Source organism: Hippoglossus stenolepis, chromosome 8, assembly GCF_022539355.2.
Source record: "Hippoglossus stenolepis isolate QCI-W04-F060 chromosome 8, HSTE1.2, whole genome shotgun sequence".
Lineage (NCBI taxonomy): Eukaryota > Metazoa > Chordata > Actinopteri > Pleuronectiformes > Pleuronectidae > Hippoglossus > Hippoglossus stenolepis.
The window spans coordinates 19506224-19794581 of record NC_061490.1 but is presented as its reverse complement, the minus strand read 5'-3'; the positions used below and the strand labels follow the sequence as shown (position 1 = coordinate 19794581).

Here is a 288358-nt window from a genome sequence, read left to right as displayed (position 1 = left end):
GTCTCTGTCTCACTGTCTGACTCACTGTTTCTCACTTTCTGTCCTGTCTGTCTGTCTCACTGTTTCTCAATGTTTCTCACTATCTGGCCTTCTGTACTTCTGTCTGTGCTACTGTCCTGTCTGTCTGTCTCACTGTTTCTCACTGTCCGTCTGCCTGTCCTACAGTCCCGTCTGTCTTACTGTTTGTATTACAGTCTGTCTTACTCTCTGTCCTTCTGTCTGTGTATCTGTCCTTTTGTCTGTCTCACTGCCATGTCTGTCTGTTTCACCGTTCTTCTGTCTGTTTGTCTGTGCAGCAGGATAATGCATGAAGTGGGGAGATGGGGCTTTTTCCCCAGGGAATAATTTGTTTATCTTGATGAAAATGAAAACAGCCAGACATAAATCAGGGACTGTTCTGTATATTTGTCTCAAATCCAAATAAAGAATGTGATCTCCATCCAGATGTGATCTCATGGGACAGAAGACTTTTAGAGTTGCCGTGCGGTAACACATTTAAGAGTGGATCCGGACAAAATGGCAGATTCAGAAATCTTTATCACTTTCGTTAACATTGTGAGTCTGGGCCCCTGGCGGAGTGCCTTTCTAGTTTCTTGTGTATTGTATTGTGAGTTCTCAGGACTAAATCTTCTATACCTTTATGGTTAATAAGTATCTTTATTAGCCAACTTAAAAAGAGTAATTAAAAGTTTTCTCTAATTTATGATGTCTCCGTGTATCATGTCCTGTCTGTGGTTCCCTTCTGTCTGTCACCGTCTGTCTTTTTATTGTTCCACTCCTCCTTGAATCATAATCCCTAATTCAACCTCTGAGTATCTCTCTTGTGGTCGTTGTGAACCCATCATCCCACACATACACACTCAAGTACACACAACATCCATTCATAGAGCACGCCCTCTTCTCCTAGAGACACCAACATTTTATGTATGACGCTTCTGCGCTAATAGGTACTATCTAAAGATTTGTCCATTTAAATGCAATAACAATTAACAAAGATTTTAAAATAGGATTTAAACTCTCATTCAGATTAGAACAGGATAATTAAATATATGCCTGACTAAAGAATGACTGGATAACAGAGATGCACGTGCCCCATATTAAGTCTAGGGTGTCTTTATGTCATGTAATCCAATAAAAACGCTGAACACATTTAATGACTGCTCAGGGATTCTCATAGAAAATCAATAAAATATTGATTAACTTTATGTGTATCAATCTGTAATCAAATGTTTTACACTGTGCTGCATCTCCTAAAAGAAAATGTTTAGCTGAGGTGGTATAAGTACGAATTAACCTTATCTCCTAATCAATACAGTTAATATTAAATATGTTTCCTATATGAAGTGATGCACCTGCGATTTTTTTCAGAATATCGATGTCTTCCCATTTTATAAATGTCTTTTTTTATTTAGTACTGGCCAAAACCTGAATGGCATAATTGTATCAAAATGTATTAAAAAAATGATTTATAATTAAAAAACTATTCTGGTGTGTGTGTGTGTGTGTGTGTGTCTGTGTGTGTGTGTCAGTGCCCTTTATGAGTGTACTGGTCAAAGAGGGAGCATCACAAGTGGCAGCTGGCTACTAAGAGGGAGTCTCTGTCACACACACACACACACACACACACACACACACACACACACACACACACACACACACACACTTTGTTATGGGTGATTTCCAAAGTTTTCTTCATCCTCTCTGCTCTGCTCTGGTTTCTCCTCAGTTGTCCCTCTGTCTCTTCTCTTCCTTTTGTTGTTTTGATGCCACTGATGTTTTTATATTCCCTCTTTTTTCCCTCCTCCATCTTTCTTATTGTCAAATCCCTTATGCGCTCTCTTTGAACGTGTGGACACACACTCGCATTCACAAGCACACATCACAAACACTCACAGAAACACTCCTGTGTCCCCTCCTTTTCCTCTTTGCTCTTTCTCTCGTCCATCAGGTCTTCTTCTTCTCTTCTCTCTGCCCTCCCTCACGACTTGTGTCTCCATTGCTGATCAAATAAAGAACCCTCAGATGCCCCCTATTCCTCCCTGCACCAGCTTTTGCCTCGTTTCCTCTCCGTGAGTCCTTCTCTTCTTTATCCTCCCTCATGTCTTTGCCCCCTTTCTCGTCTGCAGACTGCTGCAGGCTTTTTGACCAGGGTCACAGTGGAGGAATCCCCACTCAGCGCCCCCTCAGTGCAACATGCACACATTTAGAACATGGCCTCAGTCACACTTTAACACTGATATACAGGCCTGACTCCCGCTCGCTCTGCAGTCTGTGACCTTCTGATGTGTCTGTTTGTACTGCATACATATACGTATATACAGTTTCTTTTGTGTACTCTGTGTGTATGTATGTTGCACTGTGAGTAGACATGTACTTTAAGGGCTTGTGGACTTAATACTGTGGTTACCAACATTCATATTCAGACTCAGACTCAGTTCAGAGTAAACCTTCAACCAGATGAATTCACTTCCTTTTATTTGGTCTAATAAAACTCTCCAGATTAAGGACAATGTTATTGCATTATCCTCAAGAGGAGTGAGGCCTCCCTGATTTATTTTATCACAAAGCATTTCATATGTATTGACCATTGATCATACAAATGAAGAACTATGGGACCAAAGATACAGTTCTATTCTCCAGGCAAAAAATACCTCAAACAATACATCTCGTATTGAATATTAAAAAATCGAAAGAAGAGGCCAAGAAATGGAAATTTTACTAAAAACCTGGATAACAGAAAACGCTGTCCTTCAACTGTGAATTCCCCAAAAAAAGATGGGAAATACAATTTATACAATATTCTCAACAAGACTATGGGAGAGAGTATAAAGCAAAAATATTGGAAAGGCAGAATGAATGTTTACCACTCGCATATAACCACTGATGACAACCTATGTTTGGCGTTACAATGGTGCAGCTGGGATCGGCTCCAGTAGTCCTCACATTTGCGTTCACACATGCACCTTTTCCAGAGATCTCCGGAGGTCAGTGCATGTCTGAACGCAGCTATTGATAGTTGATTACAACTTCATGCCAATTGTTTTCTGCTGCAGCTCCACCACTTCCTCTTAGACATAAGATTTTGAGTATTGTTGACTTCACCAAGATCTAATGTTTGCTTTAACTGTTGCTGTTCTCCCTGCAGATTCCTTGTAGACTCTTTGAAAGCTCCCACAAGAACGAAGCCTTTTTTCCGCCACATCAACTACCGTTTACTATAAAAGTTCTCTGATTCAGCCGTTTACCACTTTTTCCCTCTGTTTTGTCTCGCTGCGATGTCCAATCACAACACATGCTGCACGAACGCGGCTCGCTTTTTTCAAATTTAAGTCAAATTCTTTGTTCTGTGTGTTTCAGCCGCTGATGTGTGGTCAGGTGGACGGTGGAGATAATAAACCGTCTGAGACGAACAGACAGGAAGAGGTGGAAATGAGGAAAAGACAAAAGAGGGAGCAGATGTTAACTGCCCAATGACATAGCAGGAGGGTAATTGTACAGTGACTGGATTCCTCTGTAGTGAGTGGTCTATATGTGCACACGTAACACACAGTATGTGTACAGTATACGTGTGCGGGTGTGCGTGTGTGCATGTGTGTACAATGCAGCCACAGGCAGACACATGGGAGCCTGAGGAGCAGTGAATATTACAGAGGAGTGGACCACAGAGGGACCAGGCCCATCGCCAACAGACAGGCCCCACTCATAAATCCTCTCCACGCTGACGCCTTTCCCCTCTGTCTCCCTCTTTCTCTGTCAATTTCTCTCTTTTCTTCTTATTCCACTTAACGTTTTTGTCTCGCTCACTCACTCTGCGTGTCTGTTTCTCCTTAGCTGGGAACAGGGAGATTTCACATGTAAAAATATTCAGTAATCATGAGTCTGTCATATGAACAAATTGTGAGTCTCTGACCAGGGTCTCTGGGGACGACGTCAGGGAGGCAGGGGTAAAGAAACCTGCAGAACCACACTGTGATGCATGGAAATTATTATTATGTTTTAACCTCTCTGTGCAGCTTTTGCCACAAAATGCCTGAATGTACTTTATATTTACTTTGTGACGTTACTTAAGGACAAATCTGTTCTTTCCTGTAGATTTATGATGCAATAGACGGTTGCATTAGGGAATAGGATACACTCGGTAAGTACTGTAATGCAAATCCTCAAACTACATTAAAATACATTGTGCTGTTTCAAACTACAACTTTGGGAAAACCAATCGGAAAAATCCAAACAAGGTTCTGCTCCATTAAATCTTCATGGGTTTTATTTCAAATCATGAAATCCTCTGAACAACATTAATTCCTTGCCCCGAAAAAGATTTTAGTTTTTTGGCACAATCCCGAGAATGTCTGCCAAAATGATCCCATTAATATTTCTCTTAAATGTTACGTCCCAATCAGTCTTGGACTAATGTTTTCAGACTGCACCAGGCTTTGTTTAATTTCTAGTAGAGATTTAACTCCATTTGCAGAACACATGCAACAAAAGTACTGCTGTGGTGAAACGATGATAGTGCTGACTGGGCTAACCTCACCAAACTGGTCAACTCAATGTACAGAAGGACATTGATACCGTGGCTCCACATCACCATCACTACTGTGCGGACTCTGACTCCAAATAACGCCCAAACGGCAAGATGGCGGCACCTGAGGCCGACCACGCAGGCCATCCACTACCCCCCCATCCCAAATGTCAGGCACGTCATTACCACATTAGCCTGAATACTACAATGCTGTGGCATTTGATAAATAATATAAATAAGGAAGAAGAAGCCGACCATCATGAGCAGCCAATGTCACCAATTACCTCAGCTCACAATTTCTTAAACAGAGTAAAGTGAACACAATAGAAATAGAGTTCTAAGAAATTATTTGTTTTTAGAAGAAACGCCACAACGATACAGCCTCTCCATCGATGGTTCATCTTAATTCCTGCCCATCTGTCCACCTCGACTTCCTCCCTCTCTCTCTCTCTCACCAGCCGAGGTGTCGGAGCGGCAGAGATCTTTTCAGCAGGCAAAATGTGTCGTGAGTGGCTGAAATGAGATTGATTTTAATCAGAGAGCCTATAATTACATTGCTGCTGTTGTTGTGATGCTGACAACAGCCAGCCCTCCTATCTGCCTGTCCTTCACTATGACTATATCTCTTTGTCTCGCTGCCCAGAGCCTGTCTCACTGTCAGTCTGGCCGTGTCTCACCCTGCCTCCCCGTGCTCCTCTCTGTGAACCTGCTTCCTGTCTGTCTGTCTGTACGTCTGACTGCGTTTCCTGTCTTTTAATTTCGTTCTTTTGTCTGTTTCTTTAATATATACTTGTTTATTTACATATCCCTCTAACAGACTCGTACAAGAAGGGGGCTTTTTTCTCCAGAAGGGACAAATAGCACATATCCTTGGGATGGGAGCTCAGAACAACTGACCTTGGTGCGACTGACAACCTTCTGTTGGAGTCTGTTTGTCCTGTTTGCCTTCGCTCTTTCTGTTTGTGTCCCCGTTTTACCTCGTGTGCATGACTGCGCTGTCTGCTGCACGCGTGGCCTTGTGCACCGCACGTCTTAATTCTTTTCCAACACCTGCCTGTGAGTCGGATTTTGGGCTGAGGCATTCACATCACAGTCACGGTTAAGAGAAGGCGCCCGCTTCCATTTGGACGTGTTCGTCTAAAGTGTGTAGTTACATGCATTTTGATGGGATGCAATCTTCATGAAAAAGAAATAAAGACGTCTTTACAGAAAAAGAAGCAAAAACAAAGGCACATGGGTTTTTACAAATGTTAGCAGGAGACGTCTAATGTGACCCCAATCGTGGAAAAAATTTAATATTGAGAGAGATGAAATGACACATCACCTGTTCTTTGCAAAAGTAAAATTCACAATATATTTTCCTGTTGATTAGATCATGATGAAAAGCAAGAGCAAGAAGCTTTTCGAATTTTTTTAAAAATCAAAGATAAAAGAAACACAAACACACAAAATTAACTCACACTAATGTTGAACATGATGATTTAAGTTTGCATCACACACGTCGTCTTATTTTGTAGTCATTCATAGAGCTGATGGGTTTACATGTGCAGTAGAGTCTCCTGTGCTTGATAAGGCAACAAGTGTTAGTATTGCGTGACACAATTTGGATGATAGAAGGTAAAAATATACCATTAATGTAGATAATGATAAATTATATGAATGAATACAAACAAAATATTTGATTTAAAATTAATGGATAGTTTGGTAGGATTTTTGTCACATTTTGAACTGATAATAATATATTCACGATACGATTTATTTTCTTTTTTTTTATTTCTGTTGTTATTCAACAGTTAAAGACAGAATTAAGAAACTGAACAGATTAATTACTAAATCAATTTTTTTTACTTTGGGTTTTTTATGCATAAATCAAACAGAAAGTTAGTTAACTGATTTATAATTGCTTTTCTAAGTTTCTCCACTACAGACTATCACTAATTATATTTAGTAAAGGTTAACGTTCTGGCTCTGGATGTATATAAAATTAGAATTCCCTCAGATTTTTATGAATATTTCTTAAACTTCTCTTGTGCTTAGTAGTTGTACTTGTTATTATTGTGCAGCAGATGCAAAGACATTGATTTAGTCCGATTAAAAATAGTCAGTAAAACTTTAAATTAAACAGTAAAATTGGAGCACATCTTGTTCCAGGAGTAAAGTCCCGTGTCCCTTCTTGATCAGGACACGTCTCTCCTCCTCTTGGTCCACTCTCATGTCCGACATGGCAGAGAGCAGCGCGGTGAACTCTGCTGCCCGCCGCCGCACAGGCCTCGTGACACGGCTTATCCCCCTCACAGTGAGACACTGTCGCTGCCAGCATGACAGAATGACATAGGTCAACTCCTCTCTTCTCCCCCCGTCACCCTGAGCGCCAGCGGACTGAGCGGACTCCCAATTAAACGACTGTGATTCCCTCATACACAAGGTCAAAGAGAGCGCTATAAGGTGGGAGGGTCTGAGCGTGGGTTTGCACCAAAGGAGCAGAGGGAGAGAGGACAAGCCGAGGAGATGTACCAGCAGGGGAAAGAGAGAGATGGAGGTCGGGTGAGTCTGGGTGGAGGGAGGGAGGAACTGGGAGGAAAAAGGAGAAAAAGAAAGGAGGGAAAAGAGAGGGAGATTTGAGAGACAGAAGGAAAAGGCAGTATTAATATTCACAGACTCCCAGCGCTTCCTAAATATTTTATTACTTCCAGCTGTTTGATGTTAAGGAGACTCACCAGAGAGCCCCCCACACACACACACACGCGCGCACACACACACACTCACACTAATAAAAATGGATACATGCACACACACCATCACAAAGCCACATTCACGAACCCGCATGCAAGTAAATACAAACACACACACACACACACACACACACAAAAACTCACAACCACAAACTCGCAGTCACATGAACAAACACACAAACACACACATGCACACACGCACCAGAAAAAAACTTCCTTCCAACACACACTCATGGACTTCTGCAGACTACTATAGACTTCATGCGCAGCAGGAAACACACAATAAAAACATGCATGTTTACAGCCCTAAACTAGCACACAATGAATCACATGCAGCGGGGTTACATGCTCGTTCATAACCATAACACACTGAAGTATAAGTGCATTCAGAAAAACGTCCACACTCGCAGATGCACGCACATCGATCATTATCTGTTTTTCAGGAGTTCCATCACATGTATTCACTTATTTATTTATTGGCTTATTTATTTAGTTGCGTATTCATTATTCCTTGGACTGACTCCCTTTTTATTTGCGAGCGTGGTTCTGAGGGGAGAGCGGGAGAACATTCATCTTCTGATGAGAGCGGTCATTAATTCAGAACAGGCCCATCCCTCGCTCTCTTCTTCTGTCAGTCCGTCTCTTTCTCTCTGTCCATCAGACGGGCTCCCTCGCTCTCTGTCTCTGCCCATCAGCCCGACTTTCTGCCACTGCCTCTCCCTCTGTGTCAGCCTGTCTCTCCGTCTTGGTGTTTTCCAGTCTCTCCCAGTCTCAGTGAGTGTCTCTCTCCTTCTCTCTCTCTCTCTCTCTCCCTGCTTTTTCCAGTTACACCTTCTCCTTCTGAGTCGAAGTCCGGAGCAGACTATGAAAATACTGTTTATGTCTGAGAATGATGTCTGTGTCCAATGCCTCACATCTCCACATTAAAACACAGACACAACAGGCAAATGGCTGCTGTTCCTCTTCTCAGCTGGTGTCTGGTGCAGACACGGTGTGGTTGTTCTGCACCTGGGTTTATCCTCTCCTGCTGATCACCTCCATCAGGTGTTTATACAGCCAAACTCGTCTTCTTCAGCAAACTGCCACACGGACCCCAACCACACTTACATCACTATCCTTTTTTTCTGTCCAAATCGAAATGTGAGGCCAGAACTTGCACAATGTTTTGTCCACTTAAAAGTCACTGATCTACTCCAAACAAATGTTTATAAATGTTTCTTAGACCTAGAACCTAAAAGTTGTGCAGAACTTTTAGGTTCTAGGTCTAAGAAACATTTATTTTACTGTGGACGTGGTTTAAACCAGAACCATCATCATGTTAAAGGTAGTTTGTTTGGAGTAGATCAGTGACTTTTAAGTGGACAAAACATTGTCCAGGATTTTGTTTGTGAGGCTATATTTTATTTCCTCTAACAGAATGATTGACTTGTTTCCACATAATAAGCTCACAAAATTAGTTTCTTTAACAAATTAATTTGCATCTAATGAAAATATAACTGGATCTAATCGCTCAAACATGTACATAATAGAACAGTTAGAATCTGCACGTATGTTTTAGCCTTTTCCCCCTCATTCAGTTACTTTTGAGACTTATTCATTTCGGGCAGAATAATCGTTCTTGCATTTGGGAAACTCTAAAAGCTTAGAGTAGTATGAGGAACGATTGTACATCTCGGGAAAAGTATTACATTCTTTTATCCTCAATCCCATAAATGCTTAACACTAGAATTACATTTTCACATTGCAAGGTAATCTAGCAGGAGTTAGGGCTGGGCAGTCAAACAATGTAAATAACTAGAATGGCCCTCAAGAGTGGACACCTCCATTAATGCCCCATATGAAACCACTAAATTCAGATTTTTATTTGGTTCTGCTCCAAATTGAATATCAGTCCCCTAAATATGCCTGTTTTTTCCATCAAGATCCATGAATTATTCTCTGGGAATATTTAAGAAAGTGGAAAAAAACATATCCTGGATCCGCCCCTTGATCCAGATCCACAAACTTATTTGGTTCTTCCCCTACACATCATTCAACCAAGTTTCATGGTAATTCATCCTGTCGTTTTTGCATAATCCTGCCAACTATCAGACAAACAAACAAACGCAGACAACCTTGGCAGAGGTAATTATTGCAATATAATGTTCATCAATACAAATATAACAAAAGTCCAGTATATAACAATAGAATCATTATGCTTGTGCAAAGTGAGGAGGTATACTGCATAATTGATCTTCCTCAGAAACTGCAAATGTTTTGCAGTTTATAAAGTGTTAAAGAAGATTTGTTTTTAAATTAAAAAGAAATAATAATGTCACATTTATCCTGATAATTATTGATATGGAATGATTTGAAGTGTTTTAACCTTCATATAATTTTTGGCCTTATCATGTACTGATTGTTATTATTGGTTTGCTGGGTGACATGACGCCCACAACCCTCTCTTCACTGTAGCATCATTGCAGTGCCAGCCCCCCCACTGGTCCCACTGAAATGAATGAGGGAGCTACATTTTGTCACTCGTCGGTATGTTGGTCCGGACATAGTGTTACTGACTCTAACTTGCATCCCCTTCTCATTCTTTCTCTCTGTCTCTCTCCTCCCTCTATCTCTCCGCCTCTGATCCGTCTACCCCCTGTGTTCCCGAGCCTGTTAATCAGCAGATTGTTAATGAAGGCCTGAGTTCAAAGAGAGACACAGAGAGGGGGGAGATTGAGGGAGAGGAAGCACAGAGCAGTGAGATACAAGGAGGAGTTTTTGGACCAACTGTCTGTTTGTCAAAACATGTCCATCCGTCTGTCTCTTTGCCTGTTTTCTCCTCTGATGTGAGTCCCTCATTGAGCTCCCCGCGAGGACCACAACACAGGATTTGCTCTTTGGGTTTCCCTTTCATGTTCCATTAAATGTGAGCGAGACGGAGACGGAGAGACAGCCAGAGAGGGTGAGAGAGAGATTAATTACATGTCTCAATAATGGAGATTAATTAGTATTATTTAAACATTGACAGTATCAACTAGTTGTCAAGCGTTTTGCGAGGCACACACTGCAGTTGCAACTTTAATGGGTGAATTCATGTCTCTTCGTGGCAGCCTAAAAGTCATCTCCTCTCATCTTCTCCCTCCTTCTACCGCTACTTCAATACTGTACATCAACACGCTGGCATCTGAAATTGTTGTTTTCGTGCATATCATTTCATGTTTATACCTACCTATATTAAGCTTCCCAAGCTTGAAACAATCCTCCTGACATTTATCTTTTTTTTTTTCTCTACTTAGACAACCCACAGCTTTTATGGGAAAGAGCGGCACAGAGAGAGCTCTCAAAGTGGAAAATGGTCATGTTAGAAGCACTGACGAATCAAAACGCCTCCCTCGTGTCGTGGTGGATGTCTGCACAAAAGTGAAAGTATAGAAAGGGGATAATCAGATATGGTGGCTGTGAAGAATAACCCTGAAAGTCACGTCACCGGCCACGGGCCCCGATTTGAGCGGGTGACGGGAAACATTGAGGGGGAGAGGGAGAGAATGCGGAGCCGAGCGTGAGCACTCAAACCACATCCCAACACCACAGGCCGACTTCACCCTTTTTAACAGCGCCATATTCCCCCCAAAATGTATCAGACGTGGCATGTGATGCCCAAGTGGCGCTGAAATCTCTGATAAATCCAGGGACTGGTTTCACTCAGGCGGAAAGTGCTGTCTGCTAAAATCATTTATACGAGGGAGTGATGGGAAGATCTATAACCGTGCAAATAACTATAATAAGTATAAATAACTCAAGCGCCCATGGCCTTCGTATGTACTCAACCACATTCACGAGCATACACATATGCATATGGGAATAAAATGGACAAGAAAAAGGTGAAATCAGCTGCGATTCCCAACCTTCCGACCCCAGAGAAAGGCTGTGAGATAAATGTCCATCCATCAATGATCTACACAGATTATCCTTTGAGGGTCACAGGGGGAGCTGGAGCCAATCGCAGCTGACATTGGACGAGAGGCGCCAGTGCATCACAGGCCAACATACAGTAGAGTCTCTATTTGACCTAACGCCAATCTGCATGTCCTTGGACCGTGGGAGGAAGCAGGAGAAAACCCACGCAGACACAGGAAGAACACACAGGAAGCCCTTCTTGCTGTGAGGTCACAGTGCAAACCACTGCACCACCATGCCACCCTGAGATAAATGGGATGGGTTAAATGATTATTAACTGAACAAGAAAGAAGGATACTGCTTGATTTCCAAAGGCCCCAAGAGTCAAAAAAGCTGGGAACCAATCAGTCTGTATCAAGTACGAGATGATTGGGCCCCCGAGAACAGACATGTAAGGAGCAGCGCCACACTCAAGATCATTTTGTGTCTTTGTCAGTCATATTTTTTGCTGGTCTAACAAACTTAAGCTGAGTTTTTTGACCGTCCAGCAAGAAATCCAGGCCATGAACCCTTGTACCTCTGGTCCTATGCCTTCTAGAACCATATAGGTTTCCATCCAGGAGCAACAATTCACTGTCTTCACTTTAAAATAATAGGAATACTGAATTGAACACATACACAATTCTCAGTGCAGTGTTATACTTCTGCTAATGTGTGTGGCCTGTGATTGAGAGACTTACAGGTCTGGAATCTATCCGTTGACTTGTTTATCCATCTGCTGGTCCATGGAGGGTACTGTATGTTATTTTGAATTAACCCTCTTCCTATTTATGGTTTTACATGCCCTCACAAATGGGAGCTATCTGTTCTTACACTATTGAACAGCTCTGACACTGAGGAGCGAGAAGAGGCTTCGCTCCGTCTATGGCGATGTACGCTGTGGTTGGTGTGAGGGTATGAGATGTATACCGAGGTAACAAGATCTCTAGTTGAACTCTCACAAGAAGAAGAAGATGAGGGAAGTGAAGAAAAACCAAACAGCGGGCATCCGCCTCGTACACGCTCTACAGGGTGCATTTGTGTGTGTGCGCGTGCATGGGCTTATGTTTGCGTGTGTGCGTGTGGGTGTTTGTGTATCTTTTCTCCAGCAGGACCCCCAGATCAAAACCGCAACCCACTCTCCCTCCCCATGTCTCCCTCTTTCTCTCTCTCTCCCTCTCTCTCTTTCTCCATCTCTCCACCCCCTCTCTCATTAAAAACTGCAGGCCCTGGCTTCTAATTAAATCCCACTTGAAAAGTCTTAAAGTCAGCCTCAGATTGATTCAATTTGCATTTCTGAACAGAGAACATTGCCTAAAAGGATTAATAAATTGGACGAAAAAATGCCTTCTTTCTGCGCCACGCCGTCAGAGCTTGTAAGACAACATCCAAAGAGAAATATCCCCCCCTCACCAAACGTCTATCCAACATATGCTCATGCTTTCTCTCTTGCAAGTCCCTCCCAGGATGCCAGCAGAGATGGGAAGTGTGTATCGGGGCTCGGTGAGTGTGTGAGCGCACGCATGTCCTCGTCTGTGGAACAAGCGCAGAGTCCTCTGAGGCTCTGTCGGGAAGGAACACACGCAACCTGACTCTCGCTGCGTGTACATGTGCAAGTGTGTGTGTGTGTGTGTGTGTATTTACGACTCTGTGTGTGTGTGTGTGTGGAGGGGGGGCGGTATTTGTGTATGTGTGAGAAGGGCGACTTTGTTGGAGCGTGCCAGAGTGCTGAAAGTGACAAGGAGGCACAGTGGGAAAAGATCCTTGCTGTACTGTCAGGAACAGTCCAAGGCGGTGGAGTCATGCCATTGGCTAGTGGACACCTACAGCAACATGTTTGGAAAATCCAAAAAACACATTGCCAGCGACGAGAGCCAGATTCAATTAGTGTGATAAAATGAAAAGAGCAAAGCAAGACATTCCAAAACAGACCCCAAAAAAACTGACGCTGCCGCCAAAAGAAAAGAGCTAATACGAGAATTTATATTTGCATTGACACAATAGGTCTGTCTCAGAAAATATGTTTGTACTATATGTGTTATATTTAACTGTGGGAATTACCTCTATAATTTCTCCTGAATACAGCTAGCGTCAAATGGTGCAGGTTGTATAAATTTGAGTATGTAGAATAAGTGTCTTTCAACCCGCTAAGTATTATAGAAATGAGGCCCAATTATCTTCCTTTTGTGGTCTGCATCGAATGCTGGTCTTTATCTTGAGGCTAAAACTGTATACGTCTCCCATATTTCTTTAATCTTTGCCATTTAGAAGAGCCTTTCTATATGATCGTCTTGCAGCACTCACAGAATAGACTAATGAAACTTATGTGTATGTGCAATTGGTTGAACCTTGGGAAAAGTGTGATTTATACCAGAACAGACTGTTGAATGGGCCACATTGTGCCCATTATTATTATTTTTTTGCCAGTCAAATTGGCTTGTATAATGGCTGACGGACTTTCACAAGACTACTGGTAGCTCGGTTGTTGAATCCGTATTAATAAAAAATCAGAACCACATGGAGTCCGTCACACAATACGCAGTCGTCATGGCTTCGCTAAACGCCACTTGGGTTTCATGAAATTACAGCAGCTGACGTCAAACATGATCAGTTCTTCAACGCCTCTGATACAGAACTTTAGGATATAGAAACAAAACAACAAAAGACAAAAGTATAATCTTTGAAAATTGAAAAAGCAATAATCATAACGATAATACAAGTTTGAGGGTTTTAAAAGGACAGCGATGGTAAGTGAAGCCGTGCTCAGAGGAAAGCAGCTCACATACATAATGATGCGGGGACTTTAGGAGGCAGCTTTTAATGGCCCTGCTTTGTATAAAGCAACACTGACCCCTAGTGATATTAGCCAGAATCGTCCGGGAAGCTATTTGCATAATGCTTGTATGCGTAGAGTGTGAACACATGATTGCATGAGGACAATGAATAATTGAGTGTGGTACAAATCTTCTTATGATTGTGGTTGTGTAGGTCTATGGAAGTGTATTTCTTTTGTCTGGGTTTTTGAGTGTGTGCGGTCAGAGGTGAAGTGCATGTGTGTTTACTCCTCCACATACATGCTGCCATGAGAGCATTACATTTAAGTCGAGCCTGTGTACAGTGCATGTCCATGAGGTGTGTGTGTGTGTGTGTGTGTGTGTGTGTGTGTGTGTGTGTGTGTGTGTGTGTGTGTGTGTGTGTGTGTGTGTGTGTGTGTGTGTGTGTGTGTGTGTGTGTGTGTGCGCGCTAATAATGGTCCCTGGTGGACTGGGGCTTCCTTTGATGCGATGAAGGCCGACAGGCGTGAAACAGGTCCAATCAGGCGCGTGGGCGCTGCCAATTAACCCTTTTCACCGTGTGAAACCAAACATAATTGCCTGGGGTGCAGGGGGCCACTGGGCCATGGCCTGCCCAGCGTAGGCTGAAATGGGCATTAGCAGTGCTGCCAGGTGACCATTACACACAATTGAACTGCTGGGTGTTTCTTCAAATCACATAGTTACAGTTGCTACACAGACCTAATTGGCATGGCATTACCAAATGGCATCTATTTCTAATTTTCACACCTACACATCTTATCTGGAATATGGTTTGATATATGTGTAGACCTGTGCCAGGTTTATCACTCTACTTCAGGCAGGGACTGTATTACAGTGACATTCTGCTCTGATTTCACTCTGGGAGCACGAATAACTTTTGGTTCTGTGTGAAGTATATTTCTGTATTTATTGTGATGCTCAGAATGTTACAGAACCGTAACAGGAACAAATAGTGGTTAATAAGTTAAGCTTTGTGTGCACTGATAATCACATTTTATTCATGTTATGCTCAAGGCAAATACCCCACATTTTTAGTCAAACACCCAAAACTAGAGCGCAGTTTAGATGAAACCAGAGCTGTGCTCTGTGCAGCAGTAATGCTGCAATATTATTTCTAAAATTTCATTCGTATTTGTATTCTTGTGATACATTATTGATCATGCTTATTAACACTGGTTGATAAAAAAGACTGTCTATTATTAATAGGAAGCTTTATTTCAAATATAAAAGTTACATAAGAACAGCAAATCTGTTTCTGCAACAATTGGCAATTCAGTAATCCCAGCAGTGTGTGTTCAACTGGAAACACAGAGAAACAGAAGAGGAAAAAAAAACTTCAGTATGTCATTAGCTTTTTTTTATTAATCTGAGCAGTGGTGATTTATTTTATTTTATGTGATCTGTTAGGTTATATAGCATAAACAAATATCATTCATCCATATATTTATTCAAATTTAGTCAGTAATGTCTTCCTCTAGATGGGCTTTTCAAACACTTCAAAGTGAACAGTTGAATAGGCCACATATGCAACAACACAGAACGTAAAACTCAACAAGTAGATTGTTCATGACAACGTGACTGAGCTATTTCAGAATCAGATTAGATCGTATTTGTTATTTTTATAGCAGTGTAAAATATGATATATAGGAAGAGAAGACTACAGGGATGTAGGATGGATACTTGAGGGGGAGAGTGGAGATATATTTCTATTTTATGGATGATTTAGGAGAATAAGAGTTGTACAAGACAAGCATGTTGCTTCATCCTGCTCCTTTGTGGACAGAAAATGAAATGTTAATCTATGTTGATTTATGTTTCTTAATATTAGTTTTTTTCTACGATTTATGTTGTAAGATTAAATATCTATTTAGTGGTGTTTTTTTTGTCAACAATTATTTATTTTACCTATTTCACCAAATCCAAAATAGACAGCCCACATTCGTAAATCTGTACACTGGCTGCCAGTGAGCCTCAGGATTGATTTTAAAGTTTTACTGCTCATTTTAAATGTCTTGATGGAGCTGCTCCCAAATAACTTCGAGTTAGTCCAATACAACCCTGCAAGACCTCTGAGATCACTGGGGACTGGTCTGCTAGTGGTGGTAAACATGGAGAAGCAGCTTTTCGGCACTATGCAGCACAGCACTGGAACCAGCTGCCTGCCGATCCTGAAAACTGCAATTTTAAAAACCAGGTTGAAATCTTTTTAATTCACAAGTTCCTTTAACAAAGCTATTTTATAAGGGAAAAGGCTGTTTTATTTATAAGTAGCTATCATAGACAGAGGTAGATTCAAGGTGCTGTACAGGAACATTAAATGAAAAGCAACACAGAGACAAAATTTAAAGAAAACAATTTAAAATCTGAAAGCACAGTTAAAATCAATTGTCAAGCAAAATAAAAGATTAAAGAGTAGAATAAAAGAGGTAGAAGAAATAAAATGTTCCACTGTACTGCATGGGGACAGAAAGCTGCTTCACCATGTTTAGATTGTTGTTAAGGTCATACCATCATTGGATTTTATTTTATTCTTTTACCTCTTATAATACTTTCATCCTCCTCTTCATTTTGCTTGAAAATTGTTGTAAACTGCTCTCAGATTTCATGTTTCTTTTAATTTTGTCTCTGTGTTTATGAATGTAAATTGTGCAGCACCCTGAATCTACCTCTGTGTATGCAAGGTGCTTTACTAATAAAATTGCCTTTCTTATATAAAAAATATATATGTGATAAATAAAAGATCAAATCAAATCAAATATACTTTATTGTGCCCATGAGGACATTTTTCTTAGAGTGCTCCAGCAGCTGCAGAACAGTGCATTGTGCAACAAACAACAACAAACAGTACACAAGGACATATTGTGTAAGACCCAGAAAGAATGCACCTGCCCTAAAAGTTCCCAATATAAGTAGGCAAAAACAGAAGATGAATTATTTACGATGTGGTACTGTGTACTATGTTTTGAGTACTTAATATATACTACAACTGATCTTAAACTGCAGTATGATCATCAACATGATACCCGGATTATTCGATAGATTTCTGTTTTTATCTCCAATAAAAAATCATATTGATTTTTAATTGTATTTATTTCGATCTATCTCTTCTCCGTTATCTGAAGTACCGTGGTTTGTCCTGCAGGGGTCGTCGCCACCCGGGTCTCCCTGTCTGACTGCCCAACAAAAACAATGTTGGCCAAACACCCCCTCCTCATCGTGTTGGGGGGAAAAATGGCGGACAAGCGCTAAATCCACACCAGAAACAAACACACACGTTGCAAAGCGAGGTAAACAGACACCGGAGCGGCGTCGCCTCTCTGCCCGGGGGGGCTTCAGCGCGGAGCCCGGGTTAGCCCACCGGCTAGCCTCGGTGCGTTGGTACGCTCCCGTCTTGCTAATGTGCATATTTACAATGGGGGTCGGCGGGCTAGCTTAGCCGCCTAGCATGCTAAGCTAGCAGCATCCCGGGCAGTGGGCATGTCTGTGTGTAGCCTAGCATGCTGGCTGAGCTGTCCGAGGTCTGATCGGCTGTTTTTATTCATTTGTCTCGTGTTGTTTACGTCCCCGCTGCTCATGCTAACGTAGCTTTAACCCCTGGGTTACACGCGCATGGCTGCTGTCATGTGTGCGTGTGTGTGTGTAGCCCCAGGAGCTGGAGGGGGGGCTCCCATGTGTCGGCTTTGTGTTTTGAATGGAGCTCAGCGGGTTTAGGGGGGAAATGTGGGGGTTTTGGGGCCACTGGCATGGAGTTGTTTTTTTTTATTGAGACCCCCTGATCTCTGCTAATGCTTCCCCCCCACCCTACTGTCACCACCTCCTCCACAGACCGAGCAGGAGGAAGGAGAACAGGGAGCGGGTCGCTTTAATTCGGACGCCATCCCTCCCCCCCCACCCCAACCCCACACCCCCTCGGCGGAGGAAAAAAGGCGCACTTCTATAGAAAACAGAGGAATCACCCGGAGAGGAAGAAGAGCCGCTGCGAAACGGTGATGAAGGTTTAAGGTAAGACGCGTTGTGATGGTTTACATGAGGAGCGTCATGTGTGTGTTGTTTTTCTAACTTGTTCTCGCACTTTTTTTTAAAAACACACACTCACAATCTGCTGCACCATCACTTCACAGGCTGCGTTAGTCTAATGCACAACTTTGTACAGCTTCAGTTCTCTATCTTTTAAATCTGTATTTATATTTGGTTACTTGTGTCTTTCAATCAACTTATACTTCAAATATCTGTATTGTCAGTATCTCCATTAGCACAATACTTCTTTACAGTGACAGCTTTGTTGTAATTCTGCTGCCGAGACTTTCATCTCACTACTTCTTGACTCATTTTGACCTTTTGTTATTCTTATGCTCTTGTGTTTGACATACTGGATGTCTAAACCTCCCTCGGGATCATTAAAGTATCTATCTGTCTTTCTTTCTATCTATCTATCTTTCTTTGGTGATGGTTAACAAGTGTGTGTGTCATGTTATTCCTCCCATCGTTGTTTTTCTGTGTGTAGATAAAAGCTTGTGTGTGTTTTATGTCAGTATTTCACATCATCTACATTGAGGGTTAGTGAGCCCACATGGGACCGGGGCCACGTTGGGACACACACTTTGTTTACATCACTCTGACCTGTTGACCCGTGTGTTGTGTCTGAGTCTGTGATGTTGGTGAGCCAAACGTCTGGGTGACAGGGGTCATGCAAAACATGTCACCCTCCTCTTAACCCTTCTGTCACCAATTGATGATGAGAAAGAAAACAGATGTAGTCAGCACGTTTATTTCTTAATCAATGACCATACTATATATATCTAGTTTTCTATTGTGCTGGCGTAAAATATCAGTCCATATTGGTAATTGTTGCGATATATCTCACATTATTTTTACCTTTAATTTGAAAAGCTGATTTCTGCTCCTGAGTGAAGGTTGTGTTTTTACACTCTGCTTTATGGGCAGAGAATAACCAAACACTTTTTAAAAAATGGCAAAATATTTCACAATCAAAGCTAGATTAATGATATTATATCACTGTGCTTCAGCAATATATCGAAAAATACTGTCTTTGACTTTTGTTGTATTGCTATCAATGAAACTTATACTGCGATAATTGATATTGATTTATTGCTGATTAATGCAGACTATTTCAAAAAACGGTTAAATTAAGGTTTAGGCTTTTGTTTGAGACGCAGTTGAATTGTATCGGTTTTACATTAAGAGGTGTTGTTAATACTGTGTTAATATCGATAACTGTCAGCTTGTACAGTCAGTAGAGAAAGTATTTTAATCTTGAAATTAATCTTTAAAGCGTGAAAAAGCCCCTTAAATTCATATGAAGTGCTTTGCTGGCATGATCTCGGGCCTCTTTGTTGAATTTGCTCTTGCGTGACGACCCCCTGCCTGTCGTGAGGAAAGAAATCCAGTGATCTACAATAGATAACAGGGGAAGCTCCCTGGTTTCTCTTTAAAGACACATGTACAGTTTACATGTGAGTTTTATCATCAGTTACTTGAGACACGCATGAGTCCACTTAACCTTTTTATGTTAAGGTTTTCTCCTTTCATCCCATGAATTGTTTTAAGATCTTTTTCCGTTTGCTCCAGTTCTATATTTCAAATACGTGATGTTCATACTGTGTGAAATAATTCATACCTTAAAAGTTTGAATGGCTGCTTTATTCCATCAGAAGGAAATATCCCTCATGCTTTATATCATTTTAAAATCATTTCTCTAAAATTGAATCTGATATATTTGGTATCTTTGCAAACTTTGTCACTCCACTGTACGGTTCATGCATCTATAACATATATTTTTTTCTGTATATTTCTTTATAGAGCGGAGGCCACTGTTGCATCGTGAGCTTGGTCAGTATTGTTGGAGCATGAGGAAACCCGTACCACAGAAAGGTAAGAATATATTCTACATCCATAAGCTATAATGATAACAGAGTGATTTTCTCCGACAAACAAGAATTCACAGTAGCTTCCGGGAGAAAGTTTGACGTACGATACAAGTATGACTCAGTTTAAATTCACCCATCCAACCCCCTTTGTTGTTCCTGTGTTGGCAGATTCATACATTTGCTTGTGATAGTCCTGGAATTCCCGACTGTGGCAGGTATTGCGAGGTATTGACTGACGAGAAAATCACCCATAGTTGAGAGCTTATTCTGTCTGTGTTGGCTCCTCCAGCTATAGAGTGGAAAGATGCCAGAAGGATCAAGCATGCCCGGAGTGGACGGCCCTCCCGGGTGCCTTCACAGTACCAAGGTAAATAACCCACAGCAGCCATTGATTGATGAAGTAACTGAGGGCAACACCATGGATTTGATCAGTGTTTTATTTAACATCGAGCCACATTTGCTATAAATATTAATGATAGATTTAAAGCCTGGTGTCTCTTTTTTGTTGTTATTCGTAGTTCAACCAACTATTAATCAAACAAATGTGTGATATGAAGTGTTTCAGCCTGTTATTGTTCTTCTACAGGACATTTCAGCTGGGAGAAATACTTGAAAGAGACCGGCGCTGCTGCTGCACCTGCTTCATGCTTCAAACAGGTGAGCAGACTGACAACGTCCTCACCAGAATGTTCTCCGCTCAACTGTTTGACCTATTTGTACAAATGTTTTCTCCCCCTTGCCATTCAATTTGCTAACCAACAGTTATCTGTCATCGCCGTCTAGAGTCCCACGCCTCCGGTTAACGAGTTCAAGGCCGGGATGAAGCTGGAGGCCCAGGACCCGCGGAACACCACGTCCACCTGCATCGCCACAGTGGTGGGCCTGACGGGCTCGCGGCTGCGGCTGCGTTTGGACGGCTCCGACAACAAGAACGACTTCTGGCGCTTGGTGGACTCCTCAGAGATCCAGCCTATTGGCAGCTGTGAGAAGAGTGGAGGCATGCTGCAGCCCCCACTTGGTAAGGACATGTACACAAAATATAGTTTCTCGTACAGTCATGGAAAAATAGCTCTACTGATTTGACTTCTTTTTTTTAAATGATCTTGTCCACTAGATGTCAGTGAGCGACAGCAGAGTTTATGAGTGTGTGATGTTACGGCCTATAAATAACTTCCTCCTGACACAGATTATCAAGCCACCTAGCCAGGATGTCTCTGTACTGAAGAGACAGAAGTGCACTCAGTCTGTAGTCAGACTATTATGGTGTTGATCATCTTTAGGACCGTAAACCTACCATGCTTTTCATTATTAAATTATCTGATGATTATCTTCTTAAATAACTGCTTAGTCTATGAAATGTTAAATATTTTGGTTTCTTTAAAAATGACTGAAACAATTAATCAGCTCGTCACTTATACATTTTCTGCCAGTTGACTTATTGATTAAATCATTGCACTTGTATTACTTTTTCCATGATTTATCAATGCCAGCAGCATCATCATGGTGATTACACAACCCTTGGATGGAAAGCTTGTTCACTTATGACAACTTCTATCGTCTTGTGCAGGTTTCCGTCTCAACGCTTCCTCCTGGCCCATGTTCCTACTGAAAACACTAAATGGAGCTGAGATGGCACCGTCTCGCATTTTTCACAAGGTACCTCAACACGCACTGAAAAACTAGTTGTTGTCATTTTTCCCAAAGAAGACATGCATGTTTATTTTGTGGTCATCGCGACTCATTTATGGGTCTTAACCAGGAACTTTTGTGGCTTAAAAGAGGAACTTAGAAGATGAACATTGCCTCATAATGTCTGTTAGATGAAGAAAGCATATCACCTATAGCGAATGCTCATATGCTAACTTCCATACCTGACTCCTTTCTCTCTCCGTGTTCCCCAGCAGGAGCCTCCCGCACCGGAGCAAAACTCCTTTCAGATGGGCATGAAGCTGGAGGCGGTGGACCGGAAAAACCCCCACTTTATCTGTCCAGCCACAGTGGGTGCGCTGCGTGGTGTTGAGGTGCTGGTCACCTTTGATGGCTGGCGGGGGGCCTTTGACTACTACTGCCGCTACGACTCACGCGACATCTTCCCTGTTGGCTGGTGCTCACTCACCGGAGACAACCTCCAGCCGCCTGGTACCAAAGGTATGAACCTAAACAGTGGGCGAGAGGTTTTATGAATCAGGGTGTCATTGTGTCTGTTCAATTAAATTACAGTGGCCAGTAGGATGCTTCAGAAGTGTTTTCTTTGCAATATTAATTTTCATATGATCAATGACGTGAACATGATCTGGAGAAAGTGTGTTTCCTCCGTATTTCAATATTCCATCTCTCCTGCTCTATGTCTGGCTTTTCACCACGTCTTGGATTGTGGCCCCTCAGAACAGCTATGAACACTTTTAGTTCCCAACGTGGTTAAACAGCACATCATACAAATTAGTTCTGTTTGAATATAACACGACTCTTAGTTGTATCTTGTAAAACCTGTGGCTTCATTTGCCCATGTGTTGTGCTCTGGGTCTCTGAGGTCTCTGCCTCCACTGTGATACATGGAGGTATTTTTTGTGGTGGTCACAGCCATGAGAAATGGCTGTTTACAAGAAATCAACAACTACTAATGTTATGTGGGTTCACAGAATGGTTTGCTGGGTATGAAAATGATGGGACCACAGTTCCCATATCCCAACCTAACATGTGATTTGTAACTGGTGCTATTGTGTTGTTTTAATTCCTTTTATCTTACTTTTATAGCAACTACATTTTATGTCGTTTTTTAAATGGGATGGTCAGATCTACCTTTAGTCTCAGCGTAGTCTGTGGTTCGGCTTTTTTGCGATTAAAAGGCCAAAACAACCGATGACAAGATTATTATTTTCACATACAACAACTAGTCTGACAGAGCTTAAATAAGATGTTACAGTTACAGTTCCTGATCTCTCTCTGTGAGACACATGTGGGATAATTTGACTTGTGTGTTATACTGCACTCCCCATCACCTTCACTGAAACACCGAATGAGGGAATATCGTTTGAAGAATGTTGTTTGATTCCTCCAGCAGAGCTGTACAGACTTGTAGAATCAATGTCAAGGCCCATTGAAGCTGTTCTGGTGTCACCTTACTAAGATGGTACACGTTAGCTTCTCCTTTCATTTGTCACCCATCTGCACATGACTTTGTCGCAGAAGACACTTAATTACCAGCCAACCTTGATAATTTAATTATCTAATTTTTATAATACACTGAAAAATTGAAATAGTTGTCCACGCTTTATTTTCCCACATGTGCAGAATCCAGGAATTTGTTGTGCAGCAAATCCAGTGTTCAACAGGTAGATAAATGTTTTCTGCTTGGGCACACAGCACTTCAGTGATAAACAGAGCAAACATAGAGATGTAGTATTCTCTGTGAGCACGTTGATTCAACTTATTCTGCTGGAATTAACTACAACTTTTGATGGTATTTGTGGGGTTGGTTTGTGCATCATGGTTTGATACGAGCACACGGCAGCCTGAAGGCATCATGTGGAACAGTTGATCAAGACATGAGTTAACTATTTGTGTGTGTTTGTCATGTGTTGAATCTCTTTCCATGTTCTTTTGATTTGTTTGAAGAAAAGAAATCAAGTATAAAGTAATCTACTTTGTCACATGTTGCTGTCAGCAGGCCTGTGGTTTAGTCTGCCTTTGTGCTGTAATCTGACAGAAAACCATACATACGCCACACACTGCTTCTTTGTTTTCACATTCAGCAAAGAATGTGGTTTTCCTGTCAGTGAGTTTTGGTGCAGGACCAACGTCTTGAACCAGAGCTGGGGACCAGAGGAAGCAATTTGTTTAAAAAAGGACACAAAAGGGAGAAGTGGATACAAGGGTTATCAGCCGCAAGGTCAACCCTACTCATCTGTTACAGTCCACAGTGTGTGAGGGAGTGGAAAAAGAAGGAGAGAACCAGGGAGGCAGGACTCGTTCTATGAAGGCCTGGCACTCGCCCAGTTGGCAGAGTCGGGCCATGACGTGGTTGAAATGAGCCTCGGTGCCCCCTCAGCAGGCCTCCCACTGGCACCCTGGCTAACAAGGTCTGATTAAACACCTCAGGAGAGAATGGAGCTGTGAGAGAGGATAGAAACAAAGAGAAAAGACAGACATATTGTAGACCGTGAAAGGTGGAGTGTTTACATTGTCAACAGATGGTGGGAGGAGAGAGAGAGGGAATAGGCAGAAAGGCGGAGCGAACGCAGAGGAAGAGTGGGAGAGGAGGAGAGGGAGAAGAGGAGAGGGTGAATCTGAGGACAGCCGCGCAGGCAAACCACACACTTTAAACTTTTCTTTGAACGCAGAGAGGTGAGTAAAGATGAATGAAATAACAGGAACGCCGTCTCAGTGATCGGATATAAGCTCTTGAGAGGATATCTCGCAACGCAAAGCTGGCGGCGGCGGCTTTGTGAACTCAGTGAACTTGGTTGCGCTCAGAGGAGAGGGAGGAATACAAGGGTTGGCTTGTTAAGTGTTTGTTTGGCTGTATTTACAAGTGCTGCCTCTGATCAATGAACATGTAACCTCGAGCTCTGCGAACCTTTCAAACATATTATCCAGGATCCGTCCAATCTGTGGAAGATCAATCAGACGTCTCGTTTTTTTTTTCTTTTCCTGAGCTTCATAGTTGCTCCCTGATGAAAAGTAGCAGCAGCCGGCAGTCTAGGCTTTGCATTGATTGCTTTGCCTGTGTAAAAGTGTTTAATAAATACACCCCCACGGGCCTGGACCTGTGTTAATGAATGTTGCCGCTCCTCTCGTCAGTTGTGGGTTGATTCGGGATGAATCGGTGCACTTAAATTCATACAATGCTTGTGTGTGTGTGTGTGTGTGTGTGTGTGTGTGTGTGTGTGTGTGTGTGTGTGTGTGCGTGTGTGTGTGCGCGTGTGCGTGTGTGCGTGCTTGCAGGTGTATGTGAATCCAGCTCTCCTGACTTTCCCTTTTCCTGTGCCGTTGTTATTGCATGCACACATTCTTGAATATTTGCCAGCTGCCATGGCTTAAATCAAGCACACAGCTCGTTGGCTTGTTTTTATGTATCAACTGGCGTCTTAATGTTTGTATGTGGTTTATGTGATTTTTCAAACGCTTCCCATCAAAATAAAAGAGAGTGTGTGTTGATGGGTTCGACTTTGAGAGATAAATTTTAATTTCTTCTCACAGCTGTCAGCAGCATGCTTCTTTATTGGGGTTTAGTCCTCAAGCTTTTAAGTTTCCTCCTTTTTATTCCAGCCATAAGGGACTTGGGAGCAGGCCAAAAGAGAATCATCTTTGATTGCCTCTGTACCTTCCTCTGAAACAGCTCATTTCTATCCTTCACATCTTGTCTAATATCGTCCCGTCCTTCCTCCGCTTCATCCTCCTTTGTTGGTTGCTATGGATTTCAACCCATTCAATGCCTGTCACAGCACTTGGTTTGTTGGTTTGTGTTTTTGTTGGTTTAGCAAGATTACGTGTTACATTTTGGTGAAGATAGAGCGTTTGGTTGATACTCTCTCAGTTTTCCCAGGGAAGAATTCATGGATCTTGATGAAATAAATCGGACCCATTTAGAGAACTGATCTCTATCAGTGTGTGACATTTGGTGCAGGACTTGTGGCCCTGGTGGAGGAATGTGCTCGACTGACAGCCATTCTAGTACTTTGTCGGTTTGTCCTTACAAAGAAAAAGTATTGGGATGAACATCAGCAGTGTATTGTGCAATACAGGGGATCATGATTAATTACTTTTTGTGTTTTTTGTACTTAATCCATGAAGAAGCCTCCTATTTTCTTTTATGTGAAGAAAAAATAGAACTGTTCCCTGAAACTACTGATAGGTTCGAATTTAAAAACATTTTATTTTACCTGGTGTAATTTAATGGGGAACGTGGTCCTAAAATTCTTAATTTATTTTTCCCTTTTTGCCACAGCTTTTATAATCATCTCCCTTTTTCTTGTGCCTCTCTCTCTCTTTTCCGTGCAGTAGTGTTGCCTAAGAGTCTTGGGGCGTTAACAGATGGGAGTGTAGAGACTCCAGCCATGCACCCCACCCCAACAGTGGGCAGACCTCCGGGTCAGAGAGGGCGGAAGCCAGGCCGGAGGAAAACCAAGGTCACAGTGCCCTGGGGTCAGAAGGCTTCAGCCTTGGGACCACAGAGCATCCAGCCGAGCAAAGACCTTGAGCCCATCAAGATCCCCAAAAAACGAGGGCCCAAGCCTGGCAATAAGGTAAGAGTGAAGTGGTTTGAAGACCCCATCCGAGACAGATGGTGTGCTTAAATTGTGGGGTCAGCTTACCCAAATTATAAAAAACACATTTTCTCATCTGATGCTGTTGATCATTGGAGTTTGGTTCAGTCATGAGATATCTGATATTTCTGCCTCTTCACACATAGATAAAACATTAGGCTCTGTGGAGGCAATTTCTTTTCACAGTGAGGTTTTTATTATCCAGAGTGACTGGGACGTTGTTTCTGTAAAGGATGGCGGACATGTCAGAGGCGAATATCTGAAAATGATCACAGAATTAGGAGCTGCCCCTCTTGACTCTTGTCTCTTTCGCCCTTTTGTCCGTAGCTGAGCTGGGCAAAGAGAGCTGGCTGGCTGGAAGATGCCATGGCTGGCCCGGGACGGCCGGCGACAGGCCCCGGGCGAACCAGGGGCAGACTGCCGGCCAACTGGACACAGACGATAGCTCTGCAGCAGGCCCAGACTCAGGCACAACCCATCAAGATCCCAAAGAAACGAGGGCCCAAGCCTGGCAGCAAGGTAGCTGTGCAGTGTTTAGAAACACAGACATCACTGGGCCACTGAATATTACATCACAGCAGTAGGCTGCTATTGTGTTTACTTTTTAGACACAGATAATCACCTATTAGCATTTCAAGAGACATGTTGGACTGTTGTCCAGGTGGTTTATGAGCTCAAATATGAAGATTATAGAGTCAGGGTTAGATGCTTTATTCCTCTATGAAATGTCCTTCACATTAATGAACAAGTAATAATACATAAATCTGTGAAATGTCTGAATGTGTGTGTCTGTGTCCAGAGAAAACCACGCGTGGTACCTAATCCAGTCCCCACGTCTCCCACCAGCAGCACCCCAGAGCCCGACACCAGCACTGTGCCTCTGGACAATGCCACCATCCCCAACTCTGCACTACAGGCTCCCACAGGTATATGATTGTCCACAGACTGGGACATGATTATTGATTATTGATGGGTTTTCCTGTCTGGGACGTACGATACATGTTTGAGACTATGACGCATGCTGTCATGCTCACACACACACTGCCACTGGCTTTGTGCTGTTTTGGCAGCAGAACAGAAAGATCACAGAGATGTACGGCAGCTTGATTTCACCTGACACTGGTGGGAAAGTAGAGCAAAATGCAATACCTGTCTGTTGTAGCTGCCAGGGTCTCTGTGAAGTTGAGAAACCTGGCAAGTACTGTGAGTGATAAATAATTGGATATTGTAAATCAACACAGTGGTGAATTAATAGATTTTATAAGTCATACAACCTCCTCCCCTTATTGTTCTGTCCTGTAGTTTGTGTCTACCTAAACAAGTACGGCAAAGTGGGACCCCATTTGGACCAGCGGCGGATCCAGCAGCTCCCGGACCATTTTGGGCCAGGCCGAGCGTCCTCGGTGCTTCAGCAGTGTGTCCAGGCTTGTGTGGACTCCGCTCACAACCAGAGCACCGTCTTCTCTTGCCTTAAATCCGGCCAGGGTGGTGAAGTCATTTCTGGTGAGGATCACATGCTCATGTTGTGCTTTCTCGCCCTCGCTCCATCTCCTCTTCTTGCTCCCTGCAGGTATTTCTACATTAGGAGATTTTGAGTCTGGATCTTCAGGATGGACGACGGAGGAATTTAAAATAAATGTATTTTACAAAACTGAAGAGGAAATGAGAGTATAGATAAACAAAGTACAACACTGTGGAATCCAGGGGAGAGAAGCAGAGAGCGTCTGAATCTCCCAGACCGAGTCCTCCCATCAGGCTCCTTCAGAGAAACGCCTGCTCAGAGAGAGTCATCATGTTTATAATTACCACGGCCATCACTTACCATTACATCTCTCTATTCATTTTTTATTGCGGTGACATCTTTGTTTAATTATCTTCCATGAGAGCAGAATGTGTTGTTGTCAAAGAACTAAAAAATCCTTTTATTTCTGGTATCCCCAAAAAAAACTCAAAAATGATCTTGTTGAGAGTAAATCCAGATTTTATTGCTACATAAAATCTGAGATCCAGAAAGATTATAAATAAATCCCGCTCTCACAAATCACCTAACATGTCCTTTCATTCATTTCTTTGTCTGTATATGTCAAATGAACAGCCTGTGGTTCTCTCTCTTTGTCCGATGTAGCGTACTTTGACGAGCAGCAGCACACCCTGACCCTGCCCACAGTCAGCAGCGTCACCTACGTCCTCCGCTTCCTGGAAAAGCTTTGCCACAACCTTCACTGCGATGCGCTGTTTGGCAGCCAGCCTGTTGCCAGAGGAGCTCTGCACTACAACAGTCACACGTACACGACAGGTCAGCGCTCACACTGTGTTCGGTGAATACAAATGCCGACAGCCACGTTTAATGTTATTCTCATTATAAAATATGATGGCTGGGGTGTGCCTGTTTTGAAGCACGTTTATGAAAACCAGCAGGTGATCATGCATCATACAGCCTCCAGATTCGGATGCACATTTGAAAAGGATAAATAAATCAGGCTCACATCACACAGTATATATTTCCCTCTTCATGTCATGATGAACGTTTGCAGCAGTGTTTCTGATTACAACCCTGCACCTCACATTTTTTATCAATCATTAACAATTATAAGGGAAGCAGTTAAAAGGGATGTAATTTTAATAAATGAATAGTCAGCATAAGCAAACTCTTATTTCTTTTCCCAATCATAATTCAACTGGGTGTCGTCATCCCATATTTCCCCTCTGGTTGTGCAGTTGCTCCATCTGTATTCTATTCTCCTCAAAGGACACAAATATCTTTATTCCTTTTGTAGAGCATGATACTGCATCAGCAGAAGTCTAGATAAGTTCAATCGATTACAGTCTGGTTCCCTTTTCTGTGCCTTCACGGCCTCTTATCTGTAACAGTGTTTGTTGCTTCCTCCATATATGCTGGTTTCAGAGAGGAGAAGTTTTGGTGACAGCCTGACGACGGGCCCGGGCAACAAGAGGTTCCTCCAGAACTACAACAGTCCGTTACCACAGAAACTGGCCAAAATCTCCCGACACTCCACCGATGGTAGGGTGCACCTCAGTCATTTAAAAAAAACAAAAAACTCAATGCGTCATCAGTCAAGTCATCAAAGAACGACTTCAGGACCATGTTTGGATTCTCTTAACTACTTTGCTTACCCATAATAACATAATAATACTGTATCATCTGTTTTAATGGTTTACTTTGATTCCACTGTGAGAATAGTAATTCTTAATTTTCTATTTATATGTTAGCTGCTGTACGCTCCTACAATTTACACAGATAGGTCCTTAATTAGGCCGTACCCACTGTGCTGGTTCATTATACATATGAGGCTCCTGGCTGGTACATTTCTAATTTGTAAAATGGCTTTAAAACCTTTTTTTTAAAATGTTTTTTATTAGTGAGTAAATATGAATTAGAAAAACACATAAAACAGAAGCTTTCCCTGACTAAACAGACCTCCCACGTCGGGGTATAGTGTTTGTTTATATAATCAGAGGCTCTTAACTCTATAGCTGCATCAAATTTAATGCAGGACATTCTACTCTAATTATCAAGTGCTCCGAGTTGTCCAGTAAAGCTTTATATAATCATATGAAATGTGCTGGTGGAACAGAAGCAGCTCTTGGCTCAGGAGCGACTGTTATTAAGTTGTGGGCCAGGAGGTTAATAATTTAATCATCTTTCAATTTCCTTAGATTTTAATTAAGTTAATGGGATATTTGAAGAGATTTATGTTAAAGGGTAATATCCCCTCCACTCTTTACAGAAGGCCAGCAGACTTAAATCACTGCAGCTTTCTGTGAGAGTTTCAGACTGTGAAATATGTCTTGGGATGAAGTCAGTTCTCTGTCAGTATTTTAATCATTCTGTATTTACTGTTTGATTTATTGGCTGCTGTTCTCTGTTGTTCTGTGGAATTGTTTAAGTGTCAGTGTGTGGATTTATCTCACTGAAGTGTTTTCTGCCTGCATTGTTCCCAGGTGAGTCCTTCATGGAGAACAGCGTCGCCACATCCGAGCACTTAAAGAAAAGCCCCCTCTCTCCAAACTCTACGGCTTTGTCACCGGGTCTCAGGTCTCCCACCAAACTGCTGCATCACAATAACTTCACAGGTCGGAAGAGACACTGACACAAGAAACACGGTCACATTTCACTGCTTCTGTGTAAGAACTGTAATGATCCTCAGAGGGAAATCAGACCACAACTGACATACATATGAAAACATGGATGCAGACGTGTTGCGAGCGGTTTTATCTGAATATTTAAGATAACTCTGCTCATGGCATTGTCCTCACAACCAAAGAATCACAAGATTAACATCAGAAATATGATCTACGGAGAATGTTTGCTTGTGTATATTTGATTGGATGATGAGTGCATGTTTTTGATGGATCCTTTTGTAGTGATGATGAAGAGCAACATTCCAATGAATGACGCTTTTTTTCTCCACTCAATCCTGCAGAATGTCTGAATGACCCTGATAACTTAGAAGTGACATATTGACAGAGTGATGATGCATTTGAGCTTTAGTTGTTGCATAAGTTAAATATTTGCAAAACGGATTAAGTTTGCAGATGCGATAGTTAAGATTACTTTTGATGGGTATAGACAAAGATACTGGTTCTGTTTTATTACATTCGGTGTCTGAACATGTGGATGTGTTCCAGTTTTTCATGTATGTTTGCATGAATGGTCCGTGCAGTTGTAAGCTGCACTCTTCACCCAGGCCCTTACAGCGTGGGCAGATAAGAAAATGTACGTTACGCTTGTTTTGTCAGAAAGGATTAAGCAGATTTTATTAGCACAGGATGTATTGACTTTATTTAACAGGCTAATGATTAGCCCATGCACGAGGATAATAGGACGATCAATGTGTATTGTTTTTCTGATATATTGATATTGCATGCTCAAGTGTGTCCGTGCTTGCTCAGTTTGTGGATCCTAATGTAACACTGGATAGAACCAGATGACATAACCAACGATTATGAATTGGACTTTGTGCTTCCTCGTGTTCAGGCAGTTTACGGGAGAGCCCGAGACCCAGTGGTCAGGACCCCAACCTGTGGACGGTGGAGGACGTCATGAAGTACATCAGAGAAATCGACCCCGTGCTGGCACCACACGCTGACCTTTTTAGAAAACATGTAACTTTTCTTCTGAAACTTAAAATCACCACACAAGAAATATGTTTTTGATTTATAACTTTTGCTCAATTTAATGTCTGTTAACATTTCTTTGATCCCTCCCTCTGCTGCAGGAGATTGACGGCAAGGCACTCCTGTTGCTGCGTAGCGACATGATGATGAAATATATGGGCTTGAAGCTCGGCCCCGCCCTCAAACTCACCTTCCACATCGACAAGCTCAAGCGGCAGTGAGGGAGTCGGCGGACCCGCAGCAGCCTTCCAAAGGACTACGCTCCAACCCCACCTCCCCGATCTAGGATCAGTATATTATGCACTACACATTGGACATATACTGACCACTTACATGTAGCAACGTCCATCAGACCACCACATCTGGTATTACACACCCCTGTCCTGACCTAATCCAATGAGGAATGTTTTATTTTGTGTAGCACAATCCAGCCCTAAGGCAGCATGGGATACGTAGGATCACCCACTTGTCCGTCATCTGTTTTGCATTTCAGTATAACTTGAAGAGTCAAAGTGGCCATTTTAACTGTAAAAGGCTTTTTTTCCGGGCCTGCTTTTATTTTGTTACATGTATTCTGTACATAGGTCATATTTTGTATTTCATGAATATATGGATGTATTTTTGCCTCGTCGTGTTGGATATGCTCAAAGAAAGAAAACCCTAAAGGAAGAAAAGAATTAACTTCATTCATCCCAATGGTTGGGAACGCTTCTGATTAATGTCTCAGTTTGAGGCACAACTTTGCAACCACATCAATATTAATTATAGGGAGAAAAAAATGGTTTTATGAAAAGAAACTTTTATTCTTAAAAATACTGCCATGAGGAAATCTGTTTCTTTTGTCTAATTCTGGATGTTGTTTACAATGCCTCGTCTTGTCTTTGTTATTTGTACTTTTTTAATTTTTTATACTATATTATTAGAGTTCCTACGTGGAGAACCCTATCATAATTAACATTGTTCAATAAATATATAATAATTCAACTGTTGGCTTCCTCTGGTGTGTGTGTTCAAAGCCACAACTTGTGGTTACATCCTGTTGACTCGTCTTCTGCTTTTCTCCATTTAATATCCGTGACCTTTTTAAATACAATTAATCTACAAGACCATAAATGTCACATGCAAATTCCATTTTGTTTTATTTTTTAAGTTAAAATCAGCAAGTCGGTTGAATATTGCACATTCTCATCCATTCATGTTTTTATTTTGGAGCCCTAGTGAGTCTTCAATTTACAGAAGTAGACCAACAGAGGGCAGCACAGGCCTGTTCACCTCCTTGCAGAGCTGTCTCCTTGCTGTTTCTCCTTGGGACAGTGTCATGTTCTGCCATAGGTGTCCACAGCTCCATCTGTTAAGCCCAGCATGATAATATCTGTGATATTTTTACACCATGTAAAGGTGATTTCTCATGGTTGTTATTCAGGCGTTTCATCGTCGGTATTTCTCCCACATATTGTGTTTTTTTCTTTCTTATTCTTCTCCAATATTTAAAGACCCTTTTTTATTATTATGTGTCTCTATTGTTTGTGTTGTTTTTGTGAACATTTTGCTGTCATTCTTTCTGCTGGTACGTGTGTGGGCTATTGGGCTTGTGGGCGAAGAAATAACTTGTGTCTCACAGAAGCACAAGGCAGAAAAAAAACCCACATCCTCTAAGTCAAAACAGGAAATCACAACATATACAGGCTTGAAAACAAGTGACTGAACCCCCCCTGATTGTAACTGACGAGGATGTGTGTGTGTGAGCGTGTGTGTGTGAGCGTGTGACACGTACACACACAATGGTTGCTGTGCTTTGTGTGTTCTGCTCAGACACATGTGACAAGGCTCAGGGCTCATGGCTGATGCCTGTGCTCCTTGATGTGTAATAGTAGCCAAAGTGTTGTGCATGAAGCCCGAGCTATTTATAGAAGTAACGGCTCCTTGTGCCGCATATTGTGTTTGCGAAGGTTGTGAAGCCAGTTTTCACTTGGGCTCCCGACATTGCGGTGGGATTCTGATCAGGTGTCGCCCTTGTTTTGCTGATGGTGCAGCAGGCACAAAAAGCATCAAGGTGAATTTCCAACATAACAGTTTTGGCCCCTTTGAAAAAAAATCCAGATAGATAATCATCACTGGTTATGTCACACTGTGCAATGGTATTTGGTACTTTGGGGAAATCCGAGCCTTTATATTTTTCAACATTTCTCAATGCACAGTCATCTGCTGTGTGTGCCCCAACTGTCACACACGCACACACACACACTATTTAGAGCGGTGAGACAGTTTCAGTGTGTGTGAGAGGAAGCTCTGCGGATCAGTCAGAGCTGTGAGAATAAAACACAGCTTTCTCAAGTCCTTGCTTCAGGTGTCGTGCTGTAGCATAAACATGCCATTACCGTCTGCAGAAACACCACGTGGACAGAGAGAAGGTGCTCGGTCCGCCACCTTCTCTCCAGCGGAATTCCCAGCATGCCCTTTGGCGGTCATTTGAGGTGGAGTTGATTCTGAGAACTCTGGTTACAGATTAATTCAGCTGGATTTCTTAGTCAGGTTGATGTTTAGATTGTTTTTCCAGATTGTGCAAAGTCCTGGTTTGCAACACATGAGCAGATGATTTTTCTTGGTTATGTATCTAATGCCTGAAGGAACTGTTCAGCCATGGAGGTTATGTTTGAGTTTGTCTGTTAGTTAGCAGTATCACGCTAAAACTACTAGACTGATTACCCCAAACTTGGAAAGATGCAATATGTGTCAGGGAAGAAACAATTAAATTATGGTGCAGATCCAGATCAGTGTGGATCCAGGAATTCCCAAAAAACTGTATTTAACATTAAAACATTTTGTACCATATTTTCAAAAATCCGACACGTTCAGGGGACTTATATTTATGACAGAGTCTATCCAGATCAAGTGAATTTAAATGTGGTTTCATAGGGGACTGTTGGGCCGTCGCGGAGGAATGCACCCTTCTATTTCAGAATATGTTAATCCTCAAGGTTTCAGAGTTAATTATTTTGAGGATATGAAGAGAAGAAAGAAAATGGAGTCGCATCCAAGAAGAACTGTGACATCTCTGGGAACAACTGGGCCCCGAAGTGTCCGTTTGTTTCTTTACTTGGAAACTATGTTTGTAACACATGACACCGACGGCTACGGATTTGTCTCAAATCAAATTAGATTTCATCACTTTCCGTAAACGAGGCCGCAGACCTGCTTCGCTCGCTGGTCTCCTGTGACTCTCAGTTGGGAGATCATATCAGCTGAGAACTCCGTCTCGACCCCCTCACCTCAACACACTCCGACCCCACGAGCTACAGACGGTTGCGAGCCAACTCGTGTCAGGATTGTCTTGCAAGAAATATTGGTCACATGGCAGCGTGGCAGGCTTTAATCTATCAGTGAAGAGGAAAGGAGGCAGAAATCTCACATCAACGCAAAAACAATTTAGAAAAGCGTGCACATGACTTTTCTTGGCATAAACACGCTGCTTCTTCGGTATATTTAGATTCCACCAACAGGATAACGCTTGTAAAGCCCGACAAGAACTGCTCTCTTGTATGAATTCCACCCGCCTGTTACTCTGTCTTTGGTAGCATGTGCTTGCCACTGTCACCAGATTAGCACGCAGGCTTAAAGCCCTGCACACAAAGACACTGTGTACAGAACATAGCTTGTACTAATTCGGTTTCCCTCTTTTCTGACCTGCGAACCTGTAATTCTCCTGCGCTGAGACAAACCGCTTCACTGCTCATGGTAGCTGTGACTTATCATGTTTGTTGACACCGCGGCATTCAAGTCTGCATTATGTTGAACAGTGAGGTGCAATAACAGGAACACTGTGGTTGATTTAACACCCTTGTTGACACAGTTTCAACAGAAAAAAAAAATCACATTTAAAGCTTTAAAAGTGCAATATTAGTTTCACAGTTCCTTATTAGATTATTTGACATTGCACCGCAGTGTTGCTGTTCCCGTGTCAGCTCCTTGATAAATGTTAGCATTTCTTTATAATCTGCTTGGCAGGGTTTTGACACATTGGAAGGCCAAACGCTAAAGCAGGCCCGAGATTATATCTGGTGTGAATTACACGATAAAAACCAATTAAATTCTAAAAAAAACATATCGAGTAACATTTTTATCAATATGACTGGAGGTCTCTCGAGGCTTTGAGATAACACCAGGGTTTAGTTTCTGCCACTGCTGTGAAAAAGCCGCATCCCCGCTCAGTTTGGCTCGAGCGTGTAAATCACACAACCCTTAAATATTTACCACCTTTAGACATTGTTGGAACACCTCGATGTGCTTGAGCCGCCTCGACGGAGACGTGTCAGCTGTGTGCAGCTAAATAAATTATTTACAAACCCCCCCCTGTTTTTACTTCAAAGAGCTGGCAAACCATTCAACCCCAGATTTGGGGGGGTGGGGGGGTGGCGGTCAGAGGAGGAGTTGCTAGTCACTAGGCAACCTCTGTGTCACCTGCACCGACATGCCAGGACCAGCCACTTTCCTCTGGAGGCCGCAGGTACATAACTGCATTTAAAAGCCTCTTCAGCTGGATTCATATGGAAAACAAAACAATTACAGCTAAACTATGCGGCTCCAGGAAAGAAAGTGTGATGTGATTATATTACTTTTTCCCTCGTGCGGGGAAGAGGAGGGGTTTTTCCCTTTTTTTGTTGTCACTTACAAGCTAAGTCGCCGAGCTTTACTTCCACTAAAACGAGCCCAGAAGCAGAATCCAACAGTGCAACGACTGATGTTTTCCAGAGGAGGCCTGTTGTGTGAGCAGGGGGGGAACTTAGAGGAAGGGGAGGGAGAGAGCAGCGTCCAATAACATCACAAGTCAAGTGGAGAAGGCCGACTGTTCAGCTAGAAAATCAGGAAGTTCGGCTTGAGCAACATGTCCACTGGATGAACCCTGCACCCGAGGGATCTGCTGTTTATTTACCCCCTGCCAGCGCATGCACGTACATGCACGCCGCCACACACACACTCACACACAGACACAACATCACCACAAAAACGTGACAAAAACCTCCAAACGCTCTTGTTAAAGCAGACGAGTTCAAACACGCTCGCTCTCTCTTCACACAATATTCACACATACAGACAGAAACGTGCCCCTTGTTGTCGATAACAACTCATCCTCTCAACTTGGAAACTCAAGTGCAATTCTCACTTTCACAGTGTTTGTCACTCTTTTGTTTTACAGTCATTGACACATGGGAGATTCTTGAAGTGACACATACTGGTTTTTTTTACATCTCAAAACTAGCACACAAATTGAGAGGTAACACTCCCAATTCAGTCTTTTTGACAAAATCTCCAGGATATAAGTTGCATTTGCTTCCTGATCTTTCACTCAAGTCTGCCAGCGCACTGTAGGAGCTGGTGTAAGGATCACAACGACCACAGTTGAGACATAAACCCTTTATCTTCGCCTGGCTCCACACTGATACTGAGGCATCCCTGTCTGCCTGTTTGATCAGCTTGTGTGCTGATGCTATGCGTGTGCATGTGAAGACCTGACCATGCGTGACTACAGCAAATGACCACCTATCTGTCGCCGGCACTAGCTGCCGAGATTACCTCGAGCTCAGGCTTGGCACCAGCTGTACCAGAGCCTGGAAAGAGTGAACTTGACAGTATTAAATGCACAGAGGTGTACGGCTCATTTACAGATATTGAGCAGAAGAGAGGAATGTGCATAATGTTTATTGAAGGGTTTTCGATGGAGTCATAAAAGAATTGTGGGAAAACCCAGCTGAGAAATCCCCGAAGAGCAGAACAAAATAAAAAAAATCCCTTCACCTAATTTCTAATTGCAACTTGGAGAAATCCTTACATTTCTTATCTTTTTTCTCTTTCACTTTGCCTCTCGATCAGAATGTGGCTTTCGGTCTGTGACTTATATCGAGAAAAGCTGCCACAGGAAGCTTGTGTTTCGAGCAGTTGCTGTGGGTGGGCTGGGAAACGAGAGAGCAAGAAAAACAGAAGTAACTGTAAATGTCTCGGAGTGTCCCACCCTGCTTAGCCTGCGTCTAGACCGGCCTTTGAGAGCGGCAGTCATAACAAGGGATTGGGAGAGCAAACACGGGCTGTTTGACGTGTTTAGCCATTCGCCCTATGGAGTCACCATCAGGCAACCAAACCTCTGCATTTAATTGGGGCTAAACAAGGAGCTCGCGGTGTAGCATGCAATTATGAGATATACGAGGAGACAGAGTTCCGACCGTGTGCCAGCGTGCCCCATGTGCCGCGCACCAGAAGACCATCTCACCAGATTGGCACCGGGCAAGGGACCCGCAACCGTTACTGAGCGCCGCGCCAAGGCTGTTGGCCTACTTATGAGCCATTCTCTAGATAGTGTCAAGCCAAGAAAATACACACAGGCATTCTTTCTATAGTTGTGAGGACACTCTGCGGCATAACGCATCGCTAAACCCTTACCCTAAATTTAACCACCACAACTACATACCAAACCCCAACCCTTTTCCTGCCGCCTAAACCTCATTCTAACCCAAAAACCAAGCCTTAAACCTTTAAAATGACTTTTAGAGGACTCTGAAAAATTTTCTCACAATGGTTTTGAAGGAAAATAGGTCCTCACAACCATAGAAAGACATACACGCACACACCCTTTTGTTATTTGAAACAAGCCCATATTCAGGTCGACCTATTTCTGATCGGATCCTCCCTGTTACCTTTTTTAAATGGCCTTTAACACAATTGGACGAGTGAAGAATAGTTTCAGCCGATATAAGAGCGGAACTGATTCGGATATTGTGCAAACTCCATTTCTGGTTCGGGACGACACACTCTCACCCCCCACCCCACCCCCTTGTTGCTCGTGACGCTGCTGAAGATGCCTTTGTTGACGATGTGAAAAGCTAAATGTGGCGGTGACATTCCCAACATGACCTTAATCAGGCGTTTTCATGGCCCGCAGGCACAAAACAATCCAACAAACTCACCCACCGCAGAGAATCTCTTTACCCTCAATTCATAATGAATGCAATTAGACAGGGAAAATAGTTTGGTTCCTGCGACTGTTGTGGTGTGAGGGGGGGTTTGTTGTGGATTGGTCATTTGTTAAATGATGTTATTGTTTAATGGCAAAAAGTCTTGTTTTTTCTGGCCATCTGCTGTGTGACCTGGGAAAAAAGCAGCACAAAACCTCGTTTCTACAGATTCCGCTACACCCCAGTAGGAAAGACAACACCTTAATCTGCCTGTTTGTTTACACTGACACAAACAAGACGCCATATTGCCTCCCCAGTGTGATTTTACATAGCATGCTGGCGTGACGAGCAAAACAACAGCGTCTGTCCCACTTACACAGACATTGATTCGTCTCTGACTACCTCGGCTGTCGGCATTAAGGTGGAACAACAATACCCGTCCACAGTCCATGTTCCTACTTTTGTATCATACAGAACGGCGAGATGGAATAAAGGCCGAACATTCCCGCCTTGAGCTGGCCGCGTAAAAGAGGCTACTGGCTCTGAGCCAGGGCTTACAAGCTTTAAGTCACTTAAACCCCCATCAAGGTAAGCATTGTTTGGCCATCCCCCCCCCCCACTCACATTACTCTTTACACACAGCGAAGAAACAAATGTTTTGGGCGCCACCGAGAAACCAGTGTCATTCAAATCAAATGCTGCTTCCCTGACAACCTTTATAGGAATGTTTACCACCTTTAATGTCAGGGCACGGCGTCTGCAGCCGAACTAAATGTTACACGGTGAAGCCCCATTTGAATATCGCTTCCTGGGACGTCATATCAGATGTATACTGACTTAATACACTGCTCTTTTTGTATGTAATTATCACCATGTGTCAATCACGCTCCTGTAAGCGACACTGTGCCTTTTTAGCGAGGGAGATGGTAAATTGAGCACACAGCGCCCGTCAAGCTGAGCATGACCTTTTTCTGATATCATCAAAAGGTTGGTTACCAAAGAGACGCCACGTGTAGCTAAATAACTGACATGGGAGGAATGTTTGTCGTTTTTTTGGCCAAACACTTGCATAAGCTCCTCGTCCTTGGGTCCTACAGCGACCAAGCCTGATTGGACGAGCGGTTGTGGAGAAAATCGAAAGACAGACAGAGATTCCTCCATTAAAAGTCAGGAGCTGGGCTAATGAAAACCCGGGAGATTTAGAGCAGAGTAGATATCCCTCCTCAAAAAGCATAAATATTACATCTGCTTTAACATTTCCAACCCAGACTTGAAAGAAACTGAGGTTTCCCTTCACCCACAGGTTGACCTAAGCACTTAGCTGGCCCTCCACTGCCCAGGGGGAAGAGCTGTGCAATGAATGGAAAAGCAGGCCACACTTCTAACCAGGCCATCTTTATTGATCCTCAAAACCCCTTTCACAAAGACCATCCCCCCATCTTGACCACAAAAAAAGGGGACAATATAAACAACCAATAAATAAGAATCTGCGTGATTAAGGCGGTTCTACAGCTCCAATAGAACACAACAGTGTGGACATGTTGGAGTTTTACAGCTTCATACAGTACAAGCAGTAGATTTTCAAGAACATCACATCTAAAAAGGCAGCACTTTACCAAAAGTGAACCATTTTTTAAATCTGGATGAGACTTCCATTCAAATGACATAACATGTACTTGTGTTGTGTCTGACTTTACTGAGAGAAAATTCTGGCTCCTTTAAGATTACCTTGTCGTTTTAATATCAGGCCAAATAGAATGGGAAATAAAATCATGAGCAGGGAACTTAAATTTAATTTCCTCCCCATTTACTCTCAGGAAATAAAAATAAAAATCATTAAAGCCACTTGGTTCCCATAATGGAGACGGTGGTTGTTCTTTATATCAGTTTTCTCAGTCAGGAATAAATAAATACGCCTTTTTACTGGTAAACTGTGGTGGAGTCTTGGAAGCTACACAGTGTCAAAGCATTGTTCAAAGTGGCTTTTTCAGAGAATTTCAGCATTAAGTACATTCATGTCCAGGAAATGGGCGAAGTGGAACAACAGGCCTTAAAGCCAGCCACCCTCTGGCCACAAGCACACGCGAGACTGTGCATTTACCACGGATATCCAAAGTTCTCTTCTGTGCACCTGCGCCTCAACTCACTTTAGTTGTAAAGGGAGGAGCCTCCAAAATAAAAAGAGGAGAGACGAGCACCCGTTATCCATCCTGGACGATTCTCACTCTCCTGTGTCCGTTTGTGCCTCTTGGCAAATCAGGTCCTCTCAGCAACTAACGGTGCTGGGCTGCTGTTTGCTGACAAAGTCTGAAATGAAGTCAAACTCATTCTGGCCCAGGAAGAGTTCTGGCAGCTCCTGGACCCGGTCCAGGCCCAGCTCCATGACCAGCGAGGTCAGGACCTCCTCGTCGATCATATCCGCATCCATGCCGTTCAGTGCCAGGGCCGGCCCGGCCATGTGCTGCATGCTAGCCAGCTGAGCAGGGTTCACACGATACTGTGTTGTGGGCCCCATGTGGTTACCACCCATAGGCCCCAGTGGGTGTCCGTGGTACTGGGTGTTGAGTTTCTGCAGCTGCATGCTGGCCATGAGCTGTTGGGACGTTAACCCTCCATTCAGGAACTGTTGCTGCTGCTGTGGGTGCTGTTGTTGTTGCTGCTGCTGCTGCGGCTGCTGTTGCGGCTGCTGTTGTTGTTGCGGGTGCTGCTGCTGTGGGTGCTGCTGCTGCGGGTGCTGCTGCGGGTGCTGGGCTTGTTGCTGGTGCTGCTGCTGTGGGTGCATGTGATGCTGCTGCTGCTGGGGATGCTGCTGCTGCTGCTGCTGGGGATGATGCTGCTGCTGCTGTTGTTGTTGTTGTTGTTGTTGTTGTTGTTGTTGGGGCTGGCCATTGTACATCATGTTACCGGAGGTCATCTGGTGGTGACCCATCTGGGCCCCGTTCAGCTGTCCGCTCATGGGTCCGCCCACCATGCCCTGTCGCTGCCTCATGGCGGTCTCCATGTTGGCCTGGGTGCCGCCATAGTGCATCATCTGGCCGTTGGGCAGCGCCCGCATGCCCTGCTGGTTGGCATGCTGCTGGTGACCCGCCTGCAGGCCGCCGTTCATGCCCATCCTGTAACCGTGGAGACTGGCGCCCGCTGAGCTGTGATTCATGGGCATCATCAGATGGTCTGCCATGCCTCCTGTCTGAGAGCAGAGGAGACACAGTTATGAGATCAGTAAAAAAAAAAAAAACATTGGTTACGGCTGACATGACGTGCACATATTTACACGTCCATGTGATTCACTATCAAACTGGTTACAGATACACAACAATGAGGTTAATGTTGTCACGTGTGTTTTATATTTCTGTGCTTCAAACCAGTTCCTTATCCAGACTAGTGACCTTTTCTATGGTGACCACAAGCTTCACCTGTAACAAAGGCACATTTTTCCCTTGTAATGTCACAATCCCACCTCAAGTTAAACCAGTGGAAATGCTTCCGGAAAATAAAATATCTGCAACACTGAAGCCCTTCCTAAACCAGCCTCCCCTCTTTGTGCCTGTGGGTTATGGACGCCCCCGGTTTGACATCACGGGTCCACATACATTGTTTGGGTGCATGTTTAACAGCTGGGATCATTCGTGCACGAACGGGATCGACAAAACGGGAGACAAAAAAAAACGCGTGCATGTCGTAATGCGTTGCTTTAAATCCCATCTTCTATGTTGCACGCCAGGCTATGGGGGAAACCATCTACAGTTACATTTTACGCACGTAAGGTTGCAACAAAGAACACTGACATCATGCAACATCTCCCCACAACAGCTGAATCACCACATTTTCTAACAAGGCAGAAAATCCAACAAAGGGCTTCTGGTCTCCTGCGATCACGCACCAACCCCCCGACTGCTCAAACCGTTTCCCCCCCTGAAAAGCTGCGGACTAACATGATCCGTTTGTCGAGTTTGAAACAGGGGGAATGCAAACAATGGAGCAGCAGCAGCAGCAGCCCCGGAGACCACCGCGGACCAGAAAGGAAGAGAAAAAAAAAGCCTAAACGTCTCGCGTACAAATACAGAATCCAACCACTCACCCTTTTCCTCTACGTTTCCACAAAGTTGCGCGACTTGGCGTCAGCTCCTGTGCGTAAAAAGGGCAGTGTTCCTCTGCAGGGCGACGCTCCTCTCTGGATTACACTGGGTTATTCCACTGGGTTACGCTTCATGCTCAGGCGGGGACGGTGTGCACAAAGACTGCCGCATCAGATCTTGAAACGACTGCCTATTTTCTGGGTCAACTCAGGGATTATGTACATGTAAAAAGCTCAGAGGAAGGCAGCCGGGGAGAGGTGGAGCCTCGGTCCTGCCTCTCCTTTGTTCCTATTGGCCCTACTTAATATAATTGTGCATGGGCGTAGAAAGAAAAAGAGAGAGAGGGAGAGAGAGAGAGAGGGAGAGGGAGAGAAGGGGGCTGTTGGAGAGCTTGTGACACAGTAGCTAATTTAAATATCCTCCTCCCCTCCGTTTCTTTTTGAAAGAATATTTGGACATCTTGTTTGTCTTCATGAGTAACTGCCGCTGTCTTCACTTTGTGCAATACAGGATTTGTCAATCATTTTAAGACATAGATAGATAGATAGATAGATAGATAGATAGATAGATAGATAGATAGATAGATAGATAGATAGATAGATAGATAGATAGGTAGATAGATAGATAGATAGATAGATAGATAGATAGATAGATAGATAGATAGATAGATAGATAGATAGATAGATAGGTAGATAGATTTGTGTTTGTTTTTATGTCTATCTATGTTTTATGCATGTATATAAGAGTCACTATACATGTTTGTTTGTATGATAGATAGATAGTGTTTTCTATTATCTCTGTATTATGCATGACTGTAGGAGTCCGCCTACATTTGTATCTGATAGTAAGTGCCAAACATACGTGCCATAACATTAGGCTAGAAATTCATGTTCCCAATTTGACTGCACCAACTTGTTTATTTGGCCTGTGTGTGCGTGTGTGTGTGTGTGTGTGTGTGTGTGTGTGTGTGTGTGTGTGTGTGTGTGTGTGTGTGTGTGTGTGTGTGTGTGTGTGTGCGTGCGTGCGTGTGCGTGTATGTTACTCAGTGTGTGCCTGTACACTTCATCTCCAGGATGACTGAGATCACTGTTGGTCCATGTGACCCACCAGTCTGCTGTGTTCGCCTCAGCTAGGCAGCAGAGGGAGGGCAGAGGAATGTAGCCTGTGTGCTATTCTAGGCCACACTGGCTGCAGCAGCAGCAGCAGCAGCAGTGTAACTACGGCTGTGCATGTGTGTGTTTGTACCTCCACTCTGCAGATGCACATGTCTCTTGATTGCCCACTTCAGGACAATGACCTCTTGCCTGCAATTGCAAATGAATGGAACCTCTTTGAGAGAGAGAGCCAATCCATTGTCGGGGGAATTTGTCTATAAATGGGCAACCACTGGCAGGCGCTTGTCATTGTTTGACATTGTCCGGCCACTTTAAGCCAGTGTTAATAAGCCACTCCCAGGTGTTGGGTGCTCTCTGAGAAACTCACCCAGCTAGTCAGTCCAAACAAAACAGAATCAACATCAGGTTTTGTTGTGCTGTGATGAACTCAACTCACTTGTTATAGCATTTGTGTTCTGCAGTCTGTGACCATTTGACAAACTGTAGCATTTTAAAATCCATCAACAACATCTTTGTTGTATAACCCAGGGCCAAAAGCTTCTAATGGTGTCATTTTGCATTACAGAACAAGTAATGTGCCCAAATCCTCTGGAGCTCACCACTCACATGACTGTGTCTCTTTAAAACCTGAGACATTCAAATGGAATTCCAGACAGCCGTGACTGTGGTGAAAGTTATGTGGTTTGTAATTATATATCCATTGTGTTGTTGTGATTAGATAATTGATGCACTGCAGTCGTGCCACCTGAAGGCTTTTTTTTCTAAATACTGTGTATTTTTCATAGATTTATCCACACCGCTGACTGTAATCTATGGTTTAAAGGATGAGCATCCACAAAACGCGTCTTAAGCCGTGTATTGATTTCTATACGTATGCGAGAGTGTGCCTGTGTGCTTGCATTTCAAGGAGAAAGGGCCAGAAACAGAGATCCGGCTACGTTGTCGTTGAGTCATTATGCTGGTTTTGCTTGTTTACACTACACCAAACAAAGTTGTCATGTTGCTGCCACAGTGATTTTAAATAGCATGATGGTATTTTGGAATCAGAGGTGTGACGTGTAACACAACAGCATTGGCATCCTGTCCCACCAGACTGGCTCTCTCCTTAACATACACATGAACTGTGACAACCTCGAGGTGGAGCTACAATAACGCCCATGCCGTATCCACGCCTTTTATGCAGAACAACAATGCATGTTGTACATTCCCACATTAATAGGCTTCGGCTACAACCAAACTACTTTAGAGGTTTGAAATTTATCTCTGTTTTTTACATTTTCAATTGTCGTCAGAGATTTTGAGCGACAAACGGAGAACGCTGGTGGCTTCGTTTTAGTTTCGACATCTCCAGGGCTGCATTGTTGATTGGCGGAAATGCAGACATTTTGAAATGATAATGTAGTCACACCTTGTTAAAGCCCTATGAGACAAATAAATACAATTTGATTGATTGATTGATTGAGTCTCCCTAATTCGCTTCCTGATTGGTCCCTATTAGTCAAAACTTGACGAGCAGCAGTGAATACATGGAATTGCTGTCACTGTAGGTCCACTGAAAGAAATCTCTTCTCTTACTATTCACCATCGCTGTTCGTAGTATTATCTGTAACCAGCTGCATACAATCTGCTTCCTGTTTACATTCGGCATGCACATACCTGCTGCGCATCACATATTTGTGTCCACACATCCTCAGCAAATCACTGTGAGCTTTTTCAAACTGTGGTGGGTAAAAAGCAGGCGTTGACCAACTTACTGGGTACATCATCTGCACACTGTCTGTCTTGGGTGACTTCAATACTTCCAGATATCTTTCAGCTTCCTACCCAGGTCGTTCATGTGAGATTTCAAGAAGGCCGATGTTCACTGCCCTTCAACAGGGTCTGGGAACGTGTGGAGAACGTTGTGTAGTTGAACTCTGTTGATACACACTGAGGAAACACCTGCAAGATGACACATGTGACAACAGACCACATCCCTGGGTCTGCAAGTAAGTAGAGAAGAGGTTTAAAGAAATGTAACACCAACACCCAAAGAACAAGGAAGTGGAACCAGATATTCCCTTTGACTGCCAAACAACAAGCCAACTCTGTTTGGTTTTTCCTACTTGTGCATACCAAACACATGTAATGACAGACGAGAGATCAGCTGTGGATGTGCATTGTCATAGTTGCACACAAGATGAGGCGTTGCTTCTGCATCTGGGTCATATCATCTCACCAGTCATTACCTCTGTCCTGAATCTTTGATTAGGGTTAAGTAACACTCAAATTATGTTGGTTGTCGGTTTGTATTTGTTTATTTTTGTAAGCAAGCTGACACAAAAACTACTGGATGGGTTACAATGGAATTTAGTGGAAGGATGTAGTGTGGATCAGGGGAGGAACCCACTTCATTTTGGTTCAGATCTGTGTCAGGGGGTGGATCCATTTTCTCTCACTCCCTCTAACATTGCAAGATTGGACATTTTCCTTGATTTCTTAGATAATAATTCATGGAAATTTTGTACGGGTCCAAATAAAAACCGGTCTATGTGGAGGTATGCACTCTACTGGGTGCCATTCTAGAAATTTTCCTCATAATATAATTTATTTACTTGAACTATAATAGTGGCACTTCCTGTAATACTTTATACTAAACCCTGTTCAAGCATCATAGTATTTACTCTGTGTTCTCTGAGATGAGTGACTTATCATGTGAGATCAGATGGACAAAGTGACAGGAAGCTCTTCACACTATGAGCTACAGTAATCATCAACCATAAGATACTGGCCTAATTGCTTGCAAGTCATCCTCAATCTGTGTCACCAACAACTAATAGCCACTGATCTCAGACCAGCTGACTCAATCCTACCCACCTGACTAATCCTGCCAGCACTGCCTCTGCCAGCGATGACTGGCAGTGTCAGCACTGCATCGAACCTCATGGCTGCTGCTGCAGACGAGTGGCTTGATAGAGGTGGAGCCATATGAGTGAGAGCTGTGAGAAAATGTTGCCACATCCTTCAAACGAATTGGTTTCGCTTGCATCAGATGAATGCATCATATCTATAACCCTTCCTGGAATACAATGTGTTAGCTCATTTAGGATAAAACAAAACGGCATGTGGTTTAATAACAGGAAATTATTTGGACTCCAGCAGGAAATTGTCAAATTTCCGCTGCTTCTAATTATGCTGATCTGTGAATTCAATACTTTTTTACTTGTTGCGTTCACTGGACTCAATTAGCTCGACATAAAATTCTTAGAACAATACTTGAATATAAATAGCCAACTTCAAACAATCCTATAAGTTTCCCTTGAAGATCTTAATTCAACACATGAATGGGCAGAATTACTTTAAGCCTGTATTCTTTTATTATTGCTACACAGCATCAACATGAATGGAAAAGCCACATTCCCCCCCTAAGATGTGAAACCAAAAGTCAGTTTGCCTCCCTCTCTCTCTCTTGGTGTGGGGGAGGGTTGTTATTGTTCTGGTAAATGAGAGAGTCTCTATAAATACTCCCAAGGCTTCCTTCTCCATCTCAACCACCAATCAACAGACACCGTTCGGCCGAGCAGCTGAGAGAGGGCAACAAGCCTGAGTCAAGGCTAACGGGGGAGGGAGGGAAGGAAGGGAGTGGGGGGAGGGTCTGACTCAAACATACCATGGGGGAGAGAGGGGGTGAGGGACGTTGGAAGAAACTGCCACTCATCACAGACCTGAGGCCACAAAGTTTTGGGGGTGAGGCCTGAGAGAAAGTAGTGATTTGGTTGGGCGGGGGTGGTCACAACATATCACATGAGAGGAGGTTTCCAACAACTTTTCTGAGTGATGAGCACTTTTGCTCCATAAGAGCAGCCATGACTTCCTTCCTATCAACTTTGCTATTTGACAGCGGTGCACTTGACTGGTTTGTTTTTACATTCTGACTTTGTGCCGCTTGAAAAGCTTCTGTCGGACTTAACTATATACGACTTGTAACTGGATACAAATAAAGACGAATGTAGTAAATAGAAATGTGCTTATAGATTGTCTATAAGGAGAAAACTAGGTCAATTGTAGTTGGCCGGACAATCTAATTAACCAATGTAAGCAATTTATTACATAAAATAAAATCTGCTATTGCATTTTTTTTGGTTTACTTTCAGCTTGCTCAGATGTATTGATTTAATATCCATGAAATATTAACATGGCATCATCATAGCACAGCACCCCAATGATGCACTGTATGAATGTGTGTGTGAGTGGTCATCAAGACTAGAAAAGCTCTTTATTAATACAAACCATTAACAAAATAGAATTTGTGCTGGGTTGGAGAAATAGTTGTGAGGCAGAAGTGTTTATTTCTAATTCTGAAATGCCACATTCGACAGATGATGTGAAAATCCTTAGAGGTGAGACATGGTTTAGGTTAACTGCGAACACACTCCTTATACTGACACCTAAAGAGTCTCAGTGAGCTTCCAGAAACACACTTGTCAAATCGTCATATATTCGGCATCTGACAGTGTAATAATAGAAATCTTACCCCGGGGCTGAGACCCAGCCGCCTGGTTATTCAAGAAAAGAACTAGTTTATCGGGTCTGTATGGGTGAGCAGTTTAATTGTGTACTATAAATTGTAATAATAAACTATTTTAACAACTTCAAAATAAAGTTTATCTAAACTGGGAAATAGAGTTGACAGTCCTAAGAAAATAAGTCTAAAACAAACAGTGTAAACGTCACAAAACTCACTGATTACTGTCAAACTTTCACTTCTTCAGTTTAACCCGAGTTAAGATATTAATATTTGCATATACAACCCACAAAGCCACTTTCCCACAGGTCACAAAAACCAACACTCAATAAGTTCTGGCTTTTGTCTGCAATGGGAGTGATAACAATGAGAATTCACTCCCGGGTCAAATGACTCTGCAGTAGACACAAGTTATTATTGGCTCGGGCTCCGTTTGGCAGTGATTGAAACATGGCAGCCTGGTGTACGTGCTAATGTCTTCTTCAGCTCCTTTACTTTGACAGTCTAGACAATGACGGACCTTTTTTTATCATGATGTTATGATGTACTTTGAACTTCTGGAAGTTGAAGTGGAAATAACCATGAACGTTTGTGTAGTTAATGTTTATTACATCTTAGGAACAACGTGCAACAGCATTACATTATTACATGTCATTTGGCAGATGCTTTTATCCAACTTACAACTTACATTTAGTGCTTTGAACATCTATGAAGGGCCATTTAGGGGTTCAGTATCTTGCCCAAGGACACTTTGGCATGCAGATGGGAAAGACTGAGGATTGAACTGCCAACCTTCTGGTGGACAACCACTCAGCCTCAGCCTGCAACACTGGCATGACAGCGAGGTTTCCAAAGCATTGGTGTCCGACATTTTTCAAGAAACAGAAAGTCAAACTCCTCAACTGGCAACAGGAAAGGAGTCAGTTGCCATTTTTAGCAGGTTTATCCTCTACACACCCGAGAGCAAAACCCAGATAGCCTCATAGAAGTCTGTCAGCAATTGTGAGCCGTTATCACCATTTGTCTGATTTATCCTCCCAGCTCTGTGACTACTGATTTCTTTGCCCACAGCTGTGAGTGTGGCCCCTCAGAACAGGTAGACACACTTTTACCATCGGATGTGGCCGGATCACACATCATATGACATTGATAATGATGAAGTTGAGTGGTGGAAGGAAACGCGTTGTCATAGTGTCCAAAAGAATGCTAAGTTCCCGTTAGCAGAGAAACCTGAGAGCGTGCAGGGACGTCTGAGGCAGCAGATAACCACTGAAACAACTTTATCATGATGGCAAAGACATGATAAGGAGTATTGTGCCTGCAGGGGTTCACTGTCTCTAGTGATGACTTAATGCAAACTGTATAAACATGACTGGATCCCTCCTTGGTTTCATGTATCCAGGCTTGGCTCATTACCAAGCAATGTCAGTCATTTACAGTCAGCACCACAAGCCCACTGCCTGCATTTCCAAGCAATACCGTTCTTCAGCGTTTACTAGCCTGAGGGATCATTGTCGACACAAACACTAATCATGTCCCCTTCACTGCACTTCCTGCCTCACAGCCACTCACCATGTTTTCAGTTACCTCTAGGAACGTGCGCGCTCCGAGCAAGAGGAGTGTGGGGGATGCACGCGGCTAAATGGACAACAGGAGCTCGCACAACCTGTCAAACAAGTCGCTTTTATGGGAGGAGGGAGCAGGAGAACACAGCGACGACGGGAAGCATGACCTATTAATCATTCATTATCTCCCAGCACTGTTAATGAGGTGACGACTCTTAAATAATTAGCAATGTGACTGAAGCATATTTCCATAGCGATAGCCTCAGGACATGGAGGGCATTGGGGAAGAATGGGGAAGGGAATATGGGATGCACCAAGCACCAAAAAAAAAAAAAAAGAACAGTCCCCTACACCAGCTTAGCAAACAGTAACTGTCCTGATGTGGGGCTCTGGGAGGCATGGACAAGGAGATAGAGATGGACATCAGAGAAGAGAGATAATGAGGCTGTACGCAATATCGAGTCAAGAATGAGCCAAGGAGGAAATAACACATTGAAATAGTTATGTCTACAGTATATGTAGTGGGCGTTTAAGTTGTTCACCCAGCAGCATTCATTATCCGTCTGTCTCATTTCAAGAGGGGCCGGCCGAGGCCTTCAGGCTTTTCTGACACACAAATCAATGGGGAGCTGCGGCCGACTAGCACCCCAGCCTACCATGGGCCTATTCATCTTGCACAAAATACACAAAAGAGCAGACCATGAGCCACATTCTTGACATCCAACCTCATCACCCCCACTACCCTCCCACCCCCCCGGACCTGACTCGCGCCCCTCCCCCAACGCCTCACACCAGCCAGCCAGCCAGGGCAGACAGGAGCTGCTATGCTACACCACCTCACTGGCTGCCTGGCTGGCTGGGGTTGTTTGGTGGAGGAAGGGATGCATGGAGGGAAGGGAGGGTGTGGGAAAGAGGGGGCAGGGATGTTTTCTCTTCAGTCAGCTAATTGACTCACAGATGTCAGGAGGAGTCGGGTTTGTGGCGGGGCTAAAGCACCCTGTGACACGCTTCCCCTCCACAAACAAACACACCCATGCGCACGTATGCAGTCCAAGACTGCGCACACGCCCGCACACATGCATGCACTTGTACCTATGGCCTTCCCCCGTCTGCTTCTCCTGCACTCACCTCTTCAGTAAACAGATACGCCTCCGTGTCGAGAAGGTGGACTTCTATTTCTCTCAACGCGTAAATATGACAGTGAGCTGTAAGGCAACTCTACCTCTGTGTAACAAAAACACCAGGAACTGACAGGCTTTTGTGCAACAGTAAGAATCTGGATTGTCCTGGGCATAATTTCATTTTTCTGTTCCCCATCCGCGGAGCCGCTCTGGCTGTCAAGCTAAAGCAGGTCTCCTCTACTGATACATTGGTGCAATAACACTTGAGGCAGTTCAAACGCTGCACAACCTATGAAATGACCTATTTTCAAGCCATGGTTTTGTGTCTCGCCATGTTTGCACACTGTAGTTTCATCACCTACATGTGTGCAGTGCAGAATCCAAATGTCTTCTCTGAAACCACTGACAGCTGTGTGTGTGTGTGTGTGTGTGTGTGTGTGTGTGTGTGTGTGTGTGTGTGTGTGTGTGTGTGTGTGTGTGTGTGTGTGTGTGTCTGTCAGCGCGTTCACATGTTTGTGTGTTCCAGCTAGACTGTTAAACAGCTGAGTCCAAATTGAAAGTCAGCGCTGTCACTCTCTATATTTACCAAATGACTCACTCGCAGCAGAAATCTGTTTGGACACACAGTTAGTATTCAAGCAGTTGGTTACGGCATCTTTGACAGCGGCAAAAACAATTAAGGGGGTGAAAGTGTGGGAGAACGATGAGGAATTACAGTGGTGCTTTGCTCATATTCTGAACAACAGGGTAGAATGGTCAACTTTTGGTCCCGGGGGGGGTGATAAAAGTACAACCAGGCTCTAAAAGGCACTATATGTTTTCGACAACAGTTGAGGGATCTGTACATTTTCAGAAATATCCATCCTCCAGAGGGACATTGTGGAAAGCAATCATGCTGTACGAGCAAGAAAACACAAATAATGCATTATTGAGTTTCTCCCAAAAGCTATGTGTCTGGATGAAGTTCCCCTTATGGTCTTTGTCCTTTGGACCTCCCATCATGAGCTCTGTTATTGGTTCATACTGTGATGTTGGAGTTTTTGTCCCCCTCAACACGTACTGGGTGCAGACTTCTAAATATATCAAGTATTTCCGTATTTGCACAGCTCTCTGACCCTAGAAAGGCAGGAGACACTAATGTGACTAATGTGATATTCCAGTAGTGAATGGAAGTAGCAATGTGTTTGGTGGTAGCCTATAGTCATCTCTTTTAAGTCAGTAAACTTGTATATACAGTATGTTGTATCAGTTGTAAAAATAAAAATAAATAACCAGGAGATGAGCAGCACAGATTAATTTTGTCAAGAGGATTGATGCGCTTGTGATATGGGCTTTTTGAAATGATCAGATTTGGTGGCCTTGTGTTTTCATTGGCGTCCCCCCCCCCCCGTAGTTGTTTAGCAGGATTACACAAAAACTACTCAACTTTCTTTAACATTGCGAGATAGGGCAGAAAATAATTAATGGATCTTGATGGGAATTTATCTGGGGGACTGATATTGCTGTATTTCAGTTCCCATTCGGTGCAGATCCAAATCAAATTCTGATCTTGTGAATATAAATGTGGTTTTATAAGGGGACTGAGGTATGCGCTCTGCTGAGGGCCATTCTAATTTGAGTAGGTGGTCCTTCAGTGTGGCCCAGGAGGCATTTACGTACATACTGCGGAAAGAATGTGGCCATGTGCAACCCAGACCACCTCAGAATGTGGTCTGAGTGATCTCGGTGCATGCACACCTGCACGTAGAGGGGGCTACTTCTGATCAGATCACTAAAGACCGGTATGAACAGGGCCTGGGTCCAATGCCTGGCAACCAAACTCCCAAGCAGTCTCTCTCTGGCATTCTTTGGCATGTGCAGGAAGTGACAAGGGCAGCGATTGGTTAAGCAGGAGTAGGCGGGAGGCGACAAAACCTTTTGTCAGTGTTGAACTTCGAGTACAAGTACACAGCTACTTCATAGGAAGCAGTGTGTGCACGTGAAACACGCAGAGTAGAAAAGCTTAGTTTGTAGTTTCAGTCCAGTTTTACTAATGATATGAAGCAATATCCTACTCCCACACATGTCCCCACCTCTAAACTGCTATTTATATCTGTCATTACCATCCCATCTAAATGTCCTGGTGAGCACATGTCACGGGCAGGATCGCACATATGGCGTATTGTATATACACATGCACAGGCTGCAGCACACAAACACACACTGCCCACTAGAGCTGCCTATGGTCCGCCTGTCCTCCTCCTGTTTTTCCACTCACCCACACTGTTGTCACTATGGCCAGGAAGCTGTGGGAGAGATACGCATGACAAAGTCTTTCTTTATTAAATTGGCAAAGAGTGTGTGTGTAGTGCTTTTAGAGTCTCTGTATGTGTGTGTGTGTGTGTGTGTGTGTGTGTGTGTGTGTGTGTGTGTGTGTGTGTGTGTGTGTGTGTGTGTGTGTGTGTGTGTGTGTGTGTGTGTGTGTGTGTGTCAGTGTCTCTTTGAGAGAGAGAAAAAGAAACATAGAGACTCAGAGAAAGAGAAGAACAAGGAGTGGAGGGGTGGGGGTGGGGACCTAAGCTTAAAGGCTAGAGGCTTATCCAAGATCCACTCTAGGCTCATCCCTGGATATTGCTGTTAGAAACCATGAATCAAGAACAGAGTTTACAGAATAAAAAGCAAAAGGCGGCTGTCATATATCCATAACAACATCCACCCATTGCCAGAATTTCAATAACTCGTTTAATAAATACCTGCGCTACATGTTTGCAATGTTAATCTGAATATTATCCGGTCGGTGTACTGTAGGATACAGTGAAGTTATTATTCATACAGACTCTGGCAGAGAGAAGCACAACAACAAACTGCACAGTTTATTGCAGTGGAGTTTCTGTGAGGAGTCGCTCTGCAGAAGTAAAAGTAGATCGATGCTGAGCTCTTGCAAGTTCAACTTAGTGAATATGCACCAATGGCGGCCGGCACGGTGGTGTGGTGGTTATCACTGTCGCCTCACAGCAACAATTTCTTTCTTCCCGTGCTGACAGGTTTTCTCTGTGTACTCCAACTTCCTCTGGCTTCCTCCCACAGTCCAGAGACATGCAGACTGGGTTTGGGTTATTGGGCCGAAGGCGTGAATGAGGGTGTCAATGGTTGTTGGCGATACGCTGGCGACCTGTCTACGGTGTATTTGCTGAATCTCACCCTGGATGTCCAGGCATATCGGCTACATCGCACTAGCACGTTCTATTCTTAAAGCACATCACTGTTGCTATGTTTACACACCTGCCATCCACAGATAAGTTAGGAAACGCTGCTGGCTCCGCTTTAGTTTGAAAGCTCCAGGGCTGCTTTGTAAAACGGAGACGTTTGGAATGATTAATTGACCCACATTCGCTTCCTGATTTAGTCTCGACTTTACTACAGCAGCACTTTGTAGTAACAGTGACACTGCATCATTGATCCAAGAAAATAAATCCCTCATCTACTTTCTCTATTGTGGTTTCTTGTTAATAGTGTTTTATGCAACTAAGCAACCGGCTGCCGAGCAGACAATCTCCTTCCTGTTTGCACCAGCACGCACATCCTCAGTGATGTGATATACATTTTTCAAGTGAGTTAAAACCCTCATGTAGTTTTAGTTCGCTATTTTAAGATAAAAAAATTGAAACGTAGTAGTAACTATTACAAGGCACAGTAGACCTGTCCAGGTTTGGATTTCTTCACATGCCCAGTGTGCACATGGGTTTTAACACGTGCGATTCTCCATATCTTAAAAAGTTTGAACGTTTAATTCTTTAAAATATTTTTCAATAAAAAGAACACAATAACAGAAATGCTATAGACTAATTAAACTGTTTTCTATTTGCTAACATCAGCTACAAACTGATTGGCTTGTTTCTTAGCACAGCATCATTTCCACTGTGGTAAAGGGAAGGTCATCAACTAATTATAATATCACGTGGGTTGACAGTGCCTGGTGAATGCTCATTTTCTCTCTGCATAGTTTTACCTTCATGCGACGATGCAAAATGTGATGCTCCTCTTTCATTTGTATAAAACAGTGAAGTCTTATTTCAGACAACAGCTGTGTGCAGTCCCTGCGTCCACGTGCAGGAGATAACAACAGGGAGGACAAGATAAGACATTGTGCTCTGCGGTCAGGGAGTACGCCCTCCTCTCCCTCTTCTCCTCTGTCCCTCTTATCTGCTGCCTCTGTCTTGACCTCCACCCTGCTGCATGGTGTTTAGTCAGGGGACAAAATAGCCCGGGACTGGAACCAGTACAAGGGAACATTGGTAAATACATTCCTCAGAACACGGCTCCTCTCATAGAAAAATGAAGATGGTAAATCGTTTGTTTTGCATTTGTTGAAAGAGAGATGTCAAACCGCTGCATGACAACCATCGCTCACTGAGGCGTGCAATGCATTTGGTGGTAGAGCGAAGGTTGTTGTTGTTTGAGCTGCGCTCTGCATCGTTTTTTATTGAAGACGTAAAAACCTAAAACACACAGAGAGACTTTTTGTGTCCACGTGCATTGCAAAACCCTCAAAGTATGATGCGTGTTAGCAAAGGTTTGGCCGTTAATCTTTCATTGTGGCAGTGTTACTGCTGCAATACCCTCCTGAATAAATTTGAGCTGACATGTTTGTACAGGAAGAATAGCTGGTTTATAACCAAAATAACATCTTACTGCACATTTGGGGATTGGGCTCATTCTTTTATTACAGCATTTCTACACTCACTATATCGCACTGCATAATTCTCTAATTCTACACCAGACTGGTAATCAGTGGATTGTAGGAGCCTAATTAACATGTTGAGTCACTGCTTTGAAAGAACAATTAATGTATCATCACAACGATGAAGGCTGACAGGCTGAAAACATACTGTGTGCTTTGGTAAAGATAATGTGTCGGATGAGTCGTTCTGTGTTTTATATCCACAATGTGACACCACCTGTTAATTTATCTGTATATAAGTGACGGCTTTTTTTCTTTTCTCCCCAGCTCCTTCACAAAGTCAATGAAAATACAAGCTCCTTTATAATTGTGTTGGATAGTGAAACAAATCATTGAATACTTTAAATTCTTAAACATGAAAAACCTGATAGTGACATCAACTTTATTCCCTTACAAGCTGCTTTCAGAAGTGAAGATTTTTGTCCTGACGTTTTTCTGGAGGAGCTGAGAAAGCAAACGTCAAAGTCAGTCATTTTCTGGAACTTTTTCTTGCCAGACCCCAAGTAAAATGTCCTCGTGAACCCATATGAGCAGGAAAATCCCCAGAAAACCCCCAACGAGCGGGTGGGCACGATGTTTGCAACACGTGATGGATGTGAAACAAGAACATAGAATACAACTATCGAAGATGTGAACTTGGAAAGAAGAGATTTGGGAGCTTTTGGCGATCAGGCTGTGGTGTGGCTGGAAAGGAAAACACTGTGCTTTAAGCTGCAGGATTTCGACGTTGTGTCCTGCCTCCTGCTTCTCTACCACCCCTCACCGGAATGTTGTTATGAACACATCTGACCCGACCAATCCCATTCAGAGGGTCACGTCTGGAAACCGCTCTATGCAAAGATCCCACCATGTTGCTGCTAAGAAGACCCCTGTGGAAACCGTTGCTTGTTTACACTGAATGGAACACACCGACGTATTGCCGCCCCAGTGTGTTTTTTTACAACCGATGCCAACGTTCTAGAATCAGAAGCGGGACATAGAACACAACCCCGCGGGCAGCCGGTCCCACCACGCCGCCTCTCTCTTTTACACAGTCAACAATTCGACTCCATAACAATCTCCCTTAGCCGACATAAAGACAGAAGAAGAATGACCTCCCACACTGTGTTTTCATACAGAACAGCGAGGCAGAATCAAGATGTGTCCTCCAGTGGGTTTTGTCCAAATGTGACCTTGTGATGCAGAAGGACAAAACTGATTTCCAACTATTTTCTAAAACTAAAATATGTTGATTATCTCAGCTAAGCCTGCAGTGAAAGTTGGATGGAAATGGTTATCATAATTAAATTACATTCATCAACATCCTAAATCAAATTTTTTGGGGGATTGTAAAAAAAAATCCTCTCACAGCTGAAAAACTAACGTTTCTCTCAGTCACTGACGAGTAAAGACCTGACAACTATCTGGTTTTAGTCTTGGTTCCAGGCTCATTAAGGACTTTTAGTCGGAGCTGAAATGACTTCACACCTCCCGCAGCATTTTGGGAGGTGTGAAGTTTATTCAAACACGGTGACACAAGGTCAGTTTGTCATTTCTGCCGAAGGGGAAGAAAACAAGCAGAAGAAACTCCCAAGTCAGCTTTAGTAACTCCACTTCTCGGCGATAAAACTGTGATCATCCTGTTGCGATGTGGCGTTTTGCCATGAGGAACTGAAACACCTACACACACCACACAGCACTGCTGATGGGTTGGAGCGATTTCAAACACTTTTGAAAGGTTTTGCAGTTGAGAGAGAAAAAACACACATCTACAATGCTGCTGTTCTCTTCTGATGTTTCATAAACACGCTGCCACGACAGATGAGAGAAGATGAAAATCAACAATATCTTGGGTGATCCGCGGACAAAGACATCCTTATTTGACTATGACAGCAAGTCACCCATAAGACCAGAGCATAGCTCATTTCCATCCCTTACCGAGGGGACAATGATGGCATTATCACTGAAATGGGATGAGGTTCCACAAGCTGCCTCCTGTGGGGATTTCCTGGCAATGTGGCGATCAGGACACACACTTCCTGATACACACACACACACAAGCACAACCACTGCTCTGCCTACTCGACGGGCTTTGATGGGCTTATATTCTCGTCAAGCCAGGCTGACAAACACGTCTCCCCTGCCACCGGTTATCGAGGCGCGAGCACATGACTGTTTGACTTGTGATGCATGTGAGTCATGAACGTCACAGGACGACAAAGGCAACACGGAGTCAGTCATAATTGTCTCGATTTACTGGGTTCCCGCAAGTTATTCTCTTGTTCAGACATCAGGCTTTATGTGACTGATAAAAGTGACAGTTTCTATACTCGGGTGGAGGAGGGCAGGAACGCGCCGTTTGACAGTGACACAAAATGAAGTGTGCAACTGCAAAACACTTCTCTTTTATCTAGTCGCCACAATTCTACTATATGACAAAGAGGAGTGTCTTTCACAGTAAGTTTGTCTCTGTCAGACTCGTGTGTTATGAGACATTTTAGTAACGAGGCAGTGGAGGAGCTGCAGTTTAGAGCAGTTTCAGTTCAGCCGAGTTCAGTGAGGGAGAAAAACAACTCATCAAGGCGTGAGGTGTCTTTGTCAGTTTCTCCTCCTGACTCACCTCTTTTGTCCGCCGGCCTAATACGGTCATACCTGGAGCCATCACGGCGTTTCATAACACCCCCCCCCCAGCATGTATGGGAAGCTGCATGAAATCAATAAGCATCAGGCGCTAAATTGTTTGTTAGCCGATCGATCGTGCAAAAATCTACATCTCTGTAATTCAATCCGACTAACAACAACCGATTACAGTTTCCCCTGCTTCAAATCCCAGAGTTCAAGTCCCCCCCCTTCCGCCTTGATTTGATTCCAAAGAGACAAATCTATACATCGATGCCGCTTGTTTTCCTTGGTTGACCTTTACCGGTGTGAGGTTGAATGCATAACTCGCTGTGGATCTGTATGAGTGTCTGTTGTCGGAGACACCCACATGTGAACCACCATCGCTGGCCCGTCACAGTCCCGTCTCCGGCTGCTGGCAGTTATTACCGACGGCAGATTTACACCAAGTCAAGTTGAATCAGCGTGCTGGACCACTGGATACGCTTCCTTCTGCCTGGCATGACATGACCTTTAGATACTGTTAATGCATTTAAACATTATAAAAACCACTGGGCCATGACTGCTGAACTGCAGCTGGTCATTGAGGACAGATTTGTTAGAGCTGTTGTTTCCTTCAACCGGGAGAGACTAATTGAGAAAGGCTTTGACAGTTATTGATGAGATTTATGAATTCTACAATACGCAATATAGTAAAAGAAGAGAAGATATATTGGCCTTTAGTGATGAGAGCCCCTCACCTCCCCTCGTGCAGTGATATAACCCAATTATACCAAGTAAGAATATTCCCAGAAGGGAGAGTGAACAATACTAGTGCAGCACCTAAAAAGGACAATGTTAGGAAATGTTCTTATTCACTCTGTGGCTGATTGTTAGATGACAAAGATCAAGCTTTCATGTCTGTGAACTAAAAGTGATGATTTAATTTCCCCCAGCATAGAGACAGAAGACAGCCCCCAACCTGTTAGTTTAATCCACACAAAAATAAAAACAAATGTGCTGAACCATAGACCACGTTTCTTCCTAATAACAAAGACAAAATGTCCCAGATAATGGAGGGGGGGGGCAGCCATCTTGTGCTTTTGTTGTCATTAAGAGCCAGAGACTGAGCAGTGGTGGTCGTGGTGTGATGCTGCAGTATCGTGGTCCCGCAAGAATACCTGCACTCAGCCAATTACAGTCTCCACTGTCAATAATGACATTTCCTCCCGTTTTTGTGGGATCAAATAATTAATTAAAACAAAAACAATTTACTCTGCAAAAACAATTTACTAGTTAAACGAACGCACATCATTGGTATAAGAACTACCTAAAATGATCTCATGTCACATTTGCAGTCATATGGTCCATCTTTACTTCCAGTCTATGGATGGAACTAGTTAGAGAAATTGTTTGGGCTGCAACTTTTTTAGTTTTCTATTTCTGCTTTTTTTTACACAATATAAAGAAGCAAAAAACATCATGTGAACTATAGCTGGTGGGCAGAATTTTGAGAGCTAGGTTCGCTATATTACCCTGATTTCAGTCCTTATGCTTTACCAAGCTAATCAGCCACTGTCTCTTTAATTATTTAGCCTACGTACGTACATGAGACCGAGACTGATTTTCTCATCTTAACTCGTCACAAACACAACCTAAAAAAAACTATTTCCAAAAACTGTTTATCTACGCCCTTTAGCCTTTGCCTGGGGTGAGACTCCTGAGAAGCTGGTTGGACTGGACGTGGCCTCAACTCTATAAAACAGCAGCGTAAATGGGAAAATGGGAAAAACTAAGATGGGACAGCATCATGAAAACTTGTTTCCCCGTCGCAGCCTTCACTCATCCTCATTGATTCCTCCCCTCTCAGTGATATGGATGAAACCAGCCCCTTTATTTGGGAACGCGACCACACATCTTCAGCGGGGTGTGATGCAACAACTTCACACGGGAGGAAACAAATGAACCATCTGAGGCGTCTTTGTACTCGACAACAAGTATTACAGGAAGAGGTGCAATCCCCTGTGCAACTGGAGCCCGACAATAAGGTGCAGGAAATGTGCCCCCCCCCCGTGCTGGGGAGATGGTGATTGCCTTATCAATATTTGAGGGGCGAGGTGAGTAATTTATGGGTTCACTGTGTAGCCAAGTGGTGCCTCACCGCCGAGGTCTCTCCAGACTTCAGGGGCTTCAAGTGGGAATGCTCGTAAATAATAGTGCAGGGTGCGTGTGTGTTTTGGGGGAGGGTCGGGGGGCTTGAGGCATTGATCAGCAATTGTGTGCATACTGTGAGACTTTGCATAATACATGCGTGTGTGTGTGATTGTGAACACATGGTATATTGCATTACAGGCCATAGCATCCAATCTTCTTCCCCTGTCCTCCTCCATCCGGTGAGATCCCCACGCTGTTCTCTCCACCAGGCTTATCTCTCGCCCCGGCCGTTCATTCTTGCGAGGAGCAGCGTTTGGCAGAAAGAGACATCTGCTCAGTGAGAGAATGCCCTAATTATTCATGATCATTTAACCATTCAGGATTTGGTCTGCGTGGCATATGTGGTGTTTCTCATAAGTGCGCGTCGGTCCACACTTGTTAATGACAGTTTCATTGCTGTTTTGCAATCTGTACCTCCAAATTATCACAACACGGCAAAAGATAATTCTGTTCCGTCGACCTGTTGTTGGTTATTATTCAAGGAAAACATGTTTCCACGTTTGTGTTTGGAGAAAATACACATTTGTGGAGAAAAACACAAATTGGATGATGTGTTTTCCTTTCTCGTGTTTTTTTCCCTGTCGTGTTTTTGCAGTTTGGATGTCTCGTCTCAAACCTGTGTGACATCACACTGATATCTTTGTGGTGAGGCACAGTGTTTGTCCTCAGGTGTGCTCACCGCTCCCTGGAGGGGATTTCAGAAGCACACAAACAAATGCTCTCCAAATTTGTGTGTTTTTTTTCTTTTCATCTTACTTGACTTCTCTTGCTCTCTGTGTCTGCCTTTCTCCTATCCCTCCCTCCCTCCCTCCTTTCCTCCCTCCCTCCCCCATCCCTCCCTCCCTCATCTGTTTGTCCCTATCACAACAAAACCCTGTCCCCACGGTAGCCGTGGCCACGTAAATCAGCTCGGCCAGCATCATCTGTTCCCAGCTGTTTACCTCAGGCCAAACAAAGGAGGCTGCCTTTTTGTTGTCGCTGGGGTGGAGTGCTGCGTCGGCTGAGGGCTGTTATTCAACAGCGCATGCTGCTATCAGCCCCCCTCTCTGAAAAGGCCAATACAACACAGAGAATCAATGGAATAAGAGAGGAGACAAGGAGGGAGGATGTCAATGTGGGGGTTGTCGGACACTTAGAAACTATAAGCAACCCTTTCCCAAAGGAGCCAAGACAGACGGGGGCACAAAGGAGGCACATCACAAGCCAACGTGAAAAGCAAATAAGTAGTTGTGCATCCTCTCTCCTCAGCTCAGGTGTATGCAGGAGCTGTTCTCCTGGGAGGAGGGGATGCAGTTTATGTCTCCAGAGGAGGCTTAGCGAGCGTCGGTAGGAGCTGCAAGGTCTCGTTTGCATCTGCAAATGAGACAGAACCCGGCTGGCCTGTGTCACCTTGGCAACAGGCCATCAGCACCTCCCTCTCTGCTATATTAGCAGCCATGGTTGTCTGTCTGCTTGTCAGTCTGCACCCTGCCTCCCTCCATCCCTCCACTGCGGGTGTCATCACCAGGACAGCAGCAGTGGCAGCAGCCGCCTACCTGACTAGACCCGGAGGATTAAGCATCTCCCTAAATCTTTCACTGACAGCATCAAGACAAAAACAGCATTATAAAAGATGAATGCTCACGGCTTTTGTGGGTGTCCCAGTGAATCCGACTCAAAGCGGAGAATTGGCAGCGGTAACATGCTGTGGTCATGAAATTTACATGGTGTGTGTGTGCCAAGTGATGAGAGGCAGGCGGACTGGGTTCCTTAAAGGTTCTTTGCATAATGTGAACTGCTGATCGATTACATCCAAGCCAACAAGTTGCACACAGACACCAGGCAGCTCTGAGAAACTGCAGCACTGATAGAAGAAGTAGACAAGACATTAGTGAACTTGTTTCTTCTGATTATCTTCACTGTTTGTCCTCGGAAGGTTTGTGCTGCTTCAGTGTCTTGTGTCAGATCAGTGACACGAGAGTGTTTTCTCGTTATGTTTTTCTCTTGCTCTTCGCAGCTCTATTTTAAAAAATACACAGGAATGTCACAAACTGTCACTGAACGCTCCGTGGCCACAAATAGTTTTGTTTTCTGTCAGTCACCTTTTCCACCTCAAAAGCTAATTGTCTTTTCCACCGTAGTTAACTAGTCAATTCTTGACTTCTTTCTTTCTTTGTTTGTCTCTGTCTCTCCCTCCCTCCTTTCTGTCTGTCTTTCTTCCTTTCTTTCTTTCTTCCTTCCTTCCCCTCTCTCTCTCTCTCCCTACTCCCTGCCCCTCCTGTCTTTCTTTCTTCCTTTCTTTCTCTCTCTCCTTACGTGCCACGTGCTTCCTGTTTACTCTTGACACAACTGGAAGAGAAGAAGAGGAGACTGTTTGATTTGGCCTCGCCCTCTTAAAACCCCCTCCAGCATCCAGCGAACTAAAAAAATGACGTCTCATCAATTCCACTCCAGTCTTACCACAGTGCTCGATCACTGGTAAGTTGGGGTCGCTTTACCAATTAAGCTGCTATATTCCATTAGATGTGAAGATTTGAGTCAAACGGAGCTCACAGCTTTTTGCACACAGTGTCAGACGGTGCCAGCCCTCCCATTCAAATGATGCAAATCTGATTTCAGTGGATGGGATCCAAACAGTTCATGCTGAAAGCAATTAAACTCAACTGATGCAACTCTGCTCGACTGGATTCCAGCACATGCTTACATCATCACATCCAGAGTGACTCTGCCCATTAAAGAACAAATGACACCATGTGAAAAGAAAAACACATCGTGTTAAAAAAAACATGCTCATTAGGAATTTATTCAGCGTCTGTTCATGTGAGCAAATAAAAGACGGTTTCGTTTGTGAGACACGAGAAGAGAGGACGTTTCCCTTCCAGGGTAAATTATTCCATGTGATATATTTTCTTTAAGTGCTATTAGACGAGAAGAAATGGATTGCTTGGAAACTCAGAGCTAATACATTTTTCACAGCTTGTGGCTTGAAGAACTTTTATGTCACAGTTAATAGTGTGCCATTACAGCTCTCTGTCATTTACTGGTTTCACCTTTTTACATAGACGTGGTCATGACACTTAAATGGTAATTCATCCTTGGTGTATTACCGAGATGTTAATACCCTCTTTCACACAGAGCTCTGACTATATTGCTGTTGATATGACCTTTATTCTGCCTTTGCTTGTCTACACTGAACGCAACAAGCTGGCGTGTTGCCACCTCAGGGAGAGAGTTTTGATTTGCATGCCAGCATGATGAAAACAGAATTATCCTGCCCGTGGAGTAGGTCTGTTACGACCTCCGCAACATTCCCGCCTTGAGCAGGTTGTATAAAAGCGGGTTCGTTAGGGTGTTCACGTATAAACAGAGCCCAACGCCTTATGACCTTTGAGCCCGTGAGTGCAGCGTTCTTATGTTTGCTTTGGCGACCAGTGTAACGCTAACCCCAGTGCGGCGGCCACAGGTTGTGTAACTCAATCACGTCCGGTGTGATTTCCAACACTGATGAATGTCCACTTTGTTCGCACAGCCCCCCCGACCCACCCCCACCCAACCACCTAAATCTAATTAAACAAGGCCCCCGATGCTCCCTTCCCCCCCAATCTCCATCCTATCAGTGGAGAGAGAGAGAGAGAGTCGTGGTCCCTGTGTGCGTCGTAGCGAGTATGAATCCTTTTGTTTCCTGCAACTCAGACGCAAGGATCCGTCCTCCCACACGTGTGCGTGACCCATTTTTCAGACATCCGGCGCAGGCAATGAGCCACACCTCCGACTGCCTCTTCTGCTCTTTCATCAGAGGTCACAGCACTTTTTTCTGTTTTAATGGCTCCGTGGAGTGAAGCCATTCCAGTGCTCATTGACTCTTTGTCATTGTGGTAAGATCATCCTTATCCATGAAGGTAGATTGGAAAATGGATCAATGCAGAGTGAAGCACTGACGGGGAAAGAGAGAATGGTCCAGTGTCCTTTTTCTTTGCCATAAAATGTCCTTTTCTCTCTGGAGGCCTTTGTTGGAGCAGATCCTTCAGGGCTGCACACATATCCTGGATTGTGCGAGGAATCCATAGAACAAGGACACAAACACTTGAAAATATGAAAAATATAATTGTGGTGTCTGGACTCTACTACACTCGTACTGTTTTCCCTTATCGTGCAAATAAAATCAATCAATGTCATGCAGCCTGAATAATGCAAATGACCGGTGACAACAGGGTACATGAAAGCACAGGATGGGCGTTGCACAAGCGGTTTCGGGTCGCATGTCGTAGCATGTGGTTAAGTTATAGCACACATCTGAATACACAAGTTACACAGGGGTTAGTTTGTTTACACATAACACCCCATTAAAATCATGTACTGCATGATGGATGGTCAACATGTGCATTGTGGCGATGTGTGTGCCACCATTTATTTAACTGTAACCTTTTGAAAACAACTCCCCGACATTCATATCCATATCACACTATGGGGGGGGGGGTGGTGAGAGAGGAGCTAGGCATCGTACTTCTCGCTCTAGGTCTTTTTTGTTGTTGTTTTTTTCATTTGTTACACAACAATTTGTGCAACACTGTGAATGTCTTCCTTAGAGAGTACCTGACAATTATTTCTGTTTTCTAAAAAAATACCACATCTCCTCCTTCTGTGGCCATTTGGACAAAATATAAATACTTGTGATTTCCAACACAGTCGGTCAGAACGTGTCACAAACTACTTTTGAGAGCTGAGCCCTGAGCTGTTTTAATCAATCTGTATCCTGTTCTTTTTATGTAGTAGAAGTTAACTGATTGGCTCCAAGGGCTCCTCATTAAAGCTTCAACTTTTCCTGCCAACCGCCCAGCAAAATGTGAGGATAATGTCAGAGTGAGCCCGTGTGAATGCAGCTGAAAAATGTCCGGAAAATTCACTGCGAGTGAGTAACCGTGTTGATGACGCAGCAGACACAAAACGGGAAGAATGTAAATATCTTGGGATGAAATACAGACCCATACAAATAGAAGAAGCCGGTGAAGATGTCAGCAGAATACATACCTTATATCCTGCCTCCTGCATGATCAAGCCAGGCTCATCCCTTGCCTGAATGTTCCGTTGTAAACGCACCTGACCTGAACATTCTCCTGCTGGATCGTGGATACGTGAAATTTCCGTGTCCATGTCCGAAAACATCTTGAAAATAGTTACTTCCTCGAGTAACAAAACAAGACAGTCACTTCTCCTGAGCCTTCTAAGCGCAGGGTCAGTGCATGTTCCTGCATGTTACAATGTATATGCGGAGGATACTGGAGATATATACGGACAGTGGAGTGGTGGGGGCCACCTTTGCACTCTGCTGAGCCGAGGAGCCTCACTCTATACAATGGAGCCAGTGGAGGCACGTTGAGCAGAGACACAAGCTGGTGGATTGCTCTTATGGTTCGCCCACTTGACCTACATGGCAGCTGGGATCGCTTCACTGTGAGAGCTCAGTGTCTCCACTCTCCACTCCAGTGTGGTGGAGAAACGCTCCTCTAAGAAACACACTGGAGCTTTAAAATCAGCTGCTGCTGTCGTCTCCTTTTCTTATAATGTGACTTAATCCTTGTGCTCTGCTGTTGAGGTGCGGGATTGTTTTAACTTTGACATCATCAAGTGGGATTGTGACAAAAGTGAAGTGCAGTCACAGTGAATGAAATAAGGTGACAATGGTTTATTTCTTGAATGGTGACAAGGACATTCCCATCTGTCACTGAAGTGACAGAAAACAATACAGAACTATGTAGATTCACCATAACAAGTCAGAATCCAATGAGAAAACCTTTACTTCAGTAAAGCTATGTAAGCATTAGCTAAATGTACTTCAAGTATTTAAGTACAAGGTTTGTTCCATTTAACTGATAGATTATCATCAGTGGTGGAAAGTATAATATATATCAGCAAAGACAGTATATATAATAAATCTCTACATTGTTGTATTGGTAATTTTACTAAATTAAAGGACATTAATACTTCTTTCACCACTGTGTATCATTATACATTGTGATTAGAAATTATTTAAAACAAAGATACGATACAGATATGTGTTTTCAGCTTTTGGAATTTTTCTCTAATCTTTGGTTTTTGGTGAGATATTGGATCATTTGTTGAATTTATTGAAATAGGACCATGTGGCCAAATTTAGATGGGAAAATAATTATTTGGTGGAGCTGCTAAGAACTCATAGACGTCTGAAACATGACCCCAGCTACACAATGATTTTTGTTAGATGTCAGAAACCAAAAAGGTGGTTAAGTTCTATCAATTTCTAACAATGTACTTTTCTTGAAAGCTTGCTATGTCATTTATCATGGAAATTATCATCTTAAGTAACTACTTTCTAAAACAGTCATTCTAAATTGAACTAGTAGTAAAGTACTTGAGTCAATATACTTACTGACTTTCCACCACTGCATATCTGCAATCTACATATCATCGTCATCTTTGGTCCTGAGCATCAAACAGGTTGATGTGATAAGTCAACAGCATGGACTTTGTTTGTGGAGCTAATTATGCAGGATAGATTTTATTTTTCCAATCATGATTCAAACCCAAACTGTCCTTAGAAAACCGCAGTGAGTCTGGGTGACAATAACAAAGTAATGTGCGCTGATAAGGAGCGAAGAAGAAGAAGTGAAAGCCTGACGGTCAGTGCCGGTTGTGCTGCTAGATCCCAGAGCGCCGAGGATTGTGCTGACATCGGCCGTCTTTGTTCTGCGTAATTGGCTAAAAGACTGAGCAACTATATTTACACATCCCCCCGAAGAACATTAATTACAGACTGAGAGAGGGAAAGAAGAAGCATCAGTTCGCTGGTAGCTGCACTCGAATAGTGTTTAAGGAGAGTGGATAAAATACTAAACATTTAAAATCACATATAGGCTGAGTAGAGCTAAATAATTAATATTCACTGATGCATATATGGTTGAGAATGATTACGAATGAATTCTGACATAATGTAAGAGCATAGACGACAGCTGACGTGTTCTTCACAAGACGAATCAACCATTTTGACAAATGTCGTTTTAGTCTTCTTGGTCCAATTCCACTGCAGCTGAGGATTTCCTTATTTTGCTGGTTTGCTTCTCTTCATTCTTTTATAAAGAAAAGCTGTGGATTACAGGCATGAAATACAGCAGCAGGACAGAAGAAACCTCGTCATGCTCCCACTCTAAGACAACTCGTCCTCTAGTCACATTGCATCATGGTCGACAGACGCTATTGCCAGAGAAAAAGTTGGTATCTCTGCCTCCTCGAGAATGGATTATTTCCCAGCGCAACACTATCTCCTCGAAAGTATAAAACTCATTTGCAACAGCAAACACTCTCAGGGGGAAAGCTAAATACTGCCTGAATTACTTTTTTTAATCAACATAATTAGCAAAACATTTTTAATGACTGTGTCTGCCAGAAAGTTTGCATTCCCACAATCAACCACCTCCTTACGATTTGGATGCAGTCCATCCTCACTGCACTGTACTTGGCACGAAAGCAGTTTTTTGTATAAAGGTAATTTATAGGAGACGGTGAAAAGTCACTCTAGCCAAATGCCTCTGGGATGGTAATATCTGTCAATCCAAAACTTTAGTCCAGACTGAAGTATCTCAATAACTGTTGGCTGCGTTGCAATGAAAGTTTGTGATGACGTTAATGGTTTCCAGAGGATTGATGGCACTAATCTTTGTGATCTCCTGACTTATCCTGCCGTTCCTCACCAGTTTGCATCATCCTGTGAGAGCTCTGAAAAAGTAAATGTGTACAAAATGTGTACAGCCCAACTGGGCAACCAGTATGACTGTATAATGGCTTTCACACCCAACTTGTTTGGACCACAGCCGAGACCAACGGGCCAAGATTTGGTCCGCCCAAAAGAGGTGGTGTTGGTCCGGATCAAACTGAACCACAGTTCAGATCAGAAGCAGTGTGAAAACATTCAGACGTTCAGACCAATTGCAGGAAGTTGAGAAACATGAAACAATAGAAGAAGAAAAAGAAGAGGAAGTGACTCACAGGGAGGACGTTCATTTTGCTGGTAATAAAACCGTAGTGATAATAAAGGGAACCGCTTCGTTTATTTTCTCCATTAAATGGAAAGATGACTTTTTTCCATGCACTTTATTCCAAAAGTTAGTGAATACAGGAGCCAAACTGACGCTGTCAGTTGTCTACGAACCAATCAATGTCAAGCAACATCACACAAATCTCTACAGTGCTCTTTCTTAATTACAATGTGAAACCAAAACTAACCAGATCAAATCTAAACAATGTAACATGAACCATGGTCAGGACATTTAGGTGTAAAAATGCCCAAATCAACCCACTGACATCTAGTTCAAATCATTAGAATAAGCAATTAACTTTACACCATCCAACTCCAATGTGCTGTAGATGTCCTGAAAATACTTTTTTAACAGGATGTGTTGTTCATTTGCAGGAAATGAATCCAGGGAGTCGGGCACAGAATATAAATGAGATCTGCTTCAGTGTGCATTGTTATTGTATATATTTAAATGTGTGTTCAGCAAATCCCCCATGAACCAATAAAAAGTATTGAGACTTTTACTTGTTACATTTGTTGGGGGAGCAGAGAGAAGGAGAGAGGAAACAGGGTGAGAGAGAGGAGGGAAAAGACACAGTAAACATGGCGTCCAGTATATCTGATCATATTGTATGTGCTCTAACCATTCGGCCCTTATTCATGACATTTTTAACAGAAACTAACTCCTCGATATGTGTTTGTACATTGGTCCATCACGTGGATGACTTCGCCAAATCGAGACCCCACCCTTTCCTGCAGCTCCATGTCCTGTGTTTCTGTGAACAAAACAAATGTAGTAGGTGTGTCCCAACAGTTGTGACTCTCAGTTCCAAAGAGCCGTGTTGTTGTGGAAGGAATTGCATACATTTCCACTACTGGGCCTGTCAGGGACCTTGTTAAGGACTTCCTGTTATTGTCTGTTACAGGAAGTGGATTTGGCCACTACATTGCAGAAGTTCAATGGCAGACTTTCAATTTTCCTGTGTGTGTGTGTGTGTGTGTGTGTGTGTGTGTGTGTGTGTGTGTGTGTGTGTGTGTGTGTGTGTGTGTGTGTGTGTGTGTGTGTGTGTGTGTGTGTGTGTGTGTGTGTGTGTGTGTGTGTGTGTGTGTGTGTGTGTGTGTGTGTGTGCGTTCATGTTTTGTAACGGATGGGCACCGATTGCCCAACACATTCAGGAAACAGGAAATAAAAACATAAACGACAAGACCAGAAACCAGTCGAGCAAATTGTGACCACTGTCATTGTAAACAGTGTCTGACTGTGTGTGCAGGCACTTTGCAGAAAGAGCATCTCGGAAAAGCACGAGACAAATCATTTGATCATCAAAAGCAGTGCAGAGGGATACTACACTTCACTGCACAGCCCCCTGCAGCTTTAATCATTATCACAGTTCATTTTTCTATCACACATTTAGAGAAAGATGCTTCAGAGGTTACTGTGAAAAGACTGCTCATTAAGTGTGGGTGATACAATGGGAGCACTTGACCTTGACTTGAGAGCAAGGAGAGAAGTATAAGGCTACATCCATATTCCTACACTTTCTGTTAAATACACATCCACTCTGCTACAGATGCGCCTGGCGTCACCAGTTCTCTGGAGGTTTAGAGCCACTAAAACAGAGAAGTTTGGAAGCGATGCTGGACCCGTTTTAGTTTGAAAATCCCAGGGCTGCGTTTGAGTCTGGATTGCTGATTGGGTCTTTAAGGTCATAACGTGACGCCAGGCTCTAGTCACATGACCCCCTCTCAGAAGAAAATTACTACTAGAGTCGAACATAACATGGACAAACAATTACAAGCTTTGCTGAACCTGTTTGGTAACCGGTTAAATTCTGTATTTCACAATGATAAAATGACACAACTGCTTACATGCGTGGGATCCAAGCTATTGTTTGAGCAGTCCTACGTGCATTCCCAATGTATTTGAAAGATCAGGTGATCTGCGTTTTCAGGCATGTCAGTATGGGCAGGGATTAAAACCAATAAAGGGCCAAAACGCTCATGTGCACAAAGGTCATTTTGGTTTTTCAAAAGAAAATGTAGTAGCCTGGATGCAGCATCAAGGAATTGTGAAAAAAAGGCAGCAGGGATGCAAATAATCTAGATCATCAGAAAGATACTAAATTTGTGACAAAAGAAACATAAGATTTAGCTGTGGAGCCGTTTGGATGATGTGAAGAAACTGTTTGCAGCAGCAAGACACCTGTGACATGACGGAAAAAAGACAATGCTCGGGTAAAACCTTCGCTTCTACGGGGAGTTAAGAATGCGATCTGTGAAGGTGATTTATGACGCTCGGAGACCCTAATCCTTCACTCCGCTGCCGCAGAGAAAGATACAGCTCAGCAGGTAAAGGATACTTGGGATTTTTTGCCGCGGCGTCAGGAATAATTTCTGAAGCTGAGAAAAGGGGGGAAGCGTGTAATTACAGCGGCATATAACCTAGGACATTAGAGAACAAATGCATTAATCATATTCCATGGGCATTGTTGCACCGCGCCTGATGTTTGTCAAATTACATCACACTACACTCTGCAAATCTTTGCGTTTATAATTGGTGACCAGTACGGCTTATTATTATTTGGAGGAACCGAGGGTGGTGATGCAATTGGATGAAACTGTCCAATCATCTCCCATGGAGCATGTTCATCTACTCCTCTTTTATTGGTTTGGGTTGTAAACCATCAAACTAACTCTCCTGTTGCCACAGGTGCCAATCATAGTGTTCATATTTATTTTTAGTCCAGATTCGTCTGAATGTGGAGCATGGTATTATATAAACACAAGGTGGAGGGAGACGGGGAAAAAAACCTGACAGGCTACAAGCGAAAGGGAAGAAGAAAAACAGTTCTTGCTGAGGAGGATGGGGAGTTGGCTGATGTAATTGAGATAGAATGAGATGCTATCAGCACTGGGGTTGCCATGAATAAATAGAGGGAGGGCGCCGAGGACAGCTGAGTGTGTGAAGGAGAAACAAGCCAATCCCGTGTGCATGTGTGTAGAAGCATTCTCCTATATGCCTTTGAGCATATGTTTAGCTTGCATGCATGTCCATGTCCATGTGTGTGTGTGAGGATCAGAGTTGTGATGGGGGGAGGGGAAGCTTTTGCTTTAAGCCCTGGAACTGACTGACTGGTGCTTTCCCCCGCGGAGTGCTGGCTGTGTTTGTGCAGCGTGGAATAAAGACCTCTCTCTCAGGGAATACCCAGGGGAGCGTCACCTACACAAAACAGCATCACCACGTCATCCCGCCTTTGTCTCGCCCCCGCAAGTCCATCTCCCAAATGCATTTGCTCAAACTCCGTGCACTCAAGCAAACACTTATCACTGACACATCGTCCACATCAACAATCAGCAGCTACGGCGCACGATATAAAGTGAGCGCCATAGGGAGTGATCGTGAGATATTTACTTTATGAATATGAAGAGCAGATGCTCATCATTTGCAAACAGCATTCTCCACAACATGTTGGGAGCAGCAGCTGGGTTCGGTTTACACATATTCTCAATGTAAACAGTGTCAGGTAGCTTATTACTAAAACGTACTGTTGACTTTGACATATTTCTTTGCAGTTTAAAGATCACGATGCTCATTAAGCAGGTGCATGTGTGACTGTAGAGAAAGAAACATCGAGACATATGGCTTCATCAAACCTGGGATATCTGGGTCTGGATGGGTGCCAGACACTGACAGTGCAGTTTTAGTTACTTTGTCCTTCCCTCCATAGCTTAAGTAAGAAAAGCAGTCTTTGGCGATGAGATTGTATAATACACTGGAGACGATACAGATGGCATCTAAACAGGCCTTTTGCTCAGAATATCTGAAACAACCTCAAGTAATTCATAAAACAAGATATGAGGATACGTGCACAGCAGGTTTCTCCTTTGTTTTTAATGGCGGTTGGCAACTAGTTTAATAGGCTCATTACTGTCACCACTTATACTTATACATGTGTCCTTTGATCCCTTGTAGATAAGTATGAGTGGTTTTTTTTGTCATAGAAAAATCAATACTTTCACAGTATGGGGGTTACATTTGGAAAGAGGATTTATTGTATTTCAGGAAATATTGTTTATTTATGGAATTGTGGGAAATATGTTTACTTGCTAGTTATATAAGAACATTGATATAACTTCTGTCTGTGGGGAGTCCCCCCCCATCCCTCTTCTCCGGTGTCTCTGCAACCCAGTTGACGTCAAAGATTGTTGTCTTGAAAATGTCTCCGTGTACAGAACTATATCCAGTAAATGTCAAAGTATAATTTAATTTAGGATATACTGTAACCCATAAACTTCACTTCTGCAACAGTTGAGGGGAAAAGACATTCTGGGAATTGTTGGATCATGTGAATCATTAACTGGGTCAATATAGATGAGACAGAGTCGAGCTGTCAAAGTGACAATGTATTTATTTCATACAGGGTTTCTGTAGTTGAGCCAATGACAATGAACAATGAGGATGGAGGATGTGTACTTTCACCAAGGTTATCAACATTTGTCGCCATGTGGATGAAAGTGACCAAAAAGTCCTGGATCAGCTCATTTATTTAGATCCACTCGGCCCTGGTTGAGCACTTTTTGAGTAATCCTGCAACCACGCGCAGAAACAAGCAAACAAATAGCCAAGGAAACATAACTTCTCCTTGGTGAAGATAATGATAATCTACTTGGAGTATCAGGCTCTTAACCTTGAATGTCCACCACAAACAGATTCAGAAACTAGTTATGTGCACCATTACATTTTTAAATGTACATTGTATATCTTTGTGGTGCCTACTAATATGCACATACATATTTGGTCATGCACACAGACGCTCACAAACACATAAACAGACCCAGACACGCCTGCCTTGAATCCTAGCGTGCTCTGGCTCTGGCTAGTGTCCCTGGAAGCAGCCTTTGGAGAGCCTGGGGACTGAATGAGGCCTTTGAGTCGTGGCTGGTGAGGGGCAGGTCCATTGTTAGGGACAGCTGGGCCTCTTGTCTCTCGCTCTCCCTCTGGGGGCAATGGGCACCCAATACGAGGAGATTGAGTTTCTACCACCCACTCCCTCCCAGCCCCCACACATCTGCAGCAGCATTGACTGTGACTGTCTATCCGTCTGTCTGAGGTCACTTCTGGACACCGCAAAACAACCTCCTTGCTGTTCACTTAAGAATGGATATGAGAAACATGTATTTATTTTGCCATTTCAATATTGGAATTAATAACAAAAAGCTGCTTTGCATATGACTGTAATAAATAATACACTGTGCAAATTATGTAGAATTTAAAAAATGCATATGCAGCAGCAATATCCCTCCAACATGAACATATAACACGAAAGTAAAGCAGGTAATGATTTGGCTAATCAGCTCTTTCTTGGTATCATTTCTAAATAGCTTTTCAAACAACAAGCACAGCTTCAAGCTAATTCGTGTGGCCTCATCTTGTCCTTCTGTGTCCATCCCCCATCTCTCCATCCCTCTCCTTTTTCCCACACTCTCCTCCTTCCTTTCCTGCCCGAGGGAGCGCTGTGATTGGGTGAGCAGAGCGGCTCTCTGCGGAGCGTTCTCTCCGTCTGTCACTATCCTTGTGGCAGGAGATTGGAATGGAATAAAGCTCCCAAACTGGGCTATTAAGGCTATTTTCATCCCTGCACGTCTGTTTCTGTGGGCTCACGCTCCAAATATAGATCTGGAACCAGTGACACTAATGAAACATGTCCCCCTTTTCGCTGGTTTAAATTTACTTATGTAATCTCTCCCTCACATCAAGAGGAGCCGGCCATACCTTACCATCTGGGCCTCATCCTGCAGTTATCTCCTCCTGTCATTACAAACCCAGGCCTGTAGTGTATTTGCTCATGCGGTCCTTGGAGGTCAGGTGCGAGAGGTGGAAAATGGGAGCACGGGGTGAAGGAGCAGCGTGTTTCCATTTGGATGTGCAGCAGAAATCCAAGACAAACATGCTGGGTGTGACCTACAAGTTTCAGCTAGTATCCTGTCATTCCAGTGCACAATGCTGGGAGGGAGGTGACAAATCCCTAAGCCACTTTGGGTCAGACGCAGACACAAATAGAGCCGTGCTCCATGTGGCAGAGGCTGCACACGCGCGGCCACGTCTGAAATCAATAACCGTTCGATTCACCTGGCGTTCCTCACTTTGTTTATCCAAAGGCAAATAAAGTGGTAGAAACAAAGTCTGCATTCACAGGAATCTGCCGGTAAACCGCAATGTTGCAAACACCCAAACACACCCACTGAGGGATTTGTTTGCGTGACCTGATTTTGCAGTGAAATCACTTTGAGGAAAAAAAGGGATTCAGGAAAAACAAGCTGATTTTATGACGTGTAATATTTAAAATCAGGCTGTGAATGCAAAGAAAATTCCATTTCTATTTACATGGGGGAGAGACACACTGTGCAATAGGATGAGGCCTTTATATGCATTGATCGTGGAGCAGTAGTGAATAGCCAATAATGGGTGACAGTTGTGAGTATCATTCTCCCTTTCTCCACAGCTACATGTGACTGCGCGTGGCAGCATTCTTCTCCCTCTCCTCCCTCTGTCTGCTGAATGGAGGTACTGTGGGTCAGTGGAGCAGCTGGTGACTGGGAGGAAGAACTTAACCAGGCCTCCTTTGTGGATCAGCTGTCTCTGGCCGAGCTTTGTCATTCCAAATTGGGTCCCTTACATCCAGAGCCTGGGGAGGTTTTGACATGTAAATGGGAGACCGAGCGCTGCGAAAGCCCCACGATTACTCACCAAAATGCTACAGGGGCCAAAAATGGTTCCCTGAGTTGCACCGCTGGGGGGCTGAGAGGGTGAGTCTAACCACAGAGCGAAGCGTGCCTCTCAGTCTGGAATTATGTTAATGGCTGAGCTTCCGTCTGGACACTAAACAGTTTCCACCCTAATAGAATTATTTACGGATGACGTCGGCAGTCACTACGTTCAGTCACATGAAACACGTAAGCTCTGTAAGCACCGTTGGGTTTGTGACACGGGCTCCACAATAAATAGACTTGGCCGTAATATTGTATTTTATTTAATAAGATAATATAGACAAAGTCAAAGATAATTCAACAGATGCTGCAGTTCTTTTCTGTGCCAAATTTGCAGCTTGGGTCAATCGTTTCTTTAAATTAGTTTTAGTTGTTTCTCTGATGCTGTTTTCAGACATGAACTCCAGAAAATGTCCATAAAATTCCGTCTGGAGAGTCGGAACGTGAGTCGAGGGGTGGCGCCTGGGTAGATGATGCAGGAAGCAGGTCATGTGGTTTAAATTCTGCTGCGGAAAGCACAGTGTTATTGTTTACAGTCGCTTGCGGTCCCTGCGAGAATCATCCCTCATCGACACAAGCTCTCCAATCTCGTTGGATTTCCAAGTTGACATATTCATCATCCTCTTCTGCGTGTACGGCTCCTATTTTTTTATATCCTGGGATATTTGTATTCTTCCATTTTTGTGTCAGTCTCCTGCTGTATTGTTACATGGGCCCACTTTGACATTTTACAAAGGGCCTAGCAGGAAAACATTCTGGAATTTGTGTTCTCACATACAGCCCCTCCAGAAAATTTGCATCCAGACTTCAGTGCATGTTTGAAAATAGCTTCAGATGGACAGTAAATTATGTAAATGATCAAACTGAGTGATTGAAAAATTATACGGCTTTGTAGTCTCCAAAAGTATGAGTGACAATATACAGTAGATAGACCTTTATTGTCATTGCATGAAGTACAGGAGAGCTATGAGCCGCTGCGTCTCTGCACGCCGCCATATTGACTGACTGACAATGATTAACAAGTAGGTAGGCTGAAATAAGTGGAAAATGACCTACATGGAAAACTGTCTTACACAAGCCTAACCTTTGATCATTCCAGTAGCTCTATAAAACAAAGCTTAGGGCCAGACAGCAACACCCCAGTGAGCTGCTGATCAGCACGTCTGTGTGCCACATGTGCGCGTGGCTGTAAAACTACCAACCAGCACTTCTGTCTCACCCACAAGCAGGAGAAGCTGCTCGTGTGTAGTTTAATACTTAACGACGCTGCTTTAACCAAGAGAGCAAACAAACAAGAATAACTTGGCACATCTGAAGCGGTGCCAGGGAGCTGCAAACATCTCTGCACCAGCACCAGCAAAATACTCCACAGCCTCAATAATGCACAGCATCGCACATCTGGAGCGTGAGCCTGTCTCACATTTCTGTAAGAGAGGAGAAAACCAACAGCGGAGAGCTGCCGAGCAGCAGGAGCAATAGGCGCACAGGAAGTGAGATTTGCTCAATATACTGTAGCCTGCGGCGGTTTGAGGGATAATTGCTGACACTCCTATAGCTTTACGAGATAGCCATTCCACGCTGCAGTGGTAAGGGAAACCCTCTGTTACTGACAGCTGTCTGAAGCCCGGCACACAGAAAGGACATGACACAAAGCATGTAAACATGGACTTACCCATGTCCTCCATACTGCCCACACAGCTTATTATAGAAGGACTCTGGCAGCGTAATAAACCAGGAATTGCTGCCTGCTGTGGCAGAGTGCCTCTTTCCAGGCTGCCCTACTTTCTGCCTGTAGTTGTTGACTTGGTTTATTTGTTCTGAATTGCCATTTATCGCTGTGCCCCCTTATTTCAGCTGTTTATGGGGAAATGGAGTGGCTCTACATTTGGGGGCAGAGAACACTTAGGTCTGCTGCTGTGGCTCTATGAATACTTTCCAGCTCCGGTATCAGGGCTGCGAGGCTGGGATTCTGTAAACAAGGAAACATTTATCACATCAACAGAGCGGACTGTGATAATGAGTTTTAATTGGCAGCAGAACAAACAGTTTAAGTTGCCTAATGTGTTTGTGTGATGTAAAGCTCTTAGAATGTATTTACATTTAATGCCAGTCACACAGTAACCAAGCAGATATGTCTTTGCAACGTGCTGACGCATTAAGAGAGAGGGAGAGGGAGAGAGAGAGAGAGAGGGCATGGGGGAGTGGGGGGGGGGTAAGGAGATGAACAGAGTAGCAGATAATGACCTCAGCTTCCATCTGCTTGGCACCGTGGGGCGGAGACACCTTCAACCTGCCACCGGTCGGTCGCCACAGCAATCTGCCGCTCCCCGTCGTCCTGGTGACATCTGCTTTTGGGTGACTGAAAGATGAATGCAGCACCAGCCACACGGGCACAGAACAGACGTCACGCAGGCCACTAAACACACACACTAACACTGCGGCACAGATGGCCGCAGACACACCACTATGGAGATTACAATCTAGGCATTCTCCTCTGCCTCTAGCCCCTCGGTAAAGTGGATGTAATATAATCACAGATTTGTAGCTGTGACTATGTTTTGGGTCTCCTCCTAAAGAGCTGGCATCAGCCGCCACAGGCTGGCTCTCCACAAACCCTTTGCCACACTGCATTTATTGAGACAATAATAATCCAGCACCACACGGCCTTCACCTGTCTAATGTACCAGGCTCACGTCGATGTCCGTTTGAAATCATAATACCAATTAGTTAGGTTTTTTTGGAGCATGGTGAATAAGTGTTGTTGTTTACTTCTACTCTGCAATTTTGTTTGGCTTGACTAGAGTCCCCGGCTACAGCTGTCACAGTTATTTAGTGCCTCTGCGGTAACCTTGGAAACACCCGCCCAGCATCCGAGTGTTTTTCACAAAGTGAAATCCTGATAAATAGCTGAAGAGCGGCGAATATGCTGATTAGACGTGAGGCGGCTTGAAAAGGTAGCAAAACACCACCTCGAGTGTTGGGTTCAGTTTGAGGAGAAGAGCGGCTGGACAGAAAAAGAGAGAGAGAGAGGAAATTAAGGGGTGGGGCGGCCATGACAGAGGAACGGTGAAGCAGAGGAAAAAGAGGGGGAATTCAGGTCAGTGCTGTGTGGATTAGGCACGCAGGGCCGGGGCAGTTAGAGCCACCTCTGGTTTGGAGAGAGAAGGAAACACTGGGTGGGGGGGTAATGGAGAGATAGATGGGTGAAAAAAGAGCGATGGAGAGCACGGGAGAGGAGCGGCAGAGTGAGAGCGTGATCAATTGTAATTGACTTTCATGATTTCTCAGGGAGCAGGGGCTGAAACTTGTCACAATCATCTCACGAGACAGCCAGTTAGATTTGAGGAGGGCGCTGACGGGTGTTTGAAGTGTGACGCTCAGTTGGATGAATGTGATCCAAAAGAACCAGAGTTTTTTTAAATAAAGAAAGTAAAAGTTTGGAACTTGCATTTGCAAAACTAGTACAGAAGGAGAAGAGCACTATCTGTCGGCTGAAACAGACCCAACCTCGACGGGTTGATTTTACAAAATACCAGGGAAGCTTAGTTTATATAATTCAAATTCCAGGAATGACTCCATGCTTCCTGAACCTCGGCTAAGCAGCATGGTGTAGAGTCCGCAATAGCCCTTTTATGGGCGTTAGAAAAACAGAATATCTCTCACACTAGTGTCGGAGTTGTCAAGGTACAAAAGTGTGTCAAACCTCAGTGTTTGCGGGGTCCAGACTATTTGGGTCAGACTGGGTATATAGATGTTTCATGTTCACCACAGAAACCTTTGGAAAAATCGTGAGCACACTAAAACAATTCACATATGAGAAATCCCACCAGCTGGAATTTAAAGGGCCACCTCACGATTTTTCAGTGCGACTCTTCTCCTGCAAATGTGGGTGGATATGTGAAAATCCATTCTTAACATTCCAATGGAGCTTTGTGTATTTACGTTGTGCCCCCTCATCTTGTTTGGATTTCTCTTAGAAAGAGACTGGACTCAAATTGCAGAACACAGAATTCGGAGGCAGGCAAAGGTTCATTTTAAAATATTGATGGCATTTCGGATTGGGTTTGGAACAGGACAGGCAGACGGGGACCCGACTGAATCCACAGAAGTGTAGGTTACCCAGATGTTGGAGCAGGCAGGAGTTAGAGCAGGTTACCCAGATGTGCAGAAAAGTGTCAAAATGTACATGTAAATGAAGATGAGGTTGGACATGGCAGTGGAGAGGAAATATTACATATCACAATAATATGATCCCCCCTTTCGAGCCATGACAGACTGATTGTATTTCAAGAGGTGACCCTGAGCTGAAGATGTCATAGTAGTTCTGGATGCGGGTCCTTGAGCTTACTGGGTTATGGTGTTGGCCCAGGGTCTGGACCAGCTTGACACTCTTTGAAGATTTGGTATTAACATTAATCTCAAATGATCCGATCAAAAGTTGACATTAGGTCCTCATACGTCTTCAGTGACCACAATCAGATCTCACCTCCCTGCTCAATATGCTAATAATCATGTATTGTCATCATGTCATTTCTGTTTGGATCGACCAAATGATGTCGTTTGAATCAAGTCTGACAATAACAAATCAGTCAGAAATCTGAGAGTAAAGTTTTGTGAGAGCACACAAGCCCCCTCAGCATGAGGAGAAAGACTCAAACTGAAGTGTAGGACATTTGTGCAGCAACAGTTTATCTCAGTGCAGACAAACAGTTTTGAGCTGGAGCTGATTAAATTTGCAGATGAGCAAATTTAAGAAATAGAGCAGGGCTTTGTGGGAAAACATGAAAGAGAGAATTAATGCTCTTAAAATCAAAGACGATGAATGAAACTCCATAACACCGGACAGAGAAAATGGAAACCTGAGTTGCATGAATCCAAACTGACTGAAGTTAGGTCTACTAGTTGTTGGAAACAACTGTAAACTTATGCCATAGCAAGGATAAAGCAATATTAATAATTATTATATAATTTCAATAAACGTTTTAAACATTGTGTATCCCTCACATGCATGACAAGAACTGGAAAAAGTCAGTTTAGAAGTAAACTTTAAAAAATGTTTTGTTAAAGAAAAGTCTGGTCTCAGCCCCTGATAGTTAACAGTCTAGCCAACTCTCCTGTTATATAACAATACCACAGCTACTGGTGTAGAATTTCTGAAACTCCAGCCTTGTAGTATCGATGTTTGAGGTTGATAATGTTTTAGCAATCGTTACATAACTTATGAAGAAACACTTTATAACATTGAAGCTGCATTAATTTACTGTCTATGTCTGTTTCATCTTGACCAATTCTTGTGAAATATATTCATAACTACAATGGTTCAGGGGAGTGCAAAGGCCCAACAGTCCCCTCATGAATCCACATTAAATTCATTGTTTTTAGTTTTGATTTGTACCAAATTACACACACACTCAATTAATTGTTTTCTGAGCAAAATGCTAAAGGAAGTGAAAATAGAAATACAAAGATACAGATCTGCACCACATCCTTTCACCAAGCTTCGTGGTAATCCAGTAAATTGTTTTTACCTAATCTTGCTTTCAAACATACGAACCAACCAACAAACAAATGGCCATGGGGTGAAAACACAATGTCCTTGGCGGAGATAATAAAGTGAAACACACATCAGACCTGTTGTAGGCCCACATGATGTGTCATACAGAAAGTAAGTAACCTACAGAAGCTGAGGCAAGAGGGAATGTGACAAGTTTACTACTTTCGGAAGAATTCAAAAGTGTTGGTTCTTGGAAATTGGCCGCCAACTACTTTGGCCAAATGTCAGCCATGATATGAAACCATTAGTGTGCACGTTTAAAAAAAATGTTTGGGTGTTTTGATCTGCTTGGGATAAATGTATGGGACCCAAAACTAAAACATGACTTAGAGGAGGCTAAAAGAGCTACGTTTCTCCTTATATGTCATTTGAATCTGTTGTAGAAGGCAGTAAAAAAGCAAAAACTATTCTATTCGAGTGAAGCTATTTACATCTCTGCATGGATTGTTTTTGTCCATAGCAACAAAAACATTGTTATACAGCAACTTGAGTTGTGGAAGAATCACCAGCCTGTTTCTGGCTCCACCGACTCTGCAAATTTAACATCACACTCCGAAGAGTGCTACCCCCAGCCAAGTGAGGAGGCCCACACACACAACCACACACACACACTCACACACACACGCGCACACACACACACACACACACACACACACACACACACACACACACACACACACACACACACACACACACACAACCACACACACACACACACACACACACACACACACACACACACACACACACACACACACACACACACACACACACACATGCAGCCAAAAATCACATGTTCCAAAGTGCACACACAGGCACATACTCACACATCCATCCATGCTTGTTTTAATGTGCACACATTTAACACACACATACACACACACACACACACACACACACACACAAATCCCCGCTGTGTCTGTAAAATCAGCATAGCTCTCAGAAATTCCACTAACACCTCCCACCCCATGTGGACACACACATACAAACGCACACTCCTGTGAACCCACACAATTAATGTGAAATCACATCCATCTTCCACCCCTCTGCCCCACCCCTGTTCTCCATTACAAATAGCTGAGGATTGCTTTTTCTCCCTCTGGCCTCGCCTGATGTTGTTTTTACATGTCTTGTTGTGTGCAATAGTCTCCCTTATGTAAGACAAAATTACCCAACATGAGTGTTATTCTCAGTGGGGGTGATTGCACCGGTGCATTCCAAACTCAATGAGAGATGGAGGGAGATTGAGAGACGGGGTGAGAGGGAGATAATCTCCCCTTAATGGTTATTTTTATAGCAGCCAAGCTTCACGAGAAGGCCTAGAACGAAGATAGAGAGCAAACAAGGGAGAGCGAGGCATGCTGCAAAAGTCATGAGTCAGATTCAAACTCCGGAGTACCTGCTGAGCTACCACGACGCCTCAGAGTCAACGATCTTAAGTGGATTATTTCTTTGCAGATTTAAACCCCACCTCGGCATGAGTACTGAGGATTCCTTTATAAACACTGACCAAGAGATAAGGAGGCAGCGCATGCAGTTAAGATCCTGTTTACCCTGTACACAGTCACAGGAGACTGGAATCTAGGCCAAATTGGTTGGAAGCGAGTAAAATATAGTGAACGAGGTTTTCTGTGTAAAGTGCTTGTTTCATTCAGAACATAACGTGTTGGGGATGTGGGACAGAGAAGCAAGAGAAGGTTGTGTGTGTTGGCCAATAGGTTTTTTGTCTCCGATGCTTCATGCGTTATCGACAACAACTGATACATTCAGTCCTTTTGCCTGGGATGACCCACACACGTCTTTGAAGCACAGTCTCATGGTGGTTCTGGATGAACCTTCGGTCTCCGCAGCGAGTCAGCGTTACATGGCCACGCTTGTTACCAAACAGTTCACAATCCATAAGGGTCAAACCAAATTGGTTCTGGCTGGGTCATGTTCCTGCATTCTTCCATACATGTGATCCAAAGTGATACGTCCTCCAATCAAGTCGCCCATTGTCCTTGCGCTGCTTCATGCAGACTTTGCGCAGACGACGCAGGGGGCTGAGATACTGACAGAGACAGATCCTCTATTGATAAGAAGACCGAAATAGAACTCTTCATTGTATAACACTGTAGTCCCTTTGTGGGTATAATGCACTGGCAAGCGCACATGAGATATGGGACATGAATGGAGAAAGCCATTTGACTGCTGATGTTGGCAAAACAAATATGTGTTTGGAACATTGCATGCTTATGGAATACTCTCGAGCAGGGAGCTATAAAGAATGCTGGTGTTAATATAAAAGTATGTTGGCATTTATGGATTTTATACGAATATATAAAATTCAGAAATTATAGCTTAAATCTGCTTTAAAGGTCCAGTGAGTAAGATTTAGGTGAAAGGGATCGATTGGCAGAAACTGAATATAAAATAATCCTAGTGGTGTTTTCACTAGTGTGTATATATCATCTTAATTGTACTATTAGTTGTTTTCTTTACCCTAGAATCGGGAGCGGGTCCTCTCTATGGAGGCTGCCATGTTTTTTACAGTAGCCCAGACTGGACAAACGCAACACCTTTTGAGTTTTTATGACAACTGAAGGCCCAGGTTCTCTTTCATGTTTGGAGTTTGTGAGTTGAGGGGTATTCAGCTGCAACATGCACCTTCATCACTAGATGTCACTAAATTCTACACCTTATTCACCACCTTATGTAAACAATTGATCAAATGACAAGTGCTATGTTTGTAGCGATGAAACAGCAGTGAATTATTAGTACTAAAAGTCCCCAGAGCTTTTTAGCTCTGACATAACAGTGAAAAAGATTAGACTAATCCACTGTGTGCAACCTGTCCTGCACCGAACAGCAGGCGGACAAAATTAGCAACCATCTAAATAAGCACAATGGAGCATTTAGTATCTACAGAGTCAGATATTTCCCTCAGGAGTTGGCGGAAAACCAAAAAAAGGAGAGTGAATATTGCACTTACATTCCTCAGGTCATGAGAAACAGTTGTAAATTAACGCTAATGTTGTTTTATCTTTGTCGGAAATGAAAATAGGCGACGCTAAATGCTAAAACCTTCTCGACCATGAGTTAAGGTGAGGGAAACGCCACCAGACTTTATGGTCATGGGCTATTTGGCATCTACTGTTGGCATCTGAAGCAAGTCACACCTCTCCTGCCTGTAAAGGAGGCTGCCACAGCTAAGTGGTGTAAGAAAGCTGAACAGTCTGCGATGCATGAAGAGGCTGAAATAATTGAATAACTGAGTTAGTGATAAAAGGAAGGCTTGTTCACTCCGGCCTAGCATCTGACTGGAGAATGACATGTGGTCTGGAAGTGCTAATCCACGTGGTCACAAGGCATCCGGGTGCATCTCTCCCTTATCTCTGGTGTGATCTGATATTAGAGCACTCGGTGTCCAGGGTTTGATGAATTCCACTTCAGTTATTCTGGGGAGCAACACTGCTGTTTCTAATTTAGGATGGAAGAGGGAAAAATAATCTATTCTTGTGTTTTGATATGAACAAATAGTCTCAGAACAACACTGAATGGCATCATCTTGTATTTTTTTCGTGTGTTTTTTTTACAATCATCGAAATCCATTCAAGAGAAGATTGGTGTGTCTGTGTGACACGGCTGCCGAAACGTTAAATATGCTTCTAAAGCAACAGAAGACAGAGCTGTGATTTCATTATAAGGATGACAAAAGAATCCCCGTCCATTTGGCCGAGCTTTAACGTATCAATCTCGTTACCGTTCCATCGTCAAAACATCTTCACAGAACATACAATAGCAGTCCTGGTCAAAGGCCGCAACTCTAAGTACCAGGACTTGTTTGCACATCGCACACATTATTTATAATGGGATACATGGCTTGATGAATGAGCTCCCATGGTCCTCCTCTCGGTCCCTCTATTGAGCAGACATGTCCTCTTGAAGGGGGGGCTCGGCAGAGAAAAAAGAGGAGAGCATGCGTTTTAAATTAATCAATCCTTCTCATTTCCCCCTTCTCCTCCCAGGCAGACAGACCTCTCCTGGAGGGGGGTCTGCGGCAGTGGGGAGAGAAAAAAAACAAAACAAAAACACTGTCGTCTGTTTTCCTGGAGGTGGCAGAGGCCCAGCTCCCTAACTGTGCTTTGGCGAGGAAAGAGAAGAGAGGGGTAGAGAGAGCGAGAGATCAGGGTGAGGAGGAGTAGGTTGTGGGAAATAGCGAAGGATGGAGGTGCAGGATGAGGGAGGTGGAGGGGAGCGGGAGATCGGCAGGGGGCCACACTAAGGGGTTTGGTCATGATGATAGCCGAGGGTCACGAGATTCGCCAGCCTCCATACTTGTAAAAACGCAGTTCACAGATGACAGTGCAGTGGCATCACAGGCACTGATCCAGAGTCTCCTCCCTCATGGGAAGACTCCCTTTCACTCTGTTGGAGTCCCTCTCTCTCCCTCACACACAAAATCACTCAATTGCTATTTCTCTCCATTTTACTCCCTCTCATCTTCTCCATTGTCATCACTGGACCCGCGTTGTACAATAAACTCTCTCTCTCAATGCTTTTTCTTCACTGGTGCTCGTAATCAAATTAGATTTGCTCCAAGCAGCGGGAGGAAAGTCAGACACTAAACAGACAACGCCCTTCAACTGACATTTGTGTTCTCAATAGTTGGGCAATAAGAGGAGAATGGTAGATGTCACACTCCCACACGGGCACGCAAGCACACGAGCGAGCGTTTAGCGTAAACAGAGTATTAACAAGGTTTAAGACGATGACAACAGTGTGTGGGTTTCCCCCAGAGGTCCATGAGCTGAATATCTCAGAGAGACTATTGTTTGCCTTTAGGCTCCTGTTTACAACCGCACCTGACCTTGTTGCCACATGTGTGTCACCGAGTGTCAGGGAATTTCCATGTAAGCATGTGTGTGTGTGTGTGTGTGTGTGTGTGTTTAACTTGAGAATTTTGACATTTTCAGTAATGTCTGAAATGGTACATTGGTAAATGTTTGGAGTTTATTTATGGCGTAAAGACAAATACAAGTTGAGTACTTCTATGGCATGTGCTTCAAACTATGAAGTGCTGAAATTATGAGTCAACAAATTTATTAGAGGCTCGACAGACAATTAATAAACAACAATTTTAATAAGCATTTAAATGTGAAAGTCATTTAGAGCTTGATCGGGCATCAAGCCTATTTATTGGCTCTATGTGAAATGTGAGGATACTTTGTTTCCTCTCATTAACTCCACTAAGGACATTCTGTTGTCAGCCTGTCTGGTTGTTTGTTGGTTGGTTTGCACATTTTTTTCCTTTTCTCATTTTCACTGATTTCCCATGGAATAATTCAAGGATCTAGATGAAAAAATCTGGCATATTAAGGGAAATTATATTAGTGAATGTGTGAAATTTGGTGCAGCTTGATTGAATTTAAGGAAACCGTTGGGCCTTGGTGGTAGAATGCACTCTACTTGATGGACGATGCTGTATGGGTCCAGGAGGAACCCATTACAGTTTGGTGCAGATCCAGGAAATGTTATTTTTATTTTCTTGTACATTGCGATTTAGCGTATCTGGTTAAAACTGTCACATATGTGTTGTGGCTCTGCTGCAGCACTACACCAATCCTGATTATCCACGCTGCCCACATCAATCAATCAATAAAATTGTATTTGTATATCCCATATTCACAAATCAGTATTTGTCTCATAGTTTAACAAGGTGCGACATCCTCTGTTCCTGACCCTCAACAAGAGTGAGGTAATCTACCAGAAACATATAAAAAATTAACAAGGGAAAAAATGTAAAAAGCTCAGAGAGAGCCACATGTGATGGATCCACCTCCCAGGACGGACAGGAGTGCAATAGATGCCGCGTGTAGCTGAACACATGAGCAGCCATAATGACGCTAATTGCCCAAGAGCTCACTTTTCCTCTGAGTGGTTGTGTGCTGCGTCGGGCCTTGAGAGCCATCTGTGTTCCCATCTTAGATAGATCTGTCGTGAGCATTCCAAAACTACAAGAGGACAGAGAGAGGCACCACTCCCATTCATAAATAATGGGTACGGGTGCGGGGGATGTGGGCTACTGTTGCTTTGTTGGACCTCCTCAGCCCAGTGGAAAGAGAGGAGCAGCTCATGACATCTGACCCCAGTACGATCCAACTGCACATGGAGGTGAAGAGAACATGAACATGATCGTTTTACTTCAGCTTTCATTTCAATTACTCCCCTAAATTACATGCAATATATGGTAATATTCAAGTGTTCAGTCAATATAGAATTATTATCTAAGCGACAAAGGAAGGAAGCTTAATTCAAATATTTGTCAAAACAGCAAAGATATTGTCTTCTATCCATCTGAACCTTTTCATTTTAAAGGGAAACAGATCAGAGAAGTGACTTAATGACATAGATAGGTCTGTATCTAGTAATTATTTCTCATTATTGATTAACCTGGCACTAATACCTCCATTGATTGATTAATTGTTTGCTCTATAAAAGAATAGACATCACTGAAAACACACGTCACAATATCAGAGGGATAGTGTCAAGGAGATGTCAATAAATGTCCAAAAAAACACATATTTAATGTATTAAACCAAATTCTCACAAATGAAAAAGCAAAGCCGTCACATTTTTTATAATAATAATACATCTTATTTATAGGCGCCTCTCACAGTGCTCAAGGTCACCTTACAAGGCAGAGATAAAAACAGAACAAAAACAACAAAAAAGTCAATATAGTCACTGACTTTATTGATTTTTTGCCATTTTCCTTTGACAAAAGACTCAACTCAGACTTTTTTGTAGTTCTAGACATAGTTAAACTATGTCACAGCTTGTATTGTATTAAACAAATGTTAACAGAATACTTAAACCTCTCGGGAAATAATCTCATGTGCTCTCACATATAGATTTAGATTAAAAGGTCGATATCTCTCTAATGGAGCCGGAGCCAGGAGGCAAGTAGCTTAGTTTAGCATATAGACATGAAGGCAGGGGGCAGCAGATTATTTTGCTTTCTCTTAAGCTGACTCATTCGTACACTGCGACTCATTTCTTTCCATGCAAAAAAATGTAAATGGCAAGTTTCTGTTTTCAAGAAGTTATGAGCTGTGACTTTCTGGCAAAACAGTTCCCATCTAAATCTCTCAGAAAGAGAGCGTATGAATGCATTTCCCCAGATATTGTAGACTCCATAAATCTGTATTTTCCCTTTGCAGTCACCGATACGACTGTCAGTGTCACATGCCTGCAGTGTCACACAGTACACAATGTTATGTCCTAGTAAAGTCAATCAATTTTGTATGAGCTCCATTATGATTTAGGTGGATAAATCAGGTCTGGTTCATTTCCCTCCTCGAAAAGACGCATAGCCTGGAGTTATTTTGAGTTAAGTTTCATTCAGTATTCAGATCTCTGCAGACTCACTGGTTTTCTCTCAGTTTTTGTGGTAAAAAGGTACAAAATTAGGATGTGCTGTCCCAGTCAGTCATACACAAATCAACCACAGCATACAAACCGGTTACTGGTGTAACTGTTGAGGTGGTGTATGACCAAACACACGTTGCAAAACATGCATGACACTAACCTGTCATCTGTATCACAAACATGCATGTGTGAGTGAGTAATGCCACGAGCTGTCATCCACTGATGTGCTTCAAGGCCGGGAGACGTGGAATTACGTTCGGATTGTCCTCTCTGTTGGAGAGATGGAGGGAAGCAGCACAGCGCCGCTTCATGCTGGAGGTTAATGTGTGTCTGTGTTCACTTGTCAGATGTAATTGAAAGGAACAGCTTATGAAAATGAGGTGGCAGGGATGAGCTCTTTAATTAGATCAAGATCATGGACAGAAATGAATTAGAATCACTACTCCCATTACCCGCAGCAAAAGTGGAGCAGCACGACACCGAGTAGATGGAAACTTTAACATCCAGTGCAACTGTCTAAATAGAGTTTTCAGGCAACCGCTGCTCTAGACCCAGAAATACGAGGGTGCCTGTGTGCTATTAATCTCCATGTTGTTATATCTGAAGCCTGGTGCCGTAAATTCACTGAGTTCATTGTTTGTGAATAATCCTCTGCATGTCAATGCTCAATTTAGCCTAGATTTACAGTGAATAAGGCTTCATGGAACACATACGCCACCTGGTGCTGAGATCATGCGTCAGATGTTCAATGATGTTACATTTGTATGTTTTTATCTCTAGTCTTTCAAATTAAGTCTGAGTACCGTGAAACTATAACATTATGATTATTATTCATATGATGATGATTATTATAATCATGCACATTAAATTAGGTCTAACTCTCTGAACTGTGCAATATTCATGTTTATGTTGGTTCATGTGCAATTAATTTAACCTGACGTATGCTCACACTGTACATAATAGGTTTACACTGTATATATTAGTTTCTATAAGTATTGCATGTTACTTCCTACTTTACTGATAATTGTTGACTGCCCTTGCTGCTGTAGTATTGCACATTTTACAGTGGGACTAAAGAATAATCTTATATTATTATAATTTTTATTTTTAATTTTATTATTATTATTATTAATATTATTATTTTATTATATAATATGATATGATATGATACGATATGATATTATACTATACTATACTATATTATATAATGTAATATTTGTATTGTTTTTTTATAATTTTTTTGTTTTTATTAATCAAGGGAAGAAGAAAAGCAGGTTGCAGAATTAGATGCAAAAATATCAAAAATATTTTTAGTTATGTAGTAAAATAAAATGTGTGTCTTATCTGTTACTTTATAGATAATACAAACATTTAATTTTACTACATAATCTTGATATCCTTACATCTAATTCTGCAATTCTGTTATTGTTACTTTATAAATCATATGAGTGATGAGCCGATGTGATGATATTGATTATATACCTGATAAAAGTCAGGGCAGAGACATTTGTTGTGCATGAACCTAATAACATGAACAAATGATTGTGTTTCAATAAGTATGAACATTGTTTATTTTATTCTTGACTTTGTATTTTGTATTATTTTTCAAACAAACATTCACTGACCTTGAAACACATGATTCACTCCTGTGTGTGTGACGTCATACGGCGACCACATAGCTCTGACCGGGATTTCTGCCCCCTGCGTTTGGTTTGACAGGCAAACTGCCAGGCAACGCAACACTGATTCCATCTACCTGATTTGTTGAACCGATAGGGACGGGGGACTGTTGGCTGCCTGACAGGTAAAGGAGAGGGAACATTTCCTCCCCCGGGTGAAACGGAAGGAAACAAGGTGTTTTGAGCAGGAGCACATGAGGAGTCTGTGTCCCACACGTGTCTGATGCTTCGTAAATAAGAAGAAGAGGAAGAACTCGTTGAAGTTATTAATACAAACACCAGCCGGTGGCTTCGCAGTTTGACTCCAGCTTCTCTGCAGCCGTTTGGTGAGTTCGTGTTCTGGGTGTTGGATCAGTCCACGTTTCGTGCTGCGACGACTGTGTTTACAGCTGGAGATGCTGCAGAGTCAGTGGACTGGGACATGACGGCTAGCTCAGCACAAGCTACAATATAAGTCTCGACTAAACAACGCGATGTCAACGCGATGTCAACGCTCAGTTTAGGGAAAACAGATGATTTGAGGAGCTATATAAGCTAAACAACGCGAGGCTAAAGTCTCCAGTGTGGCAGCTTTTTTTAAACGTCTGTATTCAATGCTTAGACCAAGTCAACAAACACTGGCGTCAGAAATGTAAAATGTCGCTGTGTAATAATAACTCAGGAGGCTGACACGAGCCTCTTCCTGTTTTTGTTTTTACGTCCTCGCTCTTTCCCGCCGTTTGGTCTCGTGACGTGTGTAATATGAAATCAAAACCACGCTTCACTCCTCCACTCTCAGTTTATTTTCGATTTGATCAGATTTACTTCCCTGTCATCGTGTTGCATGAGTAGACCCACATGTCAACAAACATGGCGCCCACCTGCCAGTTTTTTTTAAGGGCACGAATTTAACTTGTTTACTTCTGTTAAGTTGACTCAGTTATACATTTAAAAACTCTATACGATAGTAATGAAGTGAGAAATACCTCTGCATACATGTTATAGTAGTAGAAGTAATAGTAATACAGCACACTGCTTATTATCTGTATTGCATCAGCTCGGCCTCTCACATGTGGTTGTACAGGTTGTGTTGGACACATAAAGGAGCAGTGCATTTTTCTTTAAAACATTTTTGTCTGTGTTTAGTCGTCACAAGCCACCATGAAGTACATCCTCGTGACGGGAGGCGTCATATCGGGTATCGGGAAGGGCATCATCGCCAGCAGCGTGGGAACAATCCTCAAGTCCTGCGGCCTCCACGTGACAGCCATCAAAATCGACCCCTACATCAACATCGATGCTGGCACCTTTTCACCATATGAACACGGTGGGTTTAACAAGGTTGTTTTTGTTTTAGTTTCTGTTTTTTTTTTTTTTAAATCCTGTGGGTGGTGGCAATTTCTGTTGAATAAAGTTCAAGTCTTTCAGAGATTTAATTTGACGCCTCACAACACACATGAGATAATGAGAAAATTTGAAGAAGGAACATCAATGATTTATAGCCGTTAGTGGGGTCCCACATTGACAGTGCGTGTCTCTACTGTCTGTACTTTGAGTACGAAAAACAATGTTCTGGTGATGGCGAGAACTTCAGGTCGTCTTTATCAGTCCTTTCCTTGGACGCGCTGGCGCTCACCCAGAGATTGTAAAGAATTCTCTGATGGAAGAAAAGATTTCCCAAGATAATGAATTAGAAAGAAATGAATTGCATAAAGCTTAGAAATTTGAATTTGTAATATGTGCTTGAGTCTTGCACTTAATATTTGATGCTGAAAGGGAGCATGGTGTTCCAGTGGGGAGACGGACCACTCTCCGTTGAGTGGTATCAGGAAAGCTGTTTCCATACAATGGATATACGTTATGTCCTTAGACTATATATAAAGATGGACGACATGTATCCACTTTCTCCTGTTATACAAAAATGTCCTGGATACTGACATCATCCGGAGCCCAAGTCTGCACAGTAGTGATTGTCGTGTGGTTTTCAGTTTCACTAACTCTATGATATATTTCTATATTTCCTGTGTCGTGCAGGTGAAGTATTTGTTCTTGACGATGGCGGGGAGGTGGATCTGGACTTGGGGAATTATGAGCGTTTCCTGGACATTCGTCTCACCAGAGACAACAACCTCACCACCGGAAAGATCTACCAGTCGGTGATCAACAAGGAGAGGAGGGGAGACTACCTCGGCAAGACTGTACAAGGTTAGAGACGACTGTGTTTACCTGGTTGGTTACTGTTTAATGGTGAAAAGAGATTTAAAATGCAAGTGCATGGCCAACTAAATTAATTGTTATTTATATTGGTAATGTATCAGCACATACAACACAACATTTGTGTTTTTATATGTATATTTTGGACAAAAAGTGTCTACAGTGCATTTTTAATTCTTTTCTTAGTGGTACCCCACATCACAGATGCCATCCAGGAGTGGGTAATGAAGCAGGCCAGGATCTCAGTAGATGAGGACGGTGTGGAGCCACAAGTTTGTGTCATAGAAGTACGTTTGTGGTCAAGATGAATTTTGTATTGGGTGAGAAAACACGCTGAAAACACCGTGTTTGTGAGCAGTGTCATATTTCAACAGCCCTCATGGGCCAATCTGAGCTCATTTGGGACCAGCGCATTTTGTTCTTGTACATTAACAAGGAACTGAGAAGGTTTTCAATCAGAAATGAAATCAAGTGTGATGCATCAGGCAATACAATTACTGGCACCATTTGGCAAATGGGGACGCGTCAGTGAAGCGAACATTTTCAAAAATTTAGGAATTTAAAAAGGCTTTTGTTGAGGAGAGGAGTCTGAAATTACCCACTTGTGCAAACCTCGCTCTGTTTCAATTCTATAAGAAAGAAAATCCACAGGGTGTTTTTATTCTGTCAAAAAGCTAAAACCAATCTCGGTAGTGGTTTAAATCAAGTGTTTGTTTGACAATACGTGCTGCTGTGGCATTTCATCTGGTATTTTACCAGTCAAATCCTCATAAACCAAGTTAAATTATTACACTGCCTCCAGCACTGCCTCTTTTATACGGCATGCATCAAAAGCAGCTCCGACAGTATTATGGGCTCAGTGCAGCTGATGGCCGTCTGTACCTGCCAAGTCTCTGAGTGTGCTGAGAACCAAACGGTGTATCCATGCATGCAGTTCTGTGTTCTAAGCTTGTGTTTGTGTGTCAACAGCTGGGAGGCACAGTGGGGGACATCGAGAGCATGCCCTTCATCGAGGCCTTCAGACAGTTCCAGTTCAAGGTGAAGAGGGAAAACTTCTGCAACATCCACGTCAGCTTGGTACCACAGGTACGGCACACAGACGCATACATTATGTATTAATCCCCAAATAACACAGACAGCAGGATATTTACAGAATGACCTTGTCAGATTTATGTATTTTTATATTTTTGTTCCTGTTTTGAATTGAAGTATATAAGTAACAGTAAAACCAGCACCACCCATTTACTTAGTTTCTAATTTAATTAAAGTAATACTGATTTAATGTGTGGTAATATGGTTTGCTTGTTTACATTTGTTTCCATAGCCCAGCACCACAGGAGAACAGAAATCCAAACCAACCCAGAACAGTGTCCGAGAGCTCAGAGGGCTCGGCCTGTCTCCAGACTTGGTGAGTTTGATTTCCAATTTGTTCTTAAAGTTGGTCCATCCATATTTCCCTTTTTAATGTGCAGAGGAATCAGTCATTTATTTTCATGTCATTGTGTTGACAAGCAAAGTGTTTGGATATAAATCTTTGAGTCTGTACCTTGGTCCTGCTGTGAAATATGTTTAAGAAATGAGCCCTCATTTTTGACAGATCATGTGCCGCTGTACATCACCCCTACAAAATGCCGTGAAGGAGAAGATCTCCATGTTCTGTCATGTAGAGCCCACACAGGTACTGTGATAATAACCCACAACCTCATTTGAGATGTGTGTAGAGTAACATGTCAACATCTGTTATGAATAAGAACATGAAATGAAGGTTGCTTGCCTGAAACATGTTGGCAATTGTCCGAAGTCAATTATTTTGTGTATTTGTTTATCAGCCGTAATCTCAATTCAAAATCAAGATACAAGTTGGATCCCTGTTTCCAGGTGGTCTGTGTCCAGGATGTGTCCTCGGTCTACAGAGTGCCTCTGCTGCTGGAGGAACAGGGCGTCGTCAGCTACTTCTGTCAGCGGCTGAACCTGCCTGTGGAGATAATGAGGCCCAGAAAGATGCTCACAAAGTGGAAGGAGATGGCCGACAGGTCAGGAAGTTTGTCTTCGGCACGTAGCTTTTTTCTAAGTTTGTGTCTAGCTCAAAGAAAGTGAGAATATTGACTCAAATATATTCAGTTTTTTACTTACGGAACAGTCTGTTTAACCAAAGAGACAATTTGTTACCTCCAGGAATTTAGTTAGAATTCAAAGAAAAGTTGAGCTCTGACAGACAAGTGTTCCTCAGTCACTACAGCACAGAGGAAGTGGAGGTAAAATCTAATGAACATTAAATTGTTCATGAAGTAGCTGTGAGGTAATGATCAAATAACGCACCAGGTCAGTGCCGTGAATCATCTTCCTTTTTATCTTAGATCTGACCGTCTCCTGGAGCATGTCTCCATCGCCCTTGTGGGCAAGTACACAAAGTTATCGGACTCCTACACTTCAGTTATTAAGGCCCTTGAGCACTCAGCCCTGGCAATAAATCACAAGCTGGAGGTCAAGGTAGGAAAACATTTCACGCTTTTAAGTTTTGTACATGGATTTCTGGATTCGGTATCACTGCTTTGTAGTTGGGGTTCTCTGTTGTTAGAGAACTGGAATAGTGCCTCACATGTGACTGTATTTGTGTTGTCTTTTTGTCTGCTGGCTGTGATGCTGACTGATCTCCCTCCAAATGTTCTGTTTGTTGTTATTATAGTACATAGACTCTGCAGACCTGGAGACTACGACTCTGCAAGACGAACCAGTGAAATATCACGAGGCCTGGCAAAAACTCTGCAGCTCTGAGTGAGTAGACTCACCGGGGAGAGCACGGCTGCCAATCGGCTCGGAGGATATGAACATTTTACAGCTATTGATATGAAGCTTTACTGGTGATACATTGTTACTCATGCTAAATGACAGTCGAGCGCTGTCATGCCCAGTGCTTTCACGCCTCAGTGAAATGGTTTCTGAGGTCCTCTGTGCTTAATCGTGTTATATAAGGCTGTTTGTTGGCAAGACAACAGAAGTATGCTGTGATAACCAGTGTGTCCTACTATGATTAGATATTCAGAATTAATTTCTGACCCACAACATCTCAAAAAGTGTCTCTACTGTTGACACCAGTCATGTTGGGTCCATGGATTCAAGATGTTGACACAGAATTCTGACCATACCGCCTGTGTGCCTCAGCAGAAATCCTGTTTCATTAGACCACATTACATTGGACTACATTTTACAGTCTTCTGCTGTGGTTTTATTGATTCTGTGTCCACTTTGATTTCCATTCTTGGCTTCACAGGAGTGGGACCATATGTGGTATTCTGTTGTAGCCTATCTGACGATTTCACATGTTGTGCATTGTGAGATGCTTTTCCTCTGAACACATTGTAAATATGAGTTATAGGAGCTTTACTTTCAGCTCCAACCAGAGTCTCTGACCTCATCAACAAGAGCTGCCACTCTCAGGATGTCTTTTTTTTTGTTTGTTTGTTTTTCACATCACTGTCTCCTGGGATTTTCACTGTAAAACCCAAGGAGAGGAGCAGTTTTAAAAATACTCAAAACCAGCTCATCTGGCACCAACAATCAAGCCACAGTCAAAGTCACTGAGATCAGATTTCCCCCCCATTCTTATTATTGATTTGGACATGAACTCAAGCTTCTCACCTGTGTGTATCTATGTTCTATTACAATTCTGAGAGACTGTGTTGTTTACTGTTTCCTCAAAAAAATAACCTTGAATTTCTTTAGAGGATAAACTCAAGCTGTCAATACTTTCTTCCTCCCACAGTGGTGTGTTGGTACCAGGAGGTTTCGGTGTGAGAGGGACAGAAGGAAAGATGCTGGCTATTAGCTGGGCGAGGAAGCAGAATAAGCCGTTCCTGGGTAAGAGAAACTCAGAACTACTTTGTCTTATAAATACTGCATTATTTCATAATGCAGGCTTTTAAATAAACCAAATGCAGACTAGACATAAATCAAACTTTGGCCTGTTTAAGATTCTGCTTCATATTTTCATTGCAGTGTCAATGTTTGTGAATTAAACAACCAACGTAAAGTATCTTCTGCTTTGGACTGTCATGTTTTATTGTTTAACTTGGCGGAATCAGAGTCGATGTTGTTCAGTTTTTGGCAGAAAAGTCACAACAAGCCTCCTTGATTAATATTAAGTGTAGTTCAAGATAAAATAAAATATTTTTGATTATATAACCAATGAACCACTTTGTCACACTCATCCATCACTGGTGTAGCCCAGAGGATTTAATAGTTGCATAATAAATTCAATGCCTGTCACCTGCATGGCTGCAAGATGCTGTAGGGATATTTTACTGAACAAGCCCCTGGAGGCTTTATGAAGGGTAAAATGACTTCAGCAAAATTAAGAGAAATCTTTAAGAAAACTCTGCTTCAGTCTGCCAGAGAACTGTGACTTGCCAAAGCTACAAATAATGAAAAGTGATCGAATCAGTGAACTGTGAGCAGCCAAAATCAATATGTGGCGGTCAATGTTGAAAATGTGGCACTGGCCACGGATAAATCAATGTATATGAAATACTTAAGTTAAAAAATATTTGGTTTATTGTGAACAGATGAGGACGTCGGCTGAGCAGGTGATCCCTCAATGTGGCCCAGGACACATTTGTATTCACACTGCAAAAAGAATGTGAACCCTTCAAATGTGGCCTGAGTGACTGGATCTTAAATGCGTCCTCAAGGTGTCTTGAGTTCACACTTTTACTTGTGATCCGATCACCTGAGACAGATTTTAATGCCGGGTCATCACAGGGTCATAAAGGTCGCAGAGGACTACTTTTAATGCAGTATAATAGGCGCAGTATAATAATATGCAAAGACAGTAACATTATCCATGCAAGCGGTTTGCACAGTAGGGATCTTGTTAGAGTCTTTCTTTTATTTATGAGTCCTTACATTACCTCTCATTATGCAAGAATCCTGCTGGTCTTGTTTTGTGCAGGAGTATGCTTGGGCATGCAGCTGGCTGTGTGCGAGTTTGCCCGCAACGTTCTTGGATGGGAAGGTGAGTGATTGCACAGTTCAGCTGGACAAACATTCAAGGAACATTTAGTTCCTATGGTTTCTAATTTAGTGATTAAAGAGCTTTAGAACTGATCACAAGTTCAACTGAGCTGAGACGAGTTTCTTTTTCAGATGCAAACTCCACCGAATTCAACCCTGACTCCAAATACCCCGTGGTAGGTTGTATTTCTGGTGCTGTCCTCTCATCATTTCATTTTCAGTCTTTCAACAGAACGGTTTTAATATCCGTTTAATGTTTGATCTGGGGCAGGTGATTGACATGCCGGAGCACAACCCAGGGCAGATGGGTGGGACTATGAGGTTGGGGAAGAGGCGGACGATTTTCAAGTCCAACACCAGTGTACTGAGTATGTGTCTACATTAAATTAGTGGTAGACTGTTGACTGTTGATTTCCAACGATTGTGTTTCTAATGACTCTTTTAATTCATTTTTGCAGAAAAACTGTACGGAGGTTTCGATTATGTTGAGGAGCGGCACAGACACAGATTTGAGGTAGAGATGAAAATAAGACTTTAAATCTTTTTTCTCAATTTTATTTTTAAAGGAAAACAAATGTATATTCTACAACTGTTATTCAGCTAATGCATATTTCAGGGAGTTGAGGCTCCCTTTTAAACTTTATGTTTTGTATTATAAAATCTCTTTATTAGTCTTAAAACCTATCCTGAATCATCTCTTCTCATTTTAGGTGAATCCTGAGCTGAAGCAGCATTTTGAGAAAAAGGGTTTTATTTTTGTTGGTCAGGATGTGGAAGGAGAGAGAATGGAGGTCATTGAATTGGAAGGTGAGTGAGAAAAACAAGCCTCCGCATGCTGTTGATGTTATCTGTTTAAACTCGCTTTGGTGTTGATATACAATTATTTCTTCTGTTTAGTCACACACTGACTGTGGCGCATGAGGACTAAAGTGGAGATCAAAACATGTATTGATCCTCGTGTGGGTTTTGTTTCAGGACACTGTTACTTCGTTGGAGTGCAGTATCATCCAGAGTTCACCTCCAGACCCATCAAACCCTCTCCTCCATACTTTGGTCTCCTGCTGGCTGCTGCAGGAAAACTCCAGGGCTACATGGCCAAGGGCTGTCGCCTTTCTCCACGGTGAGCTCCCACACGGCACAGTGCTATCGCCCCAAAGATTCAAATGAAATCTTGTGTATCGTCAGTCTCCATCAGTCCTTAGCTCTTAGTTCTCACAGATACACTTCTATTCTGTTTTTCCCACTACTGCAAGCATGCAAGTTATATCAGTGTTTTTCATGACACTGTAACACCACCATTGCACCAACAACCACATCAAAGTCGTCCCTGTCATGTGTTACTGCTGTAACACTCATTGTGTCTTTCATTTCAGGGACACCTACAGCGACCGCAGCGGCAGCAGCTCTCCTGAAGTGGAGATGTCAGAGCTGAGGTTCCCCTCTTTGTAGTGGTAGAGTTGTGTTTCTGTCATTGAAGAAAATCAATACGAAGCTGGTCTGCCCCTAAACAACGTTATGAACCAAAATATGTGTTTGGCTTTCATAGTTTTAGCGCTAAATCAGCGCTGGTGTGCAGTTGAAGGGTTGTTTTGCTGGTATCTCTGTTTGTGCTTCAGAGTGGCTGCGATAAGCAAAAAACTGAAATGAAATGCTGACAGGGATTATAGTAAAACCAAATATGGACTTTGTAGAGAAACTATAAAGAAAATGGGGAAATGGTATAAATAATGAAATAATGAATTATATCAGTTTTATCAGTATGTTTGTTCAAACACATAAGGAAATGGACAATGTATTTTCCGGTTAGATAGAGAAGACCTAGCAACAGTGACAAATGGCTATGGTTGGAGTCAGGGGCTCTGCAATCTGTTTTTTGTTGGAGTGTTCGTTCTATAAATGAAAAACTGAAACGAAACCGACTTAACGCGGTTTTATGTGAAATTCATAGGAGATATTTCGTTTGTGTTTTCTGACAAGTGGAGGTACTGATCTGTTTTCCTCTCAGAAATGTTTGTTTTTCTCTCACACAATTGTATTTAATGTGCCCTCAGGGTTAGTACACAACACTGTAAACTACGTGTTATTCTGGTTTGAGATGATCTTATATTTTGTTCTAAATACTACAACTTTACGTGCTATTCCAAGCAAATCTGTTCACGGAACAGGACCACAATGTTGTGGGATGAATGCATTTCCCTGTTGTAATGAGGTGAGATGTTTTAAGTTTTAATATCACAAGGGTGCTGGAATTTCGTTTCCGCATGCAAGTTGTTGTAGGCAAACTTGTGTTGTAATTAGTTTGTATTCCCTGAGTCACTGGCTCTGGTTGCATGACTTCCTGCTTTTGTTTGGAACCTTTGAGCTGCTGACATTAACAAATATTGTTTTCTGACTCACTTGCCTTCTACTGCCTCATATGACCCTCCGCTTTTTAATGTGAAATCTACTGATCCAGTCACCTCAGAATCTGGCCAACTTCAGGGGAACCTTGAGTCAACAGAACTGGTTTGGCATATGAAAACAGAAATCTGACCTAAATTTGATCTCAAAGCATCAGTAGCAGCCAAATGTAATTGGGAGGCATCAAGCCCCCAAGTTACATTTTTGCTTAGGAATCCTGTTAAATTATTCCTGCCATTATGTGTCGGTGACCCAAATGTGAGAAAGGAAAAGCATATTTTTATATTTATGAGGTTCTGATGCCTGTGTGAAAGGAATATGTGCATTTATCCTCAATAAATAAATGTTTTATTTCTCATGACAGTCTCGCCTTCATTTAAGTTGAGCTGCGAATCTTGGTAAGTTCTGCTTTCTGTCACTGACTGTGACAGAAAAACTATAGATTAATGCATAGATCACACCCAGCCCCCTTCATTACAGCCTTTACTTTCCCTTATGGTGTAGCTTTGTGCATCTTTTCTTTGGCAGTAGAATCACTTGAGGTGTCTGTCTGGTTTGTTTTGTGTCTTTACAAAACTAAACGTCTTAATCCCTTCTAACTGTGGGGTTTCCACTGCCCTAGAGGCTGTAATAGTCACTGTATCACAGTTCAGCAATGAATGAACGTACCAACCAGTCAGATGCTGATGATACTTAGCTTAAAGTTCTTTACTTAAACATAAAACTGTTGTTTTGTGGTAGCAATCAAGATAAAAGGTTAATCAATGTGGAAGTGCTGTCATGGTCCACATGTGTTTTTTGAAATTCACAATTATCCATTGTAGAATATTGATTGAAAATATGACTTTAAAGCCTCTTGACTGACTATTTTATCAATTCAATTTTAAATTTTAAAGGAAAACTGATTTATATTCTACAACTGTTATTCAGCTTATACATATTTCAGGGAGTTGAGGCTTCTGAATCCCCTCCTCATTTTAGGTGAATCCTGAGCTGAAGCAGCATTTCTTAACAAAGGCTTTTCATTGTGTTGTTCAGGATGTGGAAGGAGAGAGAGAGACGGTTTTGTCGAAGCCATTAAGTTAAAAGGTTAATCAATGTGGAAGTACTGTCGTGTGGTTTAAAAATTCATAATTATCTATTGTTGCATATTGATTTTGAAACTCCCTTCACGTGTATATGTGAACCAGAGATTGTGCTTCCAATAATGTATCACCGACATTATAGCCATGATGTCATCACTGAAATATTAAAGGTAAGTATAGCAGAACTATTTTAGGAAACTGGATTGTATATCGGAAGTCTTTCGTATCCCAGGGGATGTGAAGCTGTATTGTTCGGGACTTCCCTTTTCCAGGTGGCAGTTGTTGCCCTTAGGTCAAGATTATGACATGATTTTTAAAAAAACTCTGCCACAAACTCTACCCTTCTTTTGATTAATAATGGTATGTAAATATAATTTGGTGACAGGAGGACAGAGAAAACTTTTGTGCATGGTTTAAAAATTCATAATTATCTATTGTTGCATATTGATTTTGAAACTCCCTTCACGTGTATGGGTCATTGACGTGACGCCTATATTTTCTGTCCGACTTTTTTTCCGGCATTTTCTTCTGTTAAAAAAAGGTTTAAATACATAAAGAAATACCATATATATGTAGTACCTGTCCCGTATATGTACACACTTTTGGTTTTTGGAAATTTATTATTTTCTGACATTTTTCAAAATATCACTGTCCGGCCATGACTGCTGTTGTGAAAACGTCTTTGAAATTACTCAAAATCGATTCAAATTTATTTTCTGCCATATTTGGCATGATTTTCAACGTGTTTTGTAATCCTGTACAAAATTGCAAAGCATTTGCATTTATATTTCCATCATAGTATACAAACAAACTTTGTCCGATGATGTCCATTTTATGAAATATCATGTGGTGCGACCATCAAGAAAGGACCAATTTGGGACTTTGATGTTGAAATCCATTCAAAGACAGGAAGTTGCATCATAAACCATTTTGCCAAGGACCCATGGAAGCAGCAACAGGTTTGGAACTCTCTCAAATTTGGAAAAAAATAACCTTTTTCACAGCTGGTATGTAGTTGCCACATTTGGATATCATGTGGTATGACCTCGAAAAAACTATGAATTCTAAGTTATTTCTAAAAATATATATTTTGATTATAAATTTCATAGTGACCTTTTGTGCTGACCTAGTTTGTTTTCTTTAGGTGGCCAATTCTGTGGCTGTAAATTTTGACTGAACTAGAAAAATATCATGTGGTGCGACCATTGCAGAGTGTTTTACATGATAGATATATGTCCTAGATTGGGAGTTTTGGGGCTTTTTAAAATTCAATTAATGATTTATATACATAAAGTATTTTATTTTAGTATTATTTGGAAAATATTTCTATGCAATTAGAGTATTTTTTTCTAATATTTCAGAAACACAAAATAAAAACCGCTCGCCATGTGCAGCGTGTTAATTCTGACTCTGTAGCAAGAGCGGAGAACCTTGCTCAGAGAAGAGAAAGGTATGTTAAAACATTTTAAAAATTAAAACTACAAATAAAGCAACATGAAGTACATATTGCTCTTATGTGTTTTTCATTACTGGACGAAATGCATATTTGCATTAAAATGTTCATCTATCATTAGTCCAAAATAACTTATTGATTTATGGCATGACATTACATATCTTTTTCAGCTACGAGAGAAATAAACAGCAGGGAGAGATTCCATATGCCAAGTCAAGTGAGTTGACGGAGAGAGAGAAAAAGAATCAGAGAGAGAACTGGAGGGCTGCATCCAGAGCTTACAGAGAAAGTAGAAATATGGCAAACGCTGTGTTCGACCTTACGCCGCCATCTCTGGAGAACATTCCACCAGTTCTGGTTGATGTAGATGTAGCACAAGAGCAGCCAGTTTAATGAAATGTTTGTTCACAACAATGTGTGCTGCACTTTAATGTTCTTGATGAGATTTTTATTAAAAAAAATGTTTAGGAAATGTTTGTGTTTATGGAAATTCTATGAAATTTTAATAAAATCTGGTTTAAGTCAAATTTTTGTATGGAATTTATTGTTTATTGATCTTTTTAAACGATAGGAGGTTTTCATGTCATTTGGAGCGACCACTCGTGGTGCGACCAATAATACCAAGACCTGTATTAAATTTAAAGTCAAGTATAAAATTTCTGTGGCTGAAATATTAATCACTGATACAGTATGCTTAAATGAATGGTATTTTAAAATTTTTTTTATAAATTTTATGCACTTTACCGGAAAAATAAGTCTGTTACCTACATTTAGTAAGGGGACGGTGACATTATAGAACAAAAATATGAGATTATTTACAAAAACTCTAAAGAAATGCAACTACTTTGTTACTAATGACTTATATTATTGAGAAATTGTAAAAAAAAATGTAAGCATATTAAGGAAATTAATTCATTTTAAGATAAATTACGGTTGCACCACATGACATTTTTTAAGGCCACGGCCAATTCATCTAGATGAAAAAACACTAAAATCAAATAATTTTTATATGATTTTATGTGTACACAACATTCCTAATGTTTGAATAATTATAATAGATATTCTTTTTTTTTGTATTTGGCCTGTTGAAAATCCTTATACGTCATTGACCCGTATATGTGAACCAGAGATTGAGCTTCCAATAATGTATCACCGACATAATAGCCATGATGTCATCACTGAAATATATAAGTTAAGTAGAGCAAACCTATTTTAGGAAACTGGATTGTATATCAGAAGTCTTCCGTATCCCAGGGGATGTGAAGCTGTATTGTTCGGGACTTCCCTTTTCAGGTGGCAGTTTTTGCCCTGTGGTAAGGTCTTACAATTAATAATGGTATGTAAATATAATTTGGTGACAGGAGGACAAAGAAAACTTTTGTACATGGTTTAAAGTCCAACCCCTACTTCCTCATAAGCCCCCCTCCGTTTCTTTCCAGCGTCTGTCCCTCCCTTTTCACAACAGCCCTCCCTGCGTCCCTGTGCTCTTGCCCCTCCTTTTGTCAAGTATCAACAGGCAAACCTTTAGTAGTCCACACCCCTGCACTCCACACTCATGTGCATGCTTACAGTGACAGTCAAGATCAGCGGCTGTGATGAGATCTGCTGGGAATCGACTCACCAGGACAGATCTTTCTACTTATCTGCAGGATTTGAGGATCCACTGAAGGAATGACAGAGCTGTGGTGCAGCTGTAAAGGGAACAGGAGCGTGAGATGACTGTGGACACAGATTTCTGTCCTGATTGGGAGATTTCAATAAGGAGTGGCTGCTGTGGTTTTTACTCAACTTCTGTAGTGTAGGAGTGGGTTGCTAGACTCTCATTTGCAGGTTTCAAGTTTTCCCAAAACTTGAAAACTTCCTCAAACCTTTGTTGTGCAGCCAAATCCTGTCTCCTGGTCGTCTTCACCCTTTCACCAGCACCACCAACAATGGACCTCACTCTGTGGCAGTACCAGTTCCGGATCATCATGCTGGGGGACTCCACGGTGGGCAAGTCCTCCCTCTTGAAGCGCTACACCGAGAACATGTTCCTGGAGTCCATAAACCAGACGGTGGGTGTGGACTTTTATGTTCACTTCCTGGAGGTGGAGCTCGGGGTGCGTGTCAAGCTGCAGTTCTGGGACACAGCAGGACAGGAGAGGTTCAGGTGAGGACAAACTCATCCCAAAACAAAGTGTCTGTCCTCTATACTAGTGGTAGTTATAGCCTATGTTTGGATTCTTTCCATGAATGGATGTCTTAGTATATTAGATCTATACAAGACATCTTTAAGCACAAGGCCTGGTAATAAAGAATTTAATCAACTATCCATATGAACAACCAGTGCTTATCCTCGTTTCACCAAACCTGTTAATCAGGTGTTTGCTTTCAGTTGTGGCTCTGTATCCAGACTCTAACAACAACACCAGTGTGCAGTGTTTACACACATACAGCAATTGCAATGCTTAGAATGGGGGAAAAATGCAGATCTTTGAAAAGGCGTTATTCTCCATGACAAGCATATTTAATGAAAGGCCGACGAGTAACTTGTTTCGTTCGGTCTCTAAATTCATTATTCCGCTTCTCCAGTTGAATGAACCGTAGCAAATTGCAACGTGTGCCTGTTTGTGTTTACCTCCTCTCTGCATGGTATCTGGAGCCTGCTTCTCCCACATGAGTCAGCTAAAAGCTCTGGCAAATCAAAGTATTCTAATGGAGAAGTCATTTTTCACCGAGCGGCGGCTGCTGTACTAAGCCTTTCCTTTAGTTTAAACACCCGGTGACTCATGGGGGAAGTATGCCGCTTGACAGTTTGATGATTAGGATGAAAAAGTCAGTGGTTATCAAGTTCTTACAGAAGCAGGATCTTTGTCAATGTGCTTATCTAAAAGATCTCGGCTCAAACAATGTGGAGATTTAGGTGAGTATTTGCTCACTGGAACAGGAGGTGGTACCAAAGGCTGAACTCTGCACTGCCTTGTGTGGGTTTTCTCTCAAATATCCTTCCAGCGAAAGATCAGGAGGTAGAAAGGGTTGTCCACTAACCAGAAGGTCGGTGGTTTGATCCCTGGCACATCCAGTCTATATTCTGAAGTGTCCTTGCGCAAGATACTGAAATGGCTCTAGATGACTGTGATAGAAAAGCACTGTATGTAGAAGTGTTGTTTCAATGTCTGTGTAAATGGGTTAATGTGACATCTAAAGCACAGAGTGGTCGATAAGACTGGAAAAGCACTAACGTTGACTTTCTTCCATGTGTGTTTTCCTCAGGTCAGTGACCCGTTCTTACTACCGCAACTCAGTCGGAGGCCTGCTGGTGTTCGACATTACCAACCGCGCCTCCTTTGACCGTATCAAGGATTGGCACACCGAGGTGTGCGAACGAGTGCAGCCGCACAAGGTTCTGTTTGTCCTGGTGGGACAAAAGAGCGACCGGGACGCTGCGGGAGAGAGGGCGGTGAGTCGAGAAGAGGCCGAGAAACTGGCCGGGCAGCTGGGGATGCCGTACCTAGAGGCCTCCGCCAAGACGGGCCACAATGTGAAGGAGTCTTTCGAACTCCTGGCTCGTCGGGTCTACCAGGGTCTTTTGAGCGGGGAGGTCGAGCTTCAGGAGGGCTGGGACGGAGTCAAGTGTGCTGCCCCGCAGGCGCTGCAGCTGCAAAGAGCCAGTCAGGCTACGGCCAGCAAAGCCTCCAACAGCAACAAGAAGTGCTGTGGTTGAACTGTGGACTGACTCTGACATTTAAGTGGTGACCATCAGCCAACACACCCATATGAAATGCATTAGCACCTTTTGTTGTGAGGATACAAGCTTCAATACTTGTTAGCAAGGGACTTATTTGTGTAAATTTTTTGTGACGTAAATTTTGACATTCTAAATAGGTGAAGATTGAACTTTAAAAACAAAGGTTTTGTGTTTTAGTCGAGCAAGGCCACTTATTGGTCCAGAAATAGTAAATAAACCGTACCCTGATTTGCACTTTTTAGTACCATTAGCAAACATTAGCATAATATCAAGTTATAGTATGATGCTCTGAAATATCACGTTAGCATTGTCTCTGTGAGCAAAGTGTGATAATAGCATATGACCCAATCCTGCCAAAGGTCAGCAGAAAGATTAGCATTCTCTTATGTGAGCTACACGGGCCACAGGTGATCAGACGACTCCAACATGGACCAACAGGTCATAGCGTGACCGTAGTTGAGTAAGAAGACGGACTTGATGACGTCCTGAGGCTGGAGCTTTTTCCTCTTTCAGATCAGATCAGATGATGAGTTTGTTACCACCACATTCTGTGTTCATCTTCCCTTCCACTGAGTCTGGGACCTTTTGAGACCCGTGCATTGGAAAGGTGGATTCCAACCTGCACGGTCTGGGCTGTCCGAGGGTTCATAGGACATATGAGGGGTCATTTTACGCATCGCTTTTACAAATCCAAAATGACGAATGATTCAAAATATAACAGGGGGTGCAAGAAAACACTGGTTTCTTTGAGGACTTGCAACCCAAAAAAGTTTTGGAACCGCTGCACAGGGAATTTCTGCTTTTACCTCCAACCTTAATTTTCTGGACATAAATCTGTGATTCTTGTATTTTGTTCTGTCAATAAATGGCAGCAGTTAAGTTATTGGTTCCCCTGGTTGATTATAAACATCACCTCAGGCCCTGATGTGAACTAATCATCTGAGCCTGAGCTGTGATTTAGAAAGGGCTTTTGTGTTCACTTCTAACTGCACAGCATCCTGCGAGTGACTGAAAGAAAACTCTGGGGTGCGTTTGGATATTGTCCTTTTGAAATGTTGTGAGAGGTTTCCATCGAAATTACTGTTCATCTGGCTGATGAGCAACCTCTTGTGTTTCTGCAAGTTTATTTTGCTAAAGACACAAGGATCCACTGATCTGTGTCCTTGGTTGACAGCAAATATACAAGATAGCAAGTAAAATTACTATTTAACAAAAATAAATGTATGTTTTGCTTTGGTTTGACCCTTTCAAATGTGATGTATGTATTTCTTGAACTTAAATGATTTTCAATCACAAATATGAAGAATCTTATTTGAATGGAAAGCAAATGACTTGCATTAGTAATGACCTTAAATGTAACCCTTTCCTAAGTATGTGGCTCCCTTAGCTAACTTCACTGTGGCGACAGAAGCCATACTCCAAAACGTCTCTTTTTTCATAATATCAGTAATTTATTGATTGTAATTTTTTTATTTAATCTGACATTGTGAAAAATCAATATCTGGGGATCATTTCCTTTACCATTATTTTCTAACCAATTAGGTAAATTAGGCAAACTTCAATACAGAATTTACAACAACTGTTGAATTAAGTGTTATAAAACCTACAACATTGAGTAACAATACAGAAAATACATGTAAACAACAAAGTAAAAGAATTTACTGTTTGTGCGGCCACTATTTGCAGTACAGGAACTTGTTATCATAAACCCTCTATGTATTAAAACAAACTATAATCAACAGCATTAAAAGAGGGTTAGATGGAGAGGGATGCCCAGATACTTTACGATGATCTATTATTGTCAAGATAACACCAAAGATCGGTTTAAGGAGGCAGAAGATTCTGTAACATTCGCATCCAAATGCTCTCCAGTATCAAAAGGCACACTGGATACAGCAGTGGTCACAATAAAAGGATTATTCCAGTAAATGTTTATTCACAAAAATGCAACGAACAGTGTTCTGCCAGGCTTAGCTCGATGGAAACAAAACATAATCAGAGACAATAATTACATAATTGTGTGGTGGTCCTGGCAAAACACTCAAATGTTAGAGACATGGCAATGATTCACGAATGTCAAAAGAAAAATATACCCCCTTTTCTTACCCTTAGTCCAAAAGATTCCACTTAAAAAGGAAAATAATCAAATAAAAACTATCCAAAAAGAAAAGACATTAGACAGAGAGGGTCAACATTTTAGTTTACAGTCTTGTTATTTTTTGGTTGTCTTACGGATCAGCGCCATTCTCTGAAAGAAAAAAAGAGAAAAATGTCAGGTCAATAATAATTTATGTGCATTCCAATACAAAACGGGTTGATATTACAGACAAATGCAAGAATGAAAATTAACAGTTAATGTTTGTCAACCAGTGCAAACTTAAAATGTACTATTAACACGTCCAACAGAAAGAAAGCATTCTATGACTCACCTGTTTGTGAGCCTCTGTGGTGCAGGCCTTCTTGAACGGCCGGATTTCATCTGAGCCATAACCAGGAATCCACATATTCCACTGGCGTTCTGCGGGAAATAAAATTATGAATAAATGATTGCACACCATCAAAAAGACATGAGCTGTTTGAACTACTCAGACCTTACACCAAAATACTTGAGTAAACTCAGTCTATTAGAGAAATGTCTGTCTGCCACAATCTACTTTCCATCTCATTTCCAACTATTGTTTAAAATGTTACTGTTACATTTTAAAAGGATAAAACATTAAAAACTCAATGATCCCCACATCAAATTGTAATGAAACCGGGGGCATAATATTCCTGCTACAGCCATCTTTGAAAGACATCATACAGGATAAATTTCTGTGACCTGAAGAGACAGACTAAATCCAACTTTGTGAAAATATTCAGTGGAACAATCTTGCAAAAAAGCCACTGGCAACTTACCAAGATGTAACTGAACATCCTTCACCTCCAAGGTGTTGGACTTGCGATGGCGAGCCAGTTGACAGGCTGCTGTCACTACACTCTCTATAAAGTCGTCTGCAATTTGTAGCAGCATCTGAGAAAAGACAGGCGGTTTGAAATCCATCAATCATGGTCAGTAAAGGAAAGCAACACTCCACAACAGCTGGAAAGTCCCTTGTGTTTTTCGGCTGCTCGCCCCATTTATCATGCAGCTTAGCTTTCAACAGAATTAAGTTTCAAAATGATGGATGTGCAGCGGAATGGGGACGCTTTAGGGCAGCAAGAACATGTAAGTGGTTTTCATTTCACTGAGAAAAATGCGCTGCTGCTTATTTTTTTACTCGATGCTTATAAAGAAAACATCTAAATACAATGTTCATTTCAAACTGCAATTAAAACCACAGACAGACCTCCTCAACATCTTCATCCAGCTGCTCATTTGGGTCAATCTCTCTCACCAGGTCCTGGAGCTTCTTCTTACTAAGAACCTGAACAGGAAGCAGAAGAATACATTAGTTAAATACATTTAACTTAGATTGTTACAGAGTGTGTATGCTGTGTGCTCTCTAAAGTAGTCTAGTGTTGGCCTGAATTCAGAAGTTAACAACATTCATCATTATCATCATCCACTGTGGGAGCTGTTGGGTTTCTTTATAATTGTTAAGGTCTTGACCTTCTATGTAAAGTACCTTGAGATAATGTATATTATGATTTATCACTATTGAATTGAATTGAATTTTTGTTATTTAAAGGCAAAGGGAATTTTTTGGGGGTTAAAATATATCTGATATTCATTCTAAGTAGAAATAAAGTCTTTGTGCCAAACACAATACAATTGTATACAAACCAGCCGAATACATATAATCTGTCACTGATCATTTGAGGTGGAGAAACAAGATATGAATAATAATAAATACTTTTAACATGAGCCTGATCCCTCTTTGGGCAACTCTGATACTAAGGAGGATTAGCTCTTGATAATGAATTAATAGTTAAAGCCATAAACACTGTGGAGACAGTCGGCTGTCAAGTAGAGAACTGACAAACTTGAGCTTTGTTCAAAATCGTATCATAATTCAACATACACATTAGATAAAACTAGCTCTTCTAGGATATAAGATCTTCTGTATTACCAAACAGTTTTTTAGCCCTTACTTGCAATAGAAATGTTAGATCCTTGTGTGTGTGCAGTGTAAGCAGCCGACTGACCTGAGATCCTTCTGGACTAGTTCTGCCAGCAGGACCAGGGGCCCCCAGGACCTTAACAGCCGCTGTGGTGCTGTTAGCCATGCTGGTGGCTACAGGAAGCGTGGAGTTCCTCAGGAAGTTAAGTTATTGTGTCTCCGCTGTGTCTGAGTCCTGAGTGAGAGTCCAAGATCAGCACAGGTAAGATGTGTCGTCTTCTGACAGGGACCACGTCTGTAAACCTGGAGGGAAATCAGAAATATTATACATCTTTATGTAGCAGGGTTAAATTGACAGCTTCAACCACACAGTAGATTCGTTATAGGTAAATCCATCAAGGTTTTATTTTACTTCTAATATTTGATCTACTCAATTTGCTGATTTCCATCTCCTCGATCGTATTATTTAATTTAATTATTTTCCTTTTCTTGATTGACAGGAAACAAAAGTAAAAACACGATTTAATTACTGAAGTTTTAATCTTTCTCCAGTTGTGTGTTGTATACATTCGGTTCTGTAGAGAGTGTTTTTTAAATCTTTACAACTTTCACCACTTCTCTAAAGACAGACTTGCTACCTGTGTAGCTGCGAGACACATGTAGCGGTTTAGCCTTAAACAGCCTAATCGATGTATTCCCGGTATTTAGTAAGTATTCGCAAATTAACACCACGTTTATAAAATACCGACCCAACAAATGTAAGTTCCCAGTGGTTGTGCGTCTTAATCAAACGAAGCAAACGAGTAAAAAATCCGAAGCTAACGTTACATTATGTGCTAAAAACAATAGCCGCTACCAAACTGTTGGGTTAGCCGCACAGGCTAATCTGGCAGCTAATCCAGCGGCGCTGCTTTGTGCTCGCTGCATCTTGGATTTAGACGTGAAAGGACAAACTCACCCGGTTAAACAAACACTATCTGTCCATGTCCACGTCGCCGTTGTCCGAAATATGAGGATTGGACACAGAAAACCCGCCTCGGACGCGTCCGCACAGCTAGCAAATATGATCGGGGATAATTTTCACTACTTCCGCCCTGTTCACAACTGTTTCCGGTGGCAACGCTTCCCCCTCTACACTGCTCCCTGCCGGTGACATTGGAGGACTACATCAATATACCAGGATGGATCATGTACCAAGAATTATATTTAAATAAAATCTTAACTTAAACACTTGATCTCAGAGCAGTTTCACACCAAACAAACTCAGAAATATATAAATCAATACTGTTAAATAACAAGTGTGCATGAAAAAAAGTCCATAGCAGGGATGACAAAAATTAAACATCGTAATACACATTCACACATTTACACCAAAAAGCTCTAATCTTAACAATTAAATAAATAGTAATAAGCCAAAATAATACTCAAAGTAGCAAATTTGTGTTTATTATTAATATGTGTGCAGTAATGCAATGCATGCACATATATTATTATTCCCCATACTTCTTATTATCGTCAGTATTCTTCGTTCTTCTTCCTCAAATTTCGTCCCGCTACTCCTCCCGCAGTTTTTGTCACACATAAATAACCCCTTTGCCAAATGGTTCGCTCGTAAATTGCGAATAACAGCGGACATTTTTGGAGTGGGAGCCAATGGGAGCCTTCATCAAATTAACGAGTGACACTGTCAGTGGTCATGGATCACAGGAATCTTTAATGTCTTAGACAGTCTCTCTCTCTCTCTCTCTCTCTCTCTCTCTTAAACCAGACAGTCTAAATCCCAATGGATAATTCATGTGGATTATGGATACCATTAAAACAAGAAACCCATAATCAAAACACTATGGCCAGTAACTAACCCATGAATAGAACACTAGACTCTATATAACCACAAGGAATCAGGTGCAGATGCATCATAACAAATGGCTGTAAACCATCCAAAAGGTATTTGGTCAATTTTCGAAGAAGTATTTCTATATTAAACAATAATATGCTTTAAGTACAGAGGTTTGTAGTAGATGCAGCAAGACTCAAAGCTTAATATCTGACTGCGAGGGAAAATTGAATACTTCAGAGTCACTCAGTCTAAAGATGTCAAGTGCAAGTGTGCGTAGGCCACAGCAAAGTATCTGTGAGAGCTTGACAGACCGAGTATCTTTCGATTCTGTCTCCTGCTCAGCTCTGGTTAACAGCTAATGAATCAAAGGTCAAAGAAAATGAAGCGTAAAATGTTTGCTTGTCCGGCATCAGATATCACGCCAGGGATTTTCAAAGCTCTGTGGCAACAAGTCGAGACTACTTTCCAATTCCAGTGAAGGTCTCCAGAGAAACACCGGCCTCTACGACGAGAGGCTCAGCCTGAGAACGTGATAGGCCTCACTCCCCCCAGAGACAGATGACGTGCTGGGAGTGGATTTGATTATTGGAGCAGGTTTTCTTCCCCATTTGCTGTTCACATAAATAATATTTCAGGCATGAATTCTCATCAGCAAATATAAGTCAAGGCCACAGACATATAATACGGCTTATTGAGCCATTTATTCTCGGCTGTGTGATGATTTGCATGGATTGTTTTTTCTTTTGGTTTGAGAATTTGAATCCACTTCCTGCAAAACAAAGAAATGAAAGCCACTCCTCCACTGCCTCATAGATAAATACTGAGCAAACTTTCATTTCTGATTAGAGGCTGCGTAGCACTGCACACTGTTTGTCTGATACTGGAGAGCTTTTCCACAGCCATGAAAGTACTTCTTGTTGCTGCAGTGGTCGTCCTGATCCACGGCAGTTATGGTAAATATGCTCTTATTCCCTTGTGTGCCGTTTAACAGTCTCATCTGAGAGTGGAGTTGTATTGTAATGGGTTATTGGTTTAGTCTTCTAGTCTACTTCTTCTTTTTTTCAAAATGATATTCAAACAGTTGCTATTTCATGGTTTTTATTTTGATATGTGTGTGTGTGTGTGTGTGTGTGTGTGTGTGTGTGTGTGTGTGTGTGTGTGTGTGTGTGTGTGTGTGTATATCTATATATATATGTGTGTTTGTGTGCGTGTGTTTTTGTGTGTTTGTTTGTGCGTGTCAGAGCTTGTTTGTCCTCTAGAGGAAACAACACATTCTTCTGTAACACTGCTGGGAATCCCCTTGTGGTTTCAAGTCTCAGACTAAAACAGGAAGTCTTGGTGGACTTATCTTGAAACTGCCACGAAGAACAATTAAATGTTTTTATATATTGTCCAACCCCCATATTCAGTTATCATATGTGTAAACATTGTGTGAAGTGTTTTCATTGTGCCGTAAATCCTCCCTGAGGTGAAAGGCAGATTGGCTCTGTCGTCACTTGTTTGCTCAAAGTGGAAGAACCTGCTGCTGCTGGTCATGTGGCTGTGGTGACATTGAGAGTACATTGGCTGTTTTCCAGCAGGAGCCTGAAACAAACGACAGGAAAAGGGAGAGGTTGTTTCTCAAAGTTTTACACAGAGCAGCAGTTAGATCCCCCAGCGCTGGTCAACACGCCCGAGCCCACCCCCTGAGGCCACCTCCCCGCGAATCTATTCATGATGAAATCAATAACCTCTGTCATCTCTGTCCACACGCAGCCACTTTGCTCATTAAAGGGCCGACCCAACAGGTTCTGGAGGGAGACAGGGTCACACTGGAGTGCAGCTACTCAGACTCTGAGCTCAACATCAGCCAGGTCCGCTTTGAGGTCTTCTCCAAGGTGAGCAAAGACAATGTGTCCCTCCCCCTTGTTCACTTTTCCTACATTAGTTGCCATGAAGCATAGAATTTCTGAGCACACCCCCATGTAGCGTATCAGATTTTCTCCAATGTCAAATGATGTATAACATCATTTATCCATATTCAAAAAGCTGGGGGGAAACGTATCCGTCTACTTAAGCAGTTTAAGTCGTCCGGCTAAAAGAGAAGCAAAAGCTATCATATTTCTTGCTTGACAACTTTATTGTTATTGTTTGAGGTATCATTAGACAAGAGTATAGATTAATCATTTTATTATGCTGTTTTTGAAATTCAGTGTGATACTTTACCCAGCCTTTACAGCCTTAACTCATTTGCATTGCCTGCTCCTGGATGTGGAAGCTGCTTTATGTAAATATCCCATCATGCAGCTGTCCGCTGTGTGGTTTAGCACAGTCGGGAATTTATGAAAACTGTAATAGATGAAATGCAATCCATGAAAATCCTCGTTGCAATAATGTGACGTGATTATGTCACTTTTGAATAACACCTGAATCTCAGAATATGCAGATAAACAGACCAACAGGCATCTTCCACAACAATGATCAATGTCGTTTTTTTCCTGGTGTTTTGACCTTAACTCCCTTAAATACGTCACTTTCTTATCATCACAGTGGAACAGCCAACAAAATATGACAAGATAAATGAAAGTGTCTCCTTTCTCTGTGTCCCCTTGTTCTCTTTCTTTCTCTCCACCAGTATATGCAGGGCTGGCATCAGATCTACGAGCGCTCTTGGTGCTTCTACTCGATGGAAACCGAGCTGACAGCTGACAGCCTGCTCCTGACTATCCCCCACGCAGGGAGTTACTTTCAGGGGCCTTATCGCTGCGTGTCCACCGCGGAAAATGTGACCGAGCCAGACAACTCCTCCCAGCCGCTGGCCTTCAAAGTGCATTGTGAGTGCCTCGGGCCGGGGTTGATACGAGTGGGAGCCGTGTGTGGGAGCTGTCTGCTGAAACTCTGTGAAACAATGACTCTGTGACTCTGTATTTCCCTGTTGCCAAATTGAGAAACCTTGGTTTTTTTTCATGTCTGTGTTCCGCAAAGGTCGAAGAGATTTCTGCAGGAATATGATAATAACTTGTGTAAATACAGTGTGTGGCGTGCAAATAAGATATAGTTTCACCTTCCGATAAGGCATAGCTGAGAATACTGACATAGAGGGGACCTGAAGATACACTGGTAAACACAAAGAGAAACTCTGAATCCTTATTTCCAACCAGCAGGAAGTAAAGATCAATCTTTCAAACACCGTGGACACAACTTTCCTCACAGTGCGAGACAGAAAAACACATTAATAATTACTAACATGAGAAATATCAATGCAATGCAGCCGCGCAACAAAACAGCGGCGCAGGTCCAATGCTAACGCTGCTTTAGTTATGATATCTTGACTACAGTCTCCAAACAGGAAAAGATGCACCGACCCGGCAGGATACCCGATAGCACGAAATACCATCCGTGCCATAGCTGGTCATATTATCAGCGTCCTCTATCTGCTCGGTGGTCATCAAATCGACAAATCGTAATGCTGTTTGATAGGCTCCTCGGACTCATGGGGGGAATCAATAAGAGGCAAAGATTAGAACGGACAAAAGGCCTGAAGGAGACGGTGGAGGAGAGAAACCAGGAGCTGGATGGACGTGGGCCATTTATTGAGATGGAAGAGAAAATGAGCCATTATTCACAACACTGCCTCTCTAAAGACTTCGATAAGATGAAGCCTATTATCGTTATTATCGATCGCCTGGAACACTCTGCACCACTGGGGGCGTTCATACTTGAGCCTGTTTGCTCGAATATGCTTAAATTATGTAATCGTTTACCAGCTGCTAGCACAGCAAACATAGTGCACACCCCAGACGTAGCTTCAGCTGACTTTCTTGCTTCATTAATGCCTCCTCCTCCTCTTCGTTTCAGACATGGGGGAAGTGTCACTGACCAGGGAAGGCTACACCCGCTACCTGGGTGTCCCGAAGGACCTGAAGGTGCAACTCAGGGATGACGTGGTGCTCAAGTGCTCTGCCAGCTCGTCGGAGGAGCTAAGCTACTTCTGGCACAAGAAGGTGAGGCAGCCTCGGGAATGTGCACAGTGGCAGTGTCCTCATTATGCTTTTGGATACATGTCATTCTGTCTCCCTCCCCCGTCTTCGATGTGACCTCTTTATTTCCTCCTCCAGTCTCTCCAGGTCTCTCTCGGCTCTCTCTCCTCCTCTAAACACACAAGCCACTCGTTCGCCCTGGCCTCTCCATCCCCATCCAAAGTGCTCGGTATTTAAGTGACCGGTTGGCTTATGCACCCTACCTCTCGCCGGGGGGATTGCAGCTCGCCCACTTACAGAGGATTAATAGTTTAATGAGGTCTAGACAAGAGCCAGTCAACCTGAAAACAATTATGTGGAGAGATTCCTAATGATTTTTTTAGTGTTTGGTTTACCGACATTGAATTATTCAACTGGTCTCCACGCAGAGCGGAGAAGCCTCTCGCCCGAGGGAAATTAAGACATCTCCGTGTAAAATGCTATTGTGACAACAGGCATGTAGAACAAGAGCTAAGTTGAGATGAGTGGGGAGATGCGCTGTGCCCTGGTGATGACAACGGGGTATTACACTTTTCAAGGTGTCATCCACATCACCACTGGCAGGTAACAGGTGTAATGAAGCTGTGAGGATATATCTTGGGAACGGGAGAAAATAATGACTCAGTTTCCTCTTCTGTTTTTCTTCTTGATTGATTCTTGGTTTGGGGTTAATATACTTGTTAAATGGTCACAGCTAATCCTGGTTTTAAATGGGCTTACAAATGCAAATCCAAGACAGTGGATATTTTATCCGGCCGATACCGTTTGTCCTCCACGCGATTACCCGTTGTTGTGTTTTTGTCGTTTGTTGAATATACAGCTCTGACATTTTGATGAAGAATAACATGCGTGAGTGACAGCTTCATCACCTGGAATCAGTTACCGCACCGTCGCTCGTGATCCACCTGTTGATGTTCTCCTGCTTTATTTACATAAGTCACATGACCTTTGGAAAAGAGGAAGGACAGGTTCACGGACATGATGAGATGAGATGGAACGTTTGATGGGAAGTGTGTGCGTTTGTGCGTGTGTACGCCCACTGTATGTTTGACAGGCCTGGATATGGCGCAGGAAGTGGCATCAGAATGGCCCACTTTGACAGACAGTCGCCATGGACACATTGGCCCCTGGTAATGACAGCAGGACAGAGGCAGAAACAGGCCACTGCTTTGGGAGCCGGTGGATTTGCATACAAAATGCTGCTTTGGCCAGACCTGGCCTTTATGGGAAATCCTCTTAATTCAGATCCATTCAAATTGAAATAGACTTTCTTGGCAGGAGCTGCAGCTCTCAGGAGCCAAATCATTTGCATGGTGTAATGTCTTTTTTTTTTTTACCCCCTTTCCACGTTCATTTGTTTTCCAATCCTTGTGTTTGGCCTATTATTTGTTTCCTCCCATGTTGGGCTCTGCCTCATAATAGTGCTGCTATTTTCATGTCAACAATTCCTCGCGCTCCCTCGCCATCTCATTACGCATTGTGTTAACAGTGTGTCTTCGCGGCATCATTCTTTGCGGATGAAGGTGTTATCTGGGTTATTGACTTGTGTCGATGTGTGATTCATTGGGATTACAGCCCAGGTAAATACACTTCCCTCAGGACTTTGCAGCCTGTTGTTGGAGGGCCACACACCAGAAGATGTTTCTGCCCTTCTGACTCCGTCCCATGACCATTGACATTACTGACGTCCATGTCTCCATATCTTGTTCTGCTTTGCTTTCTTTCTTTGTCTTTCTTTGCACAAATTTACACTTTCACTTTCTGTCTTTCTCTTTTATCAATAAGCTTTGTTTAGTCTCAATCTCTCCTGTGCTCTCTTTCACTTTCTACTTTTTACTTTCAACAGCCTGCAAACTGTCCCGCCAACAAAATATCGCTTCTCCTTACTGCCCTCATTTTTTTTTTTGTTTCTTTCACCCTCTTACACGCTCCCATGTCTTTTCATCTCAGGGTAGCGACTGGATCCTGCCGTCCTCGACGCTGACACTGAAGAAGGTGAGCGCGGAGGATGAAGGAGAGTACACTTGCAGGGCTCAAAATCCTGCCGTGGAATCACTCAGCAAGAAACAATCAGTCAGAATCACCGTTCTTCCGGGTAAGAAAACACTTCATCTACACAGACGAGGACTTTCTGAGTTCACAGCTTTCTTTCTTCACTTCCCTGTTCTAAAAACAGGTTTGTTATTTCCTTGTAACTGTTGAGAAATTTATCTGGAAGCATCACCGGGGCAAAAAAAAAAATAACCTGGTCTATTTCCTCTTAAATCAACTTCTCAAATGTGACCAGAGAGGTCAGGTGTTTGGGTGCACTCACGTCATCAGGATGTTATCATTTATCTTTAATGCCTAAAATCTTTTAAGGAAGTAGTGCAAGGTTGAGGTTCAATTTATCTTCCACAGAAATTCTGAAAAAGTAGGAAGTGGACCACGATGCTCCGACAAAGAGAGGTGACGACATTTAAGAAAACACCTCACACCGAAAAGGTGACGGAAAGTCCCAAATGAAATTACCTCTCAAATGTCAAAGGACAGCAGCAGTAACTTTAAAGGATGAGAGGATGAAGCTAACACACAAAACAATATTCTACCTGACCTTTGAAATGACAGAAATGCCCCATATAGAGCAGAGTCAAGAGACACAGGAAGTGAATTTCGTGTGCAACTCATTGTTTTATTTATTCATTTTATTTTATCCCATTTATTTTGTTATATTTGTTCTTAAATGATTCAGATGCTCCACAAGGCATCGGCTGACTGTGTCTCAGGGGGTAGACAGGGTTGTCCACTAACGGGTAGGTCAGTGGTTTGATGCCCGGCTCCTCCAGTCTGCATGCTAGTGTCCTTGGGCAAGATACTGAACCTAAAACTGCCCCTAATGGCTGTGCTGACAGTGTGTGATAGAAAAAGCGCTGTGTACAGAAGCATGTGTGTAATGTGTAAATGTGACTTGTAGTTTAGTGTATTTATATATCACTGTGAGTGATATATACAAACAGTCCATTTATCATTTACCATGAGATTTTCTAAAATGATCCGAGCGTGTACAGTACTTTGCAGTACATGATAATTATAGGTGACAGACGACGGACAGTCAGTTGATTGGAAGTCTGGTTGTCTGTCAGCGTTTACAGATGGATAATCTGCAGAGCGACACTTTGTCTTTGTCTGAATCGACGGACTCATCGCTCTCATTTCTCCTGAAACATGAATATTGTGTTCAAGCGGAGGACTAATTTCATTACAACATTGTAACTAATCCAATTTACAGCACGTCGTCTATCTTCATCATCTTTATCACTGACCTGCGAGATGACTGCACTGTGTGTTAATGCACTGCAGTTTTTAAACATCCTCCTCTCACCCTGCAGGATTCATAGGCCTCGTGATTCCAATCACTGAAATTACACAACCTCTAAAAACGCAATTAAGCCAATGCACGTTATTTATTATGTTACAGTTATCTTATTACTGCAGCAATCGACTCATTGGTCACTGTGCTCCTCGCTGTCTCCAGCATCTTCTCTGAAGCACATGTACTAATTAAAAAGGTAATAATTTCTTGAAGCTGGAAGAAATGTTTGCTCAACCTCGGAGGTACATTGAGCAAATGCCACATGTCGCTGTTGTGGCTTTGAAGTTGCCCCTACTTGGCGGTGCAACGATTCCTGGTGTTAACCCGCGTGTGACTCCAGCTGCCAAGAAATCCTCTTAACATAAGGAATTACTGATTACGTGAACAGACACTGCATTGTGTGTGTGTGTGTGTGTGTGTGTTGCTGCTTCAGATTGTCATTACCTCAAATTTTCAATGTTTACTTTTTCCAGCGCTCAAAGGAACAGTTTCAGAAAGTAAAGTCCACTAGATTTACTTTTTAAAATATTTGTAAATGTGGAAATTCATGCACATTTTTTTTCATATTAATCACAGGTAGACTTCTTGAGACGGCTGTAGAACTCTAAAAAAGTCTGAACTTCTGACATACACTCTCTCATCCCACACAAACAAACAGCAGATACTGTTAGATCCTCGCCCGGAGGCAGGAAGATCATAGTTTAGCTGATTTGAGATTCCATGTGATGCATTTTTCCCTTCATGTCTGACTGATCCGTCCCGCAGAGGATGCCCCCTGGTACAAGTCCAGTAATGGCCGTCTCATTCTGATGACCTCGGCGGCGGCTGTGGCTCTCTTGGTGTTCATCCTCTCTGTGAGCGTGTTCCTGTGCCGCAGGGCCAAGCACACCAAGACCATCAAGGGACCGATGTAAGCAAAGACTGTCTGTGTGTTTGTGTCTGCTCCTCTGTCATCATAAACAATCCCTCTGCTCTTTGCTGGCGATGCTCGTCTTAAATCATGTTCAAAATCTGATGGATTGCGTGCCTCTAAACGCAAGTAAGTGTATGTGTGTGTGTGTGTGTGTGTGTGTGTGTGTGTGTCTGTGTGTTTGTTTGATTTCTTTACAATGCTTTATGCACCTTCCTATTTTCCCTAACTCAGCCTCAGTGTCTCCTGCTAAAGTCAGATTTATATAACAGATATGAATAATTCTGCATTTTTTCCTCCTGTCTTGTGATACAACCACGGCCAATTCAGATACTGTGTGTGTACTTTGTATCGCAGCATGCACTTCAAATTGTGTGCATGTGCTTTGCCAAAATGTTATTCCGAAAGACCGCTCTGCAAATGTGCACACTTGTGCCTGTGTGCTTTTCATGTATTTTAAAATTGTGTTATTCACACGATATCTGAGTTTGCCTCTGCAGCTCCGACCTACTTGACCCAGTCCTTGATCTCGCTCACGCTCCCTCCTCTGCCGCGTGTTTCCACACACTTTTCTGCTTATGAAAAGCCTGAGCTAATATCACGGCTTTACCTCTATGAACCAAAGCAATGATAGGAACATAAGTGAAAGTCCCATTAAACCTGCATGTTGACGACATGTTAATTTACACCTGACCCTGTGCAGCTTCGCTCATTAACTTCTTTCCACAGGGGCTGATAAAAGCCTTTTTTCTTTTTCATTTTCAGAATTTCCATAAGTTCCATATTAGCGAATGCTTCATTTGTGATTTCCGTGTCTGTGTGGTTGCGTAGCGAGTAAAAGGTTTAATCCTCACAAACGTGGCTGAGCATGTGCCGCCATGAGTTTATATGAGCATGTGTGTCCAAAGAGGGACAGAGAGCGAAAGAGAGACAAATGGACTTTCATATCAACGGCCAGGTGTGGCTCCCTCGCTCAGTTCTAGTCTATAATTCCCTCACTTATGCTTTTCGAGTGCCTACTGGGAGGTCGATATACTGGTAATCATGCTCCTCTGTCTTTCCTTCTTCTCTCCCCATCTCTTCAGCGACGACCACTCCCAGAAGAAGCCCATCTACCGAGGCAGCTCGGAGTCCCTGCCCTCTGCCTGCGGAGACAAACAGCCCCTGGTGTGACTGCACAGGCAGGTGGAAGGATGGGGGAGATCGGGGAGGAAGATAGAGCGAGAGGCAAGGAAGATGGAGTGGGTGGCCAAGAAATGAGGGATGGCATAGAAGGTATACTGAAAGAAGGAGGAAATGGTATAGGATTGTGGATGGTCACATTGGTGGAGGAGAGAGGGAGGACATGGAGGGAGGCAAGCTGGGTGTGAAAAAACCTGAAGGGCAAATGGATGCTTTAGAGAACCTGCTTTGCTTGTGGGTGTATGCAGTTATACATCAGGAACACAAAGGTGGGCAATTTCCTCTTCACTTATTCCGCAGCGTGGAAAATGGTGAGCTACGTTCTTAACAAATACCAATGCGGTGGCGGCGGGGGGGCCTCTTGTGTACTGTACGAGCTGAAAAGACTCGACGTACAATCCTCTCCTTTCTGTTGCAAACATAATTGCTGAGCTGTGTATTACCAATAAACCAGTTGGGTGACGGGGCAAGGTTTTATTTTGTTGATTTGTTTCCCTTACAACATTTTTTTTTTCAACCAGCTCAAAGAATCTGTGAAAATGTTGTTATGATCTCCGTGCCGTTGCAGCTCTCAAGCACATTGCACTTCACCGTTTAATTTACTGTACTTTGTATTTCTTCTAATATTAAATGGCTTTTTTTACTTTCCCTCCTCTGTGTGCCATCGATTTTGTTTCCACTTTAGAGATAAAAAGAGATTGCGGAGTATTGACGACGTGGCGAGAGCCGGACACGCATTGCTTGCTTTGCCGCACATCTTCTTGTATATCTCCGTCTTGCATCAGCTTGTTTACCAACCTTCCCCCTTCAGTATGTAAGACCATACACGAAAAGCAATGTCTTGAACTCAGTGTTTCCCCCCCCTCCCATTCGCCTATCAGCACATTCTCAGTCAGTTCAGCTCACAAAGAAAAGCACATGACCTGAAGTCTCACACGATTACACAAAACGAGAATAATTGCAAAGTCAGGTAACCTTGAAGCCTTGTCCATTCATTGTGAGACATGGTTAGCCCCCCGCTAGCTCTTTTGTTACCGGACTGGATTGAGTCTGTTCCGATCCCCCCCGAAAAAAAATCGTCATAGCCTACAACTTCATCTTTTTTAATTTTCTCCTCTGTTGCCTTGCAACCCTCAACGCTAGCGCCACAGCACCATCACTTATTACCATAACTGTGCTCATAATGCCGAGGATTTCATTATGCTTGTCTGTTGAAGTTATGTTGGGTTTTATGTGGTTTTATTATCGGTGTGTGGTTGACCGTAGGCCATCGTTAATAATGGGCGAAGTGGCAGTTCAACACTGACACTCCATTAACGGGTGCATGCACCACGGAGCACAGCCAGGATAATGTTATTAAACTGATTATTCAAGCCCCCTGTTTGGGCCGCCTCTGCTGCAGCCATCCCTCGTCGAGCATTTTACAGACTCCTCGAATTTTCTTGTGCAACTCTACAAACTTCTGCTCGCTTTGTATCTTCAGGTCAATCCCAGGAAGACAGCAAATGGAGAGGGAGACTATGACCAAAATAGACTTAGAATAAGAAAAAACAGTCACGCTCTGAAGGGAAAAAAATACAATGTTGTAAATTTAAAATGCCCTGCTGCATGTGAAATGCCAGCGAGCACCATTTTGTTTTGGCCTTTGAGTCAGTCATGAGTGAAAAGCGGTGCGCTCCCCAGTGGGCTTTGGTCCGGGGACTTCATTCGGTTGGGCTGAAAAGACAAGATTATGTATCAGGAATTTCACACAGCGGAGACGTCCCCGAGGTACGAGCCTCTGGTTGAGAGGGGGAGAGGTGTAGTTTACAGTGACATCTTGACCTTGACAGTGCCTCGTGGATAAACCACCGGGCAACAGCTCAGGGCTCTGCGGGAGCTGCGCGCAGAATACAGAGCAGCCGCCGCGCTTTGCCAGGTCCAGTCGGGGCCTGAGTCGACCCCTCAGTGCGCAAAACCAACATGGAAAGGTGACTTATACCAAACATGACACCTCATTGAGTAATGCCCTCGAGTGCCAGACGTTCGCAAACCGTTCGCCATCACCCGCTGCTGTTCTCGTCATGGCTACTTGCCTCTGTATGTTCATCTTGCATATGCTGTGTCAGACGTCGGAAAATGAAGTCGTGATGTTTGCTGGTGAAGCAGGTGTTTCCCCTCATTACTTCCTGACAATGCTGCATCTGGTGCGAGGGAGGGGAGACTCCCTGCCAAGTGGGGAACAAACACTGGCAGAGAGGCTGACGGGTAATAATGGGGTGTGAACTGGGGGAATGAGAGGGGGGACATATAACTTTTGTCAAAACAACAAGGTTAAAACACGTGTCAGGAAAGAGACTCGTTTAGCGGCAGCCCGCAGACGTTAAGATTTCCCACAGATCCACGAGGCGAGGTCAGACACGAGGCAAGTGCTCAAACGCAACTTTGTGGAAGTGAAGGGTAGAAATATTAATATTAATGCTAACAGACTTCTTTGATGCCTACAGCCTGTTTGAACTTCTCTGACTGTTTGAACCAAATTGACCAAAGTGTCTGGAGGATTTGTGACAGATGAGAGAGTCGCCAAAGCAGATTTGAGACCCATGACATGCTACGCCCAAATGTTACCTGAAGGGGGCGCCAAAGACACAGTTACAAAAACATGCTTGCGGCTCAGAGGCCCGTGGTAAAACACTAGATTGGGGAGGGGGGGGAAGAGATGTGGAAAGAGAAACAATTTTCATAATGGAGCAGCGCTCTCTGACTAGAAAACGCAATTATGGGCAAACTATGGCCACAGCATGAGGGTAAATTTAAAGAGCCCCTTTAGCAGGACCTAATAGGCCCTGACTACAGATGAGCAGAAACACTGGCTCATCCGGAGCACAAGTTTTTGCTGCGGGCCATTAGCATCATTGTGAACGGTGAATTAACTGGATACATTCAGGTCTGTGTGCAGCTCTCCTTGATGACTCCTGTGCATATTGTTGGAGACAAAGCAGCTTCGGCGACTGAATGTCCCTTCACCTCCAAACACCCGGAGGATGCTGCTGCTGCACAGAGGAGATGATCTGACACCACATCTCCTGCATAAATCACCGAATAGGCACAAAAAGAAAAGTGATAGAGTAAAAACGTGAAAAGATAAAACAACATGTCAGCCTTAGAATATGGAAAAGGTGAGTGCACATGACATGCAAATGAATCAGCAGCACACACAATAAAAGCACTGATTAATCTGCATAATCTGTTTCCAATTGACTCCAGCACACAACAAATGACTGCAACATTGTTGTCTCATCCAACAATAAACATCTGCTTCATTTTCGTCATCTTAATCAATGTGCCACACATCCTTTTCGCTCCGAGGAGCTGAATTTGAAATAAATTGGTTATTTGCGTCGGAAAATTAATGTTGGTTATCAATCACGTTTACAGCGAATTGAGTGCAATTAATTGGAAGATGCGGCCCCCGTCTCTCTTTGCTCTTCAGCTCCTCCGCTCCCGTGAAGCCCAGCCCCTCTTTCTCCTCCGCACACCCCTCCACCTGCTCCTGCTCGCTGCTATTGGTCAGAATGACGCACGGGGCCCGCCTCGTTGGCGAGCTTTTAAATACACTTCCAATGTAAAGGAACCAAGAAAAACCGGCCGAGCTGTCACATCCCGGCGAACACAGTGACAGAAAGTGTGTGTGTGACAGAGAGAGAGTGGGAACCTTACTATGGAAACACCTGCTGTTGCGCACCAAGCGCTTTGGTAAAATACACACACTCGTCCAAGCACGGTGGCACGCGTGCGCACACACCAACACGCCGAACGGACACACACACACACACACACACGCGAGGAGAAGCTGAAGGCGCTGTCGGAGAGTGAACCTGCGGGTTCATGTCACTCTGATTTCTCCAAAGGAAGAGGAATACCGAGCAAGACGTCCGGCAGAGAGGGGGGAATATCCGCGACGGCGATGGCTCTAGCGACCGTGTGGAACTACTGCGTCCCGCTCACCATCATCACTGTCGCCTGCCTGGTGCGCACCGGTAAGGCTCTGCTGAATGTGTGGTGTGAACGGGAAGAGTGTTGAGAGGTTGTCGGTGTGTTATTTTTGTCTGTGCAAGTTGTCCGAAGTCCTCCAAGAAGACGCAGAATGACGCGTAAAAATGGACCGAGGCGGTTTGGAGAGGCAGAGGAGGAAGCAGGCGCGCGCCGCGGGACAAAAAAAAACAACAAAACACGTGCATATATTTCAGTTTACAAAACCGTCCTGAATGCGGACCAGCACCATTAGTATTCACCAGTAGAGTCAGAGCCCCTTGCGCAAGCCTACATCCCTTTAGCGACTTGGGTATGAGTCACTGTGTGGATCACTTCTCTAATGATCAGCCTGAAAGACACTAAGAAAAAACCCCACTGGAATAAAAACAAAAGTGAAAGGCTCAGGCTCGCTTTCACTTTTCTCCCACGCAGCAATATTCCATGGAATCTGCTCGTGCTCTCTTGACCCTTGTGCGCCATAGATTGTTTTATTATTGTCTCCCGCACAAACCGTGGTATTGTGTGTGTGTGTGTGTGTGTGTGTGAGTGGACATCCACGCATGCACATAAACAATCTGACAGAGAGCACATTACAAATGCCCGCAGTGGAGCACACGCGCAGGGGCTCAGCCAGTGGTGTGTGTCACTGCTTTCATATTCTACAGTGGTGCGAGCGACTGAAAGGACCTCTGAGACCTCACCTTATCAGATACAATAACACCAGGCAATCTAATACAGCGCCCTCATAACAGCACCTGCAGTGCCTTTGTTGCTCTGCTGATCTCTCCCCCCCCCCCCACTGGAGCATCTCAGCTTGGGACAGCTCTGCATCCCTCTGTCACACTGGTTTCCTGCATATTCCTGGTGTAAGGGCATCATTCTGCAAAAACAATTGGGATTTGGTTCAGGCTCAATCATAACTCTGAACGACCTTTATAGCCTCAGTGCAGTATGTGCTGTGTGTGGATTGCAATGCAGACTCATAACAAAGCTTATCAAATTCCAGCCAAAGCTCCAGTGGTTCGGACTGAGAATGGTAACGAGGAGGTGCACACAGCTCCAGCGGTTGCACTGTTGTTGTGCTCCGTCGGGGGCTTTTGTTTACCTTGTCCCGAGGCAGTGAAAGGGTTAAGTGCGAGGTCGGACACTGTCACACAGGAGGCCCCTGCCGTGCTGTTTTGATGTCTCTTGCAGCTCATACACAAGGAAGGCTACTTTGCTCCTATATCCATTCTCCTGGCTGCACTGATTCCAACCTCACCGTGGCCTGTGTATTGATTTATCCTCGTGTGTGTGTGTGTGTGTGTGTGTGTGTGTGTGTGTGTGTGTGTGTGTGTGTGTGTGTGTGTGTGTGTGTGTGTGTGTGTGTGTGTGTGTGTGTGTGTGTGTGTGTGTGTGTTCCAGGAATGGTGTATCTTTCATTTATATGCACGGCTGTGTGGGCGTTTTTTTATGTTAGTTTAACTGAACTACTGTGTTAAGGTGTTTTCGTGTGTGCCTCGCTTCCCCTTTACGAAGCTTGTGCGTTGTATGTAAATGAGCTTGATGCCTGTGTTCATCGCCTTGTGTGCTGCTCACAGTGCCGGGTTTTGCTTGAGCTGCAGGCAACCTCTGCTGGGGGCTGCTCACTGATCACTGCCATTAATCTAGCCACTGACAGGGGCCTGGAGAGACAGGCGGCCAGGGGGTGGAGGGGTGGTGCAGCCCCAGAGTGGATGGAGGAAAGGAGGAATGAGTGTTAAGATGGTTTGTTTCTAAACACGTAGCAGATGTATATGTGTTTTAAAAAATTATAACAAATCACAATGTCTTCATTTTCCTCCGAATAGAAAAACGTCAAAATCAATTAAGATGAAAGACGAAGACAGAGAAATAGTGGGAGGATATGGGGGATGGTGGTTGTTATTATTCGAGGATAGAGATGGACAGATTGATTGGGCGGATTGACGGATGAGTGGACAGATAGATTGAGAGGGTGCTCTGATGATGGCGGGGCTGCGAGACGTGGATCTCCTTTGTCAAACGAAAGAGAGACAGTAGAGATGGAGAGAACAAGAACGACGGAAAAGAGCAAGGAAGGGAAGAAGAGTGGGAGAAGAAAAGCAGAGAGACTTCACAGTGTGTCTGACGGGCAGGCCTGAGGGACCCACACACACACACACACACACACACACACAATTACTCACACACACAATGTGTTTGTGCGCTGAGTGCATGGCTTTGTGGGGGTGGCTGATCCTCAGCAGCTGTGGGCCAAACTCCACGTACAGTAACAAATGTTGTTAACTCCATCTCTGCTGACCAACCTTAATGACTACCACGCCCCCCTCCATCACTTATGTTCCTCCACCTCCTCCCCAGCCTTCTCATGCCTCCATTACCACCTGCCTTATCGCCGTGTGCATTAAATCACCTCCATTTGTTTATTTGAATGTGTGCGATGAGAGTCATCCGTTTGAGCTTGTTCCCCATCCGGCTGTTTGGACCTTGGCTGGCGCTCTGGCGGTTGAAAAATGGCAGCAGTTGGACGTAGTTGTGGGAGGAGATTTGAATAGCAATTATAGCTGGTATATGTGTGCAGGCACACACAGCCACACACACACACACACACACACACACACACACACACACACACACACACACACACACACACACACACACACACACACACACACAGAGGCCATGCATAAATCAATGTCGCTGTGAGTCACAGAAGGGAGGCCTGGCGTGTAAACACAAACATCCAGGAAAATGCTGTATACACAAGAACTATGTATGGATGCACATGAGCACGCTTAGGCTACATAGGTGCACAAACACATACGCTTTGCCTGTGGACAGCTTACGTAGTATATCAGAGTTTCTCTGGAAAAAAAGGAATAGGACTGTGCATGCAAGAGTTTTTCTGACTCCAATTGCAGTTTTTGATGCTTGTCAGGTGCAGTTTGCATCACGCCACAGCAAAGATTGCCTTTTTCACTTTCTTCCCCATTGCACTGGCCTTGCTCTTTCAATGTCTTTGTTCTCTAATGCGAAGAAAAAGTCTTCACCGTAAGCCAAGGTTTATGGGTTACCCCAAAATAAAATAAACGTGTTGACAATTTAATTAAAAAGAGCGAGACCTTCCTTCCTTGCTCTCTGGCCTGACATCTCCTGGTTCATGGTGTAAATCGTGAGCCCAGCACACAATCAGCATTCAGTGCTACATTATTTTATTTTAAGTCTTTTGCAGGTCTAAATAATTGGACAACTTGAACTTGGCAGACAGTTCTGGCGTGCCCATCATGCTGCCTGCTGCTGTGGTGCGAAGCCCTGTTTGATCAACTGATGCAGTCATAAAGGGTCCTGACAGGGTGGCCCACTATCTCAGCTGAGCAACTGCCTCGGCATAAGCTCCATAAACAAATTGGACTGTGTCGCTTCTTGGGCAAGTCACGACTGAAAGAGTTACGGAGCTTAGAGTGGGCTGGTTTTATTCTCCCCTGAGCTTTTATTGGTCCATTACTCAGAAGCAGGAGAAGTTCCTCGGCTCAGGTACAGGTGATGTATTTTACCGTAATTATCTCCTCATCTGCCCAGAGTCTTGAATGCAATCCATAACTCCTTGTTTTGAATTGCTGTTGTTTCATACAGTGATTACATCTCAATAACCCCCTCCAGCGTTATAGACCAGGTCCATAGAGGATTTCATTTTTAACACTGACTTGAATGGAAATAGAGCGAAAGAGGAAAAGTTTCCACTGAAAGGATACATCATTAAACCATCACATATCCCTTGTCAGTTCCTGTTTACTGCACGGTGTTTTGGTCTGTGTTGTCCTCGTGGAGAGGTTCATTTAGAAACAGAATACACGAGACACAATGCTTGAAAGGCTCACACAAAGAAGCCAATCGGTAATTGAAGCCTTATATCTCGTTTGACCATTTGTTTAATTGTCCATTAGTGAAACTTTCTGTCAGTCTAATCAGGCCAGTGCTAATGTAGAAACACTCTTTATGACTGCCACCTCATCTCCCTCCCATTACTATTCCCCAGACAGAGCCACTTGCGATTATCATAATGGTGATCTATGTCGTCCTTACGTGTCTCTCTCTCTGAGAACAACTGGCGTTTCACCAACTTTGCTGCTGAAGTTTTTTTTTTTTTATGCTGAGCAGGATGCCAAGGACATCTCCTCCATTTGCTGGCATACGAAGCCTGCCAATCAATCAAGCGTTCTCTAACTGCATCTGATCCGATTGGCTTGGTACAGAAGCAAAAGGCCCCCCCTTGGGTGCAGCTTCCCATACTGCGACCTGATGTCCCCTGAGCCAGCAGCTTTTCTCCAGCCACTGACCCCGCTCACATTTGTCTTTGCCAGTGGAGTGTGAAATCACAAAACGGCGATTCCCGCTGCATCACTTCTCGGCAATACACACAAAGGTGGTTGCTGTGTATTGTTTTTACTGGGGTACAAGGTGTACTTGTGTTTAAAGCCAGTCAATGTTGAGTTTTGGTCAGGGAACATTGGCGCAGAGGAAAAGATGGCATCCTGAGTCTGAAAAAGCATTTAAATACTGGTGCCATGGGGTGAGCATTCCTCACTACTGGTGACACAGTTTCCATGACAAAAGAGTAAATGTTTATACCGCCTGCTCATCCCTGGGCTTGTTTAACACCCTCGCTTGCTGCTGTGATACCTGTCTCCACAACTCCTGCAGGGCGTAATGCTAACATGGCCAGACAGCGACCTCCAGTAACGCTGGCAACCAAGGTGATTATCCCCATTCAGGCACTGCGACGGAGCCCTCACTAGCCATGATTGGACGAGAGAGGCTGATTGAACTGAAAAGGGCAAGTGCCTAAAATTGAAAAGCTTGAATGTTCAGATTCCGCCAGCTTGGATGCTAACTCACATCTCATTTGGAAGATGATGATGTTGATGTAGAGACAAGAGGAAGGGAGGGCAGCTGTTAATAAGGTGCTCGTCCAGGGGTGAGGAGGATTAGCTGGACTTAAACCCAGGTGGAACTGTCAAGCCTGGGCTCGGAGGTTGCCAACAAGATTTCCCCTTACCCTTGGGAGGTCTGTGGGTCCAGTGGGGGCCAGCTGATGAAGAGTGACCAGGCTTAGCGGGGGCACCGAGGGACTGATGAGGTCAGAGAGGGAGAGTGAAAGAGAGAGGGGTAAAGATGGCTGGCTGCACAGTGTATAAAGGAGTGAAGGAAGAGAGCGAGGAGGGGAGGAAAAGTGCCAGGGGCATGCGTCACAGACCAGTGGAGCAGGGAAGAGCGGAGCAGAGGAGAAAGTCAGGCAGAGAGAACTCAAACAAACGAGTGAATGATTGCAGGATTTCAACTCTAAAATGGGGGGTTGTACATGTTTAAAAAAAAAAAGAGGAGAGAGCGGGAGAGACGGCAACCCCTGCTGCACCTAGTGCCAGATTTAGAGCGCCCAAAAAATTGAGGAAGGGTGATATTAAGAAGGAGGGACCAAAGCAGAGCAGTACAGGGTGCTGCTGTAAGAAATGGATGGGGGTGAGGGGAGACTGGGAGATGGATGGCGATACATAGAGATAAAGAGGGAGAGAGGCCAAGCGCTGTGTAGGTGACCACTCCAGAGAGACGAGGCGCCATGATCGATGAGGTCACAGTATGCACACACGCTGACACACACTCGCAGACGCGAGCAGGTATTGAAATTGTTTTTCCAGCGAGCCCATGGCGAGTCCTCCCACTCTCAGCGATGCTACATGGCGCTTCGGTCCAGAGACTTGTACAGAATTCCTTCTTTGTATCATCGCCATTGATAGATTCGCTTTGATGAGATTGTTGGATGCAAAAAAATTACCAGGCAAAGCAGTGCCCTTATCTACTGGGAAATCAGATGGAAATTATGAGAAGGCGGCCACAACAATGCTGGAGAGGTCTCAGGTGAGTTTTCTATCTTAGACAACTCTCAAAATGTCTCGAGTGGTGAATTCATTTCGGCTAAGACCATGTCTGGCATGAATAAAGCAGTTGTCAGTCAAAGTGGTTACAGAGACCTAAATAATGACATGTTTTCAAAAATGCAATCATCGCCGCCATCAGATTGGCGAATGTGGAGACATTTAGTCGGTAACAAATTATCAGGTCTTTGTTTGATCACACATATTTGCAAATGTTAGACAAAGCCACATGTTCAGGGATACTGTATGCACTGGAAGAACAGAATGCTATCTCTCAACGAGAAACAAGTGAAAACAGCAGCTGCCAATAGATCAAACTCCAGCTCCATTCTGGACAGATGCCAAGTGATTGTTGACATAGCGACTGAGGAAAAACTCAAGTGCAGCTTCTTCTATACTGATGCACTCCTCCACTTCCGGCAGCTTGTCTTTATCTTTCTTTTCCCCTCTTTATCTTTTGCGGTCCTGAGACAAGGGCCTCAACATCAGGAGTAGTAAGCTTTCATCCACTTCATTAGCAAACCGTAAACAACCATTAATTAGAGGCAATTAATTAGCAGCACATGAAAACAATCCTTGAAAAGTTGGCTGCTCTCAAAGACGACCAAACACTTGTAGGCAGGAATGACTTAGAGAGGGATAGACAAAGCAAGAAGAAAGAAAAGGGAAAAATTGAGGGGAAAAGGCCTACGGTCATGCTCAATGTTCTGGGACGAGATTTACCGCAATGATTTGCTGGGTTCTTTTGAGATTCATAAGGTCATCAATTCATGCTCTGCTTTCAGCAGGGCAAAACAAAAGTGGGGCTATGCAGCCGTCTGCACTGAAGTAAAGAGGAAAGAAGGCAGGCCAAATTGGATTGGTGCTGTGATTGTTTCTGCAGAGATTGTTACAGTTGGCAAGGCCACTTAAAAAGTGGCCATGCACCAACGACCTTGAAGGAAAGCTGTGGTTGATTCTCTCCCAGGATTCATTTTCCCCTGAGCGGCTGGAGGGGCATTTAAGTGCATGACTGCTGATTCACCTTATGGCCGTTAGGAAGTACAACCCCCCTCCCCTCATTTCCAATAAAGTGCACCGGCAGATTGAAGTGGCCCTTTAACTCATGTTCACAGACATGTTCCTATGTCTGTGTCCATCTGTTGGGTGAATAATGTTATCGTGGACCACAGAAGGACTCTCTCTTTCCTTCCTGGCTGTTGCAGAAGAGTGAAGTGGAACAGCAGTGGAGTCTGTGATACCGAATGAGTTTCACACAGGCCCTGGGCACTGCGCACAGTTGCGGAGAAATGGTGGTTCCTAGCAACCGCCACCTGCTGGGCCACACTAGTGAATTGAACTGCAGAGCAGCTTGCAGAGGCCAGTGGGGTTCAGTGGTAGGTACCAAAGTAATTTTTAGCTTTTGTGGACCATGTTGCCCTGGACGACAAGTGGTTTTTTGTGTCTGCAGTATAGATCCTACATTCTGGAGAGCAACGCAGTACAAACAGCATGGCACTGCCTCCACTTGACTGCATATACAGTAACATACTTTATTGCGAGAGAAACTAATAAAGGAAAGCTGTGGGGGAATGTGCTTTCATTCTTGATTATTTTTCACTTCCCAAGGGCCAAGATGGCTGCCATCTGTCGTCCTCGTATCAGAGCAGTTCTCTGCTGTTTCAGTCATGTAGTTTCCAGTTGAACGACTGATCCATCTTGATTTGTTAAGGGATGAAGTACATCTTTTATTCAGTGTGAAAAATGAAAGCCAAACATGATGGGTACCTCTCAGCTGTTCTTACATAAGGTTAGTTTAAACTTAAACAGCATAAGATCTGGGGATATATCAAACCAAAACTTGGTGATGTTTGCTTTGAATGGGAGGAACCTGCCAAAAGTGCAGCAAAAAAAAAAAAAAGGCTCAAATTTGAGTGAATTAGGTTTGAGTCTGCGAAAGCAACCAGAAGATAAAAGTAACATCTCAAAATTAGAAGTGATGTAGGCTAAGATATGCATCTGGTTAATATGTCAATGGTTTGGATGACATTACCAAATACAGGACCAAGTATTTTTTATTTTATATATTTTAGATAATGTGACCCTGGATATTTGCAAGTTTCAGCTACTAAGATAAAATGGAATTCTAAGATTTGATTACTATAGACAAACCTATGTCAACAAAAAACTTTTCCGACGGCAAACTTCTTCCTCCTATAAAACACAATTTGTTCAACTGAACTGTGCTAAATCTTTTTTACATCAATCTTCCGAATGCGATAGGGGGGGTCATATTTAGTTTTGTGACACCACTAGTTGTATATGCAGTCATAGCTGATGCTTATTTACCATGGAAATGGATTTGAGTTGTACTGTGGGGACAGCGATTTATGAGCTTATGGGGTAAATTAAAAACAAACATAAACCATTGGTAATTATAAAGCAGGTTGATCCCAAATGATGACTAAATCACTGGGCGCGTAACAGAAATGTGCACAAACATGCGCAGAGCAGGCACATTGGCTTGTGCGCATGCACTCAAACACACATTTGCATATGCATCAACATTACAGTGCACTCCAGAGACTGTGGAGACCTTTTGGAGTTTCCAAACTTATTTGCTGCAGCGACTCGGTTGCTGATGCTCTGAGCTTTTTAAATGCCATGTTCTCTCTATGGCCTCCTTTTTCATGAGCTTCTCCAGCACATAGTAGACAAACAGACGAACACACCTGGTGATTTTGTTCCAAGCACACAAACATATTCAACGAATGCACGCAGACAGTGTTTTTAATCTGACTGTCCATGCAGCACCCTCTCTTCCTGCCTTTTTTATTCTCAAATCAGACGTGCTTTTGTAAACTCTTGATTGCTGTACTGGTTCTCCTCACATTGCCTTTTTTTTTTATTCCTTGTTCTTTTTACGCCCCCATCTGTCTTTCTTTCACTCAATGGTTTCTCACTTCAAATTCTCCCGCAGTGTTAAGCTGGTTCAAGGGTCTCAGCAGTGATGTAGTGTCTTTTTGTTTGTACTCTCCATGATCCAGAGGGGTAGTGCTGTTCGTTTGAGTACCACAGTGCAGCTATAGCACGAGTGCGTTGGGGTCATTTTCAAGGATATGTAATAATATAGACAGAAAGGTTTACATACATTAGTCAACTATATTGATCAAATGTTGCACTGACCATCTGTTTAGTATAATGTTAATATAATACACAGCAGGCAGCTAAACCTCTAGCTAAGGAGTATTATTGTGGCATGTTTTAATTAGCGTGGCATTAAGCAGGATCGGTGAATGAACACAAGCTGCCAGTGTTTTAAATCATTCCATTTACGTTCGCTGAGCAAATGAAGCTGCGCTCCAAACATCAATTCTGAGGAAATGTTGCAGTGCAGGCAGAGGTCAAGCTCATCTAATAGGCTATGATATAAAAGTGCAGCTAAGGAAGCTGTTATTTTCCAGCATGTCTGTCTGTTTTTAATAGGCTGGCTTTGTAATGTTTCTCTGCAAAATGCAAACAAAGAAATAAACCAGTAGAAGAAGAGAATGAAAGGATGTTTTGCTTTCTTTTCATCCTAACTAATACCGGTTGAATAAGAAATAAATTAATTCACTGTGGCCTCCAAAGCTGCAGGCAGCTATAGGCAACTTTTAATTCGATCAATAGAGCTTAAATGTCAACATGACAACTTTGACCCGTAGCACTTGTTTCTGTGGGTTTCCTGCAGGATTCTGTGATGTTTGGATCTTCAAGCAATTAGAAAATATAGATAGATTTAAACCCGATATTGCAAAATATTCTATATTACCTCAAGCGAAGAAAAATAGTGACAGAGGCTGATTGTGGCACTTTTATTCCCCCCTGTTGGTACTTAAATATCAATGTCCATGCTCGTGCACATCTTCCACTTGTGTGTTCCAGGTGCAGGCGTCCACATCTTCTCCAGCTGTTAGCGGTTTTGTTTACAATAAGCAGTATAATCACAAATAGCTGACAAAAGTCATAGTCTGGTGCAGAGACTTTTCATTGCCAGGATCGCCTGCTGGTGGATCCTTTGGCAAACTCTCCTTGCTCCCCGCTGTCTGCTGTCTCCTCTTCCCATCTACGTCCCTCACACAGTAGCCACGGGCTATACGGATGGAGCAGGTATGGAGAGGTAGACGGCGAAGGGAGGGCGAGGAGGAGAAAAGATTTACAGGACCCAGGTGGCCGGCTTGAGCGCCTGTGCCTCTGCTTTCCTCCTCTCATTTGCATAGACAAAATGGTTTTCTCCCACTGTCTGACTCTTTACTTCCCTCCCTCTCTCCCTCCATTTGCACAAGTCACATCATTTCTTTTCCAATATTATATTTTATTTCCTGCCAGCTGCTCTGGCTTTTTCTTTGAATATGTTAAACTTCCTCTTCCGTCCTTTTTCTTTTAACTTTGTTTTCTTTTTTATAGTCAATAGATTTTTATTTATTTATTTTTTACTGTACCTCCAGATTTACGTTCTCTCCCGCTCTGAGCTTGCTGAACTATGCATTTTACTTATATGCCGCACTGCAATATTCTGAAGGTGGAGGCGGATTTTCACCATATGTGCAGTTCAGAGATTGTACCGTCCCCCCAACCTTCTTCATTCATCTCCCATTCACCCTCTCCCACTCCCATGGCTGTTTTAGCTAAACCTACATCCTCTCTCCCCCTTTCCGCTGTCCTCCTCTCTCCTCCCTGACTCCTTTCATGTCTCCTTAAGCCTGTGCATAACTTAGTTCCTTGTTATTTACAGCAAAGGAGAGTTTTGCTCCTTCCTATTGAACTCCCTTGTCTACTTCCTACCCATCTTTTTTCATCAGACACACACACACACACACACACTTCCTCACTCCTCTCTCTTCTCCTCTATTTCCATCTTTCTTCCTTAACCCTTGTGACACCTCACTTATTCATTATATATCATGTCTCACCTCTTTTTCCCGGCCTATTCGTGGCACATTAGGCCATTTTACAGTTGTGTGTGTCTGTGCCCTTGCGTTTGTGTTTTTGAAAGAGCCTCAGTAGTATTCTGCTCACACATGCAGGCACATACACATGCATCATTGTCCTTGTGTTTTTGTCATGCCAAACACACTCCTGACTGGCTGAGCACGACACATGATAAATTTTACATATCCAGGCGTGTGCTTGTGAGATACATTTTTATATAGTTGGCGACTTTTTTCAAATTCAACACACACACACGTAAACACATCTTCTGTTTAGAGATATGCCAAGTTGTCGTGCGTAAAATTTCACAGGGCTACTTTTTATAGCAGCCCACATGCACACAGATGTCTGTCTGTCAGATAGCTGCACACGGAGACGCACACAGACACACACACACACCAAAACAGCCATCAGGTTCCCTTAAAATTGATAAAATTGAGTTATGTTGCCTGTCAGTCTACTCCCATCTCCCACACGTGCACACATCCCAGACAAGTTTCTTCTTCACACACACACGCCCATCTGACTGTGCATATTTGGCATGGGGAAGGGACTCAATTACCGCGAAGGTGAAAGAAGCAATAAACACAGCACAGATACAGTGGCGCTCACTCAGCAGCCCTGCAGTCAATCACGGAGCCAGGCAGGTAGCCACCGCCACTTTGCCCATCCGGTTGAGAAGTGGCGGGGATGGTGGTGGAGGTGTGAAACGCTGCCCTTCCAAAAATGATCTGCGGACCTACATGGACCCTGAGAGGACAGAGGTGAGATGAGGGAGGGAAGGGGAGAGTGGGTGATAACAGCCCACCATCATTTCAGCCTTAGGCATACGCACAGAGTTACAGTGCATGTATTGAGTGCACACACACACACACACACACACACACACACACACACACACACACACACACACACACACACACACACACACACACACACACACACCCTTGATCGTCGCTGTAACACCTCTACATGATTAGGTCGCCCACTCACACTGACGGCCAACAGCACAATCACAAAAGAAAAAAAAGGACCTGATTTGTTTGCCCAGAATGCATCTGTTGTCCTTTTTCCCTTTGTTCGTGTGGGTTTATGTGTGAAGCTGATGCAACAAACACTTTGCCTGATATAACTGTTGTTTCGGCCGTATTCCGAGCACTAAGCACATGTGACCGCTCACCACTTTACAATCAGCCATTGAATAAGAGAAGTCTACAAACAACTACGACCGTGACCCTGCTGTCGATTTCCCAACTGAAGGTTGACGCCGAGTTCAGATCTTAGAGAAGGATTCTGCAGTTGATCTAAACGTGGATGATGCTTTCTTCTTCAAACTAAAAGATGATTCTGTTTTATCACATATGTTTGTGGTCTTGCCCAGTTTTTCTACATTTTGCTGAGATATGATAACACATAAGTCAAATAGGGTAAATGCAAGAGTCGGATGTAAATCAAATCTCCAGTTTTCCAAACTGAATTGGAAGACAGACTAAAATTACTATCAAGTTTTTTTTATATAAACATCCATCACAGTTTACAGAGTGCAGCAATTTAGAATTTACCAACTACCGCAGTTGTTCCCTTGCTTTAGGTTTTACCTGAGGCTGGGTCGTAGGTGCCAAAATTGCAGCCAGATAAAAATGTTCTCATCAGTCGACGATAAACATCACGACAAATATCACATTATTCTTTCTTTTAAGTTGGAAGACAGATTTTTGCTCCTGAGTGAATGTTGTGGTTTTAAACTCGTCTTTATGAGCAGCCAATAACAAACACTTGATAAACAGCAAAGCATTTTTCAAATCTGAGGTCGATCAATTATGTGATAAACCTCCTCACTGTGTTTGCACAATGCAAAATAATTATATTGATATTCATTGGCCCTTTTGTTATGTTGCTATTGACGAAAACTTTATTGCGATAATTATTTGTATTGTTTTATTGCCCAGCCCCAGCTGGTTGTAAATCAAATCTCTAAGTTTGCCAAACTAAGTTGGAGGAGACTGAAATTTATTACCAAGTGTAAACAACCATCACAGTTTCCAGAAGGACTTCCTCCAGCAATTTTGAACCTTCTCTACTTACCAGAGTATTTCTGTTTTACCTCTAAAAATGATCTGACTAGAGTGTTGACATGTTTACAACACGTCCGACCGTATGTCGGCTCATATATCCAACAAAATTACGGCTGAAAATATGAAAATGAATTCAGAGTTGTAATAAACCGAAAGTATCTTTTTAAGGGCTCGTACCTGGTTGCAGGAATCACTGGGGTGGAACACGGCTGCGTTAGTGGGTTTGATATTCGGTAGCCTTGGGCATGTTCCCAAACTGACAGTTAGTAGGTTACACTTGGCAGACAAGTCAATAAATAAATAAATAATTATACAAAAAATGATTTAGACAGCTGGCACAATCCTGCTTCACCTCCGCTCTAACACCAAGTCTGTCTGTGTGGCATATTTTAACCAAGTGTCAACAAGAGTTCATAACCTCTGTCAATAACAAATATGTTAATCCTACAGGCACAGAGATTTACCTGCAGGGTTTTGCAAGTAAAGCATTTAAACACATTCTGTAGTTGTAAGTGGATTTAATCCCCGTACACACACGCACATGCACATGCACACGCACACACGCACACACAGTTCATGTACATTCCCAGACACATGTTCAAGCCAACAGATGAAGTCTTGTGCATATACCGTATATTGTCGATGCAAAGCACACAGACAGTAGAACGAGTCCTTGAGCTCACACACGTCACACAGTGACAGTTTAGTAGTTGCATTAGCAGCGTTGCATGAAGCAGGACTTGATAACTACAGAGGTAGAGAGGAGGGGGGGGCGACAGCCTGCTGAGAATCGAATAGTTCCAGCAGCTCCCTCACTCACCTCAGCTACTTTTCGATCCTATCTGTCTCCCTCCATCTTTTATTCATTTCTGCTCCCCTCAGCACATCCGTATTTCTTTCTGCCTCCTCCTCCGTCTCCCTCGCTCTCCACCTTGTCTGCCTCTGAATTTACCACCGAGGCTCGCCTTTTGGCAGTTCCCCCTCCGTTTCTCACCACCCAGCTCTTCGCTCGCTCTTGTGTCTTTTTCCTCTCGTTCCTCTTGGCCTCCATTTCTCTCTGTCATAGTCTCTTTTCGTTCCATCTCGGTATCAAATCCCTCTCTTTTGTGCTGGGCCCAAACCTCTGCCTCTCGCTCTGCACCTTCTCTCAGAAGTTTAAAGTTGGCAGAGAGCTACGTGGAGGCAAAGCCTGGAGCAGGAGGGAGTAAAGAAAAGTGACGGGGGTGTAATAAGGTCAGGCGTAGAGTCAGAGAGAGACCTGCGCAGTAAAGAACATTGCAAACACGCATCCGCCAGCTTTAGATTAATCTTATTAATTGCTTGTGCGAAACACGGGGTTGTGACACTCTTGTTATTAATAAAAAGAGTTACAGAATGCTGGGGCTGGAATCAATGAGCTGGTTTAAAGGGAAATTAAACAAGGAGAGAAGGGGACGTGGCATAGGGACAAGTTAACTGCAGCTCGGGCATCGTTATTAGATGCCGCTGCTCTTTAATGAGGGTTATTTAACAGGCCAGAAACCAGCGTGCACACTGAACGCTGGTTTGAAAATGCATCAACAAACCAACGTCGGACAAATCACCTTTCAACGCTGAACTGAAACAGTGAGAGTGAAACAAGGAGAGAAATATGAAGGTGCCTGAAAAGAGCAAATAAGTTAGTCACAACCCTCAGGCCTGCTGACCCTTAAATCCCCCACACTCCCTCTTGCTTGTGTTTGTCGTTTGTTCCACTACTGTCGACATTTACCTCTCTCCGCTCTGGGTCTGTCTTTATCGCTCGCCTTTCCCCGCAGCGCCCTTCTTTTATGGGAAACGTATTCATTACGGGACAATAAAGGGCTGATTGGAAGGACAGGACCATCTTTGAGAGCGCCGTGTTTTTAAAAGCGAGCCAAGAGGCAGCGAGGGTATGTGATGACATTACACACCTGATGTCTTCACTCAAGTGGTTACACTGATTTTCTCCCCGCTGCCGCTCGCTCCTCAACTTCGAATCAGAGCTCAGCGAGAGAACATTGTTTTTTACGCCATTAAAGCTGAAGAGAGTTCAAGGAAATCCGGTGTGGTTTACCGCTCCGCCCGGCCTGCAGAGCTATTCATAGACTAGTGTGACTGCAGCATGGTTCTCACAGCCACTCGGGCAGAGCCGTATTTACATCTAACAATTGTGTGGATCCGCGTGACACTCGTTCAATTATGTGATGTGTCTCCCCTGTGTAAACAGCATCGTGGTGTAATGTGATTCTCTGTAATAAAGACATCTCGAGGGAGGGAGACAGAGATGGATAGAGCAGAGCAGCCACACACTTGTCTGCATGGCTTGAGTTCTGCCTGCGTTATCGCTCCCAAATTCTCTCTTCTTCTTTCTTTTCTTTTTCACTTTCACTTTCACATAAAACAACGAGAAAGTCAAAGATTTCAAATATAGAACTACAGTATTTGCGAAGTAATGCTCATGGAGTGAAGTCTTTACTTAACAGTTGCACACGTAGAATATTGTGTTTATATCATAGACTGTATGAAAAGATGGACGACATGAGAAAAGTTCACTGCTGTGCAGACTCTAAATGTGCAAGATTCGTATCTGGGATATTTAAGCTCCATTTCTAAATAGTGAGAGGAAGTGGAGACGTGTCGGCCATCTTTAAGTCTATCTTTAATTTAGTTTTGTCTCTAAGTCTATGGTTTATATTAAGGGGGATTAAATCTATTATGTGTTTGACTGGTAAAATGGCCAGAACCAAATATCTGCAGTCATTGTAAATCTATTGGTGATGTGTCTGTCGATGCATGAAAAGATATTTAAGGTAAACGGTCACCAAAACAAGTTTGATGGATCATTCTATTCTTATATTTATATGACAAACTAATTATAAAATGTATTGTCATTGGATAAAAACATAAATATTGATACTGGACTAAAATAATAATCAGTCGGCCGTACAAACGATTACAGCCAAGTAGAATAGAACTTGCATAAACGTACAAAGGAAAACCACATTACATTCCTAAATTAAGATAAATATGTAAATATAAGGCTGTGCAAATGGGACAAAAACACATTTGCACTGGAATAAACATATTTATTTAGCTTTATTTATTTATTTAATTCAATTTTTTAAAAGATGCCAAATGTTGACATCATCTTTGGCTTCCAACAGCCGCCATCAAAGATTTATAAAACTCTATATAACCAGGAGACAGTTTTATTACTTTCTGGCTCAGACAAATCTGTGGCATTTGATTGGAAAAGAGTTCACTGACTGAAACAATACAAAATCTACACTGGACTTTACTACACCCCCCACAGAATATAGATCTTATACAAACCACTGCAGCAGTTAAACAGAATAACATCATTAGAATAAAGTGATGGAAAATGGTTCTATAATGTGCGTGAGCTTCAGTTTAATGAAAATAAACTATTCTTAGTGTCTGTGCTTTCCAACAAAAGATTCCTAACCACCAACACAGAGATCTGCTGCTAAGTACAAATGCCTGTCATGAAGAATAGTTGCCTCAAGCTTAATAGCAGAATTTGTCGAGTACACCTGAGAGCAGTTCCCCCATCAGTTCCTTAAATGTCAGCTCAAGCTGCTCATTTACAAATTTGCAGTCTTTTAAGCAGAGAGAGCGGAATGTGCTCTGGTTGGGCGATGGGCTCAAAATGTTATCCCCGATAATTATAAGTTTAAAGTCTGAGTTTAGCTTCCGAGTAAATGGAATAGAAATCAGACATTTAATTATAGTTTTAGAAAATAACAAAAACACAAATTATTTCACAAACCCGAGGTTGAATATTGAAAACAATTATAAACATCCTCACTGTGCCCGCACGATGCAAAACATTATATTGTTATACTTTTATATACCTTTGTAATATTGCTATAGAAGAAAATTATATCACAATAAATGTGGTGCAGTCCTGGAGCTCCAGGGACCAAATTATTAAAAACTCAAGGTCTGTGATTCACAAAAGCACAAACAAGGTAATCTGAACTCCCGGCCACATTTAATACTCATAACTTAATTTGTATAGTGAGGTTAGAAAGTGCATCACAAAATCCCTGGCAAAAAATGAATTAACTAAAATGAAAGATATTTAATTCAGTTCAATTTTGAAGCGCCAAATCATAACATATTATGGTCGAGACCTTAGTATAATTAAAATAACCCCTGGTCAGTGGGAAATTTTGCAAAAAGGTAAACACATGATGCCGGTTTGCACAATTATCAATATAACGGATGTCAACAAATCACATTTTCACCTTATTTTGGCATAACCCACTTGTTTTCTCCTTAATGTGGCGCAGGCAACATCTTTTTAGACACATTTTTTAAAATGACACTCATCCATTCTGCAGTAATCTGTTGTAAGAACCTATTCACGACACGTGTTGCTCACGGCCCTAATGTCATACATGTTATTCCCATGTTTCAGCATAATGTGTACGAATGTTAAACCATCTACTCGCTAAAGAATAAAATGATCATCAGACGTTAAAGCACTCATCTATTGACATTATGTGGAACTCTGTTGAGAATGAATAAATAAATCAGTCAGACTTTATTTGGACAGCGCTGTTCATATTACCACAATGTTTAAGTGCTTTATATAATAAAAATACTCACCATTCTATGAACAAAGCAATAAATGGCTTTGTTATAAAGAAAAGACTCAATAAATACAGGGACTGAGGAACGAAGGGAACGCCGTCATGAATCTCATGAAATTGCAATGAGGACTGGAGGTTGTATTAAAAAAAAATAAAAAAAACGAGTAGCAATTTAAAAATGGTAAAAATGAAGAGTGGGGAATGAATAAAAGTAAAATATTAAACACTGAAGTGAATAAAACCAGAAATAAAATAGAATCTATTAATCTAGAAAAAAAAGATAGAATATACTAAGTAGTAAAAAGGAACAAAATGTGTTAATAAATAAATAGACAAATAAGTTTACTTTAAAAAAATATCAACATTCTCTGCCGCCCTCAGGAAAGCTGTTCCACAGACGTGGACCGTAGTAATTAAAGGATTTCTCACTGTGGGATTTTCCTCTATAATTAAAAAGGCCATTACCAGAAGACCTAAGGTTTGTAGGGTAAAAGCAAGTCTGATAAATGAGTAAGACCACGACCATTAAGAGCTTTATAAACCAATAACAGGATCTGAATATCAATTCCGAAACACACAGTGCAGAGGCTTTAAAATTAGTGTAATGTTTAATCTGTTTCTGGTCTTATTCAACACCCTGCTGAGATTTGAGGCACTTGTAAATCAGATATACTCTTCTTATAGGGAGATCAGAAACCAGAGCACTATACATAGTCCTGCAGGTATAGAAAAGCGTGCATGAGTGTCTGTGTTTCAGCTTAAGAGAGAAACAGGTGTAATCTGTCAATGTTCTCCAGATGATTATGTTTCTAATGTGAGGGTCAAAACAGACATCGGAGTCAAAGGCCCTGTTCAGACTTGGTATTACCATCCATCTCTGGGGATCGGGTCACGAGTGGACGCCTCTGAGTGCGTCAGTTCACACCTGACATTAGAATGCGTCACCACATGCGTCTCCTGTGACCACTTGTGATCAGCTCTCACTCCCCCTGCTCTGTATGCAAATAAACGTGTTTATGTTCACAAAAGACCGAATGATGTTGTTTGTAGCCAATCGGACTTTACAAATTGGTTTGTTGACAATGTGCATTGTGCCGGCGTTTGAGAGAGATATGGTTCAGTGTTAATCATTTGTTAGTGGCCACAAATAATTCAATGTAGAGGAAACACTAAGAAATATAAATAGTTTCAGTTCATTATGAAACAGTAGCGGGCCAGAGGACGTCAGCTGAGCCGGTGGAGCAGGTTGTCCACTAACCAGGAGGTCAGTGGTTTGATGCCCCGCTCCTCCATTCGGCACGCCCCAGTGTCCTTTGGCAAGAGGCCACAAATTACCCCTGACGGCTGTGCCTGCAGTTTGATGTGTGATAGCTGCACATGGATGCACTGCACGATGATAGCTAGTTTCCTCACTTGCTGATGGAGGTGCAATTCCACTGCTTGCAGTATCACAAAAACTCTCCCTCTCTAAGCATCGGTACCAAGACTTTGGTTTTGTTTTCACTAAGGTGAAAAAAAATTCCCTGTCATCCATTGATTTCTCTGAATATAATGACATTAATAGTCCCTGGGTCATCAGGAGACAAAGCAATGTAAAGCTGCGTGTCATCTGCATAGTTATGCATATTGATGCCCTGCCCCCTGATGATGTTGCCGTGGTAGCATGTAAAGGTTGAATGGCGTATTTCCTAAAATTGAACCCTGAGGAACACCACAGTTAACTCCATAGATTTTAGATCAGCATTCATTCATGCTTACAAAAAGTTATCTATCTGTAATGGGATATTTGAGCCGCACCACATAGCTCAATCAAACCATGTCGAAAAAGAATCAAGTAGTCTGCCATGTCAAAGCTGCGCTTAAGTCAGCTAGAACTAATACGGATGGGTTTTTTTTTCTTGGGCCTGAGAAATCGTTGAGACTGACAACAGGATGTGCTGCAAAGATTAAGACTCCAAATAAAATTTCACCCAAATTCCCTCTTTACTCTTATCTTTCTCTTTTCCAAATTTGCTGTTAGGCACTCAGCTCAAGAAGGTCTTACAAAGTGTGATGTGAAGCATGCAGGATAGTTAGTGCTGAAAGTAAAATTAATTGAGTGGATAGAAAATTAATCAGCGTTTATTTTGGAAATGAATTATAAAGGGCCTGTGAGTCAGTGTTAGACTTCTTAAATATTAAACTGTTGCAAAGAGGTGTTTCTTCTGAATGGCTCTCCGTGGTGCTGTAGTCAGTGAAGACCGGCTGCACAAATCAACCCGTTTGTAAAACGAGGTGTTGGGGTGAGTGTAAATTTCACCAATACACGAGAGCCAGAGCAAGAACACAGCCATAGGTGCATGTTTACACATTTATTGACATGCAGACTCACGTACACACACATCTCACCTTCCTTTTCTTGGTAAAGAAGAGACTCATCAGTATGTATCTCAGTCTGCAAAGATTTACCTTGCCCATTTAGAAACAACCCACTTTATTTGAAGTTAAAAATGCATCAGTTATCACCCAATCTGTTAATACGTGAGCATTATGCTCCACCTGGAATACACAGCACAAAGGGAGAAAGCGAGTACGGTTATCGCTCTGAATCAGATGAGATATTTTTGCCTGTGCATCTTCACTTTAGCTTTTTCATCTGAGTGTATTAATGTGTTTCAAGTGTGCGTGTGTGTGTGGGGGGGTATTATCTGCGTGTGCATCCTCAGACTTGTGTTTGTTGCCGTTTCTGTTTTGAAAGAATACAAAGAGCCCACGGTGGGAGTGAAAGCTCAGCCTCTAGTGCTCTAGGCCTCCGATGGAGAGATTAGCGGGGAGGGCTGTGAAATAAAGAGTGTTAATTAAAAGCAGAGAGTGGGGTGTGAGAAAATCAGGTAAGAGAGATAACATGGAGTCAGAGTGCTGAATAAAAAAATATTTTCCTGCCCCCACACACACACACACACACACACACACACACACACACACACACACACACACACACACACACACACACACACACACACAGACACAGAAAAAAAAACAATTTTTAACCAGAGAAGATAGGGGTTGTGGAATGAAATGAGCAAGTTGCTGATGTGGAAAGTGCGTAAGAAAGGCAGCATCTCTGAGTAGGAGGCAGTGGGAATAAAGGATTAATTGAATCAGATTTTAATCCTGTTGTTTGTGTCTGCTTGTTGTAAATGTGTTTTTACTGAAATTTAAAAGGTGGGCTGCTGCTGCATGGGTTCTCGATTCCCCAAATGCACAGTTTGGTTCAGATGCAAGTAAAGTCAAATACTTACAAATTTGACAGCGGGTCCTAACTTTAAGTAGTGTTATTTGTGATCTACATATGTTGTAGTGTTGATTGTGAAAATGAAGTGAACCTGTCTTTTTCAAATGGGCTGCTTGTTTGGTCTGTGGTGACGCTGGTTGCAGTTTTCGCTCTGAAACTGTGAAAGTGACCTGCAGTAGTTGAGTCGTGACGATGCTGCGCCACCACTGCTGCACGTGTAGCTGTTCACCTGTTCATTCAAAGTTCAGCAAAGCTCGACTCATTACGCAGAATCCCGAATTGGAGAACCAGTTGTCTGTGCAGTTGTCGTGAACGGGCTGTTGTTGTGATCAACGACGTCACTTACGCTGATGAGTCCCATCCGTTGCTACTACAGAGCTGCTGGTTTATTCAAGATTTATTAATATTGAACGTATCATGTGTCCAAATCGTACAAAATCTAACACTGCACTTCCTCGGTCCTGTAACAACACACATGCCAAGTGTGAAGGCGACAAGATGAACAGTTCTTATTATATGCAAGTTACATACAATAATTATCCGATAGATGAGAGCAGGTTGTAGTCGGGGTATCATGGTTCTGTCGTCCTGTGAGGCGAAAACAAGATTATATCATGGTTCAGTTTCGGTTTTGTTACATCCCTATTTCTTGTGCTTCTGCCAGGAGGTCAAATGTGGCAAAGCAAAAATTTAATGAGGTGAAAAGTATAAGGGCTTATATATATATGTGGAGATTTAAAAAGAGGAAAAGGAATATGTGCCTCACCCCCTTGGTTCCTGCTTGAAATACAGAGTGAATGAGAGTAGATAACATTTGAGCCAGGCTTCCTAAACGATGACAGTTTGTAACCGTAATGTAATTACAGAGGGGCAGAATGTTTACGTGTCTGAACGGGTGAAAGAGAGCTGGGGCAAAGGTGAGGAAAATTGGAAGGGAAGAACAGAAGCGGCGACAGGATGTCGGCTCGTAAAATAAAACTGTTTAACCTGAAAAGTTGGGAGTTATGGGGGTGGGTCGGGGGGTGAAGCTGCAGAAAGTTGCTGAGGTGGAAAGGGCAGCGAGGGAGAAAGCATGAAAAGAGAGAAGCAGGGAGCAGAGGGGATTAATCGAAGCGGATTTTAATCCCGGCGGCGATATTAGGGTGAGTAATATTTGGGGGGTGCTGGGGGGGGGACTCGGAGAGCGAGAGAGTGGAGGATGGGGGGGATTACATCTGTAAATCTTTTTAATGACCCCTCTCCTCTGCATTAGAGGGCAGCCAGGAGGCCAAACAAACAGTGTGTAATTAGAGCAGGGGAATGGGAAATAGAGATGGCCAAAGTGCCGGGGCAAGGGAAAGTCATTTGGTAAAGTAAAGGATTGGAACAGGAGACCTTTGGACAATAATGGTTATGGCTCTCATTATATGCTGCCGCTGTTAAGAAATGAGCCCCGACAAGCTCTGCGAAACTGAGGAGGAGGAGGAGGAGGAGGATGATGATGATGATGATGAAGCTGCAGGCGGCCACAGCGGTGACGTCGGTCCGGGCTTGCACTGATGATGATGTTGAAGGTGATAATGTAAGATGCCGTCCTCCTGGGCGGGTGATGAAGGTGCCGCAGTAATGACGATTATGATCACGACGGTTGGAGTTATGATTACAGTAATGGAGATGATGATAAACGCGGTGACAGTGTCGTGGCTGCCAGTGCTGTCAGTTCTGCTAATTATCCATCCATCCAATTTCTATACACGCTTATCCCGCGCAGGGTCACGGGAGGTTTGAGGCCTATCCCAGCATGCATTAGGTGGGAGATGAGAAGCTTTTGTACACTCACATCAACACATTTTCACAAATCATGTGAACTGCATGTCTCCAAACTGTTGTAGAGAATTGGAGCCCCGGTGCTCCCCGCTAAGCTAATTATCGTAAGGTAAAAATGAAAAATGTTTTCAGCTGATCCACATAATTATTTGAGAAGTCAGCAGGATCTTCAGGTTCAAACTGTGCAAAAGCCTGAAGTGCAGTGTCCGAGAAATCTTTATTTCTTTACCTACACAAAATCGAGGAAAGAAAGTAAAGGTTACAGGTTTCCTTTCACTGCAGGGAGGTTATTCATCCCCTACAGCCAAACTAATTATTATTGTACAAATTGAGTGGATTTCATGTTTTTACTATTGATAAATGTTATTTTCTCTATTTGTTTAAACTTCAAAATAGGCCATGTTCAAATGACTTGTTTTGTTCATACAAAGAGAGAAAGAAGTGCACAGAGAGACAATGAGTAATACAAAACTTCATCATCATACTCGGTCATATGCAGCAAGTTCACCTCGTAGTTTTCAGTTGATTTGTTCAACTCGTCATGGATTTGGGATATTTTAGTTTTCTTTGACGTATTTGTTACTCAACGTTTTTGGAAGTCATCTTATACAAATTTGATTAAAATTGATGAAACTTGTCGTAACTTTCGTCTCATGTCAATGTGCCAGCGTCAGCGATGGTAACGTTACTGTGAAGCCTAGTTTATGCTGTTTCACTGTCCCTGTCCTTGCGTGGCGGCGCGTCTTGCGGAACACGGATTGGTCAGGTCAAGCCTCTATATTAATGAGGGAGCAAAGATAGACCTTATCCCAGATGACTCCTGGAGGGAGACTGCAAAGACTGTTGGTAAAGACAAGGCATTCTGCAGGAAACCATGGAAAAACCACTGCGACTGGTTTGTCGGGGCAAAGAACTGAACACAAACCCGAAGCTGTGTTCCTGCGATTGTGCCGAGTCATCACACCTCAAGCACGTGTTAAAAAGTGAAAGGCTTCGTGTTCACGGTGCCACGACAAATCCATCAAGCTTAACCTTTAGCTTTAGTGTCCTTGTCTTAGAATAACTAAAAATAATATGTGCACGCATTATGAATATTGATTAAAGATTACGATTATAATATCGCACTTGTCAAATTCTGATTTGGACGTCACTTACCATGGCAACTGTCAACGCTTTGAAGCATTTGTGTCAGCCCTAAATCAAAGCATCTGCACATCCTTTAAATCCATTTGCAGAGGTCACAGGTCAACGCCCCGACACCAAGGTTGTTTCTCACGCGTTGACACTGCTGCCGCAAGTGTTACCACAGAGCTAACGCTGATAATGATGAAAATGAAGTGGCACATTCGCTCTCATCAGTCACCTAACGGGGATCGCCCTTTGTCATTTCTGCACGACCTCCTCCTCACACCCACACCGATCCATAATTCATGCGGCGTGTGTGTAGTGGCCGCTGTGCAGTGATACCCAGATAGTATCTGCTGTACACGGACGGCTGTTTGTTTTGCTGAAGAGCTGCATATAGATGAACACAGGCAGGAAGGAAAACCATATAGGCTTATCTAAGGTGCAACGGATGCTGGCTCGGCAGTGAATGAAAGGAGGGGGGGGGGATGAACAGAAGGATGAAGAAGGAGCCAGGTGGAGAAGTACAGCTCTGTGCACTCAGCTGATGCATAGTGTATGTGCTCTGCGAGTGTGTGATTGTAGATGTGTTTAGCAGAGTGGAGAGGACGGGTGGGAAATGTGCGGCAGAGAAATTCGGAGAGGAGCGGGGGGCTGATGAAGTTGCGCAAGCGTTTCTGTGTCCTTGTGACTAAAGGCATGTCTGAGAGTGATTAGTCTCTGACCTGTCACCTCTGGCTATGTGTCTACATAGACCCTCTCATTTGCAACGCACACACACACACACACACCACACACTCTTCTAAATCCAGTGGATAAATCCAGCCAAGGGCCACAGGGCAGGCAGGGAAAACACCTCAGAGACACAGAATCTCTCTCTTGCTCCCACTTTTTCACTCTCTGATATCTCCCTCCTTCAGTCCCCCTCCCCTCGTTGCTCATCTCCCTCTCCCCTAAATCCTCATCTCCATATTCATAGACAGAGGGGCTCTTTAAGAGGGCTGCTATCTGAAATGGGCCGGCAGCACCTCTTGTTTGTGGCTCTCCAAATGGAGAAAAGCCATTTCCTGTTCCTGTCAAGCATGGAGGTGTACTAGTTTGGGCATTTATGTGTCTGTGCATGCACGTCTGTGGAGTGCGCCTATGCTTGGATGGAGAGTTGCGTTGTCAGGCAGTTTCACAGTCTTATAGGCTGAGAGCGGGCCAACTGTTGGAAGCTAAACCTCACTTCCACTTTCACAATCACACTTCTCGTAAAAAAGCCCTTCAACCGCAGCAGTGCCAGTAGAAGTTGGGAAACTGAAGAGAACAGAGAATTTTGAGTCAGGCTTTGTAAATATTTGCAGATTTTTTTTTCGAGATAGCACCCGCATTAATACGAAGCACTAAGTGTTTTTTCTTTGAAATTGCAAAAGTTCAAAACCCTGTATTTCACACGGCTCTGCAAAGCGTGATTGATGGCCTCTTGTTCTGTGATGGATTATTTGTGCAGACTGATGTTTCCCGAGCGGATTTCTGTGGTGTTTGGAGAATGAATGGAAGTGAACAGCATTGCATTGAACAGATTTAACAAAATGTCATAAAATGAGCAAAAATGAAGAAATACTGCTCTGTGACCTTTAAAAAAACAAAAAAAAAACAACAACAACAATAAAAAGAAGCTCTTTGAATGTGTTAGACTTTTGAACTGTAATGTGTTGTGAAAGTGTGGCTCCAGCGAGCAGCACAATATAAATGTATTTCATTAAATGCTGGAATAATTTCATAATGAAAAGCCCATAAATAAAACTTGATTACAAGTATGCATAATTGCACCAGTGGAATAACTCCAGTTCATGTAGCACTGCCACCGCAGCACGTTGTCTCTGCAGCACGATGACGCAACACCATTGCATTTTCTAATTTAGAATGAATGAACATGTGAACACTAGAGAGCAATTGAACTCAGTTTTATGGCCTGAGGGAGGTGGAGAAGTGAGAGAGAGAGAGAATGTGACTGAAACAACGGGTGGAGGGGAGGGATGAGGATGAAACTGTGCAAGTTGATGAGTGGTGAGGAGTCAAGAGTTTTCTTTTCCCTTCTCTCACCTTCCCCCCTGTGATTTCTTTCTTTCTCATCTTTGCTGTATCCGTGATGCAACGGAGGGCAACGGCTGCTTTACTTGGAGATTCGTTGACTCATCAGCAGGGAAAGGAAAATAGCGGGTGATGAAGGAGGTGATGAAGGATGGTTTCTTTATTCCCCGTTCCTGTGTTTCCTCCCCGTCTTTACCTCCTACTTTGTGTGGATTAAGTCCACCTCTGCGCGATCAAAGGCGTGCTGTTGCATTAATGGTACGTCACTCGTTGACTCATGTCTAGCCATCCCAGAAACGCATGTCGGGCTCAGAGTCAAGCTGCTGCTTCACAGAGTCAAATGTTCGAGGCTTTTGTTTCTTAGACCCTAAATCCCGTAGAGCTTTTAGTAGAATTTGGGTGGCTGTGTGGAGGCTGCTGTAGAATGTGGATGGTGCATTCAAGTGCAGAGACAAAGAGATAAATAGCTGGATAGATAAATGGATAAAATAAAAAAATTGTATAAAAGTAATTTGCATGAGAAGAAATATTTTGTAGGAAATGTGGTGTTAAATGAACTACAGTTTAAATCCATATAAATACGTATCGGAGTTTAACAATTTATTCAAAAAGTTGCCGCATACAGTCTGGAACAAAGTGGTGATGGACAGAATGATATTTTCAACCCTAGAACCTCAACACCTGTGACTAAAAGGAAATCAATGCTTAAGATGACGTTTTGATTTTGACATATTTAACCAAAATAACAATATTTAGGTGTTTTTAGCTTCATCTGATAAACACTTGTGATGCCGGATGCCGTCCCCGGGTTTTGCTGATCCTATTCGACCAACCACCCCGCCCCACCAGACCTCCTCCTCCTCCCCATAACCTCTGTGCTGTCACACTTCTGGAAGTAAAAAAAACAGAAGAGTAAATATATTCCATGCAGCAGTTACACTTCCTTTTAGAAACCAAATTTGGTCGTATGTGAATGTCTTATCCAGACAGAAGAGTTTAATTGAACCACACAAATAAAGTAGTGGAATATAAATGAAAGCTGTGAGAATAGCTTTCGTCTGTCGACACTTTATTGTGTAATGATAATGTTTTAGGCGGCTTGACCGGAATGAAAGTGTCAGTCATCATCATAGATGTGGTTCATACTTCAGTAACTCCATCATCCCTGTGTGAGTGGTTGATTGGCAAACATAAAGCCACTGATATTGACCTTTCACAGATATATTGGTATCAGTGTACAATGCAGAAATAGATGCTTGAGGCAAATTTAGATATGATGTCAACACATTATCATCACACACTGCAGAACGTGCTCTGACTACATTGTTACTGTACACTATTCTCAGAAATATCACCGCAAGTGCCTCTTTTGTGGACAAATACATTGCTGGAAGGATAATGAACAATAAGCAAGTAATTTTCCATGGTCTCCGTAACAAATGTAATATAATTATATGAATGGGTACCTATATTTGCCCCCAAATCCAATATTGGTGAGGCTCTAACACGCAGGCCTCTGCACTGTTTGTGAATGATGAATCATTTGGCTCTGTTTTCTGGTGTGTGTGTGTGTGTGTGTGTGTGTGTGTGTGTGTGTGTGTGTGTGTGTGTGTGTGTGTGTGTGTGTGTGTGTGTGTGTGTGTGTGTGTGTGTGTGTGTGTGTGTGTGTGTGTGTGTGTGTGTGTGTGTGTGTGTGTGTGTGTGTGTGCTGTCCTAAGTTGACTGTGGCACCTCCACAGAAGGTAAGTACATCTTGCCAGTCCTATAAAACCAGTCCTGTGTGTCATTAAGACTTATTCTGCAACATCATAAAACACATAAGAGGATGTGTGACAACTCGCCTTGGTGCTTAAAAACAGAAACATAAATTCATGAGTACAAGTGTCGGCACCACACACACAACCACAAGCACACACACGCAGGTACACACAAACACTTAACTGTACATTTATCCTCATTTACTCCTCCTGCCTCCCCCTCCTTCTCTCCCTTTCCCCTCACTAATCCTTTTTTTCTCAGCACTCTCTGTGGGCCGATTTTCTCCCCCGCTCTCCCTCCTTTCCTCTCCTTTCTCCCCACTCTTTCCATTTTTCACTTCTCCCTCGTTTATTCCCCCTGCCTTGTTCCCTTTTCTTCTCCATCCCTCCCTGCCTGCCTCCTGTCCTTTCTCCTTCCACCTGCTCTCATTTCTCTCCTTGGCTCGTTTTCTCCCTCTGCCTCTGTCTCCCAGTGTATCACTGCAGACTCTTGTAGTCAATTATCCCTTCTGTTAATGAGCAGATAAATCTAATTGCTCTCTCCTTCAGTGCCTGACAGCGTCTCTCTTCTCTGCCTTTCTAAGCTCGTAGGACGCGCTTCTCTCCCCCTGTCATTTTTCAACCTCTCCTAAATACAGTGTCACTTTTCCTCTTTTCCTCTTTTCTCATCCTTTCTCTGTAGTTCCTGCATTTCACAAATATTTGAATTGGTCTACTTATTGGTTCACTATCTGATGGGTCTTTTCTGGGTTGATTACTGTGGGTTGTTTCTCCTAGAATGGAAATAGCCAATCAGTATTTTCCCTCCAGTTAATGTATTAAAAGAGTCTGCTATTCGGAGGGGAATAATGCTCTCGTTCTCACTTTAATGACCCTCATGAGGATCGTTTTGTTGGTTTATTTCCTCTCTGTGCGGTAAGCAGCAGTTCCCTCCTGCTGCTGTTACAGTGGTCGGAAAACCCATGGATCAACACTCTGCTGTGTCTGTGAGACGCTGGCATCACAGTCACTGTAATAACAGACATTACACAGAGGTAGCGAACAGCATGGAGGTAGCCCTGAAGCAGTTCGCCGGGCCAGGCGGGGGGTCAGCATGAATTATCGGTTAGCATCACGCTTGAAACAAAGTCGTCCGGGGCAGGCAGGCGTGTTAATGTAGAGGGATGCTCATGCCACGATTCCAACCAGCTCCTTCCGCCAAAACATGGATGGATGGTTAGACTGCGAGACTTATTAATATGCAGTGCAGCTGCACAGGCCAAGGCAATGCAGTATAACGGCGGCGCAGTTGGTATTTAATTTGTCAGTGTTGGTTCAAAGAATAAAATTATTAACAAGCTACATAACAAGCTTACTTTAATTCAGTGAGCATGGAAAAGAAACAACCAGAGACTTAGAGAACTTAGCCCACACAGATGCACAGACCGCTGAACGGTGTCAAGGAAACGTCTTCCCAAGTCCTTCCCCAAGAAATTAGTCACAATCCAAAAATATAGAGTTGAGAAATTTCACACTTGAAGCTGAAACTTGAGGAAAGTAGGAAAATATCAATTTAAAAATTGTACAACTAACTGTTAAAGTTGGACAGGCTCCAGTGCTTTCCTTCAGAAATCTCACAGAAGCCATGTCTATGTATAGTTATATACAGTGTTTGTTGGTGTTACTGCAGATAGAAAGCTGCAAGGATTTTCTGCATTGGAAAAATACTTCTTCATTAGAGTTACCAGGAAGTGAGGCATAACAAAACCCTCCTGTAGACATTCTCACTTTGTGACAAAAACAAATCTCTGATTAATGATTGCACAACGTGTGAAAGTGCAGGAAGAGTAAAGCAAGTGTTTAACTCGCTCACTGGCTCTAAGTTAATCATCAGCCTTTATGAAAAAGGCAGAAATAATCTTATAGTGTAACGTGTCAGAACCACACTGTCAAAGCAATGTATGTTTCATTACCCATCGGGAAGTTGTGCTTTGTGAAGGGACACAGGAATAGTGCTGGCAAGTTACCCAGATTCATTTTATCTTGGCTATATAAGTGAAATACGTCCCGGTATATTCAGAAAGGCAAAGGCTGCTAAAAATAATCCTTCATACCCGTGGAAACCTGTGAGGCGTTCTGAAACACACAAGGGAGAAAAAGCATAGCAACCAGCAGGAACATAGGTAGAAATTATGTTTCACATAATTCATATCATAGATAAACATCAAAGCTTTCCGCTCTCTGCAAACACCGATGAGTAAAAATGGACACGAGCGCGGCGAGACACGGAAAAAACAACATCCCTCACACACAGAAATGTGAACCTGCTGTACATGTACACAGAGAGATGTAGGAAATTAAGAAAATAATGTAAGAACATCACAGGAAAATCTACACACATGCATCAAGGCCGGGGGGGAATGCAAACAAGAAAGCAATGAGCCATCGTGTGGTGCAGTCAAGCTGTGGGATACATCTACTACATGTTCAGATGAAGTGTCTCTGTGCATTTAATTTAAGTGTAAATGAAATGTTGTATCAAAGCGAAGCCGAGATGCTTTTATCTGTACAAGGGCTGTACACTGTCAGTGTCAGTGCTTGCGCATATGAAAAAACATGAGCGGCGTGTACTCGCAGGTCAGGCTTTGTTCATTTTCACCTCATCTACCTCGAGCGCATCGTCCCCCTGCTGTGCCAATCAGTGTCCTCCAAGATAGACCTACATCTCCAGCGGTGCCCCGAGAGCCGAGCTCGGTGATGAACGGAAGCCCCGGTCTATGCACAATTGCACACCTGCATGCATTCAAACCCAACAAATGCAGGGTAGAAATGCACACTTCAGATATGCTTGAGTCTCTCGGTCGGCGAGGCTCTTTCCTCATCATCTCGGCGCCCTGTGGGAAGTGAGGAGAGGGGGGATAAGGATGGTTGGGTAATGATAAAAGAGGTAGTTAAGGCATAATTTGGAGCCGCACCCATTTAATAGTGCTGCTGTCATGAAACGAAGCTCCCGTCAAGAGCCAGCCAATCTTGGCCTCCCCCGCCCACGGCACAGGTCAGCGGCAGAGCCTCTGACTGCCTACATCAAAGATGGTCATTCTCTCAGAGTGGGTGGCCATGCTGGTGGAGCTGCCATCCCGGGCTTTCAGACTCATTTGCCACCTGCTGGCACATTCACTGCCAAATTAGGAAGCCTGTTGTTTCATCAGAAGCCTGCAAGTGCGATGTTTGTTCAGTGTAGAGGAAAACTTGGGGCTGATTAAAGGCAGCAATCAAAGAGTGCTCCTTTTCGGGGCAGGAGTGAAGCATTAAAATCTTATACGATGCTTTCTGGTTTTTATCGTATGATAAAATAATGTTCTCTGGCCTCGGGGTGACGCTGGATAAAACCGCATAGTGTAGTCGTGAGCGAGAGAGAAACTCATGAAAATATAATTCCTGTTTCGTCTCTGGAAGATCTAAACAATGTGTAAATGGAGCAAATGAAGTGAGTAAAAAAAAAGTACAGTCTGTGGTCTGTAATAACACCTATAATCACCGTGGTTACAGTCTATAGCACTGACCTGACACCGCCACATTAGTGACCACTCGGATCCCCATCACTTCCTCACTGCAGACAGGCACATTTCATTTCTGCCCTGCTATTGGAAAGCCGTCAGAGGTGATTGATTCCATTGGAAGATACACCTTGATAATATTGATCACCTGCCGTGCCGTGGGCAACATTTCCTCCACTAACAGTGAGATGAAATCTGCTGCAAACAGCTCAAAGCCAATTTTTGTCCGTGCCAAGTCCTGTTTGTCTTCCGAGGAACAAGAGGCAACAGATTTGACCACAGGAACAGTCGAGGGTCTCACAGGGGATGGGGAGTGGGGGGGCTTTATAGATTCTTTGGATTTTAATTTTGATAACAAAATAGTCTAGTGAAAAATGAAAAATCCTGGTGTTTTCACTTATTGAATTTATTTTTTGGGGGTATAGCTTATTTCCACTCTAGATGGTACATGGAGTCTTCATTTCTTCCGTTGGTGAGGTGCTTTTATAGGTGCGAACGGTGGAGCCTATTCATTATGCATAGGATGAAGGTGCTACTGGACATTCATGCAAATGTGATCTATAAATAGCAGCTGTTGGCAAAAAGATGACGTTCAGTTCAAAGTCGACTATCTCTGCTATAGTCGCTGCAGTGAGTGCTACTTCAGTTAACTGTCTCTGACCACCGCCGCCGTGTGTACGTATATATATTCCCAGGATGAATTCGATTCTGAATCCGGCAGCAGCAACAGCAGCAGCACGGAGAAAACAATACATTATATGGTTTTTTTTTTGTTTCTGCTGTCAGAGATCATGAAATACAATGAAAAGGCTTGATCTGTGAGAACACCAAAAGCACGTCGCAGCTTTGAAATTTAGGAGCGGCGGGAATGAGGCACTTGAGGAGTGGAGAGGAGCTGATTAATGGAAGGGAACAAGTGTGATTGATTATACGACGAAGTTAATCTTTTATTTCCCTCCCACCACCTCCCTTTTCATATTAAAGCCCCCTTCACTGACCTCAATACTCCTGTGCGACTGTTTTAAAGTTGTTTTTTTTCTCACTTGACTTTGCTGACGACGTGCGATTATCTCTCAGTTTAGCACGTATGCTTGTGGATCAGCAAAACGTTCCCAGATGCTCACAGCTGGTCCTCGAAGTGGAGAATCCGTGTGCAAACCAAGGATGAGCTGGAAAAGAGTGCCTGACAAATCTCAGAAGAGCCGTGTTTAAGAAATGAGGGTTTGAAAGTGCCTGGGTAGCGTCTTTAAATTACAAACTCAAACTGAGAAAATGAAAAACCACACACATCCCTCTACCTGGCAGAGTAGCTGTCGAGACATTTGCATCGATCAGAAACCCTATTAAACCTCCGCAGAAGAACATGTTGATTTTAATTTATTGATCCGCAAAAGTGTTACTTATTCCATCTTTGAAACCACAACATAACCTATCGAGCAGTTACACCGAGAGGAGAAGCAGAACGAGAGGATGTCAGATTTTAGGTCCGATAATGAAATTCCAACCTCTCTTGGGAAGCGATTCTTCAGACCGAGCTTAAGATTGCTTTAAATTTGTTGTTGTGATGAAAAAGCACACGGTACACACACACACACACACACACACACACACACTTTTTCATCACACCCCCAAATCTAATTCCACGATATTGTAGTTGTTTAATTCATTATTCTTTTTTTGATGAAGACTTACAGCTTACACCAGAAACAGAACATGAATTCACATGCTGAGCACTGTTGTGCATTAATTCATCACTTACACAGAGGGAACAAATCAATCAACATTATTACTGAATGCAATATGGATCAAAGTGTGTTCGACTGTGGGTCCAGCTTCTGTTTAAGAGACAACCCACCTTGTTACCGATCTTGTAATAACCTGAGGCGAGAATAACAAAAAATTTTGCATTAGTGCTAAAGGTGCTGTGTTCGCAACGTGTGCATATTGCATCAGTGGTAATCATTCTAACATTCAACCAGTTCATTCCAAATGAATACAGAACATGTTCTTGTGTTTGCTAGATAAAAAAGTGCTTCTCACTTGCCTGGGGAATGGAAGCAGGGTTTGTCATAGAGAATGATGAAGTGTTACTCTACAGGCAGAGAAAACACTGATTGGTCGGGCTGGAGGAGGAGGAGGAGGGTATTGGTTGGTTAGTCGGTCTGGAGAATCCCCAGACAGCTCCCGAGCCCTGACTGCACACTGAGCTTGCACTCGTCTGACTCTGCCTCGGTGATCTCATGTGGGCCCAACATCAGTTTCCTCCTCCAGCGCTGATTGATCATGACAACGTGTTTTCTCCTGCACATCCCCTCCGTGTGGTTACATCGTGCTTTATGGCAGCTGCAGTCGGAGTCAGGCGGTGCAGGATCGCGCCGCGGCAGAGCAGCTCTCGGCTTGTAAAAACCCAGAATTCCTGGAAACGGCCTCAGCGAGGTAGGGTTTATATCAGCAAATAAATATGACAGAACACAGGAGGACAGAGAGGGAGGGGGATTGTGGAGGTAACAGTAATAGAATAAGAAAATAATAAAAGGCAAGGGGCTTATAAAACATCACACTTCAAAAGTAATGGACCAAAAAAAAAAAATAACCTGACAAAAGCAGGACTGGGCAGAGGAAACAAAATCACAGCAGAACCCAACCAAGAGGAAATTGCAGGTTATTTACACAATAAAAGTATTTCAACAAATGAAACAACTGCAGTAAAAGCAGGGATAAGAATAAAATACATCACAGCCCTGTTCATTTTGAGCATCACAATTCTATTTCATGTGAACAGCAGAGCTTTCTCTTCATTTGTCATGCATTAACCATGAGTAGATTAAAGTGAGTGAGTTGGATCCTTGCTGGAAAACACATCAATAAGACACATGGCAGCTGATCGACACCTTAGATGTTGTGGTGACTGAACCTGTGGACGTTTCTGCCGAAGGAATCGAAACACACAGTTTCACCGGTAAAACAAAGAAAGAAACACCATCTTATGTTAACTTGGCTTGTTGCTTAAAAAAAGATCAAGAAATTACGATCCTTATGTGATGAGGGCAAAACAAAAAACGAAAAATCCTGACAGCCATGTGTCTGAGCGAACATAAATGGTATAGGTATCCTGCTGAGCATGTTTTTTTCAAACATTACTTATCTGGAAACCCAGTGCCAGTTATCAAAGTCATTGCCTGAAATGAACAATTGGTAAAAAAAAAGAGAAGGGAAGCTTTCTCTTTTCAATAAAATGAACACGCTGCATTTACATTGATGGATTGCAGCCGCAGATTGGAAAGATTGTCTGTCAGAGGGATGCGTGATGGAGTTCCAAATGCTGCGTATTCCTCGGAGGCCTTGAATCGCGCGCCGACACATGGCTACTCACAAACACACCTCAGAAATAAGAACAGTGTAGAAGAGCAGCACAGGTGAGTCAAAAGTGGCGAGAAATATGGCAGAGACGCACAAAAAAAGAAAAGAAAACGTCATAATCCTTGTGTTTATCCTTTGGGGGCGTGCTTGTATTTTGAAGTTTAACTTCTCAATGGCACCAGAGTTGTCTTTGGGCGTTTCGAACCCGCGGCGAGAGAGCGACACAAGAACCTGTGCTGAATTACAGGGGCCGTTAAGACTGTTAGTCTGCCATCGCAACGACGACGATGGATGCCTCGGCGCTGAGTATAAGCTGAGTCGCGCTATGACAGGTAATCACTATTATGCCTGTGTTTCCATTTGGGTTACTGATCACAGCATAAAAGCCCACAGCCCCTGATTTGTGTGCACTATAAAGCCCGGGGAGCGAAATGAGAGGAAAAGTGAAGTGGAATGTGGGGAAGGGGGGAGACGGAGAGATATAAGTGTTAGAGGAGGTGTGATAATGAAAGGATGGAGGCAGGGATATATGGGAGGAGGAGGAGGGGAGGAGGAGGGGGGGGTCTGAAAAGTCTTCTCATATGGAGATGTAGGGATTGGACAGGAGGGCGAGAGACTGGAAGAATGACAAGTGTGTGGGCCAATCAATAAGCTCCTGTCAGACAGATGGCAAATTGGAGAGTGGCGTGACACTGAGACAAATTGACACAATCAGATCTACAAAGATGAACATTCGTTGAAGAGCGCGTGTGTGTGTGTGTGTGTGTGTGTGTGTGTGTGAGAGAGACATGCAGAAGACAAATAGCCAAATCACCACACACACACACATGCATGGGGGAAAAGAGAGTGACGATGGGGGGATGTGATAAATGGAGGGTAGTGAAAAAAGAGACACTGAGCAGGGAGAGGAAATGAGAAGAGGACGAGTGGGAGACTGTGTGTGTGTGTGTGTGTGTGTGTGTGTGTGTGTGTGTGTGTGTGTGTGTGTGTGTGTGTGTGTGTGTGTGTGTGTGTGTGTGTGTGTGTGTGTGTGTGTGTGTGTGTGTGTGGCTGAATAGTGCATCGACCATAACCTTAAATCTGTCAGCGTTGGGACCAATATTCTCCTTCTCCATCCTTATGTCACTCACACATTCTCTTTCCATCTGAGTCTCGCACGCATTCCTCTTTGCAATTGCACATTAATTTTTCAGTGTCAATCTGGCTTGTGCCCTCAGCCCTACTATCTTCTCCGCTCTCAGCTTCTCATTCCTTTGCCACTTTTCTTCCCGTTCCCCACTTTTTTTTTCTTCTCTCGCTCTCTCACACTATGTCTTTGGATTTGTTCTCTTGTTGTTGTTGTTGCTGCAGCAGCATGTCTTTTGGTTAACGTGTGTGTGTGTGTGTGTGTGTGTGTGTGTTCCTGTGCGTTTGAGAGCCTGTTAGTGCCCATTCACTTTTGGTTTAGTCGCTCGACACCATTTGTCTCTTTTGTTTGTTTGTGAGCGAGCGATAGATAAATATAATTAGACAAATGAAATAGCGCCTTTCCCGGTTTTATCTCTCCCTGCTCTCCCTCTCTTGGGCGTGATTCATCTCGGTGCTCCTTCCCTCCTTTGCCCCTTTTACCCTTCTCTGTCGTCTCCCCCTTGTTCTCTCTCTCCCCCCCCCTGCCACCCTGCCTCCTGTGCTCCCTCCCTCCGTCTCTTGCTCCAACGTATTTTCATTTGGGCTGTGAAAGTTGCTGTTTGAATAGGCATATTTGTCCTGCTTAATAGCATACCTCCTCGCTCACTATGTGATTTAGCTCCTTGGCCTTATCTCGTGCAAACACAACCACTTCTCTCTATATCTGGGGGCTTCTCACACTCGCTCCCTCTCTTTCTCTCCCTGTTTTTTCCCCCCTTCTTCTCTCCCCTCCTGTGTGTCTCTCTCTCTCTTTCCGCCCACACCTCTGGCCGCCGCAGCTCCCCACGGCTTTATCGCAATAACGTAAAAAAAAGGCGACAACTGTGCATTTTGTGTGACTAGATGTGATAATTGTAGAATTTTGCCATTACACCGAGGTTGCCCGCTGTTAACCCTTTATCTAAAGGACAGCAGGTCGCTGAATGCAAAGATTCATAAATCTTATAGTGTGGAAAAACCCTGCAGCTCGAGTGTTTGATTCCCACCAGCGAGACAAAGACACGTTCCTTGTTCTTTCAACATTTATTAGAAAGACATCTCTGAACCGATGCTATTAAAAAAGCAAAGTGTGCCACTAGCTGGTTGAGCCACAAGTGGTTTGAGGATCTGAAACAATTACTTCACCGGCTCTGACAAAGACTTAATACGTCTTCATTTGGGATTTTCGCGACTAATTTTAGCTGGTGCTGCAATTACAAGTTATCTGACAATATGAGGTGTTTGAGTCTGACCTTTTAACAAAGAAAAATCAGGTTGGGAAGAAATGACAGATGCTGTCGTGACGTCTTAAAAATCATCACCAAGGTTACATTTCTTCCGCTGCTCCAGTGGAGCCTGGTGCTCGGCACCAGAAGACTGCAGTTGTACTGGGGAGCTCCCCGGTGTAGCTGTGTGCAACTGTGAATGTGAATGAATGCAAGGAACAGCTTTACAGAGAGAGAATGTCCGCGGCTCCATGGCGGTGATTTGAAACCTGAGCAGCTATGGCAGCATGCGGTGTCTCTGTTATAATAAAAACAATAATTCATTTAAATTATGACATATTATGAGTTTTAGGGCCACTTAAAGGGATTTTTTTCCCGAGGATAAAGTCGTAATTTAAGGCTTTGTGTCATGTTAGAGGAGGGATATCAGAAGATCAGCCTGTCGCTGGTAATAAAATGATGTTGGTATAGGTAATCTTCTGGCTCACCAGAATCACACTATAATATCATGTATTTGAAAAGATGGATGAAACTAAATCTATTCCCAAGAAGGACCCACTCAGATCTGGAGGAAATCGCCTCTTCAGTGGAGGAGGAAATGTTTGGAAGTGGTCGACAGTTCTCGTTACATCTGTGTGATATTCAAAGATAAAAAAACAATGGGATTGGTTCAAAATCTTCAATTCAGAAAGAGTGGAACTGCTCACAACTTACCAGAAGATTTTTCTTTTATTCTTGTAAAATAATAGGGTTTTCTCATTAAATTCCACCTTTATTCTCAAAATTGTTTGTGCTGTATTACAACTTTTTTTCTTGTTGAGTTACAACTTTGTCTTTCGCAATATTAGGATTTTATTCTCAAAATGTGAAGAATTTTTTTTACGTCCCTAATACTTCGTTGTATAAAATAAACACGTTCCAGGTAACTAATAATTTAATTTCTTACATAATACCGAATGCCAATCTTCTGATCATCTCTGCACGGATGTCATTTCTTATCCATTTTTGTCGTCCACAGTGCTGATTAGTGTTTGACAGTGTGTGTTGTTGTTGTTCCCATTTCAAATGTCAGTGGATGTGCAACAGGAAACTATTTCTGCGTCACAAATATCTCTCAGGCAAACTTGGAGTCGTCCCCCAGGAGACAGAGACGCTTCCAAAAACCCAATTACATCGTCCCTCTGAACCATCAGTCAACCATCGCCCGCATCTGCACAAAGTCAGGGAACAAGTCAGACTGTTGTTCTGTGGCATGAAAGAACATTCTGCATTTCTTTTCTTTCTCTTCACCTCGGGGGGTTTCGAGAACTAGAAAGAAGGGGGAATTCATCTGGAGATTATTGTATTGTTTGTTGTTCAACATTTTCCAAACATATCTGAGTGACCTTCGCCGCTCGTCCTGCTTCAGCGTCTCCGCTCGCGTCGTTTATTGGATTGACATTTGAGGCACCGCTATCTGTGGATGGGGATTTACACCGAACACATTCAGACACAAATGTTGGAACAGGCATGAAGTAGATAAACAACTGATGCATCTTCACACATGGACTTCCACACATCATGTGACTCTCATGCATGTACACAGACATTCACTGTTTGGGGCAACGCACAAATAAACACTTATCCTTGTAGAGTTGTTATGTAAGGAGATTTACGTAATCAATGTCTGAGACTGTGACTGTACTGTCAGTCTTTGTCTGGCCGGTGCATGGGGAGTTCTGGGAACTGTAGTGGCATTGTAGCGCTCAAAAGGCAGGGAGAAGTGGGACCTGACCCCGTTTACCCTAATTAGTCTGATCTTGGCTGTGTGTGTGTGTGTGTGTGTGTGTGTGTTTGTTTGTGTGTGTGTTTGTGTGTTTGTGTTTTCCTCTTTTAAATATTCTAAAGGAGCTCGTGGATTCGAGGTTACATTTTCCTCCCACCTCTGTTTTCTTTTGAACCGTAGACTGTTTTTTTCTTTCTCTTCCTGTCTTTTCATGTCCTTTTATCTTTTTTCAAAAGAAATATCTGGAGAAAACAACCGTATATATTGCAACACCCTTTGTGAAGGAAGGCAGCGGGTTGGGGCCCGGACTGTAAAATCAAACATCAGTTTTGCTAAATCTTACAGAAGTAGCAGGTGAAGATGGCTTTCTTTCGTCTGCGGTCTCTAGCAGGTAGGCCTATCGTAAGACTGACTACGTTACTTTTATAATGAAAACATTGAAGCTGTTAAAATACCCAGATTGAAAGTCCTGCTTTAGAAACACATAGAAATATGACACTCTGACACTAGGGCATTTATCCAAATACCTTTTCATGTAATGTTTTGATTGGTACCATGTTCCGATTATTTCCCAAACAAATATCGAACTAGGATGGCTCTCAGTAGAATGCATTCCTCCGCCAAAGGCCGACCATTCCCCTAGATTTCAAACCCAATCTGTCATCTTCATTTGGAAGCAAATCTTTAACTATTGAAGATATTTATAAGTGTTGACTTGTACATTATCTCAGCTGCACAGTGCTGGTAGTTACAGGTTTTACTTTTTTTTTTGTTGCTGTAAAGCAGCTGAAAATAGCCAACTCTCCTCTGACACTTCATTTGATTAAAGTTTAATTTGGATTTTTATTTTGATCCGCACCACAGTGTACCACACTCATACACATCATCATTCATACTCATCATATTTCCTGGGAAATCTGTGAAAATGTAAAAAAAAAAGAAAGCCTCGCAAATTAATGAAAGTGGGAAAAGAATTCCTGGATCCGCCACTTTCTCGTCATCCATACAAAAATGTACAGGTAATTCCTCCTTTCTTGGCCCGTGTTCCATCCTTCCTCCAAGTTTTGTGGAAATAGTTTTTGCTGACAAACCAACAAACAAGCAGAGAGGGTTAAAAACATTACTTCCTTGGCAGAGTTATAAAATATGGACGATTTTTCCCGTAGGTCATTTGACTTATCGTGGTCTCTCCAAGTTGGGAACTAGCTATTAGACACCAGCGTCTCTCTTCGTATGACCATAAAATCCCAGGGTAATTTATTAGAGCCGTTTCAGACACTGCTGCTCATTTGGATGAATACTGAGGCCTGTATTTGCAGGAGCTCTCAGTTCAGTGGCACAAAGTTAAATAGGCTTTGTTGTCACCTTCACAAATGGATTCAAGCAAAGGAGTTATGTTGCAGAGCATGAATAAACCAGCAGCATGTGGACATGCCCTGATGGAAAGGGCTTGGTGAAGGCATTCGCAGGTCAGGGATTGTGCTTCAGGGTTGAAAAGTGGATCAAAAGGATGTTGTGGCACATACCGCAATAAAAACCTGTTTAGGATGTCTGTCACTGACTTAATATTGTACGTCTGGGTCTGCGTGTGAACTCCTATAGTGTTGGTATGGGCGTGAACTGTACATGTATGCAGCGCAGAGTGTCACCCCAGGCAAAAGTCCAGATTTCACTCCTGCAGATCTTGGCTCTAAACAGTTGTCATTTGATTGCTTTAGCACATCCAATGTTCTCCCTTCCCAGCACCTGCTATCTGCATATTTGTGTCACCATGCTGCAGGTAGAATGTGTGGGTGTCCACGTTTGGCACCGAGCTGTTACGCTGCGTGCCAGCTCACCAGCGTGATTTTTCTCAGGGACAAGGCTAGGTCATGTTTGTACTTGTTAGTTTCGGGAAAGCGGCTGTGTGTGGGTGCCAAGGTGTGACTCCGGGTAATTTAGCATGTGAGCCTGTCTCTCTTATTGACTGTGTGTGTGTGTGTGTGTGTGTGTGTGTGTGTGCGTCGTCGTCTCCAGTACATCTGTCTCCGTCACCTCATGAAAGAAGGAAGATTATACTGCTGCTTGTATTTGAATTTATTAAACCACAGCTTACGAGAATAAGGCTCTAGGATTTTTTATAAATACTGAAATTCTTTCTGCTGAAAATATACTGCGCATTTTTGTCCATCAAACATTAGAATTTGAATCATATTTCAGTAGATTTTAGACATAGAAGGAATTTGCTTGTCATGGCAACTTAAAACAGTCAAATCATGAGCAGTTAAATGACTGTATCTAATTGACTAAAACAGTGTAGAAACACATTTAATTGTTCGTCAGATTAAACACATTGAAGGTTATTACTAAATTTAAAAAACACAAACAGTTGTCTATTCATACGTCCAGAAGACACAGGGAATCATTCATTTTGAGTCGTGTTTCGAGTCTTTCATTAATTTAGTCTCCACTCAACTCTTGCAGGAAACATCTTTAGCTACTAAATACAAGTTGCTATAGGTTTGTCTTTCGCACAGTGGGTTTAGCAGATATTTTTTGCGAAAATAAATATAAATCCCAAAAATTTTACAAAAAGCACCAAGGTAAAAAAAGGAATCCCACCCACACTGTCCTCCGGATCCAGGCCATCGACCGTACGTAGAAATGAGTTTGAGCAAAACAACCAGCTGAAAGAAGAGTTATAGAAGACATCGATATCAGCTTCTATTATTCTCCAATGACAGGATTTGTTCTGTCAATAAATATATTTGCAGACTGAACACCTTTTGGGTTTTTGCACTTTCGATTTTACAATTCAAGAGAGTTGAAGTTGTTGCCTTGGACACTGCAAAGTTGAGATTGTTATATAATATTCTGACGTTTCATTGACCGAACGCGGAATAAATGAACTGATACAATCTCCAAATGAATCCATCATGAAAGTAATCGGCAGTTTCTATCATTAAATGAATTAGAACAATTTTAAATATCCTTATGCTTCCAAAGAAGCAGTAAAGGCTAAATGTGAGTGAACCTCATGACGTGTGTAAGGCTTAATTTGCAATGGCAAGTGTGTGTGTGTGTGTGTGTGTGTGTGTGTGTGTGTGTGTGTGTGTGTGTGTGTGTGTGTGTGTGTGTGTGTGTGTGTGTGTGTGTGTGTGTGTGTGTGTGTGTGTGTGTGTGTGTGTGTGTGTGTGTGTGTGTATGCTACTTATGTAGTTAAGGAGAGTGTTGTGAGCAGTGTGTGAATGTGTGTGATTTGATGTGTGTGTGTGTGTGTGTGTGTCAGACTGTCTGCTCGTATCAGTGCCAGAGGTGTTGGGTGTGAGATGTGTTGGTGTTGTGGACATATGTTTATTTATATCGCTCTGCATTCGTGTCAAAACGTCAGGCAGGATTAACATCAGAGAGTTAGCGGGTGCTTAAGCACACTCGGGGTGAGTTTGTGTTCACTGAGTTGGCCTTGAGTGTCAGTGAACTCTCATGTCAAAATGCCTGTTTGGATGAATGTCTTTATTTGACTCTTTTTTTTTTGGAATGCATGTGTATGGAAACAAAGTCCTCTTCGTTTATTTTCAAGTTTTGTCCTTGTGTCCTCGTGTGACAGAGCACGAGTGGGTGTTTTGCATGTGTGCACGTACATGTGACTGTGTTTGTTCCATGCTTGTTGTCCACTGGTAGATCGTGAGGCTGTTACCAGGCTCGGAGCCATGCGTCTCCCTGCTGTTCTGTAGACTGTCTCTCCATCTGGGTATATGTGTTGGTTAACAGGCTTTATGGCTTGTTGGCTCGCTGGGTCGGTCTCCCAGGGTGAGTGAAAGCCTGGAATGTTCTAAATTGTCCAAATGAATGTTTAGATAACAGATTAGAGACCCTGTTTGTCCACATGCAGTTTCATTATCCTGGAGGAGTAACTGAGAGAAGAGCGTGTTTACAATAAGCATCTTTTTAATCGGACCTGCATTATTAAAAGACATTTGCAGTTAATGTCCCTTTACAATTCCCTGGTGTGCTTTTGTTTATAGTACTAATGTATATTTTTTTCAAATTTTAATGTAGCTGTTTTAAGAACAAAATAGTTGACTTTATTAAACTTTTTTTTGCATCATTTGAAAAGTCCTGCATTACACCTGGTATTCCAAAGCTGGTAGATACCGAGGAATGATGGCCACCTGTTATTTAGTGTCTCTTTCATTTAACATCTATCTTTAGTGGTCCAATCACAAGTGGTCAGCGCTGAATTCGGGTCTGAACACACCCAAATGTGTCCTCCATGTGTCCTGACACCTGACGACTCAGACCACATTCAGAGGTGGACTGGGACGCATGTGGCCTCATTCGTTTTGCTGTGTGTCCTTGAAAGACCACCTACTCTGCTTACATCCTCTGACCCGCTACAGTTACACTACGAATCAAACATATTTTTCCTTCCCCCAGTTCCCATATGTTGATTTATTTGTGGCCTCCACCGTAATATCAACACCTATCAACATATAATGATTGATACTTCTCTGAAACTGGCAGTATCTGATTCCATAGAACTCCATTAATCCCCTCCTGACTCCTCTCTCGCTCTCACTGGCTTCTGTCTGGCATTTACTCCCAGGTCAAATCAAACTGCAGTAGCTACGGGTTTCTATTGGTATAGATTAGCAGTGATGGAAACATGACACCTATAGGTTCTTCCTCTACTTTATTTTGGCAGTCTAAACGCTGACACTGCACCGTTTCCACCGCAATGTTAGGCTGCGAATTGAACTTGTGGACGTTGGCACACAAATAACAGATTTTTACTTATGGGGAACAACGCGCAAAAAGAGAGAGGCAAACTCCTCCACTGGCGACGGGAAACGAGTCCCTCGCCTTTTATCCAAGTTTACAAAACCTGCGTATACTCGCTAATATTGGTGTAAAAGACGTGTCTCTCTATCTGCCGACACAAACACATCTGTAAACTCAGACCGTCTAAAAACATTGTCATTTGGACAACGTGACATAAGTTTTTGGGATTCGATCACACGCAATCACAGGGGTATTGCATTTGACCTCCGGGTGTGAACAGACAAACTTGTGATCATATCTTTCAGGACGGATGTTGATATCACATCCATTGTTCTGCTCCCAGTGGTCTGGATGGATGGATGGATGGGGATGGATGGGTGGATGGATGGGTGGGTGGATGGATGGATGGGTGGGTGGACGGATGGGTGGGTGGACGGATGAACACCAAGCCTCTTCCTTTTTTGCCGTCCGACTGTCCCAATAGTCTGCGGGGCCGCCTGACAGGCTGTCAGTCTTAAACTTGCCCAGAACCATTACTCCTCAGTCCCCAGCTTCCTGTGTGAATATTTAATGAGGGCTGCATGCATGCTAATAGGCTGCTGTAATTACCCCTTCCTCCTCTCTTTCTCTCTCTCTCTCCCTCCCTCTCTCTCTCTCTCCCATTCCTCAAACCACAGCCGCCCAATGCCAATGTTATTTTTAGATGGCAGTAATGATAACTTTCCCACATCACAAACTTCCCCCACGCCGCCCATTAGCAGAATCAAACTCACCCCTGTCCGTCTCTCTCTCTCCCTCTCGTTTTTCATTCCTGCATTTCCGCTCGAACCTTCGCTTCACTCGTTCTCCCGTTTGGTCTCTTTCTTTTTCTACGCCTCTCCCCCCCACCTCTTTTCCCATATCACCAGCTCATTCCTCCTCTCTGCCCACTCTTTTCTAATCCCCTCTTTCTCTCTTTCATCTCCTCTCCGGAAAATGGGATATCAACAAACATTCATTCTGCCTCGGTCCCGCTTCTCTTTTTGATTCCACCCCCCCACCCCTCTCTCTCTATCTCTTCCTTACCTTTATCCTCCTCTCCTGCACCTCCCTTTCCTCTCATGCACTTTTTTCTCCGCTCTTCATTCCTTTGCACCTCCTTTATCCCTCCGTGCGGCCCTTTGTCTCACTTCCTCACCTCCTTTTCAACGACCTGTTCTTTCTTTTTCCCCGTGAAAGTTTCTGCGGCTGTGGGAACGTGTCAGGATGAGCGATGAAGACACTTTTTTTTTCTCTTCTACCACTCCCTCCATCTTTCTGGCTCCCCTTTCTTCTTTTCTCTGTCTCCCTTATCTCTCCTTCCTCCAATCTTCCTCCCCTCCTGTCATTCCTCACCTCACAGGCTGAACCTCAATATCTGACTGGGCTTTATTAGTATGACATTCATGGCTGCAAAGCCCTTTATCCCAGTCTACCCACCACCCTCATCTCTCACTTCCTCTCTCTCTCTCTCTCTCTCTCTCTCTCTCTCTCTCTCTCTCTCTCTCTCTCTCTCTCTCTCGCCGTCCTCTCACTGCACACACGCACACACACACACGCTGACAGTGATAGGCAGTCAAACACACTCACACTCACACACACTCACACACACCTCTTTTTCCAATCTCGCTGTTGATTTTTGGACCCTCTGATCTGCTTTTTTTTCCTCCATCCACCAACTTTTCACTGCACTTACCTCACCTCCTCTTTCACTCTCTGCCCTTTTTTCCCCTCCTCTTTGGTCATGCAGTCATTCATCCAACTTTAAAATCCGTCTGTCTCCCTCTGTCGTTTTTTCCCCCTCTCTCTCTTTTTCTCTCAGCAAGAGCTCAGGTTAAATTAGGGTTCTAGTCAAAATGAAGACAGCTCTGTGTAATTCAACTGAGGAAGACGAAAAACGAAATAAAGGCTGATCGAAAGAATAGAGGGCGAAAAAAGGTTACCAGAAACTGGAGTAGGGCAAAGTATCTTGTTCTTTATTATCTCTGGTATTCTCCTTTTCTCTGCGTTTCACAATTTCCTCTCTTTTCTCTGTCTCCCTCCCTCCCTCCCTCCCTCTGTTCCTCTCACATTATCCAGGCCTCCAGAGGGATCCGGTTTAGAGCTGCATGAAAATCACTCCTCTTTCATCTTGTTGTGACATGTTTTTTTGGAGTGTGTGTGTGGAGGGGGGGGTCTTTCAGCGTTTAGTCATCCGTGCCCTCCCATGTTCTTACGGGGAGGCTCAGTTCCATCCACTTTAAAAACAAATCACTTGGTGTTTGTTAAAGGTGGAGTGGTGTGGGGGGAGCTGAAACAAAGCAACCCCAGTTTGGCGTCCTCTTGGCTCCATGATCTGCATAGTGATTGGAGTGCGGGGGGGGGGTCTCATTTAGGATGTACGTGTTTTTGAGGTGTGTCCTATTTTAATTCTAAAAGTGGCCGCCCGCTCTGCCAGGCCACTAATCCAATCGGTTGTCCTGTTTAAAAGACTAAATTAACCCCCGTCTAACCTCCAGCCGTCCACTCCGTCTCAGTCTGTCTCAGTCCGTCTCGTTCCCCCGGGCAGTGGAGGGGAGGGGGAGACAGCAGAGGATAAGTCGGAGAAGGAGACAGACACTCCAAGGATTTCAAACCCTGTTATTGTGTCGCACAAGGGTTAAACGTAAGTGTGTGTGGATGTTTGTTTGTGTGTGTGGCTCTATTTTTGTGAGAAGCAGTCCAAGCACTAAACATAGTGTTCGTCAAAGTGTATCAGCTCTATATATTTATCTTAGCCAAGGAGGACATGTTTGTTTGTCAGCAGGATTACACAAAAAAATACTGAACAGATTTCCATGGAACTTGGTTGAAGGATGGGACATGGGCCAAGAAAAAAAAAACCCCCATTGAATTTTGTTTCACTTTCTTCAAGATAGTTTTGACACTTTCACTTCCCAGAGAATAATGCATGATAAACATCAGGCATATTTAGGAGATTTAGGAGAGTCCCTTGCGGAGGTATGTGCTTCACTGAGTGACATTCTGGTTCCACACTGTTCTAACACTGTGCCACTGCTGGAGAATCAGATATAATCTCTAGGCTCAAATACAGTTTATAGTCAAACTTTAATAACAGTTTGACTTTAGCTTCCTCATCTTGATGCCGGTCAATCAGATTCAGTTCCTGTTTTGGCTGATATACCACAAATGTTTGCTCCCATCTAGTCCAGCACCATCTTGGTCTTTTGAAACCAGAAGTAACTATAATTGGAGAAGAGCTTGAGGAGTCTGCCTGCCACCTACTCCCGCTTCCTCCACGCATGGGATGGTACGAGCTGTCGATCGCATTGTATCCACGCTCCACTGTGTTTTATAGTCTATTTTACGCAAAATGGGACAATAATTTACTGAATGAACATGATGCTGTATTGAAGAAGACTTGAAACTAGCGTTTGAGATAAAAAACGCTGTATGAAAGTATTTACTAATGTTATAAATCAAGTGAGAAGTCGGGTCATTTAACCAGTTGGGTCGCCCTGTTCTGGTCATTCGAGACAAAACAGGTTTTAAGGATTTCCAGTCTGGCTTCACTTTCTCTGGATCTGGAGTCGACGTCCATTTTTATATACAGTCTAGGATTTGAGCATAGAGAGAAATTGAGGATTCGGATTCTGCAGTTCTTTCATTAGCCACTTGTGTTTTGATTTTCCTGAATGTTACACAAGCTGCTTTCAGACATGCACTGAACGTCGGAGAAACTTGGTAGTTTCTCCACAGGGGCTCGATGTGCGACTATAAATGTACGAATGGGAGTGTACGGAGTTTTTGTGCACTTTCTCCTCGCCTGGCCACACCGGACAACACAGCAGGAGATCCTCCGCAACATTCACCAGGAGCGAGTGGTGGTGGGGGGGCGGGGGTTGACACATGACACACGCAAAAATTCTAAATTTAAAAGGATAAAAATATCTGCGTATGAAAAAGCGGTGCCGTACACGTAGAATACACCCCGACGAAGATGGTGTAAACAAAAACATGTGATCTCCGCAGCAGAACTAATTTGTCAGGTCCTGCCTGTGAGATCCGGTCGAGAGTAACCAGAGCTGTCATGGGATTATAAATAAGACGACAAGATGTTTTTGTCCATCACTTCATCCCCCTGAAACGCACACAAACAAATACACACAGGGACATTCCTCCCTCTTTTGGAAATGAAAGTGGAGGCAAAATAGAAAACGCTATACAGTACCATAAATGCTCGAGGCCATGGAAGATTTATTTGTAATACAGAGTGCCAAACCCCCTGGAGCATTCATCATATTAAAATTCTATAATATGTTTTGTTGTATTTGCCAATCCCTCTCCGACACACGCTCACACACAAGCACCTTGCATTTCCAGCACTGTTCAATTTGTCATTCTAAAATTGCAACCAAATATCTGCTCTTTTTTTTTATTTGCAGCTTTTTCTTTCCCCTCAACTATTTACATTCTCTCCCTCCCTCTCTCCCTCTTTCTCCACCTCCTCCTCTTTCCCTCGTCCCACTCCTCCCTCAGTCCCTTTTTTTTCACCGTCAGCCCCCAGGAGTCGTATATAAAGTGTCCAGTGGGGATTCAGTGTTTTCATTAAAGTCATTACGCAATCGCCCATGCTCCCGCCGCACCGCTGTCATTTTCTCCCTCCCCTCTCTTTCTCTCTCCCGCTGTATTCTCTCGCTCACCGCTGTCTGTCACACACTGTAAGAAAAACACGGGAGATTAATATATTTATTCCCTCCTCTGTTTTTGCCTCAGTCTTTCTGGTTTTCTCTCACTCCCTCGCTCGAGTTTCCCCCTCTCATCTCGCCTCATGCTCTCGTTTCAATCTGTTTCCATCACTCTCATCTGTCTCGCAGCCACTTTCGCTTGCTGTTTCTCCGATGCTCCTGTCTCCTTCTCCTTTTTCTCTCTACCCCCCTTCGCCCCACATCATAATCTCTCCATCTTCTCTCCTCTCCCTTCTTACCTCTCCCTCCTGGTAACACAGCTTGCCTCCCTAACACGGGATGTAGCAACATGTAAATCCTTTACTATTCTCCACAGATTAAAACCGCCACGCAGGCTCCCCACATCTGTTTTCTATCTGTTATCCACACCTCTTTTGATCTCACCATGAATTACCTCTCTCTCGCTGTCTTTCTTCCCATTTTCATATCCCATACTTACCACTTTGATTTTTTTTTCCTGCTGGCTCTTTTGCCGTGTTGTGCTTCGCCGCATCCCTCATCTGCACTTCCTCTTCCTCTCTTTCAACTAACTTTGTTTCTTTTAATCCTCTTCATCTCCCCCTCAGTTTCTTTTCCTCGTTTAATCCCTCACTCTGCTCTCTGTCATTCTTTCAATTTCTCCAGGCTTCCTCCACTCATCTTTCCGCTAACCAACCCCTCTCCTTAATATCTATAAAAAGCCATCTGAGGCTTGTTAGAACAGCTCAGTTTTTGCTTCCTTTTTTCCTCTTCTCTCTTCTTTTTGCTTTCTCTTCACCCAAGTCCCCCGACATTAATACAGTATGTGTATTATAAAATGTATCTACTCATTTTCATCACCTCTTTTGGACCTTTTACAGACACAAACACTGACCTTGTCAGGACCAGTAGATCTCACGGGGACCAGAGCTTGGTCCTAATGAGGCAAAACATCATCTCCGAGCTCCTGGTTCAGGTTCAGACGTGAAATGTGATTAGGTTAAGGTTCGGGTTAGTAAGGAATTTGTCATGGTTGAGGAATGGGATTAGGTTGTAGTTTGGCCCTCTACAATGAATGGAAGTCAACGCAGCTATCCTAATGAGGAGAGCTGCGCAAACCAAGTGTGTGTATGTTTGTGTTTGTATCATCGTGCCCTTGGTTGTTGTTCCAGATCTGAATGGGGCCCCTGGGGGACCACACCTCCTAACAGTCTAATGAATTCAGGGTCCATCATGAATATTTCAAACTCTGCCTTGTTCCTGTTTACTTAATGACAGAGCTAATTCAAATGGCTCCATTGATTAAAAATGAATTTTTATTTGTTAGATGCTTGTGTTTTATTCATTCCTACCACTGCATACATAAACTAGCAGCATGCAAATGTGTGCATGTGTATGTATATATATATATATGTGTGTGTGTGAGTGTGTGTGTGTTTCTGAGACTGTTGGGGAGGAGAGATACTTGCCGACAAGTGCAGGCTTGCTTTGTTGCTTCCTTGCGCTCGGCTTCTGGAGTAGGTGTTTTGTGTGGAGCGAAAGAGCACACAGGCATGTGTTTGTGCGTGTGTGTGTCTGTGAGTGTTTGCATGGCCTAATTTCCACATTGTTTAGATTTTCCCGTCTTTCCTCTAGAGGCCTCACTATCACAGCAGAACATCTTCCTTTATCACAGAGAGAGAACACAGAAACCACGCTGCTCTAATGAATTCAGACCTCCTTTATTCCATCTTTTGCGCCTTCTCATTTATTCAAATGATTGCTGCTGTTCCATCTTTTCACCCTGCTGTATCCCTCGCTCTTTCCCTCTGCTCCTTTCTCCCATATCCTTTCTTGTATTCCGTTAAAACAAGCGGCGGTTTGTTCCTCGTGTCTATTTTGGTGTGTTTGTCTGTTTGGTCAGTGCCAGTCTGCAACCCTGTGCTTTCACTCGAAAGGTGCAGGTCATGATGGGAATGATTAACGCCTCACTTCATGTGGGTGTGTGCTGGCTCTATTTTTGCTCGTATTTTTTTGGAGCGAGGATGACGTGCACGTGGGCAGGTGCGTGCGCACGCTCGGCCCACGGATCCCAAGTGACAGCTGATCACAAGCCTTCTGCATCGATGCATGTCTTCCTTTAATTGCTATGTTCTTCATCTCTCTACTGATCTCCCCCTTTCCCGCTCTCCACATGTACCTGCTCTCTGATCCTCCTCTTTGTGTCGTTTACACTCTCCATCTCGTTTGCCTCTCTCTATTCTTTCTCCCTTTCTAACTCTTCCAGATGTCGGGAGTAAAAAAAAAATCTCTTTCATTTGATTTTTTTTTTTTTTTATTCCACCCCCCTCCTCCCTCATCTAATCTTGTCACAAGGCCCTGGGAAGTGAGGTAGAGAAAAGGAACGTGTGGATAATGGGAAATGGGGTCTTTATTCATGTTCTCCCTTTTCTTCTTCTCATATGCCAGTTTTTTCGCCAGAAGGGCGAGTTTGTCGCACATATCTTAGAGGACAAAAGCAGGAGAAAATGCTGCGGAGGAGCGAGAGATGGTACAGAACAGCGGGGGAACGGAGCGGAAGAGAGAGTCAGAAAGTGATTTTTTTTTGAAGAGTTGTCAGGCCATGTCGAGTCAGAGAAAAGAAAGGGACAAGAGGAGAGGGGAAGAATGCAGAGGTGTCAAATCTGTTTATCTCCCTAAAGAAAGTGACAGTCGTTTACCAGCTAACAATCCATCCTGGCTGCCGCACTCCTCTCTCTGACTCCCTAGCCTCTTTCACTCAATTTCTCTCCCTCACTCCCTCCTCCCTAGAGCGTGCTTTCAGAGGCGGCCCTGCCAATTTACTGTAACTCTCCATCATCTTTTCTCTCTTTTCCTCATTTTCCTTTTTCATCTACCCGCATTTCCTCTCTCAATCAAACATACGTGGACTTCTTCAGGCCCTCCCCCCTCTTTTCTTTTCTGCGAAACATCCGCTCATGTTTTCTTCCACCACTGTCGCAGCATTTTATCTTGACATTTCAAAACTGAGGCACTCTCTCTCTCTCTCTCTCTCTCTCTCTCTCTCTCTCTCTCTCTCCAGGAAAAAATGTCTCAATTGTGCACATGCTGTTGGGCTCATTCACGAGTTTGCATTTGCGTGCGTGCGTGTGTGTGTGTGTGTGTGTGTGTGTGTGTGTGTGTGTGCGCGCGCGTTACAGCCATTATTCAAAGTTGTGCGCAGGTCCTCCATTTCATGAAGTATTGTGATGCCCTGAGGCGTCGCTCAGAATCACACCATTCATATTGTCTACACGCTGTTGTCAACTCCGACAACAATCGCTCTGTCTGTGTGTGCTTCTGTATTTGTGTGTGTGTTTACGTGTGGACACACTATTTTGAGATTGCTGATGTGTGGACAAGGATAAATAATTGATTACGCTGGAAGTATAGCCACCATTGTCTACATGACATGTGATGGATGCGTTGCTGGGGGGCATGTGAGTGTGTGTGTGTGTGTGATTGTGAGTGAGAGTGTGAGGGTATGTTCTCTCAAAGACTAATTATCACTGGAAGGTTGCTGCCCTATTGGCGAATGCCAAATGTTTTGTTCTGCTCTGCTCCAGGTTAATTGGCTGATTGAAGTACAAGACTCCTGCTAATGCTTTATTGTGCTGTAATGTGTGAGTGTGGGTGTTTGCAGGGGGCGACTCTTCTCCCGTGGTTGAAGCATGCTAGAAAAAGATATGCTGCTAAAACCAGGAAACGCAGTGCTTGAGGTGGTAATGAGTGAAAATCCTGTTACGTGTGTGAAGACGCACTGAATGTCCCTGAAGTGTAGTTTACTCTACAACTTGTCTTATTTTTTGTCGTTTCTATCTGTTGTGAACTGCTGTGAAAACTGCACCGCTGCTGAGGTCAAGCAACATGAAGATATGGCTAAAATGGAAAAGTCTGAAGGAACGGAGAGTAATTTTATTACCAAAATGTGTAGTTAAGTGCACATGAAATGTTGTGATAATCTGTCATTGTACAGGAAAACTGTATGCACATAACTGCGGTTGCCTGTAGGTCTTACCCATCAACTGTATGTATAGATAGCCAACTGCTAGCCAAACAGACGTCTCGATCACCATCTGGTGGCTGGCTCTGATCCTGCTTCTCCCATGTTAGTTTATGGGACACAGATCAAACTGAAAGTGAAAAATTAGTCTCAAAGATGGTTTCTGTCATTTTAGCTGGTACCTCACACTGATTCATTTTTGTGGTAAGTTTGGTTTTTATTGGTTATTTGATGCTAAAAATGGGGTGAAACGTCATGATTGACAGCTGAGACTGACTGACAGTCTATCAGAAGGATCTTAATACTGTAACTCCATCAGATCACTACTATTCAGACTCTGGCTCCAAATGTGCAGGATGGCAACGTTCATATTTGGGATATTTTGGTGGTCGTCCCTCTCTATATACAGTCTATGGTCCTACCATACCACATGAAGTTGAACCCTAATTTGGAAAACTCATTGTCTGACCACTTCTGTGTCTTTACCTGAATGATATAAACTTGGTGATGTCACCCTAAAGTCATGTCATGCATGAGAAGAATCCATGTAAATCTCTAGGCGTGTGTGTACACGCACATTGTGTGCACATCTGAGTGCTCAAGAGTGAAATGGAGACAAAGTGTGCCCTTTCAAGCGTGAGCGTGCATGTATGTGTGTGTAAGCCTGTGGAGCAGCGCTGGTTAAATGAAAGGGGTAATGCTGTAGCTTTGTCGGAGCGACGAGGGGCCTAAGTCAGCATTAGTCCGACTGATCTCCATTTGTTCCACCCGTGTAGAGAAAGTCAGACGGAGAGCAAGAGAGAGAAAAGGAGGCAAACGGAGAGAGGGAGGGAGTGTGATGAATTACATCAGCATTGGGGAGCTCGGATGGGGCAGAAAGGTTGAGACAATGGAGGGAGGCCAACAGAAAAAAAACTAAAGGAAATGGACAAACTGTGACGACTCAACCGGACAAAATGTGAAAATAGTGTTTATCTGTGAAAACAATGTGACCATAAATATTCACTTGATTTTCCTGAATATCTCCATCAGCAGTGAAAGCAGTGAAAGCTCTGTGATGCCTGTCCACATGAGGCTGGAATTACAGTGACACGTGAACATCACTATGGGTACATGCAGGGGAAAATGTTATGGACGAGTGCACCGGCTCACAGAGGAGCTGACGTGGACTCTCGCCAAATATGAAGTAAAAGCACCTGAGCATCACGCAGGCTGGTTGAGCTAAATCCTGTCAGGTGGTGGGTGGAATATGGAAAAGAACATAAATCCATATATAGTCAGAGCAAATATCCTCTGTTTGTATTAACCAAAGACTGTTTGTGCTGATGGATGACATGACTGCTCCCCAAAAGTGAAAGCAAAGGGTCTTGACCGCCACCTGGTGACTGGCTGCAGTATAAGTCCCACCTCCTCCATGTTAGTGGATATGGACATGGACCAAACTAAAAAAGTAGTTTTTATCACACTGGTGTGTGTTCAAATGCTTCTTTGCCTGGTGAGTTTGGTTTTAATTGCTTATTTACATAAAAACGGAGGATGATTGACAACTGACACTGAGACCTATCCCCATATTGCTACTGCACAGACTCGGGGTCCAAATACGCAAGCGTTCGTATCTGGGATAGCGGAGACACACCATCCATCCTATACAGTCTATGTGTTTAAGTTCTTCACACTTGCACACTGTTGTAATTTGTGAGTTTTAATTTCTGAAAATCAAAGAGAAAAGTTGTGTTATGAAATGTAGCTGGTTTCAAAGAAGAGAAAATGATTGTAAAGAGGAGATGGAGAGGGGAAGATGTGTTGCCCGGGTATCATTCTCCCTCTTCTCTCCCTCTTTCTCCACCATTGCAGCTCTTTGATCTGAACTCATGCCAAATTTAGAGATGTGGTTTGGCCGTAACCTTTCGTCATCTCTCTCTCTCTCTCTTTCTCTCTCTCTCTCTCTCTCTCTCTCTCTCTCTCGTTCGAACACACACTGATAACTCTCCCCCTCTCCGTTTCGCTCTCTCTCACACATATACAGCACAGATCCATGCATCCGTGCACATGGCTTCATGCCGTTGTAATTTGGGTTTTGCTGGAGTGGGTGCATGACGATGACAGCTAGAGGACGGCATGAAAGATCTGCCATCCAGTTCTCGGGTTGAGACGAGCTCAAAGACCCACACCCGGCCTTTACTGACTAACCAGCACCACATCACGTTATAACCAAGCCTCAAAAGTCAGACCACTGACGCCCTGGGCCCTTTTCCAGAGGTAATTATCAACCACTGGAAATCTCACTCCTGCATTCACGTGTCACTGAAATGAATTCTTTGAAAAATGACCCATTTACTTTTTCTTTTCAACAGTCGCTCGGCTCGAAGACTGTAATCTGTTTTCTGGAATGAAGCGATGTTATGCATAGTAGAAAACCAAGAATGCATGAAAGGTAGTAATTACGAAATGAAAAAAGACTTATAGTGTTATCAACAAGCAAAGGTTATCACCGTAATGGAAAATTAAAAAAAACACCCCATCAGAAGGCAAGTGCACAGACAGAAAAACGGAGACGGTTCTTGAGCTTCAAGAAGGGAAGAGTTTGTAAGAGAAAGCTACTAAGAGGCTTACTGTGACTGGTGCCAAATGATAAACCAGTTGGCGCATACCTCCAACACCCGTTCTCCTTTTCCACCAAGTTAGATCCGGTTCTTTAACCAGTTCTATTCAGGATTCTTGGAGCCTTGTTGCTGACCAGTGAACCAGCCAGCAGTTTCAGTGGAACCTCTTAATCAGGGATGCGTCATTAATGGAGGACATTTGTACAACACACAATGAAAGGAAACCCTAGTAGCAAGATGACAGGTCGCATTGATTACCTTCAAGTGTTTGGACACTCGTTTGTCTCTATATGTCATTCCTGTCATATGCTGTCAACCTGTCCAGGGCTTCTTCAGCCAATGTCAGCTGGGATTAGCTGCTGCCCCCCTGTGCCCCTCAAAGATAAGCAGTATAAATGATGGATGGATGGATGGGTGGATTGATGAGTTTTCAGCAGATGACTGTATGTTCTTTTTCTCTCGTCCCTTTCCATTGTTGCCTTCTCCGTTTTCTCTTTTCCAACCTTTACTTTCCCATCATCGTTTGAACACTGAGGACCCAACTTTATGGATTTTAAACCAATGTACTTTTGGCTGAAATGCCCCGGTTCAAAATGAGGTGCACAAACCAGAACAGAGACCGTCCCATGTTGATTATAAATGGTACCTGTGAAATCAACCCAATCAGCTGTGGCCCAGTGCGTAGTCCACTCGAGTCCTTGGGTGAGAAACTAACACCCAATGACTGTACCTTTAGTTTGTGAATGAGAACTGTATGAACATTTGCGTGAATGGATGGGCGTCTTGTGTAAATCACTATAAGTGGTCATTAAGACTAGAAAAGCCTGACATAAAGTCAGTCCATCTACCATTTGCCATTTCATTGTTGGAGGAAATTCACTGTGGAATCACTCTCTGAACGTTGCTGATGAGGTTAGTATAACGTTCACAGAACATTGTATCACACGTAATACTACAGTTGAGTGCTTGCTCATGAAGACCTTGAGAGTAATACAAGTATCATTGCTCCTAACTTTGACTCCTTTCCATATTTTCCTTCTGTTTTTCAAGTAAAAGTCTCTTTGAGATTAAAATCTCCTTTTCTAAGCGAAATCTGGCAAAGGTAATCTTAACATGAGTGAATGAAAACAACATTAGGCCGAGACAGCTGTTAAATACAAAAAAAGAGCGCAAGATCCAGTTAAGATGGGTTTCCAAAATACAGCAAAAACCATCAATGCCAACGCCTCCAACAATTTCAAATCTGTTTGAAAAGTGTTCCAAGAGGGGTGTTTAAAACATGTTTTGCCTAACTGAAGGAGATATAGATGTGTGCCGGATCTGGGGAATCAAACCATCGACCTTCCGTTCACTCGGCAGCATCTCAAGAAACGATCTCACAGCTTCAGAACCACAGGCGAGTGGATACTAATCCTGTCCTAATCCTACTGTGACCTTTAAAATCTTTACAGTGAAGTAGACAAGGGTGCATTTAAGGAACCCAGAGAAGCTACGGGTAAAAAAAAACCTGATAAGGGTTGGCTGGCTGTAATGGGCCGATACGGTGTGTTTATGTTGTGCCTGTGTAACCGTGTTACACCCACCCTGCCCTTCCTGCTGGCAGGCTTCCAATTTGAGTCGGTGACCCACAGTGAGGAGAGAGAGACGCAGGGGCGCTGAGTCTGAGACTAGTTTTCAGGATGAGGTTGTTGGTTGGTGCACTGCCTGAGCCTGAGGGGTCGAGCATTAGCTGTGGTCACAGGATGTGTATGGAGAGATTGTGTGTGTGTGTGCAAATATGTTTATGTCATCTTGGATGTGAGGTCAGTTCATGTGCAATTGCCTGTGTGTGTGCAGGTGATGCTGTTGGGTTGTGAGGTGTGTGTCTGTGTGTGTATTATCCCAACCTGAGGGTTCAAGCAGCCGTTTTCGATGAGTTATGAGTAGGTTTTGTGTGTTTGGGTCCGTGGTGTATACTTTTATACACGGGTATCGGTGCATCTGCGAGGCTCGTGGGCCATGTAGTGCTCGCCGCCTGCACTGTGTTTTCTCTGGCTGTGACAGGTGAGAGGTCAGGATATGAAACAACTAGGGAGAGGGAGAGGGAAACAGCGGGCGAGCGCGGTGAGAAGGTTGTGTCGGCCAACACTTTCTAATGAGACCTGGCACCTGCCCGGGAGCAAGGAGGGAGGGAGGGAGAGGAAGGGAGGGAGGTGACAAGGGAAGTAAGGGAGGGTGAGAGCGGTGACTCCAGATGGATGCAGTAAAGGAGGGATGTGAGGAGCTCTATTTGAGTGCAATTTGGAGAATTCCTGACTTGTCTGTTTCAACTTATCATAACTTTGCTTTTCTGTTTTGTCTGAATTTACAAATGATTGTGTTACTTTCCTATGAGAATCATTTATGACTTAAATGTCATCATCATCATTGAGGGGCAGAGTAGGAGAGAAGAAGGTGAGGAGAGAGGGAGTCCATGTCGCAGTTGTAGAAGTTTTTCTTCATGTTAGGAAACATTTTTTTTATTTCTTTCAGAATCATTTAAGGTTTAAATGCCATCATCGTCATCAGAGAGGAAGGGCAGTGGTGAGAAGAAGGAAAGGAGTGAGGGCGTCTGTGCCGCAGTTGCAGATGGGGAAATAATGGCTCAAGGCTAGAAGTTAATTGAGAAAGAGAGAGAGGTAGAAAATGAAATGATGAGAGCGAAGGAGAAAAAGATTGATGAACGGCAGAACGAGACAGAAAGATGAAAATGAAGAGGCGCGTGAACGAGCGATCTCTTTGAGGTGCAAACGGGACAAAAGCAAATGAGGTAACCCGAGGAGCAGAAGCACAAGAGGAAAGATGGGGAAAGGAGGAGGAGGAGTGGGATTACGTGACAAAAGTGAGTGGAGTGCCGTTCCGTGTGGAGGAGAGCGTGACACGGGAGAGAGGGGCGGGGGAGTAGGAAGACAGGAGGGTGATGAAAGAGCAAGGTCAGAGTCTCGGTATCAAAACATCTCCTTTCACCTGATACGTCCTCGTCAGGTCTATTCAGCCCGTCCGTCCATGTGGGTCAAGTGATGTTGACCTGAATCCTAAGTACCCTGTAGCACCTCTGCACCCCCTCTCACAAAGTCATTCATTAAGAAGCACACCGAGAGCTCGGGGGTGACCGACAGCGACTCGACGCCCTCGGCTAAGTTTTCACATTCGAGCTTTACAGCTGTAGCTGCAAGTTATTCTGAAAAAAAACATAATAAGTTGCTTGTGAAAAGATGCTACAGTTTGCAGTGTTCCTGTAAATCTCCGAGCTGATGAGTGAGCTCTTCCAAGCCTGCAGGGTCAAACATCAGTTTGGACATTGATTGTCGGTACAATTGTGTTTTTTTTTTTACGCTGCTGAGTGAGCACTTCTGAGGCAGCACCGTCAGCCAGAAGCTGCACAGAGATTCATGATGTTGATGCTCAGAAAACGTCTTGTGCAGTCCTGTGGGCTGACGCGCAGGTAGGTGTGAATTTGTGCTGACTGGGGAGCAGATGAATGGTGTTTGTCGAGTTCTTAGGCAACACTGAAAACTCTGTTTGCGCAGGATTGGTAGCAAAATCTGCAACGCGTGATGGAGCATGCAAACGAGCGCGGTTTAACTTATATTTAACCTGATTGCTGTGTATTTAAACAGCGCGGCTCAGATCTGACATAAGGAGGTGTAAAGCTGCATTACAGCTCATGTATTGCAATCAGGGCAACACTTCCATTCCCTGCTATTACGCAAAACCCAAATAAATTTAAAACCGTGGATAAAAGCTCGGAGGACTGCGAGCCAGAATGAGGGGCCAGCCATTAACAGGTGCTTATTCAAATAAACTGTGGAGAGGAATGTACACGGGTCTACAAAGAAAACGAGTTGAATAATATCACAGCGTAATGAAGGGGATAATTGCAGTAATGATATGGTGTGTTTGTGCCCATGAAACTTTTTACCTGACTGCATGGGAACGCCGGCTCACTTTGACGCAAACAGAATTACGGTGAAAACCCAAAGTGGCGTGCAAATGAGGATAATTTGTAGCCACTTATGACACGATGATGTAAATGCAAGCAACACATGCAGGTTGTATTTAGTATAATTGGATTGTGGTCGTATTATTTTAAAATTCACGTGTACGGCAGTAGACGCCAAATCCAATGAGAGAGTGTGTAGTTTTGTACACTTGCCATTCGTTTTTTAAACGGCAAACCAATCTCCTCCTGCTTCCACATGTCCCATAATTACAGTCTGTCCCCCCCGCTCATCACTCCATCACACCGTGCACCCTCCTCACCATGACGACCCCTTAACACCTTCATCCCATCTTTTTACAGTTTCCCTCGTCCTTACGTCGCGCCTCGTTTCCTCCACTCACATCTGCCCTCCTCCCTTTCCACATCAGTGTCACCGTTTTGCGTTCTATCTTTCTCTCTATCTACCCCTCCGGAATAGCTGTCTCTCCATCTTTTTCCTCTCTGTTACTCTATTGGTTTACCTCGCAGCTCCCCTCATGCCTTTTTTCGTATCTCTTTTTTTTTCCTGATGCGCAGCCTGTTCTTTCTCTTTCTGTCAGTAGAATGAAAGATAAAGATCTTTAATTAATCAATGCACATTCTGTTGCGGACATTGTCTCTCCGTCTCTCTGTCTCCGGCTCTGCTGCTGGAAAAAATGACCTTTCCCACCTTTTCTATAATTCATCTTCGCTCTAAGAATACAAGACTATTATTTTCCCATAATTTGTGAGGTCAGTGTGACCGTGCATTCACACCGGACCTGGGGGTGAAAGTGCACTCGTTTTGTGAATCTCAAATAATAAAGAAGTTGCAGTCTTTACTGCTTAAAAGTCTTCTTTTATTTTCCGTCAAAATACTTTTAATTTGATGTCTTAATGATGACGTTTACATGGACCCTCACGGCTGTGTGGACATGGAAAGTATATTTCGGGGGCCTGTGTCACCTGTGGGAGTCTTGGACCCGATGCAGCCGAACAAATCACTAATCCACCCATGAGGAGCAGCAGTGTTCTTCACACTTACTTCGTTCTATTTATATGGCAGCATTTTTTCAGCATCAAACCCTGTGGGTCCCTTTTTCAAATACAACCGAGACACTCGCAACCCTCCTGGCACTATTCAAAATGAGCTGATTTACCTATTAGCACTTCCTGTTTGCAGTACATCCATGAATGTTCAGATGACTTTCACTGGATTACTTTAATAGTGAGGCAAACCTAAGAAATGTGATTTTTCTCAGGCAAGTTCTGATCAGACACATCTCTTTATATTACGGACATTCGTTCCAAATGGACGTTAACTCAAAGCCTTTTATATCATGTGTGATGCGTGAGTCTCTGAAGCCTCTTATCTCTTCAACATGATCAATGCTTCCCTGAAAATCCTGTTGTACACAATCTGACACATGTCCTCTGCCTTCTGGTGGATTATCTGTTCACTGCAGGCGCTTGGTGGGTCTTAAACGCCAAATCAGTGGGCTACACCATAACAACTATCTCCCTGCTGTTTTTTCAGAATACCAGCATGCATGTGCATTTTGGTGCCAAACCTTAAACATCTACAGCAGTTCATGCAGCATAGCCCACATATTATTTCAGCAGTAATGTTGTACTGAAAACACAGTTTATTATTACAGTAAAACACTCAGGATCTGTTTTTACTACATGATTACTTTCTTTTTTGATACTTCAAGTACATTTTGCCTGTAAAAGTTAATCAATATTTGCGTCGCTGTTTATTTGACAGCTTTAGTTACTAGTTACTCTTAAGATAAGGGTTTTTACACAAGCTTATAAAATCAAACACAGTGTTAAAACTGTGAGTCAGAGCGGGAGTTTGTTCTTCTCTCCCATTAAGGACGCCTCGACTTTATCTGGTGTCCCTCTAAAGCTTTATATAAAGTAGTTAAAACCAGCTCCACCTCGATGATGATGTTATTAAGGCTTGTAGTAATTTATCAGTCCGAGGCACCAAAGCAGGATGTTTAGTTACCTCCGCCACGAAGTCAAAAAAACAACTCAAGGATTTCCACTGAAACTTGGTGGAAGGATTTGGCACAGTTTAGGGAAGAAGCCATTAGATTTTAGTGTGGATTCGGACCAGGGGGCAGATTCAGGATTCTTCTTTCCTCCCTTTCTTTAACATTGCATTCAACATCTCAGCCGTTTTCCCAGTGACTAATACATGGGTCTGGATGAAAAAGGCACATTTAGGGGATCTATGCGTGCAGCTTGATTGACTGCTGGTAAAGGTATTCACTCTATTGAGCACCATTCTAGATGTAGCATATAATACTTCTGTAGATAAAATTTTCATCCATGACTTTTTCTCGATATGGACTATTTTTACATAACTGAAGCAACACTGGAAAGCTTCCTGACCGTCTTTCACTGTGTTGCACCAGACGGAACAAAAATCCTGCTCGAGCGTTGCCTATTTTCACCAAATTTGTGGCAAACAATGCATCTGTGTCGCTCTGCTGGCGTCCTTCCATCAGATTATACTCTGGTGTTTTGAATTTGGTGACCGTAGGTGCACTCACCGAGCAAGAGCCTTGATCAGATGCCCAAAATGTAAATGTGTCTTTCTGATTTACAGCTGATACACACACACACGCAGCATATTGTTCCTCTCCTTTGCATGTTGGCATCGTGGTTCTTTGCCTTCTGCGCAATCCCTTTGTTGCTGTTCCGTGTCATGAGGACGGAGCTGTCGGCACGCACACACGCACACACGTACATTAACACAGATGTTTGCACATTACACATGCAGACTTGGTGTGAGCCAGAATTGTCTTCTGGAGACAATAAGAGCAAAGTGTGACCTCTTCCAGCATCTGACAGTGTCTCTCTGTAATACCTCATCTCTCCCTCTCCTCATCTACACCTGCTTCTCCTCACACTTCCACTGTTTCTGTCTTGTTCTGCTTCTTACAGCTGATTTCTTTGTCTGTCCTCCTTTCTTTGCTTATCTGTTTTCGTCTTGTTTCCCTCCCCCGCCCCCTCTCTTCTTCGCCTCTTTCTCTCTCTCATTTCGTTGTTCTCTCATTCTTATTCTCTCGTTTTCTCTTCAACTCCAACATGTTTTCTCTCCCCATCCCTCTCCACTTGTTAGCGAGATCCCTACTCACCCCTGCCCCGTCCTTCTCTCCTTCCCTTTCATTCTCTTCTTTAATTTCACCCTTTCATGATGCCTTTTTACAAGATCTACACTTGGCTGTGTTTACCTCTCCAATTAAGGTCAATGAATCAAAATTAGCGTTAATAACTCTGCCTTTACTGGCAAGCACGGAAAATTACTTCATGCTACAAGGGCATATTTCACTGGTGTAACAAAAGCCAAGACACTCGGGCTATATGTCTAAATGGATAAACACTAATTAAATAGTGTAATTAAGAGACACTGCAAAGTGGGAAGATGGTCATGCACAATTTAGCACAGCTCAGCATGCTACAAAAACACAGTTCCACAGATTTGTTCTTAGTTTCTGTAAATGACATTGGTATGAATCATTTCATTTCATTTCACTGACAGTTTTCAATTAGCTCAACTTGTTGCGAGTTCCAGAGACGCTAATTACTCGCTAAAAGTATCTCTGTGTTTGCTTAAATGTTTTGCTAATTTTAGAAATCTAAATTATACTGTATTATACAGTAGAACATCATTTTGGTCCTCATTACTTTTCTTAAAAGCTGAGATACAAACTTCTTGAACTGACATTGATGTGAATTCTGCTGGAGAATCTCCAGAGTAGCTGCTAAATCGTTCTCGTGACAGGTCCACGCCGAGGCCACATCTATACTAATACTATTTTTAAACCTAAAACGATCTCCATCCAAACAAGTGTTTAAGTGTTATTACTGAGCTCCGTATCAGTAATAACTCCAGTCCATACTAAGACATGTGACCATTCACGTCCACTGGGCATGGGCGTGCCGGTGTAAACAGGAAGCAGATTATCTCCTCTGCAGCCTGTTGCATACTTACAGCAAATACTACAAACCTGATCTCCGATAGCTGACAAGTTGGAACTGTTCCTGACAGGGTGACTGATAAGAACCAATCAGGAAGCGGATGCAGGCGACTCCATACTACAACGCAGTGGTTTTCAAACTCAAATGGGGCCAGCAGTGTTTCGGAAGTTCTCCGTTTTAGGTGCTTTAGAAACTCCTGAGTACAGTGGGCGGCAGGGGTAAACTTATCAACAGTGTGTACTTTGGTTTGGTTATGTGGCATAAGTGCTACTGACTTTGAACCTCACAACGTTGATAGTGTTAGGGTCCATTTAGTTGAAAGGAATCAGTAGGGGGTTTCCCACAGGAGCTAACACGTCACTCGAATGTCTCACTTACTGTAGAATTGTGCGACTCCACAGTTTTGACATTTAACTGATATTCAGAGTAACGTAGACCAACCTTCAATCATTTTGCCTCCGTCTCTAAGTCCACTTACCTGACAGGCAAGGTAAAATTTATCTTGACAGCCATCTGATCCATGAAAAAAAGACGACAAAGAATTTCCCACAATGCTGTGAAAATAGAAAAAAAATGCCATTAAGCACTAGAGAGACGGCCACAGCAGAGGAGAGCTTCTGTACCTGCAGACCTTGAGTCGTCATTGTCACAGAGTGCAATCCTGTCTCAGCTGCAGGAAACGTCTTTTCACGTGTAAGCATTTTTGAATGTCTTATTTCACCAACAGCTCAAGAAAATATATCGTCTGCCACTGTATTTGAACAATGAACGTCAAAATGGAGGCGTATTGTATATTAAAAAATGTGGACTTCATGTTTAATGCATCAATCTCTGATTAATTATCCCTTCGGAGAGTGTGAAGTGTTGAAACAGATTTGGCAGTCTGCAGCTACACCACCCCCACTCCTCCTCAATGAGCCCCGCTTGCCGTTTCGGAATAATATTGGAAGAGAACAAAATAAATGGGCTTACATTTACACAAGTGCAGCAGGTTTATTTTTTCATCATATTTATACGAATTGAAGTTGGCTGTCTCCAGTGTCTTCTTTTGTTTTGCCGTCTATCTCACAACTCTGCCGATTTCCATACCCCCATCCCTCAGCTCTCGCTTCCACCGTCTCCGTGCCTGTGTGTGTGTGTGTCCACGGCTTGTGGCAAGAGAGAGAGAGAATTATTTGAAAGATTAATTGCTGCCTACTGTACTGTGGTTACTGTCAGCGGCCCCGCCAGACCGTACAGAAAGTGAGAGAGCGCGGCGGGGAGCAAATTCAACGAGGGAGCTGTTAACAGACTGAGATTGAGAGCGAAAGAAGAAAATAAGAGACGGCCTACGAGACGGGGCGAGACAGAGGGAATACGGAGGCGGAGAAAGGTAGAGAGGGAAAGTGGAAATGAGTGAGAGATGGGGAAGGCAAGGAAGGGAGGGGGACGGGCAAGAGTCCGTGCAGAAAATGGAATTGCAGGCTACTGTAGCGTTACTCTATCTAGATGGAAAAATAAGGATATATGTGGATTCAACGCTGTGTGTGAGAGAGGGGCTTATAGGCAGTGAGTCATATGCTAAGATAAGTTAGTGGGCCCCTGTGTGCGCGTGCTTGTGTGTGTGTGTGTGTGTGTGTGTGTGTGTGTGTGTGTGTGTGTGTGTGTGTGTGTGTGTGTGTGTGTGTGTGTGTGTGTGTGTGTGTGTGTGTGTGTGTGTGTGTGTGTGTGTGTGTGTGTGTGTGTGTGTGTGTGTGTGTGTGTGTGTGTGTGTGTGTGTGTGTGCGTGTGCGTGTGTGTCCCGGTGTGAATAAGTGACTGCATTACCTGAGCGGAGGCGGCACTGTGCAGCTCGCAGATTTGGATGTAGACACATTCTGAGAATCTCGGCGTGGACGGCGCGAGTGTGTGAGCACCTCATGTACCTCTCATTACATAGACTAAGCCAATTTGTCCTTATCTCGGACTTAAGATAGTCGCAAATGGAAAAAAACCCCCACCAATATCCTGGTCCTCTGCAGAATTTAAAGACGGCTTAACCTGGGGTACTTGGTGCACGCTCCCAGTGTAATTAGATTACTTAGTCACTCCATGGCTGCTTTTAGAGGTATTTTTTTACGAAAGCCTACGTAGCTCTTTTTCTTAATGTTTTCCTCTTTTATCCTGCACTTCGACTCTGTTCAATAAAAGCAAAAATTATGGAGCCAGTAATGGTCACAGTAATAGCAGTGGTGCTAAAATATATGGCGTTGCAATTTGCATACTGTTTAACACGGGGCACAACTGTAGCTGTCAGTGTCCTCAAGGATCCTCCCGGCGCTGCCTCATCAATTACTCTGCTGCTCAATAACCACTGGCAGACTCAAGTACAACTGTAAATGAGATTCTTACATAATACGACATGGGCCAATAATGACTTTGGAAGCCCACTGCATCGCATTAGGTCTTGGTGGCCAGGTACCGCAGCTGCGCAGTTGAAATCCAATACTTTAGTGCGTATCGACAAATCCTTCCATCGACACAGCACTAATAAAGTTATGCAATGCGATTCGTACCATATGTCTCAGTTTTGGCCCACTGATATCACGTTAAGCATCATCAGCATCATCATCTAGCATCGTCTGGCTGCCAGCTCCTGAGCACACGGCACATTCTGATCAGTTTTCCATTTTTCTTCTCGGCGTTTAGTCGTTAAGTGACCGATAACACAGCAGAACAAAGCGGTGCAAGGCGTTTTCAGCAGGGAGTAGCCCCAACTCTCTTTGTCCCGGGGTATTGATTTTTTTTTTATGGTCAGATATTGGGAATGTGGGCATAAACAGGGAGTCGAAAAAGCCACATAACCCCTGTAAAAAGAGTCTTTATGCCACTTTTCTTTTATAAGTGTACAACAAAAGCCACCAAATACATTTTTACTGAGCTGTGAGCAGTCAGGTCCACCTTGTCTAATCAATGTAACATACACATTTCCTACTGTGAGATACAGATACAGAACGAATGCACAGAGCAGCTGTGATCAGAACCGACGCTATCCTCACTGGAAGGAATCATTTTTAACCCTCTCCTTTCTCCCAAACCAAACTAAAGCCCCTTTTCCAGTGGTCAAAAACCCCACTAACATCTGACTTTTGTCGGCAGTAAGAACGGATAAAATTTGCATTCACTCCCAGGTCAAATCCCTCTGCAGCAGACATTGGTTTTTATCTGCTCCGTCTCTGATCGGCAGTGATGGGAACATGACACATGAGTGAACGTACTAATTTGTCAAGAGAGCGAGGTGAGAGAGCGCCTCGGTGTGAGGTCGTGACGTCGAACCTGACATACCGGGGGAAAAGTAAACTAAGAGGCAAACTCCTCTGTTGGCAACGAGAGTGGAGTCACTCACCTATTTTTAGTGGCTTTACCTGCTTAAAAGAAAAAGCGGGTAAAGCCACTAAAAAAAAATACCTGCTTATTTTGAGGTAAAAGACAAACTGCTCAACAGCATAGTTCCTGAGTTGTGCTTTTTGCCTCCACCTAAGAAAACAACCAGGACTGATGTTACAACTCATGGAAAAACAATGAATACTTATTATCGTCTGTCCTTTAGCGTGCATATAAAACCTCTTCTGTCGTGGCAATGCAGCACACCGAGTTCCTGACGAAAAGTGACTAAATGTATCTGACACTATATTTAGATAAAACTTCTGGTGACGCGAGCTAACCTCAACCACTGGCAACACTTTATTAAACTGAGTTTTATGTGTGGTTACGCAGCACATGGTGGAAGCGTTCTGTTTGTACCTGAAGTGACATTCGCTTACCAAGGAAAAAAGCACGAGGCAGAACAATGAGGGAAACAGCAGGACTCCTGCTTTGACAATTTGAGTGACGGCTGGCGAATAGTGATGCATAAAGCAATATTATGGGCCACAGATTGCTGTGCTGGTGAAAATGCAGGTGTAGCGGGCCGCCGCAACTGAATGAATGTTGCGGAAACATTGACATATAAGCAATGCAGTGCAATGACCATGAAATAAATACCTTTTTGAAGCCTGTAGAGTTCGATCTTTATTAAGTCTGTGTCAGCAGCTATCACTCAACTCCATGGTCACTTTCCTTGTACCCTCCAATGTTGCTACTGCAGTGATACGTACCCGTGCATGTTACACTCACAAAGGCAGCAGCAACTATTGCATTTGCATTATACGAAATGTGTGTTTGCCGTCAGCAGACAGTTGGTTTTAATTTTAGCGAATCCTGTTGGTCAGTTTAGAGCTGTTACATTCTGACGCTCCTGCCAGCCCACACATTGGGCAAACCACCACACACACACTCTCTGCAAGTGGCTTGTATGTGGAGCCGACACACTGAGCCACCTGTGGCTCAGGGGGTGTAGTGGGTCGTCCACCAATCAGAAGGTGGGTGGTTCAATCCCCGGCTCATCCAGCCCACATGCTGAAATATCCTTGGGCAAGATACTGAACACAAATTGCTTCTGATGGCTGTGCCGACATGGTGTGAATGTGTGAATGTTATATGAATGTTTCTGGGGGTGAATGTGGCTTAGGGTGTAGAGCGTGATAGGATCATAAAAATGCTATATACGGTCCACTATATATTGACAATTGTGATATAGGCTTCAGACGTTTTTACTACGGAATATTGATAATGGTATCGGCGCCCATAAATCGGCCAGGATCTACTCGTTTGTCTCTGTGTGTGTGTGTGTGCGTGTGTGCGTTTTGCCGTCTGTGTGTCTCTGTGTCTGTGTGTGGCCTTTGAAATGTGCAGAGGGGGTTGTCTGTCATTGTGCATCAGTCAGTCTTCCTGTCATGGATGTCAGACAGCGAAGCAAAAGGAGGGAAGAGAAGAGATGGAGAATTGGATGTATGAGAGCAGGAGGAGAGGGAGAGACGTCGAGGAGCTTGAATAAGACAATTGTTTCAGGGACTGTGTGTGTGTGTGTGTGTGTGTGTGTGTGTGTGTGTGTGCTTTAAGTTTAACCTCCGACTTATCAGCGTGGCAGCTAACACACTCTCTTTAGCTGGTAGTAGAAGAGACATTCACACACTGTGACAAAAGTCCAGGCCGAGATAAAAATCCTACACAGAAAAAAAGATCTATTGAATGCACCTGCACACCCAAAGTGAGGCAGGGGCTCAAGTGAGGGCACAAAAATGTGTCTGTTCATAAATAATGGAACACACACACACACACACACACACACACACACACACACACACACACACACACACACACACACACACACACACACACAAAGACACAGAAATCCCAGCTGGACAGGAGTCAAACATCCTTTTAGAGATAGTCGGATTCACACAAATGCAGTAATGAGCTCTTCAAGCCTTTCCTACACACAGGCTAGTTCTCCCATGTGTATTCACCCAACTCAAACATTAACAGGCTAAAAGATTAAGTGCATACACACACACATACACACACATACACATGCATAAACCCCTGCACGCTCCCTCTCTTTCAAGCTCTCTCACTCTGTCACCCACACACAACGAGACACACACACAAACACTCACACACACAAACTAGGGCTGCTAAGCATACCAATGTATCACCGATGAAGTGTCAACTGTACTTTAATTAGACGTGAATGTCTTGGCTGGGAGTGCTGTTGTGTACGTGTGCACATGTTCCTCGTGCCAAGACATGTCCGTTAATGTGTGTGTGCGTGTGTGTGCGTGCGTGTGCGTGCGCGTGCGTGCGTGTGCGTGTGCGTGTGTGTGCGCTCAGTCGACTATCTCTGTGACCGCTGTAGATGGATGGGCTCTCTCAGTGCCTCGGTCTTACTCTCTCTGGGACTTCAGAGCACAGCAAATTCTCACCCAGACACCGACCTGCAGGCCAGAGGGGAAAAAAAACTGACTAAACCGGGTCTACACTTACCCAGCAAAATCCTTTTCTCTTCATTTTGGCCTTGTTTCCACCTTGAGCTCGTCTTTCCACTATACCACAAGGTTTTAAAAACACTCTGTGGATAAATCCCCCAAAAAAGGTCAGCTTGGCTTTTTGCTTCATCTGGGGATATTCAGCTTGATGTTAGCCTTCCCGTACATGTTAAGTTAAGGACACGACTTTGTATTTCCTTCAAGATTCACTCCAAGCACCTACTTTCAAATTCAACATATACCCTATTCCACAATTAAATATTTATTCTCTCTTTATGTTTTTATCCTCATCTTCTCCAGTATCCTGCTACTGAAATAGTCATCTGAAGGATGTCTCAGTGCAGCAGACCAGGGATTACATTCATGGGCCTCGATCAAATCATCACTTTTAGGCTTGTTCAGTTGTTTGACAGCCGAAATAGGAAAAAAAGATGTGAATGGAGGCAGTTATATTGCACGTTCAAAACACAGTGGGTGAAAATGGAGGGCAGGGGATGGCAGAATGATCATCTTAGACTGCAGGCCAAAAAGAAGAGATTCGGCTGATTCATTGTGTGTTTTTAAGAGTCAATGGAGATGATTATGACCTGAAAATACTAATATGTGAACTAACTCATGCACATGTAAACAGCTTTTTCACATTTAGCTGGTTTAGAGTGGATCTTGTCTAAGAGACCAAAAATTTGTCGCGCAACGTTCAACATAAATATATTTAATCCTGCAAGATGGTTGTTTATGTGCTGTTGTGCGCGCCTGAGCATTTGCACCTGATTGTTTGTGTCCTTATCTACATATAACCAATCCTGGTGATGGGAAGCAATCAATTGTCCAACTACCCCATTAGAGGCAGAGCAGTGTAGACAAAGGGTGTGTGTGTGTGTGTGTGTGTGTGTGTGTGTGTGTGTGTGTGTGTGTGTGTGTGTGTGTGTGTGTGTGTGTGTGTGTGTGTGTGTGTGTGTGTGTGTGTGTGTGTGTGTGTGTGTGTGTGTGTGTGGAGGGGTCCTGTCTGTTAATTTGTGTCAGGCTATTTGCATTCGCAACACAGCCAGAAAAGAGCCAGAGAGAAAGAGAGGAGACAAACAGGAGAGGCGACCGAAATGGACAGAAAACAAATGGAGTGGAAGAAAAAACAAGACCCGTGGCACAGAGACAGAGGGACAGATTAGATGAGAGGGGGGTTAGACAGAGAGAGAGAAAATGGGATGAGCGAAGTGTGAGAAAAGGCCAAGGAGTCAAAGTCAGCATTTAATCCCCGAGACGACGGCTCCCAGTCGGGCCAGAAAACTGTTTCACTACAAGTTACCCAACCACACGAGCGCACGCACACGATATCATGCATGTCACGTGTTGAGGTGCGACCTCATATCCACTCAGTGCTATTGATCTCAAACACGCACATCTGTGTATTTACACAGTTTATTTCCACACATTTGACCAATTGCTTATTTTAGAATAATGATACAGGGATCCTGTGTTTATAGAAATAGTATTTCTTAAAGTCTGCTACATGAAAGACTAAATGTAAAAAAATTGAGCCAATCCCAGGTCGCCAGTGCATCGCAGGGCAGAGACAAACAACCTTTCACACTCATGTTTACACCTACAGTCAATTTAGAGTCTCCAATTAAAACTGCATTTACCCAGAGAAATCCCACCAAACACTGGGAGAACATGCAAATACCACACAGGAAACCCCCCTGACCCAACCTGGATTCGAACTGATCTGCTGTGAAGCACCAGTTCTAACCTTGTTACCATCGTGCTGCCCACTGCCTCTAATATTGGAGTGAAATACATTTGATGAAGATTTGATCAAATCCCCTCATTTCAAACATTTTCTTTAAAACTAGGTTGTTAAGTCTCTTTAAATCACTTCATATTTCTACATACTGCACATGTGTTGATGTATGCCAACAGTATTTGTTAAGTGTTTTCCAGGCGGCTGCACTTCGTCACCAAGACACGGACATTAGTTACTCCAGTGCAAACTACTTACTTCACAAGCCATTTAGCACCGATCTCTTCCACTCTAGTAACCAGATACCTCTGTCTGCAGCACTTCCACTAACATTAGCTCCAGCGTTCGTTTCGTCATCACGTTTAGCATCGGCTCCCGCTGCAGGTAGTCAACCGCTCTATTAATTAAGTCTGTTTTGAGCGCGGAGCATTTCAGATCACGTCGGCGCTCCAACTGAAGCAGGACCGCTCTGTCCTGCCTTGTTGCCTCCCTCATCACATGCCTGTTTCTCTTCTCAGCCTTTACCTCTTTGTCTCCCTGCCTTCCCTGCTCTCATTTTCTCCCGGGGTCACTGGCCAACCTTAACTGATAGAAACTGTCAGTGTTTGCGTGGGCTTCTCCTGTCCCTGTGAGGACATTTTATTCCGATGTACAGCGTGTGCTTGGGTTGTGCTCAAGAGGCTCGGGCAGAAGTTAAGGTAGAGATGAGTCATGGCAGAGTGAAAGGTTAATAATAAGGGTAAGACCTGGGAGACTAATGTCCTGCTCCGTGAAACTATGTTTATCCTCCCGTGTGTGTGCGTTTGTACTTGTACTGGTGTCCTTGCGAGGACCATTGAGCCTAACAAATGGAAACATTGAAGTCAAGTGTAGAACATCTGTCCGGCAGAGGAGGGAGAGGGGAGGCGGCGCTGAAAAGGTGAATACTGAGTAGTAGGAAGCAAACAAGCGTTCGTGCATTTCATGACATCACTTTCTACAGAGGCAGCTGAAGCCATATGGTCCCAGAAATTGATCAGCGGTTTTAAATTCCCATTAAAAAAATGTGACGATGAGGGTGTAGTAACAAGCTCATGTTATTACAAGCAGCCAGCAAGCGGATTGTCTTCTACAGGTGTTCGTGAGCGATTTTTGTGATAAATATAATTGGTCAGAAATACAAGGAATCAGAGGTTGTGTTGAAAGCTGATTGCAACTGTGCCGCTGGAGCAAACGCCTTTTTATTTATCTCTGCAGAAACTCAAACTTAAACTGCCAATTTGCACCATGTGAAGTGGAAGATCACACAGACTCACTGAGCACAACTTTTCACATACAAGAGACACACAAACCCGGGGAGCTGCTGGAAGCACGGGCACAATCACAGAGAGACACGTTTTTATACACACCTATTTCGAGTATTTTGTTCTTTGGGTTCCACTCCCCTACATTTAAGCTGTAACAATAGATGTTTTATTCCCCTCAGTCAGAAGGTGATTTGTACGTTTTCACCATGAGGGATGGTCACCAACTAACCACTGATTGGTCAGGGTACACCCTTGAAGTAGAGAACTGAGAAAAAGTGGTATCTACCGAGTTTATGCTGACTGATGTCTGCCTGCTGGAGATGGTAAAATCTTTATGGATGACCACCGGCCACCGACTTGAGTAGGATTTCTTCCGGTGCTGCTGAGGGTCAATCTGTCTCTGACCATCGTGAGTGTTTGAGCGAGACAAAGAGCACCGCCCTCCTGTTCTTCTCGAAGCCATTCGCTTTCAACTTACTTACAATGAACAGCAGATCCTGTGATTTAGTTAGCAGACAAGTTCTCGATCTGCACATGCAGCACTCTCTCTCTCCTGGGGGATGGGGGACGAATTGGAAGGCTGTGAGGGGGATGTTTAATTTGATGTAAAGTAAATGTCTTCCCCTTACAAATCGCCGACTGAGTACATTTACATCAGAGCTATAGTTTCTAGTCGACACTGACAATGTATTGCTGTGGTTCAAACTGTCGGAACAAATAATCAGATCTAACTCTGTGGCATTAAAATCCAACAATAATCCAACAACTAGATATGGATAACATAATGCATTTTTATTTTTGATGTGTAAATTAATTATGCTCAAAACAATGTGCTTTTTAATTTAAGTAATTCAATACATGGCTGATATTTTCATTTCTTACCAGCATGTTGCAGTGCAGCTTTAACTAAATTAAAACATCAGAATACACAGATGTTTTCCAGCTTAACTCCCCGTCATTAATCTTCATCGACATAATTCAGCTGCTATCGCATGAAGCATCTTTTCAGCCTATGACGAACGAGTGATGTAAACATTGTCATTCTTGCATGTGTTCGCATAATTGTGTTGGTTTTTTTTGTAATTCGCGACATATGGACTTGTCTTTTTGAATCTAAATAGAGATGCATATAGGCAGTGTGTTTAGCATTTTTTTTTACGTAAAAGATAATGTTAATAGGCCATTCAAGCTGCTTGAGATGAACTGGGCTGATGAAAGAAGTAAAGATGGGGGCAGAAGCAATTTAGCAGAGGCGAGAGAGAAGGAGACAGAAAGACAGATTGAGGGAGGGAAACAAAAAGAGAGCAAACGCCAGTGGATGAGCAGGAGAGAGAGGGAGAGAGAGATGAACAAAGAGGACACAGAAACACCTCTAATGAAGACGAACAACAGAGAGAATGTGTCACTGAGGAGCGATGTCTGATAGACGCCAGCGCTGAAGGAGAAGATGAGTGCTCCCCTCTCACGACGCTCATCATCATCGGGCCTCCCTGCGCTGGTCTGCCCAGCCTGGCCGCCCGGTGACATCACTGCTCTTTACTGAGAGGGACTCTGGGTGTTAGTATCGCCGCGGCAACTTGCTCTCTTCCAGCTGTTGCCAGGAGGCAGTCTCCATGGCGATGTATATGGTCGAGGGTGGGAGAGGGAGAGAATAAATAGGGGGCTGAAGGGCTAATGTGTGTGTGTGTGTGAGTGTGTGTGTTTGTGTGTGTGTGGGTGGGTGGTGGTGGGGGGGTTGTAAACAGCCGTTATTAAATGTCCTTAAGTATAACTGCATTCTATTTAGTAGCAATACATTTAATGATGTTAAATATAATGGTGCTGTTGATGGATTTTCTCTTAGTGCAGTGTGCGTTTGTTGTGTGTGTGTGTCCGTGTGTGTGAGTGCGTGTAGAGGTCAAGATTAAACAAATAGGTAGATAGTGTGTGTGTGCGTGTGTGTGTGTGTGTCTCTGTCTCTAGCGAAGCTGAGACGGTGGAACACACGTGCACGCTGCCTCGTTTTCCCTCCATATTCTTTTACATTCCCTCTTTCCCGCTTCACTTCACCCCCTTCATCTCGGTAACTGCCACCTCGCCGTCTCTCTCCTGTAATCACATGTGAGTAACAACATTGTCGTCACTGAGCAAAGCCACTACTCTTCTCTTTTTCTGAGTCACAACACTTACACGTAGCACACGCTCGCACGCACACATGCAGCACATGCACACTTCACGTGTGCTTTGCTATAGGGAACATGTTTAGCTCTCTGCTTCAATAAACCCTATGTTGCAAGACCCAACACAGCATTATATACTGTATCAGCCTTTTATTGAGCCCCATGCTGCTCAGCACACACACATAAGAAGTGAAATGAGCTGACGCGATCAACTGGGATCTATTGTGCTCTGGGTTTTACAGTATTTCTGCAGGTTTGCTCTCGGTGCAGTGCTGCAAGTCCGTGTGAGAATCTGTTAATATGATCGACACATCCCCCACAGGTCTGATATCCACTGATTGAAATATTGTATTTGTCATCATGAGCCCCATTGTTTACCTTTAAACGGGATTCTAACTTTGGGCTGGTGTCCATGAGGGCTGCTTGTGTTTCTATAACTCATTCGTCACACATCCCCCCCCTTTGATTGTGATTGATTGAGCTATTTGCCTCGACATCACCTGGCTGGAGAGGAAAAAACTATTTTGTTTTTCTATTTCTGCTGCGTTTGATAAGTACGTGGAAAGCATGTGTGTTATGTCTGAGCCAGATCAATCACCGTCATCTGCTCATGGCAGCTCATCAGCGGTGATCAATTCGGTCACCAGAGGAAGTCCAAACAATCGTCTCACTGACTAAACGTATTGCCTCTTCTGTTAGAAGCATTGTCTCTGGATTTTACTCCCCTGCAGGTTCAGGTTTTATTTAAAATAGACGGATTGATTTCCTTGATGTAAGTGACTCATCATAATTTGGGTGAGGGTCTGCCTTCACTAACAGCTACAGGCAAAGTCTGGAGTGCAACAAATAATGAACTGGGCATTTCCGAGACTGATTCCTTTTTACTGTATCAACCCATTTTATGTGCTATCACACTCTGTTTATATTCAATAGGGCTTTACTCGTAGGGAACACACATAATACCTATGTCTGCAAACACTTATCCTCAGGGCCTTGAAACAAAATAAACCCCTTTATTTTCTCTTACATCCCATTGACTTCATGTGCTTTTTAACTCCCCTACTATCGGCCCGGACATACTCAGAGCTCTGCATTCCCACATGCCTATAACGGTTTAATCTGCAATTGTTTCCTGTGAATTTAATTTGCAGGCAGAGAAGGATTCGCCTCAGGTGTGCAAGTTGTACTGGAGTTCCTCCAGCATTGAGCCTTTGATGAGGACGGCCAGCTAGTTAAACAACCATTTTCCACATTTCGTGAAATGGGTTAATCATTCAAATTACTCCAGAACTGTTGAAGGTAAAATGTTATTTTAGACCCTCCGCGGAAGCACGGGCTGTTTAGAGACACCATTATTGCCTGCAGGGATTAGTGTTGTTGCTCTGCGAACTGAGACACCCTTGCTAGCCATGATCTACTAGTTGCAGCTCTGCCAGTTTTTCTGCCAGGCACTTTAATCAGCTCCTCTTTGCTGCATGAATTCCCCGTGTAGCCCTGGCCTCCCTCCCCTTGTGCCTGGCAGCCTGTTATTTTTCCCTGCCACATCCACAGCACATCAACCTGTAAGTGTCATTTAGCTATCAACACACACGGCTCCCCAGAGCTTTTTTGTTATTAAAAAATGGGACACGCTCCCCCCCGCCACCAGGGTGCCACGTGTTTTGGTGTGTATGTGTGTGTTGATGTTCATTTTGGATACCGACAGACAGGGCTATTACTAAGAGTAACCCCGCGTTCCCCTGGAGGAATCAATGAATCAAGAATTATTTGAGTGTCTCTGTATGCCCGAGTGTGAGCACATCTTTTATAGCTCCAAGAAATGAGCAAGCTCATGTGCGTTAGTCTGTATGTGTTTGATTCGTGTTTTTGTTTTGTGTGGGCTGCAAAAAAGCTCAAACTGCAAGAGAAGTATAACCCTGGAAATCTACTTTTCCCTCATTACTGTCTGTCAGGTCTGAAATTCGCGACTTTTACCATTACTATGATTTTCTGCTTGTGAATGTTTTATACATTAGCCCAGATAAGTAGGGTGATTACCTACTTAGATGTTTTTGATTTACTGGCTTGTATACGAAGGCCTTGTGGTTGATACGTTAGTCTTGTTGTTAGAGAGGCCAACCTGCACTAGAGTTTCTCTGTCGCTGTTTGAAATTTGCCGTTTTCACATCGGTATATTTTATTATTTATCTTGAGTGGGGATGGAAAGGAGGAGTGTTTATATCACTGAATCATTAAAAATGACAAGTAGAAATGTCTCTGCGACACAGCCGCCTGCCAGACTGGCTTTGTATTTCACCAGTTCTGCAACTGGAGCAAAATGAGCTGTCAGACGCCATATATAGGGTGTGTGTGTGTGTGTGTCTGTGTGTGTGTCTGTGTGTACAGGTTTTATATTTGATCAAAATTAAGCTGTCAGAGATGTGCGTCTTTGGTGTGCACACTTTTGATCAATATTGAGCTGCCATTGGAGTTGTGTGTGTGTGTGTGTGTGTGTGTGTGTGTGTGTGTGTGGGTGTGGGTGTGTGTGCACAGTGCTTCAGTCATATTTCTCAGAAAACACACTGGAACAAGCTTTAGCCTCGCCTGAATCGGTGCCATATTATTATTTATTTATTCAACTTCATTTTCCACTCGTTTACACACAAGCGCAAGCACAGAGGTGCACACAAATAGTGTACACACACACACACACACCAAATGCTTTATTTATTTGTGTGTGTGTTTTTTTTAAGCTAATTAGTTTGAGTCCAGGGGAAAACAGTAATTGCCTCCCAGGAGTAAAGAGGGATGACAAAGAGAAAGAGCGAGCAGGGAGGCCTGGAGGGAGAAAGACAAACTGCAAAAGAGTGAGAGAAAAACAGAAAGTTGTGAAGCAGCAGGAGCTTTGCCAGATGTTTAAAAAAAAGCCACATTTTGATACATACTGCGCCCGTACATGTGCATGTGTCTGAACGTGTATCAAGAGAGTGCGACATGATCACCGTCGACGGCGATTGAAACAGCGGTGCCCTCCGAGACATCACCTTTGTGCAATTAGTGTACAAGTCGGTCCGCGCTTGCTCAGCTAATGGTGTGTCTGCAAAGTGTGGGCGGTGAGCGAGGCATCCCTAACCGACACCGACAATATCATTTGAGTGACGGAGAGACTGAGCGGGCTGCAGCAGTGAGAGAGAGAGACGTGGAGAAGCCGGCATTGAAAATTGAAGGGGATGTGATGTTTAAGCAGATACAGGGAGACAGGAAGAGACGCAGAGCAAAGTTAAGCAACTAGCAGCGAGGCGAGAAAGCCCGATGGCGAAATGAGGGAAGGAGAAGGAGGACGGAGGGAAGAATGAAAGTCGATGAGAGAATAGATGAAGAAAAACACACATCTCTCTCTGCGTGCCTCTTCTCTATTAGCGGAGGAAAATGGAATCAATAATGTATTACTCATTGAGAGAAAATGACTACTCGCTGAACAACAGAAGTACATTACTTGGAAAATTACTTACCACTGTGTTCATAGCAGTAAAGTCAAAACATTTTCCAAATCAGACCTGATTCTCTTGAGTTAAGTGTTCGAAGCAGATGTTTTTTTTTTCTTTCCTCCCTGTTCAAGCGATGCATGTCGAAGCTTTAAACGAGGGTTAAAAAGATATTTCTCCTCATTTTTCTCCTGCAGTGTGGCGGGAATAGAGAAGTCGAACATGCAGTACTTTTATCTTCTTCATCCGTCTAATTCACATCTCTCCCTGTTTCCGTTCAGAGCTGCACCTCGTTTTATATTCAGCATGTTGGATAGTTTATATACGTTTATTTAGAGTATATATGGAGTAGAGTGTGTAATTTGTTTTGTGCCTCCATCGGTGGTCGCTCTCCCGGTCAAGGTTATTAGTCACATTGTCACGGGGTCATGACCAGTCACCACAGAGTGCAGCCTGGGCGTGTTTCCTCCTCGCTGCTACAGCTCATCCGTTCATCTCTGTCTGTTTCTTTTCTGTTTTTCTCTTCTTTTCTCTTTCTCTTTCTCTTTCTCTTCTTTTCTCTTTCTCTCCAGCTGCCTCCTCACTTCCTCATCTTTTTGTTTCAACGCCTTGCTCAATTTCTGTATTGTATCTAGACATTTGTGATTTTACATCTTTTCATACCTTTTAATATTGTGCATGAGAAACCTTACAGAGTTGGAATGCATTCGATTAGAATGTTTTATTGGGATAATATGTTCCATTCTTAAAATTTTTTTTACAATCATGTCCCCCCCGACTTCTAAGATGTTTCTACTGCACAAGTTTTTTAGGTTTGACTGTAAGTTGGACCAAGAATCTTCTCTGTCTAACTATTTTATTCACCACTGTCAACAGGAATTACAGATTCAACCATCTATCGTATTCTATTGCTTTGGAAATATTGTCCATTTCCTTGCTACTAAAGAACACGTACATAAACGTAAATTTGACAACATGCGGGATGATGAAGAAAAATATTCTGCACAAATTATTGAGCGTAGCGATCAATGTAAGAATTAAACATGGCCGTGTTTGTCATCCTCTGTTTTTCTCTTTATTTAATTTCCCTGTCTAAGCTCTTTCTGTTCCTCTTCCTCTGTCTGTGCTTCACCTAAGTTCAAATCAATTCAAGATGCTGTATTGGCATTAACCATAGCAACGCAGAATAGTGCAAATCACATTACCTGTATATCTTAAATTTGATTAACACAAATAAGGACATGCATCTATACAAATCAATGTGAATACGCTGTATGAGGCCATGTCTGCCTCATGTAATTATCCCTTGAAGTCAAAACTCTTTAAATTCATGTCACACATACAGCCTGTGTTTCAGTTGTGCTTGTTACACATGTGATGCCCCAGAGTGTATCTACAGCAGCAGTGTTTGTGAGGCTGACAAAAGAAATACACTATTTCTCACCTTCATGGTAACAAAGGAAGATGTCACCCTGTGGCTCCTTGACGTGTTTTTAATAGTTTCTGAGACACACAGGAATAAACCATATCAGGCTTCAGCTACAGTGGAGATAATGAGAAGTACGCACGATAAGTTCGTTCCTGGTTTAGAACATTTCATGCAATTTATCAAGATTAAGCCAAATATACTGAACACTTTTTATCACCCCTTTGTTTTTCTCTCTTTCCACATCTCCCCTCATTCTTGTCAAAGTCATGTCAGTTCAAATCACTTCAAGATGCTTTATCGGCAAGATAAGCTCATATGAATACATGTCAGTTCACAGTAAGTGAAATAAGTGATCGCGACCTTAACAAATACATGCTGCAAAACCACATTCTTCATCTTTCTCAGATTCACTGATCTTAAGTGAGAAGCGTGAAAGTTTATTGACGTTGATGACAATTATGGCAGCAATGAGACAACATGAGTAGGAGGTATGAAATGTTATAAACAACTCAGATTGTTATTTGAGAAACATGTTAGGTAATAAATAAAGCTGTTTACAGGAATGTGGAAAAAAGAAACACTCTGTATAAAAGTACAAAACGCTCTCGTATGCTTTTCCCCGGTTTGTTCCTCCCATTGACATCTCTGCCGTCTCATTTCACCCCTCGTTCTGTCAGACTCTGTGTCTTCTGTGTTGCTCTTTAACTGTATTAAAAAGCCATTTTCCGACAGTAGCCGCTCTGTCTCTTAGCTCCCCCCCCCTGTACCCGCTCTCTCCCCTCCCACTGGTTCAAATCAATGAAACTGCACAGGCCCTTCCTCTCCGCCTGACTCTGTGAATACTGTTCTCTCTCACTCTCTGAATACTTTTCCCCCCCTGCTGCGTTTTCTCCCTCTCTGTCTCTTTCTTTGAATGCTCTCGCCCCCGTCTCCCTGTCAGTCAGTCAGTCGGTCTGTCTGTCTCTAGCGGTCTCTCTGTCTGTCATCTCTGCTGGACAGTTGGCCTGTTTTCATAAAACTTTCTCTGTCCTCCGCTGGCTGGCTTTTTAAATGTCAGATGAGAGCCAGATAGCTGCGTTTTCAGTTTTTTTCTTCCTCGACACACACAATGTCCCCCTCTCTGTCTCTCACAAACACACAAATACAAGTATGTGCGGTCACACACGCACACTCGGGCTGAAACATTAATAAGAGCTTCCTCTACTCCTCCGCACACACACACAGATCCTTGATTTCTCCTTGATGTATGTGACTCGGACTAACAGGTAAAGCAGTGTCTCTTGTGATTGCTCGGCTCTCATAAAGACGGTGAAACGCTCACACGCAGTGCAGTGTCTGACGGCGTCTAATTCTTCACCTTGTTGACACGCCACATGTTGGTTCCCCAGTAATGAAGCTTGTGAGCAGTTCTGCTCTTCAACAGCGCAGCCAATTACAGCAGGCATCCTGAGCACGGCTTTAAAAGTCTCCACTGTGGCGAACGTCGAGTTCAGCGGTGTTCTGTCACACTCACACGCCATCATTCCCCATTTTACCCGGCAGAACGTCGGGAAGGGGGAGGTGACTTTGCCATATTGTCACTGCTGGCGTGTAATTTGTTGTGGAGTGGAGACAGCTAATTAGTGATGCTAATCTCAGTTATGGGGAATTTGTTGAACTGGAAATAAGAGAGAGGTGAAAAAAACGGCAAGTGCTTTTGTGTCTGGTTAACCACCTCAAAGATTTTTCACCATGTCGGATCTGGCAAAGAGGTTTAATTTAACAGCTACTTGGGGACATTTCTGTGAAAGTGGATGTGTCTACTAGCGTAATTTAGTTGTGTGTGTGTGTGTGTGTTCCTGTTTCTGTTTGTTTACTGCTGCTGATAATGTGTGTTTGTATTGGATGTGTCTCTGGATTCTCAGTAGGGATGTGTTCATGCATGTGTCTTTTCCTGCACATATTTTATTTGTGCTGGTACAGAATGTATCTTGTTAGAGATGTCAATAAGTCAATGTCAATAAGTGTGTGCGTGACGTTCAATGTCACGCAGTGTCAATAGCGACGTGTGTGCAGCCATGTTTAGCAGCAGCTATGTTTGTCTGCAAAGGAAATGGATGGAAAAGCTCTTTGTCCAATCACAAGCAGCCTGCAAGTGTGACTCTCATTCAGAGAGGCACTGAAAGACGTACAGTTGCATCTTCTTTCACACGGGTGTAAGAGATGGAGAGGGGCGGGAAATGATGGAGGAAAAATGTTTACAAATGAGAGGAACAGAAAAGCAGGAGGTAAAGGCGCAAGCTGACAAAGTGAAAGCAAACACAACGGCTGAGGCTGAAGATGGATGAGGAGAGAGGAAAAGGGAACGCCACTCTGACTGACACCATTATGGGAATAGACGGCAGGATGAAAAAGAAAAGCGAGTGATGAGCAGACATTTAGTGAAGAGGTTAAATGACAAAAAAAACGCTGGCAAGAGAGAAACACACTGTGAGAAATAGAGAGAGACGGAGGGAGAGCAAAAAGCAGACAGGGTCATGCCAGAGTTTCCCCGCCACTGTCAAAGTCAAATGCCGCCGGTCGCTCAGGAAACATGCAAATGAAATGCAAATGAGCGGAACCTCAGGAGGAGGGACGGTCTTCATGTTGACGTTGTCATGGAAATGCCCGGCGACACACAAGCGCACGTGTGTGTGTTTGTGTGCGGGCATGTGGCTGGATGGAAGGACCGGTCAAAGGGGTGAAAGAGGGATATAAAAGAGGGGTGGACGGGCAGTTAATGAAGATGAAAGAGTGAGAGACTGTGAGAGGAGGAGGGAGAGGACGGAGTACTGCATCTGGCCATTAATGCAAAATACCAGCGAGTACAGATTTAACAGGGGTGAGCTGAGTTATAGGCAAGGGTAAACATTGGATGTTATTGGTGGAAAATGAGACGAGTGGAGACGACAGCGTTACGGAGCAGACAAGGCTGAGACAAGAGTTCCCGTCTGTGTCACCTGTTCATCACTCTCCTCCCTCTGTCCTTCAGGTTATTCCTCCTCTCCTCCATTTGTGGATCACTCATTATCCTCCATCGTCTTTTCGTGTCTTGTTAGCAACCCTCAGCCGTCCCTCACTCACATTTTCAAGGCTCAATCTGCGACAGCCACTGTGTCTGTCTCTGCTGAGGCGCCATTAAACAAAAGAGGTAACGCATGCACAAGCGCTGGTGGCCAGTCCAGCCATGTAGAAATCCCCCGTCATGGATTTTTTTCCCCTCTCCTGGGTCAGACTTACAGTGACACTGCCGGCCGTGTTTTTCCCCGAGCGCTCCCTTGGAATAAGGCCAGCGTATTATACTGACAACAACTCAAGCAACCAGTCTGCCGGTCGCTCTGTGTAACTTTGAGTGACAGCGACAGCCGTGTGAAACTTTGATTGTTCCCAACCACTTCCTCTAGGGAGCGGAGCCAGAGTGAGCAGCAGTTCAAAACATATCCTATGCAGTTTAAAGTGAAGATTCCACAGCGGCTGCATGTTTATGTGCATATCAATACGATTGCGCGTGCAGAGAAATAAACTCGTAATTACGTTCTGCGTAAGAAGCCAATTCCGATCCCTGAGGGCTGCTGCTCACAAGAGGATTTTGAAGTTTTGACCGATTTTAAAATACTTTAATTGTCACACTTTAATTGTCCGAACACACACACACTGGAGGATTTGGGCAGAACTCACTTGCCGTTTGTAGGAAACAATTTCACAGTGGAGATTCCAGAGACTTGAAATCTCACAGTAACTCAGAATACCTTCTTCTTCTTGTTTTTATGGCGGTTGGCAATCAACTTTTAGGTGCGTTACCGCCACCTTCTGAACTGGAGTGTGGAAAACTGTCATGATTAAACATTACTTGAGAAGAAAAACAAACATGGAGGAGGAGCGACGTCCCGTGTTCTGTTTTTCAGCCCAAAAAAACTAAATTATATTTACGATTCGATATTGAGGAGGCTCCGACTCAATCTGTAGCATTACGATTATTTTGTAAACCCCCACACTCCAGGATGATTTGGGCAGATAATCTGCACCGAGTGACCTCCAGTCAGAAACGCCCCTCGGAAAAGGGCCAATCAGGTCTAAAATTGGTCCAATTATCCTCTAGTGTGCAGCAGCCTTAAAGCACATTATGAAAGAAGTACAAGAGGTTGAGATGGAGGAGTAATGAAAGTGAGGCAGCCACGATGGACAGAGAAAAAAGAGGTGGAGATAATGAAGAAGGAAAACCATAAGGAGGAGGAAGGGCAAATGAGAGAGAGAGAAAAAGACAGAACGACAGACAGACAAACAACCACAGAAAGAGGATGCGGAGTGCACAGGAGGTACGGAAATTAGAGGCGAGAGGGGAAAGTGAGGGAAGGAAGCGAAACGAGTGATTCGAAGACGAGGGGGCGCGACGAGGGAGGGGAGCAGTCGTGCAGGGAAGGGCTGTGAGGCGAAGGAGAGGGCTAACGGAGGCCCGTGTTTTACAAATTGCCATTTTAGAGGAGCCAGCGGAGGGATGAGGGGAAAAAATACAACCACAGACTGGCTCCAGATTGCACACAGCAAGAGATGTACTCAGGCACCTCCAAACACTGCATCATGCACACATGGCTAAACACACTCACACTCACACTCACACACACACACACACACACACACACACACACACACACACACACACACACACAAATGATTCACATGCAGGTAGTAAGAGAGAGCAGATGCATACAAGCATGATTTGATGTGTGAATTGGAGAAGTGCACCCACCATTTTATCTTTGAACTCATTCTCACCTCTCCCTGATTGCCCTTATTCAACCGCTCATCCGATCGACTTCAGAAGTTGTCGGGGTTGGTTGCCGGGGACCCGGAGAAGCGTATTGAGTCAACTGTCAAATTCTTTGGATGAGTGGTTGTCGAGACCCTAACAAGACCCTCACCCCTCCCTTTATTTTATACTGCGCTCGTCTCTCCTTTGTCTTTTCACTTCTGTCTTTAGCTGCAGCAATGTTGAAGTAGAGTTCAAGTTTGAAGTAGATCGGATGAGCAGATGTCAAGGAAATTAAAGCATCGACCGAAAGACAAACATAGATTTCTATATTTATCATTGTATAGTTGGATTTATTTCTATTCTCATCGATGAGTTAATTATCAGTGGTCTCTCTCCAGTTGGAAGAGGTTTAACCATATACAGTAAATAAAGATGGATGACATGTCTTCCTCCTGCTGTGAAAAGACAAAGGCAAAATATCTTGAATTTGTGTGATGCCATCTTGCTCTTTTGGCGTCATTGGGAGCCAGAGTCTGCACAGAAGTGATCGTGGTGTGGTGCCGCCGTATCGAGGTCCCACTTTTTACATTACGGTCGACCAATCATGACGTTTCACCCTGTTTTAATTCAAACCAAACTTACTGGAAAAATTAAGACTTTAACATATATCATTATGATAAGTAATACACGACAGAAACCATCTTTGAGAAACTTATTTGACATGTATTTTGACTTTTTAGTTGGGTCCATGTCCCAATTGCTAACATGGAGAAGGTGGGGTATATGACTTGTACTTTTGGAAGTTGTCATGTTGTGTATCTTTCTATACAGGCTACACAACATACTGTACCTTGTTTTGTCGATACACAGCTGGTGATGGTGACAACAGTGTTGAGTCATGAGTCCGATTCTTGCAAAAACACACATCTGTGGCTTGAATTCACTTATTTTAGAGTTTTTTTTGTTCTGTGCTCTCTTCTGCCTGATGCTCAGCCCAAACATCTGTTTGAACAAGAGCTGGTGATGAATTCATTGCAACTCTGTACATGACTAACCTGGCCTCTCTCGCCTAAAGTTTAGACCCAAGACAAACTTTTGTACAAACTGTTTTGCCGAGAGTTCTACTCTGCGTCTCCAAGAAATATGAGGTTAGCATAGAACAACACGTACACACTCATGCGCACAGTTAGAGACAGTCTCACTGTCTTTGTCCCACTCTGTTAATCCCTCTCAACCCACCAGGCGCTCACTCTGGAGCGTATCCTTCCAGAGGCCCTGCTGACTCTCCTCTTTCTTGGTCCTTACCCCCCGCCCCTGTTGCAGCTCCACGCTCCAGCGACACAGGACATCATAAAAGTTCCATCAGCACAGCACCACCTTCTTCTCCCCACCCACTGTCCCTTCAACCGCCCACTTCACAGCCTCAGTGCTCAGCTTCACTTCACTCAGGCCATCAGCAGCAAACGAGGACGGACTGAAAGCATAACGGGCAAAATGTCCTTCCAAGTAGTTTTACTCCAGTAGAACCTTATAGATTAAGAAAGGGGGTTAATTAGATAGAGTTTATTTGTTACGTCACATTAAATAGTAGAAGTGGTAATCCCTACATTTATTATTCATGTATTTATTGATTTTAAGGAGTATTTGTGACACTCGCTGCACAAACTCATTTTACCTTTTTCCAGTATCTTACGAAGAACTGGAGATGTCAACCTCCTTATGAAGCCTGTTTCATCAAGGGGCAGGAAAAAGGACTTATTTGAAAATTCACTCGCAAACACACTGTGCACAGCTCTTAAGTTTGACAAGACACATCACACCTCACAGCTCCCTCTGCTTTTTCCACTTTTGCCACATTATCCACATTGATTTTTTGCTCAAGCCACATCTATATTTCAGACATGGCTTTATTCTGCTCAATCACAAGCCCTTTATTCACCTTTAGAGACTTTCGAAAAGAGAGCTTTGTTTGGGATTTGGGACATTTTCCATGCTCTGTTAACTGTTTAACTATTTTTGAAAAATTCATCCGCAGTGTGTCTTTCCAGAAACAGTGTCCCTGCTACTCCGAGTAACTGCAGCGAGTTGCCACATTCGAGTGGAATTGGAGTTTTTACAGAGAGGGCAGCGGTGTTGTGTTATTTGGTGTGTAATTCAGGTAGTGTGAGAACTGTGTCACACTGTTCTGTCTCATCCTTTGACAAGGCCCCTTCACCATTCTGCTCCGTCAATATAGGCCACATCCACTGGGGGACTGAGCTGAATGCATGAGCCATTTGGAGCAGAGCCTTTTCATGCACTGTTTGTCTCTGGGGGGTTTCTGATTCTGTTTGTGTCACTGAGACATGCAGTGTGTGTGTGTGTGTGTGTGTGTGTGTGTGTGTGTGTGTGTGTGTGTGTGTGTGTGTGTGTGTGTGTGTGTGTGTGTGTGTGTGTGTGTGTGTGTGTGTGTGTGTGTGTGTGTGTGTGTGTGTGTGTGTGTGTGTGTGTGTGTGGTCTAGGTATTACTCATGTTGTAACGACCAAAATTTTATTACAACCAAATTATGGAGGCTTCCTTATCAGGAACAAAAAAACAAAACCCCATATGACATGATGTTCAGGTGTGGAGTGTGTGTCAGGTGTTCTCAGAAGTGTGTGTGTGTGTGTGTGTGTGTGTGAGATTGTGTGTGTGTGTGTGAGGGTCAACAAAGGCTGATGATAGGCTGATGTAACAAGACCCAAGGATGAGAATAAACACTTTGGTCCAACTGTTGAATCAGCTTTGATTAATGGACAGAAGCTCTATTGATGTGCTCATTGTGGTTGAAGTATGCGCATGTGCATCCGAATAATCCTTCACAGCCAAGAACTGTTTTTATACTTTCTCTTTCCTTTGCTTCCTTTTCTTTTCCTCCATCTCCTCCAGTTTAACCGTGACATCTAATTAAATACCAAATAATATAAAATAATGGTGAAATCCTGATGATAAAGCCACTTGCTGCTCTGGATTCGAGTCGTCTATCTTTCTTTTTTAACTTTATCCAGACCGTGGATGGACTCAGTGGGGCCGAGTGGACACAGGCCCAGGGGCCCACAGGGGCAGGGGACCCGTTATACCAGAGCTTCCGTGTGAAGTAACATAAAGATTTCACATGGCAGAATAAAAGAGTAAAACCCTCTCTGACAAACTGAAGAAATAGGCCAAATATTCTCTTTGAAGTTGCCAAAAGAAAGACACAAAAGTGACACCTTCAAAGGGTTTGTACGCATTTGTCCCTGCAGGTTTTCTGTCGGATGGTTAAGTCTTGTGCTCGGCAGTGATACCAATGCATTACGGGTGCTACAAGTGTGCAAGTCCACACCTGTGCGCTTGCTTGACCAGCAAAAATTACACATTCATACTCAGGGGAGCATCATTTCAGCAGTGGCCAGAGTTTTCTTTCTTCAGGACCTATAGCAATTTTTGTGGATGTGTAGTAAAATTGGTGTAAACTAGTAATTCCCCAGGTTTTGCCGGGGTCTTTCTGTGTGGAGTTTGCATGGTCTCCCCCGGGTCTTTGTGGGTTTTCTCCAGGTAGTCCCACACGAGGATGAGCCCCGCTTCCCTCCCAATGTGAGAATTGGCTCCAGCGCCCAAAGGATGAGCGCTATAGATAATGAATGGATGAATGCATAGTCAGACTCCAGAGGTGATAAACTGTTTGACTTAACAGCTCCTCCAAGTGTTAATACAGACAAATGACTCCGCGGAGTGTTAACCGTGCTGTTTATTGGTCACCGCATTAGCCGAGCGCTGCTTCCTCAGCCTGTGGGTCAGCAGGGCAGAAAAGAGGTGATTATGGCGCTTGTTTTGCCTCCATTGTCCCTTACTAGGTTTTGAATTTAGTAGATAAATATGGGAGCAGGACAGAGGGAAACAATAGAGGAGGGGAATGATTAAAGAGTAAAATAAAATAAAAAAAGAGGGGATGCTTTTGTACGGCTCACAATGACCTCAGTGTGCGACACGCGAGATGGGAGGGAGGGAAAGAGAGAAGAGCGGGCGTCACGCTGAAAGTGACGAGACAACGCAGCGGCGAACTGTAGAAGGTAAATAATCCCAGCAGTGGGAGATGAGCGAGGGAATGGGGGAGTGGGCGGTCGACGGGGAATAATGGAAGGGATGCAGACGAGGGGAGGAGAGAGGAGGCGTGGACGGTCGACGGCGCGGGGAACGGGATATGTCAAAAATGTGCGGCCTCCGGCAAACGCAGCACTGTTGCCCACATTTGACATTTCACCAGGGTTTTCCAGGGAACGACTGGAATGCAGTTATTTAGATTTCCCATCTCTATTAATCCAATTGAATTGTCCTTCCACTTGTTTGATTCTTACATGCGCACACTTGCATGAATACATCTACATGAATATATCCTTACATCTCCGAGTTACTTGCGAGTCCCACACACACACACACACACACACACACACACACACACACACACACACACACACACACACAAAGGTGCCCTTATCCTCCCTGCCTCTCTTTGTGTCTGTCCTGCTGAATAAACAATAACTCATCTTTGTGACAATAAAAGTTGACACCCCATCCTTCCCATGAGCGTCTATTCACGATGAATGGCCCTCAACACAATGAAGGAGCGCTACACACTCGGCCCACCCCCCTCCTCTCCTTCCCCTAACTGTATCTCTGCCACCTCTCGCTGTCCGCTCTCTCCCCCAATGCACAACCCCTTTTTTCTCCATCGTCGTCTCTCTTCCTGGAGTTAAATTCAAATCGTGCTCGCTGCTTGATGAATCCATTGTTACCAAAGCACTTCACACAGAGAGCTAAATGCGGACTGAATTAATGGGGGGCTCAGGACCAAATAGCTTTCAAAAGGCAGCTCCTCTTCAGCTCCTCTCATTGCTCATGTTCATCCCTTGCTCCCTCTTTTTCGCTTTCTTTCTTGTATACTCTGTCTCCCACTCGCTCTGTATTTTCCTCCTCCCCTCAGGGCTTAGATAAATACTCTTTCTTTCTCTTCCCCCTCTCTGATGAAGATTCCCTCCATCTCTTTCTCTCTGACGCCTTTCATCTTTTTCGTGTTTCGGTGTTTTTTATCTATCATGTTGCATATCTCTCCTGCTTCCTCCCTCGCTCTGTCTCTTGCTACCTCTTTGTTTTCCCTTTCTCATTCTGTCATCACAAATTGCCTCCCCTCTCAGTCTCTCCTTCTCGACGCAGCACTCTCTCCATTCGTATGTCTCTCTCGTCGGCCTCCACCTCCCATTCACATATTCCTTTTTCTTCCCCTCTTCATCTGTCCCTGCATCCCTCTGTCGTCCCTCTCCATGAGCAGCTGGAAGCCTACAGCTCCCCAGGGTGTGTTTGGTGTCATGGTAAGGCTTGTCTTGTCGCCGTGGGCAGCTCTCATCACCAGCAGCCATCAGCCACATACCTGCGCGCACGCACGCACACACATACACACACACACTGTTGCATGCAATCACACAGATTTTAAGATGCTGACTCAAAGCAGCTGGGGGTCGATCCTCTAGGGACAGTTTTGGCCTAAGGGCGGTGACATTATCAAAGTGCTATCTTTGTGTGTGTGTGCGTGTGAAGAAGTGACTCCATGCAGGGATATTAGATATTCTAAGTTTGCCTTTGCTCTCTTTATGTGAGTGTGTGTCCCCATATTACCATCCATTAGCCTCCACTTTTATCTGTGTGTGTGTGTGTGTGTGTGTGTGTGTGTGTGTGTGTGTGTGTGTGTGTGTGTGTGTGTGTGTGTGTGTGTGTGTGTGTGTGTTGTGTGTGTGTGTGTGTTGTGTGTGTGTGTGTGTGTGTGTGTGTGTGTGTGTCCATACTCCAATATTGTACAGGAGACCTCACTCTGAATTGACATTTGTAGTGAGTGTGAGTGTGTGCGTGTGCGTGCGCGTGCGTGCGCGTGTGCGCAACTCATTTAACCCCCCCTTTCCTGTCCTCTCTTTGAACTCTGCTCCAGTGTTCACCGCAATAACTGCCGGACACAGGGACCATACCAATCAGATTCTGGGAACACACACACACACAAACTCACACTCACACTCACACACTCACAGACATATACAGGAACCTTGTTTAATGATTTTCACCAAACCAAAAATAGACGGCTTTATTAAAAGGAAAACACAGCGTCCTTTCAAACCGATTCTCCTCCCAGTTTTTGACGCGTGAGAAAGTTTCCTGCTGCTGGAGGAAGTTGTTCACCGCAGGAAACCAAGGTCGTCTAATAAACGAGTGAAAAGCGAAGAACATGCAGAAGAGAATGATTTCACTGCAGCTCCAGGAATTAATAAACAACAATGTGATAAGAAGATTTGAATACCACTTTTATCATCTGGCGTTGGAGAGAAAAAAATGTTTTGCGTGGTTGATATTGTCTCTCTTTTTTTATGAGTGTGGATCATTGATTTGAAAAATAAAAATGGGAAATAATGAACCCTCAACAATTACGCATAGACACATGTTCTTTGTGAACACTGTAGTACACGTGAAAACACACCGAAACGTCGATAAACACGTGAGACGGAGAGAAGGACACAGATGAAAGCTGCATAATTGCGTCATGTAGAGGAGATGAAACGCAGAAAGACAGTCAGAGAGAGAGAGAGAGATGGTGAAATGGATTATGAAGAACCAGCAAGAAGGCGAATGTGACAAACGGATAAGAGATGATGCGCGGTGACATGGAGAAGGACGGGGTGTGAAGGAGGGAGTGGCAGCGGGATGAGGTAGCATGATGGAGGGGGGGAGGCATGGGAGGGCATGGGGGGGATATTGAACAACAGAGCCGTGGAGGGAGGGTGGTGGGGAGGCGATCAGGCGAAAAAGGACAGCACACCGGGGAGAGATAGAAATGATGGAAGGAACACAGCTGAGGCCCGGTGAGGGACGGATAGAGACACTGAGCGGAGGGAGGGAGGGATGGAGTTAAAGGAAGCAAAAAACAAAACAGAGGCGGTTTTCAGTGTCTCCTGCTGCCTGAAATGATGACATGGCAACATAATAACACACTGTTTGACAGCCGTTGGTCGCCAGAGTTCGTCACACTTGTGCACATACATTGTTATTAGCTCGAGGGTCGGCCGTGGAGATGAAGCCGCTAAACTCCAGTGACAGAAGCTGCCAGCTCCAGACATATTTTTACCAGTCGACATTACGTCTGAAAGTTTTTCTTTTAATGATATTGTCACTGTTCCTAAACATAGATTCACTAGTTTTCCTGGGTAACTTTGAAGTGACAGGTCAAGATATATATATTTTTTTATGATAGCTAAGTTCTCACGACCGCCTCAGCTCCGGTACAATACGTACAAATCCAGTCTCAGAGCTGTAGTAATGTAAGAGGACTTTTGTGCTGTAATTGCTGAAATTATCCAAAGTAACTGTTAATCTGAAATAGACCAGACTTAAACTGCAGAACATTATATTAGATTCCTATTAAGCATATTATGTAGTTTATAGTGGTGCAACTTTTATGGTGAAATCTCCTTATATTTAATTATATTATTATAATATATATTTTTATATATTATATATAATATGATGTGATATAAAATTTTGGTCCAGATCCTTGTGTTTTTGTCACTTACAACATTTCTGTTCATTTCTCAGAAAATATGTGTTGATCTAATATAATGCGTGTGCGCAGTTTTGTTCGTAAACAAATAAAAATATGGATTAAAGATGATTTCATAAGGGAGACTAGGCTTTTCTCAGCCGCTGTATGGTAACAAATAGGGTTAGAAACATGCAACTACAACCAATATGTCGCTGAGAAACATAAAGGAGCCTTAGCTAAAAGGCTTATTCAGGTATCTGGTCTATTCCGTGCAATTCCAGTATATTATATCCTATATATATTTTATATACTGGCTTCCATCTTTTCCTTTTTCTCAAGAAACTTGATTGTAGCATTACGCAAATGCTCATGTTCTCAACCGGTGATTCACCCATGCAGGCAAATGCCCATCTAATCTCTGGAAGTGCTGCAGCTGCCAGTCACCTCTCATTATCTATGCAGAAATGTGGTATGAATGGGACAAAGCCCTGGACACCTGAAATGAGTCTTTATTGCTCGACCCAAGAGCAGACGAAGAGAAATAGGAGCTGAGTGTAATGAGGGAGAGGGAGGAAGAGAGAGGGAGGCAGAAAAGGTGTGAGACAGAGATGGAGTGAGGCTGGTCGTACGCCAGAGGATTATCAGGCTGATTTACAGCTGCTTTGCCCACCCGGAAAATTGGATCAAAGGCTTGATCAGGTCCAGTGGTCAACCTAAATTATATCTGTTACTTTTAAGATTCAATTCCTGCAAACGCTTGCAAATTGATCCCCCCGCCGCCCCACACACTCACTTTAATGTCAAACATGTCTGATAGTTACCAAACATCTGTTGGGATCCTGACCAATCCCTGCTCTGCACGGGGCATCACAGCCTGACTCCGGCAGCAGATCTGACAGTAACCAGTGAGAGCAGAGTTTATTAAAGTGTGAGGTGAGGCTGAGTTGTTTTGATTGAGGTTTCATTGGATCGAGTGAGTTCTTGTTAGATTGGAGGTCTTTAAAGTCGGCGCCGCGTAAAGAAAGCGGCAATCGCCTTTGTTTTACCGTCGCTTCTTAATAATTGTTATTAAACGCTTTTTCTCTCCCTCTCTCTTCTTTCTATTGTTCCCAGTGGTGCTTTAACAGAGCTGCAGACAAAATAGTTCATTTTTCCACCATCAGAAGAAACTATTTTTCCTGCCATTTAAATTCAGCTTGAAAAAACAACTTGCACACCGCTGAAAATTGCCTAAGACAGAAAATCCATCACGGCGCGAAATAAAAATGAAGCCTTGATTTGGTCTTGTTAGAGTTTCTGTTTTATCATTATCTCATTGTGCCAGAGAGTCCCCAGGTTGAGTGCTTTCATATCACCGCATTACATAGTGCGGCGCTTACTGTCAATCACCTGACAGCTACGAGAAGAAATGAAAATCTCTGGCGGGACGTAATCCCTCTCGAAACATGTTGCATTACAAACACTGTCACTGTCTGAAATATCATCACAGCCATGTCTTGTTATTTGAGGTATCTTTGTTACGGGGTGGCAGTGAATTTCAAATTAAATTTTGGCAAAGTCTGGAAACACAACAGTTAAATAGACAAGATGCTAAATATTTGCTGAAACAGTATCCAGATCTGTCTCTGACTCTCTGTGACTGGTAAAAAAAAAACCCCAGTCCGCAAATACTCTTTGTCTCCGCAGTGTATCTATGAAATGGGTTTGTGTTCTGAAGTCATAGAGAGCCGCCCACGCAGAGACAGAGGGCAAGAGGGAAGAGTGGAGCTGACGAGAATGAGGTTCGAGTGCTCTGACATCAATAACTGTGTTAAAAGAACAAGAAAACAGTGAAGAGTGAAAAGCTTGACTGAGAGAGAGAGAGGGGGAAGAGGGGGAGAGGTTTGTGGCGGCGACTCTGAAGCCTTATTGACTCACCTCCACACTTCCTGCTCCCCACCTCTCGTCCCCATCAGGGTGGTTTGTCCCAGGGGAGCAGCTCACCTGATTGGCTGCCGTTTAGGGGCAGGCGACTTGGGTCCAGAGGTGAGCGTGTTTCCTGATAGGCGGTTGCTAGGCGATGGATGTTGAGTATGAGGAGCTGGGTGTGGAGGCAGCTGCAATGGATGTGTGTGTGTGTGTGCAACTATGTCCATGTGTGCATGTGATGACGTGGGGGCAATTTTTTGTGTGTGAGTGCATTTGCTTGTTTACTGTGTCGGTTTCCTCCAGAATTCCTCCATAGCCGAACTATACATTTGCACATGTATCAATTACATGCTGTGTGAGTGTGTGTGTCAGTGTGATAGCCTCCTGCAGGCAGAGCGATGTAATAACTATCATTATCAACCCATGGGCTGGAGCTCTCATTTAAGACTAAAAGGAAATTAAAGGAAGGCCGCTGTCAGAGCCACAGCAATCATAAGAGAGTGTGTGTGTGTGTGTGTGTGTGTGTGTGTGTGTGTGTGTGTGTGTGTGTGTGTGTGTGTGTGTGTGTGTGTGTGTGTGTGTGTGTGTGTGTGTGTGTGTGTGTGTGTGTGTGTGTGTGTGTGTGTGTTGTGTGTGTGCGCGTGCGTGCGTGATGGCGTGCGTGTTATAGGTACAGATGAATAGATATGGAATACTTATGCAAAATGCTTTAAGATGTTAAGGCTTTTTAATTTATGGAGTAAAACCGGAAGTTCTCCATCTATCGTTCATTCTCTTACTTACACACACACCTTGGAATCTATATGCATTCTTATGCAGACCCCACGTCGTGCCTTATTAGGCCTGTTTGTGACTGCTGCAGTTTAATGAGGTCCCCTGCTGGGGTGTTATTCTTTTCATTAGAATTATCAACAGGTGTACTGGGGCCTCACGGATAAAACACTGGCTGATAGCAGCAGTGTTACAAGTGTTAGTCATGCTGGTTAGGGTCCTACTCTTCCTCTTGTTCATCCCCTCTGAAGGGTTCTCTGATCCCCAATGATCCCTTAAGCCAGTTAACCAACCGTGCTGTTGATCAAGCAAATTGAACGTGAAACGTGTTATTTTTTAAAAGAGGCAGGAGGTATATAACATTTAGGCTGACTAATTGCTGTGCGCTACTTCAGCCCATTTGATGCCTCCCTGTGCTGAGGCTTGGCAGCCTCTCCGTCCACGTCGAGTCGTCCAGGAGTAAATAGAGGGAGGTGCGAGATGCGCCAGTGTGTATGTGTGTGTTTTTGTGTTGAATTCTCTGTGCACAGTGTGCTGTCTGCTTGTTAAAGCTGTTTGAACAACCATATGCTTGTTAAAGGCAAAGTAGCCACTGGACAATAAGAGAATAAAAAAAACTCTTAGATGAATTGATACTTTTTTTTCATTCACTTAGCACAAGAGGGATATAGGCTGCTGAACTAGCTGCTGCTCATTCCGGCTCCTGGCTGTGAAGCATTGTGCGTGCGTGCGTGCGTGTGCGTGTGCGTGTGTGTGTGTGTGTCTGACAGCGCTAATAAAAGATAGGGTGAGGTTGAATTTGACAGATTTTCCTTTTTTAAACCCAAACTCATAATAATCAATCATTAGTGTAGCTGAAAAACAATTAGGAGACTAGAGACAGGAAGCCTTTGTCAAGGTCTGCCAGTGTCTGTGTATAGATGTGGCTTCTCTGCAAATTAAAAGCACGATTAATGTAGTGTGGACATGTCAAAGTAATTTTTTCTACACAGTAGTGATGGATCGGTGTGTGTGTGTGTGTGCGCATGTGTGTGTGTGTGTGCGCACGCAGCCAAATGGCCATTGCTTAGTCCAGTGCGAGAGCAATAATCCGTACTGCAGAGATAAAAACAGTGGTGGCACATTATAAATGAATAAAAAAGAGCCTCAGGGTAGTTAGAGCTGCAGGATGAGAACAAGAGAGAATAGCAGAAGAGGAGGAAAGGGAAAAAACAGTGCTGTGTCAGGTCACTTATGTGGAGGCAGTGATGGGTACCTTGAACATGCCAACAGGCTGTTTAGTACAGTGCTGATGAATGTGGGCAGTGTGTGGAGTGATAGCGAGGGCGGGACAGAGGGAGAAAATCTGTGCTGCGTTCGATTCCTTTATCTATCTGATGTCAGCGAGAGAAACAAACCTTGAACAGGACGAGCACACCTTGGTTCAAGCTCATTTGAGGGTGTGTCACATAATAGAAAAACCCAAAAGCCTTAAAACGCAAAAAAACAACAAAGGAGGTAAAGACATTAAATCAAAAGCCATAAGACACTTCACGCTGCAAGAAAGACAAACGGTGAGAAGTTATAGCCTGAGGAAAAGTGATGAACGTGTTCTAATCCAATAAATCATACTCGCTTTATCTATCAGTAATCTGTTTATCAACCATTGTTTGTCAAAAACACACAATTAGAAGCTGCATCCTGTCCCAGTTAGTGCAAAAGACATTTGTCTGGATTGGTCGTAACTCAGTTCTGATCATTTAATGTGATGCACAGCGTTAAAATGTGTACTATTTTATTTTTACAGTCACAGTCTCGTTAAAAAGCACATAAAAGTTATGGATATAGTAATAAAACAACAGAAAATGCTTTTTTTTTCTAAATACAACACACAAACACCAACAGTAGTCATGTTATTGTTTTGTATTAATTTGTGTTTTCATCCTTTCTCAGCATAAAACCACTGAACATCAATAAAAAGCCTCGACAGCTCTGCGACACTAATTCTTTTACATATATAATTACTGAGATCATACATACAACTACAAAGATCATAGCGCTCTCATCTGCAAATAAAAACTTCACAATGAAGTAATTGTTATTCCGCTGACATTCCACTAAAGAGAGAGAGAGAGAGAATCCAAAAAGACATCGAAATCGAAAAAGAGACAAGAGTCAGAAGAGAGAGAAGAACTCAAAAGAACAGAACTCAAAAGAAGTGAGAACAGGAGGACTGCTGTCAGAGTCACCTTGTAGGAACAGGAAGTGAGTGTCCCAGTGAGGGATGTTTGCTGCGAGTCTGACTAAAGTGAGGAGAACAAGGCAGAAGAGAGAAAAGACGGATGAAAGAGGAGGAGAGGGGAGAGAGAGGAGCTCTGACAGATTGTCATGAAGACGGACAGCTGCCTTTCTCCACATCGACTCTTATAAACCGTAATAGGCACACACACGCAAATTGTACCCATATTTCATAGACAGTATGGACGACATGTCTCCACTTCCTCCCACTACCCAGCATAGAAGCCAAACTATCCCACATTAACTGGGGATATCAGGGGATGTAGCCGCGGTCACATTGTCCCACAGACACACAGGCTCGTGTCTGTCTCAGCTGTCAATCATCACATTTCACTTTTTAATAGCATCAAAAAACAAACTTACCGAAAAATCAACCCTTGATGTTAAGTTCTGAAAATGACAGAAACCATCTTTGAGAAATATTTATTTGATGTGTACTTTGACTTTTTTGTTAAGTCCATGTCCCATGTCATAACATGGAGGAGGTTTATGACCTGTATTTGTGGTCTGTATTTATATGAGCTTTTCTAGTCTTGATGACTTTTTGCCATTCACACATTCATACAGTATGGGCAGCACTTTTTTTATGATGAGCAATTCGGGGTCCAGTATCTTGTCCAAGGAAACACTTTCGGCATGTGTTGATAAGACTGGGATCGAACCACTGACCTTCTTGTAAGAGGACGACCGCTGTATATAGCCACAGCTGCCCAGACACACTGCAGACAGCCACCAGGCGGCGATCATAATGCTTTACTTTTGTGGAGCCATCACGTCGTCCATCTTTATGCTTAAAACCAAGACTTAACTGTCAAACAGCTCTTTGAAGTTGTGAGGACTTGTTAAAATGTCCTATCTCCATAAAGTTTCTTACTCAAACTAGCCCTCGTCCAAATAAAAGTAGAAGTAGGCACACACACTCTTCTGTACACGTGGGGCAGTATCCTTGTATGCATAAAACATGGCTAGAGAGCAGGAGCAGGGGGCGTGAGGGAGATTGGGAGAACAAGTGTGAACAGACAAAAAGCGTATGGTAATGACCCGCATAACGAAAGGCCGCTGCGAGCGGCGGAGAGTCGGAGAGACAGTGAGAGAGGGGCGAGTGTGAATGTGATAAAGTAATGGTGAGGAGGGAGAGAGAGAGAGAAACTTTCCTCACGGCCTGCTGCCTCTGGATTGAACAGCATGCAAATGAAAAATGGAGATGAAATAATTAGACAGGCTGACTTGAAGCGCTCATCTAAATATGTAAATGCACTTAATTTTACTTTGATTTGCTCCAGTGCTTCCCTATCACTCTCCCACTTCTATCTCTCCCACTTTCTTCATTCCATTCTTCCCCTCGCATCCCTTCCCGTTCTGGGCTTTCTTCGTGTTTTTCATCTTTCCTCTCTCTTCCCATCACGTGCTTTCTTATCCTCTTTGTCCTTCTTTCTCTGTTTTCCCTCTCTGCATATTAAAGCTACAGTATGTTAATACACCGTCGGTGCATCAGCTCAGTTATTCACTCTTTTATGGACTTGGTGCAGTGTGTATGTCAGAGAAATAGAGTGTGTGTTTTTAATTAGCTCGCTCATGCCTGTCGGACTCTGTGATGGGGTGTGCATGCTTTCACACACAGCTGCGTGCATGTGCACAGGTTTGTAGTAAAGAATACGTTTGGATGTTTTCATGTCCGTCTTAATTCAATACTCACAGGTCATATGTACAATGGTCCCTCAAAAGCATTAGTACAACCAGTGCCGCCTGTCCATACTGAAATAAATCAGAGGATTTAGCCAAGTGAGTAAACCAAATAAAGTAAATAAAAGAAGCGCCCACCCAACATGCACCATGGTGCAAAACGCCCACCGCCATCACAGGAACTTACACCCACTTAGACATTTAGGGCCCCAGGAAAAGGGACCTGGTTGGCCCGACAATCAACAACATGGCCTTGTCTCAGTCTCCTGTATGTAGCCGATCAAAGAAGTCAAAGGGATTTTCACAAAATTGTTGTTGCTGTGGACTTACGGAATCAGCCGTTCTCAGGGGGCCGTCTCTCAGCTTTGGGGCCCCAGGCCATTGCCTGCTTTACCCACCCTGTTGCGATGCCCCTGGCCAATAGATACACACTTTGAAGTATAAAATTCCGTTTTTGCGTTTAACAGTAGAAACTGTTTCCCTGCTGAGACACAACAGAGGGATTCATCTGGTCATGTAGGCTTGTTGCTGGACAATATGAACAATAAGCCTACTCATGGAATGGGCTGTTTGCTTGGTCTGTGTTGCAGCTTTCTGTCTGAAAAGCGCTGCAGCAAGTAAAGACCATCTGCAGGACTTAGTCCACAGAAGCTTGAAGCTGCTGTTGTTGCACAAAGAGCTGTTCACCTATTTATTCAAGTTCGGTCGCCAGGTTTTTCAAATTTGAATATCAAATGTCAGAAGTTGTAGAAGTTGTTCATAGGCAACTGGACTTGTTTGTGTGTTTTGAAAGACGGTTCACCTCTCATCCAAGAGGCTTCTTCAGAACTGGAGAATCAAATGCAGCACAGACTTTCTCCCTCTGTCCTGCCCCCCCCCCCCCGAACACTCCACCTGCACTACACAACTTCTGAAGATACCGTGACCTGGACGACTGAGGATCTTCACAGATTCTCACAGATCGAATGTCTTGCATGTCCAAATCCCACTAAATTAGACTCTGCACTTCCTTGTGCCAATCAAGACACACGGCAAGCGTGAGGCTGACAAGATGAATAGTTCTCGAGATATGCGTTGCACAGACAGACAGAGATTTCTGGATTTATCCGCTAAGTGAAGATAACTATTTGACACGAATAACGCAGACTTCTTACACCTCATAATAAAAAGTAAAGTGCTGTTTCGCCTCACTTCATTCACCCAATTTGACCCCAAGCAAGAAGATGGGGCTCAATTCATTTCATCTTGTTTTTGAATTTTTCTTTTGATGTGGCTCACATCTCTGCTGTCTCTTTAACGTCCAGTAGCTTTGCAGACAGTTTACAGATCCAGTTAGAATTAACTACATTGTACATATATTAAAAACATGACTGGTTTTTGCACCTTGTAAACAAAGCCGGCTGCAAAGCACTGTGAAATTAAAATCTCCCACGCTCTCGTTTTTCCAGGTTTATTAATAATTGCTTTTCTTGAGTGTATATTGACCGAACATTAAACTCTGCATATTTATTGTCACTTGTATTTGCAGAAGTTGAAATAGATCTCTATGAGAGCGCAGCACCTGAAGGCATAAATGAAAAGTCAAAATGTGAGCAAGTTTATGTGCGTCTTGGTGGTCTGTGTGTGTGTGTGTGTGTGTGTGTGTGTGTGTGTGTGTGTGTGTGTGTGTGTGTGTGTGTGTGTGTGTGTGTGTGTGTGTGTGTGTGTGTGTGTGTGTGTGTGTGTGTGTGTGTGTGTGTGTGTGTGTGTGTGTGTGTGTGTGTGTGTGTGTGTGTCAGCCCGTTAACCTACCTGCTATTAAACCCTTCAAATTAGCATGAACCATGTCGTGAGCAGCCGAGCCACATTAACCTTCTATCACTGATTTTCCCCTTTTCTTTATGCCTTTCTTCACATCCCATAAATCTGTCTTTCACCTTGCTCTCACAATCTTTCCTTCCCTCCCTCCCTCTCTCCTCCTCTTTCACTCCTTCTTCCTTTCTGCCTCACTGCTGCTCATCACTTTGTTTACATCCCCATTACTTCCCATCTCCTATAAATGCCCCCCCCACACACACACACACACACACACATCAGCACAATCTATCAGTGTGTATGTTTGTCTGTCTGTGTGTTTGTGTGTGCGTGTGCATATGTGTTTGATAACGCATCTTTGCTTTGAGGCCTGTTTGTGTGTTTCTGTTTATGTGAGCGTCTTTGCGAGGATGAGGAGGTGTGTTTAGGCTGAATTGTGTTTGGCAGCTCCCGCGCGTGTATGTGTGCAGAAGTGTGCATGTGCGTTGTGTGTGTGTGTGTGTGTGTCTACAAGGGAAAGAGTGTGCGTGCGAGTGTGTCTGCTGGCATAAAAGGTTGTTATGTGCTTTAGGTGTTAATTGGCTGAGGAGCTTCGTTAATATTCTCCTTGCGAGCCTGCTCATCGGGAACAGAGCCGGCAAACTGATGAGTGTGTGATTTTCCTCTAGAGAGAGCGAACGAAAGAGAGGGGGAAAGTGGGGGAGAGAGAGAGAGAGAGAAAGGGAGAAAGGGGAGCGAGAGTGACTTCAGTGCAGAGACCCTCTGTAAGGTCAGAGTGAGAGACGAGGCGAGCAAGAAAAGGAGTGGAAAAAAGAAATGGAGGCAGAGGGCAAGCGGGGTGAGAGACAGACAGGCGAGCGGGGAGGGGTCGAGAAAGCAACAGACAGAGTGAGAACGACAGAAAGAGATGGAGGGAGGGAGCGAAGGAGAGATGTGATAAAAAGCCATAAAGGGTTCCATTGAAGCAATGGGTGAAAGGAAAGATTATATCATGCAAGGGAGAAATTATCCCTTTGTTAGGGTTAGTAAATTGTCAGAATGGGGGCAAGGCGGTTGGCGGTGTACCCCCTGGCAAGGTGGCATATAGCTTCTCAATTTCAATTTGCGAGCTGTGCCCCAGCGGTGCTCAGCCACCAGACCCCGCTTCAAGCCACACACGCAGCGAAACGCACGTATTCTAATATCGTCCTGCACGGTGCACAAAAATTAAACGTCATAAGCTGCGGACTCGACAGGATGATGTGCTCATCAATAACACATCACACGCATATACCTGGAAAGTACAGAGCAAGAGGGTGAACTCGGGCGTGCACATATAGGCACAGTGACAACCCATCTGTCACACGTACACACACACCGGGGAACAAAAGGAGAATTCCGCACACGCCGCCACATGCAAATGTTAGCGCACGCACTGGGAACAAAAAGGAGAAGAGACTGACACGTGCACTGCAGCGGGGAAAACACTGAGCAGAGAGTTGAAGCCTGTCACTGGGAGGTATGATGCCACATGGATAATGAGTGTTACTCCCAGCAGGTAGCTGTGTAGCATGTGGCTCAGAGCGCACACAGAAACACTTGTTAGGAAGCCCCGGCAGTACGTTCTCCATTTGGCAGGTAACGCTGTTTGCATTTATCTTACTGAATAAGGGATGACTGAGCTTGGTGTTCTGTTGCATCCCTGTGGGGGGGCCTTCATGGTTATGCATAAAATATGTCACTAATGCCTTCTCATACTTAAACTGTGTGTGTTTTCTGAGAAGAGTGTGTATTCTTTTAAAGCATGCGTGGATACAACACAGGCCGGGACGCCTTTGTTTAAAAAGCCTCTCGCCTCGCTGGTCTGTATCCTCGAACACAGGGGTGGGTAACCTCCGACCTCAAACAGCCAACAGACAATTCATAAATGCATAAAAGAATCCCGTTATTGCAATTAATCTTTCAGCCAACATGAACCAACACGTCTTTCAGTGTGATCCCTTCTGGCTCTTTGCCTGTTAGCACAAGGTCAGGCTGAACAAAGCACACGTTGCAGTTACGAGTCATCGCTGACAAGCGTCAACAAAATAAAAGCAGATGTGGATTGTTGAGGTTTCCAAGAGAAATGGAAAAGTGAGTGTTTTTGTTGAAGCAAAAGGACGGACAGTGTTTGTGGTTTACAGAGACGCACACGCAGTGTTGAAAAAGGACAATCTCCAGCATCATTAAAGCTGGAAAAATGCAGCTGAAGTTGCTGAGACAACTGCGCCTGGATAAAGTAAACGCTCTATTCCAGAGTTATTGTTCCCCCGACAAGCAGCTTTCACAGTTTTCTGACAGATACAATTTTTATGCCTCTGGCCTGAGGAATTAAGCTTGTGAATACGGTATACGGTCAGGGACTGTTTCAGCAAACTGTTTGGGCTAAAACAACGAAGAAAAGCATCTCTCTCAAGAGAGGTTACGGTGATAAATGTGTTCAATAATTTAGTTTTTGGCCTGCGAATACAAATATTAAATATTTAAAATGAAATGGTTCCTTTCCCTTGTATCCAGCAGTTCTCTTTATCCCCCCCCAAAAAAACCTTTGGCTACCTTGAATCCTACAGATGTTATTCACACAAGAAAAGCTGTTGGCTCCTCTGAAGCAGCTTCTCATTCACCACTTAGACAATTGCGGTGTTAACTTTTTGCTGTGGATTTCCGTGTCGTGCCACCTGGTTGCTTTAATGGGTCTTGGGTACTAGAACATCCGGTTACGGTTTGACAGAGATTGTGAGTCAGTGAATCTCACCTCACGCTTCACGTTGCCATTGTCTTTTTCAGTGTTAAACAAACACCGCAATATTATTAAAATAGTGTATTGTTTTTTTTCTTGCCTGAAGTTCATCATGAATTATTAATCCCACTTGAGGGAGTGGATTTTATCAGGAAAACAAAAGAAAAATGCAATGACGGTGAAAAATGTGCAGATACGTTGCATTTACAGTGAAGACTTTGCAGCAGTTTATAAACGTTTCCTTGTTTTATTGATAGAACATATGAATAAATAATTCAGGCATCAGTATGTTCCAAAATGCACAGTTTCACCTGAACTGTAGTCGAGGTTGAAGTATTATTTAAGGATGGCAGGCCTCTTTATTCTCATATCACAGTTCGAGAATATAATCTTACAGTATAAATATGATCTTGCACTTGGATAGCAAGATGCTTACTTCTGCCAATTTGGCATCTCTTTGTGCGGGAAAGTTGTAAAAAAAAAAATCTCTTTTCAATATTTCTGACCCGAGAGTCTCTTAGCTTTTGTGCGCATTGAAGAGTGAGATTCCCTAGAATCCATCGTGGGGATAAATCGCAAAATCTGGCACACGCTGATGCACGGCCCCAAGTCAGGAAAGTTTCTCGTCTTCAGGATGAAAGCATGTGAGAAAGGTTGTAAATAACTGCTCCATCTGATTAAGTGAATTCAACGCATGTGAATGAAACAAGAGGAGAGTATTTGGACTGAAGCAGCCAGTTTCAGTAGATGCAGCCATCAATAGCATTTCCCATCCTAACTTCTTGCAGTTTTTCACTTGAGAGTGTTTTGTTCTAAAGTGCACGCTCAGTTCTTTGCCAGGCTCAAAAAGAAAAAGCTAAAATTGTCCCCTTTAATGCGCAGTTGATGCATGGTAAATGCATAATGGGACAAGACTAATAATAGGATGACTACAATAGTTACCACAGCGCCTTTATGTCCCCCCTTCCTCTCTGTGAAACCAGTGCCAAGTCTGTTGTTTGCCAGAAAAGGAGTTTAATCTTCTCGTTTGCTGCAGATATATAAAATAAAGGTGAGGCAAAGTGGCAGCAAATAAAAACAAAGCACTCAAACCATGTAATTTCAAACAGTAATTCAAATCCTAATATGTGGTTTGTATTCTTGTTAGGGTGTCGTGATGTGAACCATATTGTTTTTATTTATTTGCTGGGCTCCACTATCAGCCGACGGTGAGAAATAAAGAAAATCAAACCTATGTAATCCTACATTGTGTGAAGAAAGACGCCGGTGTGGCTTGTAATGCACCCAAATGATTGGGCCGCATTGATCCCTTCGCCCCGGGAGCGTGAGGTGAGCAGGAAGTAGCCTGAGCCGTGCCTCCAGAAACTGCAGTCACTGATAGTGTCCATAGATCGAGGAGCGGCGACTTTTTTAATTAGAGACTTCAGAGCAAACCCAGTTGGATTAGCTTGGTGCATGGCTCTAGGCTGGCTATTAACACCGAGTCAGCCAGACGAACAAGAAATGGGAAAAAACAAGAGTGGAGGGGCAGGGGGGGGCTGAACACGCCGACCCTGACGTGAATGTTCTCAGAACCCGGTCAATATACGTCTTTTAGTTTATGAGAAAATGGCTGATAATGTGGGATATCTGGTTTTCCCCTCGCAGGAGTTAAACATATAAAGAGGCATTTGGTATTTTGGTTTTTCTTAAACTGTAGTTGTAAGTAATATCGTGTACTTTGTTTACTCCCAGAGGAGATTACACAGTCAGGACTGCTCTGATAACACTTTCCTGTGAGTGATTAGCGTCTCTAGTCGTGTGGGCCTCTGTGGCAGCGCCGTTAAAACAAACACTGTGAGAAATGAATATATAACTTAACCATTACGTTCAGAATACGCACAATCTATATTCATGAATATCTATATGTATGAGCTCACGTGCACGCTAATACTCACTTGTGCTGAAACCCCCTCGGGGAGACATCCATTTGGTTTATGTTTACCTTTAAGGAACAGATGCCCTCCTTCACACTGTGCCAGCTATTAAACCCTAAAGATTCACACCTACACAGATGCACATACATGTAACCCGCACACAAACACACACGGGCTCCACACGTACATGCTCCCAAACCCACTCTCCCGCTCAACCCCGAGGGAGACATGTGAAATACATTCAACACTTCCGTTTACCCAAGAAGCGCCTTGAGGACAAAGAGGAATTTAATCTTGGATAAGCCTCCCGATAGAATCTCTGCATTAGCCTTCTGATGCTGGTTCACAGCCATCCCATCAACCCTTACCTCCCACACCTTGGCCTGATTCCCTCACATCCCTCCTCCTCTTCACTGCTTTTTTTTTTTTGATCTCCTCCTCCTTTACCTCTCTCTGACTTTCTCGCTACTTCTTTTCACTTTTCCTTCCTCGTCTTTGTACTTCCTTCCTTTCACCACCCTCACTATTACTCTTCCCCCTTTTGTCCCTCCATCAAGTCTTCCTTGCCCCCACCTGCTCTTCCCATTCTTCCTGCCAACATCTATCTCTCCATCTATCCCCAGTTGCGGTGCGTACTGTATATATCTATATTTCTGTTCCCCTCCCTTGTCGGAGTGCTTTAATACCATTGGTATTAAATGCTGGCACGACCTCCTCGGCATACTTAAGCAGGCAGGGATCCTTGTAAGGCTGTTTGAGTGCTTAATATTTTCAGCACGCCGCTGACTTAAGCCCCTTAAGTGCTTTGGCAACACTTATTCCACGGTGGCACCAATGAAGCCCATTAAAAATTTGATTTGGATGAGAGAGGGAAAGGGAGTGAAAAAAAAAAGGATGGATGGAGGGGATAGAGACTTAGATTACCTCTCTTTCTTCCGCACACACTGCGACAAAAACAAATACACCCATCGGGGTTTGCCCACACGGGAACTTTGCAGACTCACAGAAACACACACTGTAAGATGTCGTGCGGTGAATCGCAATGTTTTCTTTTTGTCTGTAATTATGTCCTTTTTTTTTTTTCTCCGTAAAGCACTTTCCGATGACCCTATTTTGTTAAAAGCGATTCATAAATAAAAAATTTTTTATTTGACTTGATAATGGGGAACAGCGTGTTTCAAATTGAATGCATGAAGATGTTTGTAAATACACCCTGTGGCAGATTAGAGCTGATACTTTACGATCAGTTAATTAAGGACAAGTAGAGGTGCGATTATAATATCGAAACTGTGTTGCCTTCCACGTTTTACAGGACAATGAAAGTCACAGACAAGGAGTCGAGTGTAGTTAGCGCCGACCATTGGTTTTGTTTTGCCAGTTTTATTGCCAATAACATTAATGATACATGTTGCAGTGAGCGTGAACAAAGGAGTTGCATTATTCATGTGTTGATGGTAAAAGACGCTGACAGGTCGGACTGGCTGTTAGCAGTGATACTGTATAAAAAATACTGAGCAGATACCTTACTGAGCCCGGTTCACATCAGCATAACTCACAGTCACATTTATTTCTGCTTTATCTGCATCCGCTTCGAATTACAAATGCCGCACACAAACATGTGCGCAGTGCTTGTCAGCAGACAGCAGTGCAAATCCCTGCAGCCTTTTAACATAAAGAGACACTACGATGCCTGTGTGTGCGCCTGCATGGATAAATTAATGGCTAGCAGATAGTGAAAGGGCCAAACAGACAGACAAATGTACACCCTGCTTCGGTCAACACTGGACAGTCGAGCACATTCACACACACACACACACACGCTGCCACTGTTTGTTGACCTGAAAGGCGACCATTGTCGATGCGTCCATCCACACACACACACACACACACATCTGTAACCTTCACAAAATAGTATGCAAAATATGCAGACACTGATCCCACACTGACACACACACGTTCCAAGCGAGGGGAGGGAGGCCAGGGTTATATAAATGGAAGACAGAAAGCGGATAGACAGATGGATGTAATCAACAGCGATACCACATTGGGATTACAGCAATTTTCATAGATCAACAGGAAAGACGTGGAGCAAGAGGACGACAAATTTGTTGGGAACTAACTAACTGCTGTGGATTGACTGGAGGATTGAAAGAGGAGGAGGAGAGAGAGACAAAGAAGGCAGAGCGGATAAACTTAACACAATTTGAGGAGATCAGTTCGAACGTGTACAAGAAAAAAGAAAAACACTTTGTTTTCCGTCTGTCTGCTGCCAGGCCCCCGACCTGCCAGACCCGAGCGGCTGGTGCACACCAACACAGAGTAATTTTCTCAGCGTCAGCCAGTTGACGGGTGAAGTCAGAGCCGTGGGGAAGATTGGGCTTGATCTGCTTTCGGCTCTGCCAGAAGTGTCAGGGCCGTCGCCGCTGGAGCTCATTGTTTCTGCAGTGGCACAGAGAGTGAGAGCGGGCAGTGTGTAGTAATCTAAGGATGACACCCGCACTTTATTCCATCAGATAGCGCTCCGTGAGGTGTGAGGTGTGGCCCGTCACACTTTATCTCGGCCTTACAGCGCACACATGTAACACGTGTACTCGCGCACGCAGACCCACCAGAGATTCACTCTAAGAGGCGAACGACGCATTAGGTCCCGACAATCAGCAGGAACCTTAAACGTAGCAGGCTCTTGGATCAGTGTGTATCGCTGAGTGTGTGTCTGCAGTTAAAACCAGGCGCCGATTTGCGCCCAGTGGAGCATGTTGGAAAGGAAGCGTTAGGCAGGTCGATGCTGCACGATTATTCTGTCTGATAGCCTGTGATTATTCTGAAGAGTCTAAAATTACCATGTGAAATCACCGTCCATTTACGCTGCAGTGTATACATGATAGCATATCGAAAGAGTTCTGGCATTCAAGCGAATAATGACGGATACCTTGTGAGGATAATGTTCACGTCTCTGGGGTAAAATAGCCGAGCAAAAAGTGTAATATCAGAAAACTGATGCGCATCGCTGCAGCGTGCTCAGACCTTTTCACGTTGGTTACTCTACACAGAGCAAGCGCTTCCACTCTGTGTCTCTATAGAGCGGCGGCACTTAGGCTCAATGGATTTTATTTAACCTCAGCTATCTGCAGATGAGTTGCAGTGAGATGGTGTCTCCGTCTCTCCCGAGGCCTGCCCCGTTTGGTCATAGCGCAAAGGCACATTGACTTCCACCTGGCTGTGTGTCGGTGTGAGAAGTGCTGGAAACCTCGCTTGGTCTCATTAAAATACAATCTGTTGAAGATGAACATCGTTGCCCTAGATTCCGCCGTCCTCAAGGGCACGGCAATGTAGGTAGCTGGATTTCAAAAGTTAGCGTTTCAGTCGACATCAGTAGATTTAAACTTGCCTTGCTTGATAAGTCTGTTTCCCAGCCTGTATCTGACGGAAATATAGTTTAATTGATCGCTCCTGTGCCTTTGAGCAGTGCGGTTTGACCTGCAGGAGACAAGCAGTCTATATGTTGTGGTTACTTTGTGAGGCTGACTGTGACGTCACCTGGAGCTGGGAACTGATTTAAACACTGTGGGTGATCGGCTAATTAACTTGTCCCTCATTTTGTGAATTACATGGCTGCCATAATTGAAAACCCTCACTGTTAGAGGACATAGAATTGCAGGTATGCTTTGGTTACACTTTGTATTGGCTTTTCTGGTTTATTGATCCCGAGGTCTCTGGCTTTGTTCCTCTGAGGCTCACAGCGCCGAGGTAGAAAATATCTCGCCTTGCAGTGTTTGCCTCCCTGGCATTTTGCTTCGACGGGACTGAGCTGCCGCGCTGCTTTGTAGCTGCAAAACTCCGGCGCCGTATAGATTAAAGACGCCGCGCCGTGTCGTAAGTTCTTTCTAAACAAGGTGCCAAAGTCAAGAGTCTAACTTTTTGCCTGAGCTAATTTCTGTGTGCTAATCGGCAGCTCGGTGAGCAATCCAGCGTGCAAGCCTTGGCTGAAGCGGTTTGTTTGCATGTGCTGTGATGCAGTGCAGCGCATAAAAGTCCTTTCATAAAGTGTTGTCCTCAAACAACAACTTCTGTCTGATTGCACTGAAGTAAAGCGTTTGGCGTGCGCACGTGCCCGCAGCTTTGCAGAAAACGAATTGCATAGCATGTGAGTGTGGGCGTGGGTGGACTCGTTTATCTATAGCGGTGCAAGCAGGGTCACAGTGGAACCATTGATCTAACGCGCACATCCACACACACACGTTCACACATAAGCATAGAGCTTCTCAATACACAATGGAGCCTGTCCGAAGCTCTGACCTCCTCCCTGCTCCCGTCTCTCTGGCCCTGCGCTGCCTGGTCCTGATCCTGCTCTGTATCACTCGTAAGTCATGCACACATGAACGCTCATACACATGCATATAGAATAAATGAGACAGAGACTAAATGAGGCGTGTAATACTACTGCTTCTACAGGGAAAGTCAGATCACAAGCAGATAATGTTCACATGCACACACTAATTTCAACTTGTATCCATGGATGTGGCAATTTAGTGTTGTTCTTCTTGTTTAAATTCCCTGCAGATTTGCCCCCTGAACCCTGCAGTGTGATGCTTCTATTATAGAAAAGGGTTAGTCACAATTGTGAATATGGTACTAATTGATGTAAACTGATCCATGGAGAGATTCAATGCAGTGGCCAGCGAGCGACAAAGAGAGGAATCGTGAAATGAGAGTTTCAGATGAATTGCTCAAAATGCCGGTAATTACGTTAGAATGGGTAATTAAGATTAAGAATAGGAAGAATATGAACACTGGAGTTTATACCCAGGAGGTGAAAAGACCGGGGAATGAGGAGCCAAGCAGAGGAAGAGAAGAGACGGTCGGACCAAAGGACTTAAAGGGAAACCGTCTCCACTGGAAAGAGAGAAAGAAAGAAAAGATAGATAGGACTGGCTGAAGCCTTTTTTTCTTTTTCTCGGTTTTCTGAAGAGCCTAATAAAAAGTTGGACCCCAGAGTGGGAGAGATATAGTGAGTCAAATGGAGAGGTTGCTGAATGGAAAGGGAACGTGTTGGGAAAAGAGCAGAGTGAGAGACCAATATGCTGCATGGAGAGAGAGAGAGAGAGAGAGAGAGAGAGAGAGAGAGAGAGAGAGAGAGAGAGAGAGAGAGAGAGAGAGAGAGAGAGAGAGAGAGAGAGAGAGAGAGGACTGAACCAGATAGGAACTAGTACTGAGAGAGGTAGGCAGCCGAAGAGGGGGAGACACAGCGAGACGGAGAACAACAACTGTGTGTGTGTGCAAGAAAGGCTGAGTTGCAGGAGGGCGGTACAAAGATTAAACGAGAGACAAGGTCTGCAAAAGAGCTGCACAAGGTCGAGATTTGAAAGACAGTCACCGGGGATGTTGACAAAAAAGTCATGCATGAAGTGGAGCGGGATCACTGGCAGACTTGCTAGTTGCTATTAATACCTCCTGTCGTTATTATTATGTATCTAATGCAGGGAGATGTTATTTCCCTGCTGCTCATTGGTAAACAAGCGTAGTACCACTGCGCACAGTACCTTCTCCTCTGTGTCAGCCAAAATCTCAATTCAGTGCTGTTGTGTTTTCCTCTGTTTTCCTTTTTTGCATATTAGATCAACAGAAGGACATTGTGTTTTGTCGGATGTTGTGGGGGGGGACGCGGGATGGGGGTGACATTAAGGGATAGGGGGATGCAGAGAACAAATGGGTTTGTGACTGGGCACTGAGTGTTGTTATGTAATTCATGCCAGTTGGGCAGTTTTGTGTTGCATGGGCCTTGAACGTGCACACACACTCTCTCTTGTGCACGTTTAACACCATTTCACAAAAACACACACTTGATTCTAATGCATGCATTTATATTTCCCCTCACACATTTGTCAGCGTCTCACACACTTGCTGTGTGCACAGCGGCAGATACACACCAGAGGGACGGCTGCCATGTGGTGGATTTTGAAGGGGGTTTTAAGACCAGTGCTTTTGGCTGTGGTGAATCTCCAGTGTGGTAGCCGTTGCGTAATAGCCCTGTAAATTTCCTTTAAACCGCTGTTGGGTTGTGTGTGGTGGCCATTGTCGCAGGGTTGTTGAGGCTGTGACAGACCCGGGCCATAACACGCTGCACAGTAGATAGAGCTAACCAGCTTTGGCTGTCAGAGACCACGGACAGGAAAAAAGAGAAAAGAAGGAAAAGAGCGAGTGAGATGGGGGCTGGCGAAGGGTAAGAAGAGGTGAGTAAGAGAGCAGAAAGAGTAATAGGATGGGTGGACAAGAAAGAGGAGAGGGGAGCGCTCAGGGAGATGCAGTGCAGCACAGGGAGAAAATAAAAAGAGGGGATGGGGCAAGAGAGGGACGAGGTGATTGAAATACGCCGATGGGCTGGAGAGACATAAAAGATACGAAGGTCAAAATGAGAGATGCAAGAGAGCGGACAGGAGGGGAGGGAAAGAATGGAGGAGGTGATGGGAGGAAGAAGACAACAGACTCTTATGCGGAGGATGGAGACGGCGTGAGTGGGGAGCAAAGTCAGCAAGTTAAAAACAGGATGTGAAATATGTAAATATACAAAAATAAATGTTTCTAATGAGAGGTCGAGAGTGAGAAGAAATATTTTTTATGCTGATTTTGCTGATTAGCTGTGCTCACAGTATACAGCAGTGGGTGATGGAGAGAGAGAGAGGGAGGGAGTTGGATGAGAGATGGTTGGAAGTTCCTGCCAAAGAGAGAGAGAGATTGAGAGAGAGAGAGAGAGAGAGAGAGAGAAAGAGAGGGATAGAAAGTGGGCTGAACTATATGACAGGCAATTAAAAGAAGCGAAAGTAGAGAAGAAGATGAAAGAGGGACGGGAAAAAAACTGGGAGATTCTCAGTCCTCCACTCCGCTCGTTTGTTTTGTCCTCTTTTTCTCATTCTCCCCTCTCACTTTTTTCCCTGTGTCTCCCTTGCTCCCTCTCTTCCACTCTGCCGGCGCACTATAAAAACAGCGTGATTATGCCGCAGACTTGAGCTGCAGAACAAATCACGTTTAGCGAAGGAGAGTGTGGAGATAGAACCGGCAGAGAGGCAGGAAAAGATTCCCACTGAGTCACAAAAAAAGAGGAAGAATGAGATTGCAGAAGGAATGAAAGCGTATTGCGGCTTGGAAGGAAGCTGTTGCAAGGGAGGGAGGGGGAAGAAAGGAAAAGATGGAAGGACAGGAGTGAGGAGAGGGCAGCTAACAGGAGGGAGAGACGGAGAGATGTAACAGTTCTCCTGAGGCCTCTGAGAGAAGAGGAGAGGAGAGGGGATCTTTAGGACGTCTCTGATGAGGAAGATGCATGATGAACGATGCAATAAAAGATAAGAGCAAAGAGAGGGAGGAAAAAAAGGAGAGGGGACCGATGAAAGGAGGAGGCATCGAGGATGAGATCAGACGGAAGGTGGGGTGGAGAGGGATGGAGGGACTGTGGGTTTGAATAAGAAGAGAAAGAGGGAGATGGCGAGAATGAGATTACACAAAGGCTGCGGGAAAAAAGAGGATCCTGAGTTGTGGACTAAGTGAAAACGAGGGAAAGAAAATGAGAGGGAAGGAAGAGAGGGAAGAAAAGGAGGACAGGAGAAAGTGACAGAACGAAGGTAATGAGAGAGACGAGAGCGAGATTTGTAAAGGATTATGTATTATTTATAGAGGGAGCACATTTTTTGGGGATTTGATTGGCAGTGTTCTGGCTCCCGGAGAGAGATGGAGTGATAATTTTAGACCGGGAAGAGAAAAAAAAAAAGTGTGGGGTGAGAGGTAATGCATTGGGGGGGGGAGGGGAGTTGTGGGTCTGCACGGGGAGGTATAGAGGAGAAGAACCTCAATGTCAGCTATTTCATAGAGTCGGCACACTGCAAAAGTGTGATTAACTGGAGCGAGACAGTGCACACACACACACACACACACACACACACACACACACACACACACACGCACGCTCACACACACACACACAAACTTCATTTGCATACATAGCATTGAAAACGGCCCGTCTCGCAGGCTCCGGGGGGGATAGTGGGAAATTTGTACACCCAGATGGGAGGAGATGGAGAAGTTGCCGGTGGATGACCCCAGAAGAGTGTAAGCTACAGTATATGAGCTCTTGTTATTGTTCCAATTAAAGCAGCAATAACATAAGGGCTTGTGCATTGTAGTCCCCAGCATCGATCCCCTTGTACAAACCGTGGCCGGCGTGCAAAAGCAAACATAAGCTCCTGGCCCGCGTCCAACTGAAAGATAATGAGAGATAATGAATCGGGGGACAGTGATGGTACGGCTTCAAGGATACATGGGGGCTTGTTTGGGGGCAAATGGAGACAGCTCATCTCTTATGTGGCTCGTCTTTATTCCGTCGCTTCCCCTCTTCACTCGGGGAGGCAGGCGCAGCGTGGCGGTAATTCAGCCCGCTAACCCTGCACCGCCGAGGCACTTCCTAGAATTTACCGTGACCAAGGGTGAGCCAGCGGTCCACCTGGCTGCCTCCCAAACCCACCCTCTTTTAACTTCCTCCCTTCATTGCCTCCCGCCTCCCTCGATTATAAGTCATCCCCATTGTGGGACCATTAGGATGGGCCCCCTGAGCAGCCTTGTCTTATGAATTTGCACGCCGATTACTAATTTATTTGTTTATGTATTTTTGAAATGATTGCCCTTCTTGGATCTCTATTGGCACAGTAAATAAAGGCTCCTTTTTTTTTTGTCCCGGGGGCCTGACAGGGGGAGGTAGCTGCGAGCCGGGTCTCAAGAAGGAGCCACCAATTCACTGCTATGAAATACTGCCCCCACTTGGTTGAAGAGGGAAGTGGTTGTTTTCGTTGCCCCCTCCTGTTTTATTTATCTTCTGATCATAACTGTCAGGGCACTACCACGGTATCGATTGCTCTCAGCATTCTCTCTTAATATAATTCCGCGTTTGTGGAGTATTTTATTATGGCCGCAGATTTTAATGGGCCCCAGATTAATACCTCTGTCACGGGTTGATTTCCTCCCCCTCCCTCTCAGCCCCCCTCACTGCTCTGTACCGAGCTGGTGATCAGAGGCTCACGGCCTTGATGTGAACAGCAGCCTATAAAACCCACAGCCAGACTAAAGTGCCGTACCCAGCTGTGTTATGAGCGGGAGTAGAAGAATATGCGTCATATTTCGTCCAGCCCCCGCCAGCTGCATTATTATACCCAAACCATCACTTCCTAACTCCCTGCTATCGCTGTTCCCTTCGCCCAGATTGATCATCCACCCGCAGCCAGCAGGTGTTTCTTGGTGGCGTCTCTCAGCAGGCGACAGCGGATGCCAGTCGTCCCGCTCGCGAGCAATTTCTTTATTTTTATTTTTCTCTGTTGCTTTTCTTTGCCCTTTCACCACGACGCCTCTGCAGCTAATTTTCCTCAAAGGGGGGACAGCTGTCTGTGGAAGTGTTTGTGCAAACGGACGGCGAAGTCGTTCTTCCCAGGAACAAACTTTTGACCACTTCCCCTGAATGGAGTCGCTCGCGCTCTCTCCCTCGAAGGCCACTTCCTCTGGGATGTGGCCGATGGGTCACTAATCACACACACACAGATGTTGCCATGACTTTGTCAGGATGCACAGCAGAACAGTTACAATTAACTCCGTTTAAAACAATGGCGGCCTTGCCCGGTTGCCACGGTGATGAGTAATAACAGCCATTAGAAAAATAATTGGGATGGCGGTGGCATGCCCTGATGGCCCCCGATATGAATCACAATATTGATGCAGAGAATGGAAGCAATAATGACTGCAATTAGTGGTAATTGTCAAGATTTTTTTCTCAGTTCCACAGAGTGTTTGAGTCCCCTTTTGTCTTAATCCCATCTTGGTTGCTTTCTGTCTTCAGTTCAATATCCACAGTGTCTTTCTGTTTCCCCTGGTGTGATGAATATGTAGGCTTTGAGTATTTCATTAAAAGAGATTAAAATCGAGGGTAGAATTAAATTTGGATGAAGTTGGCGGGATCAGATGATGTCAAAGTAGCTTAATTGCAATATGCCAACCCTGGCATATGCACATCCAGTGCCCAGCTATTGTACATGTGCACGCACACGCACGCACACACACACATACACGCACACGCACTATAATCTGGTGACATGCTCGGTTGCAGATAAAGACATTTATTTTGGCCCAAAGCCGTCAAGTCAGCAACTCCTGCTATGGCAGCCACCATCTGTTTGTCTCACAACATTTTCTGCCTTCTGAAGGTGTTTTTTTCTGAGCTCAGAGACTCTGCGATACCCAGCAGTTAGTTATATATTTATTCACATATAGCCTCGCCATCTTTATCGGCACTCATTGCCTGCTCCATTATCATGTGTCAATATTGATGTCATTTTTTTTCTCTCTAAATCCTCCCAATGGCCGACACTTTGCCAGGGAGAGAGGAAATGCAAATAGGGATGCAAATTGTTAAATACTAGTTTGGGGAGCCCAGCAAGCTGCTACTCTCTTCAAGGCAATCACATTCCACTCCTTGCTTTCGCCATATGACTAATTGCTCCGCAAATCATTTATATTCATACGGTGGAGCTCGGTGTCCATTGTGCTCAGTGGGAGGTTTGACTCAGCCGAGCCGTGTCAACAGTCTGACCCATAAACACTATAGGGCCGCTTCCATCAACTGCTTAATCAACCTCCTCATTACTCACTCTTGGGCTTGGGCTGGATGAGCAACATCAAAGATGCTCCCTGCTGCGTCCCAGCCCGCTTGTCTAAAAATATTGGGTTTGAGGGCCAGACGAGTTTGTTGGAAAGATAATGTGCCAAAGTTCCCGCGCCTGTAACTCTGTATGCAGGCATATTTCTGCATGCATCTGCATCTTCGTTTGTGAGCTAGTTGCTTGTTGGAGCACATGGAAGGTGATTGTGTGAATGGGTTTATTCATCCGCAGGAACCGAAGTTGCCACATTGCACAAACCTGTAATAAGAAGCATTGATAAAACTGCTCTTTAAACTATTAATATAGACCAAGTGGTGGCGGGGCCGCTGTCCAGGTTGTGTTGTATTTGTTTGCCCTTGTGTGAGTGTGTGAATGTGTGTCTCATGTTGTTTATTTATGCGTTTGTGCCGGTGTGTGTCTAAATTCAAGACCAGCCGCCACTTAGAGATTTAATAAGGCATCATGTATTGAAATGTGTGTGTTGATGCATTCAGACTAGCCAGAGGCAATGTTGGGCTGTGTGTGTGTGTGTGTGTGTGTGTGTGTGTGTGTGTGTGTGTGTGTGTGTGTGTGTGTGTGTGTGTGTGTGTGTGTGTGTGTGTGTGTGTGTGTGTGTGTGTGTGTGTGTGTGTGTCGTGCATGTAAAACGATGAATGCCAATAATTGTAATTATTCTTACTATTATCTCAAGAACACATTGTTCATGGAGGACCCTCTTTTACTTGAGTCTCTCACTCTCAACCTCCTTATCGCTCCGTCTCCTCCTCTCTCCCCCTCTCTCTTGTTGTGGTTGCATGATGAATAGGGAGTAAATGAAGGATGCTTTCAGTACTTTATTTTGAGAGGTTCTATCTCATGTCAGGTGCATATCTGAGATTTCTTTTTCTCAGCATCTCTTCCTCCTGTTTGTCACTTCTCCCTGTCGTCCATATCACTTTATTAACATCCATCTCTCTCTCTCTCTCTCTCTCTCTCTCTCTCTCTCTCTCTCTCTCTCTCTCTCTCTCTCTCTCTCTCTCTCGCTCTCTCTCCTGCAGCTCATTGTCAGGCGGTGCAGGCGGAGAATGTTACAGTCTTGGAGGGAGGTACGGCCCAGATCTCCTGCCGTCTGCAAAACTACGATGGATCAATCGTGGTCATCCAGAATCCCCGCCGGCAGACTCTCTTCTTCAACGGCACGCGAGGTGGGTATCTGAGAGCACATTTGTCTCTGCAGACAAACTTAATCTATCTGAGTCTAAACACGGGCCCTCCGTTGACATTTGAAGCCGTCCAGAAAACAGCCGACGCTCACGCTTTATATTCTTCTTACTGCAAATGTCCTCGCTTTGCCTTTGAAGCGATTCCACATTAAAAAGTCAGATAACGGCAGAGTTAATTTAGGGGATGGTTTTACTCTTTGCCCTAACAGTGCGACTGCTTTAACTGTTTTAAAAGCCTAGTTTGAAGCTCTCTGCATAATCCACTGTTAACCCCAGTGATGAGATCACAGCTTTTTGCTGCTTCTCATTAGAGCGCGGCCTTGGCAATCACATGCTTTTCTTTAAAGGCGGCATTATGGATAATTATCATTGTAACCATTATGATAATGAAGGCAGATTTCATTGAGGGCCTGGAGGTGGGCAAACACTACATGTTGTCTCTTAACTAATTAAGAGCAAAAGTTGCCAAGTTAGCCAGATCTTTTCTAAATCTGTGCTACTGGAAAAAACTCTCAGCAATAGAAGAATGATCAAGGATGTTTAGCATACCTTTGAAATTAATGTGGGGCGGCTTAATTGAGGCTAAATTTGGTCTTATGTTTCGTGGTGTTGCAATAGTTATTTATTCTCTGCGTAATCTGTGATAAACTATTTAAGATGTCAGCTCCTGCTTAAACAGTAAAACAGTGGTTTGTTACAGTTTAGACTTGAGGGCAAGAGGGTGAGTTGAATATATTCATAACTAGAAGTGGAGTGCATACCTCTGCCAATGCCCAACAGTCCCCTTGAATTAATTCAAGCCTTAAAGCCACATTAAGGTTTTCAGCTGTCGGGAACTTACAGGTTTTATGCTCTGTTTGTTACCATCCAGCAGCTGAAAAAAGCCTACACCCCCGCCCCCCATGAAACCACATTTCAATCCACTAGATCCAGATACTTTGGGGGTTTGCACAAAACTGACGTCACACATCCAGGGAGGTAAGTAAGTTTTTGAGCTCACAGCAGGAGATCCCCCGCTGGATTCCCTGCGAGCGAATGGGTGTGTTGATGACGCTTCTGACAAAACATAAACAAAAAGAAAACAAATATGTCAGGACAAAAAAAGACATCACCAAAGATGACGAGAGAGTTTGTGGTGATAAGAGCTGTTGTCGATGTGAGATCACGTGATCTCTGCAGCAGAATGAACACTTAACGTTCTGCCTCGCAAAATGGGGGGGGGGTGATCGAACTACCGACCCTCTGTTCAGCTAACGACCCCCTCTACCTCCTGGGACACAGCCACCCCCCCCAAAAAAATTCACTGACCATCGCAAACTGGCACAAATTTTACAAATCCAATCAACTAAGAAATCAGCTGTACGTAGGTTTGTGTTGTTCACTTGGTTAAATAGCACAAACCTGCACACATGTGCTGGATGTTTTGGCACATTCTGTATGGTAATTGTGCTCCACTGCACAGCGGTTTTTATTCCAAAATCATAACCCAACACAGTCTGCTGCCATCCAACATAGAAATCTTCTCTAACAGGTATCGGCTGAGCAGCCAGTTGGAAAACCCAAATCCCCTTGAAAGAGCACACGCTCAGCTTTCATTCAGGAATCTTGGCACCGTGCAAACTCCTCCGTCGTGTCTTTTAACATCTACATCCCAAATGTGATCCTCTCACTTGACTGAACCGCTCAGCCCCTATAGTTTTTGACTGGTTATGATTCGGAAAAACCATTGTTCTGCTTTTGTCATTGTGCAACAGGTGTTCATTTCCCCAGCTTGAGCTCACTGCACCCACGCTGCTCTCGCTGAATGTCGATAATCGCCAAGGTAGCATATGGGATACTCACATTACATTGATGTAAACTTAGTGTGCTGCTGTGGCTCAGATGACAGTTTAGAGCTGTCGTTCATTCAGTTAAAGTGCACAGGCAAAGTTAAACTTCTTATTTGTGTCACGGCTGTGAGCTTGTGGACGATGGAGAATGCCTCAGCTGCACTGTTCAAGTGCCTGTTTCGCACATTTCAACTATGTAAAGTGAAATTACATCAAATGCTAGTGTGCAATTTTCCCTCAGCTACACGACTGTGTTTAAAGAAAGGGCTGAAAATGAATGACTGCCAGAGCCGGAGGTTTTCTGACCTTGCAGTCAAACCTCCACTTCATGAGGAATTTTTTAAAGGAATTTTTAGGGCATACTTTAAAATCATTGGGCTGAGTGAAGGTAAACTATGCTCAAACTGCTTGAACAGACTGGAATATGCACTTTTAAATACAGAAAATAAATGCAAAAATATAAATAAGAGTATTTTTTGTGTTTTAGTAGCGTAGAGATATTTTTGTATGTGAAATTTTGCACAATTTTGCACAATTTCACATTTAATCTCTGATTCAACAATCACGACTCCTCCGCTCTCCTTGGGGACAGGCCCTGTCAAGGTAGCAGTCACTGAGGGGCAGCGTGCCAAGATTTGACAAAACAACTGCAGACAAAAGAGCTGCTCTCACTGTTCACTGATACAACTTTCAAATGCTTTTGTTCCACACACGTTTACTTCACTTGTTAGTCGCCTCGCTCACGGAGTGGCCCTAATTGGGGGCTTCAGGTCGCTGCTTTGGGAAACAGTACTTTCAAATTCCCTCCCCGGTTCTATCACATCAGCACCGCCGGTAAGATCCATTAAGTATTTAAACGGCGCCGCCACGTCCGCTTGCCCACGAGACGAGGACTCGCACCCTTTCGGGAAAGCGCGATGAAGCCTAATCAGGGCGAGGAGGAGAGATGGGGGATGAGAATGAAAGAGAGAAATGAAGAATAGATTGGGGGGAGAATGAGACGAAATTGCGGAGGGTCGAGAAAGACACAGCATCAGGGGGAACGAAGAATGGGAGCACCAGGTGTTGGAGAGAGAGACGGCCCAGGGAAATAATCCAAAAGGTTAGGCATGGAATAAAGTATAGATGTTTTTCCATAACTAATCTCCCTCCCGTAAGCACCAAAAAGCCTTGTTGGGTACATTTCCCGGGAGCGTAGAGTACATCTCGCTCTCTCTACCTCCACGTGTGCTCCATCTCTCGCTGTAGGGCCTTTCCATTTCTGCCTATTGCCCATCTGCCGCCCAGACATTAGGCTCACAGACTAAGGCCTTTCTGTGCCGAGCCATTCCGCGCTAACTGCCCAAATAGGGTCGCGGCTGTAAATGCTGCGAATTAGACTGCCTGTTTTGCAAGCGAGCAACCAGTCAGGGGTGTGTTTTATGAGATTGCGGGGACTGATAGCTATAATAGAGCTGTGGAACTAACCAAATGGACCATTTCTCCTCAGTGGTCCATATCTCTCTCTCTCTCGCTCTCTCCGCCATTGCTCCCCGGCATGCAAATGAGACGGGACAATAAAGGTGAACTTGGACATGAACAGAAGTCTGACATTTCGATGCCATTTAGTGCAGAGAGTGGGGAAAAAAGATTTACCTATCTGTGGGGAATAGCTCTCTAACAATGCTTTAGCTTCCGTCCGGTGGAGGGGGTAATTCTGGGGGTGGGGTACAGGGAGATTAGTGCGGTGTACTTGCAGGAGCAGTGGACTAACTCCATTGCTCTGGGCCGCTCGCTCAGTCTCCTGTGGATTTCTATCTCTATCTATATCATTTTTTCCCCCCCCGCCTGCCGCATTATGTAGCTATATTAGTCTATTTCTCCTGCACACTCACACATGCACACACACACACACACACACACACACTCACAAAGCCAATATCTATACTGTAGTGTCTGTGTTGTGATGAATTATCCTGCGAGATGGCCGGGTGTTACATCAGGGAAGTGTCTACTGTTCCCTCCCTGAGCCAAAGCCAACACAAAGGAGTGAGGAGAGGGACGGAGTAAAATAGAGACGGGAGAGCGAGGGAGAGGTTTCACAGTCAAGTCAATACAAAGTGAGTCTCAAAGGTATTCATGGGAATCTATGGGCATCGAGCCACTGTCACCCACAGGCTTTTATTAGCGTTATTTGTTATTATCAGCATTTTTCTCACTATTGAGTCCACTCTTTCTTCGGCAACAAAAGGAAAATTGTTGCATGTTCTCCAATGCTCCCTGTCACCGTCTTTTTCTTTCTGTCTCCTCCGGCATGAGGATGAGCAGCAGAATGAAAGCTGATGTGTTTCTACTTCTTGTTTTGTTCCCAGTGTTTACCCTGTGTCTGATTGTAGTATTTACCCCATCTCTCTTTGAGTCACAGGGCAGCAACACTCGCTTTAATAGCTTTCCTAAAATAATTTCTGGTTGTGCAAAGAGCTTTATTTGCATGACATTTTTTAGTTAGCGAGTGCTTCACAACAAGTAAAACAATGATGATTAAAACATAATAAGATGAACAATAAAATGCCAGACACTAATTGGAAAAGGGCTTACAGAGGAATAAAGCAGGCAGTTAGAAAGAGAATAAATGAGTAAATTCTAGTTTAGGATGGTCCAATCAGTGCTTTGGAAAATGAGCAACATTCTCCCTCAAAGCTGGAAATGAAAGAACTACGACATCTGTTATGTTGTATCAATGTACAGCCCGGAGCGGCTCCATCGAGACTGACTTTGCAAACTCTCTCTGAACTTTTCGTATCAATCCGAGCTTTAGATTCAGCAGCGCTATCAATTCCAGACCAGAAAATCGTCCCGGGTGCTGTCACAGCCACTATTTCTCCCATGTTTTGCAATTTTTATTTATTTTCCCTCCTCCGCAGAGCTGTCCATGGGAGTGACATCACAAATTACAAGGTGGTGAAAACGCTGCTCTCGCTCCAGCCCGTGGTAGAACTTAACCGCGCCGCTAATTCAGAGCGAAACTATCTCGAGGCAAAGAAATAAGTGATTCCAGTGCTGAGAATGTCAAAGCATTCAATTAAAGCTGCCGTTGCTTCTCATGCTGTTTAATGTACTTCTCAGTTACTGGTAAATATTCTGTATTTTCACATAAAAAGGATTTATTCTAAATATTAATCAACAAGTATTGTTCTTGATTTGAAATACCTGCAACCATTCCTGACCGATGCCGTTCACTATGCAGAGCCACAACCCGAACACTTGCCAGCCTAGAATCCTGGACTCCTCCAGTATATAACTTGGGCCCTTATCTGCAATAAAAGTGCTAGCAATTGCAGCAACTGTCACTTTCTTGGCCTGCAAGTGGCAACATCAGTGTACCTATATCTACAGGTCTAAAATGCTATTTTCCCTCAAGTGGTGCTGGTTTTGCACTATCCAGGTTCCGATCAAAGATGTTTTTTGGCTCATTGATTGCTGCTGCTGCCCTGGTTGGAAAGAGGACCGGGCCAATTAGAGCGTTTCTGTCTCCTCTGGGTTTTATAAAGCTGGTTATTGTGGCAGCAAATCCAACAAAACAGGCATTCAATATTAACAAGGTGTCTTCCTCTGCAGAAAAGTATGTTTCTAGTAGAGAAAATTATCTACGACTAGTTTGATCGGAAAATACCAAACCCTTCAGAAAGAGACGTGATATCAGATACCATAACAAGTTAATGAAGTTAAGTAAAGAAAGGAAGTTGATAGCCCAGCTTTGTGGAAAATGTGCGAGTGAAGTACAAACCAGCTCCCTGAGGTGCCTCTCATCTACAAACAAATTCCCAATAAAAGCCAAGCAAAGGCCTGCCAGTTAAACATCTTGAAACAAGCTCTTTAAAAATATCACTTTGGCTGTCTGAGATCCATGTGTGTGTGTTTGTGTGTGTGTGTGTGTGTATGTGTGTGTGTGTGTGTGTGTGTGTGTGTGTGTGTTTGGAGGGGATGGGTGGGGGGGGGGAGCATTTAAAGCAACCAAAGCTAAAACAAAAACAACTCTCAGTGCTCCGTGTCTGTCTGTAAAGCATTTGAAAAAATAAACAAATGAATCAATCACACTGACCCAGAGTGAAAATATTTTTCCTGCTGTTTTTCCCTTTGTTTGTAACTTTATTCTTGTTTTGACATGAAAACAGTGTTTAGCAGCTGTTTCAATTTAGTCCCTCACGTATGATAATGATGATTTTTCCATCAGTGAACTAATCAGCTCACCTTCCTTCTCCTTGTTCCTTCTTCTACCTCCCTCCATCATCTCCCTACTCCCGTCTCCCTCGACAACCCCAACCCTGTGCCTCCCCATCATCCTCCCCCAGCGCTGAAGGACGACCGCTTCCAGATGGTGCTCTTCACGCCGCGGCTGGTGCGCATCACGTTGACCAACGTCAGCGTGCTCGACGAGGGCGGCTACTTCTGCCAGCTCTACACGGACGCCACGCACCACCAGGTGGCCACGCTGTCCGTGTCGGTGCCGCCGGAGACGCCCACGGTGGACGTGAAGCAGGAGGCCGTGGAGGGCGGAGAGGTGGAGCTCACCTGCATGACGCCGCGCAGCAAGCCGGCCGCCTCCCTGCGCTGGATCCGCAACGGCCGGGAGATACCAGGTATATCAGGATTTGGCTGACAGATGGACTGATGGATGGTTGGATGATTACGATAAACGAAACCAAATTAATGAAGGGATAGAGGGTAGGTGAGGTGCTGAATAGAAGAATGATGGATGGATGGGTGATTGATGGGTTGATGAAGTGAATGGCAGATGGATCACTTAATGGGAGCAGGTTCTGATGGATGGTTAAATGGAGGCAGAGGAGGAAGGTTTTGGAAGCCCTGGGGTGCTTTCCTTCTCCCCCCTCCCTCCTCCCCCCCCTCCCTCCTTCCTTTTATCCTCACAAGCAAGTACAAATCCTTTAGTCAAACTATTTTCGCTACAACAACAGTACACATTTCCTCCTTTATGTCTACTAGTGTCTGTTCTAAACCTGCCTGTTTGTTTGGCCCGTGGTGATGCTGGTTGCAGTTTTCTTTCTAAAACTGTAAAAGTGACCTGCAGTAAATTAAACTCAGTCCACAGAACCCTGAAGCTGCACCACTGCTGCACAAAAAGCGGCTCACCTGTTCATTCAAAGTTCAGTGAAGCTCGTGGTCAAACTGACCAAACCCTGAACTGGAGAAACGGTCGTCGTGACAACGCTGTTGTCGTGAGGACACAACGTCACTTTCCCTTTATTCAAAGTTTACACAAGTGTGGAGCCGATAAGATGAACGGTTCACGAGATATGCGAGCCACAGACGGACCGAGATTTCTGGAATTATTAGATAGAAGATATATATCCTTATGCTCTCTTGGAAATAAAATTCAAATAAGCTTGGTCTCGCACATAATCCGGCGAGCGCCCCATTGAAATGAAAATGAAATGAAAGCACAAACACACACACACTCCAGATGTTCTGCTTTTCTCGCTCTGCCTCTCTTTCGTATTAAAAACACTTTTTTTGTCTATCTCTCTCTTCTCTTCTGATACATCTGTGAACCATCCATCAGTCTATTACCCTGAGCCGTCCGTCTTTACAATGCTGTCTCCCTCGGCGTTTCACAGTTCAAGGTGAATTTGACTCGTGGGACTTATCTTTTCCGCTGCCTTCAGTCTATTTAACCTCAGCCGCGAAATCAGAGTTTGTGTGTTTGGTTGAATTTCCTCAAAAACTCGGTTGACTGAGCACAAACAAAAGAATAAAAGAAAAGTTATGCAAAGAGTCTCTCGCTAAGGCTCATGGCTCTTATTTTAATTTGAATTTATCTCTGCTTTTTAATAAATATTGTTACGCATTCATTCATGCTTGATGCCTTCACCTATAACTCACACAGACCAGAGGGAATAATGTGGTTTTCTTTCGGGGAGATTTTGCAACGTTTTGCCCTCTCAGACTTCATGTCAAGCGTCGTCTCTCTTAGTTTCTATTTTCGTCTGACACTCAACGTCTCTTTCATCCAGTCTCTTTGCCCCTTTTCTAGATCAGAACGAACCTGTCACCTCCATTCTGTCTCCCCTCTCTCTGTTTCCTCTTTAATCTGCCTTCTCCTTTCATTCTGCCCTCCTTTTTTCTTTGAACTTCACTGGGGACAGAGATGTGATATCCCTCCGCAAGGTTATTGGTGGATTTAACAGTCAAAGAGGCAGACAGAGCTTGAACTTATGTCTTTCTCCCTGTTTCCTTACTCTTTTCCTGTTTCCTCTCGGTTTTCCTCTCCTCTTGTCTTGTCTCTCCTCTTCACTCGTCTTCTCTCCTCTTCACTCGTCTTCTCTCCTCATCACTTGTCTCCTCTCCTCTCTTTTTCACTTGTCTCCTCTTCTCTCCTCTTCGTTAGTCTCCTCTCTTTTTCACTCGTCTCCCCTCCTGTCTCTTGGTCTCCTCTCCTCTTCATTGGTCTCCCCTTCCCTCCTCTCCTTTCTTCTAATCTTTCCTCCTCTCATCTCCTCTCTTCTCCTCTCCTCTCCTCTCCTCCCCTCTTCCTCTCCTCTCTTTTTGCCCTGAGCTAAATGAACTGTGACACTAAAGGTTAGCGGCAGATCCCGGCAGATATGGGGGAGCACTCTTTAATTAAGACACTATCTTTCCCGCTGCTCCCGCTCATCTGCATCCACGCTGTCCTCTCTCACGCTTCGATTGGAGCTTACTTTCATTTGATCGCCGGCAATAATTGAAAACTCAGCGCGATATAAGTAACATTGTTGTATTCTGCCTCAACGGGCACAAACTCCCCCAGTACGTGACCGCGTCGAGCCCCGTTAGTTCGTCCCTGTTGTTCCTCCGCCCTCCTTCTGTCTCTCCTCCTCCTCTCTTCTTCCATCTTGATTCCTCTCCGTGTCTGCCATGGCACCCTGATCATCCTCTTTCATGTCTCGCCTCGTCTCGCCATCATGTCCATTTTGCTGCCCTCTCTTTTCGTCTGAGTCCTTCGCTTTCGTCTCTCACCCTTTGACGCCTCTCTCTCTCTCTCTCTCTCTCTCTCTCTCTCTCTCTCTCTCTCTCTCTCTCTCTCTCTCTCCTCTCTCTCTCTGTCTGGCTCAGTTAAAATCTCAATTCAGTTATGCATATTCTCTCTTTTATCCTTCTCTCTCTCCTCCATCCCTTTGTTGCAGTTTTCCTTTAATACACACACACACACACACACACACACACACACACACACACACACACACACACACACACACACACACACACACACACACACACATTTAGTTGATGTACCATCCACAACAAACTGTTCTGCTTTTAATAATTGCCATGAAATGTAGATGCAAATTGCTTTCACTTACTCTCTCTCTCTCTCTCTCTCTCTCTCTCTCTCTCTCTCTCTCTCTCTCTCACCACTCATCCTCCCCTCCACAGGTACCTGCTGCTCTTCTGAGAATCTCGTTCATCATTCACTAACTTCATCTTCCTCTCTCTGCTCACTTCTTCAATCCCGCTCCATGTTCTCCTCTCAAAGTCTATCTCCCCCTCTCTCCATGGGTGTGATGTGTCAGCGGGGGAAAAAAAGAGGAGCGGGCATGTTTTGGCTGCTAACTTGTTTCCCTGCTGCCCCACCTGTCTGCTCTCCTCTCCATCATCTCATCCCCTCTGTTCTCCCCGTCTCTCTCCAGGTGTGGTATCCCAGCAGGACAACGGGAAGACGTTCAGCGTTTCCAGCACCATCCGGATCCCCGTAGAAAGGAAAGACAACGGGGCGGCTCTGAGCTGTGAGGCTTTCCACCCGGCGCTGGGTGGACAGAGGAGGATTCGCCACTACCGTCTGGATGTGAATTGTAAGTCTTTCTTTCAGGTATATGTGTGTGTTTTCATTTTCTATCCAAGAGCCTATCAACCCATCTTAGAAACAAGTTGAATAACATATTGTTCAATACCAAACCCTTCAAAAACACAGATTATTCCATCTGCTGAGTCACTTGAGTTGCTATGCTGTTCATTATAGTGTTACACTTTAATGTCAGCCATCAATTTGAAGCAGCCTCATTTTTCAAATAGTGGATATCTTATTTTTAAAAGAAACTCATTTATACACAGTCCAGGATTCTAACAGAGTGGTATCCAGAGCTGCCCTGCAGGAGACCTGCTCTCATTAAAACCTAATACATACAAATCTTGTCATGCAGCGAGCGGGTAGAAACAGGCCTGTGGCCAGTTTGGGGTCTTGGCCTGTGGTTTAAGGAGCAAACCGTCATCAGCTGATAAAGCCTGAGTCATATTAGTATGTGCGATGATCCCAGTTCTGCTCTGGGATTGATTGATCTTTGCTGGCTTATTTGCACACTTTAGTTCTGAAATCTCTGCACATACTTCTCTGCAATCGTGGGAGGTGAAAGCAAAGAGTAAAAATACAGTGACAGACATAAATTTATAATTGGCCAAAGCCTAATATTTTACTCAGGGCAAAAAGTCCAGCTCGAGCCGTGTTTTCATTTTAACCTGAATTCTCAATATTTTCCCAAATCTGTGAAAGGTTCAGTGGGATAATGGTTAAAACATTGCACAGCTATAATTTCAATATTTTTTTGAAAAGTCTGAAACTCACAATAAATCTGTTAAATATAAATCCATTTTGTTGGCTCCTAATCCTATCAAACAAGTTTGCTGCTATCACTGCAGTTTTGTCACTTCTGTCTTTTGTTTTTTAATGTGAGAAAGAACAACTGTCATCTGCTTATAATTCAGCAGGATTAGTATCTAATAATGCTGTTTATGTGTGTGAATGTGTTTGAAAATCTTTCATTTAAAACAGAAAAACAAAGTAATATCAGAAGCACGTCAACTGCCACTACAGGGACCAGATTTCAGAGGATAAATTAAAAATGTTATATTCCATGAAAAGTGCATAGTATAATTGTTTTGGTCCTATTTTACGGTGACGATATCCAGCAAGTCAGCCAGTATCCAATTACTCCAGTAGCGCTCTCATATCAGTATCGCAGACAGTTATCAGTTCTTATCTGATTAAACATCAATAATTTTGAAGACTCAAACATTCCACAACCTTGTGTAGATATTTTCATAAACTACTTCTGGTACAATTCATTCATCACATGTACATTAATGGCTGTTGATGGATAATAATGTGTAATATTCAACAGTCCTGTCAGTCTGGGCGCTGGTGGTTGCTCCAGCCGGAGAGCTGGCAGTAATGACCAACTGTCAGTAAGGATTTGGCTTCCCATCGCTCTGCTGCTGAAGTAAGAGCAGTACGGCAGCTGCTCGAGCGGTGGGCTGCTTATGATAACAGGTGTCTCAGCCATTGGATTGTCGGCTGGTTGCCTTGGAAACAGATGTTAAAGACCCTACCTCCTGCCACTCAATCACTTTTCACTTGTTCCTCCTTATTGTTCCCTCTCTTGTTGTCTCTGATTTCCTGTATCTTGATTACTGTTTTTCATTCCTATGATCGCCGCTCAATTTTAATCATTCCGATTCATTTTGTTGTCTATTGTGCTTTTCCTGTTTTCTCTCTCACTCGTACAGATGCTTCTAATTTATCTTCCCTCGTCCCTTCTGTCTCTCTCTCTCTCTGCAGTTGCACCCACAGTGAGAATCATTCCTCCTTCTGGCATTTTGCGAGAGGGTGACTCGCTTACCCTCACCTGCTCCGTCACCGGGAACCCGCTGTAAGTCTTAGTGTGTGTGTGTGTGTACCATAGAATGTTTATAAAGATGGACAACGCTTCTCTATTTCCTCCTGAAGCTAAAATATCCTGGATACGAACGCTGCCATGAGAGTCAGAGCAGTAGTGATCCTGGTGTGGAGCCACTGTGTCGAGGTCCAACTGATAGATACACTTGATACCTACTCAGCTGCCAATTATTCAATTCAAAGTACTTTATCCATCCCTCAAGGGGAAGCTCCAGGCAAGAGGGAGAGTGAACAGAGGTGCACAGGCAATTCACCCACTCACTTAAAAGTCAAGAGTTAATACTGAGAAATCTAAAAGTACAAATACATTTAGAGAGTACAAAAATAGGAAAAAATACAAATATGTTGTCACTTTTTTCATAGCATCAAATAACTAACTTAAACTATTTGAAGAAACATGAACATTTCATAAGAACTACCTAAATGACAGAAAGCAATTATTTAATATGTACTTAGATTTTTTTTCTTAGGTTTTGTCCATGTCTCATCCACTAACATGGAGGAGGTGGTTCATATTGCAGGTTCATGTTCATTTTCATTGGAAGTAAAGTTAATAATAAAAAGCTAGAGAAAACTCACTAGACGCTACAGTTGGTTAATAAACTTTACTGTCCTCTAAAATGTGAATGCTCTCTTGTTTTACTAAAATGAAAATGTTTTAAAGAAGGATGGAGTCCATTGTTTAAGCAGGTTTCATGACTTCTTGTATTCATCACTTCTAAAAAACGTATTTGAATGAAGAGTGGAATCATAGATCATCATTGAGCTTTCACTTCCAAAAGATAGTCAAACTTGTTAATTTACCAGCTGGCACCAAACTCTTTGTTTTTGGTTTGTCCTCGCGTTTCTCTCCTTCTGTAATGAATTCATGACAAAATAATCACAAAGTATAAAAGGTTTGTCTCGGCACAGTGTCCGTGCTGACAAATTGGCTTAAGGATGCACTGAGAGCTTTTGATTGATGAGGACATGCGGGAGGTTGCCAAGTGTAATGTCAGCCCTTACAAGCACAAAATTTCACAAAATTATATTAAAGGCCAGTAAATGCTCATATTGAAACAGTCTGGGGCAAATGTTTGGAGCCACTACGAGGATGACATTTAGGCCCGACCATAAATTAACAGTAGGTAGCTACAAACCTAAAGGGCTCGATGTTTGGAGGGAAACGTTTTCACTGTCCTCAGTCTTTACTTGCCTGGGACACCTTTCTTCATCTTAGTGCAGAAAAAGCTTGAGTTAGGAGCATAGCAGTTAAACGTAAGGTTAATAAGTATCTGGTAAAGTTTCTTTGGAGGATAAAAAAACTAAGAAAATGTATGAATAATAATAATTCATGTTGATTTGAAAAATGATTAATGTTGATTTGAAAAATGTCAAATGTTTTAAAGATCATCAGGCTTATGCTTTACGCACAAAAACAGATGCGTTCATTTCGAACAATGTAACCGTCACATACTTCCATACATCCTTTACGTTGGCCTGGTTGCTTAGCAATATTTTCACTAGAGGTCAGTGAAGAGTGGAGAGTCTCAGAGAACATGGTGATGGAGGAAGTTGTGTTAATGTAGCTCAAAAGCAAACGTGCCCAGGTGAAGTAACATCCCATAGATGCGTATTTTTCTTACCAAGTCGCGAAGAATCTCCTCAAAAGGTTGCTGACATTTCTTGAACTTTTGACGACACCGCCCTCTCTGATTTCTGGTGGTACTGCCCCCACCTTGTTTTCAGAAGACGTGCACAAAGAGGGTACGGACAGAGGGGTCCATCCGTTTCCATGTAGGTGTGAGCGTTAAGACATCGTCAAGATTAGATTAATGGTCACTTTCACGTCCCACAAGAGCAGATCATCATCTGTGTGTGTAAAACACCGAGCATACTCACTTGCCTTTAAGATAACAAAGCACCGCCATTGTGGCTGACCACACTTCATTTTGAAACCAAAATGGGCTCAGGTGGTTGCAACTAAATTTGCTATTCAGGCTGGGAGCTGCTTTGTGCCGGGTGAAAGATGGAACCCTCAATGTTTGATGGATAAAAGATAAAAACCACCTGATCCATATTTTATTACACGGAGAACAAAGACGAAAAAGGCCTTGAGACCGAGTATTTCCCTTGGGGGGGGGGCGTTTAAGGACACAAGAAAACGAGTGTAAATAAGGACGTATTATAAACGTGTATGTGTTTGAGGGCCGAGCCACCAAAGCCAATCAGCAGTCAACACTTTAAGAGCCAAAGCCGGTTTTCTAGTGTGTTCACGGCCCTTTGTGCACTCTCCAGAAGGGTATTGGGTCCTAAGCTCTTAAACCCTCCCCGAGATGGTCCATCTGTCTGTGGGCATCAAGTCCACTAAAGCTCCCCAGTAAAGCAGCCAACATGTGTGCATGCATGTTGGTGTGTGTGCGATGACTTTAGAGAAATCCCTCAGTGAAGACTGGCTGAGACGTGTATTGGCTACAGCCGCGCTGAAGCTTTGGAACGGCTGGTTGAGGAAGCTGTGTGTGTCTATTTGTGTGTAATGCATGAGTGTGACGGTGAGGGATAGGGCAGCGTAAGTCCACTCTGGACTTTGACCCTCATCTTACGCTGGACTGCACATACACACTCACAAACCCACAACAGTCCCTTGTCTCCCACACGCCGGCTCGCTGGCCCTTGTTACCGGCCTGTCAAGCATTAATGACCAATTATGTGCCACTTCCTTTCAGTGAAGGGCGACAGTCATTGTTTGTCTGTTATTATAAGACACGGAGACAATATCTTGTCATTTTGCTTGATCGTCTGCTTATTTGCGTGTCAGCATTCGATGGATTTACCATGTGTGAGATTACATGTATGCACATATGTGTGATAGAGGGACAGGGGCAGAGGCAGATCTTGTTTGTGCACATAGAGTGTGAGTGTGTGTGGGACAAAGCAAGCAGGGGGTTTAATTAGACTTCCTAAGGGATTAGAACCCAGATGAGTCAGAATTGTAATCTGGCCAGGGTGGCATGAGCCATGACACCCAGCCAGAGACACACACACACACACACACACACACACACACACACACACACACACACACACACACACACACACACACACACAGCCTTGTTCACCATGGTGTCTCTGTAATCCTTGCACTTCCTCTATGCTCTGCCTGCCCATCTTTCATGACCAATTTATTTTGTCTGTCTGTTCCTACCTTTCATCTCCCATCACACCATCTCCTCTCCCCTCAGTCCTTCCTCCACCTGTAGTAACACTTTTCCTTTCCTGCCGCTTAAGTTTTCTTCCACCATTCTCCATATCTGATCTCTGTTTCTCTATCATCGGCTCCTTCTCCTTCCTGTCAGCCCCTTCACAGCATCACTGCCCTCTGACTCCTCATTATGTGTCAGGACGCAGTCCACTGTTGCCATTGGCTCTTTCTCCAAACCTCTTTTACTCTTTCTTCTTAAGTCAACCTTGGGCTCCTGTACCCTCATTGCTCACCTCTCCTGTTGATGCTTCAAACCCTTATCGCTCTCTTCACTTTCTCATTCAACCCTTCAGCACTTCAGGTTTCCTGGAAAGTGGTTGCAGACTTTTGCAAGACTTTCAAATAATCGCTTGGTTTTCAGTGTTTGGCAAGTTACTTGAAAAACTTTATCAATTACACCCTGTTAGACACAGTAAACTTTACTGACAACATCTAATTTAACTCAAGTTTACTTTACTTCAAATTTACTTTACTTCAAGTTCTCCCTCTAATTTTAAACAAAACCACTGCCTTCCTGAATAGAGGCTTTAAGACCTACACTTCCTGTATTGTGTGTCAATGACAAGCTCCCAACACCAAACAAATGAATATTCTTTAGAACCTGTTACTTTACAGATTTTATGGGATTATATGCAGTTTTTATATTACCCATCCCATTCTTATCAACTGTTCATAACCAATGTTAATTGAGTATTATTGTTGTTAACCCACTGTCGGACCCCTGCATGACATTACTTGACAATATAAAAAGACTGTGCTGAAACATGAACCCATCCATTCAGCAAAATGAGAGTTGTGATTTAAATGATCAGATGGATAATGAAGTGTGTTATGTTCTCTTAACATTAGCATTAACATCCAGCTAATTTAGCTCTATATGACGGAGCAGTGAAGGAGAGACGAGCAGTGATTGGCACCGCTGACTAATCACAAGTCTCTATGTGCAGTCACTTTATCATCGAGCGAGAATGGATCAGTTTAACTTCTCAAGCCCATCGTGCCACTTAGCGAGCGGAAAAAAGATATAATGCTTAACATTAGTCTCACATAACCAGACCTATCTTCACTCATCCATTTAGTGCTGTGCCAGAGCTGGAGAGTCAAGTATATTCTATAGTCTCAAATATAGTTTAACTATTAACCTCAGGTACCTCAAAGATCAACATGATTCCAGTCAATCAAATTCAATGTGTGTTATGTGAAGTGTGGGCAACTGGAAGCTGACTCCAGTTCACTGAACAGCCACTGGTGTCATTAGTAACAAGTGTTTTCTGAATGTCACAAATCTCCAGCCAATCGGTTTATTAGATGTGTTGGTTTTCTCTCTTGTTGCTTCCACCAGGCCCAGGAACATTCAGTGGTCAAAGATTAATGACACTTTACCTGAGAGGGCAGAGATCTCCGGCCCCACCCTCCAGATTTCCCGTCTCAGCCAATCACACAACGGGACATACCTGTGCCAGGCCCAGAACAACTACGGACGTGCCGCCGATCATTACACCCTACTGGTGTATGGTGAGTAACCATGGCTACCGGTTAATTATTTGCTGAAAGTTTTCTCAGAATTTCCACCATTACTTTTAAAATATTTTTTTCCAATTGATCTTTTTCCTTTGTTGTTTTCATGTTGTCAATTGTCAAGTGTTCTGAATAATTTCACGTTCATTGAATCTTTTGTCTGTTACATTTCTCGTCCTTGTGTTTTGATAATGTTTGTTGTTTCTTTTTTTAATCTTTTGAATTCTATTGATCCTTTTTTATCTTCCCAGTGTCTTTGGAGTCTGGCTATTCTGGCACCAGGCAACACATCCATTAAATCTTGACGCTTGTCTCATTTGTCTTTAAGCTTTTCTTGTTTTCCTGATTTGGTACACAGCAGGAAACCTCTGCTGAACCTCCTGTGCAATTGAGTCAGCAGAGGTATTGATCCCACAGGAGGATGTTGGCCACAGTGCTCTGATACTAGTCACCAACATCATTATTCAGGCTACCTCTCGTAAATAACCCATTTATCATCTCCCCTGTGACCCACTCCTCTCTAAAAGGAATTCAGAACAAGTTAAAGTGCAATACATAAAGATACTAGATGTTTTCACAACTTCATAATACAAGCTGACACGCAAGAGAATCAGAAAACTCATTAACACACACTGCTGAATCTGCCTGATTTTTGGATTTTACATGGCAACAGTTGGCTATAAACAACATCTGTTGCAGTTAAAATTCAGTCAAATTAACTTTGATTTGAGCGAATGCATCCGAGCAGGAGGAAGATAGCGGGTTAAGGGCTTTTTGTTGTTAGGTTTTATAAGTTTTGCAAGATGTTGCTCCTAGATTCAGTGTTGCGGCTAAATTCTTAATGAAGGTTGACCCAGATAGGCTGCACCCCGTGGCTCAAAGAGGGTGACGGCGCCACATTGTTCGGGAAATGTGACAAACTTTGGCTCCGAGTTTGAAGCAAGTTTAAGGATCCTGTTTTGTAAATGTCATCTAATCTGCATATTAAACAACTGAGTAAAGCTGCAGTTGAATAAGAACAAAATAAGAACAGTGAGGTTTTAATGAAACAGCAGCAAAGCTAAATTGCAATGCTAGCTCATCATTAGAGGCTTCTACAGCATCCAATACGTTTGTGGTTTGCCCTAATTGCATGTACACCACTGCCACTCGGCAGGTTTGCCCTTTTGATCTACACCCCCCTGCTGGCAGCCCGTGTCATTGCACCGTTGTGCCTGATTTGCAGATCAGAAGGAAATGGGTGGATGGAGGGAATAAAGACATGAAATCTTATGTAACATTTTCAGACTGCTTTTGGTTTGCGCCCCCTCATCTATCCATCACACTACTCCCATTCTCTCTCATGCGCGCACACACACACACACAATCAACAATCGCACTCATGTACAAGCGCGCCGAGCATCAAACGGCACACATAATGGCAGCTTTCCACAGGCATCAAGGGTGGCAACAGTGGCACGATGAAAGGTGACAAACCCACCCACTCCCCCATCTCTCTCCCCTCCTCTGTCTCTCGTTCTCCTTCTCCATCCTAGAAGGTTCGATACGTCGAGCTTTGTTGTGCGTCGCCACGTCTGTAGACAAATGTTCTGTCTCTTTCCCACTTCTTCAGCTTTCTGCATCACCATTTTTTAGCTGGTGCCTTCATTTGTTTTTCTCCGTGCCATTTCTTCCTTCCCACATTTCACCATTTATCTTCTTCATGTCGCTCTGTGCTGGCCATTAATTTGATTTATCGCTCCTTTTTTTCTCTTCTAATCCTCTCGTTTTTGGGGTGTGTTTAAAGTAAAGAATTTAGCTTTGACCAAAATCCATAAAAGACCAGAAATCCACATAACCAGCATAAGCCGGGCGCAGCCCCTCTGCTCTGCACCATGGATTTACAGCAATCAGCTTTTAAATCCTCCTCTTGTAGCCCCGTATCAGTGGTGGTTTGCTGTATTTCAAAAAGAAAAAAGTAACCCCCCACTGGGCAGATTGTTTCGCACCTTATCTCAAAGAGCTCAGAGTTGTTGATTCAGCCATCATATTAATCTCTAGACGGCTGAAAGTCACTGCATTTAGACTATAATGTTCCCAGTGATATGCTTGTCTATGTAAATGTTGCATAACTGCAAACTGCGTGTCAGCCACATCACTGTCGATGCAAATAAACCACCGTGGATGATTCAATTTAGTGTTGCTGAAGTGTTAGTTTCTGATCATCAAATATCGTTAAATAGGTTCATCAGTCAATACTCAAAAATAAATATGATCCCGAGCTGTAAAATATGTTAAGATGACTCATCGCTCTAACACATATCTGCAGTGTGCTTTCTTTCATTCCAGCACCCACATTATTACAGTAGCTGTCAGTAGCTTATAATAACTCTCAAATAGAGAATAATAATAATTATCTAATTAAAATAATATCTTATTTTTTAACAAACTTCTGAAGATTTAGTGAGAGAAAGACGATAAAGCCTCATTCCTCTCTTGCTCCTCTTGTTTCTCCATCTCTCTTTTCCTTTCTCTCCTTTTTACTGTTCTCCCCCCATTCCATTCCTTAACATCCTTGCTTTCTTTTACTCTGCCAGCTGTTCTCTCCTCTTTTACGCCTCTTGTTCTCTTCCTCTCCGCCTCTCCACTCCTCCCACACCCTTTCAACTTTTTCTCACCTTGCCACCATGTTTGCCATTCGTTCTCGGTTCAGCTGCAGTTCAGTCTCTTTACTCATAGAGGGCCTTGCTTTCTGGGAAAAGGGCAGAGGGAGAAATCAGTCGGACTGAGTGGGGGGTTTGGAATGGATGGATAGAAGGGGTGAGTGAGCGAGGGAGGGAGGTATGAAAAGACAGATAGAAGGACGATGGAGGTTGAACGCAGGTTAACGTTCAGTTCCACTGCCTGTCACTTCAGTTGGCTCCCACACTGTTACCAGAGGGAATACCAAGGTGCACTGGGGGAGTGGAAGCGAGGGGGAAAAGTGGGAGCGCTGGAGGACTGTGTCGTAAAGGATGAGTCAGCAGAAAATAAACCATTTTATCGCAGGTGCAGAAAAACCACCGGCGCTCTCTCATCTCTCTCGCTCTCTCGTTTCGTTTCAGCCTTCCCTCTGTGAGAGTTATCTGCCATCAGGGTCTGCACCGAGCACAAACGTGCAAAAGTGGCTGCCAATTTGTTGCAGGTGTTTTTTTGGGGGGGGGGCTTTGTCACTGGGTTAGTTCTGGAGAAGGAGAACAGAGTTAGAAAAGTCACCAGGGAGCCCGGGCCAAGGCAAAGACGTGATAGATTGAAGCTGAGGTTTATTTAACTGGTCACACTTGTGTGTACATGTAACTCTCTGTGTGTATGTGTGTGTGTGTGTGTGTGTGTGTGTGTGTGTGTGTGTGTGTGTGTGTGTGTCTGAGAGAGTGTGTTGTGCATGCAGTTAAATGAGTTTATGATTTAGTGAAGAATGTGAGACCTTTCTTGTTTGCGTGCGAGTAGGTGTGTGCATGAGTTAGTGCAATGAAATTAACTTTCTGCAACTTTCAGAAAGTTACTAATGATGTAAAGTGGAGGAATTGTTTTGAATAAGTCACATACACACACACACACACATACACACATACACACAACAATCTGCACAATTCCAAATGAATGTGCCCTCTGATGGTTATTTCATCTCTGCCACCATTGTTTAGGAGAAATTGGATTTTTTTATATTTGTGTATATACATGAAGGTGCACGTAAATGCATGTGACTGGAGGGAGGAGAATGCTGCTGATTGTCTGCTGAAAGCCCGGAGGGCTCCCTTATGTAATTGAAGTGAGCCGCTGCACTCAGATGAATCGCCAAGCCAATAAAACCCATTAGAATTGAATTGCATGAGAGAGTATGGGAGATGGAGGGAGGGGAAGATAGAGGTAGAGATGGAGAGAACTGTTAGTGTTTGCATATATGCAATAAACTTTTGCATGTGTATATGACTGTGTGTGAATATTTCAGGCAGTAAGCAAAGGTAAGAACATAGAAACTAATAGTTTTATAGAGAGATTCATGTAAAGTAAAGGAGAGTGATAGAGGGATGAAAGGATGGATACATGTGAGATGAAGAAGGATACTAGGTGATCAGGGATTACTCTCGGCCTCCTCCACTGTTGTAATGAGCTGTCAGGGTAATTGGAATGAAAAACACAGACCAACCATTTAATGAAGTGAGACTTTCAAAAACAGAATGAAAATGGAAAAAAAAAAGGTGTCAGAGGAAGCCAGACGCAGATAAAGCAGAGTCAATTTAGTTTGAGAAGAAAAGTCTTCACTTCTCTTTCCCTCAACACATGACACTGCGCCTCTGTCGGTGTCTGAGACAATCAGCGCTGGCCTTTACAGCCTCGGCGGTGAACCTCTGACCAAACATCTAACGCTGACGCACTCTGATTGACAACTGGAGACACTGCTGCTCTGGGCAAGGCCCTTATAATTAGAGACAGTGAACATGAAAGCGTAAGGGGCCTCGTCCAAAATGGTGGCGCAGTATCCTCAGGCGCACTTCTGCAAGAATTAGATACAAGGAGAAACGTCATTATCGCAAGTGCCGCCACATCCATCCCTGGAAATAACATGGGCTTTGTGCCTGATTGGCAGCCATATAGTGTTAATGAATAACAATATGATGTGGGGGGAAAAAGGACGCTATCGGCCAAGAGAACGACCGCTGTACAGCATTCCCCTTAATTAAGTTGAAGAGAGGCAGTGGGGTAATGTAGTCACTGAGGAATAAAACTAGAGAAGTAGTCGAATGAAGGCAAGGGAAAGAGGGGAGGGAAGGGGGGTGCAAGTGAGGGAAGAGCGCTTGGTTTAAGAGAAGCGAGAGATGGTGGTGGAAAGATAAGGAAAAGTTAGAATTAGTGAGGAAAAACTATTTTAGGTTGTCCGGGATAGTCAAGAGAAATTCATCAGAGTCCACTTAATTAGTGCAGCGACCCCGGCCATTAATCCTCAGGCCTTAGGCTCAGTTGACAGCCACATACACACACATACATATGTCCACACACACGTGCAACATACTGTACAAGAGAGCATCAGCACACACACACACACACATACACACACACACCTAGGTAACTGTAGGGTAACTTCTCTTTTCTCTCTGACTGGTGCGATTTACCTGCTCCTCTCCCTCTCACTTTTTCTCTCCAAGAAAACTCCCCTTTTTCCACAATATACATTATGTACATTTCTTTACAGAGGGAAGACGACCTAGGCAGAACTTGAAGAAAGGAAGAAAAAGGGGGGGAGAGGGGAGGTATAGTGCTGACACAAGAAGAGTGCAAAAAGAGATTGATGATCTCAGGGCCAGTGGGAGAAAGGGAAGAGACGGAGGAATACTTACCAATAAATTACTCCTGAGCAGAAAGGGCAGCGTGTGGTGTGTGTGTTTGCAAGCTTTTGTGAGTATATTATAGAGTATATCTGTGCGTGGGCAATTAATAATTAGTATGGGTGTGTGTGTGTGTGTGCGAATGCTTTCATATATTTAGAAAAAGCTGTGTGTATGTTAAACTGTGTATGTCCTTAGATGAGTACGTAGAGTACTTTGTCGTACATTGTGGTTTTTGATAGATTGTTTGATGAAGTGGCATGTTATTCACTCCTACACACACACACACACACACACACACACATACACTCATACAGCCATTATTTTTGTCTTTAGCGGCAATAGGAACTTGTCTCCTTCTACCTCTCTACCTACCATTGTGCCTCAGCCATTGATTTGGAGAATGTGTCAAGATCCAAGCTATTGTTCAGCACTGAATGAGACAGTCCCTGCATGACGCTGTTCCACTGGGAATGCATCTGTCACAGGCAATGTCTTTGTCTCTCCTGCCATTGTACCACAGAAAGTGTGTCAGTGATGGAGAGCGTGCTCCTATACATTCCATTTGTCTCGTAGATGAATGTCAGTCTGCCAGGTGTAATTCTCCTCAGACGCTGTTTTAAAGCATGTCTCACCCATAGTAAACATTTTTTAACCCCAGCAGCCGGTGTACAGAGATCCTCCGGAGAACTTCATTTGTCCGCCGTCTTTATCGCTTGTCAGGGGTCGAGATCGATTCCATTTCGCACATTCAATTTGGGGAAATAATTAGTAACATTTGTCTCTGGTAGTGAAATGGCATCGGCCTCAACTGCTGAAGAGCGTGTTTCAAATAAGTCTTTCTTCCATTTAATGTGTTTTACATGTGTGCCTGCTTATCTGAACTCACTGGAAGAGACGAGTCGTCCACTGATTATCAAGCAGGATCCTGAACCAGAGCCTCTTTAATATTCAGCTATAATAAAGCTCCCTTCCTGTTTTATGTGCAGTAGTAACTTTGCTATAAAACCCTGCAATAATGCCTGTGTGGAAATGTCACTGCATGTTGTAGATAATAGTATTTGTGTATGTGTGTGTGTTATCCCATTCCCTGTCTGTCTGTAGATAATGTGTCAGTCACTACCTCGGTCCCTCCCGCTCCCACCTCCACTCAACATATCACCTCCCATTCCATCACCCCAACCCTCCTAACATCCAGCTTGGCCTTGGACCCGAAAGGTAACGCACATGTACACCTTTCTATTCTGTCTCCGCCACACTCCATCTCTCTCCTCGTCCTTTCCTGCTCTCCTTCAGTGTCTCCTACTCCCCAACTCATTTGATGGCTCTCAGGTGGCCTGTGCACACCCTGTTTCTGCTGCAACCTTCCTTTGCCCTGCATCATGAGCGTACGTGCGTCTGCAGACACTTGGGTATGCATCATGCACAACCACCCACTCTCCCTCGCTTTCTTATCACTGCCTGTTTGATGCACCCCACACACACACATTGCCCAGTCAGCATTTGTGTGTGTGTGTGTGTGTGTGTGTGTGTGTGTGTGTGTGTGTGTGTGTGTGTGTGTGTGTGTGTGTGTGTGTGTGTGTGTGTGTGTGTGTGTGTGTGTGTGTGTGTGTGTGTGTGCGTGCGTGCTTGTGCGTGCGTGCGTGCGTGCGTGGTTTGGGGTGGGTCCCTTGGTGCTTGGTGGGTACTATTAATGAATCTGTGTTAAGAGTTTAAGGAACTGGCAGCACATTCAACCTCTAACTGACTGACACCGGCCTCTGGAGGACTAAGAAGATGCTACACAAACATATTTATCTGCACACACACACACACGTGCAGAAAAAGGGTAAAGGGAGGAAGGAAGGAAAGACAGAAGGATAGAAAGACAGACAGATGTAAAAAAAGAAAGACAGACTGAAGGAAAGATGGACAGACAGAAAGAGAGCGCAGGGGTCTCGGTAGCTGTCTAATCCTAGGAGTGTTACGCAGCAGGAGAAAGAAACTGTGTGACACTGCTGCGACTGTGTGCGTGCATGCGTGTGTATGTGCGTGCGTACATGTGTACTTATACCTCTGTGAGGACCATTTTAAACATAGACCTTACAGAGTGAGGACATTTTGGGAAAGTGAAATCCTCATGGACTGTTTGAGGGTTAAGGGTTAGAAATAGGTCGAGGTTAGGGTGAGGCATTTAGTTTGGATGTTTAGGGTGGGGGGCTAGGGAATGTACTATGCCAATGAGAATCCTCACTAAGATAGAAGTAGTAGAATGTGTGTGCACGTGCATATAAAACACACTTTCCCCTTTTTATATCTATTTATCTCATACATACACTCACACTAACACAGTCATGGTATCTCCTCTTTATCTCCACACCTTCGGCCGCTCTCTGTTTCCTTGAAGAAGGGATGAAGCAAAGGGAGCGACAGCATCCCTCTTGTTCTTCTGCTACAGCTATGGCGGCCGTCTGTGGCGGTTGGAGCTTGTTCACCTGCTGGGCTTGGGCACAGATGTCATCGAGAGTCATAAAAGCTGCGGGTTGAACTGTTTGGGGAACATTTGGTCGATGGTGATGTGTCATTCGAGGGGCTCCTGAGAGAAACAACATTCTTTTCTGATAGCGCCAGTCATTTTGTGTGGAGCTTTGGGCGCCAGTGGATTAAGAACCGAGTGCTTGCTTTTTCATTTCCCTCTGAAATATTGCTTGAGCCTTCTGCTTGATCCTATCAGTGTTCCTGCAGATGCACAGGTATAAACTTTATCACACACAGACACACACACGCCGGCAGTTGATCATGTGGATCAGCAGTGGTGGAGCAAGAACTCAAACATTTACTAAAAGTACAAATGAATCAACAACAATATAAAAGTAAAAGTACCACATAATGTATATAGTCAAAGTAGTAAAAAGTAAGTCAAAGTTAGAGAGTGCTGAAGCAACTTCAGACAAGTTTGTGTACCATGAAAATGATTTTGAAGCTGTTATCTTAAGGTATAAAAACTACTAGTATTGCTTTGAATATATTCAAAGTATTTAACGTTAAAGTACTTGCTGAATTTATCTATTCCTTAATGCCACCATCTACTACATCATTATGGCTCGTGGTGGAGGCCTCTTCCAAATCCATCTCAGATGTTTCTGTTCAACAGTGATGCTGCTGCTGCAGGAGGCGGGTCTAATGTTGCCTGGTCACTCTGATTGGATCAATGGATCAATTCCCATCTCATTATTTTTTTTACATAATATGATCATGCAACACAATGCTCTGTAAACATTAAGTGGAGTAAATACGTATATGCTGATATATGGAGTGGAGTAAAAGGTAAAAGTAAATCTACTTTATTAAAGTACAGATACATGAAAAAAGTCCCTAAGTAAGAAAGGAAATATACTTTGTTATATGGGACCAGGTAGGCTCAGTCTCTTCCTTTCCTTCCTCTCCTCCATCACCCTCTCTTTCCTCTCCTGATCTTATATGTTAGCACTGTATTAATGATATGTGTTTTAAATCCGCTCTGTCACGCTCCAGGAGCTGCATCAATAACGCAGTGTTCTTGCCTGCTGTTGGCCTCACCAGCTCTTACACAACACCCCGCCAGCGCCATCAAAAAAAGAGGCTTTTTATTAGCGTCAGCAACTTGGACTCAGTCTCAGTATTTAAGTGCAGACTCAAAGATTATCTTAATTTGTACTTTACTAAACGTTTCTGTCTCTTTCTCTGTATCCCTGAACTCAATCGCCTGCTTTGTCAGATAATATTTCTTGGTGAAATTGCACAGAGACCTGCACAGTATCTGCATGAACCCAATCTGTTTCTTAAGTGTTGCTCTATGAAGGGCTGCAGCAAACAGTTGAGCTGTTGATTAGTTTTGAAACTTATCGATTCATAGTTTAGTCCATGTCAGAAAATACAGAAAACTTTGCATCACAATTAACCAGCGTTCTCAGGTGATGACTTCAGAGTTGTTGTTTTTTCTGTCTTTCTTTCCTCGTCAACAGTCAATTTGTTATATTACTTTATTAAATTTAAATTGATATAAAACCAATCCTGAAAAGCAGTAAATCCTCATGTTTGCCAAAATTGAAATAAGTAAATATTTTGCATATTTCCTTGATAAATGTCTTAAATCGAAAATCAATTATTGAAATTTGTCCGTCATTTGATTAATTGCTTCATCTACTAATCAATGCATCACTAACCTACAGTTTTTCCATTTCCTCTGTTTTTGTATTTTTTCTTTTCTACTTTAAATCAGTCTGTAAAGTTGGTTAAAAAAAAACAACCAAATAACTTCTACATAACCACTGCTGCGATTTTATATTACAAAAATGTCAGAGAATTTAATTTGTCTGTCTTATCTTTTTATTTCTCTGGACTCGTCTTTTGCTAAAGTGTTTGATTCCATTTCCCAGCGCTGCGCTGCCTGCCGTGTAAACACGCTGAAAGTCCCCTCATTCAAAATGCATTGTTCTCTTGACAGGTGCTTGGCTGGAGTGGGGTTTTTACAGGCTGACATTCTTATTTCTTTATTCTCTCTCCTCATTTCTCCAATATATGACTGTCTGGCATTCTGTGCGCGGCGGGGTGGGGGGGGTGGGGGGCGATGAAAGGTGATAATGTAAGTTGGGTGGAAGATATCGACTTCTCTTCTTGCTCCTATGTGCTCTCTCCCACAGGGTTAGGGTTCCCACACTGGTGTTTTTAATGCACTTTCTGTCTCTCGCTTTTATTTATTTCATTTTTGATCTTTGACTCCATTTTCTCTCCCTTTATCTCCATAGTTTCACTTTGCACCACTCGCTCCAGCCTCACACACGTTTTTTAATCGCCTCTCTCTTGTTCTTCCTCCCAGATCCTGGCGCAGTGGTGGAGACTCACAGCGCTGTGCCATACGCAGTGATAGGTGGTGTTCTGGCACTGCTGGTTTTCACCGTCATCTGTGTCCTCATCGTCACCATCTGGTGCTCCGTCCGGCAGAAAGGTAACACACACTCGCACACACGAGTTACACAAAAGTTTCTCTCTCAAGCAGGGGGCATATCTTGGCACTCAGAATATTTTATCACATTTTTCACAGGCATGCTTTCTCATTTCTGCCGTAAAAAAAAAAAAAAAATCACTGGAGACCAGCTATTGCCAGATTCTTCGAAGTAATCTTTTAAACTGAAGGTGTAAAATTGTCAGCTCAAAGCAGATCAGGATGGGATGCTCCTCTCCAGTCGGGCACGGCCCGTGATGGACGACCTTGGCCAGGATAGTGGCAGAGATAGGGTGGGGTGGGAATTATAGGAGTGGTCCTATGTTTTATGATTATATGTTAGTGTATCAAGGTTCATCTATTAAAAGCAGCCTTCCTGCATTCCCTATCTTTTTAAGTGCCCTCACTTTGGCAGCCTTTTGACTGCACCGCAGCTGCCAAGAAATGATCCTGGAACAGTGTAGCCGGCTGCAAACAGCCATTACTTACCCTATGGCTAGACAGGCCGTCAGTTAACATTCTGCATGGCTTGACCGCCAATCAGCGCAGAGACAGGGCCATTACAACCAATCAGTGTTGAGACAGGGCCATTAGGGCTTTGTCCCTTGCCTGCCGTGACTGTCAGCACGCCAGTCAACCTCTTTGGTAGGGAGAATGAGAGTGTCACTCACCCCTGGAGTGAAGGGACACTCCGGCAGGAAGATGACTTGCGAGGTTCTCACCCTCTGTAACCTGCACGGCACCGAATCATTAATCATACCAACCTGCGGGGCGTTCAAATGTATTTGATGGGTTTTCTGAGTGATGCACGTGCCGTTGTTCTCGCGCACCTAACCTTCCCTCCACCCTTTTCTGCCAATCTCTCCTCCCTCCCTGTCTGGTGCTCTCTCTACTGTCTTCTCCACCTCTACTCTCTCCTCTTCTGTCTCTCCTATTCACACATCCACCCACCCCCTACCTTTTTTTAATATCTACTGGTAGGCTCGTATCGTACCCGAGAGCCTATTCTTGCTTGGTATTGACCTAACAATCAGTTAACTAATGAATTAATCATTCACAGGTATGGTACTCAATAATATATGTTGTGCTGATTGTTTTGATAATGCTGCATGGCACTGGAGTGATCATGACGCTTTGCCAACTAACCTTCCCCCTCCGATCTCCCTCTTCGTCTCTCTCTCTCTCTCTCTCTCTCTCTCTCTCTCTCTCTCTCTCTCTCTCTGTGTCTCTCTCTCTTTCTTTTTCATCCAGGTTCCTATCTTACCCATGAGGCCAGTGGGTTGGATGAACATGGTGAGGTGCAGGAAGCCTTCCTCAATGGGAATGACGCCAGCCAGGGCAAGAAGGAGTACCTACTGTAGCCCATCCAAGTCCCCTTCTCTTCTGACCTCAGCCCTCCATCCCTCCCCCTCCCCGTCTCCCTCCTTATATACAGTATACACACACACACACACACAAACACACTTGTACACAATGCGCCATAACAGGCAGCCTTCTGAAAAACGACTGTATACAGATTCCGCACACAGCCAGTCCATCCTGCTCCATTCCAGCCCATATCCTCCACACACACTCACACACAGACCCAGAGACAGACTGAGAAAGCGAGAGCCTATAGACCCACCAGCCATTAACGAATGTGCCATATAATGTAAGCAGGAGAAACCGGGGGGGGGAATGGAGAGAGCGAGCGAGCGGGGGGGAGAGGGGAGGGAGGGTGAGGTGCATGTAGGCAATAACGGAATTATGCCGTAATTATTTTGATCGAGAGGGAAGCAGGGAGCACAAAGAAAACTGGCATTCCGCCCGTGCAGCCACCAAAGTGGAAGCGGAATTAGAGGCAGATGACTGCTATAATTCCGTGCCTGGAGAAAACCATTTCACAAAGCTCAATCTTTAACCTGCGGAGACAGAGGCAGCCAGTGTGCGAGGAGGGATGGGGGGGGAACCGGGGAGAGTTGACCAGGAGCTATCGAGCAGCCGGTGCTAGAAAATTGAAATTTTGTAGAAATTGCCAAAGCATCTTGCCTACAGAGCGTCGCTCATATATAATTCCATAACAACACTGGAGTGTGTAAGCCCAGAGTCCCGGGAAGGATCCATACTTTATGAACAAGCTAACTGTCCTCTTTTGCTTTCCCCTGTTGGGTGATCTGCCAATAACTTGTATTTTCACTCTCGCTGCAGTAGTGAGGAAAATTAATTTACTCCTTCTTCCTCTCCACTCACCTGTTACCGTCCTCTTCCCTCTCCCTTATATCTCTTGTTCTCTCCGTCCGCCGCTCCCTCAATCGCTCCTCCATTGTTGGCTCCTAATAATGAAAGGATTAGTGTTGGGCTGCGTTCCCGACAAAGAAGAAAGGAATATGACTTGCTAAGGCATTAAAGAAAAGCTTAATTATTTTAGAATGTCATTAAGAGGATAAAAAGGTTTAAAAGTCTTATTAAGAAGGGCAAGGGGAGCAATAGCAAAAGGAATGAATGGGAATAGGAAATGGATGTTTTTTTCCTGAATGCTACCACACACATGCAGATACATGCACACATTCATACGTACAGTGAACACATCGACAGAACAAGTATACATATCTCTGAATTCATTATTTGTATAAAAAATGAACAGCAACATAAATTAAAACATAAAATGAAACTTTTAAGAAATAAGAAAAATGTTTACTATTGAATATCATTATGAAGCAACTATACTAACACAGAATATTAGCCTATAGAGGTGCAAAGCCGAACAAACTACTGTCCAGTGATCTTTAAAGAAAAAAAGAAAAGAATAAAAAAAAAAAAGTTTGTCTTTATGAGAAACCAGAGGTCTTATTGATTTTTTTATTAATTATTATAATTATTATTTGAACAATTATGATTGTTGTTACTGTTATTATTATTGCTGTTGTTATTATTATAATTGTAAATGTTGAAGAAATGTACACTTCCCATGATTTTTATTTTTGGTTCTACTGTAGAGAAATTGCTGTCTTTTACCTTACCTTACCTTTCCTCTCTCTCCCAGTCTTTCTCTCTCTCTTCGTCTCCTGTGCCTAGTCGTCTCTTCTCCTGTCTTTCACTCTTGTTTATTTTAGAGTCCATGTGTCATTGTTGATATATAGCTAACTATTTCTTTATAGGGGAAAGATACAAAGCACGACAAAATTAAAAAAAAAAAGATTCCAAAAATCATCTTCGGTATCAGGCTGTTTTTTTTTTCTTGGGTGTATTTTACTGTGTAATTAACAGATGCCGTTTTTGATATCACGTGAAAAGAGAACAGGCCCTATGATTAGATCAATGGGGAGTGGTGGAGTTATAGGTGGGGAGATAAAGATGAAGGCGGAGGAGCCGGTTGTAAGTGACAGCTCGTTCAGAATAAATAGAATAAACAAAGCAGAAGGTTCTGTGGTGCTGCTAATGAATCATAAGGAACAGATAGCGAGGGAGAAAGGGTGACAGGAGGGTTGAGTCAGATGCACACAGAAAAATATGGCGCTGCCATTAACTTCCATGCAATCAATACCCGATTCTGTCGAGAAGCACTCAACATGTCCATCTGTGCACAGGGCTAAATTTGAAAGCCGCCGGAGGTCACAATGTGATAGATCGATGTGTTTCTCTTGCATCGATGGCAAGGCTCCACGGTCGCCTGTCATAAAGACAGATTGTCAAATGGCAATCAAAGTAATGGACTTGCCAGGCGCTACCAGCATGAGTTGACACTGTGGCCGGCAAACAATTCAGGCACAAGTCAACACGAGACATATCTTCAGTTTATGGTGACGCAAACGTAGCACAGGTTGTTCCCGCTATCAGATCCTCTGTGGTCGATGGGTAATAAAACTGGGAATATTGTCCCTTTATGTCTTCAAAACAGAAGTGTGTCCTTAAAAAGGTTTGTTTTCCTGTGGGATTCACAGCACTCAGGCTGCTTGTGTTTGTTGAAGCTATTTCTGTTTCTCCTCACAGGAACAAACTAAACTCATCACCAAAGTAAACTTTAGTTCAGGAATAGTTTTGTTTGTTTATCATAGACAAAGATTTTGATCATTTTGAAATTCATCGTGTTTACTGCTGGTTAGTTAATGATCCTGTAACCGCTTACACTGTTGCATCCTGGGAAACCGGCCATTATCTGACCATAACAATGATACAGTTCAGCTGCTGGACCTGATGACAATCAGACCACCACTGCGATCATAGAGGGTGATTATCAAATCAATGGACATGAGCAAAAATTAGACGGAGACAAGCCAGACAACAGTCAGCTGTATTCCCCCCAAACCTTACGACGTGCAGTGAATGCACCATAATCCGACCAATAATGAGGAGAAGAAGTCTATGAATAACTTACGCTTTTCTCCCTGGTGCTAGTTTCACAGATTAACGTCCTGGAACGGGTTCACATCAGAGAGCTCCCCATTTACGACTCATTTATGACAATCGTATTTCATTTCTACGAGTTGCAGTAAATATCACAGTGCATCCAAACACAAACTCTCTATATTTCTGGTGGCTACATGGTGCATTATACACAGTTGTGTCCATTTTTTTAATGTCGACCATCGTGACCCTAGAGGATGCTGGTTTGCACAGAGCGGCAGCGTAGCATGAGGCATTGATTGAGGTGGCTGAGTGTGCCGAGGCCTAGCGTAATCAGGAAGCTTTCAGGCAGACAGAATAATTGAATGGGCTGTCACACTAGGGAAGCTGAGGACAGATCTTTACCAGATCTGTGTTTCAGTAATGTTTCCTACTGAGGGATTTTTTTTTTTGCAGTGATGGAAGACACACTGTACTCATATGCTGGGCTACATAAGGAGGAGATGGAACATGACATGAAGATCTGTAAAAAAAGAGCTGGGAAAGAGCTCTGCAAGCAATACTTCTAAACTCTGAGCGGAGGGAAACGGAGCGAAACAGTCCACGATCAATGGAGACAAAAGAAGAAGCCAGACAAGAACTTGTTGACTGTCACGGCCATGTTCCATGCAGAAATAGATAGATTACTCCTTTTTTCTCCATCAGTGATTTCTAACACCAACACGGTTCAAGATGAACAATCCAATTAGTGTGAGCAGGGCCCTTTTATTACAAGAGAGCGTCACATTGTATTCACACGTTTAATCAAAACAGCCATGAAGATTGTGTCATAACCAGGTTAATTATGTTTTCCCTACAATGCGGCGTCCTCCCTGGACCACCATGTTATTACCGAATGTTTAATTAAACGCTGTCACTTACATATCTACATTACTGGTGGTTGGCTTAGCGGAGTCTTAAAATAGGCTTAGAATGAGACCCACAGGAAGAGCAGTCAAAGAAAACAGACATCTGTGATCAGGATAGCAGTCGTCATCTGGAGACTTAATTTTCTCACTGACATTTGGTGTGGGACCTGATAATTAACTGGCCTTTTCATTTGCGAGTTATGCATAATGTTTGTGCATGAGCTCGCTGATTAGTTAAAAAGCCAACAACAAACACGAATATGCTATATTTATTCTTCCTCGGTCCACAAGTCATTTCATCTGAACACTTATACAACCAAATCACCAAGGAAACATTGCGATAGGAAGATTATTTAGCTGCTTCTAACCTCCCACATCTTCCACTGGGTCAAGATCTCAGACCTCTGGGCACACTTTGGCTTTCAGGGAGTGTTTGGCTGAAAACCACGGAGCCACCTGCACCGCTTCGCACAGGGCCATTCGGACAGATTTGCGTCTGGACTGAGCCACTGCAGGTAGCCTTCCACCTGCAGTGGGAACAGAAAGAGGGAAGGTTGCTCGTTCCTCCGCGACTTGTTTCCTCGGAGGAGTGAAGAGGATCTGGGGCACGAGGTCGTACAGGTGGAAGAGGAAGAGGGCAACTGCATGAGCCCAGGCAGGAAGATTGATGCTGGGGGTGAAAAGCAAGAGAGCATGGATAATGTGGATCGGCAGGCACAGTAGGACTAAAAGGGAGAGAGACAGAGCCAGGAAGCGGACCTGGTGGGAGTCATATTTTGGAGGGTCTGTATGACTAAAAGGGGTCTTCCTGGGCTTCATGCATAGCAGATCAAGGTAAATGACCAGCAGGCACAGCACGGGCAGCATGAACACTGTCATCCCATGTACATAGACCAGGAATTGGGGACTGAGAATAGCGTCGGGAGCACACACTCCCCAGTGGCTGCTGTGAATCTCAGCATAGGTGAAGTTGCTCATGTCCTCCACATAAAACTTGGATAGGAAGCCCCCGTATGGAAGGTACTTCCCGATGATCTTGCGGTCGTGGTCGTACTTAGGGGGTGGGGAAGTGGTAAGATGGGGTGAAGAGGTCGTCCAGTTGCCATCCAGCCCGAGGCCAGTTGTGTCCTTACCAGTGCCAACCCTTCTCCAGGTGTCGAGGATATCCGAGCCGATGAACTGCGCGAAGGAAGACAGAACAGAGCCCACCCAGCACAGCAGAACCACACACAAAGCTCGCCGACGGGTCACCATCTTGGAGTACCTGTCGCCCAAAGACATGAGGGTGTGGACAAGTTTAAACTCACCCTATAGCTTGGAATTATAGAACAATAATTAACATGTTTGTATTATACCTGCACACTTATCTTACACTGATGATGAAACTATAGTTTGGCTAAACCATGGACATAGGATTCATTTCAGGATAGTGGAAAGAAATGGATATGCGTTTTACTTTTTTACTTTTTTGTAAGTCTGTGGTCTAAATGTCTGGAAAAGATCTGCTCTGAAACCTGTAAAATCTTCTCGATGTAAGCAAGCTCACTAACTGACTGCAGGTAACTGTTTTTGAAAACATTTCTGAAAGAAGTACAGAAAAATACAATCTTTCTAACATCGGCAGGTTAACTGATTGTTACGTAGCAACAGAAGACCGACATATTAATACAGACTCTCCACAGAAACGCTGTATTTGTAGGTCACTGCCAATCAAACATCTAAGAGCTTCTGAGCCAATTGATATTTACCCATTCATCTCCCAGGTGGACAAAGCAACTGTATGAGCACTGAACAATCTGTTTGAAGGGATCATACAGTCGCCACATCTTAACATGTTTACTGTTTTATTTCTTTTACCCTCATACGGATTTTTTCATTATTGCTAGAAGCACACTTGAGAGTATCGGTTGGTTGACTCTTGCCACCCACATATTCACTCTCTTCCACACATACAAGTAAGTATTAAAGTTTAAAACTGCAGCGTGAGTGATGCTTTATCACATTTATGAGATAACATCTTATGTAAACACCCATCTTAAGTGACTATGTGATGCGTTTTTTGTACCAGGTTAAAGGGATAGTTCACCGAAAAATGTTAATTCACTCATTATCCACTCACCCCTATGCCGATGGAGGGGTGGGTGAAGTGATTGAGTCCACAAAACACTTCTGGAGCCTCGGGGGGTTATGTCAATTGTGACCGCTTCTTCAGACGTAATAAAACAACAGAAAAAAACATACCATGCCTCCATACTGCTCGTTTGGTGTCATCCAAGTGTCCGCAAGCCCCGACATTCAAATTTGACTTGTAAAGGCGTCATTTACACAAAGTTTTAAGCCTAAATGTCCTCTGATTTCCTCCTCAGAGGCACGTTCATGTACCTTTGGGCACATCTGAACACCCCACACACTCTTGCCAGAGGGCACGCGTGGTGTGTGTAAGTTTTGTTGACTCAAACACTTCACCCACCCCTTCATCGGCATAGTGGAGAGTAGATAATAGGTGGATTTTCTTTTTTTCTGTGAACTATCCCTTTAATGTCTGACAGAAACTTTTCCACTTCAACTAACTCTGAGGATTTATTTACTTATTCTTCTGCAGCTTAAACCAACTCAACCATCTGCTCCACTCACCTGTCTGCCAAGTGATGCTGCAGGTGGGTGTCCAGCGTGAGCAGCATTAGCAGAAACATGGTGAACTGCCTGACCAGCAGGGGGAAACACACCATGGTTATGCAGGTGTACAGACACTGGGGGGTTCGCAGGTCGAGTAGGACGGTTGCAGGTACTTCCACTGCGCCCCCTACAGCCCCCACCCAGCCCAGGCACAGTCGAAGACAGCGCGACACGCTCCCGGGTTGAGGCCCAGCACCCTGGGTTCCCTGTTGGGCGTCGGCCACGGTACCGCTGCCGCTGAGCGCCATGCACAACCTCACACTGACCACAATTACGGATACAGATAGGATGCACTGGCACAGGGAGTAAAGCCACATGAATTCCATATCTAGGGGAGATTAAAAAGAGAGAGACACAGAGGATGATAAAAGCAAAGAATATATTTGACTACAGTTTAAAAAGCCATTACTGTAGAGAGTAAAATAAAGAGAAACACATTGAAGCTCATGAAATTAAATCTCTTTCACTCCCACTCTAGTTAGCACCCCTTCCCTATGTTCCCACATGTCTCTTTCAACACACTCTGCCCCTGCAGCTCTCAGCCGCATCATCGAAAGAATGGTGGACCATACAAATGCAGTGATAAAGGGTGGAGGAAAATTTTGAGGTTAAGCATAAGGGCATCGGTCAGAATAATAAAAAACAGTCAGCAAGAGAAGCAGGAAGCACAGATGTGGAGAGGGAGAGAGAATACAGGATGCAGGTTATGATGCAGGTTTGTGCTGGGGGCACAGAGATGGGCAGGAGGAAACTAGATTATTTTGATAGCTATTGGAGAGCTGTAAACGTGCCCGGAGAGTGAAAAGGTCAGCCCGAGACCAGACTTGACAGAACTTCTCCACTGAGAATGTGAGCACCATGCAAACACAGAGCAACAAGCACCAAGCTGGGTGGCAACACACTGTTATCACACTCTCCTCTTTTTTCTTGTCTTTGTCTCGCCTCTCGTCGCCCGCTGGCGAGCCGGACATCATTCACACGCTCACACTCTCCGGAACGCAAATAGACCTGGACGTCTACGTGGAAATACACGAAACGCTGACACTCAGTCTCACGAGCACGCGCTCCCCCCGATGAGTAATTCCCAGCAAAGGTATTCAAAAAAGATTGGCAGCTAATTCCAGTGCATTTTTCAAACAATAGTCTCACATAAAGTGGAGTGGATGAAATGTCAAAATAGAAGATTTGCCACCTGTCCATTCCAAGTAATTAGTTTGACCTTTTCAGAACATTTGGTGTTAGTCGTCACTTTTCCATAATAATCATGACTACACAGAATAAGCTCTTTATACCGCTTCATAATCACTCTACACAGTTGTTTCCTGTCTCAACACTTGAAGGGGCCTCGGCAAAATTGATTTACTGAAGTAATTAATGGAGCTTAATCCACCTTGTGTGAGATTTCAATTCATATTGGCGGCTGGTCACTCTCAGTGTAATTAATTGCTTTAATTAATCAATTAAGCTCTTTGAAGCATCATTCGAGCGATGGGGGCCAAAGCGTTTCAGCGCGGTCGCTGGCATTTAGAGAAAAGTCAGTGAGCGCCATTATGTTGGTATTACATCAAAGAAGTAAATTAGGATAAAAAGACCCAGTTACCTGTTGTGAAGCCCTGCGATGACGCAGATAGTTTATAAAAAGCTCTATAATCGGCTGCCTCTTTATCTTCCTCCAGGATCTCTCTCTCTCTCTCTCTCTCTCTCTCTCTTTCTCTCGCACCTCTCACTCCTAACTGTCTCCCCCCCCACTGACAGAGTAAACCTGATTCATAGACCTCTACTTATCCACCTGCCTCCGACCTCTCTCTCCTGTCTCAGCAAACATATCAATTGTGTCAATGTTGGAGCATGGCTGCCCTTTCCATCTGAGATGTGCAAAGGGCAACACTCGGCCGGCCAGGGAAATATGTAAATAAGGTACACACACGCATGCACATACATGTGCATGGACTCTCACACACACACACACACACACACACACACTTTTTCTCTTTCATTTTTATAGTAAAAACCCTTTTTCATTCAGATTTTCTTTGATTTCTCCAATTTTCCCTTAATATGAGAGAGATAAAAGAATATAATAAGGAGCTCTGAACTCTGAAGGCAGTGTGCTTTTTGATGGAGTGGGTATGAGTTGGAGGTAATAAAGATGAATAGAGCTATCAAAGACATTTACAGTCTTATCTAGAAAGAATTGTGCCATGGGACAAAATATACACTCATTTTGTATAATAACTTTGGAACATATTGAACTATATTGCTGACAAATGTGAACAGAGGGAATCTATACCCTCGCCTTTAGTCTTGTACTTAAAATTATCCATAGAGGTCCTGTGATCTTAGGCAGTTCACTCAATAGTACATGATACTCTCCAGCAATATGAGCTCTAATGAGAACCACAACACACAGGGTGGTGCTACTCCTGAAAATGTACTGAGAACTGATGCTGTGTGCTACTTTTGCTTTACATGTAAAGGAGATCCATTGAAGTGTAGGACTGACTGTTATGTCTTCGGAAAAATATGCCTGTATTTCAAAAAAATTAAAAATAAAATAAATCACTCAAGCATATCATTGTGTCTACAAATCATTTCCTCACTGTCTGCCAAAGGGCCAAGCTCCATGCTGCAGGCAGGGTCGTACAGAGCCAAGCCGAGGGGGATTTCACAAAATAATACACACCCAGAGATTGACAGAATTACTTCTTAGTCTCATTTTATGGTCCTAAAGACATTTTACCGCAGAACAATAAGTTCAGATAAAAAAAAATTGTATTTCTGCCTATTCACTGGCTCCCTGCCACTTTATTTTTTGCTGTATTTTAAAATTGTATTGCTCACTTTTAAGGTGACAAAAAGATGGGTCTTTTATCCCTGTATAATGGAATTCACTCCACTTCTCTATAACTTCTTTAATACCTCCTTAAAACTTTTATTTTTTTATTGAAACTTTTGCAAGAAAATTGACATTGGTTCTTATTTACAGTAATCCTATTTATTTCTGTTCTATTCATTTTCTGTAAGAAGTTCTATCTTTTTACTGTTTTGTAACATTGAAAGGAAAAGTGCTATATAAATTAAATCTATAATAATAATAATCATCGTCATTATTATTATTATTATTTTGGTTATTATTATTATTAGTAGTAGTAGTATTGAAAAAACAAAGCCCAAGTCTCGCGTGACTAAACGAGATCTGTCCAGTTAAACAGGGGCTGGAAACCCCGTCGCACCCTCTTCCCTTCGCTGTCCGCACGCAAGGTAAAGCGCTGTTATTCCTTTCCCGTCATTTCACGTTAAAATACGTCAAAACTCCACCATTTCGCCTCGAAACGCGGTCAGGTGGGATATAAAGTGTAGCTGCATAAACCCGGCGAGCTGTTGTGTGGACATTAGAAGCGTTTAGTAGTTTTTTGACGAGGATTTTGCTCGAGTGCTGCTCTTCCACCGTCGGTCTCAGTCATGGCTGCCCCCATGCTGCCGCTTTGAGGCCTGCTAGCTTGCGGCTAACTCGCGATGTAGCCTTGCGTTTGTTGCCGAAATTCTGAATAGACTAAGTATTCAGAAACAGCAGACGTTGGTTTTTACATTGCATGTTGCTGTCATAGCCATGAATTGACTAATGGTACGGTTTCACGACTGTAAAGGGTTCTCTAAAGACAGCTACGATAGCTAGCATGTAACTGCTAGCTTTGCTAGTGCCGGGGGAAAGCGTGCTGCCCAGTGTCTACTTATATCTGACATAAATGTGGCTTTGTGTGGTTTATATTGAGTTTGTTCATCTCTGAGAGTAATTGTACATCATCTGTAGCAAACTGGAGCGATTCAGACATGCTCACACATTGAATATCCATAGAAGCAACAGTTGACTTCATCTAGATCACGTTTTTCTACCGGACACAGCTCCAGGCTGAAGTATATTAATATATATATTAAATACTTGGGCTGATATGTGCCATCTTATGCTCTTTCTCATGTATCTCAGAGGAAGTGTGGAGTAACGCTGATGTGTTTTCTTATTCAGATGCCAGGGATCACAGTGAAAGACGTAAACCAGCAGGAGTTTGTCCGAGCCCTGGCGGCTTTCCTGAAGAAGTGAGTATTTTGTTTTAATTCTGGTATAACTATGAATAATCCGCCCACTGTTTTGTTTCCCTAAAACGTTTATTTTTTTGGATGCTGTGCCAATACATCGTATAATACTGATGTAAATGGCTTCTGCACACCAAACATCTCTATAGAAGCTAGTTGTGGTTAACATCACCCTGACTCCTCTCCTACTCCAGGTCAGGAAAGCTGAAGGTGCCTGACTGGGTGGACCTCGTCAAGCTGGGCAAGCACAAGGAGCTGGCCCCCAGTGATGAGAACTGGTTCTACATCAGAACCGGTAAGTCTTGAGTGTTCAGGCTCATTCATTTTCTGAAATGCTTGTATCTTTTTGTTTTAACAAAGTTAGGCGCTGTATTGGCAAGAATCTGTAAATGCAATGTGTCAGCATGTTACCTGGGTATCAATTCAATGTATGATGATGTACAGGCAATTTATTGTCACAAATGTACACTGGGATTGAAGAGACAAATGGATGCAGAGGGATTTCAACATTATCTTGTGCTCAGGGATTGAAGCCCCACAAAATGATCAACTGTCTGTCATAAATCTTTGAGTGTAAATTACGTAGAAATACAAGTCATGAATTCACTATCACAATTCTTAATGCTCATGTGTGACAATATTTTCTTATACCACTACCAAGTGTATTGGATTTGTTGACAAGTGTTTACATAGTTTTTTAATTTTTAACAAAAACTACTTGTATCAACCACATGGCATTGTTGCTGCTGTCCCTCTGAAGGACTCGCTGTATTTATTATAGGGTTGTTTAGATGTTTCAAGATTGTCACATTGTAGTGGATACTGTTATAAATGCTGTGTGGGTTTCACTGGAAAACCAAAACCCCAGTTCTGATATCTAGTCATGTATGGTTTTAGTTTCGTTTTTACTAAATGTGTTCAGGTCTGTCACTGAGACTTGATAAGTCATGGCTATAATGGAGTACAAGTGACTGTATTCCACCCCTTGTGAATGTGTGACTGGTTTCTTAGGTCCTACAATTTAAATGTGTGGACGCAAGATTAGACCAAATGCTTAATGATGATGTACAACTTATTCACTCTTGCCTAAGTGCTTTGCTCATGAAATATTAAACAGCACTAATTGTATTGATGTTACACTGAGACCACAAACCCACACGTCCAATCATTTGCATTTAATGTTGAGAGTGAAGCCCGAAGTAAATCACCAAGTGATTCTGACACCATTTCCTCTGCTCTTTCAGCATCCACAGTCCGCCATCTGTACCTCCGTGGAGGGGCTGGTGTTGGCTCCATGACCAAGATCTATGGAGGTCGCAAGAGGAACGGTGTGTGCCCTGCCCACTACAGTGTAGGATCTAAGAACGTGGCTCGCAAGGTGCTGCAGGCCCTGGAGCTGCTCAAGATGGTCGAGAAGGATCCCAACGGGTACGCATATCCTGGGTCTTTACAGCTGGAACTATTTAATTGAATTTAGGGCCTGTTTCGTTGACAGTATGTTCTCAAAACTCAAGTTCACTTTGAAGAGGTTTGTGGATTTTTAACTGGAGCCTTTTAGGATATGTATCATTGTACATGCAGACAAAGCTGGCATGATCAAGTTGGCCTATACATGATAATTTTGTAGTTTACACACACTCCCACTCTTACATGCAATACTCAGCCATAGCTCTTTTTCCCCCACCTGCATTTCATCTATGTAGAAGCATGAGAAACAGACCCATCAATACCCAATAACTATGAAACCTCTAAAAACGCGAGGTTGTATTTTGCTCTGCACAATATTAATAATTCCGTGAGTCTGTAACAAAAATGTAATTGTTAGTTTTATTCAGTACAAGTTGGCAGAAAAATTACATTTCATTCTGAATTGGTTTGTGGTTGAATGCTTTTTGGATGGAGAATTGATCATCCTGTGACTGTAATACTGTTAATGTTGTGTAAAGAGGAAGTTATTGAAGTATTAAGCTTTTTGTGAATGATTTTTGACCCCCTCATGTGGTTGATGCGTTTTTGTATTTTCACGTTTTAATTGTTTCTGTTCAATTTTTCTCAGTGGTCGTAGACTAACCTCCCAGGGAACCAGAGACCTGGACAGAATTGCCGGCCAGGTGAGAAACTAATCTGTCTTCCCTTATCTTAACACACAAGTAACATCATAGTTTGATTACTTGGATTTTAAAAAATCAGAGCATACCTATTCATGGTATCATAACTAATCTGATATATTTTTTAAAAATACTATTATTGCACGTGTCTTGGATGCACCATCACTTTTTCAGGCATATGAAGCCCATTAACAGAACTTGGGTAATAGAGCCTATTGTCTTTTTACCACAAAAACTATGTTGAGAATTATTGTCACCATATCCAGTTTGTATTTACCATAGTGTATCTGACCTTTTTAATATGGTGTACTGCATACCCTGTGTATGGAAGAATCCAACAAACTATGGCTTTGACGGAAAACAATTCGAGGGTCAGATTTTATACCCCGGCGAAATAGTTTAATTACAATACTATGTCTGTCACTCACAATGTTGTATTTAAAAAGACAAATCACTATTGCTGCTACATATGATCACTAATGAGTGATACTGGTACTGTTGGCTATGTTTGCCTATAATTAACAACTTGACAAGTTGTGCTTGTCAAAATCAAGTGTAACATGAATCTAATTGCTATCCCCTGTTAACTACCTTCACTGTGACTCATCACTTGTCCACCACCACCACCACCCTTGGTATATAATGCAGGGGATATAGTGATTGTCTGCCTGTCCTCAAACTGTAATTTTGTTTTAACAGCAAAAAATTTCATGACTCCTTACAATTATGTAAATCATGTAGTGATACGTGTCTTTGATATTTTGGGTTTGCTGCAGGATGTCATCTCGTGATGAACCTTCAAGTTTTTTAAACGCACTGCTTGTATTCAGTTTATCTGTGACCCATGTAGAGAATTAGCATTCGCAGTTGTCTATATTAGACAATGTCCTTGATTAATATGCAAACATTTCAGTTGAAACGTTTCATAAACACAACTGAGTTCTCTGTTGTGCTGTTATATCTGTCCTCCATAAACAACACAGCTGCTTGTGGACTGAATCCAACCAGATCTCCCTCCACCTATGTTTTGCTAAGGAATAAAATAGTCAAAGGGGAGAGAGCATCCTGGTGCTTTAAAATCTAATGAATGTCATCGCAACCTCATGCTGGTCAGGCAAAGGTTGGTTTCAACAACTGAATGATACGCTGCCATTTTGTGTGACATACAGACGCTCCGGGGGTGGTGCCTTAAGCACATCTGATCACACAAATATCATCCCTTTGCTTTGATGTGACACCTTGTCTGTAGCGGGAGTACACGGCCCTGGTGTCATGTCAACACGCAATGCTTTTTAAAGCACGTGTCCTCAGGCAAACCTTTATCTCTGCCAGGAAAGTGAGTTGCGTATCCTTTATGGCAGACTACTAGAATTATTAGTTTGCGCTACGCTAACAGAAAAGTCTCTGTCTAGCCATGTCAAAAATCAGGAGCGAGGCAGCAGCGTATGTGATAATCCAAGGGTAAAGGGGGGAAGCATGAGGAGGGAATTTCATGCTTGGCAAGTTCTGCCGTATGGCAGCAGTTTTCTCCTTGTTTACCCATGCTAATGAGCAGTATGCAGATGAGCAGACCTGGGCCCGGCCCGCCTGTCTGCTGCACACAACTGGCAGGATGCATGTTTCCCCCTTGTGTGTAGTTTCTGATGGCTTTTTCATCTTCTGAATATGCTTAATGTTGTTTTTTTGTCTTTTGTTTTCCCCAGGTTTCAGCTGCAAACAAGAAAGTCGTTCAATAAATCTTTTTTTGGAGAAAGTCGAATGCTGTTTGTCTTTTGTTATTTAACTGAATGATCCAATATCCATCTGAGAACATGGTCGCCTCAGAATTCTGCAACTTGCCTCACTCTTTTAGTGCAGACAGTTTGTTGAAGATAAATTGAAAAGATGGGATAAATTTACCCGATAAACAACGTCTCTGTTAAAGAAAATCTGCTCCATTAAATTATCCCAAGCTGATCTGTGTCCTTCGTTATAAATGTCATTTGGTCTTAAAGGGCAGCGAATGACCATGAAGTTTTTAGATCCTCATCCTGTAACGAGCGAATGCTCTCATCAGGGTGCAGCTTCAACACGCAGCTTGATAATGCTTCGTGGGAGCGGTTTCATCAGAGTCCAGAAGCTCCCTACTGTCTGTTCCACTTTGTGCTTCCATATTACTCTGGTTTCTTGCCAATGTGTTCATGTATCTGATTGATTCTTGATACCATGACAACAGTATAATTAACAGAAGCTGATGATTAAACTTCAAACAGGAAACGCCGTTAGTTCAGTAGCTGATGAGGAATGATGTCATTATTTAGCAGATTGGTTCATGGCCACAGTGCCATCTAGAGATCCAAACGGCCAAAAACAGGGTCTCAAGTTGATGTGTCGATTTGAAATGAACGTGCGCGCTGCTTAACACATCACTGCCACGTTAACAAGACTGTTTGCAGAACTGGCCTTTGGTCATTGAATGTGTGTGGATGTGGTTGATATAGAACTGGCCTCAGTGCCTCTCCAGCTGAGATGGACTCTGCTAAAGTCCTCGGTGTTAATAGGCCAGAATCTAAAATGGTATGAATTGAGTCTTTGTGGTGTTCAGTTTGAGTCAGTGGACAAAATATGAAATTCCCATCTAGAGGTGCATTTAGACATTGTAAAGCACGAGGTTCAATCAATGACGTCTGGACTATTTTAATTTGGCCCTGCTCGTGAAATCCTGCAGAGGGTGCCAAAGCCTCTAGAATATATATCATGGCTATATGTGCACTTCGGGGGGTGATGGTCTCCGAGGAGCCTTCACAGATATTTAAAGTAGTAATTTATAGACTGTCACCAGCCTGAAGAATAGTATAAAAGCCTTGTGTTGTAAATACGTGCTTTCTTTTATAAGGGGCAATTTCCATGTGTAATTTAAGAAGAAGCGTTTAGTTAATTTTATCTATTATATAAAATGGACAAACTCAACTTTATTCATTATGCATAACTCTCCCTAAAATGTGTTCGTTGAAAGGGCTTCAGGATCTTTTCCACAGAAATGTAATGCGCTGGTCCAACTGGCTGTAAAATATCCAATCTATTTTAATTGTCATCTTCACTTTGGGCCAGTGGAGCTTCATGTGTCGGCTTTTTATTTTTTGGGTTTCTCCGCGAGCCTTGAGGCAAGAGAACTATAAAAACAACCAAATGAGAAAGGCGGCTTGTGCAGCAACAGTGTTCATGTATCTCATGTTCCCTCCGAGAGAATACAGATTGCTTTTATAGTGTTAACTCAATTCATGTCCAGATTTGCAGATCAACAACCAGAAGGCATTGTTTGCTGTCGGAGCTGAGCTGTTGTACACAGCTCAGAGAGAGTGTGTGTGTGTGTGAGCGCTTACACTCTGTTGTGTGTTTGCAAGATATCATGTGTCGTAGATCCCTGGACAGTGGAGCCTGCTCTGTTAGTGTGTCATCTCTGTATCTGTGTGCACAGTACACACAGCCCGACTGCACATCTGCCTTTTTTATACTGTCAATCATCAACAATTATTCTGCACGTCTCTCAGGAAATATTAATCTCTAGTCTCTTTATACACCCACTCGTTTTCTCTCACTCATCCCCTCCATCTCTGTCCTCCATCCACCCACTCTTTTTTTTTTTTTTTTTCTCATTTGGAGACAGCTGTTCCTGAACACCTGAACCCTCCCTCCCCTGGCCCATCCCTCTCTCCCTCCCCCCTCTCTCCCCTTCATGATCCCTCTTCTTTTTCTCACCCTGTAATTTGGGGGAGAGAGAAGGATAAACATGTCCTTGAGAGTTGGGCAGAAATGTGTGGAATCCACCAGAGGAGGTCGTGCCGTGGTTTCTTCACTTACTGCAATTCAGCTGCATGTACGTGCATGCTCACACATGTAGCCTGTCTGCGCCTTGTGCAGCCATTTTTGGAGAAAAGGTTGTTGTTTTTACAGCTATTAAAGCTCCAGTCAAATTCCGTACAAATATTAGGAGGTTTCACGATAACAATTATTACTGTGGAAGAATTACCACATAAATGCACATGGTTTGTCTTGGTGTGTGTGTGTATCATTCTCTCCAGCTCGGTTTGATCACACTGAGAATTGATGCAGCCCTCTCACCTCCTCGGGGCTGGAGGCTGCAGATAACTAAGAAATGTCTCCGCTGCACTAGTCTCTCCAAAATAGAACCACTATCAGGTGGGCTACTGGTACACACACAAACACACACTGTCAACCCCGAGCTTCATGTCCTGTGGCGTGTTTTCCTCCGAAGAGCACACATGGGCCTGCCTCACTATGTTCCCCAGCACTCCCCACCTCTGGCATGTTTTGAGTCAGTGGCGGTTCCCATTGAACACCCAGCTGTCTCAGCCAAAATAACAACAATCTCCCAGTGTTGAACAACACAATGCTTTTCTCATGCATTCATGCATGTCCGGTGTGAGAGAATATCTCGAGCCCTGTCCATGTCTATTTATCATGTAGTATAAGCCAGTGTAAGTCTGTGTTGATGCTGTGAGGCTAAAGTCAGCCCTGTGTCTGCAAGTGTGTTCTTAGAAATTAGACCAAGGCCAAAAGGCCGGTGCTGTTTTAATCGTGGGCACAGTCGCTTCCTTCTGCGTAACATAAGTGTGCGGGACACAACGCTCCACTGTTACAATACGTCTGGTTTACACAACAATCCGTCCCAGCGCGTGTGTAAAAGCTGATTGATGGATGGGTTTGGTGGTTTTTCTGTTTATAGAAGAAAGAAAGAGTTTGACCTGATTGACCTCCTGGAGAGTGTACGTTTTTTTTTATATACATCTGCCTGGTGTGTGTGTGTGTGGTTGCTCGTCTGTGAGCCGTCAGCTCCAATCCTTCATTGTGTGTTTGGCCTTAGAGCAGGTGGTGTAAACATGTAACATGCCGCTCAGCCTGCCTGGCACCACAGGGCACTGCCCCACAGCAGGTGTATATATATCTCTGTGTGTGTGTGTGTGTGTGTGTGTGCAGGCCAAACACTAACCATGTGTCACTGACTTCTGGGTCTCTGTGAAGTTTGTGTGTGCGTCTCCCTCCTCGCGAGTGTGAATCCCTTCCACCTGTCACAGAGGGTGGGGTGCAAAGGCAAGATGATGGGTCGCAGAACAGATGCTGTCTACAAAGCCAGCCCAACTGACTGAATTGCACAGTGTGTGTGTGTGTGTGTGTGTGTGCCCGCGCCCGCGCCCCTGCCCGTGTGCACGTCCAGATCAGAGCCTTCAAGTCACTCATACTTTGATGCTGCAGCCCGGCACTTTCTTCAGCACAGAACAAAAAAACTGACAGAGGGAGACAGTCAGACACCAGTGTGACAACCAATGGCTGTGGAGCTAGTTGACACTGACACCCAGAGATAGGAGGAAGTGTTCATGTTTGTAGCTCTGTGCTTCATCATTTCTTTATCTCCCTCACTGTCTCCTCTATCTCCCTACATGTCTGTGGGAGGTAAAAGGGAAATCTCTAAAGAAACGTCGGGCAGAAGTGTCAGAAAGTGACCAAATCATGTAACACAGCTTTCCGGACTCTGCAGCTAATAACCGGGAGTTCTCATCACCCACAGCTCCGTGTCTCTTTCCTGTGCTAACCTGCAGAAATATTTTCAAGGTTTAAAGCGTGCATGAGATAATGGATGGGATCCTTTCAGGTATGCTTCATTAAGGATGATTGGTTGAGCCGTCCTGACACCTGTGGCCTTTTGCTTGGTTTTATGTAATTGAATTTACTGTAAACACAAGCTCTTGACTTGGAAAACTTTGAAACCAAACTCTTGGCAGTGACAGAATTGATTTTAAATTTTTCTTTGATTCAGGGTAAAAATAACAGAATAGTTTCGAATTAAATATACAAACTGAAGAATAAAAATAAGTAATCAGTTGCAATAAAAAAGTAACTTGTGTGATTTAATTATAGTTTCCGATGAGATAAAAGTACAAAAAGCTTCCAAAGTGTAGCAATAAGATGTTCTTCAGACATGAAAAATAATCAATCAGCTGCATTTCTTGACTGAACTTGCTCCAGTTTTTGAGACTTCAGTTAAACGAGAGAATTTATCCTGACTTCTCACCCTCATTCCTTCCTCTGTTTTCTCTCAGTCCAAGCCCCTTTCTCCTCCAACTCCCCCCTCCAATCTAAACAATCCCTCGAATTCTCACTTTCTCCTTCAACCTTTCTATTTTAGGTCTGTGTTCCTCCTCTTCCTGCATGTCCACTTTCCCCTATTCCCCTTTATCCTTATCCCCTAGTGCCATGGCTTCTCTATTACCAATTTCCTGATCTTCATCAAGTCTTATCATGGCTAAACGCCTCTTGGATTCTCTTTGTCTTGCTTGGTCTTTTCTAAAATGTTGTTTTCCATCAAACCCCTGCACCTCTTGAATCATCAATAATGGAATCACACATTTACAATTATTTCAAGGGAAACCTCATTTATATTTTAATATTTTGTATCAAATGAATGCAGACTGTACATTGGTTGTGGGGTTTTCATGAATACATTAATAGTATTACTGCATAGGGTTCAATCAAAAACTAATAGTTACAGATTTTATGTCATTTGTAAAAGGGATTACGTGTCAGAAAGTTAATTCTCACATGTTTCTCAATTATAGTTAATTGAGGAATATTCCAATACCTGATATTCAAAATGCTTGGGATTTCTTATACTCCACTAGTATGGTGATAAGAAATGCTCCCAGAAAAATGTCAAAAGTACATTCTTAACTTTATCTCTTTAGAAATAAAGGAAACATGTGGACTCTGAATCATATAGTAAGAAGAAATATATGAATCACTAACTCTAACTACTATAAAGAATATGTGAGTAATAATAAAAACAGTTTTCTTACATCGGATAAAAAATTGTCTTAAAAACTGCTTGTGCGAT

At 43.5% G+C, this 288358-nt stretch overlaps 9 protein-coding genes across 18 annotated transcripts; 6 read left to right on the top strand and 3 right to left on the bottom strand.

Moving 5' to 3' along the window:
* Positions 1 to 17125: 17125 nt before the first annotated feature.
* Positions 17126 to 32262, top strand: LOC118114077 (polycomb protein SCMH1). 5 transcript variants are annotated; one of them, XM_035164298.2, is made up of 17 exons: positions 17126 to 17272; positions 17811 to 17987; positions 19806 to 19877; positions 20163 to 20240; positions 20460 to 20530; positions 20657 to 20891; positions 21441 to 21529; positions 21775 to 22021; positions 25874 to 26118; positions 26467 to 26658; positions 26939 to 27065; positions 27442 to 27642; positions 28265 to 28435; positions 29045 to 29161; positions 30103 to 30234; positions 31139 to 31266; positions 31380 to 32262. In XM_035164298.2, the coding sequence occupies exons 3-17, from the start codon at positions 19853 to 19855 to the stop codon at positions 31497 to 31499; spliced, it is 2178 nt and encodes a 725-aa protein (XP_035020189.1). In that variant the 5' UTR covers positions 17126 to 17272; positions 17811 to 17987; positions 19806 to 19852; the 3' UTR covers positions 31500 to 32262. The 5 variants fall into 5 exon arrangements, with proteins under 5 accessions (XP_035020189.1, XP_035020190.1, XP_035020191.1 ...); XM_035164299.2 differs by having other exon boundaries at positions 17136 to 17363; positions 21778 to 22021; XM_035164300.2 differs by having other exon boundaries at positions 17136 to 17363; positions 25877 to 26118.
* Positions 32263 to 39601: 7339 nt separating this feature from the next.
* LOC118114065 (cbp/p300-interacting transactivator 3) lies at positions 39602 to 42566 on the bottom strand. Of its 2 annotated transcripts, none has more exons than XM_047341000.1 (2): positions 42301 to 42566; positions 39602 to 41405 (listed from the first exon to the last, which is right to left on the bottom strand). In XM_047341000.1, the coding sequence occupies exon 2, from the start codon at positions 41398 to 41400 to the stop codon at positions 40489 to 40491; it is 912 nt and encodes a 303-aa protein (XP_047196956.1). In that variant the 5' UTR covers positions 41401 to 41405; positions 42301 to 42566; the 3' UTR covers positions 39602 to 40488. The 2 variants fall into 2 exon arrangements, with proteins under 2 accessions (XP_047196956.1, XP_035020169.1); XM_035164278.2 differs by having other exon boundaries at positions 39602 to 41409; positions 42301 to 42563.
* Positions 42567 to 89572: 47006 nt separating this feature from the next.
* LOC118113817 (CTP synthase 1) lies at positions 89573 to 99512 on the top strand. The gene is made up of 18 exons (XM_035163838.2): positions 89573 to 89877; positions 90677 to 90857; positions 91565 to 91735; positions 91931 to 92031; positions 92714 to 92830; positions 93069 to 93152; positions 93342 to 93422; positions 93623 to 93777; positions 94102 to 94234; positions 94431 to 94519; positions 95508 to 95602; positions 96693 to 96755; positions 96887 to 96930; positions 97026 to 97122; positions 97213 to 97268; positions 97465 to 97561; positions 97730 to 97874; positions 98128 to 99512. The coding sequence occupies exons 2-18, from the start codon at positions 90692 to 90694 to the stop codon at positions 98201 to 98203; spliced, it is 1770 nt and encodes a 589-aa protein (XP_035019729.1). The 5' UTR covers positions 89573 to 89877; positions 90677 to 90691; the 3' UTR covers positions 98204 to 99512.
* Positions 99513 to 103199: 3687 nt separating this feature from the next.
* Positions 103200 to 106716, top strand: rab42b (RAB42, member RAS oncogene family). Its single transcript, XM_035163576.2, has 2 exons — positions 103200 to 103841; positions 104945 to 106716. Exons 1-2 carry the CDS (start codon positions 103624 to 103626, stop codon positions 105393 to 105395), a joined length of 669 nt encoding a protein of 222 aa, XP_035019467.1. The 5' UTR covers positions 103200 to 103623; the 3' UTR covers positions 105396 to 106716.
* Positions 106717 to 107333: 617 nt separating this feature from the next.
* On the bottom strand, positions 107334 to 110581 carry taf12 (TAF12 RNA polymerase II, TATA box binding protein (TBP)-associated factor). The gene is made up of 6 exons (XM_035163577.2): positions 110421 to 110581; positions 109548 to 109765; positions 108749 to 108826; positions 108318 to 108432; positions 107849 to 107937; positions 107334 to 107667 (listed from the first exon to the last, which is right to left on the bottom strand). Exons 2-6 carry the CDS (start codon positions 109626 to 109628, stop codon positions 107632 to 107634), a joined length of 399 nt encoding a protein of 132 aa, XP_035019468.1. The 5' UTR covers positions 109629 to 109765; positions 110421 to 110581; the 3' UTR covers positions 107334 to 107631.
* Positions 110582 to 112093: 1512 nt separating this feature from the next.
* On the top strand, positions 112094 to 121389 carry si:ch211-79k12.1 (uncharacterized protein LOC568891 homolog). The gene is made up of 7 exons (XM_035163575.2): positions 112094 to 112252; positions 113055 to 113176; positions 113914 to 114112; positions 115137 to 115282; positions 117248 to 117392; positions 119415 to 119559; positions 120645 to 121389. Exons 1-7 carry the CDS (start codon positions 112201 to 112203, stop codon positions 120730 to 120732), a joined length of 897 nt encoding a protein of 298 aa, XP_035019466.1. The 5' UTR covers positions 112094 to 112200; the 3' UTR covers positions 120733 to 121389.
* A 2946-nt stretch (positions 121390 to 124335) lies between these two features.
* cadm4 (cell adhesion molecule 4) lies at positions 124336 to 270551 on the top strand. Of its 5 annotated transcripts, XM_035163217.2 has the most exons (10): positions 230752 to 233236; positions 240602 to 240748; positions 246927 to 247214; positions 250260 to 250421; positions 252182 to 252272; positions 256882 to 257054; positions 263504 to 263617; positions 267237 to 267365; positions 268344 to 268422; positions 268614 to 270551. In XM_035163217.2, the coding sequence occupies exons 1-9, from the start codon at positions 233149 to 233151 to the stop codon at positions 268382 to 268384; spliced, it is 1233 nt and encodes a 410-aa protein (XP_035019108.1). In that variant the 5' UTR covers positions 230752 to 233148; the 3' UTR covers positions 268385 to 268422; positions 268614 to 270551. The 5 variants fall into 5 exon arrangements, with proteins under 5 accessions (XP_035019107.1, XP_035019110.1, XP_035019108.1 ...); XM_035163216.1 differs by lacking the exons at positions 230752 to 233236; positions 268344 to 268422 and adding an exon at positions 124336 to 124760; XM_035163219.1 differs by lacking the exons at positions 230752 to 233236; positions 268344 to 268422 and adding an exon at positions 166748 to 166816.
* A 2345-nt stretch (positions 270552 to 272896) lies between these two features.
* On the bottom strand, positions 272897 to 275595 carry LOC118113912 (adenosine receptor A1-like). The gene is made up of 2 exons (XM_035164034.2): positions 275228 to 275595; positions 272897 to 273857 (listed from the first exon to the last, which is right to left on the bottom strand). Exons 1-2 carry the CDS (start codon positions 275593 to 275595, stop codon positions 272990 to 272992), a joined length of 1236 nt encoding a protein of 411 aa, XP_035019925.1. The 3' UTR covers positions 272897 to 272989.
* A 2852-nt stretch (positions 275596 to 278447) lies between these two features.
* rps19 (ribosomal protein S19) lies at positions 278448 to 283225 on the top strand. The gene is made up of 6 exons (XM_035164456.2): positions 278448 to 278530; positions 279294 to 279364; positions 279556 to 279656; positions 280606 to 280789; positions 281418 to 281472; positions 283173 to 283225. The coding sequence occupies exons 2-6, from the start codon at positions 279294 to 279296 to the stop codon at positions 283203 to 283205; spliced, it is 444 nt and encodes a 147-aa protein (XP_035020347.1). The 5' UTR covers positions 278448 to 278530; the 3' UTR covers positions 283206 to 283225.
* Positions 283226 to 288358: the final 5133 nt, after the last annotated feature.

Bases quoted from the DNA above. Each gene is read 5' to 3' on its own strand.
- LOC118114077 (XM_035164298.2), top strand. From the start codon at position 19,853: ATGAGGAAACCCGTACCACAGAAAG. The intron at 27,643-28,264 runs GTGAGGATCACA...TGTCCGATGTAG, and splicing joins GGGTGGTGAAGTCATTTCTG to CGTACTTTGACGAGCAGCAG. The intron at 31,267-31,379 runs GTAACTTTTCTT...CCTCTGCTGCAG, and splicing joins CTGACCTTTTTAGAAAACAT to GAGATTGACGGCAAGGCACT.
- LOC118114065 (XM_047341000.1), bottom strand. From the start codon at position 41,400: ATGGCAGACCATCTGATGATGCCCATGAATCACAGCTCAGCGGGCGCC.
- LOC118113817 (XM_035163838.2), top strand. From the start codon at position 90,692: ATGAAGTACATCCTCGTGACGGGAGGCGTCATATCGGGTATCGGGAAG. The intron at 92,831-93,068 runs GTACGGCACACA...TTGTTTCCATAG, and splicing joins ACGTCAGCTTGGTACCACAG to CCCAGCACCACAGGAGAACA. The intron at 93,778-94,101 runs GTCAGGAAGTTT...TTTTTATCTTAG, and splicing joins TGGAAGGAGATGGCCGACAG to ATCTGACCGTCTCCTGGAGC.
- rab42b (XM_035163576.2), top strand. From the start codon at position 103,624: ATGGACCTCACTCTGTGGCAGTACCAGTTCCGGATCATCATGCTGGGG. The intron at 103,842-104,944 runs GTGAGGACAAAC...TGTTTTCCTCAG, and splicing joins GCAGGACAGGAGAGGTTCAG to GTCAGTGACCCGTTCTTACT.
- taf12 (XM_035163577.2), bottom strand. From the start codon at position 109,628: ATGGCTAACAGCACCACAGCGGCTGTTAAGGTCCTGGGGGCCCCTGGT. The intron at 108,827-109,547 runs GTCAGTCGGCTG...CTTCCTGTTCAG, and splicing joins CTAGTCCAGAAGGATCTCAG to GTTCTTAGTAAGAAGAAGCT. The intron at 108,433-108,748 runs GTCTGTCTGTGG...GTCTTTTCTCAG, and splicing joins TGGATGAAGATGTTGAGGAG to ATGCTGCTACAAATTGCAGA.
- si:ch211-79k12.1 (XM_035163575.2), top strand. From the start codon at position 112,201: ATGAAAGTACTTCTTGTTGCTGCAGTGGTCGTCCTGATCCACGGCAGT. The intron at 115,283-117,247 runs GTGAGGCAGCCT...TTTTCATCTCAG, and splicing joins GCTACTTCTGGCACAAGAAG to GGTAGCGACTGGATCCTGCC. The intron at 117,393-119,414 runs GTAAGAAAACAC...TCCGTCCCGCAG, and splicing joins CAGAATCACCGTTCTTCCGG to AGGATGCCCCCTGGTACAAG.
- cadm4 (XM_035163215.2), top strand. From the start codon at position 233,149: ATGGAGCCTGTCCGAAGCTCTGACCTCCTCCCTGCTCCCGTCTCTCTG. The intron at 257,055-263,503 runs GTGAGTAACCAT...GTCTGTCTGTAG, and splicing joins TTACACCCTACTGGTGTATG to ATAATGTGTCAGTCACTACC. The intron at 263,618-267,236 runs GTAACGCACATG...TCTTCCTCCCAG, and splicing joins CTTGGCCTTGGACCCGAAAG to ATCCTGGCGCAGTGGTGGAG.
- LOC118113912 (XM_035164034.2), bottom strand. From the start codon at position 275,595: ATGGAATTCATGTGGCTTTACTCCCTGTGCCAGTGCATCCTATCTGTA. The intron at 273,858-275,227 runs GTGAGTGGAGCA...TTTGGGCGACAG, and splicing joins CAGCATCACTTGGCAGACAG to GTACTCCAAGATGGTGACCC.
- rps19 (XM_035164456.2), top strand. From the start codon at position 279,294: ATGCCAGGGATCACAGTGAAAGACGTAAACCAGCAGGAGTTTGTCCGA. The intron at 279,365-279,555 runs GTGAGTATTTTG...CTCCTACTCCAG, and splicing joins CTGGCGGCTTTCCTGAAGAA to GTCAGGAAAGCTGAAGGTGC. The intron at 280,790-281,417 runs GTACGCATATCC...AATTTTTCTCAG, and splicing joins GTCGAGAAGGATCCCAACGG to TGGTCGTAGACTAACCTCCC.